This window comes from Cetorhinus maximus, chromosome 16 (assembly GCF_964194155.1).
Source record: "Cetorhinus maximus chromosome 16, sCetMax3.hap1.1, whole genome shotgun sequence".
NCBI lineage: Eukaryota > Metazoa > Chordata > Chondrichthyes > Lamniformes > Cetorhinidae > Cetorhinus > Cetorhinus maximus.
In genome coordinates this window covers 43,210,307-43,498,664 of record NC_135894.1, presented here as the reverse complement: position 1 = coordinate 43,498,664, position 288,358 = coordinate 43,210,307, and the positions used below count along the sequence as shown (strand labels likewise).

The following is a 288,358-nucleotide window of genomic DNA, read 5'->3' as shown; positions in this document are numbered from 1 at the left end:
GGCTGAGCTGCAAGACTGTACTGTTAGCATGGCCAATGAGGGAGGCTGGTCCAAATCAGGATGAAGACATTGCAAGGGGCTGTGAACACCTCCACCAGTGACTGCTCCACAGCCACTGCTCCACTGCAAGGAGATTGTACAACATGTGCAGTCATCCAATTGTTCTGTAGTCCACTAAAATGGTCATTACTGTGCTCAAGGGGTGAAAAGCTCTGGAGCACTTGGTGGCACTTTGATGGCTCTGCGTTGCTTGTATAGGCAGATAAGCTAGAGGCCTGACTCCAGTCATATCAATGGCTGTGCCTGAACTGTCTCAGTTGGAGAGGAATGGTCATTTTATATAAGGTGTCCCTTGACGTGGCTGCTTCCCTTGCCCACCCTACCCATCCTCCAGAATGCTTGTGTGCTACATTCAACTGCAAGGCAACCCCTAACCACATCCCCCAAGTCACCTTAACTGCAAGGCAGCCCTTGCTCCCCCCAAGTCACTTCGACCACAAGATAGCCCTTGACCCCCACCAAATGCGCCTCAAGCTTTAATTCCAACAGGCAACCCTGGTGAGCACTGCACATTGTTGCTGTGCACTCACCTCTGAGTTTCCCTCAAAGTGCAGCCCGCCAATTGCACATCTGGCTGAGCAGAGGAAACAGGTTGACATGCTTTCCTGCTGACGTGGACGGCCAATCCAGTGGAGGGGGACAATTCCAGCTGACTGGCCTAATAATGATATGCAGATTTATTACAATGAGGTTACCGATGTCTGATGGCAGGAAACGCTGCCTGCCATCGACGGGCTCAGCATACAATTGCAAACTGGTTTCACACCATTGTGTAACTGATCACACCATATTGTCTATTCACATCACCAAACACGCCTGACACCAGCGGGCATGGAAAATCCCGGCCTGAGTGTGAGTGAGGCAGAGACTGTGTTAGTGTGTGAGAGACTGTGAGTGTGTGAGTGAGAGAGGGGGAGAGAGAGAGATCCATGGGGTATGAGTCCTACACATACTGACTCTCACTGGAATACAGCTTCCACAGGCACTGAATGTCAAAGGTGTACGGTTTCCACACATACAGGCTCTCATTGCTTTACAGGTTCACAAACACACTGACTCTGACTGGGGTTTGTGTTCCATACACACTGGCTCTCTAAGGGGTACACGTTCCAGAAATAGTGGGCAGAATTTTTCCATCCACGAGCTGGGGGCGGGGCCCGCTCGCCGACGTGAAAATGACGCAGGATGACGTCAGGCGGAACCCCCGACATCATCCCGCCCTATTTAAATATTCAGGAAGGTGGGGGCACAGCGTGATCAGCTGTCCACCCGCCAACCTGTCAATGGCCAATTGAGGCCATTGACAGGGTAGTTAAAACAGTTAAAAGCCCTTAAGGTTGGTGGGCAGACCAGGAGCCCCGGCGGGCTTCTGAAAAAACATGAAACCTCATCCACAGGCGGGATGAGGTTTCATGTCGGTTTTAAAAAACTTTAATAAAGTTTCTGTGATATTTATTAACATGTCCCATCTCGTGTGACATTGTCACACGAGGGGGACATGTTAATGATTTTTTTATTTTTCTATTTTTAAAGTTTCAAAAACTGTCAGTGATCTCCCTGAGGCAGCACTTAGCCTCAGGGAGATGTGCGCTCTTTCATGCGCATGCGCGAAAGAGCGCACTTTAGCATTTGGGGAATCCCCCCCCCTGCCCGCACAGGGAACGCATAGCACTTCCTGGCCTTAATTGGCCCGCCCACGTAAAATGGTGGCAGGGCCCATTTCGGCAGCAGGGATCGGCTGCCCGCCCACCGCTGAGTCGGTCGGGCCCGCCCGCCCGTAAAGGGCAAAATTCTGCCCACTGTCTCTCAAAGGGCTATGGGTTTCACACACACTGACTTTCAGTGGGGTACGGGTTCCACGTACTCTGACTCCCACTGGGGTATGATTTCTACACATACTGACTCTCACAGTAGGAAGGGTTCCATAGACAGGTCCCACCAGGAGGAGCAGCCAAAACAGCAGAACAAAGCAGGTTAAGGATATGTAATAGGGTAGTGTTGGGAACGTGGTCCATACTGCAGGCCTGGGTCAGTGGCAGGGGTGGTGGCGGAAGTCCAGCCAGGGTACCAGTTCCAGCAACTGGCAGTAGGCCCAAGTCACATTGAGGAGGCGAGGTGGGGAAAAAGTCCAACCTGGGTGCCAGGGCAGGTCAGCTGGTGGTAGGCCTGAGTCAGTGGTGGGGGGTAAGGTCCAGTCAGGGTCCTGGGTCATGTGGCAGGCAGTTGGCAGTCGCCACAAGTTGGTGGCGGGAAGGAAGTCCAGTCAGGGTCCCAAATCCAGTGGCAGACAACTGGTGATAGGCCCAAGTTGACATTGAGAGGCTGGAGGTCCATCCAGGGTCCCAGATCTGGCAACTGGCCAGATCGAGTCAATGGCGGGGGGAAGGGTCTAGCCAGGGGCAGGCAGCTGGCAGTAGGCTCAATTAGGTTGGCGGGGGTTGGGGAGAGAGAGTGGGGGAGGGGTGGGAGCTGTCCCACACCTCGGCAAGGTGGTGAAATCCAGCTAAGGGGAGGGTGGAGAAGGAGGAGGGGATGAGTAAGTTAGGGCTAAGTGGGGTTGGGAGGGAAGACATGGGTAAGTGTATGGGGTGGAGGCCTAATGACTGCTTTTGATGCCTAATGATCACTTTTGATACCAATGAATATTTTTAATGCCAATGATTGCTTTGATGCCAGTAATTGCTTTTGATACTTGTGATCGCTTTTGATGCCTTCGAGTGCTTTTGACGCCTTTGAGTGCTTTAGATGTCTTTGAATGCTTTTGATTGTATTTGATGTCAAAGATGGCAATGAGTGCTGCTGAATGCATGAAAATCTTGTTCCAAATTACACCTTTTGATGTCAATTAATGTTGTCAAATGATCACCCATCGTTTTTGAGTGCATTGAATGCATTTGAACACGAATATTATGTCAAGATTTTCTGATAGGGTTGGCCTTAATGAGTGAGGAGGAATCACAATTCAATCTGTCACTTTTTATTTTACTGATTCTAGTAATGTATCACATTTGCTTTGGTTTGCTCATTCAGGTTTCATGTTACTTTCCCCTACAATATGTATTCAGCACATTTATAACTTTCGTTTAGGCTCTCTTGCACTTTTTTCCCTTGGCTAATTCTTATAATCACCTAATTAAGAAAGCAATAGTGCTGGGATTTAATACCTTCTTTTTGTAACATTAATTTTAAAACTGTGTTACACTTGGCTGCCTGACAGTGCAGTAATTTGATGTACTACCACAGTATGCCGTAGAGTCAAAGAACTTGAGTCCTCCCACATGATTTCCAATACATTGAGTTCATGATCTTAGTCAGCCGGTTTACAGGGATGTGTAGGAATGGAACTGAATTGACCAGTTGCTCAAAGGAAGAAGGAAAATTTGAAAATAGACAATTCACATTTACTGTGCTGGTAGTTGGCTCAAGAACAGTGTTGGCAAACATCCAGGAGTAGATCAATTTCCCATCCTATGCCTACTCCAGTAGATTACTGAATATATAGAATTAGGATCTGAACGTGCGTAGCATTATAGTACCAGAATTGCTAAAGATAAGGCCAGGATGAAACTACACCAGATTTCAACCTAATGTAAGAGTTTCCTTATAGTATTGTATGGGGCTGAACATGCACCCACCCCAATAAGGTCATCTACACAAGGAGCAAGGATCCTAAGGCTGGGATTTGCCATATTTCCAGTGTTTATTAGGACCCACCATTTTAGTAGCAGCGGTGTCCCTGATGAAACCAGGCATGCAGCCTACCTGAATGATGGTAAAGGATCCCAACTGGTAGTCCATGGATGGATTGTGGAACCAGCAAGTTCCACTAGGTGAGCCTTAAGTGACACAAGCACCCACCACAAATCAATTTTAATCTAAGGACCTATCCCTAACACAGTCACAAACTTTGGAAGACTCAGCAGCAGATATTCAAGTAATGACCCTGCTTCCATCGTCCCCCAACCACACACCCCACCCCCAACCCCCTGCGGCCCACCACCCACAGCTCCCCCCCCGCCCACTCACTGTGGAATGACGGCACCACGGCCTGAATTTCTCCCTCAGCAGGCGCACGGTGGGCCCAGGAGCAGCCAGAAAATGGGACCCCGACCATGATCGGCCCCAGACCACGATTTCACGCTGGCAGCCATTGTGAAACATTGTGAAAAGTTCAGCACTGCCGTGGTGGGGGCAGGAAGAGGGCGGGCAATGACATCACTGCAGGTTTAGGTGAGCACTTCGAGAGAACTCCCTGAAGGCAGACAGCTGCCTCAGGGAGCTGCAGACCTGCAAATAATGAAATGAAGCACTAAAAAGCTGCAAAAAAATGTCTATGCATCACAATCAAGCACCTGAAAGCCTACCTCATAAAAATGCTGTCCCCAGATATTTCTTTTTATTATAGTTCCTAGTGGAGTTTTCATCCTGCCCTTGGATGAGGTTTCATGAAAAATGAAAAGGCCGCCTGGCCACTTCGCCCATCCAAGTGTATGTTGGATGGGCCGTGAAAAATCGCAGATAGTTGCACCATTAATGCTTTTTTTAATGATAAAATATTTCTGGGTGCTGGGTGTCAGTCGACACTCGCACCTGCAACATGAGGGGAAGATGATGGACCTACTATATCATGGCCTGGATGTTTCCCAAGAAATGGGCTGGCTCTCTTGTTTACTCTACTTCAACACTTTCACAGTGGCCTGCAGAGATGAGAAGAAGCCATTTTCACCACTTGCTCCATTCTGCTCATGCTGCTCATCCTTCATGTCCTCCACTTCTTTGTCCTCCTGCTCCATCTTCCCATCTTCTTCCCACTCCCAAATCACCAGGACTGGGAGCTTGGGCATGATGTTAGAATGGCTGAGCATGTTGCTTCTGGTTGCAGTTCCCATTTCATGGGCCAGCAAGTTTAGGGTTTGGTCCAGAGAGTTGCTGCTGTGGACTGAGCCTAGGTGAATAGGAACCTACCTAGATGACAGTGACCTAGGCTTGCTCATGACGATAATCCATGGCAGCACAGAAGCTCAAGGGCTTTCTCCTCATCGGGGCTCAGTGTTTGCAGATATGGTAACCCCTGTTGCCCTTGACCCCACCCTGGTACTTTTCCTCTCATGTCCAATGCGCACGAACTTACCCTGCAAAGATGAAATGGGGGTGGGTGATACTTGTAGTTCACAGACTGCTGTGTGACAGGTGTAGGTATTAGGGAGCCAATTTGTTGAGAGGTACACTAATCCTTGGTGTAATATTAGAACGCCCTGCAGATGTTCCTACGGCTAGATCGGGTGACTCATGCAACCTCGAGCCAAGTTTTCCCCTGCTGCTGCCTGACTGGCTTTGTGGTGTCAGTGCACCACTTTAAAAATCTCTTTGTATTTAACCAGAAGAGATTAAAGGGACTGCTCAACATGAAGCCACAAGCAAACAAACATAACTAATAGGTTCTGTCCATTGTTTTCCATTTGTGGGAAACAACTGCACATCCCACATTTGAAAAACAGCTTGGCACAAAGCTGCTCGAAAGCTTATAAGCTTTTAGGCAGCTCTGCTCAGTTGAAATTTTTAATTTGCTGATACAATCATGTCTTATCCACCAGAACAAATAAAGAACATGGTGCGTGTCTTAACCATGCCAGCCTAGTTCACACTGATAGCCAGTGCCTTCTCCTTTTAGTCATCCTGGCTAACTTCACAGGGCAGCTTGGCCTTCCTGCTCCCAAGCAACTGTCCCCCATCAACTCAATCTCTTTCAACTCTCCCTTCTGAACATTGCCATCCCTCTTCCTGGCTGATTTCTCATTTCATCTCTGAATTTCATCTCTGCAGAAATGAAGATGGGGCTGGTATTTTCCACCTAAAACCTGAGCTTACAGGGGAAATAAAAGTGCAGGGGTTTAATTCTGTTCAAAGTATTATCCCATTTTATAGAATAAAACACATCTCTACCTGAAATCTCTTTGATGTTTCAATGAAAACAACAAGGGAAGCAGCTCAATCAAAATGGGAAGCATTTCAGAACAGACTGATTCCTGGGGAAGAATTTTCCCCCCGTTGGGGGGGTAAGTGCAGGAGTGAGCGCGTGCAGGCGCCCCCGATTTTGGGGGAGGGGGGGGGGTGCTGCCATTTTACAGGGTCGGACCAATTAAGGCCCACCCAGCATGACGTCCACCAGGAAGCACTATGCGCTCCCTGTGCAGGTGGGGGAGATGCTGGGAGTGCGCTCTTTGGCGCATGCATACAAAAGAGCGCACTCATCTCCCTGAGGCTAAGTGCTGCCTCAGGGAGATCGGCGCCAAATTTAAAAATGGTCAATGGACAAAAATAAAATTTCCCTGACATGTCCCCTCAAGTGGCACTGTCACATGAGTTGGGACATGTCCATCATTTTTTTCAAACTTTTCTTACATTTTTAAAAACTCTCATGAAAACTCGTCATTTTTCCGAAGCTCGCCAGGGCTCCCGGCCTGCCCGCCAACCTTAAGGTTGGACGGGCAGGTCCATTAATTACTTCAATTAGTTTTTAAATGGCCTCAATAGGCCGTTGAGAGGTCAGTGGGCGCACAGCTGATTCGGCTGTGCCCCCGCCGACCCTAAAGTTGAAATGACGAGGGGTGATGCCGGGAGTTCCGCCCAATGGCATCCTGCGTCATTTTAAACGTCGGCAAGCGGGCCCCACCTCCTGCTCACGGACCTCAATATCCTGGCTCTGGATACAAAAACAAAAAATGCTGGAAAATCTCAGCAGGTTTGACAGCATCTGTGGAGAGAACGATGGACTCAACGTTTCAAGGCCGGATGACTTCTTCAGAGCTGGATACTAGACCATAAGTCACAAAACCTGGGTTTAAAAAAAAAGTTAATATTTAAAATGTAAGTTTTCATAAGAAGGGAAATATTTTGAATAAATAATAATTCCCATGGACTTGCCTTTCTCTTTAATGTTTAATGACAAGAAGAAAAGATAAATATCCATTAGAGCTGCTTAATTAAATGGAAAAGGTAATAAGGCAAAACTAGAAATTGTACCAGATCTAAAGAAAGGAAAACATGGCCAGAATATAGAAAAAGCATAAAGAAGCCTTAAACACTGAGCAAAGCAAATAAAACTAGGTGATTTTTTAAAAAATTCTTTCTTGGGGTGTGGATGTTGCTGGAAGGTCAGCATTTGCTGCCCATCCCTAATTGCCCTCAAGAAATCTACTGGATTGACAGTACAACATGAAGGTAAGTGCTATCATTGAGAAGACCCACAGTTAAAAACAGAAGTTATTTTGAGAACAAATACATTTTACAAGTTGTTTCCAATGTCTGAACAGATTATGTACTTTTTCTAACCAGTTAGTAATGACCAGAAATTGTTAATATTATTTTTTCTCCCAGTTCATTTTAATATTTAACTGCCCTATATAGTGGAGACTGTGCCACTTTTATCAGTTCCATAGGTACTCTGGGCTGCTCATCACGACATCACCCTTTGTAGTTTTCTCAGAGTTGTTCCCACTCTGTCACCATAACCTTTGCTGGGAGTGAAACAGAAAGCCTGGGGCTAATTTTAACGTCCCAAAAGGAAATAACAGCAAAAAGTGGGAAAATAAGAATACTGGTCCGAACCAGTCCTGTATACCTTAAAATGAAACACCAGTAAAAACTGGGAAATAAGAGTGCTGGTCAGAACTGTTTTTTCCTTCTGGGCCAGATAGCACCCTAGGTTTACACCCTGCCTAATTGACTTCAATGGAGTGTAAAATATGGCAGGATGTAAAACAGGTGCCAAATGCAAAACAGCTGCCCAAAGCTTGCAGGTAGGTGAAGTTAAAATTCACTGTACCCACCTCCGCCCAACCCCCCCACCATGTTTACAAATGCAGGACTGGATTTTACACTCAGCAGTGGGCGGGAGTCCAACCCGGAAATGTATGGATTGCGAACTCCCAACCCCACCTTCGAAAGATGTCTGATAACGCGTGTCGCCGGCCAACTGCCTGCAGGAAAGGTGGGCAGTGTGCCTGATCAGCAATCAGAAGGCAGGATGTCCGGGGCCGTGAATCCTTGGCACACGACTGGTAGCAGCACCAGAAATCATAGTTTTGAAGTAAGAAGACGTCTCTGAAGAAGAATTTAATATCCAGTGAACTATTGCAGGAGGTAGAAGCTTGGTTTTAAATAACTATTGTGTTTTGTGTCGTTCAGGACCTTTGCTTGGGGGGGCGTTGGGGGAAGAACATTTGAATGCAGCTGACCCATTCCCCTTACAAATAGCAAGTGTTTAGGAAAAATATTCCAAATCAACACTTTAGCTCTTTGTCTCTCCACAGATGGTCAAGCGAATGGAGCCAGGAGCTGGGGAGGGCCCCACACCAAGGATAGCCCAAGGTTTGGTGGTGACTCCCTGTGAGTACTGCTCCAAGTGATAGGCGGGAGGTCCTCATGCCCGCTGACAGGAAGAGGAGACCACCCAGCCAGGGTGTCCAGAGCACCCTGGAGAGAAGTCGTAGTAGAGGTCAGCAGCCTTGGGGTCCTTCAACGAACATGATTACAGTGCCAAGACTAAATAACCTCGAGATCTGTGTAACCATTCTGGAAATGCTCATACATGGAAAGGTGTGATGTGGATCAATTATGGGATTGTCTTGTATGTTGCCCAAGTGTGTAAGGTGGCATGACGCAGACATGTCCATTTTTGCAATTTGTATGTTTCGAGATGCAGGCTTTGAATTCATAAGACCACGAATTGCAAGAGGTTTTTTATAAAACTAAAGCAAACATTTAATAAAAAAGAAAGATTGTAAGCACATACATATATCTACAAAATTACTACTATAATAACTACAAAAATCCCCTAATTCATCTGACTCTCAGTTAGACCCCCGTGAAGACAACAGTTAAACACACAGATTTAAACAGACCCCTGGCAAAGCACACCCTGAACAAAAGCAAAAAACTGCGGATGCTGGAAATCCAAAACAAAAACAAAAATATCTGGAAAAACTCAGCAGGTTTGACAGCATCTGCAGAGAGGAACACAGTTAACATTTCAAGTCCGAATAACTCTTCATCATAACTAAGGAAAAATAGAAAAGAGGTAAAATATAAGCTGGTTTAAGGGGGGGTGGGACAGGTAGAGCTGGATAGAGGGCCAGTGATAGGTGGAGATTCCCAAAAGATGTCACAGACAAAAGGACAAAGAGGTGTTGACGGTGGTGATATTAGCTAATATATGTGCTAATGGTGACATTAAGGGTAGAAAGCAGGACGAGCAAGGTACAGATAGCCCTAGTGGGGGTGGGGTGGGGGGAAGGGATCAAAATAGGCTGAAAGGCAGAGATAAAACAATGGATGGAAATACATTTAAAAATAATGGAAATAGGTGGGATAACAAAAATATATATAAATTATTGGAAAAAGGGGATCGGAAAGGGGGTGGGGATGGAGGAGAGAGTTCATGATCTAAAATTGTTGAACTCAATATTCAGTCTGGAAGGCTGTAAAGTGCCTAGTTGGAAGATGAGGTGCTGTTCCTCCAGTTTGCGTTGAACTTCACTGGAACATTGCAGCAGGCCAAGGACGGACATGTGGGCATGAGAGCAGGGTGGTGTGTTGAAATGGCAAGCGACAGGGAGGCCTGGGTCATGCTTGCGGACAGACCGAAGGTGTTCCGCAAAGCGGTCGCCCAGTTTGTGCTTGGTCTCTCCAATGTAGAGGAGACCGCATTGGGAGCAGCGAATGCAGTAGACTAAATTGAGGGAAGTGCAAGTGAAGCGCTGCTTTACTTGAAAGGAGTGTTTGGGCCCTTGGACAATGAGGAGGGGGAAGTAAAGGGGCAGGTGTTGCACCTTCTGCGGTTGCATGGGTAGGTGCCGTGGGAGGGGATTGAGGTGTAGGGGGTGATGGAGGAGTGGACCAGGGTCTCCTGGAGGGAACGATCCCTGCAGAATGCCTCCAGGGGTGGTGAAGGGAAGATGCGTTTGGTGGTGGCATCATGCTGGAGTTGGCGGAAATGGCGGAGGATGATCCTTTGAATGCGGAGGCTGGTGGGGTGATAAGTGAGGACAATGGGGACCCTATCATGGTTCTGAGAGGGAGAGGGAGGTGTGAGGGCAGATGCGCGGGAGATGGGCCGGACACGGTTGAGGACCCTGTCAACCACCATGGGTGGAAAACCTTGGTTAAGGAAGAAGGAAGACATGTCAGAGGAACAGTTTTTGAAAGTGGCATCATCAGAACAGATGTGACGGAGGCAAAGGAACTGAGAGAATGGGATGGAGTCCTTACAGGAAGTGGGGTGTGAGGAGCTGTAGTCAAGGTAGCTGTGGGAGTTGGTAGGCTTGTAATGAATATTGGTGGACAGTCTATCACAAGAAATTGAGACAGAGAAATCAAGGAAGGGAAGGGAAGTGTCAGAGATGAACCATGTGAAAATGATGGAGGGGTGGAAATTGGAAGCAAAATTAATCAATTTTTCCAGGTCCAGACGAGGGCATGAAGCAGCACCAAACAGTTATTGATGTACTGGAGAAAGAGTTGTGGGAGGGGGCCGGAGTAGGACTGGAACAAGGAATGTTCCACATACCCCATAAAGAGACAGGCATAACTGGGGCCCATGAAGGTACCCATAGCCACACCTTTTATTTGGAGGAAGTGAGAGGAGTTTAAGGAGAAATTGTTCAGTGAGAGAACAAGTTCAGCCAGACGGAGGAGAGTAGTGGTGGATGGGGATTGTTCGGGCCTCTGTTCGAGGAAGAAGCAGAGAGCCCTCAGACCATCCCAGTGGGGGATGGAGGTGTAGAGGGATTGGACGTTCATGGTGAAGAGGAGGCGATTGGGGCCAGGGAACTGGAAAATGTTGATATGATGTAGGGTGTCAGAGGAATTGTGGGTGTAGATGGGAAGAAACTGGACAAGGGGAGAGAGAATGGAGTCAGGATAGCAAGAAATGAGTTCCAAGGGGCAGGAACAGGCTGACACGATTGGCCTGCTGGGACAGTCCTGTTTGTGGATTTTGGGTAGGAGGTAGAAGTGGGTCATCCGAGGTTGGGAGACTATTAGGTTGGAAGCTGTGGAAGGAAGATCTCCAGAGAAGATGAGGTCAGTGACAGTCCTAGAAACAATGGCTTGATGTTCAGTGGTGGGGTCATGGTCCAGGGGGAGGTTGGAGGAAGTGTCAGCGCGTTGACGCTCAGCCTCTGCGAGGTAGAGGTCAGTGCGCCAGACAACAACAGCACCACCCTTGTCAGCAGGTTTGATGACAACGTCAGGGTTAGACCTGAGAAAACGGAGTGCAGCAAGTTCAGAGAGAGACAGGTTAGAATGGGTGAGAGGAGCAGAGAAACTGAGACGACTGATGCCATGCCGACAGTTCTCAATGAAAAGATCAAGAGCAGGTAAGAATCCAGAGGGAGGGGTCCAGGTGGAGGGAGAATATTGGAGGTGGGTAAAAGGATCCGTTGAACGGGGAGAGGACTCCTGCCCAAAGAAGTGAGCACGGAGATGAAGGCGGCGTAAGAAGAGTTCAGCATCGTGCCGAGCCCGAAATTCATTGAGATGAGGGCGTAAGGGTATGAAACTGAGTCCTTTGCTGAGCACTGAACATTCAGCATCAGAGAGGGAAAGGTCAGGGGGTATAGTGAATACACGGATGGGGCTGGGATTGGAAGACGGGACGGGGACAGAGAGATGGGCAGGGGTAGAAGGTCCTGGATGGGTGTTGGTGTCGATGAGTTGTTGGAGCTTGCATTCCTTTGCACCTGAAAGAGAAAGACAAAGTTTCTTGTTGAGGCGTCAGATGAGACGAAGAATAAAATGAAACTGGGGGCAAGGGCAGCTTAGAAATAGGGTGTGTCGGTGCTGCTGGAGGGAAAGGTCGAGTGTGTTCATATGGCAGCGCATGGCATTGAGTGTCAGGATGCGACGAGAACAGCAGTCCGAGGAGCGTTATATGTCCCGGAGATAATCTGTAATCCTGGGTGGGTTCGAAACATGAGGGATGGAACTTCAGTTGAAATCCACGTGGGGTAAGTCGGAGACGGAGACAGTCACTGAGGAAGGAAATATGGCTGTGAAAGCGAGTTTTAGTAAAACACCTTGTCAAACACCAGGAGAGAAATGGAAAGCAATGAAGGTGAACAAGGCAAAAGAGAGAGTCGGAAATCCTGTCGGAGAGAAGAGCAGTACTTCTTCAAGGTAGGCATTCCTTGAAGAGAAGTGGCAGTCAATTAAACACTAAAATAAAAGCAAAAAACTGCGGATGCTGGAAATCCAAAACAAAAACAAAAATACCTGGAAAAACTCAGCAGGTCTGACAGCATCTGTGGAGAGGAATACAGTTACGTTTCGAGTCCAAATGACTCTTCATCAGAACTAAGGAAAAATAGAAAAGAGGTAAAATATAAGCTGGTTATTGACCCTGGACACTCGCATTCAAAATGAGTTTCTTTCAAGCTCTGGGTCCTTGCAGACAGCGGCTTGAGGCTTACAGGCTGGAGGCTTTAGATCTTAGACTCTGTCCTCCTTTTACCAACAGATTTCTCTTCCTTTATACAGATTTTCCTCTTTGAATGCAAATTCTCATTGTCACTAGGTTTTTTTTTAACTTTAAATCTTCTAACAATAAAACCCTTTTGTAATACCCACTTTAGTAGTAAGCTTAAAAAATAAACTCATTGTTTCTGAGCTTCACCTGGTTAGGTGTAATATTTCACCGGCTCTTTTGAATGGTATCTATAAAAGTGCAATTTGCCCACTTTACACCTCACCTTCTATTTCCCTACATTTATCTAATTACCATATCAAAACTATTTCTCTTATATACATCAAAGTCTCTAGACCAGCTGGCTTTAATCCAATTAAGACTCACACACATACATACATAGACATAGATACCACTAAACTCCATTTTAAAATAATTTCCAATAACATTATAGACATTATTATATCTTCTTGACAAGCAGCTGCAGGAAATAATCCTGAGGGACCAAGGTTACCCTCTGAGGATGAAACGGAAACTTCAGAGAGTGCAGGTGAGCTGCCTTCTTGAACCACTGCAGTCCATGTTGTGTAGGTGCAACCACAGAGCTGTTAGTAAGGGAGTTCCAGGATTTTGACACAGTGACGGTGAAGGAACAGCGATATATTTCCAAGTCAGAATGATGAGTGACTTGGAGGGGAAGTAAGGAGGACTTTGCAGGGTTGACAGGGCTGAGTCTGCCATTGTCGTTTCCGGTGCCTAGGTCGATGCCGGGTGATCCATATGGTTTCATTCCTTTTTTGAGACTTTGTAGCAGTTTGATACAACTGAGTAGCTTGCTAGGCCATTTCAGAAGGCATTTAAGAGTCAACCACCTTGCTGTGGGTCTGGGGTCACATGTAGGCCAGACTAGTTAAGGATGGCAGATTTCATTCCCTAAAGGTCATTAGAGGGAGATAACAGGTGAAGCCACCAAGGGCCAAGAAGGTGTTAGTGATGGTGTTATTGCAATTGGAATCTTCTAAGAATTTCCTGTCTCCCAGGCATCCAGAACCTCCCACAGACCAGAATTGCACAGCTGCCTGGCATGGCTCACTCTCATTTTCATTGACTCATCATCAGAGAATGGGGCTGTCTCCATCAAACCCACCTGCCAGGGCTTGCCTTCTCTGGAGGGCTAGATTGTGAAACGCACAGCAGACAATAATCAGAAGTGACTTTCTCACAGGTGCATATTGCGGAGCACCACCTGATCTGTCCAAACATCTGAAGCGCATTTTTTGATGGACCTACTCAATGCCTCATTATACCTCCTCACAGTCGATCAATTCCTTACTGGTTTCATCAGCTATCTCCCAAGAGGTTATCCTTTATCACTGAACAGCCAGCCATCCAAAGCTTCCAGGCCAGTCAACATTCCAGGCACCTGGCAGTGTCTAGGATGTGTGGGTTGTTGCTGCTACCTGGATAACGTGTACACACCTGCATTACTCTTTAATCATGATCGCACGCAATCTGAACATTGATGGAGTGATATCCTCTCCTGTTTATAAATACCCCTGGCTCTCCAGATGGAGCTTTTATTGCCACATGGGTACAATCAATTGCCCCTTGAACCCCTGGAAACACAGCCATGGCTAAAAAGCATCTCGTTCTTTCCGCTTCACATGTATAAGTGATATACTGATGGCCTAAACATGGCATTTGTGAAAACATTAATGCAATGATGGGTGGCAGGCTGGGCGATCCCACTGAGGTCTCCACATGTTGCCTAGAATGATCCAGAGGCAAAGAAGTTCAATGCCATAATGACTTTTAAGGCCACAGACATTGGACGGCTATCTCACTGGAAAGCATGTCACAAAGATCACCAAGAGATGTGACTGTCTCCCTTGACAGACATAGTGCAATTCTGGGAAAATTACACCCTAAGTGCTATAGCGGGGGGGGGTAAAATGGAGTCATACCCGCTGATGGAAATGGCAGGTTTTCACGCCATATTGTCCCAAGCCCTTCTCATTATTCATTCATTCCTGGGAAACATGCTGTTTCTATGGCAAGCGGGCTCTCAGTCTCCCACTCACCATCACCCGCTGTTACATCATGCCGGCCGCCATCTTTAAAAGGCAGCTGCCAGCAAAGCACTCATCGCAACCAGCTCACTATGGCCGCCCGGCAGACATGGCCAGCAAAAGAAAAAAGACTGCAGCCCCCCACTTCAATGATGGGTCCCTTGAGCGACTGTTGGATGCCATGGAATCCCGGCGGGATGTGCTCAACTCCCGCTCTGGCCGCAGGATGGGCAGCAAAGTCTCCAACCCGGCTTGGGAGGTAGTGGCAGCAGTGGTCAGCGCAAACGCCCTGCAGAGGAGGACAGCCACCCATGTGCCACACAAGGATGAATGATCTCCTCCGTTCCGCCAGGGTAAGTCACTTTTTTTGTCACTCTCAACTCACACACTCACAAACCCATCACACATCCACAGGGCCCTCACTCACTGCCGGTTCAAGGGACATCACCATTCATTCTTTCACACACACCGTCATTGTCCTCATCCCTTCCATGGGACCACTCACCACCCAAACAGGCCAGACATACTTATCATCTGGCCTGGCAGGCATCCAGATACACTCTCCCCATCTCTATCCACGCAGAAGAAACTGGCTCACAACAGGAGGGAAAGGTTGCAGACAAGTAGAGGGATGCCGGAGATCAAAATTCTGACAGAGTTTGAAAACAGAGCCATCCAGCTGGCTGGGGATGACTGGGACCGTTCCTGTGCTGATGGTGAGGTTGGCGCTGCTCTACCAAGTGAGGATCCAGCAGTGCAACATCCGTCAGACAACCATGCTGTGAGTGATGTGTCTCTTTCATAGGCCACTGCCATGCACTAATTATCTCCCCTTGCTTTCACAGGCACACTTGACAAACAGCTGACAGAGTCCATGACCCAGGGCCTCCAATTAAACCCCGAAGAAACCTCTGAAGAGGAACCTGAAGGCACCCTCCCTGAAGTCCCGTCACAGCGCTCATCCACACACTCCACCAGCGCAGAGACACACTCCTCGGTGGGACCTAGCTTTAGAATAGCCTCGGGATCACAGTCTGGTGAGCACATTGCACTTTCTGATCCACAGTGGGCGGGGGCAGGGACTTCCCAGGTCCCCGGCACTTGGAGGACTGCTGTAGGCCAGAATGTTGCTGAGCCCGAGTCAGATGTTGAGCCTCTGGACTCAGCTGTGTCACAGTTGCTGGAGCTGCGTAGGCAAGCTAGGGAACAATAGGAAGGGATGTCTGCTGCACTCCTCAGATTTAAAGGCACGATGTAGGAGTCTGTCCGTCCTCAGGCTGAGGTGATAGTTCCGGCATTGCAACTTACCGAGGTCAACACTGGTAGGGTGGCAGCCATCATGGAGATCTTGGTCCAGGATGTCACTCCTGCACTGCAGCGCTGGCTTAACTCCATTGCTGATTCCATAGTTAGCCTCCGATAGTATGTACGCGAGAGGGGTGCTGGGCACCTTGATCTCACTCCAGCTACCTCTTCGGCTCACGGAGTCAGCCAGGGGCCCTTAAGCACCCATAGGCAGGAGGATCAGCAGGTGTATTCCCCCGGGCCATCCACCCAGGTGACTCTGGGAGTGACCGGCCCATCTGAATCCCCTTTTCCTGTGATCTCCGCAGCTCCAGCTTCACAGGCCATGGTCCAGCAAGTCTCAGCCCTCCAGAGGATGCCCGCCAATGCCATCACAGACAGCAGGCTGCTTCCACCTCTGCTGTGGATGTCTGGGGAGCACCAAGATGTATTGGCAGGGTTAGGAAAGTTAGGTAAAAGTAGTTGCACAGCCTGGCCACGGGTGTTGTTCACTATTGTCAATAAACTCCGAAGAATGTCTCCCTGCCTATGGCTCCTTGTTCTGATGAGCAATGTTCTTGTCACTCAAGAACAGTGAAACCTTTTTGCAGAAGATAGAAGGCAGATGCCTCAGTCCATGGCATTTTCCTGCGCTATGTGCAGCCTTCAGTGATGGTCCAGCCTCACACTCCCTGGAAACATTACTGATGCCTGCACCTAGGCGGTGCTGGTCATTGCTGCCAGAATGTAGTAGGCGGGTGCCACAGAGTTCTCTCATTCTCTCTGTGTGTTCTCAGCACCTTTAAGATGGGGCTAGCCCCCATCACCAGCATCTGCGACCAGTGATGCTGTGCACCAGCTCCTGAAGGGCTGAGGTGCTGAAGGCGGACATAGCATCAGATGCGTCTAAGGTTTCATGGCTGCGTCTCTGAGATGGCCCTGATCATGGAGTGCAAGCGAGTTGCCCTCAGCCAGACAGGAGTCAGACACTCTCAGAGGCTATGTGAAGATCTATGGAGCGTCCTCACTGCATATCGTCATCATCCTCCTGCGATCAAGTGACTATTAGGGCCTCTACCGCGTCTCCATGACAGGAGCATTCTCACAGAGGATATTCGCACTGCCATAAGCCAGACTGGAGTCAAACATTCACAACTGTGATGTGAGGATCTATGAGGTCACCTCACTGCATGTCGTCATCATCCTCCACAAATCTGGCAGCTATGAGGGTCTCCCGAGTGTGCCTGCCTCATCTAGCCAGTGCGAGAGCCTAACCCCTGTCATCATAACCACCGAGGACCCTCTCAACCTCGTCCCTGTCAGCGTCCTCCTCATCAGAGGAGACAACATCTCTTCTTCAGCCAGCTCCTCTCTCCGTTGCAGTGCCAGGTTGTAAAGGGCGCAGCAGACGACAATGATGCATGATACCCTCTGTGGATTATGTTGCAAGGCTCCACCAGACCGGTCCAGGCACCGGAACCGCATCTTCAGCATCCCGATGGTCTGCTCCACCAAGTTGTGAGCTGCTGCATGAGCCTCATTATAGTGTTGCTCTGCTGCAGTCTGAGGCTGCCGCACAGGTGTCAACAGTCACGGCCTCTGAAGGTAGCCTTTGTTCCCAAAGAGCCAACCCTGCAGCTCTGTGGACCCTGAAAGACTGCAGGGATCTGTGAGCGACTCAGGATGTAGATGTCCTCAGCAGGTCACTGCCAGTTCGAGAGATGCATGAGGCACCGAGTGACTCTGCTAGCTGCCCATCCATTATGGTGAGCAGGGAGGTTCAAACAAATCTCATGTTTGTGGATGGGCTGCAGCTCTTATCTGCGGGCTCCTCTCAGGGTGCTCTGGATGATGGCAGCAGCTCCTCGGCCCTCTGCCAGTGATTGTTGCATCTGACAAGTCTACGACGACTGTGGAGTGCACAGCCATGGCCTCTCATGCCCAGACAGGGCCTGCACAGGCTCCGGCAACCAGAGGACGGTCACCAAGGTCATCCAGGCTGACGGGGGGGGGGCGTTGGGATGGTGGGGGGGTGGGGGGGGGGGGGTGGAGTGGTGGGGTGCGGAGGTTGGGGCACCAAGACTTGGCACTCACAAACGGAAGTTTAAGTCACTATGATCACATAAGGGATTGTCATGGGTAAGTTATGTTTCCATGGCATGTGTACACTGGTCCATTTGTACATTTGTCTTTACTATAAAATTGTCTCATTCTGCCTTAGTGTGTTTCATGCATTTGATAGGGAAGAAGCCTGGGGGCCTCTTTGTGATGCAGAGGAAGAGCTGCAAAATTAATTTCAGAGGTTGGGCCTTAACCCAAGGGCTACATGATTGCCTTATCAGGGGAGATCAGGTGTACCCTTTGCCATCATGTTGAATCCTTGGTTTGAATGTCTACTGAAAGTCTTCTGGACCAAGGGTTCCCTGGTCTCCCTGCCTCCCATAAGGATCCTCACAACAGAGCCAGATTGTGCAGTGCGCAGCAGACAACAACAATAAGGGAAACACGCTCAGGAGGATATTGAAGTGACCCCCTTGAACGGTCCAGGCAGTGGAGCCTCATCTTGAGTAGACCTATGGTCCTCTCAATTACTGCTTTTGTGGAGGCATGGCTGCAATTATAGTTCTCCTCGGCATCTATCCTTAGGTGTCTCAGCGGCGTCATAAGCCACCTTTTCAATGGATAGCCTTTGTTCCCCAGGAGCCAGCTTTCCAAGTGAGCTGGAGCAACAAAAAGCCTTGGCACCTGGGAGTGACAGAGGATGTAGGCATCATGACAGTTTCCTGGATACCTGGCACAAACCTGCAGTATCTGACTCTCCTGGTCACACACGATCTGGATGTTGAGGGAGTAGAAGCTCTTTCTATTGACAAAGGCACCCGGCTCCCCTGCTTGCGCCTTTATAGCCACATGCATGCAGTCAGTAGTTTCCCGAATGTGGGGAAATCCTGCAATTGCAGTGAAGCAACTGGCTTGTTCAGCCTGGCTGGTTTCATCAATCTGGCTGTGAATGAAAGCACTGACCATTTGGAACAGAGCATCAGTGACCAGCATGATGCAGCTGCGGGCAGCTGTTTGGGAGACACCACATAGATCTCCCACTGAACCCTGGAAAGAACCAGAGCGTAAAAGTTCAGGGTCATTGTCACCTTATGAACCACTGTCATAGGTTTGCCACCTACACTGTTGGAGGCAATCTCTGGACCAATCATCTGGCACATGGAGCTGACAGTCTCCCCGGAGAGGCAGAGCCTTCTTTGGCACTGAACCTCAGACATGTCCGAGTAGCAGGAGCGCTGCCTGTTGACTCTGCCTGCTGGATAATGGTGCCTTCCGGACCCTTCTGCCGTGCACTTCCTGCTGGCCCTGCACCAGTTCTGGTTGAGCCTCTCGATCCTCGGGTCCCACTCTGGGCCATTGCCTGCGGATAACTGGCCTCCTCTTCCTTCTGGCCCTCTCCTCCTCTTCTGAGGAGGTCCTTCCAGCAGAGTACACTATCCCCATTTCTGTGCTGATGTTTCCACAGGTTTCTACACTGAAGAGACTTAATGGTTGAGGGCCACTGCAAACGCTAACAAAGCAATGAGTTCTCCAGAACAACACAAAATTACTAGAAACTATCAATAAACCAGTTCCAAACCACTCACAGCCAAACTCCTAATTATTCACCTTTGCCTGTGGATTTTTTATCCCACCCTGCCTGACCTGACCTCCAGCCTGCCGTGTCTAGTCGCACTCAACTCCATTGGGGACGCTGAAAACACGTCATTCCGTGGCAGCCTTTCAGAGACTGCCTGGCCCGCTTTTAAACTGGCCGCCGGGTCACCATTGGATCCAGAGGTCGTCAGACCCCCATCCCCGCCCACCCCTTGCCGGCCAGTGCAGAGCCTCGTTTCATGCTGGGCAGGCCTTAATTGGCCCACCATTGTGAAACCGTAGTCAGGGGCCGATCGCAAGCGGAGGACTGTTTCCCGGCTGCTCCTGGGCTCGCCCACCACGCCCGCCCGACGTCCCCAAAATCCTGCCCCATAAAAAATGTGAAGGCCACCTGGCTGAGTGGCCCATGGGCCGAGCATAAAAACCCAGTCAATTGCCATTTAAATCATCTTAATTAGACCTTTAACTGTCGACGTGCACATTTCCAACCACAGTAAGCATAAAATTCTAGCCTATTTTTATCATTGCAAAATAATGATGCAAACTGTCCACATTTACTGTTAGTCTATTAATTTAGTTTAGTCTCATTCAAAGTCAATTCTCCATGCTGCTGGCTTTTCATGACATGTGCAGTACATAGCAATGATTAGAGCACACTGTGAGGACTGAGTGCTTTTGGCTTTGGGTGTCCTGTACAGAAAGGCCACACAGCCATGCATTGTGTAAATTCAGTAGGATGATACCAGGGATTAAAAATTGTACAATGTAAATTCAACAGGATAATATCAGGGATTACAAACAATAGAAGTTATAGATACTGGGACTATTTTCACTTAAGAAGAAAATTAAGAGATTTTAAATAGTTTTTTAAAACTCTGAAGGGCTTTGATAATGTGAATAGAGAAAAAAAATTTCAAGTTGGGGATTCAGTGATGAAGGGGTGTCAATTTAAAACTGTCACAAGGACAGTAAGGTAGAAATGTAGCGTTGCCTTTAAGCAAGGCTTGTTAAAGCATGGAGTGCTTTACTGAAGGGAATAGCTGAGGCAGAGCGATCATTACATTTTAAAAAAAAACATAGAAAGACATTTGAAATAGAGGATGATGCAGTAGTATCAGTTTGGATTGCTCTGGAGAACAACTTTCCTTCTTCAGCTGCTTCATCAATGACCTTCCTTCCACATTAAGGTCAGAAGTGGGGATGTTTGCTGATGATTGCACAATATTCAGCACCATTCGCAACTCCTCAGATACTGAAGCAGTCCGTGTCCAAATGCAGCAAGACCTGGACAACATTCGGGCTTGGGCTGATAAGTGGCCAGAAGCTCTGGGTTTGAGACCCACCCCAGGACTTGATGGCCAAGGGAGGTGTTTATTAATGCAGCCAAACAGATTGAATATCAGCCTACAATTCCTTCCAAGATACGGCAATGGCAGGTGGTAAGAGCAGGAGAGATTCCTGGTCAGTCATGTGATGAAAAGAATGTTGGAGCCCCAGCCATCACTATTCATAGCTCCAGATTACAACATGCTTATAAAAGCACATGTTGCCACAGCAACTTGTACTTCCTGAATGAACTGTAACATACCACCACACAGATCACTAAAATTTAGTGGTCATGTACAAGAAATAATCAAAAAAGACTAAAAGAATATTAACCTATCTGGAGGGCTAGAATCTAAAGGAGAGGGAATTTAGTTACAGCTATACAAAGTCCAGGGTGGACCACGCCTGGCATACTGTGTATTGTTCTGGGCACTGCACCTTAAAAAGGATATATCGACCTTGGAATGACTACTGAGCAGTTTCACTAGAATGTTACCAGGATTTCAATGATTAAATTATGAGGACAGATTATATAAACTAATCTTTTATTTCATAGAATATAAAAAGTTGAGGGGTGATTTGATTGAGGTTTTTAGGATTTTGAAAGGAATTAATAGGGCAGGTAGAGCGAAACATTTTCTGCTGGTGAGGGATTGTCTGACAAGGGAGTTTAACTTCTTAATCAGAACCAGGCCATTCAGCAGAAAAGTGAGGGAACACTTCTTCACACAATGGCTAGTAGAAATGTGGAACTCTCCCACAAAAAAACAGTAGATGCTATTTCAATTAATAATTTTAAATCTGAGGCCGATAGATTTTTGCTAGACATAGGTATAAAGGAATATGGAGTAAAGGTGGGTGAATGGAGTTAGGATACAAATCAGCCATGATCTCACTGGATGGTGGAACAAGCTTGAAGGGCTGATAGCCTACTCCTGTTCCTATGGTTCTACAGATCCAGCGCAAGTCAGTAACACTTTTCCTCCTTTTATTTGTGTAGGCATAGTGGAAAGTAGCCAGAGATTGAGGGAAGTGCACATGAGCAAGAGCAGGTGAAGGTGGCACAGAAAATTGACCAGAAGATCAAATCATAATGATACACAGCTGATGAGGGCAAGGATCATGCTGCCCAATTTTTATAGGAATACATTTTCAAGCATTAAACATTGTTGGATTTTGGGGGATATGTTTGACAGTTTTCATCCCATGGCGAACAATTCTCAACTTCCAGTCACCAATTCTTGTCCGAAAAACAACAGGAGGTAGTTGAAAATCAAGTTGGGGGGCAGGGGACATTCAGGTGGGCCTGTTAATCAACAAGCAGATCAGGAGCCTATGCCATTTGAAGGATCCTGTTAATATTTTCAGGTACAAATGGACAAAGCACATGTCACACATCTCCATCTATTTACCCAAGTGTTTAGTGGTCTAATCAGTGGTCTTTAAAGGAATCTCCAGTGGCCATGCATAAAATGGCCAAAGAAAATAAATATTTTAACTTTTGTGAGGCCAGGAAGAGCAGGATTACCACTCCTACTGAAATAAATAGAACTCAAGGGGATTGCCTCACCACCACCCCTTCCCACTTCTCCTCAGCAACCCCAATGATAAGTGGTACTGCTATTTCACAAGCTTCATGCCCCTTTTGAGTGAAGGTCAACAACTGACCCCATGGTGTACAGTTGCATGGGATAGAAAATTGCAATCTATTTAGGACTGCAGTGTTTCAGCAGGAACATCTATAACAGTGCTGCTGATCTCTGCTGTACTTTCCGTGCCATTACAACCTGTGAACTGGCTTACACCCTTGTTCATCCTCGCAAATCATCCTCGTTCATTGTAAGCGTAGCACACTACTTCACATTCAAATGTGTCAGCCAGTTTGCATTGGAATTGAAAATACCAGATGACCAATACAAAGCTTACTCCTCAGTGCTTAAATTTGTTTCTCAGCTACTCGTGTCTTTATTTCGGATCTCATTATTTCACAGGGGGTCACCACACATGTCAGCTCTCCTTCATCTTGGGGCTCACATTTTCAAAATTGACCAGTTAAAATGCTTTGCTTTTGAGCTAACTAATTCATGTTTTCTTTTTTACTTCTTGACTTCTGTTTCTAGCTCACCAATTTTATTTGAAGCTCATTCTGTGAATCTCACCAATAGAGTGCTTTTGTTTGCTTTTCAGGCTTACTGTTTACATCCCTCCAGCCATAATACTTTTCATTCATTCTATTTCTGTATCATACTGAGTGATGCTTTATGTTGTATTTCTGTAATAGTTTTGTAAAATGCACTCTAACACTTTCCCTGAGGTGTACTTTATGTGTTATTTTGACACAGGTTTCCATTTCTTTTCCCCCCTTGTGGTTTCCTGAGCCGCTCAGCAAGTAATTTGAAGGATTGTTACTTCAATATTTCTACAAAATTTAGATCGTTAAAGAAAATCTCTTCTCAGATGATATTCGCAGATAATCACATCTTGTTGGGGTATTTGGTATAGCATCCTCATTTGGGGATTTAGATTTTTTTGCTTTTGTGTCTGGAAGTCATACATCATCCCAGGAAAGGTCATTAGTGCAGGTGGCCCGTTAAAGCTGTGCCTTGTAAACAATTTTATCCTGCAGTAGAGATTTGTTCACTTCAGAGTAAATTCAATATTTAATGTGGATAGCAGAGTGTGTGACTGTTTGGAAGGAAATGAGACCTAAAACAAAACCCAGTGGACCTCTTTATTATCAGCATCATCTGATGCAGCTGCTGTTGGCAACGTACAAATTCAAGCCAGGAAAGCAAGGACAAGAAAGATGAAAAAGGAACGTAAGTTTTCACAGATGGTAATGTATGCATTCCAAGTGTGCATCAAGCCATTACTGATTGCTGCATGTTAAAATAATATGAAGTGATAGGGGGCTTTTATTTGAATCTGCCATACTACCACATTCCTTCGTATAAGGCATGAAAAGAAAGAGTTAAGCAGGAACTGAGAGGGCAATATCAATGGGCAAGTTAACCATCTCAGCGAGGGAACAGTACATGAAGCAAAAGAATCGAGAGGTGAAAGAAGGGTAAAATACCCCAAACCACATTAATTCCTTCCTGGGTCACAGAGAGACAGCTCCTTCCTGTTGCTGACATGTTACTGTGTTGAAGTTCCACTATTTTCCCAACTTAATAAATGCATTTCAGATAATGTTTTGCAGATGCATTGAGCTTTCCTGGTTAGGCTTTATTAATTTGTTCAAGGGATGTCAACATTGGAGGCAAGGCCAGCATTTATTGCCCATCACTAATTGCCCTTGAGAAGGTGGTGGAGCTGCCTTCTTGAACCGCTACAGTCCATGTGGTGTAGGTACACCCACAGTGCTGTTAGATGGGGAGTTACAGGATTTTGACCCAGCGACAGTGAAGGAACAGCGATATAGTTCCAAGTCAGGATGGTGTATGACTTGGAGAGGAACTTGAAGTGGTGGTTCCCATTCACCTGCTGCCCTTGTCTTTCTAGGTGGTAGAGGTCACAGGTTTGAAGGTGTTGTCAAAGGAGGTTTGGTGAGTTGTTGCATCTTGTAGATGGTACACATGTGGCTACTGCACATTGGTAGCAGTGGCAGTGAATACTTAAGGTTGTAGCTGGTGCCCCAATGAAGTGTGCTGCCTTGTCCTGGATGGTGTTGAGCTTCTTGAGTGTTATTGGAGCTGCATTCATCCAGGAAAAAAGAGAGTATTCTATCACCCTCCTGACTTGTGCAGTGTAGATTGTGGATAGATTTTGGGGAGTCAAGAGGCAAGTTATTCACTACAGAATTCCCAGCGTCTGAACTGCCCTTATAGTCACAATGTTTATACAGCTGGTCCAGTTAAGCTTCTGGTTAATGGTAATCCCCAGCATGTTGAAGATGGGTGTTTTGTTGATGATAATGTTGTTGAACATCAAGGGAAGATGGCTAGATTCTCTCTTGTTGGAGATAGGCGTTGTCTGGTACTTGTGTAATCCAAATTTTACTTGCCACTTATCAGCCTAATCCTGAATGTTGTCCAGGTCTTGTTGCATGCAGGTGTGGACTGTGTCAGTATCTGAGAAGTCGCGAATGGTGCTGAACACTGCAATCATCAGCGAACATCCCCACTTCTGACCTCATGACGGAAGGAAGGTCATTGATGAAGCAACTGAAAATGGTTGGGCCTAGGACACTACCCTGAGGAATGCCTGCCCTGCGCTTGAGATGATTGGCCTTCAACAACCATAACCATCTTCCTTTGTACTAAGTATGACTCCAACCAGTGAAGAGATTTCCCCTTGATTCCCATCGACTTCAATTTTGCTAGGGCACTTTGATGCCAACACTCGGTCAGATGCTGTCCTGATGCCAAGAGCAATCACTTTCACATCTTGAATTCAGCTCTTTTGCCCATGTTTGGACCAAGGCTGTAATGAGATCTGGATCTGAGTGTCCCTTGCAGAACTCAAATTGAGCACCAGTAAGCAGGTAATTGTTGAGCAAGTGCCGCTTGATAGCACTGCCGACAGCATCTTCACTTTCAAAGTAGAACTTAGCCCAAAGCGAGTTTACATATTTGCATCTTGGAACTGTGGGACATTCAATGACATGGAATTAGGCAATCAAGCATGGTTCTTGCTGCAGAAACAATAAAAGCTAGCTTGATTCAAATTTGCAAGCATTAATTTGCACTCAAATGATTTAGGAATATCAGAAAAAGCTGAACAAGTCACCTCTTTAAAAGTTAAATTGCTGACAGGTGTGATAATGATTCAAAAGTTCAGAGAAGCTACTATTAGTTATATTCATTGGAGCCAAATACTCCATGTTATTTGACAATGAGAATTGTAAAAGGGCTCTATGTATAATTTATTGCATTATGCTATAATTCAGTTTAGAAATGTGCATGCTTTGGAAAATGTACTTCACCTCTCACAAAGGAGAGATTTAGAGAAGCTTCAGTTTCCACTGCAATATATTTATCAAACAGACAGTATAAACTTCACGGCCTAGAAATTTCTGCAGGTGAAGATGTTTCCATTGATTAGTAACCAGGCAAGCAGGGGCTGCAAAATTGTGAGCTTATAAACTCACCAGTTTCCCACCCACTCTATATATCGCACAGAATTACTGACCTATTAGTCTGTTGGCAGTGTGTGCTCTGACAAAAAAAGGAAAATGTTCATTCTCAAAGCTGATTCTGTGCAACTGAGATCTTATGTTATTATGACTCTTTCCTTGCTATTTTGATTGGGCATACAAGGCTACCAGAGCTATCATCAAATGGAAAGGATCATTTAGAACAGTAATTAAAAGCAAAAAATGTTCAAAATACTCACCAGGTCAGGCAGCATCTGAGGAGTGAAAAACAAAGTTAATGGTCCGAATCTTCCAAGCAGTGACAATGATCATCAGATTGCCATTACGATCGAAAACTCCTCTGACTCGACACTGCTGCACATCTCTACCAGGACCTTCCAAGCCCAACTTCCACAGAAATGTGCGGCGCAGCATCCTTTAACTCTGTCAAATCACAGTAGAGTCGGGTGAAGACAGGACATGCCCCCTTTATATGGCACTGGCTGTTGTTTAAAGTTTAAAGGTCCAGTTTGAATGTTAGTGAATGAATGAGTGAATGGGTAGGTGGGTGTGGTCAGTAAGTGGGTGGGGGGAGTAGATGGGTGAGTTGGTAAAGTGGGTGAGGTGGGTAGGGTGGGTGAGATGGCAGATGGGTGGGCTTGCAGGTGGGTGAGGTGGGCAGGTCTAGGGCTAGTTGGGTGGTTGGGGAGTGGATGGGTAAGGAGGTAGTAGGTTCGGGGGAGTAGTTGGGAGGGATAGTTGGGGGGGTATTCAGGGGGTGTTTCGGGAGGGTGATTAGGGATTCAGTTGTGGAGTTACCCAGATGTTAGACTAGATTTTAATTTGTCTAATGTTACCTAGGTAAGTATCCAGATAAATATCGCAGAACTGTCCAAAGTCTCTAACTCTAACTCAGAGATGGAGACCTTTGCAGTAGGTCCCAGGGGACAGGGTAACTGCCCATTGGAAGTTGAAACATTGGTCAGCACATCAGGACTGCTGTAAGGTATATAATTGCCCAGGAGGAACACTGTGAGATATTGGACGGGATGGTCATAAAGAGAGAGGAAGTACTCGAAGGGTTGAAATTCTTGAAAGTTGATAAGTCACCAGGGCCAGATGGATTGTTTCCGAGGCTGCTGAAGGAAGTCAGGGAGGAGATAGTAGATGCTCTGAGGATGATTTTCCAATCTTCACTAGATACAGGGGAGGTACCGGAGGACTGGAGAAATGCAAACGTAGTTCCATTGTTTAAAAAGGGATCAAAGGAAATGCCAAACAATTATAGGCCAGTTAGTCTTACACCGGTGGTGAGCAAATTAGTAGAATCAATCCTGAGATAGGATTAACTGTCATGTGGAAAGGATGGTCAGCATGGATTTGTTAAAGGAAGGTCTTGCCTCACAAATTTGATTGAATTCTTTGAGGAAGTGACAAGAAGGGTTGATGAAGGTAGTGCAGTGAATGTTGTGTACATGGATTTTAGCAAGGCATTTGACAAGGTCCCTCATGGCAGATTGGTCAGGAAAGTAAAAGCCCATGGGATTCAGAGTAATGTGGCAAACTGAATAAAAGGTTGGCTTTGTAACAGGAAACAAAGAGTAATGGACGATGGATGCCCTTGCGAATGGAAAGTTGTCTCAAGCGGTGTTCCACAGGGCTCGGTGTTGGGACCCTTGCTGTTTGTGTTATATATTAACGATTTGGATGTGAACGTGGGGGGCACGATTGGGAAATTTGCAGATGACACAAAGATTGGCTGAGTAGTGGATAGTGTAGAGGATAGCCATAATCTCCAAAACTATATAGATGGGTTGGTGGAGTGGGCGGTAAAGTGGCAGATGGATTATAACATAGAGAAGTGTGAGGTCATACATTTAGGGAGGTCAAACAGTTACAGGGATTACACAATAAATGGAATATACTAAGAGGGGTAGATGAAGTGAGAGATCTTGGCATACAAGTACACAGGTCCCTGAAGGCAGCAGTTCAAGTAGACAAGGTTGTAAAGGAGGCATATGGAATGCTCTCCTTCATTGGCAGAGGTATAGAATATAAAAGTAAGGATATAAAATTGGAATTGTATAAAAACGCTGGTGAGGCCACAACTGGAGTATTGTGTGCAGTTCTGGTCACCACATTACAGGAAGGATGTAATAGCTCTGGAGAGAGTGCAGAGGAGGTTTACAAGAATGTTGCCAGGGTTAGAAAAGTGTAGCTATGAGGAGAGATTGGATAGATTGGGGTTATTTCCCTTAGAACAAAGAAGGCTGAGAGGTGACTTGATTGAGGTGTACAGAATTATGAGGGGAATGGATAGAATGGACAGGATAAAATTTTTTCCCTTGATGGAGAATTCTAGAACCAGGGGATATAGATTTAAGATAGGTGGCAGAAGGTGTAGGGAGGACATGAGGAAGAACTTTTTTACGCAGTGGGTAGTGGGTATCTGGAATTCACTGCCCAAGTTGGTGGTAGAGGCAGAAACTCTAAACTCTTTTAAAAAGTACCTGGACCTGCACCTTAAGTGCTGTAAGCTGCAAGGCTATGGGCTGGGTGCAGGAAGGTGGGATTAGAAAGGGCACCTGGGTGTCCTCGAGCTGGACTGGACAAGATGGGCCGAATGGCCTCCTTCTGTGCTGTAACTTTTTTATGGTTATACGGTTCTATGGTCCCGGTATGCATTTTCAGTCATACATCTCTGATGATCCGGAGACAGGAAGATTTGGGTCAATGTATGCACTGCCTGGGAGGGTGGTGGAGGTGGGTTGCCTCACATCCTTTAAAAAGTACCTGGATGAGCACTTGGCATATCATAACATTCAAGGCTATGGGCCAAGTGCTGGTAAATGGGATTAGGTAGGTAGGTCAGGTGTTTCTCACGTGTCGCTGCATACTCGATGGGCTGAAGGGCCTCTACTGCACTGTGAGATTCTGTGATTCTGTGATTCAGGTCCGTGACCTTTCATCGGAACAAAAATAGAAAGCAATTAAGGTAGACTAGGTAGAAGAGACCAACAGGAATCCTATCGGAGAGAAGAGCAGAGCTTCTTCAAGTTGAGCGTTCCAGGAAGTTAAGGGGTCGTGAATGAAATCAAAATACTGTGGGTGCTGGAAATCTGAAATGAAAACAAAAAATGCTTGAAATACTTAACAGCTTAGACAGCATCTGTGGAGAGAAAAACAGAGTTAATGTTTCAGGTCTGTCCTGATGAAAGGTCATAGACCTGAAATGTTAACTTTGTTATTCTCTCCACTTCACTTCACTGTTGTTTTCCTGTTACTTAATTGCAAGCTGTTGAGGTTACTTTGCTCCAATGGGATGCCATGCAAAAGACAAAGAACAAGGGGCTGGGCCACCTGATGTAATGAGACACACAACCAACTTTCACCATGGGAAAAGTACTATCCTCAACTTTTATTCCCCTGTGTTCTCCCAGGATACTACAGTGAGAATATTATTCAGAGTTACTTAGATTATTTGTCTTTTAGTTTTCTACAAGTGCTGTGCTGATGCTGGTTGTAACATTGCTATTTGACCAAAAACAGTTCATCAAATGGAGTTGGGTTGGGATGGCTGAAGAGTTTGCCATTGATGGCAAAGTGAAGGGAGGGACACAATTGTGAAAGGCCAATACCGTCAAGTCCAAAGGACTTGCATGAGTATATAAAATTACAGTTCGTTTCATAGTTAGCATGGGATTGACCATGGAGTGATAAAACAGGGCAAGGATTTTAAGTTAAATTAAGTTGAGAAATAGCGAGCCAATGGAAGATGATGAGGACAGTGGTGATGGGGAAGTGAAACTTAGTGTTGATGTGCGGCACAAAGATGTGGGTGATGGAATTTAGGATAAGGTAAAGTTTATGTAGGGTGAAGTTTGCAAGGCCAGCATGGAGACTGTTAAGAGTGGTCTTTGTCATGAATAAAGATATGCAGTGTGAAGCGCAGCTTTGGGTTGATCAGGACACCAAGCTTATGCTCCATGGGGTTCAACCTGAATGAGTAGCAAGGGAGAGGGATTGTAGTAATTATAGTTTTGGAAAATGTAGGACTGTAGCTTTAAGAATAGTCTTGTGTTGTAAGATCACATGATCTGTGCAAACCAATGTCTTAGCAGTGCAGGGAACTTCTACAGGAGAATTCTTTTTTAGTTGTGGAGTTTGATGCACACGTGTACTCGCTGCTGCTCACTTGTAAATAAAGTTAAATGTTTCCACTGAGAAAAGTTGTCTGAAGATCAACTCTATAACAAACTGGCGATGGGGATAAATCAGATTCAGTTCGGTACCTCACTCAGCAATTATGAGTATCTAGGTTCATTAAAAATAAAAGAAGATATACTCATACAAAATGCTACAGTTTTGCAGAATTGATCCCTTTGAGCCAGCCACAGACGATTGGTCTCAATATATAGAATGTCTTGCGTTCTTCTTTCAAGCAAACAAAATCACAGGGGAGGAAAAGTGGAGAGCGATTCATCTGAGTAATTGTGGGAGAAAGACCTACAGTTTAATTCAAAGCTTGACAGCCCCTGGTGCCTCAGATTCAAAGACTTTCAGTGAATTAGTAGACCTCGTTAAGGGACATTTTCAACCCAAGTCCTCAGTCACAATGCAAAGGTTCAGGTTCAATTCACGGAATAGAGCCCCGGGGGAGACAATTGCTACCTATGTGGCAAAATTAAAACAACCAGTGGAATATTGTGATTTCGGTGAAACACTGAATGACATGCTCAGAGATCATTTTGTATGTGGCGTGCATGAAGACATTATTCAGCGAAGATTGCTGGCTGAAGTGAATCTTGATTTTAAGAAAGCTTTAGAAATAGCGCTGGCGATGGAAAGTGCACTGGTGATAGAAAGTTCTCTAAGGAATTCACAAGCAATTCAAGGGGCGCAAATGGCGCTGTTCTCCTAGTCGGGCGGGAACAGTTAGCCAAAAGTGGCGCACAAAGCCGGGATTGCATCACAAAGCCGACCAAAAAATGAGAGGAAACAGCTTAGCAACTAAATCAAAGACGAATTTTCATCACCGTGGAAACAATTAGTCTTCTAGCAATTAGCAATTTACAAAAGTAGAATGTTATTTTTGTCACAGAAGTGGACACATAATGAGACAGTGCAAAGCAAGATTTAAACAGGCTTCCAAACAACAAAGTCCAATGAAGTCTATAGTGTAGAAGAGCCAGAAACAACCAATTCTGACATTTATTCATTACTCAACACAAAAGTTGGGAAGACAGAGCCAATATTTGTTACAGTGCAAATGAATGGCTAACCATTAAAAATGGAAGTAGACATGGGTGCTTCTACCACTGTAATAGGAGAACACACTTTCAGATATTTAAATAAAGGTGATCAATAATTAAATTTGGAACAAACACCTGCCAAGTTGAAAAGTACACAGGTGAAGAAATCCAAGTAAATGTATCACCAGAGCAACTATTCATTGTCGACACCAAAGGGCACAGCTACCAGTGATGACGGTAGAAGGTGAAGAGCCTAGCCGTCTAGGGCATGATTGGTTGAAGGAGATTAAATTAAACTGGTCTGAAATCTTCCAGTTGAGAGCAGGTGGACTTCAAGAGCCGCTAAAACACAATGACACCAACTTCAGGGATGAACTAGGAGAGATCCAAGGCCCACAGGCCAAGATTTATGTGGACCCAGAAGCAACCCCATGCTTCTTGAAAGCAAGACCAGTGCCATACGCCCTGAGAGAGAAGGTTGGCGCTGAGCTGAACCGGCTAGACAGGCTGAGTGTCATAAAAGCGGTTCAGTTCTCAGAGTGGGCAGTGCCCATAGTCCCTGTTCTAAAACCAGACCAAACTGTCTGGATCTTTGGGGACTATAAACTAATGGCCAACAGAGCAGCCAAACTGGACAGGTACCCTATTCCCCAGATTGAAGACCTATATGCCAAACTACCAGGAGGGACAACATATAAAAGCTTGATATGAGTCACACATATCAGCAACTGGAGCTGATGATGCCTCCCGGGAATTCGTGACTATAAATATCCTCAAAGGGTTATACCAATATACACGCCTGCCCTTCATCAGCCTGTGCCATTTTTCAGAGGACAATGGAGAGCTTGCTACAGGGACTACCTCAAATTGTGGTCTACCTGGATGATGTACTGATAACTGAGTTCACAGAAAAGGAACATTTGGTTAACCTAGAGGAAGTCCTGAAACAATTTTTAGAAGCAGAAGTGCACCTAAAGAAGGAAAAATGCACTTTTCAAGCAAATGAAGTCATCTATCTGGGCCACCAGGTAGATGCCCAAGAGTTACACTCGGTTGAAGAGAAGGTGAAAGCAACAAGAGAGGCACTTGCACCTAAGAACACCTCTGAACTTAAATCATTTTTAGGGATGATAAATTATTATGGGTGATTTCTACCAAATTTATCCACAGTTCTAACCCCTCTACATTCATTGCTCAGAAAAAAACCAGCATTAGTTTTGGGAGGCACTCCAAAGAGAAGCCTTTGTAAAGTAAAACAGCCCTTGCACTAACAAATTTAAGGAGTGTATTATGACCAGACGAAGGAATTGGTACTAACCTGCTATGCATCCTGTCCCCCCCATGGACTGAGAGCAGTACTATCTCATAAAATGGATCATGGCACAGGGAGGCCAATAGGCTATGTATCCAGGACACTTACCACAGCTGAGAAAGGACATTCTCAGATTGAAAAGGAAGGTCTGCCGATTATTTTTTTTGTAAAAAAAAAAATTCCACCAATGTGTGCACGGGTGACATTTCACAATAGTTCCAGACCACAAACCACTTTTGGGTCTGTTTAGCGAAGAAAAGACTGTACCTCCCATGGCCTCCGCAAAAATACAAAGATGGGCACTAATTTTAACAGCATACGAATACACCTTTGTACATAGACCAGGGATTCATATAGCACATGCCAATGTCCTTAGTCGCCTTCCTTTGCAAGAGAACGATGAGCATGTTCCAGTTCCATGGTGATGAATTTTCTAGATTCCTCACCAGTCTGTGCCAGGCAGATAAGAAACTGGACGAATCGTGATCCAGTCCTGTCTCGCGTGAGACACCAAGTGTCGCAAGGTTTGTCCCAGGAACCAGTCTCTGATGAATTGAAGCCGTTTTTCAACCAAAGACACGAGATGAGCAGTCAAGATGGTATTCTATTAAAGGGTACATAGGTAGTAGTTCCTTCACCGGGAAGGGAACAACTTTTTGTAAAGCTACACAGGGCCCATCCAGGGATCTCCCGAATGAAGACCACAGCACAAAGTTATCTTTGGTGGCCGGGGATGGACGGCGATATTGAAAATATGGTAAAACACTGTGCAATGTCAACAGCTACATTGGGTGGCACCCCATTACATTCATGGGAGTGGCCTGGTAGATCCTGGGTGCGATTGCACGTTGACTACGTCGGTCCTTTCCTTGGAACCATGTTTCCACTGATTATAGATGCTCATTCCAAGTGGTTAGACGTTTATGAGCTAAATTCACCAATGTCAGGCACTACTAAAGAAAAACTACACCAAAGCTTCACCATCCATGGATTTCCAGAGGTGATTGTCTCAGATAATAGCACTGCATTTACAAGCACTGCGTTCCAACGATTTATCAGCTTCAAAGATATATATACTTCTTTATTCATTCACAGGATGTAGGCTTCGCTGGCTGGGCCAGCATTTAGTGCCCATCCCTACTTGCCCTTGAGAGGTTGGTGGTGAGCTACCTTCTTGAACCACTGCAGTCCATCTGGTGTAGATACACTCACCATGCTGTTAGGGAGGGCGTTCCAGGATTTTGACCCAGCGACAGTGAAGGAACGGCGATACATTTCCAAGTCAGGATGATGAGTGACTTGGAGAGGAACTTCCAGGCGGTGGTGTTCCCATGTATCTGCTGCTCTTGTCTTTCTACATGGTAGTGGTCTTGGGTTTGGAAGGTGCTGTCGAAGGAGCCTTGGTGAAATCCTGCAGTGCATCTTTTAGATAGTATACACTGCTGCTACTGTGCGTCGGTGGTGGAGAAAGTGAATGTTTCTGGAAGTGATGCCAATCAAGCAGGCTGCTTTGTCCTGGACGGTGTCAAGCTTTTTAAGTGTTGTGGGGAGCTGCACTCATCCAGGCAAGTGGGGAGTATTCCATCACACTCTTGACTTGTGCCTTGTAGATGGTGGACAGGCTTTGGGGAGTCAGGAAGTGAATCATTCATCGCACGATTCTGAGCCTCTGACCTTCTCTCGTAGCCACAGTATTTATATGGCTATTCCAGTTCAGTTTCTGGTCAATGGTAACCCATAGGATGTTGATATTGGGGGATTGAGTGATGGTAATGCCATTGAACCTCAAGAGGCGATGGTTGGATTCTCTCTTGTTGGAGATGGTCATTGCCTGACTCTTGTGTAGCACGAATGTTACTTGCCACTTGTCAGCCCAAGCCTGGATATTGTCCAGGTCTTGCTGCATTTGGACATGGACTGTTTCAGTATTTGAGCAGTCATGAATGATGCTGAACATTGTGCAATCATCAACAAACATCCCCACTTCTGACTTTATGATGGAAAGAAAGTCACTGAAGCAGCTGAAGATGGTTAGGCCGAGGACACTACCCTGAGGAACTCCTGTGGTGATGTCCTGGAGCTGAAATGACTGATCTCCAACAACCACTACCATCTTCCTTTGTGCTAGGTATGACTCCAACCAGCGGAGAGCTTTTCCCCCTGATTCCCAGTGACTCCAGTTTTGCTAGGGCTTCTTGATGCCACACTCATCAAATGCAGCCTTGATGACAAGGGCAGTCACTCTCACCTCACCATGGGAGTTCAGTTCTTTTGTCCATGTTTTAGCCAAGGCTATAATGAGGTCAAGAGCTGAGTGGCCCTGACGGAACCCAAGCTGGGCATCAGTGAGCAAGTTATTGTTAACAAGTGTCGCTTCATAGCTTTGTTGATGACCCCTTCCATTACTTTACTCATGATGGAGTGTAGACTGATTGAGCGGTAATTGGCCGGGTTGGATTTGTCCTGCTTGTTGTGAACAGGACATACCTGGGCAATTTTCCACATGGCCAGGTAGATGCCAGTGTTGTAGCTGTACTGGAACAGCTTAGCTATGGGTGCGGCAAATTCTGGAGCACAAGTCTTCAGTACAATTGCGGGAATATTGTCAGGGCCCATCGCCTTTGCAACATCCAGTGCCTTCAGCCGTTCCTTGACATCATGTGGAGTGAATTGAATTGGCTGAAGACTGGCATCTACGATGCTGGGGACTGCTGGAGTAGGCCAAGATGGATCATCCATTTGGCACTTCTGGCTGAGGATTGTAGCAAATGCTTCAGCCTTATCTTTTCCACTGATGTGCTGGGTTCCTCCATCATTGAGGATGGGGATATTTGTGGAGTCTCCTCCAGTGGGTTGTTTAATTGACAACCACTATTCATAACTGAGTGTGGCAGGACTGCAGAGCTTAGATCTGATCCACTGGTTGTGGGATCACTTAGCTCAGTCTATCACTTGCTGCTTATGCTGTTTGACACTCAAGTAGTCCTGTGTTATAGCTTCACCAGGTCGACACCTCATTACTGAATCCCCCACTATCTGGCTCGCTGTGCCTGGCTTGCCTGGTCCCAATGGTAGTGGATGAAGGTCAATGCAAGCCTGAACAGAATGTCTGTAACCTGCTTGACACAAGTGTGACACAAGCTGATTGGGAGACACCGCAAAGATCACCCACCAACCCCTGAAAGGAGCCAGAGGCATAGAAGTTGAGGGCATCTCTGACCTTTAGAGCCACTGGCATGGGGAGTCCACCCACACAGTTCGCGGAGATCTCAGGCCCAATCATCTGACAGATATAGTTGACTGTCTCCCTTGAGAGACGGAGCTTCCTTCGGCACTGCACCTCAGACATATTAAGGTAGCTGCTTCACTGCCTGTAAACCCTGGCAGCAGGATAGTGGTGTCTCCTGCAGCCCCTTCCACCTTGAACTACCTGCTGGCCCTGCACCCCTTGTGTCTGCACCTCTCCTCCCACAGTTTCCACCCTGGGACGCTGCACAGGGATACCTGGCCACCTCTCCCTTCTGCCCCTCTCTTCCTCCTCAGAGGAGGTGCCACCAGTGGAGACTACAATCCCCATTACCAGGATAACGGAAGGCTGTCTGATACCTGGAAGGGCCCACACGGTCTGAATCCTTCGAGCACTTTGCAGACAGCAATGAGTCCTGAAATGAAGCCTGGAAATGCTAAGAATGAAGCCAGTGGTGAGTTAGAAGAGGAGAACACTGAGGGCATGGAGGCAGACCTCTATAACCTCCAGAGAGGCAGGGACACCAGGGATGCCTTGATCCAATACTCCTACAGCTAGGCTACCAAAGACCAGCTTCAACCGCATGCCAGGGCTGCCACCTCCATTCCAGATGTCTGAAAGGACCCTTTCATTTGAACACTCAGTGCCTGTGCAATAAAGTTCAGAGCCACTTATGGCCAGCATTACACACTGGCGTACCATGCACCAGTAAAATAAAAAGGTGAAGCAAACTCAGGCTATGAGGACAAAAGCAAAATTTATCTAATTTTCACAATTCCAAACTATATACATAAACTTCTCTGGTCTTCATTCCCAGAACAATATAGATAAAGTAAACATAAATGAACATAAAATCAGCAGTGACCAGTCCCTCTTGTGTTCAACGTGCCTTTAACTTACTCTTGTGAGCGCTACGTCTAGGTGCTCCCCCCTCCCCCATGGCACTGACATCGGAGACAGCCTGCTGACTCTACTGTCTTGTTGGCCTTGATGACCTTGGTGGTCGTCCTCTGGCCAGTGGAGCCTGTGCTGGCCCCGCCTGGGAAGGAGCAGCCTGTGCCACAGCTGGCATCTCCCCAGTCATCGCGGCCTCACCGGATGCGACGGTCACGGGCGGTGAAGCTGCTGCCGTCATCCAGAGTGCCCTGAGAGGAGCCTGCAGAGATGCCAGGCAGCTCGTGTGCCAAAGTGAGATTGCTCTGGATCCCCCTGCTCACCATTGATGAACGGGCACCTAGCTGGGATACTGGGTGCCTCATCCATCTCCCACACTGGCACTGGCCAACTGAGGTCAGTGCCTGTGTGAGAGCTCGCAGGTCTGAGCAAAACCCCAGGAACCGCTGATTCTGTTCCTGGAGCTGCCTCTCCATGAAAGTCGCCACTCTCTCCACAGAGGAGGCAGTGCGCTGGGCCATGAGGGTCAACGTAGTGCTGGTGCTCCACATGGACTCTTCCATAACGGAGACCATGGCACACATACCCTCTTGGATCTCCGCCAGATCCTCCTGCACATCTCACTGGACATCCAGCAGCTGCTGCCTAATGGACGACTCCAGAGGCGCATTATCAGCCTTCAACTGAGCATCGCCCTGGCCCCCAGCAGTCCTCCGACTGCTGGTGCCCTGGGCACTCTCTGCCTCCGCTTGTACCTCAAGTGAGTGTGAAGCGCCCTCACCAATGTTAACCGAGATACCAGCCGCCGATCTTATGTCCACCGAGGTGCTGGTATCTGCATTGGTGCCTGCTTCAGAGAGCGGGTGTGACGGAGGTGCAAATGAAGCTCGGTGGTCCTCTGGTGTCAGGGTGGCCCTTCGGGGTCTGCATAGCAGATGCCTGCTGGCGAACCTAAAAGGGAGAACCAGCACATGTCATTAGTTAAAGTCATCTTTAAATAATTAAATCACGTTGTCAATGTGCATGCCAGGTACCCTGGGGAGACAATGCAGATCTGCATCTTGGTGCCATCGTCTTCCAATGATCCAGGTTCGAGACTCACATCAGTGAAGAGACTACACTAGAATGGTTGCACAAGCTGAAAGTCTCACCTCTGTGCACTGCGCTCTTACCTTCACCTGGTACCCCTGCCTCTCCATGTGCGGTTGCACATGGAGCGTGCGGCTCTCGAGCTCCAGGGTGTCCTGCTCTAACCTGCTGAGCAGCAGGAGATTGGGCTGCCCTCAGCCTGTACGTGCCCTCTGTGCCTGGTTATGGCTTGTCTGAGCGCAGCAGGTCATTGAAGCGCTTCCGACACTGCACCCATGTGCGCTGCACCACATCATGGCTGCTCACCATTGCTGCCAACTCCTCCCATATCCTGTTGGTGAGCTGTGGTGACCTCCTCTTGCCATCTTGGGGACAAAGGTGTCCCTCCTGGCAGCCACCTCCTCCAGGAGGATGGCAAGGCACTCATCGGAAAAGCAGGGAGGCCGAGTGCCCACCTGACCTGTCCTCCCGCCTGCCGTGTCCAGCCGCACCCAACTCCATTGGGAACGTTGAACATACATCTTCCCGTGGCAGCCTTCCGAAGGCTGCCTGGGCCACTTTTAAATCAGCCGCCGGGTCACAGTACAAAGCCACATTTCACGCTGGGCAGGCCTTAAATGGCCTGTCAGTGTGAAATCGTGATCAGGGCCCGATCGTGGGCGGCAGACTGTTTTCCGTCTGCTCCTGGGCCTGCTCACCGCATCGGCCCGACAACCTCAAAATCCTGCCCTTGGGATACCTGATTCATGACCGTGCATTCCAATCAATAACAAACAATGAATAAGTGCATCATGAGTCATGAAATCAATTGAACTCTAAAGAATGATTTGAATTCACATTGCATCTCTCACAAACATTACGTACAATTAATTATTTTGAATTATGGTCACTGTTGTGCAGCAAAAACAATAGCAGCAGCCTTTTTGCACACAAAGGTCTGAATTTAATGACTGTGATGTGGCCCTGATCACTGGCCAGAAAGCCAGTGGCAACCTTGATGTGGACATGTTCAAAGTCCTGACAGGATTGAATGTCAATCAAGCAGACTGCCTGCTGTTGGGGCTCCTGTGCCTTTAAAGGTAAAGACCCCACCTCCAAAAGCTGTCAGCCAATTAGAGGGCCAGTGAGTGGGTGAATGAGTGGGTTGGGCTCACCTGGACCAGTTAGGCAGGTATTGACGGTGGTGGGGTTGTGGGGGGTGGGAGGGTGGGGGAGGCAAGTAAAGTCACTGTGGAGGGCAGGGGTGGGGGTGTCGTTCAGCAAGGGCAGCCCTCCATGGGCCACAGGGTGGACAATCAGGAGAACCATCAACTCGCCCCTCCCTATCCACAGCCACCAACGAAGTTGCCAGGTTTTACTGAGCGGCTGCCCACTTAAGGGCCTCAATTGGTCTCTGGGTTGGAAGGCTCTCCTTGATCTTACCCAACCTTGACTTAATCAGGGAGCTGTCAGCAAAACAATGGCCTCTCCACCCTACACCTTCCCACTGACACTCGATTATATAGCCCCCAAATGGCTTCCAGCCTGCTCCCGGGGCAGGGCGGGGCGGGGGGGGGGGGGGGGGGGGAGAGGGGTGTGGAATTAAATTCTGTCCACAATCCCACAGACAGTAATGAGATGAATTTTCATCGAGAAGGTTCACTTGACTCATTCCCGGGATGAGGGGCTTATCTTATGACGAAAGGCTGAACAGGTTGGGCCGATACCCATTGGAGTTTGGAAGAAGGAGAGGTGATCTTATTGAAACTTAAGACCCTGAGGGGATTTGATAGCGTAGATACTGGGAGGATGTTTCCACCTGTGGGAGGGACTAGAACCAGGGGCACAGTGTAAGAATAAGAGGTCTACCATTTAATGCAGAGGTGAAAAGAATTTTTTTCTCTCAAAAGGATGCGGAATTCCCTTCCCCAGAAAGCAGTGGAGGCTGGATCATTGAATTTATTCAAGGTAACATTAGAAAGATTTTTGATAGACAAGGGAGTCAAGGGTTATGGGAGGGCAGATGGCAAAGTGGATTGAGACCACAACCAGATCCGATATGATCTTATTGAATGGCAGAGCAGCTTGAAGGGCTAAATAGCCTAATCCTGCTCCTAAGTCCTATGTTCCTATGCTCATATGAATAATAACCAGCTAATTGTTTATTAATGATGTTGGCTGGATGAGTATTGGCCAGGGCACAAGAGAATTCCCTGCTCATCTTCAATTAGTTCCATGGGATTTTTAACATCTACTTCAACTATAGAATCAGGCAGATATTTCATTTTAGCATCTTATCCACAGGATGACCCCTTTGACATGGCAGCATTCCCTCAGTATTGCACTGGAGTGTCAGCTTGTCAACTTATATTAATTCTGAAATAACATTTGTAGTATTCTCTATAATGAAAACAAGCCTTTTACTGAGTGTGTTACCTTTTTTCCTATTGTTCAAGTTATGATTTTTTCTAGGTTATGCAATAAACCCATAATATCCCAATTTAACTTTTGGGCATGGTAAATAAAATTTCCAAGTCCGAAATAGTTCTGGACAGCTGAATAAGCTATGTGTTTATATTATAAATTGGACAGGTAATTGTTGATTGTTTGGGAAGAATGGAAAAATATGGGGGAGAATTTTCTCCCTGTCGGGCGGGTTGGTCGGGAGCAAGTGCAGGCGGGCGTGGAGCCGATAGCTGCTTGTGATCGGCTGCAAGCTGCCATTTTACATGGGCGGGCCAAGTAAGACCTGCTCAGCGCTTCCTGTGCGGGTAGGGGGAGGAGGAAGAGTTGGGGCCTGCGCTCTTTCGTGCACGTACGAAAGAGCGCAGAAATCTCCCTGAGGCAGCTCTGTGCCTCAAGGAGATTAAGCTATGTGCAAAAGATGTTAAAAAAAAAATAAAATTATTCAGACATGTACCCTCATGTTACAGTGTCACATGAGCTGGGACATATTTATGAATTTTAATTAAAATTTCTATTTAAGTTATAAACCCCTCATGAAACCTGATCCCGCCCATGGATGAGGTTTCATGAGAAATGTGAAGGCCGCCTGGGCTCTTCGCCTGCCCGCCAGCCTTAAGGTTGGACGGGCAGCCCTGACAATTGCTTTAATTAGGTTATAAATGGCCTTAACAGGCCTTTGACAGTTCGGTGGACACGCCCGCTGAATGGAAGATCAGAATGATGTGCGGTGACGTCGGGAAGCACGCCTGACATCAGCGCACGTCATTTTAAGCTTTGGCGTGCGGGGGCTGCCCCCACACGCCGACCAGAAGATTCTGCCCATGGTTCATAGATCAAAGCATCCAGTGTCTTTTGCTATAAAGCACAAATAATCATTGTCCAAAGACTAACAAGATTTAATAATTTCCAATTACAAGAAACGGTCTCAAGATTGTAATTTTGTTTTAAGAAACTGAGAGCTCATAACCCGATGATGCAAGTATGCAGTCAGTACAAACTAAATTATACTACAGGTAACAGCTCTCTTTTTTTTATGAATATATGTTCAGGTTCAGTGTTTCTATTTGCTATTTTCTGCATTTGAATCAGACTCTGAGTGAATTATTTGCAATCAGTCACGACCTCATATCGTAGAACTTTGTCACAGCAAACTATTATTTGTAAAATAATTTCCCTTCCTGCAGCATTGTCTTTGATAAATATAATTTTTGACAAAATATGTACAACAGAATATTTGTTTCACAGAAATTTGAAAATGTTTGTGTAGAGTCATGGCTGTTGGAACCCAAACCAGGATTTTTTTTTGAACTGGTATCATTCAGTGGTAGTCAGACTTGCTAAGGATTATTGGAAGAGTCTCGTCAGCCTTAAAGTCAGAAATTTGAGCTAAAAATCTTTTCACATTTTCCATCAGCCTTTCCTTTTAACCAGCCATAAGAAAAAGCAGGTATAAGAGATATCCACAAATACATATTGCAAAATTGCCATCTTGCATCCACACAGTACTTCAGATAGTAACCCTCCAATAATTGATAGATCTCATTCACCTGATGCGAGCAAGCTCAGGTGCACCGTGACTTGAACTCATAAGCTTGTATTAAGAAGTCAGGTGGATGCAGTCAGCCACTTGAAATACTTGGCTGCAAGCTGAGTAATCGGCTTTGTTTTCCACTATCTGACATCCATCAAATAAAGAAGTAAAATCTGCCTGTCCTACAACAGATGAAAATATGGTGTTGGAACATTGCAGCTAGCGTGTCACATATAATCTAAAAAGCAATCAATTTTAGTTTCTTAGTTTCCTACATGTTGTACGTGTGCCAACTTTTATAAATTAATCTATATAAAATTTCACTGCTCGTCATCTGTGTAATCACCAACATACTTCATCAGTATCTATTTTTTCCTCTCTGACTATTTCTGTGACTCGAGATTGAGTATCAATATTTTTTAATCTAAGGCAGTGGATAAAACACTGTTGCTTGAATTGAGAGCTAAGTTTCTCAATATACCCACTTGTTTTTGCTCAGAATGTTATTGTCTGTTGTTTGTCCCTTATTTTTGATGGCTTAATAGTAAACAGCTCTCATTTCCTGCTTTAAGTATGCCTTTGGTCCTTTATTGAGGAGAGAGCCACCCACCAGCAAAGAGGTTGCTGGAGTTGTGTGGAAATGACAGGAAAGGTCAAAGACATGTCAGCTGTCCAGAAAGTGGGGAAGTTTTTTTAAATTAATTGTTGGGATGTGAGCATCACTGGCTGGGCCAGCATTTTTTGCCCATCCCTAACTGCCCTTGTGGTGAGCTACCTTCTTGAACCACTGCAGTCCATGTGGTGTAAGTACAAACAGAGGGAGGGAGTTCCAGGAATTTGACCCAGCAACAGTGAAGAAATGGCAATATATTTCCAAGTCAGGATTGAGTGGCTTGGAGGGGAACTTGCAGCTGATGGTGTTCCCACATGTCTGCTGCCCTCGACCTTCTAGATGATAGTGGTTGTGGGTTTGGAAGGTGCTGTCTGAGGAGGCTTGGTGAGTTCCTGCAATGCATCTTGTAGATGGTACACGCTGCTGCCATTGTGTGTCAGTAGTGGACGGAGTGAATGTTTGTGAATGTGGTGCCAATCAAGCGGGCTGCTTTGTCCTGGATGGTGCTTCTTGAGTGTTGTTAGAGCTGCACTCATCCAGACAAGTGGAGAGTATTCCATCACACTGCTGACTTGTGTCTTGTAGATGGTGGACAGGCTTTGGGGAGTCAGGAGGCGAGTTACTCACTGCACTATTCCTAGCCTCTGACCTGCCCTTTTAGCCACAGTATTTATATGGCTAGTCCAGCTCAGTTTCTGGTAAATGGTAACACCCAGGATGTTGATAGTGGGGGATTCAGCAATGATAATGACATTTCATGTCAAGGAGCAATGGTTGGATTCTCTCTTTTTGGAGATGGTCATTGCCCGGCACTTACGTGGCACGAATGTTACTTGCCACTTGTCAGCCCAAGCCTAGATATCGTCCAGGTCTTACTGCATTTGGACATGGACTGCTTCAGTAAATCAGAAAGAAACTTGCTGGACTCAAGAAACGCTGTTTCCATTTTGATTCCTTTTAAAATACTGTTCTACACTGCAGCTTAAAAACATTTCAACGTAAACGTGTCCTTGCATTGCAGAAGGGCAATGCACAGTCTGCCAATTGCCCAAGACATTTCCACATGCAGCTAGGGTTACTAACCTTTCCAGGTTGTCCTGGAGTCTCTGGCATCCATCTCCCATCAACAACTTCAGACCCACATAACGTGGCTGAATGCTTGGATCACGTTCATCTACTCTCAGATTCCTCATTCCATTTCATGGATCGTCTTTGCTTTTCCTTTGGCGAAGAAGACAGCAGTTAAAAAGCAGCTATGAATGCAGACAGGGATGTATTAACTAAGTTGTGGCTCTTAACTCTTTGTGCGGAGAAGTCTCCAGAGATGGTATTATGTGTAGTATAAGGGTCTGGCACATATAGGGTTAATGTGAGACTGTGTACAGTAATGCCCACATAGTGATGTGAGAGAGCATATGACCCTCACACAGGGTCAGTTGAGTATTGCCGTGTGTACCAGCAAGCATGGAGAAAGCACCTAGCTTGTAATCTTTACTGCATATCTGTAAATGGCTCTGACTCAATAGCGATTTAACCTACGTATGACTACGAAGGCTTCTTTGCATCTACTGAACTGTAACCAACACCCTACCACATGATGGCAGCTTGTGGAAAAACACAAAACCTCGCAGAAAATGCAGAGCAAAACTAAAATGCTGGAAGAATGAGAAAAAGTTCAGCAAAGTAGTTTGACCTGAGAAGAAGCTCCAGAAGCACAGATGCAGAGGAAATCGTCAAGACAAAGCTCCAAAGAAAGCCTTGGAAGCTGGAGGCAGAAATTTAAAATTCCTTACTGCAGCAGAAGACTCCATTGCATCAGCTTCAAATCCCACAGCACAGAGTCAGCAGACCTGGCAAGGGTGAGCTAAATCTTTTAAAATTCCAGGCTACAGCAAGTCCTGAGAAATCTTGAAGTTTCAGAGTCAAAGGTGCTGTTTGAAAAAAGCCATTGCTAAAAACCTGATCCCCGAATCGGGACCTTAACAAGTGGCATCTGTGCTCGCTCTGAAAAAATTTATAAATAATGAATTGAATACTCTTGTAGAATTGTGACTTTTGAAACCTAGCTAAAGGCAAGCAAAATCCAGGCGTTGGAATGGTCCCAGTTTTGCACTAAGTGCAGTAGCGGGCGTGAAAAAGATGTTTTACCAGCCAGCCGCAATAGCAGATTTTCACACCGTATTGTCCCCCTCCCATCTCATAAGCTATGCAGTCACGGGAATCATGCCAGATTGCCGGCGGCCGGCCCCCTATTTGCTCCTCGCTGCTTCCTCACTCCGGGTGCCACAATTAAACTGTAGCCATGCGCACAGTTCTCAATGCTTGCAGCCCAGGACTGCTCCAGTGAAGACATAGCCCCAAAAACCAAGAAGAGTGCAACCCCTCAATTCAGTGATGCATCCCTGGAATGCATTTTGGAAACTGTGGACGCCCGCCATGATTTCCTCCACCCCCGCTCTGGCCACAGGAGGCTCATCAGTCTCACCAATCCGGCTTGGTAGGCGGTGGCAGTGGGTGTCAGTGCCAACACTGCACACAAGAGGTTGGCTATTCATTGCAGAAAAAAGGATGAATGATCTCATCCATGCTGCCAAGGTAAGTCAACCATCTCATCACTCTCAACTCACACACTCACAAGCCCATCACACATTCACTGGCATCTCACTCACTGCCAGCTCCAGGGACATCACCACTCAGTCTGTCAATACACAGCCTCACATCTCCATCTGGCCTCATCTCTTCTGGAGATCGCCTTCTCATCCCGTCCATGGCTCCACTCAGCACACATGCACGCCTGACATCCATCTCATTTGGCCTGGCATGCACCTTGCTCACATTCTCTCCATCTGTCTTTATGCAGAACAACATTGCACACAATTAATGGGAGAAGTCCCAGACCAGTGGTGGAGTGCTAGACATCAAGGTCCTCACTCCATTCGAGAGTCATGCAATGGAGCTGGCCGGAGAGGACTTGGGCCATTCCTGCGGCGACGATGAGGTCAGCGGAAAGCATCCACGTTAGAATCCTGCACCTCTTCATCCCTCTGTCAATGCTACTCTGAGTCCACGGCTCTGTATTTAACGCGACTGCTAAGCACTAATAATCTCCACTTTTTCTCCTTGGCGCATCTGACACGTCGCCCTCAGGCAACCGTGACCCTAGCACCAACGCTGAGAGCACCTCGGATGAGGACCCTTAGGGCAGCACCGTTGAAGACCTGTCACAGCTCACCCACACCCTCCACCAGCGCAATGACACACACCTCGGTGGGACCTAGATGTAGAATAGCCTCGGGATCTCAATCTGGTGAGCACAGCACACAATCTGTTCCACAATAGGTGGAGGCAGGGACATCCGAGGTCGCAGGTACTTGGAGGAATACTGAAGGCAAAGAATCTGCTGAGTCCGAGTCAGATGATTAGCCTCTGGACTCGGTCTTCAATCATTTGTTGGAGCTGCAAAGACAATCACAGAAACATCAGGAAGGGATGTCTGGTGCATCCTCAGATTGCAAGGGACAATGGAGGAATCTGTCCATCTTCAGTCTGAGGTGATAGTCCCAGCATGCCGACGCACCGAGGTCAACACTGGCAGTATAGCGACTGCCATGGAGACCTTGGCTCAGGTCATCAGTCCTGCACTGCTGTGCAGACTGAACTCCATTGCCGACACCATAGCTGGCCTCCAACAGTGTCAACGCGAGAGGGGTGTGGGGCAGCTCAATCTCACTCCAGCTTCTCCTTCTCCTCAATGAGTCAGCCAGGGGCTGTCAGGCACCCACTGGGAGGAAGACCAGCAGCTCGACACCCCGGGGTCATCCACCCAGGTGACTCCAGGAATGTCCGGCTGATCCAAATCCCCTCTTCCTGTGACTCCATCATCTCCAGCTCCACAGGCCGAGGAGGGTGCACCTGGCCCACAGCAGGATACCCAAAGCAGGCTGGGGCCTCCAGGTCTCAGACCTCCAGAGGATGCCCGCCAAAGTCATCACAGACAACAGGGCGTAGAGTCAGCAGGCTGCCTCCAACTCCACTGTGAAGTTTGGGGAAGCACCAAGACAAAGCAGCAGGATTAGGAAGGTTAGAAAGATGTAGTTGCACTGCGTGGGCACAGGTGTTAATCACTAGTAGATAATGTTAATTATTGTAAATAAACTCCCAAGAATGTCTCCTTGTCTATGGCTCCTTGTTCTGATGAGCTGTGTTCATGCCATTCAGATGTCAAACATTGGTTCTTGCACAAGATAAAGGTAAGTGCCTTAGTCCAGGGCCTCTTCCTGTGCAGTATGTAACCTTCAGACCAAAGTGATGGTCCAGCTTCACACTCACTGGAACATTACTGATGCCTGCGCCTCGCTGGTGCTTATCATTGCCACCAGATTGTCATGGGCAGGTGTCACAGATTTCTGTCATTCTCCCTGTGTGCTCTCAGCACCTTTGAGGTGGGGCTGGTGACCCATCTCTTCAGCATCTGAGTCTGGTGATGGTGTGGTTGTGAAGAGGACAGGTGCTGAAGGCTGCCAAAGGACCAGGTGCAGTTTCACGGCTGCATCTCCATGATATGACCCTGATCACAGAGCGCAGGGGAGTTGCCCTCAGCCCAGACAGGCTGAGGATCAATCTGAAGATCTCTGTGTGTCCTCACTTTGTCTCATCATCATCCTCCTGGAATCTTTCGACTATTAGGGCCTCCACTGTGTCTCCATGACACAAGCTTGAGCACTGAGGGTATGTGCACTGCCATCAGCCACATTGGAGTCAAACATTCATAGATGCAAGGTGGGGAGGTCAGGACTGTCCTCATTGCATCTCGCCATGATCCTCCACGAATCTTGCGGCTACGAGGGCCTCCCAAGCCCGCCTGCCTCATCTGGCCAGTGTGATGGCCTCATTGCCGGCATTCTCCTCTTCGAGGGCCTCATCATCATCCCCTTTGACGTCCTCCTCATCAGGGGAGATGGGCAGCTCTTCCATCTCCATCTCAGCCATGTCCTCCTCGTGTTGCAGCGCCAGGTTGTGTAGCGCACAGCAAGTTAAGATGATGCATGACACCCTCTGGGGACTGTATTGTAGTGCTCCATTAGACCTGTGGAGCCACTGGAACCTCATTTTCAAAATGCCTGTCGTTCGCTCCACCAAAGTCCGGGTTGCAGTATGAGCCTCGTTACACTGTCTCTCTGCTGCAGTCTGAGGCTGCCACACGGGCATCCTCAGCCACGTGCTCTGTGGGTCCTTGTCCCCGAGGGGCCTACCCTGCAGCTTTTCTGGACCTTGGAAGATGTCAGGGGCATGAGACCTGCTAAGGATGTAGGAGTCATGGACACTCCCTGGGAATTGTGCATGGACCTTTGGGATGCGTTTGTGGTGGTCGCACACCAGCTGAACATTCAGCAAGTGGAAGCCCTTGTAGTTGACGTAGTTGACTGCTTGTTGCCATGGAGATCTAAGTGCCACATGAGTGCAGTCATGAATGGCTGCATTCATGGAGCCGAATGGCTCCCTGCACCAGTTCAAAACCTGACATCGCCGAAAATCCCAGTGCTCTTGCTTCCTGGCTTTCCTGATCCCAGTCAAAATGCACAAAGTTTTGTGCCTTCATGAAGATGCATCCATGACCTCTGGATGCACTTGTGGGTGAAGGCTTGCGAGATCCCACACAGGTCACTTGTTGAGCCCTGGGAGGAACCACTGGCGTAAAAATTGACCGCCGCAGTCACTTTCACGGCCAGTGATGGTGTATACCCTCCATGTCCCTGTGGTGCCAAATCCTGCAGCAGGAGGTATATGTGACCGACAATTCCCTAGACATGCACAGACTTCAAAGACACTGGTTCTCAGTCATCTGCAGGGATGACAAGCACCGTCTGTAGACCCTGGATCTAGCGAGGTGCCTACAAGCGATGGCTCACCGTGAATCTTCAGCTGCATATGCAGGAGGCCCTGCCGCCCCTTCATCTTGAGGGAGGTGCTCCTCGCTTTGCCGATCCAGGTGTTTTTGTCGCACTCTTCTCCTTCTTCTCTGCTCTCTGCAAGCCATGGGGCATACTGCTAGATCACCAGGCTCCATGATCCTCATGTTCTCCTCCTGCAGGATCAAAGAGAGAGATGCGTGGGTTAGCAGAAGTGTACTAAGAACCTCACTTGGTTAAGTCTCAAGGCCCCTTCACACATGCCCGGAGAGTGCTGGCCACCACTTGGATGGCAGGGTGTAGTGCATTTCATGGCTGCCTGAAACTCCACCCACCTCCGCCAAACTCCACTTGACCGACTGGCGGCAGCTTTGGCCATTGGACTACATGCTGTGCTCTCAGCTCAGGTGCAGGCATTCTCCCAACCCTAACTCCTAACTTACAAGGCTGCGCTGTTAGCTTAAACCATGAGGGATACTGGTCCAAACCTTAATAAACACATTGCAAGGGGTTATGAGCGCCTCCACCAGTGACTGCACCATGGCCACCTTTCACAGGGGGATTGTACAACTTGCCCAGTCGTCCAATTATTCTGCACATTAATTTGCAGTCTTTGCCCGAGGGGTGAAAAGTTCTGGAGCATTTGGTGGCATATTTGTGCTTTTGCCTGAATGGACAGAAATGCTCCAAGCATGTCAATGGAGCTGCTGCTGAATGGTCTCAGCTGCAGAAGAATGCTCACTTTTGATAAGCTTTTCCAGGTGAGTGGCTGCTTTCCTCATCCTCCATTCCGCCCCCCCCCCCACCACCGACCCCACTACACCCCCCCACCCACCACGTCAAGCATGTGCTTGTGTACTTCCTTTAGTCTGTGCTGCCTTGCCCCCCACCCCACTCCCCATCTGGCTCCACCCACACTGGAGGCCTTGCGCCGGTACTGCACTGAAAACTGGCCGGGAGAAAGTGACTTGCCTGTGCCCCCACCGCCCCCCTCCACCTCCCCCCCCCCCCCCGAATGTGTAGCACCTCTTGCTTCATGTCCTATGGGTGATCCTTGTGAATGCTGCACAAGGTTGCGTGCACTCACCTCAGGGTTCCCTGCGAAGCTCAGTTCGCCAAGTGCACGCCTTTTAAAGGCAGTCGTAAATCACGCCATTCTGAAGTCATGCCGATATGGGAGATAAATTTGACGTGGGGGAATCATTCCGGCGTGCAGCCACAATGATGAGATGCAAATGCATTAAAATTAAGTTCCCGACACTGGACAGCAAGGAAGGCGGCCCGCCATTGACGGGCAGTTTGGACGATCACAAACTGGTTTCACAACAGTGTAAAACTAATTTTTGGCCTTCTCGCCATTTGTCATCTCAGGCCCACCATGACATTCGCTGCCAATGGGAGCGGATGATTCTGGCCAGGAATTGAAGAATTTGCAACTTTAAATATAAACCTGAGCAAAAGAACTCTGCAGGCAGCCGTTCCAGACAGCCATCTTTGAGAATTTCTTTTTCAAGTTCAGGGCAATTGCCATTGTAACGGAGCCTGCCAAAACCAGCAAGCACGGTCTCCAAGTGAATGGCAACACCATCTTGAACTTCAGAAACCTGCAACAATGGGTCTACAGCCAGCACCATAACGCATAGTGGCTGAGCTCGATGGAATGAAAAAAAAGTTTTAAAACTGAAGCCAGGGCTTTAAAATCCCCTTCCAGAATATTTTGTCTGATTTAAAAATCCACTAGATAGCCCAGGTTTCTTGTTTTAAAGGTTTCCTGCAGAGAGAATAAGTCTAAAAAAAACAGCCCGGTCAGCGCAATGGGAACCTACCGAAACTGGACCAGTGTGGGAAGAACAAAGAGAAAAAAAATGAAAACAGTTACTTCGGAGCCATCTTGGTAGAAAAAAAAATTAAAGGTTTACTCATCTGTTATGAGAAATGGCCATGGATAGTAAATTAAAACTACCAGACCAACTTGGGCTAAGACAAGGGCCAAACCAGACAATTTTTAGATTATAAGTACATCAGGATTACATCAGAAATCAGAAAAAGTACAAGTTAATACATTTTAAACTTGTTTGGTGTATTTGTAGATCTAGTAAGCCTAATGCAAGGCATTGATGATTCCTCAACCAGCTTTGAGGCAATATTAAAAGCCTTTAGTGAATATTTTAATCTTCAAGTTGTGGAGTGCACAGAGCTCAAAAAAAGGGATAGAAAACCCCTCGTAAAGCTATGAAAGGGCAATAGACACCACCTGAACAAACCACAGAAGGGCATCAGATAGGCAAATAACTACCTGGAAGTCCAAAAATATATATTTTTGGAAACCCCAACACATTACCTGAATACAGCTGGCAGCGTGGAATGAACAGCTGACTGTAAATGAAGGAAAGCTATCTGATGAAGTCCAAAATACACAAACCCTGCAAAAGGAAAATGAAATAGGGTTGAAAAATGTTTGCATCGAAGCTGAATTGAAAGATTTGAAACACAAAATTCAAGCTGAGTATATACCTTTGAAAATGCACTATAAACATTTGTTATCAATGAACTAAACAGTTTGAGATGTGAACAAACAAATTTCTGAGGCGTCAAAAAGGTAGCGCAAGGAAATAACAACTCTGAATTCCATTGTGGGCAAATCGAGGCAGGTTTTGGGAAAACCCAACCAGAAATACAGACAGGCACTACAGCAGGCAGAAAATGCACTCAAAGAAGTTGTGGCCTTGAAAGAACTGAAGAACCAGTTGGAAGAGAAGACTCAAGAATGTTCTATATTCCAGGAGGAAGCCAAAAAGTACAAGAAATGGACTACAGAGCTGAAGGAAATAGTTGGACATTTGGAGGAAGGTTGGGAAAACATTACATTTCCAAAGATATATATGAAGAGATGAAAATTAAGAACCTTGAATGGCAGGAGCAAGTAGAACTTCCCACAAAAGAGTGAAGGGTCTCAGAAACAATTGGCAAAAGTGTAATTACAGAATGTGAGTTTGAAGGATAGCACAAAGGAATGACACTGATCAGCACAGAGAACCAACTTTCACATACGAAAGATGATTTTGTAAAGGAAAAACAAGAACTGATCAGAACACTTGAATGTAAATTCTCAGGAAATAGAACAGTTGAAAGAGGGCTTGAAATGCTTAAATGATGAACTTGTAGAAGCAAATCCAACAAAGTTAGGTCTTCAATTAAAACTTGATGAACTTCAAGCATCAAAAGTTCCTAGTAAGCATCATGCAAATTGCCCAGAACAGGAGAAAGAATTGTTGATGCATCAGAACAGTTGCTTGAAAGCAGAGTTAACATCCAAAACTGATGAACCTCTTGAACTTCAGTCAAATCTGAACAACATGAAGGTTGAGATATGCAATATGGAAGACCATATCTAGACTTTGGAAGCAAATTAGAGGGATTCTATTAATCAGTTTGGCGATGCAACAAATGAATTTAAAGAGTCTAAGGAGCAGTCAGTGACCATGGAAGAAAGATTCCAAAAAGAACTGAATGCCCAGGTGAAGTTGGCAAACATATATAAAAGTCCCACAGATCATTCTGAAACAAAGACAACTCAACTTATCAGAATAGTTGCTGAGTTGAATGAAAAGATTCATAAGTTTGATAAACAACTGGAAAAGAAGAAAGTAATCAAAAATTTGGTTAAAATTGTCAAACAAGTGCAAACGAGAGTTCCATTTTTAAACCATAAACTTCTATATACATCGCAACAACCTGCACGATGACGGAAGAAGCGAAGACAGCAACAAGGAAATGAACACAATGTACGTCCGCCCTGCATGAAATGAATTAGAGTAGCAACCACGATCAGTGCAACAGCTGGACTGATCAAGAGCAGTTGAATACAAAAGAATGGAGGAAAAGAATGAAAAGATACCCAGATGCCAGAACAACCTTCATACCAAATGAGTGAACCAGCAGCAACCAAGCCTATCACTCCTCAAACAGTAGTGTGAACGAGATATGGAAGGGTTATAAGGCATCCAGGCCGCCTGAACCCTTGATTTCAAGGACCTGAAGGGGAGAGATGTAGTAGTGATAATGTAGTAATGACAATGTAAGTGTATCATAGTCACAACAATGTTAAGAGATAAAGTAAACTATAATCATTTAAAATACATTGGATAAGGACTTGGGGGAAGGTGTAGTATAATGGTCTGGCACATATAGGGTTAATGTGAGACTGAGTACAGCACTGCCCACACAGTGATGTAACAGAGCACATGACCCACACCCTTGGTCAGTTGAGTTTTGGATAGAGCCATGCGTACCAGCAAGCATGGAGACAGTTCCTACCTTATACCCTTTATTGTATATTTGTAAACAGTTCTAAGAGTCAATAAAGACTTATAGTTAACCTACATTTGACTACAAAGACTCCTTCAGTCCTATTGGACTGTAACCAACACCCTACAACAGAATGGAGGTTGAAAGGAGAGGTCAGAGACTAGGCTAATGGGGTCATGCTGTGGAGAAGCAAACAAGGTAGCAGCCATCAAACAAAGAGGGCCGAGTAAGTTGCTTCATTACATTTAGTTTTCCTTTAACTTTATTTTTGATTGTCACTTCGTCTCCTGTTTTTAGGACTAATTGGTTGGGGTGTCTTTTGAGCCAATCCTAGATTTTTGTACTCTTATTCTACCACTTACCTTTAACACCCTTTTAAATTTCACTTGCATTGGAATGTAAAATCTGCATTTAACAATACAAAATATTAAGCTGACCATGGAATGCAGTAAGCAACTTTATTTTAGGTAAGCTTTGCACTCATCTCTAACCATTTGGGGGTTAACTATACCTGTATCAGAAAATGTAGCCTAGTGATTGATGCCTGGAGTTATTATATTCATTTTCAAAGTATGTTAAATTTGGAAATGAAGGCCCTGCAATTCAATGGCATTTTTGGCATGTTCTGATCATTAAATTGTAGCAAGCATTTGACTGGATATGGCATCAAGGAGCACTAGCAAAACTCATGTTAATCGGGGTAAAAGGAAAAACCCTCCAATAGCTGGAATCAGCCTGACATTAAGAAAGATTGAGTTGATTGGCAGAGCTCAGTCATACCAACCCCAGAACTCTCATAAGGTCAGAGTAGAGCTGTTCAATATCAATATCCAGTCTCCTGCTCTATTCACAATTCCTCTGATAATGAAGCAACCATGTCAGCCTAATTTCCAAGCACAGCAAGTACATTACTATCATTACATTAAATTTGGATAGGCAAATAAGCTTACTTATGCAATTTAGCAAGATACAAGATTGTAGAGCATTGGCTGGTGCAATTCCTGATTCATTGGCACAAATGCAGCAACACTCGCCACAAGGAAGTTTTAGGATTTATCTTATTTAATTTGTACAGAAATATGTTAAATTAATACAAAGCAAAGTTCTGAGAATGCTGAAATAACATCTGAAATAACACCAGAAGAAGCTGGACATACTCAGCAGATCAGGCAGTATCTGTGAAGAGAAAAACAGAATTAACATTTCAGGTTAATTACCTTTCTTACAGGACAAACAGGAAACCCTTATTTCCATTTCCCATCCTCCTCCCTCACATTACTCCTCTTTCTTCATGGGTCTGAGTTAATATCACTGAAGCCAAAACTACTTTCTCTATTCCCACCAAGCATGGATAATCAAAATACTTAGGTTAGGTGTAAGGAACATATCTTTTTATTTTCTGCTGGACCATGGATTAGAATTACAATGGTTGCAGGTTGAAAGACATGCCCACTGGGACAGGATCGGAGATGTATACAATGTTGCAGTCCTGAAACAGAGTGTGCCATGAAAGACAGGGTGATGCCAGAAAGGAGTCCTGGACCAAGGGACCTGCCTGACAACAGCATTTTAATTGGCTCCTGACCAGGTGACCAGGTTTTGTGTGAGCAGCAGTGCAGCTGAATAGCTCCTAGCCTGAAAGGAACAAGACCTAAAATGTCTCTCTCCTGTGTGTGGAAGATTCCAGTAAATCCACAAAAATAGTTAGCTTTTTTTTTCCTCCTCATATCTCTATAACCTGCTCTCCCTCTGAAAACCCCTGTCAGGGGGCAAAGGGGAGACATTGAAAGGCAAGAACTCAACCAGTGAACTAAATACTAAAAGTGCTAGAAGACCACCTCACGTCATCAACATGAACTGAAAGGAATTTGGAAGACATCGATCAAAATCAATCCATCGATCCTGTACTCCAGAATTGGTGCTACTGAACTGTTTTATCCCACCCTTAAATCCATGATTTGTGAGGCTTATGTGTCTTGCGTGTGTATAGGAATTTCAGAAGAGGGTAGAGTTTAAGTTATAGTGTTATAAGTTAGCAGTTCATATTTCTTTCTTTTGCCACTGGTTAATGACAGTTTGTTCAATAAACAGTAATTTACTTATTAAGTTTACAAACCTGGTGCCCGTAGTCTGTTAACCGAAATTAAACAGTTAGGTAGAATTGGGGCAATCTGGTGGTTTGATCAAACTTTTTACACTTGTTGCTGCTCAGGGAACAGTGGGGCTTGATATTACAGTGCACTATCCCCAGTGAGTCGTGATGCTAGGGACAATTACTCTTGGGTTTTTAATATATCCTCTACTATCAGAAGTGCTAAACCCATTGAAAACATTAAAGATTGAGGTATGAGCTTGGAGGGGGGACCCAGAGGGAAGGCAATCAATTCAGATTGTTGACACTCCAATTAGGGGCAATTTTTGCAGCCACTCCGTCATTTTTATGGAGAGGGAGTAGCCCCCTTTTCTGCAAATGAAGAGGCCACCAGCTCTAAGGAGGCAGCCTCTCTACAACAGACCAGGGGACCATCAGAGCCAGAGGCTCCAAACCACAAAGGAGGGGCTACATTGATGAAAGGACACAATCACAGCCGAGACCAACCCGGCGAAGAAGTTTCACCTCTAACCCGAATCACCTACTTGTCTAGATGCAGTTTGGTTTATCATTGATATGCAGGCCAGCAAGGGCAACTCCAGGTTGAGGCACCCTCTTGGGGTCCAATCTGCCTTAGCAGCACCCACCCCTTTTGGTGGTGCTGCCAAAGCCAAAGATGTGCCAGCCCCCTGATTGGGCTGGCAATATCGGAAGCCCATCCAGTGAGCATGGAGGCAACCAATTCGGAAGCCGTCATATGCAAGATTTCTCTGCCGGTCTCGCTGCCGGCAAGTGCGGGCTCAGGAACCTTATTTGGTCCCCCTGTCGAGGTTCCAACGCCTGAGGCAAAATCTTAAAGTCTTGATGGTCAGGCAGAAAGTGGAAGGTATTACAACAACAACTTTAGTATTGCTGAGAAAACAGAAATGTCAAAGCTTTTAGTCTTGCACTCATCAGGACACTTCGCAAAAATACCAATACAAGCGGAAACAACAATGCTTTCCCCTTGTGAATATTTTTGCAAAGTGTCCTTCATAATATTCTTGCAAAGTGCAAAATGGAAAGCTTCGACATGCCTTTTTTTTTCAGCTTAACTCAAGTTCTGTACTACCAACATTCATGTAATTCATGTACAACAACATTCATGTAATGAAACAAGGCACTTCCCAGGAGCATTATAAAATAAAGTATGACACCGAGCCACTTAGAAGATATTAGTCAGATAACCAAAAGCTTGGTCAAAGAGGTATGTTTTAAAAAGTCTTAAAGGAGGAAAGGGAGGTGGGGAAGTGTAGAAGTTTAAGGAGGGGATTCCAGAGCTTGGGGCTGAGGCTATTAAAGGGACATTCCAACATACGAATTAGGAGGAGTAGGCCACTTGGCGTCTCGAGCTTGCTCCACCATTTAATAAGATCATGGCTGATCTTGGACAGTCACCAATGATGGAGCTATTAGAAATGAGAATGCACAGGAGGCCAGAATTTGAGGAGAGCAGATAGATTGGATGGTTGTGGATGAGGTTACAAAGATAGGGAGCTGTGAGGCCACGGGGATTTGAAGTCGAACAATGTTATGGAGGTGGAAATAGGCAGTCTGAGTCATAAAGTCAGAAGCTCATATTGGAATCAAATGTGACACCAAAATTGCGAACACACTGGCTGAATCTCAGACTGTTGCCAGGGAGAGAGATGGAGTCAGTAGCTAGGGAATGGGGTTTGGAGTGGGGACCAAGTTCAATGGTTTCGGTCTCCCCAATACTTATTTGGGGGCAATTTCTGCTCATCCAGTACTGAATGTCAGATAAGCAGCCAGACAATTTAGCAACTATGGAGGAGTCCAGACGAGAGTTGCCAGCCTTCTCGCATTGGTCGGGACTCTATTGGAATCAGCATTTATGCCCTGGTGACTACTGAAATCTGGGAGGTTTTCTTTTAGCGTATAGTGATTTTGATTCATTGGGAGTGCATTGCCCTGGATTATGAAATGGTTTATTCTGATTAATGGCATTGAGAAGAGAATAAAGTGCCCGCCCTAATGGTAAGATATAACCATTAGGGGGAACCTGGAGCACTCTGTCCGACCAGGCCTGATCCTTCTCCTCACTATCCTGCTCCTCCTTGGGTGGTAAGTGTCTGATTGATTTCTTTATTGGGTGTCCTGATTTTAACAATGTGAGAAAATACCCAAAAAGTTTAACGTGATTCACTGACGGGAAAATTTTACAGCTTTTGTCACTAGTTTCTGTTTGTTTTTAACACTGTATATGGGGGTGGGGGTTCCTCAGTCTCTGTCCCTTGCAATCCCCACAGAGCAGAGCTGGGTGCTGAGCCACAGATGGTGCTGGAGAATCAGCGTTGATTCAAGGCATTTCCCCCCCTGTATTTCCTACTTCATGAATAGGATGGGAATAGAGGGATATGGACCCCGGAAGTGCAAAATGTTTTAGTTGACGGGCAATATGATCGGCGCAGGCTGTACTTTTCTTTGTTCTTTGTTCTGTATAAACAGGGACGTTCATAATAACTTTCTCCAGGGATTTGTTTTCCTCCCCTGCGCTCCCTTAAAACCCGTTCGCACCACACCGCCGGTTTTCCATGACGACACTTCCGCCAAAATCACCCAGAACATGTCTAGCCAGAGTTGGCAATCCTAGTTGAGATGGATGGTGAAGTAGAACTGAGTATCATTGTCAATGAGCATACATGGGAAAACTAACACTGTGCCTTCAGATGATGTCGCTAAGGGCCAGCATGTAGATGAGAAATTGGAATTACAGAACAGAATATTGGCCCCATGTATTGTGTTACATAGCAGCAGTCATTTAAGATGCAACTGTACAAATAAGACTACTGACTACTAACTACTAAGAGACAAATAGAAGTGGGGAGGGTGGCAGGCCTGGTTTGTGGCTACCCCAGCGGAGAATGTGGATTAGAAGTGGGGGCTGCGACTGGCAGACCTGGTTTGGGCGTACCTCAGAGGAGTATCTAGGTGAGGTACAGCCATTTCTCCAACACAGAGGAGTTGGGATTGGAATAATCTACCACAACCAGCCACCCAACACTGGGAACTGGAACTGGCCTCTTCCCCAGTTCAGACACCGTTTTAACCAAAGGGCAGCAGGTGGGCCCCGGAGACACCGACAGGGGGCGGCACACTCCGACTGACAGAGAGGCGGGACTAGAACGGTTCATGGCACTGATTGGTCCTCCTTTTTGTGACGTCACGCACCACATCCGGCGGCGTCACCGGAAGCACCGCTTCCTCTGCTGCAGGGGAAGTTCTCGCCTTAGCAACCGGGCCTCGGCTGTATATAGACGCTGTGCACAGCCGCCTCACACTGTACTCATCCAGTTAGACTGGCTGAAGATGTGGCTGCTCACCCACGGCTTTCTGTGACTCTCCTGCAAGTTGATCGTAGCTCTTTTTTTCCTCTGAGTAGGAAGAGATATTACTAATTCCAGCAATGCCAGGATTGCAGCAGAGTTACTGATCTTGTTTTCAAGACTATCAGAGAAGGCGCAAGAAACGCCGTGGTAGAAAGTCTGAGCAGAAAAGGACCAGTTTCCTCCAAATCCTTGTAAGTATATGGATGGATGGGAGTAGGGGCTGCATATGAGGAAGGCACCAGTCAGTCTGGGGAACTGATGTATCAACACTACAATCATCATGGTGACTAATACTTAAAAGCTTTAGCACTTTCCCTATCATCACTGCTGCTAAAACTCTTATCAATGAAGCATTAACCATTGCTATCACAAATATTTACATCACTATCACCCTCAATGTCATTACAACAACAACTTGCATTTATATAACACCTTTAATGTTATAAAACATCCCAAGGCATTTCACAGGAATGTTATCAAACGGCATTTGACATCAACTCACATCAGGATATAATAGCAACGGTGACCAAAAGAGGTAGGTTTTAAGGAGTGTCTTCCCTTAAATTTCAGCTTTGCCACCATTCTCCCCCAGAACCCAAGGACTTGAATTTTCTGGAAGCTGGGTTGGCCGTGGGACTAACATCGGTGGATCGCTGGTTGACATTGCTTATAGTCGGATCTGATCACCTTTGCAATTCTGACATTCGTTCTTGATTTATGAAATCAGTTTTGGCAGCGGGGGGGGAGATTTAAAGTGGGTATTTAAGAGTTTAGGGCCCAGATAGCTAAAGGCATAGCCACCAATGGCGGAGCAATGAAAATTGGGGAAGCACGAGTGGCTAGATTTGGAGGAGAGCAGACATCTTGGACAGTTGTACGGCTAGAGGAGATTGGATACATAGGGGGTGTTGAGGCTATGGATAATTTAAAAACCAGGGTGAGAATTTTAAAATTGAGACACTGATGGACAAGAAACCAAGTAGGTGAACTAACACAGGGGTATTGGGTGAACAGGTCTTGGTGTATGTTCGGATAAAGACAACAGAGCTTTGGAAAAACTCAAGTTTACAGAAGGTGCAAGGCAGGAGGCCAGCCAGGAGAGCTTTGGAACAGTATTGAGTTAATAAAGGTACAAATGAAAGTTTCAGCAGTAGATTGGAGGATGAGACTGGGGAGTTAATAGTGGGGAACGCAGAAATGGCAGAGACGCTTAATCAATATTTTGCCTCAATTTTCACGATGGAGGACACTAGTACCACCCCAATAGTAACAGGTAGTGCAGAGGATATAGAGAAGGAGGAACTTAGAACAATCACCATCACTAGAGAAAATGTACTGAGCAAACTATTGGGATTAAAGGGTGACAAGTCCCCAGGACCTGATGGCCTACATCCCAGGGTCTGAAAGGAAGTGGCAGCGGAGATAGTGGATGCATTGGCCATAATATTCCAAAATTCCCTGGATTCAGGAAAGGTTCCAGTGGATGGGAAAAATGCTAATATGACACCCTTATTCAAAAAGGGGGGGAGGCAGAAAGTAGGAAACTATAGGCCAGTTAGTTTAATGTCTTTTGTTGGGAAATTGTTAGAATCCATTATTAATGAAGTTGTAATGCGGTATTTGGAAAGTCAAAATGCAATCCATCAGAGTCTGCTTGGTTTTATAAAGAGTAAATTGTGTTTGACTAATTCGCTAGAGTTCTTTGAAGATGTGACAAGCAAAGTGGATAATGGGGGATCTTGTATATGTAGCATATCTGGACTTCCAGAAAGCCTTTGATAAGGTGCCGCATAAAAGAGTAATACACAAGATAAGATCACACGGAGTTAGGTGTAATATATTAGCTTGGACAGAGGATTGGCTAACCAACAGAAAGCAGAGTCGGGATAAATGGGTATTTTTCTGGATGGCAAGCTGTAACTAGTGGAGTGCCACAGGGTTCAGTCCTTGGGCCCCAACTATTTACAATCTATATTAATGACTTGGATTCAGGGATAGAAGGTACTATAGCTAAATTTGCAGATGACACCAAAATAGGTGGGAAAGTAAGTTGCAATGAAGAAATAAGAAATTTACAAATGGATATGGACAGGTTAGGTGAATAGGCCAAAATTTGGCAGATGGAGTTTAACGTGGATAAGTGTGAGTTTATCTGTTTTGGTTGGAAGAATAAAAAGGTGACTTATTAGTTAAATGGAGAGAAACTTCAGAATGCTTCAGTGCAGAGGGATCTAGGTGTCCTCGTGCATGAATCACTGAAAGCTAGTATGCAGGTACAGCAGGTAATAAAGAAGGCAAATGGAATTTTGGCATTCATTGCTAAAGGAATAGAGTATAAAAATAGGGAAGTGTTGTTGCAACTGTACAAGGCATTGGCGAGACTGCATCTGGAGTACTGTGCACAGTTTTGGTCCCCTTACTAGAGGAACGATGTAGTTGCATTGGAGGCGGTCCAGTGGATGTTCACTAGATTGATTCCAGAGATGCGGGGCTTGTCTTATGAGGGGAGATTGAGCAGTTTAGGCCTATACTCGCTCGAGTTTAGAAGGATGAGAGGAGATCTAATTGAGGTATATAAGATGCTAAAGGGGATAGACAGAGTAGACGTGGAATGGATGTTTCCCCTTGTGGGGCATCCTAGAATGAGAGGCCATAGTTTTAGGCTAAGGGGTGGTAGATTTAAATCAGAGATGAGGAATTACTTTTCTCAAAGGGTCGTGAATCTGTGGAATTCACTACCGCAGAGTGCAGTGGATGCCGGGACGCTGAATAAATTTAAGGAGGAGATAGACAGATTTTTAATTAGTGACGGGTTGAAAGGTTATGGGGAGAGGGCGGGAAATTGGAGTTGAGGCTGAAATGAGATTAGCCATGATCGCAATGAATGGCGGGGCAGGTTTGAGGGATTGAATTGCCTACTCCTGCTCCTAGTTCTTATGTTCTTGTTCTTATGAATTGATGCTGGGCAAAAGCAGGAGATGTTACAGAGGTCAAACTAGTGCATCCTAGTGATGGAAAGGCATAAAGCCAAAAGCTCAGCTCGGGGTCAGATAGGATGCCAAGTTTGTGCATTGTTGGGTTCAGCCTCAGAATGTGGCTAGAGAAATGGATAGAGTGAGCAGCCAGGGAACAGAGTTTGTGGCAGGGACTGTAGACAATAGCTTTGGTCTCCTCAATGTTCAGTTAGAAGAAATTGTGGCTCATCCAGTATCAGATGAGCAAGGTGATAAATCAGAGCAGTGGAGGGATTGAGTGAGGTAGAACTGCGTGTTATCAATGTGCATGTTCTAGAGAGTAGTGGATAGTGTAGAGGATAGCCATAATCTCCAAAACGATATAGATGGGTTGGTGCAGTGGGCGGTAAAGTGGCAGATGGATTTTAACATAGAGAAGTGGTAGGTCAAACAGTTACAGGGATTATACAATAAATGGGAATATACTAAGGGTTAGATGAAGTGAGAGATCTTGGCGTACAAGTACACAGGTCCCTGAAGGCAGCAGTTCAAGAAGACAAGGTTGTAAAGAAGGCATATGGAATGCTCGCCTTCATTGGCAGAGGTATAGAATATAAAAGTAAGGATATAATGTTGGAATTGTATAAAACACTGGTGAGGCCACAACTGGAGTATTGTGTGCAGTTCTGGTCACCACATTACAGGAAGGACATAATAGCTCTGGAGAGAGCGCAGAGGAGGTTTACAAGAATGTTGCCAGGGTTAGAAAAGTGTAGCTACGAGGAGAGATTGGATAGTTTGGGGTTATTTTCCTTGGAACAAAGAGGGCTGAGAGGTGACTTGACTGAGGTGTACAGAATTATGAGGGGAATCGATAGAGTGGACAGGATAAAATTGTTTCCCTTGGTGGAGAATTCTAGAACCGGGAGATATAGATTCAAGATAAGTGGCAGAAGGTGTAGTGAGGACATGAGGAAGAACATTTTTACGCAGAGGATGGTGGGTGTCTGCAATTTGCTGCCCAGGTTGGTGATAGAGACAGAAACTCTAAACTCTTAAAAATTATGTGGATTTGCACCTTAAGTGCTGTAAGCTGCAGGGCTATGGGCCGGGTGCAGGAAGGTGGGATTAGAAAGGGCACCTGGGTGTCCTTGGGCTGGCATGGACAAGATGGGCCGAATAGCCTCCTTTTGTGCTGTAACTTTTCTATGGTTCTAAATATGGAATCAGACATGGTTTTGGTTGATGTCATTTAGGGGCAACATACAGATGAGAAAAAAGTAAGCAGAGGCCAAGGATAGATCCTTTAGAGACCCCAGAGGTAACAATGCATGAGCAGGAAAAGAAGCCATTGCACAAAATTCTCTGGCTTTTACTAAATACCATTAGTATCATTCTCACTAATATGACACCCCATCCTTCATGACCAATATCATGATAATTATCATTGTCACCATTATTCTTTTTAATGTTCTCGCTGCTTACTATTGTAATCATTACCATTCATTACTCTTGCCACTATTGCATCAGTATTACTGGTACCTTTAAGTCAGGTGTTAACTGGATGATTTACTGAAGGTTTCTCATTCACAAGTTGTCAACTACTGGGTGGAGAAATTTATTATAACCCACAGCTGATGATGATTTATCATGTTTAAAACATTAGTAATATTTTTCAGCTAAGGAAAATGACAAGTGTTTGTAAGGTTCTAATAGCTCAAGAATATCATAGGAAACTGTCTGTCATTATGATTCATCATGCCAATAGAAATATATATTTTTTTAATATGCTAATGTTTCTTCACATGGGTGCTGTCAGCTAAAAAATAGGTTGCAGCCCCATTTAAAAGTGTAAGCACATATTATGATGAAATCCGCAGTTTGTGATCCAAGGGGCAGAAACATATGCAAGTTGTTGTCTAAACTGACTTTGGTTTGAAAGCCTGTAATTTTGAGACAGTCCTTAACTGAAAGAGAAACTAAAACTTAAGGTTTCTGGGAAAGAGGGTTATGACTTTGGGTTCCTGGTTGTGACATCAGGTTGCTAATGAAACAGAGGCTGCTTGAATCCAAAAGGAAAATGCAGAGCTCTCAGGGATCAGATTTCAGCAGCAGAGCAGTACAGACATGCTGTGGAAAGTTGTGTGTGTGTGTGAAACATTTGAAAAAAAGGAAACCTGAAAGCAGGATTTAACAGTGGGGTTAGTGAAATAAAGTTACTGCTGCTGCTTCAGTTATTTCACCATAGCCGGCCATACAGAGCATCAGAGTGTCGTTGAGTAGTCAGATGAAGGTGACTGTGAGGAATCCACACCATCAAGACTGTCATGAGCTGAACTATGGAGGTTCTGCAGACCATATCTGTGGAACTGGGATGGAGTAAAGCTGCTGTCAGAGGTGACTCAATGACCAGATCCTGCTGGAGAAAAAAGAGTTGAACTCTACCTGAGAAAGACAGAGTTTTGAAGGACTTTTACGGCTGAATGTGGTGCCATACGTGTTATCAGAATTGCCAGTATCTTTGCTGTATTGGCTATTTCAAGTATAATTTATACTTTATATTGAATATAATTTACCTGTTAATTCATGTTTAATTTATGTTGATTTTGGTTTAATTGTTACAGTAAAAGTTATAAAAAGTGAAATCTTGCCATTGGTTTCTTCATTAGGGTTGTTTGGTTATTTTAGTTTATTGGTCTCCACAAGGTTCCGAACAATATAGTGAGTGAATCATGCTTCAGTGTGTCAGACCTGACAGCAGTAGATTTGACAGACATTATCTGATTGTCATCCAGCCTGAAGCAAAGGACAGATAATGACAGAAATGTTTGTGACCCTGATGTTCATCGTGATGAATGATGACAGTATCAAGACTCGCCATATACAAACTCAAATTTGTGGGCAGTTATATGTTGTTTATTTGTGTTAAAAGAATAAAAGGATAACCCTAGTTTTAATAAATTCATTAGGTTCACAGTTAGTACTTCTGTAATGTCTCTGTAATGTCCTCTGCCCCACAACCCTAAAGAGACATTGAGCACCCCTAATTTTAATCACTATCTAACTGGGCCCTAATTTCCAGAATTCCCTCCCCAAACCTCACTACCTCCCTCTCCTCCTTTAAGACACTCCTTGAAATTTGCCTTTTTTAAATTCGCTCATGGAATGTGGGCATTGCTGGCTAGGCCCATCCCTAATTGCCCTTGTTCAGAGGGCATTTAAGAGTCAACCACATTGCTGTGGTCTGGAGTCACATGTAGACCAGGCCAGGTAAGGATGGCACATTTCCTTCCCTAAAGGACATTAGTGAACCCATCCAGATTACTGATTTTAAAAATTCCAGATTTTTAATTGAATTTAAATTCTACCAGCTGCTATGGTGGGAATTGACCTCATGTCCCTAGAGCTTTAGCCTGGGCCTCTGGACAGTGACATTATCACTGCACCATTTGCCTCTCTGCTTGGTGGCAAGGAAATTTCTCTGAGCTGTTTCTGCTCCATCAGAATTGCCATAAGTGTGATGGAAACTCATTACATTTCCATCAGAGTAACAGGGTTTTTATGACAATTGGCAATAGTTTCATGGTCATCATCAGACTTTTAATTCCAGATTTTTATTGAATTCAGATCTCACCATCTGCTGTGGTGGAATTCAAACCCGGGACCCCAGAGCGTTACTGTGGAATTCTCTAGAATACCAACCCAGTAACAATACCACTATGCCACCGCCTCCCCTTAAAGTCCTTTTGGTCTTCTACCCCAATATCTTTTTATGTGGCTCAGTGTCAAATTTTACATTATAATGTTCTTCTGAAGCACCTTGTAATATTTTATTATTTTAAAGCTATGTTGCTGTTGTTTCTCAAAAATTCCACTTTTCATATGACCATGCCATATAAAAATATGCTGTATAATTACTATAATGACAGTAGTTGTGATAATGGTTGTTACCTTTTAATGATATTGATAGCAGCGACAAAAATGATGTAAATAGGATAAATCATCATTGGCAGTTACTTAAATACTAAATATTTCTACTTGCCAGGTTGACAACTTCTAAATGAGAAATTCTTGAATGAGTTATCCAGTCAACCTCGTTTTTTGAGATATTTGTTATGCAATGTTAATGGCCATGTCATATTTTCTGTCTTTGTCCAGCCAGGCTTCCCATTTGTAGATGAAAACTTACTCCACGGAAGAGTGGGATTTTTCCAAAGATCGTCTAATATGCTTTCTATGCAGTATAAATTGGCCAGTAACCACAAAATGGCCATTCCTACTGGCTGCAAAACATTTTTTTTTAAATTACTTAAAAATCCTTGCAATTTGTATCATGAATGCATTACAACAAAATTTGGGGTCCTATCTGCTTCGACCCACAATGGTCAATTGTTAATTCAGTCAGACAACAAATGAATGCACATTTTAATTACATCAATTGTTACGCATATTAGATCAATGGGAATATATCACTGTGGGGACCAGGGAAGATGATATATTTTTCACACCTTTATAAGGAGGCTGAAATTTCCTTGTACTACATTTCAGGGCTGGAGATCCAGCTGGTCCCACATGCAGCCCTCACCAACCCTGTACAATAGCTCAAACCATATTTTGCTAATGGTGACATGCCAACCACTCAGGATGCGGGCACTCCTGATGTTGGGAGGCCTTGTCCCCCTCTTCTACCCCTGAACCTGTAAGGGCTTCGGAGGTTTTAAGATCAAAGACCTGGTCTAATTTGCAGTTCTTCTGCAGACTCCTGCAAAAGTTACAGTCGAAGTATGCTGGGAGGGCTGCAGATTTTTGGCTTGTACAGTGACAGATACATTCCTGGTAATACAGTAGAATTAGCAACAGGTCTAATATAATATAAACAGAAAGTGCTGGAAAAACTCAAGGTCTGGAGGCATCTATGGAGAGAAAAACAAAGTTAACATTTCGAGTCCGATATGACACTTTAAAAAAAGTCGCATTGACTTGAAACATTAACTCTGTTTTTCTCTCCCCCCACAGATGCTGCCAGACCTGCTGAGTTTTTCCAGCACTTTGTTTTTATTTTGGATCTCCAGCTCTGCAGTATTTTGCTTTTATCTTAGGTCTAATGTAATATAATTTAGATATATAAATATGTATCTGTAACTGAGATGAACACTAATTGAATATACTGAAAAGTAATGCAAATACTATGTTAATTTTTTACATTAGTGCACAAGTGCCATGATATCAAAGTATGAATATGACAGGTTCAGCTCTATGTCTCCTTTTAAAGCTATTACTGAGTTCAGCAAGCTTCTCAATGGCTATTACTGATTTTATGGGTTTTACTGTGAAATTTAAAATGGGAGAGAGTTTCATTCAATTCAACAGCAAAACCTGCTCTCCTCTCATAGAAAAAAAATCAAATCAAGTTCCAATACAAAACCTAAGAAAAGATGGGATGCATTTAAAAAACTGAACATAAATCGAAAAGCAAAATGCTGTTGATGCTGGAAATCTGTTATAAAAACTGAAACTGCAGGAAATACTTAGTAGGGCAGGCAGCAACTGTGGAGAGAGAAACAGAGTTAATATTTCAGGTTGATTACCTTTCACCAGAACTGGAAAATGGTTAATGGGCAGGTTGTAAGCAACTACAGAGGCAGGGAAAGGGTTTGCAAGACTGTGGAGAAAGACCAAAGGGGAAGGCCTGTAATAGATAAAATGGAAGACAGGAGAGATTAAATGACAAAAGGAATGATACTGCAAGGCAATAGGAGATGGTCATGGTTTTTGAGGAACTTTAAATGAGAATAAAATCTTTACCAACAGCTGCTGTCTGAAAAATAGAGGTCAACAGAAGTCATGATCTGAATTGTTGAACTCAATGCCTGGAAGGCTTTGATATGTCTAATCAAAAATTAAGGTACAGTTCCATAAGCTTGCATTGAGCTTCATTGGAACAGTGTGGGAAGCTGAAATCAGTGAGGGGTGAGAATTAAAATGACAGGCAGCCTGAAGCTCAGGATCACACTAGCAGGCTAAATGAAGGTGTTCCACAAAGCTGTCACCAAACTGCATTTGACCTCCACAACATAGAGACAATGTCATGAGGAGTGAATCTAGTATACTAAATTGAAAGAAGTACAAGTAACTCGCTGTTTCACCTGGAAGGTATATTTAGGACCTCATTCCCACTCTGACGTCTCTGTCAAATCCCACCTACACGGAACCAATGAAGCTCAACAAATGTTTGAGGAGCAGCACCTTACCTTTTGGATAGGCACTTTGTAGCCTTCTAGACTCAACATTGAATTCAAAAATTTCAGATCATAACCTTTATCCCTTTTTTTCCAACGCAGGTGTTGTTGATGATTCTGTTATTTTCCATTAACACCTCCTGTAGATTCATCTTTTGTTTCTTTACTTGTCCCATTACCATCTCCCTTTGCCTTGCATCATCATCCCTTTTGCCATTTTATTTGTCCTGCCTTCCATTCTGTCATAGGCACTTTTATCCTTTCCCTACCTTAGTTGTTCCTTAAAACCTGTTACATTTGTAACATTTTCTAATGAAAGTTCATTGGCCTGAAACATTACCCCTGGTTCTCTTTCCACAGATGCTGCCAGATCTGCTAAACATTTCCAATATTTTCTGTTGAACATGTATAGGCTGTTTATGTATATAAAAATTTTCAGCAATAAAAGTTTTTGAACAAAACCAGTCCTCTTTTAAAAATATTTATAGAAATTCAGGCAGATATAAGGCAAATAAAAGCTTTAATTTAGAATTGTTACTTCAAACACATTGCACCCCTCTGTGTAAGTCAAAGGAAGCTGTTACGCACTGTCTGATAAGCAACTCAGAGCATCAATGACAGAGAAATGGGTGAAGGTTTACCTTCTCATTCTGGAATTTAGTGTTACTGGATAAGTGGGAGGAAAGAGGAAAATCATTTGACTACCTCATCTAACTCCAAAACTGGTAAAACTGATTCCAGTAAATTACTGTTCTGCGCAAAGATTAATGTTGATTCATATTATGTTCACTTTTGCTGATTTCATGATTTTATATTACCTTTGTATTTTGAGGTTGGAATTTTGAATCAGTGCACTGCAAGCTAATCTAGCACCTGATGGCCTGTTGGCTATGGCTGATATAAAGAAGTTGTGTTACGATCCCCGTGGAGGAATCGTAAACTAATATTAATCGAATGGCACCAAAATGAAGAAAATACCCACAAGATTTCACTTTTTGTAACTTTTACTTTAACACTAATCAAAAGCGAAGAAAATTACACATGAATTAACAGCCAAATGATATTTCAAATAAAAAGGTAAATTTCACTTTAAATAGTCAATACCGAAATATTACTTTTCACAAGCACCCGCTTCACTTTCTGCAGATATGTAGCACCATTTGTGGTTACAAAGTTCTCTAACTTGGCCTCAGCTCCTAGGATATCTCACTTTACTACTCAATAGATACTGCCCTTGATTCATGTCCACCGGCAGCCATATTCCATCCAAAGTCCTGGGAGATGGTTATCACCCGAATGACACAGACATGCATAACTTCCTTATCTAGGCTAACAACAGTTTTGATGGCACAGATTTCCTAGTGACTCTTTCATTCAATCTTGTTAGTAAACGCCTTTAAATAGCCTATTCGGCTCTGGCAAAACTAAAGCAGCAGTGTAAAATTGTCCAATTCACAATCTTTGCTCTAATCTTGTCTTCAGCTTTCTGTCCTGTTTAACACACATAGCTCCTTGTAAATGTGCTTTCTCTGTTCTCCCCTCTGCTGCAGCTCGTCTTTAACTGCAGCTCTCCTTTTTATGTGCCAGCCACATCACTTCTGGTCTTAACAGCATTCCTGTTGATGCTGCTTCAAGGTCAAGGGTCACCAGGTCACATTTCTTATTATTCAAGAAAATTACAATTGATTCCTTTACAATTGATGCAAACTCTTAAAAGTAATTTCCAAACATTCTTGCAAACAGATTCCACAGATATTTTAAAGAAATAATAAATTTTCCTTACTGTACTACTCCTGAGTCAAAGGTTGTCAGAACTGCTTATGATGAGTCAGGTTTTGCAATTCACTACATATGGAACAGCAGCATCTGAAGAAGCTCTCCTCAGATCACTGTCATACAAGTGTATACATGCAAAATACCTGGGTGACTGTGTTTTGTTAATAGTTTAAAGTGTACTTCATTGTACAAGTTGTGGGCATGCAGCAATCTGGCAAATAAAAGTGACCAATGATCAGTTAGCAGGTACTGAATATGCATCATGGGGAACAGGAGGTGTATGTTCCTAAGTGAATGTACTTCTACATGATACTGTTAATCCCACTATTTGTAAAAGATAATTTCTGTAAGTTTGCAAATGCTATTCCTGCAGTGTTTTGCTACAATATAATGTGACATTAGAGAAAAATACACATGCTACTTCATATCACTTTCAATTTTTAATATTTAATTTTCAATTTCAGTGATGCCTAAGCACTGTATGTTATATAATCTGGTAAAGACCACATAAAATATATTTATTGTACAGCAGTGGTACTCAGTAGTACGGTTTTGCTTGAAAGATCTCAATTTTATATTTTTATATAATCAATTTGTAATACGGGGCAGAATTTCACATTCGACATGTAGGCACGCGCCCGACACACCGGAACGTAAAATGACGCGCGATAACGTCGGGCATGCGTCCCAACGTCGTCACGTGATATTTCGTTTGACGGGTGTACGCTGCAGTCAGCTGTGCACCCGATGATAATTGAAAGGTCTATAAAGGCCATTAACCAGGTAATTAACCTGAATTTTACATTGCCTGTCCAACCTTATAGTTGGCGGGCAGGTGAAAAAGCCAAGCGGCCTTTACATTTTTCAGGAAACCTCATCCATGAGCGGGATGAGGTTTCCTGAAGATATTACAAATTAAATAAAAAGTTTCAGTTGAACTTAAAAACATGTCCCATCTCATGTGACATAGTCACATGAGGGGACATGTTTCATTGAATTATTCTGCTCTTAATTTTTTTGAAAAGCGCTTCAGTCTTCCTGAGGCAGCTCCATGCCTGAATGAAATTGAAGCGCTCTTTCGCATGCATGCGCGCTAGGCTTGGCTCTCCCTCCTCCCCCCACCTGCACAGGTAGTACTACCACTTGCGAACCACGCGGGGTGCGCCTTAATTGGCCTGCCCGCGTGAAATCGTGTTGCGGAGCCGATCGCGGGCAGTGGCCGGCTCTGTGACTGCTCCCGCCGAGCCTGCCCAATAAATGGAAAATCCTGGTCACTGTTTCGTGCATCCATGCTACAAAGTAAGGCAGAGCTTTCACAAGAATATCCTTAAATTTCTCAATTCTTATATTAGCTTTAGTGACATGTGTGATATACTTGCATTTCTGGTTTAATACCATTGATGGACTTACACACCGTAATTTACAATTTAGTTATTGGAATGCTCATAGTAAAAGCATGAAGAAATTATAGATATGGTGTTTCAGTCTGATATGAAGAAAGGTTGAAATTTATTAAGTTTCCCTTAGTTTCCTTTTGGGATATGTTTCTAAAACATCCTTTCCTTGTTGGTGTGTAATTTCATGGGGAAAGCTGCACTTTGTTATTCTGTAATTTCATTCCCAAGTAGCCTTTAATGGTTGCACTTTATAAGAAAGATAAGGTGATATATTTTACTTCACAGTGACTTGTGTTGTTGTACTTCCTTAATATAGGACAATAGTTGTTATGTATCATAAATAAAACCTGATATGGGAAGAGGACATGAGGTGGTTACCAGCTTGGTCATGGATGTTTTTTCCAACAGATAAAAATGTGGTCATTAACAATTTAGGAAATCCGATTTTAATTTATGAATTGCTTATAGTGCTCAATTCAACAAGAAAAACTGTTCCTTTGTATTGCAGCAAAACATTTATAGCACCACTGTTCAACAGGTGCTTAAAGCCAAACCATTTTCTGATGTAGCTATATTTACGATGTAGTTTGGGATTAATTGGGAACTGTGAACTTTTAAAGGATGCAGTTATTCTTCTGATTTTCACTTATTAAAAGTGACACAGTAGCACTATAATTTGAGACATAGGTCAGTGATTTGGCTCCTGGGTACACTAAAATGAGATGTGCAAGACAACCTGTGAGGCAGTTTTGCATTGCTTGGGGTTTCTACTGGTGTTTTGTAGCTCCAGCTTAGTGTAAAACATAGCTTTAAAAGTGTCACGCAGCCCTTTTCATTCTCTCTGGCCCAATCTTACATTGTCCTAATCAAGGTGCTGGTGAATGGAACATTTTCCATTTGAGACATGCTGCATCAGCATCAGGAATTACCAGATGAGCTAAAGGACACCTGGATGCAGAGTCCACGTGTTTCAGCCCTGTGTGATTCTTCTGGTTGATAGGAACAAATCTGTAAAAAGAAGATGGATTTAGCCATCACCCAATCTCATTTTCTGGATTGCTCCTATGATCATTTTAATTCTGTATTTTTGAAGAGGCATTTCTCTCTCTCTCCGTTTTCTGAAGAATAGCTCTCAGCCCTAATCTAAAAAAGCACACTTTACTTTGCTGGCATGGTATGCCTTTTTAATTTCACAACAGCTGAGGGCTTTCTAAGTAAATGGCCAGCTAATGTCACAATCTTATGCAGCCAGTTCACGCTAACTAGAAATTGGTTTGAGACTGTCCAAGCTCATTTAACTTAGCATCCCACAGTCAGTAGATGTTCATTCCATCAGTCTGGGCCTGAAGTTGAACCTTGGTCCAAATGCTGAAAGACTAGTGTCTAACCCATGTACCATTCAGTTCTCCCGATCCTTTTAACGTTATGCGATAACTTTCTACCGTCTCACTCTCCCAACTATAAAGAGTATTCACATGGAGAACAGAACTCTGAACTCAATATGACCTGCACTTAGCAGTGTAGCATGAGTATGACATCACAATTTACAAATCCCAGATTTCAGAGCAGAAATTGTAGTACAACTGTACCCTTAAATTGTTTGTGTTATGTATGGCTTTCCGATAACCCAGTGCTGAGGCTGTCCTTTGTAAAGGAAGAAATAACTAATTATTTTTGTTGCTTTAATGTAAAAATTCATATTTAATTTTTTTGTTGAAGTGCATCTGATTCAATTGTATTTTATTAAAATATTAAAATAAGAACCTACAAGGGAAGGTACATAGTGGTATTGTCACTGGACTAGTATTTCAGAAACCCAGGGTATTCAAATCCCACCATGGCAGATGGTGAAATTTGAATTCATTAAAAATCTGGAATTAAAAGTCTGACGACCACAAAACCATTGCCGATTGGGGTAAAAACCCATCTGGTTCACTAGTGTCCTTGAGGGAAGGAAATCTGCCACCCTTACCTGGTCTGGCCTACATGTGACTCCAGACCTTCAGCAATGTGGTTGACTCTTAACTGCCCTCTGAACAAGGACAATTAAGGATGGGCAATAAACGCTGGCCTAGCCAGTGATACCCACATCCCGTGAACGAATTTTCAAAAATGATCAAAACACATTCTAAAGGAAGAGATGTATTTCAAGTATAGCATTATTTCAAGCTCTTGCAGCATGATCCATGATTGTAGTCTGCTCATGCAATTAAACCAGCTTCTACTGCAATGTCCGGCTACTCCTCAGTAATCCATTAAACCACCGTTGTTACAATGATACAATAACTCTTCATTTAAACCTGCTATTTATTTCCTTTTTATGATTGGAAACTGAACTTGTTTAAAAAGTATTTTGTGCCTAACAAAGGTATGATTTATTCTGAAACCCTTATAAACTTCAACCCTTCTTGTTTTTTGATTGTAATTAGATCAGCTGAAGTTGGAACCATGGGGCTATTTGACAAACTGGCTGGCTGGCTTGGCCTAAAGAAGAAGGAGGTTCATGTGTTGTGTCTGGGGCTGGACAATAGTGGGAAAACAACTATAATTAACTGTCTAAAACCTTCAAATGTAAGTATTTTTTTAAGGTGTTTGACTGGTGTATGCCATGTAAAATGAAACCATTTTAGTCACAAACAAAAACAGAAAATGCTGGAAAAACTCAGCAGGTCTGACAGCATCTGTGGAGAGAGAAACAGAGTTGACGTTTCTAGTCTGTAACTTCAACTCTGTTCTCTCTCCCCAAATGCTGTCAGACCAGCTGAGTTTTTACAGCATTTTCTGTTTTCGTTTCAGATTTCCAGCACCTGCAGTATTTTGCTTTTATTTTACAAACCATTTTAGTACCGGTCTGTAACTTACTTCTTCTACATATAGTAGGAATTTGTAGCCATGTGTATATGTTTAATTTGTTGTTAGGTTAATAAATGCTTAATTTAGTTTTATGAAAAACCTCCTGAGACTCAGTCTTATTACTACTGAATTCAAAGCCTGCATCTCGAAACATGCAAATTGCAAAAATGGATTATGGCAGTTGTTTCAAGCTTCCCCCTGCGATTTGAGCAACTCAGCCTTTACCATTGGCTGTGTCATAATCTGCCATCGACCGTGTTTCAGTGGTAACACTCTTGCCTTTGAGTCAGAAGGTTATGGATTCAAGTCCCACTCCAGGCTGATGCTCCTGAAGAGGTGCTGCAATGTTGGAAGTGCAGTTTTTCAAATGAAATATCATAACAGGGCTTGGTCTGCCCTCTTAGTTGTGTTTAAAAGATCCCATGGCCCTATTTTGAAGAAGGGGAGGAATGTTTCTTTGTATTTTCAATTCAGATTTATGATACTGAAATTCTGTGGCTTTACGTTCCAACTGACAATTTAGGGTAAACTCATTTCTTTACTTTCCAGTGGAAATTCAGTTGTAACAACCCAATTATAATGAGTGGCATAATATAAATTTATCCTGTCCTACACCAAAGATGTATAGTGTACAAGTCTATTTGAATTTCAATGCAGAATCTATTCCATTTGAGGTATGACATCTAATTTTGTTAAAACAAGATGAAAGAGCAACAGGTAGGGATGGTATCAGAATGACTGAGAGATTAAAAACTATTTAGCTGGCTTAAAAATGAGAGGATGCCTCAGTGCAAGTCTGAACTTCTAGCTCGCAATGTGATTTGTAACTTCTGCCTTAACGTGGTTATAGCTGTGGTAATTGTTGCTCAGTTTTTAATTAGGCATAGCAGATCTGCCAGTGAATGTTCTTTTTCAATACATATGTTTACAGAGAATGTGTGCATTGTAAGCAGTGGGTATGTTTACTGCAGTAAGTTTTCTAAGCTTCCACCACTATTCTGACCTTGCTGCCTTTAAGCCTTCTACACTGTCCACTGAAGCTCGTTGCAAGTTTGAGGAATAGCGTATCATCGTTTTCCTGGGCACTTTGCAACCCACTGCCCTTATTAATAACTTTAGACCATAATTTTAGCCTCCACACACCTCAACACTCTATCTAGAACCCTCTTGTATCCAATGACAGACGCAATTATATTTTAAAAATATGACTTCTTTCTATGAGACTCATTTGTGTTGAATTCTTCTGCCAGCAGCTGGGAATACAGCCCACTCGTGAATTTGCTGCTAATCTGCTACAATTTCCTCCTAGGCCTCTTAATTAAATCTAAAAGGTGGCAGCAGAAATGTCATTCTTGATATGGTCACTGCTGCTGGGATGGAGAGAAATTCAGTTCTACTGCAACCTTTTAAAAGACTGCTTCCAGTTAAAGGAGGGCAGCACATTTCTGCAAGGATGTCTGAAGTAGCTTTGGGGATGTCAGCAACAATAAAGGCTCCCTGACTCACTAATGCATCAGTGAGGACATGTATGGCAGATTATCACATGATAAGAGAATCACAGCAGTAATCTGTGGCAATCACTTGCAAGCAAAGGTGATTGTCATTGCAAATTATAAGGGCATTAATAGAACTTTCCCTGTTCATAAAACCAGAGGGATTGTCATTGGGCGGCTGGTGCGTTCCAGCAGTTCCCCCTTGCACCTAGGGAACCCTGCCAATCTTTGGAACTGATTTTCTCTTTCTCTTCCTTGCTCTTTCATTTGTTTGTCTGACTCCCTTAAACAGAATATGACTTGTGCATACCTCCTGAATAGAGCATCAGTAACCTTCCTGATCAAGTGATTGGTTGCCTGACTAATATGGCTCATCTGATGCAGCCTCAAAGAATGCGGTGGCACATACACCTTACTCTTCTGCTGATTGAAGTGGCTGTAGACCTTCAGCCCTCAGTCGACATATTTTCTCAAAGCTTTTTGAGGGCAAGTGCAGCCTTGTGAAGCTGTCAGTCAGATAAGTCTAAGTAAGAACTTCTAGCTCTGTAGATCTTGGTGAGTAGGTACGTGTAAGTGGGAAGAAATTTGAAGGGCCTCTAGTTACATCCTTGATATCCATTTAATTGCTTAATTATATATTTTTGCACCCTTTGGAAAATCCCGTGCTAAGTAGCACTTTGAGCAGAGCTGAGTAAAATTTGCACCTGAAGTCCTGCCTGAACTTGCAAAAGTGCTAAAGGATTAGATATGCAGGCAAAGTAACACCATCCTTCAGTAGCTCAAGCTGAAGTATATGTATCACCCTCATATACGATGACATTTGTTATGATGAATTGGTAGGCTTTAAACAGGAGTCACAAAATCTTTTGGGAGGATTTTTCGGTTGCAGGTTTTTTTGAATAACAGTTCTGTGGTGGCTATAAAGAACCATTTTGTCTCCCAAATTGAGTAGCAATTCACAGGAGAATCCAGCTAATTTTCCTGGTATAAAAAAAGTGCTTTTCCATCCGCTCACCATAGTCTTATTTTCCAAAGGAAATATCAATAGAGATTTAGATAGTAATAATGGCAAATTTTAATGGGAAGGATATTGAGGGGGTTGATGGTTCAATGGAAGGTTCAATGGAAATAACAAATATTCTTTTGGGGAGAACAATGGGAAGAGTGGAATCAAGTATATACTGCATGGCAAACTCATCATTAAAACACTTCTGGAGAATAGTAAAACACTAGACAGATTTTATTTTCATTCCTTTCAGTCTTCAAAGGTCAGAAATCAACCTTTTAATATCTTCAATCGATTTTGATAGACATGCTGCCAGTGTTAACTAATAGAAGCGTTATAGTTACAAATAACCTTTACAAGTACTCTCCAGAGGGGTGATGATACATTGTTTTTTAGTATTTCATGGGATGTGGGCTCGCTGGCTGGGCCAACATTTATTGCCCATCCCTAATTGCCCTTGAGAAGGTGGTGGTGAGCTGCCTTCTTGAACCGCTGCAGTCCATGTGGTGTAGGTACACCCACAGTGCTGTTAGGAAGGGAGTTCCAAGATTTTGACCCAGCGACAGTGAAGGAACGACAATATATTTCCAAGTCAGGATGGTAAGTGACTTGGAGGGGAACTTCCAGGTGGTGGTGTTCCCATCTATCTGCTGCTCTAGTCCTTCTAGATGGTAGTGGTGGTGGGTTTGTAAGGTGCTGTCGAAGGAACCTTGGTGAATTCCTGCAATGCATCTTGTAGATGGTGTACACTGCTACGACTGTGCATTGGTGGCAGAGGGAGTGAATGTTTGTGAATGTGGTGCCAATCAAGCGGGCTGCTGTGTCCTAGATGATGTCAACTTTCTCGAGTTTTTGGGGAGCTGCACTCATCCAGGCAAGTGGGGAAGTATTCCATCACATTCGTGACTTGTGCCTTGTAGATCGTGGACAGGCCTTGAGGAGTCAGGAGGTGAGTTACACGTCGCACGATTCCTAGCCTCTGACCTGCTCTTGTCGCCACATTATTTATATAGCTCGTCCAGTTCAGTTTCTGGTCAATGGTAACCCCTGAGATGTTGATAGTGGTGGATTCAGTGATGGTAATTCCATTGAACATCAAGGGGAGACTTTTGGATTCTCTCTTGGTGGAGATGGTCATTGCCTGACTCTTGTGTAGTGAGAACGTTACTTGCCACTTGTCAGCCCAAGCCTGGATATTGTCCAGGTCTTGCTGCATTTGGACATGGACGACTTCAGTATCTGACGAGTTGCAAATGGTGCTGAACATTGTGCAATCATCAGCGAACATCCCCACTTCTGATCTTATGATGGAAGGAAGACCATTGAAGAAGCAGCTGAAGGTGGTTGGGCCTAAGACACTACTCTGAGGAACTCCTGCAGTGATGTCCTGGAGCTAAGATGACTAACCTCCAACAACCACAACCCATCTTCCTTTGTGCTAGGCATGACTCCAACCAGCAGAGAGTTTTCCCCGTTTCCCATTGACTCCAGTTCTGTTAGGGCTCCTTGATGCCACACTCGGTCAAATGCTGCCTTGATGTCAAGGGCAGTTACTCTCACCTCACCTCGGAAGTTCTGCTCTTTTGTTCATGTTTGAACCAAGGCTGTAATGAGGTCAGGAGCTGAGTGGCCCTGGTGGAACCCAAACTGGGCATCAGTGAGCAGGTTATTGCTAAGCAAGTGCCACTTGATAGTACTGTAGATGACCCCTTCCAATACCTTTACTGATGATCGAGCGTAGACTGATGGGGCGGTATTTGGCCGGGTTGGATTTGTCCTGCTTTTTGTGTACAGGACGTACCTGGGCAATTTTCCACATAGCTGGGTAGATGCCAGTGTTGTTGCTGTACTGGAACAGCTTGGCTAGGGGCGTGGCAAGCTCTGGAGCACAAGTCTTCAGTACTATTGCCGGAATATTGTCAGGGCCATAGCCTTTGGGGTATTCAGTGCCTTCATCCGTTTCTTGATATCACATGGAGTAAATCGATTTGGCTGAAGACTGGCATCTGTGATGCTGGGGTCTTCCGGAGGAGGCCAAGATGGATCTTCCACTTGGCACTTCTGGCTGAAGATTGTTGTGAATGCTTCAGCCTTACCTTTGCACTGCTGTACTGGGCTGCTCCATCATTGAGGATGGGGATATTTGTGGAGCCTCCTCCTCCAGTGAGTTGTTTAATTGTCCGCCACCATTCACGACTGGATGTGGCAGGACTGCAGAGCTTACATCTGATCTGTTGGTTGTGGGACTGCATAGCTCTGTCTATCACTTGCTGCTTATGCTGTTTGGCACACAAGTAGTCCTGTTTTATAGCTTCACCAGGTTGACGCCTCATTTTTAGGTATGCCTGGCGCTGCTCCTGGCATGCCCTCCTGCACACTTCATTGAACCAGGTTTGATCCCCTGGCTTGATGGTAATGTTGAGGGATATGCCAGGCCATGAGATTATAGATTGTGCTCAAGTACAATTCTGCTGCTGCTGATGGCCCACAGCGCCTCATGGATGCCCAGCCTTGAGTTGCTAGATCTGTTCGAAATCTATCCCATTTAGCATGGTGGAGGGTATCCTCAATGTGAAGGCGAGACTTCGTCTCCACAATGACTGACTGTGCAGTGGTCACTCCTACCAATACTGTCATGGACAGATGCATCTGCGGCAGGCAGGTTGGTGAAGATGAGATCAATATGTTTTTCCCTCTTGCTGGTTCCCTCACCACCTGCTGCAGACCCAGTCTAGCAGCTATGTCATTTAGGACTCGGCCATCTTGGTCAGTAGTGGCGCTACCAAGCCACTCTTGGTGATGGATGTTGAAGTCCCCCACCCAGAGTACATTCTGTGCCCTTGCCACCCTCAGTGCTTCCTCCAAGTGATGTTCAACATGGAGGGCAGTAGGTGGTAATCAGCAGGAGGGCGGTAGGTGGTAATCAGCCGGAGGTTTCCTTGCCCTTTTGAAGCGCAGTCACTGTTCTAATAAATACACCATTGTATATTTACCATTAATGTAATCAATGCCCCAAGATGCTTCACTGGAGCATTATAGAAAATATATTATTGGACTAGAATGTTTTGCCTGATGCCATGAGACTTCATGGGGTCCAGAATCGATGTTGAGGACTCCCAGGGCAACTCCCTCCCGACTGTATACCACTGTGTCACCACCTCTGCTGGGTTTGTCCTGCCGGTGGGACAGAACATATCCAGGGATGGTGATGGTATAGCCTGGGACATTATGTGTAAGGCATGATTCCGTGAGGATGACTATGTCAGGCTTGACTAGTCTGTGAGACAGCTCTCCCAATTTTGGCACTAGCCCCCAGATGTTAGAAAGGAGGACTTTGCAGGGTCGACAGGCTGAGATTGCTGTTGTCGTTTCCAGCACCTAGGTCGATGCCAGGTGACTTTGTAGCAGTTTGCTAGCATTGTAGCGGGTCTGGAGTTACGTGTAAGGATGACAGATTTCCTTCCCTTCAGGGCATTAGTGAACCAGATGGGATTTTCAACAATCGACAATGCTTTTAATTCCAGATTTTCATTGAATTCAAATTCCACCATCTGTCATGGCAGGATTCGAACCCAGGTCTCCAGACAATTACCATGGGTCTCTGGATTAATGATCCAGCGACAATACCACTATGCCATTGCCTCCCCTGTACTTATACCTATATTTTTCTTTAAAATAAAGCTTACTGTCCTTTTAAATGGTTGTTAGTTAAGAAATTAAGATAAAATCTAGGCCCTGAAATTGCACCATGATATGATAACTGATGCAGTCATCTGATATTCCTCATTGTGCTATTTTAGCAGTCATATTAAACCATTTACTTTAAGCATATTAATGCCACTGCAACATTAATTTGCTATTGTCCCATGGCATAATTTCAGGGCCCTGGGAGAATTATTGGCCTAATGATCTAACATTGTTTATTTTTTTGAGTCAATACTGTGCTTGAGTCTGAAGAGGGAGTGCTGGACACCAAATTCACATTTCTCAACTTCAGTTATTTGCTGACCTGAAATTATTTATTGGAACTATATTCTGATTTTGCCAGCATCCCAATTGTGCAGCATCCTTGTCATATGAAGAAAGGCAGTCTTGTATTTAAATAGCATCTCAGGGCATTCCAAGGTGCCTTACAGCGAATGAAGTAATTTTGAAGTGCTGTCACTGTTCTAATAAATATAACATTGTATATTTATATAGTACCTTTTAATGTAATCAATGCCCCAAGGTGCTTCACTGGAACATTATAGAAAATATATTATTTTAAATGGACTAGAATAGAATACAACTAGAGAAACAAAATATTAGAATACCTATTGTAGTTTTGCCTTGTAATGAGATTGTTTTTAAGGGTATGAATTTAAATTACTTGGAATACAATATACAAAAAATGTAAAATGTAAAGCATGACTGCAGGTTTGACCTGTACTCTAACAAGAAAACATCTCCTGGCAGAGTAATATTCTGTGCTGATCTGTGTCATTGTTTTACAGGCTCAAGTACAAGACATTGTTCCAACCATTGGATTCAGCATTGAGAATTTCAAGACATCTGGGTACTATTTTGTTTTCATTACACATTGCACAGTTTGGTTTGGTCTGATAGATAGGAAGAAATAGATCTGTAACTTTTGGATAAGTAAATGGTGACCAAACTTTTGTAGTGTTGGAACCTTGGTGGTTTTCAGATAACTATTTAGCCTTTGGTCCTCCGTTCACCACAACATCTCTGTAACAACTGATTTGCTCAATTGCGATCTCATTTCCACCTTTGCCAGCCCCCCACAAAAACAATCATTTATTCTCTCTAGACCTGGCCATTCCTCTGGTCCAGCCCTCATCTCCGCTCCCTTAAGTCCAAGGGACACAGTCTTAATATGTTGATTGTTAGCCATCCATCACCAGATTTGGCATTACCACATAAAGGAATATCAGGTTCTAAGAAAAAGTGCTCATTATTCCAGGATCACACTGAAATGCAAAGATAACACATGGCTAGCTTTCTCAATTGCAAACCCCTCCTGTCTCCTCCACCCTCACCTCCAAATATAAATGCAAGGAGCACATGGATTTCTTTGTCACTAAGATCGAGACCATTCGATCAGCTGCCTCTGCTGTGTTCCTCCCTTCCCCTACTCTCCCAGATCAAACTTCCTCTAAAGCTAGCCCTGAGCTCGCATCTTTCTCTGGTTTCTCTCCTACCTCCCCTTATGCCCTCTGAGCTCAACTTGTCCATGGTACCCACCCCCTACTCCCTCAGTCTAATATATTTTCTATAATGTTCCAGTGAAGCACCTTGAGGCATTGATTACATTAAAGGTACGATATAAAAATATACAATGTTATATTCTCTCTAAACTGCTGACTACCCAGTTTCCTCTCCTGGTCCTCACACTAGCCAATATTGTTGTGGTTCTGAAGAAGAGTCATATTTGCCTTGAAAAGTTTACTCTGTTTCTCTTGCCACAGATGCTGCCAAACATGCTGAGTTTTTCCAACATTTGTTTTTTTTGTTAGTGGTTATGTCTTCTAGGTCAGTTTTTTCCCGTCGGCAAGCGGGGGGTAGGGCCCGCTCGCCGACGCACAGTGACGTCGGGCAGGCGTCCCAATGTCACCGCGCATCATTTATATTGCGCCCCCGCCGCATTGTCAAAGGCCTATTAAGGCCATTTAAAACCTAATTAAATCAATTTAATGAACTGCCCATCCAACCTTAAGGTTGGCGGCAGGCGAAGAGCCCAGGCGGCCTTCACATTTTTCATGAAATCTCATCCATGGGTGGAATGAGGTTTCACGAACTGTTTTAAAATCTAATAAAAATTTATACATTTATTCTTTGACATGTCCAAGATCATGTGATAGTGTCACATGTGGGGACATGTTTTAAAAGTTTAAAAATCCTTTATATAAAAATTTAAGACTAAAACAAATCTCCCTGAGGCACCTCCATGCCTCAGGGAGATCTCAGCACAGGGAACCACTCAGGGAAACCACCCCCCCTCCCACCTGCACAGGGAGCGCTCACCGCTTCCAGGTGCACGTCACGATGGGCATGCCTTAATTTGCCCACCCACATAAAATGGCGGTGCGGACCTGATCAGGGGCGCCGATCGGGTTCGCGCCCGCCCCCATACAACGCCACCCCCAACGACGGGAAATTTCTGGCCATGGTATTTTCTTTCTCTTCTTTTTAAACCTGCTGTTATCACTCCTCTCCTCAAAAAAAACAACCTTTGGCCCCACTTTCCTTGCAAACTACCACCCTATCTCCAACTTCCCTCTCCTCTCCAAAGCCCTTGAACATTCTGTCACTTCCCAAATCCATCCCCATCTTTCCCGGGACTCCATGTTTGAATCCCTCCAGTCAGATCTCCGCCCCTGTCATAGTACTGAAACAGCTCTTATCAAAGCCATAAATGACATCCGGTGTAATTGTGACAAAGGTAAACTTGCCGTCTCTATCCTTCTCGACCTGTCTGCATGCATTGACCTGGTTGACCACACCATCCTACTCCCAAGATTTTCCCTCTGTCCTGCTTGAACCGTCCTACCCACCCCGGACCCATCATCTCACCCTCCCCCCCCCAACCCATCCTACCAAACCCCACCCCATCTTACCCACTTACCTTATACACTAACCTTCTACCTGACTTCTCAAAGTGTAGTTAAACACAGGGACCTTAAAATCTACCCGGTTTACAGCAGCTAGTGTCATAAAGAGGGTGCATTGCTTCACTTGCCCTGTTGCTGCTGCTCTGCACTGGAAGGCATCGAGAACCAAGTACGTTGCACATTTCTCACCAGGCTCAGGTCGGAAGAGCAGACGAGAAATATGCCGCTCCTGACTTGGGTAAGTAAGAAGGAGCAGAGTGGCAATCTGATGATGATCAGGCACTTAAGTGGCCAGCGGCGGGCCTTCTCCAGGATTAAGGACCTGGGGGACGGAAATTTCATCCCCTGAGAGTTGCTCTCCAACTAGCGGTCGCCAGCTATCCAATGCAGGCAACGCCAACAGGAACGGTAGCAGCTGGTGGCAGTGTACCCACCTGAGGTCCAGGATCAGTGAGTTTCTGCAGTGCAGCTTGTAGATGGTGCACACTGCTGCTACTGTTTGTTGGTGGTGGAGGGAGTGAATGTGTGTGGAAGATGTGCCAATCAAGCGGGCTGCTTTGCCCTGGATGGTGTCAAGTTTCTTGAGTGTTTTTGGAGCTGCACTCATCCAGGCAAGTGGAGAGTATTCCATCACACTCCTGGCTTGTGCCTTGTAGATGGTGGATAGGCTTTGGGAAGTAGGAGGTGAGTTACTCGCCGCAGGATTCCTAGCCTCTGACCTGCTCTTGTAGCCACAGTATTTATATGGCTAGTCCAGTTCTGTTTCTGGTCAATGGTAACTCCCAGGATGTTGATAGTGGGGGATTCAGGGGTGGTAATGTCATTGAATGTCAAGGGGTGATTGTTAGATTCTGTCTCGTTGGAGATGGTCATTACCTGGCACTTGTGTGGCGTGAATGTTACTTGCCAATTGTCAGCCCAAACCTGGATATTGTCCAGATCTTGCTGCATATGGACATGGACATGGACTGCTTCAATATCTGAGGAGTTACGAATGATGATGAACATTATGCAATCATCAGCAAGCATCCTCACTTCTGACCTTATGATGGAAGGAAGGTCATTGATGAAGCAGCTGAAGATGGTTGGGCCTAGGATACTACCCTGAGGAACTCCTCAGTTCCAGGGCATCACTGCGGGTGATTGACCTCCAACAACCACAGTCATCTTCCTTTGTGCTGGGTATGACTCCAACCAGTGAAGAGTTTCCTCCCAATTCCCATTGACTCCAGTTTTGCTCGGGCTCCTTAATGCCACACTCGGTCAAATGCGGCCTTGATGTCAAGGGCTGTCACTCTCACTTCATCTTTCTGATCAGTTAAACTAATGGGAATATAGGATGGTTACTCTTATAAACTTCTGTGTTTTTTTTGTGAATATAATTGTTTATATGCTGATGATTACAAAATAGGATTAATCAAAATTGTTGCTTAGCAATGTACTTTAGCCAAGTTATTGAAATATGCATGTTTTTCCATTTGTGACAAGTACAGAACATGCTGTGGAGGAAAATAAGAGCTTCACCAATTGTTGCATCAATAATCTGAACAAAATTAATAAAATAAGATTAACTCAGCATATTAATGTCTCTCAATATCTCAAATTCTATATGTGGATGATTTTCATTTGCTAGATTTAGCACTCAAACCTTGTTATTCCAAAAACCACAATACCAACATGTTTGTTCTAAGGAAGCCTTCACTTTCTCAACAAGTAAACTCTTTCACTCAATCTAATGGAGTTTCAAAGTTAATTCAGTGAGGGTTGTGATATCAGAGTTTGGTCTAATGGGATGTAACTGAAGTTCTACTGGGTATGCACACATGGAGGTCCATGTGACATCCTCCCTGCACTCTGATTGCTATGGTGTTCCATAGTTCAGTGTTCAGTACAGTTTTAGCATACTTGTTTTCTCTCAACCTGGGTAAGTGGCATTTATACCAGTAGAGAGAGTATGTGAAATCAGGTGCCTGCTAGCAATGTTAAAAGAAGAATGCTTACTTGTCCCTCTATCTGCTACTTAAGCAAAGCACTAACCTAGTTTAAATTTGTATGTTAAGCATTTGTCATTAATATTGCCAACATTAATTTCTAGGTCTACTTGGACATACAGAAAATGCACTTGTGTGTACATCTCCATAGCTTAGTTTGGGGAATTGAGCATTATTTTTAGTTTGCAAATTTGTCAGACATCTGTTTAATGCTTTTCCTCCTATTTCTTCTCCAGTCTCTCCTTCACAGTGTTTGATATGTCTGGCCAGGGAAGATATCGAAACCTATGGGAACACTATTATAAGTAAGTGCTGGGTACAAAAAAATGCAATTGGTTACTAGAAAAATTGTTACTTTTGCATAACCCATAACCACAAGAGGTTGAAACCAATGACAAAACTTGTAATTCCATAATTGTTCAAAACATCATGTAACTTTGTTTCCTATAAGAGTTCAAAAGACAAAATACAACTCAGAACTAAATCAGTATGAAATATTTGTAATTTCAGTTAGGGATATTCAAACAAAATCATCAGAATAAACTGAAACCACAATCTAAGTGCTAGATTGATCTGTTCAATTTTTTTTTTTAAATTCCAATATCAGACTGAATGGTCATTTGTTTTTTGCATTGATGTTGGTTATGAGATCCATGATTGTCCTTGTCAACATCAGGATTGTGTTGCAGCTGTGAAATGTGGGAGCTCCTGGACGCCAACACAATCCACGTGTCTGCAGAAAATGTAAGCAGCTAGAGGAATTCCGGATCAGGATTATTGATCTGGAAGCCAAACTGCAGATACTGCGCAACATGAGGGAGGGGGAGAAATACCAGGACACTTTGTACCAGAAAACGGTCACACCTCTCAGAATAGGGTCGTCTGTTTTGGTAAGCAGTGAGGGACAGGAGGGTGTGACCATGAGTGAGGCAAGTAAAGGGACCAGGCAGACAGTAGCGAAGGAGCCTCCGACTTTGCAGCTGTCAAACAGGCCTGTGTGGATGAAAGCGAAGTCTGCAGGGTGAATGAGCAGATTGGCCATGGCACCATGGTACAGGAAGCCATTCCAAAGGGGAGGAGGGGGAGCAGAAAGGATGTAGTGGTAGTGGGGATAGTATATTCAGGGGGATAGATATTACTCTCTGCAGCCGAGAGTGAGAATCCAGAAGGCTGTGTTGCCTACCCAGTACCAGGGTTTGGGATAGCTGCTCAGGGCTGGAGAGGAACTTGCAGTGAGAGGGGAGGAACCAGTTGTTGTGGTCCATGTAGGTACCAACAGCGTAGTTAGAACTAGGAAAGAGATTCTGTATCAAGAGTATAAGGAGCTAGGCACTAAATTAAAAAGTAGAACCTCAAAAGTAATAATCCCTGGTTTATTACCTGAGCCATGTACAAATTGTCATAGGGTAAATAAAATTAGAAAGATGAATGAGTGGCTCAAAGACTGATGTGGGAGAAATGAGTTCCATTTCATGGGGCAAAGTGGGGGCTGAACCACTGGGACGGTCTACACCTGAACCTTGCTGGGACCAGTGTTCTCGCGAGCTGTACAACTAGGGAAGTAGAGAGGGTTTGGCAGGAGGATGAGAACCTGAGCAGGGAGACAGAGGAGAGGGAAACAAGGATAGAAACGAAAGACAGAAAAGTAAGAAGCAAAAGTGGAAGGCAGAAAAAACAAGGGTGGAAAACAAATGGGATCATAGTGCAAAATAAAGCTAAGATGACTAACAAGGTTAAAAAGACAAATCTAAAGGCATTGTATCTTAATGCGCGGAGCATTCGCAATAAGGTACATGAATTAACAGAGCAAAAAGATATAAATGGTTATGATATAGTTGCAATTACGGAGACATGGCTACAGGATGACCAAGGATGGGAACTGAACATGCAGGGGTATTCAATATTTAGGAAGGACAGACAAATAGGGAAAGGAGATGGGGTAGCACTGGTAATAAAGGAGGAAATCAATGCAATAGTGAGGAAGGATATTGGCTCGGAAAATCATGATATGGAATCTGTTTGGGTGGAGATAAGAAACATCAAGGGGCAGCAAACGTTGGTGGGGGTTGTCTATAGGCCCCCAAACAATAACAGAGATGTAAGGGAAGGCATTAAACAGGAAATTAGAGATGCATGCAGTAAGGGTACAACTGTAATCATGGGTGACTTTAATCTACATATAGATTGGACAAACCAAACTAGCAATAATACTGTGGAGGAGGATTTCCTGTAGTGTATACATGATGTTCTTTTAGACCAATTCGTTGAGGAACCAACTAGAGAGCAGGCTATCCTAGACTGGGCATTGTGCAATGAGAAAGGATTAATTAACAACCTTGTTGTGCAGAGTCCCTTGTGGAAAAGCAACCATAAAATAATAGAATCATCCATTAAGATGGAGAGTGAAGAAGTTGAATCCGAAGCTAGGGTCCTGAATCTAAATAAAGGGAACTACGAGAGTATGAGGCGAGAGTTGGCAATGATGGATTGGGGAGCCTTAACTAAAAGGGTTTACAATGGATAGGCAATGGCAAATATTTAAGGAACATGTGCATGAATTACAACAATTATTCATTCCTGCCGGCGCAAAAATAAAACAGGAAAGGTGGCTCAACCATGGATTACAAAAGAAATTAGGGATAGTGTTAGATCCAAAGAGGAGACATATAAAATTGCCAGAAAAAGCAGCAAGCCTGATGATTGGGAGCAGTTTAGAATTCAGCAAAAGTGGACAAAAAGATTGACTTGCAGGGAACATAAAAACTGACTGTAAAAGCTTCTATAAACATGTGAAGAGAAAAAGACTAGCAAGGACAATTGTAGGTCCCTCACAGTCAGAAACGGGGGAAATTATAAGGGGGAACAAAGAAATGGCAGAAGAATTGAACACATATTTTAGTTCTATCTTCACAAAAGAGGACACAGATAATTTCTCAGAAATGCTAGGGAACCAAGGGTTTAGTGAGAGGGAGGAATTGAAGAAAATCAGTATTAGTAAAAAAGGAGAAATTAATGGGGTTAAAGGTTGAAAAATCCCCAGGGCCTGATAATCTACATCCCAGAGTACTAAAGGAAGTGCCCCTGGAAATATTGATCATCTTCCAAAATTCTATAGACTCTGGAGCAGTTCCAACAGATTGGAGGGTGGCAAATGTAACCCCACTATTTAAAAAAGGAGGGAGAGAAAAAACAGAATTACAGACCAGTTAATCTAACATCAGTAGTGGGGAAAATGCTAGAGTGTATTATAAAAGATGTGGTAACAGAGTACTTGGAAAGCATTAACAGGATTAGACAAAGTCAGTGTGTGTTTATGAAAGGGAAATCATGCTTGACTAATCTACTGGAGTTTTTTGAGGATGTAACTAGTAGAATAGATAAGGGAGAACCAGTGGATTTGTGTATTTGGATTTCAAGAAGGCTTTTGGTAAGGTCCCACATAAGAGGCTACTGGGCAAAATTAAAGCACATGGGATCAGGGGTAATATACTGGCATGGATTGAGAATTGTTTGACAGACCGGAAACAGAATGTGGGAATAAATGGATCTTTTTCCGGATGGCAGGCAGTGACTAGTGGTGTACCACAGGGATCAGTGCTTGAGCCCCAGCTATTCACGATGTATATAAATGACTTGGATGAAGAAACCAAATGCAATATTTCCAAGTTTGCTGATGACACAAAACTGGGTGGGGTTGTGAGGAGGATGCAAGAAGGCTTCAGGGCAATTTAGACAAGTTGTGTGCATGGGCAAACACATGGCAGATGCAGTATAACGTGGATAAATGTGAAGTTACACGCTTCAGTGTGAAAAACATAAAGGCAGAGTATTATTTAAATGGTGATATATTGGGAAATGTGGATGTACAAAGGGATCTGGGTGTCCTTGTACACCAGTCAATGAAAGTAAACAGGCAGGTGCAGCAAGCAATTAGGAAGGCAAATGGTTTGCTGGCCTTCACTGCAAGAGGATTTGAGTTCAGAAGTAGGGATGTCTTACTGCAGTTATACAAGGCCTAGGTGAGACCACACCTGGAGTATTGCATGCAGTTTTGGTCTCCCTACCTAAGAAAGGATATACTTGCCATAGAGGGAATGCAGCGAAGGTTCACTAGCCTGATACTGGGGATGGCAGGACTGTCCTATGAGGAGAGATTGGTTCGACTGGGCTTGTATTCATTCACGTTCAGAAGAATGAGAGGGGATCTGATTGAAATGTATAAAATTCTAACAGGGCTAGACAGACTAGATGCAGGGAAGATGTTCCCCTGGCTGGGGAGTCTAGGACCAGGGGCCACAGTCTCAGGATACGAGCAGGCCATTTAGGACGGAGATAAGGAAAAACTTCTTCACTCAGAGGGTGGTCAACCTGTGGAATTGTCTGCCACAGAAGGCTGTGGAGACCGGGTCACTAAGTATATTCAAGAAAGAAATTGATAGATTTTGGATATTAGGGGCATCAAGGGGTATGGAAAGAAAGTGGAAATATGGCATTGAAATAGAGGATCAGCCATGATCATATTGTATGGCGGAGCAGGCTCGAAGGGCCAAATTACCTACTCCTGCTCCTAGTTTCTATGTTTTAAAATAAATAGTGATGGCAAGGGATCAACTTTGGGAAGGTGTGCTAAATCAATGAGTAGAGACAAGGCAAGAGAGAAAGGCATTAATATGGTAAATGATAAACACTGTGACAGGAAGGGACAGAGAGTACAAATCTAAAGATAAATCAACAGATAAGGCCAGAGGTTACAAAAGTAATGAAAGGACAAAACTAAAGGCTCTATATCTGAATGCACATAACATTCGAAACAAAACAGATGAACTGAGAGCGCAAATAGAAATAAATAAGTGCGATCTGTTGACTATTACAAAAACATGGCTGTGGGACGGCATGGATTGGGACCTGAAAATGGAATGGGTACTTGACATTTAGAAAGGACAGGAAGATAGAAAAGGTGGCGGGGTGGCTCTGTTAATTAATGATGATATTAGCAAGATGAAGAATGATGAAGGCAAGAAGTCAATTATGAGAATGGTGTCCAGGCCCCCTAACAGTAACCACACGGTAGGATGAGCTATAAAGGAAGAAATAATGGGAGCTTGTCAGAAAGGTACGGCGATAATCATGGGGAATTTTAGCTTGCATATAGACTGGAAAAATAAGATGGGCAAAGGTAGCCACGATGAGGAATTCATATAATGATTTTGGGATAGTTTCTTAGAATAGCACATCCTGGCGCCAACCAGAGAGCAGATTATACTAGACCTGGTATTGGTGCAACCAGATAGGATTAACTAATGACCTCACTTTAAAGGCACCCCAAAGTAGCAGCGATCATAATATGATTGAATTTTACATTCAGTTTGAGGGAGGGAAGAATGGGTTCAAGATCTTAAACCTAAAGAAGGGCAATTATGGGGGCATGAAAGTGGAGCTAGCCAAAGTGAACTGGCAAATGAGGTTAAGGAGTAGGTCAATAGAGATGCAGTGGCAAACATTTAAGGGGATATTTCAGAATGCACTGAATAGTTACATTCCAATAAGAAAGAAAAGTTCCAAGGGGAGGACTCAACCATCCATGGTTAACTAAAAAAACTGAAGTGTCAAACTTAGAGAAAAAGCATATAATTGCTCAAAGGTGGGTGGCAAATCAGTAGATTGGACAGAATGTAAAAACAGAAAAGAATGACTAGAAGATTAATAAGGAGGGAAAAATTAAGAGTACAAGAAAAAGCTAGCTAGAAATAGAAAGACAGTAAGAGTTTCTATAGATATTTTTAAAAGAAAAGAGTTAAAGTGTGCGTTGGTCCTGTACAAGTTGAGTCTGGGGAATTAATAATGGAAAATAAGGAGATGGCAGATGAATTGAACAGGTATTTTTCATCAGTCTTCACTACAGAGGACACAAGTAACATCTGAGATATAGCTGTAAATCAGGAAATGGAAGGGAGGGAAGAACTCAGGAAAATTACAAATACTAGGCAAGTGGTTCTGAGCAAATTGTTACAGGCTGACAAGTCCCTGAGTCTGATGGACTTCACCCTAGGATCTTAAAAGAAGTGGCTAGTGAGATAGTTGATGTATTGGTTTTAATTTTCCAAAATTCCCTGGATTCGGGGAAGGCTCCATTTGATTGTAAAATAGCTAATGTAACTCCTTTATACAAAAAGGGAGGGAGACAAAAGCAGGAAACCACAGGCCAGTTAGCTTAACATCTGTCATAGAGAAAATATTAGAAGCTATTCTTAAATATGTTATAGCAAGGCACTTTGATAAATTCAAGGTAATCAGGCAAAGTTAACAAGTTTTGTGAGAGGAAAATCATGTTTAACCAATTTATTAGAGATCTTTGAAGGAGTCATGTGTACTGTGGATAAAGGAGAACTGGTGGATGTACTGTACTTAAATTTCTAGAAGGCATTTGATAAGGTGCCACATCAAAGGTTATTGCGGAAAATAAAAGAACACGGTGTAAGGGATAACATATTGGCATGGATAGAAGATTGGCTAGCTAACAGGAAACATTAGGCATAAATGAGTCATTTTCTGGTTGGCAAGATGTAACAAATGAGTGGTGTGTCACTGGGATTAGTGCTGGGGCCTCAACTTTGTACAATTTATGTAAATGACTTGGATGAAGGGACCAAAGGTATGGTCGCTAAATTTGCTGATGACACAAAGATAGGTCAGAATGTAAGTTGTGAAGAGGACATAAGGAGGCTACAAAGGGACATAGATAGGTTAAGTGAGTGGGCAAAGATCTGGCAAATGGAGTACAATGTGGGAAAATGTGAAATTGCCCATTTTGGCAGAAATAATAAAAAAGAAGCTTATTATCTAAATGATGAGAGATTGCAGAATTCTCATGCAGAGGGATTTGGATGTCATAGTGTAAGAATCATTAAAGGTTAGTATGCAGCAAGTAATTAGGAAAGCTAATAGAATGTTATCATTTATTGCGAGGGGAATTCAATACAGAAGTAAGGAGGTTGTGCTTCAGTTATACAGGACATTGATGACACCGCATCTGGAGTACTGTGTACAGTATTGGTCTCCTTATGTAAGGAAGGTTGTAAATGAATTGGAAGCAATTCAGAGAAGTTCTACTAGACTAATACCTGGAATTGGCAGGTTGTCTTATGAGGAAAGGCTAGGCTTGTGTCTGCAGGAGTTTAGAAGAGTAAGAGGCAACTTTATTGAAACGTATAAGTTCCTGAGGGGTCTTGACAAGGTGGATGTGGAAAGAATGTTTCCTCTTGTGGGATAATCTAGAACTAGGGGTTGAGAAGTACACAGTCGCCCATGTAAAATAGAAATGAGGAGAATTTATTCTGAGGGTCATGAGTCTTTGGAGCTCTCTTCCTCAAAAGGTGTTGGAAGCAGTGACTTTGAATATTTTTTAAGGCAGAGCTAGATAGATTCTTGATAAGCAAGGAGGTGAAAGGTTATCAGGGGTTGGCAGGAATGTGGAATTGAGATTGCAATCGGATCAGCCATGACCTTATTGAATGGTTAGTTGGGCCTGTTCCTAATTTGTATGTTTGTATGTATGGGGATTGTCTATGAGTTGGAGAAGAGGGACTGTGATATTTATCTTTAGCTACTGATTGCAGATTTAAACATTGGCTTATAAAAAGCTTACGCAAGAGAACAGGTACCCACTTTGCACTGTAGATCCAATTCAGTTAGAATTGAATTTGATCTGTCTCAGCCTTTGCCTGAATTATGAGCATTGATCAAGCTGTATCCAATTAGTACCAGACCAATGAGTCAGTTTGTGTTTCAAAATTAGAAATATATTGTAATTCACATGGACGTATTCCAATCTAATTGAAACCACTTTCTTTCAAAATTGATTTAAGTTTATCTGAAGGTAAAAGCATTTACTCCAATTTAAAAGCTGTGTAAATATTTTTTCATTTTAGAACGGTAATTCATTTCAAATGACCTTTAAATGTCTAACATGTAAGTGAAGCTTAAAAAAGTACTTTTTTAATTTTATCTGAACAGAATTTTAAAAACATGAAAACAGTGCAAGAAATGAGTTCACCCATCTTATGGCTTAAGAAAAAACTTAGTCATGTTTTCAAACATATGGCATTTTCAAAGAGACTGTTCATACTTAGCAGGAGCTGTGAAACTGATTGGATCCATTATTGACATATTAATTGAACAGTGCAAAGTGACATTAGTCTCCATCCATTAATAAAGTAATAGTTTGTTGTAAGTTTGAACGTGTGACTGAGCATTTTTGCAAGACCCTTGGTTATGTTGCAAGCTCATAAATCAGCTCCAAAAATCTATGCCATGATATTACATAATTTGATTAGGTCTATTGTAGTAATATAAATTATCTCATGATCAGTATCTATAAGACACGCTGTCTCGTTAATGTAACATCCTTATTGAAGAATTGAGCAGCTTTCCGATTCAGTTGCTAAAACAACTCAAATTTACAGTACAGAAATCAACAAAATTTGTGGTTAGAAGATGAGAATTGAAAAAGTTGACAATACAACTGATCTAGAATTTATCTGAATGTAAGTATTACCCAGTAGCGATCAATGTAATGCTTAGATACAATTTCCAGAAGAAGCTGTTCAGTTAATGATAGAGTTATAAAGTCATTTATGACATAGATGGAGGTCATTTGGCCAACTGATGCTGGCTCCCTGCAGAGCAATCCAGTCAGTCCCGCTCCCCCACTCGATTGCTGTAGCCCCGCAAGTTTATTTCCTTCAAGTGCCCATCCAGTTTCCTTTTCAAATAACTATTTCCACTTCCACCACCCTCATGGGCAGCGAGTTCCAGATCGCCACCACCCGTTATATAAAAAAACTCTTCCTCACATTTTCCCTGCATATGCTGCCCAAAATCCTAAATCAGTGAGCCCTAGTCCTTATACCATTTTCTATCCAAAAATACACCTGTGCAACCACAGTACTTTTTCACAGTAAGTTTTATAGGCGTGTTAGTGAATTAACTTTTAAGGTTTATGCATAAGTTACGAACATATAAGAAACGATTCTTGTATGGTGGGTAATGTGCACAAAAATTCTGTTTCCTGCCTGGAGTAAAGAGAGTTTAAAATGCATCTTAAAAAAAGTAATTAATATTCCTGTGCATTGCTGCCTTTGGTTAACTTGTCAACTGGTAATTTCCAAAACCAGAAATAACAGCTTTATGTAACTCAGCCCACGTACCACTTCTGCCAAGATAAATGCTTTAAGCTGATTTAAATAACTTTAATTATTTTCTGTTTAATTTGCAAACATAAATTTTCACTATCAGTACATTACTTAATTCAGTCACAAAATATAGGGGAATAATTTGTATTTGCATTGCGGCTTTAACGTCCTCAGCACTCTAAAGCCAGTGGGCTCTGGTCACTGTTGTTTGATAAGCAAATGTGACAATCAATATACACAGAGGTCCCACAAACAGCAATGGCAAAAATGATCAGTTTATCTGTCTTTTATGGTGTTGGTTGACAGTGTTGGTTGGCTAGGGTATCAGGAGACTACCATGTCCTTCTTCAAATAGAAAAGGATTTTTAACAGCCACCTGAGCGGGCAAATTAACATCTCATTCCAAAAGGTGAAAGTGCTGTCACTGGGAAGTTAATGTAGAGAAAAAATTACCAGCTGCTTTATTTAGCTTGAAGAGGAATGGATATTGATTACTCCAAATGTCATCGCTATTAAAAAATTATAGTATTGTGTGTTTATGTTGTATCGAGTCGTTAAAAGTGAGGTGAACTAATTTTGGCCAACCATTCTAAAATGGTAATGTATACAATATGTGCTGGCTACTACATGCACAATATTCATACAGCATGTCTAAAGTGATGCAGTCTTAATGGTGCAGCTGCATACAGTGTAATATCTCTTCATGGTCACTTCAGGGAAGGCCAGGCCATCATTTTTGTTATTGATAGCAGTGACAAGTTGAGGATGGTGGTTGCCAAAGAAGAGCTTGACACACTTCTTAATCATCCAGGTAGGATCATTTATCTTTGTTTCTGTTTCATTTTATCTTTAAGAAACATTAATTCATCTTCCTCCGACAGCTATAAAAATAGACAAAAGTGGTGGTTTACCTAGTAAAAGCTGGCAAGTCTCTTTTAAAAAAAATATTGATAATTGTTGTAGTGTTCAGGGGAAGGTGTGAATATATTATTGAAGCTTTCATGAGCATTCCGGTTGTAACACAAAGTGTCTAATAAGTTGCATAATTCTGCCTGTGGCAAAGATTATTCTGGCAACTGAAAAGTTTTTGCTCACCGCTGAGCTAAATGCTAAAGCTGGCTGAACAACTTTTGAATATGTTGTTAATTATAATTATTACTTGGAGTAAAATTCCATCAATTCTTTTTGAAGGAAGTATGATGTTCCACAACAAATGGTTTTCTTGATCAAAATTATTGTGATAATTTCTCCTTCCTGCTGCTCCAGTTTGATATAGAAATTATTCCTAGGTGAAATGTGTGTTTAGTTAAAATAAGCTCCCAAGGAATGTTTACTTGAGATGACATTTCGAAAGAAGCACTTACATTTTAAAAAATGTTTAATTCTGTTTGATATAGGAGATTTAATAGGTACAGCTGACATGAAGCCATTGCCATAATGTAGCATTGACATTGCTGATAGCAAAAACACCCAAGAATCTTGCCTCCCTGTTTCCTGTTGGGAGGAATGCGCAGTTTGACTAGCCCCACTACTCCACAGGTCACACCATTAGGTTAAGTTTGATTCACTCACCAAATTGGCCAATTGTTTACCTTCTCTACTGTTACCCAGAATAAAAGAGACTTTAACCAGGCTTCTTTCAACAAACAACAAACTTATTTGTTTATTATAAAACCTTCCAAATACAAAAGCAAAGTTTATTAACCTACAGTATGTAACATGAAAGTATACCAGTTACTGTTTCAAGATACCCTGAGACACGCGCACGCACACACGCATGCACCAAATAAAATAAAAAAAGAGGGATTCTGCCAAAGGTTAAAGTCAGTAGTTCAAGGGAAAAGGAAAAGTGGAGGGTGGAGTCCTTGAAATGGTGCCTGGGTTATATGGCTGGTCTCTCAGTGCTGATCTGTGAAACAATCAATGATTCTTGCACTGCTTTTCAAGCGGGCTCGAGGAACACTTGCAGGTACTCAATTCCAGCATGTAGAGCAACTTAGGAGCAGCTTATATTCACTTATGGCTGTGGAATGGCTCTGGACTGCAAAAAGGCTGTTATCTTTTTACAAGCAGTTTGTCGTCCTCCTCAAGCCAAAATCAAAACCAATTTTTGAACACAGTTTCCCAGGCATGTTTTTTTCCCAGAGCCATAAACTACACAGCCCACAGTCCTTTGAACACAGTCTACGAGGGTCTAAAGGTTTCCAGCTTTCTAAAAACTGCTTAATTGTCTGTTCTTGTAAAAGCATGTCTCCTCCAGGAGTAGCTATCCAAGTCCCGCATTAACCCTTAAAGAAACAGTGTCTTTTAAAACACAAGTTCTTCCAGAATGTCCTTAGCCCTTGAAGATGGACCATTTTCTGTGATTAAAGTGGCCGTGACACTTCCCGTCTTGGAAAAATGAAACACCATATTTATATGTGTTTCATTACAAAGTGTAATAAAACATAAACAAAAATACTAAAACACACCTGCATGCTCATCCATTCACTTTTTATACAAAGTTAATACAGTTATTCTCTATCACTTTGGCCTTTAGCAAATTTAAAGCAAAGTTAAATTCTAGACAAAGCATCAGCAATTATATTGTTTTTTCCCCCACATTGTGGACAATCTTTAAGTGATAAAGTTGTAACAGTGGACTCCATCGAAATAGTCTGGCATTCTGTTTTTTTTAATTTGTCCACAAAGGCTAAGGGGTTCTGATCAGCTTAGTCATTGCTCGGGCCATCACACACAAAGGAAAAATTCCTGGAACCTTTTCCTGTAACTGCTCCGTCTCTTTAACCACACTTGGGCTTTGTATAGTTATGAGAGATGCTACTATCTTCACTGTAGCTAAATAGTTTCCCAAGAGCCAATGCCGTCTTCAGGTAGCTTCTAAACAACCCCTACCATCACTGTCCTAGAAATTAGGTCACATTCCTGGTGTACCTGGTACAAAGGTACGGGGCTATACTACCCGCCAATACTGTTTATTAAAACTTTGGCTTTTAATGTGCTTTCTGGGGGAATAGTTGTACCTTTTGTGAGGAACCCGTTTTTTTGGAAAATTTGAAGGACATTAAATTTTGGACATTCTTCCTCCTGAGTTATTTTTATAAGTTTGCAATGTTAATTCTCAGCTGTGAACATACCATTCTCCAAGAAACCACTGGTCAAGATAGATATCCAGTGGAGAACACCTTGTGAGGAAAGAGATACTTATATGTCTAAGTTAACAAAGAACTGCTGATGCCAGGCTAAAGACTCTTGCTGTTTGGTTAAAAAAACACCTGGCCTAAGGAAAGTATCCTTTGAACATCTTAGTCTCTAAAACTATCAGAGAGAGTGAGTGTGGTGTGCCTTAAAAGCAGGCTGTTGGAAAAAGACACTCTCTTTCCCTTTCTCTGCCCTATCTTTGCGTCACATGCGGTCTAAAATGGGTTAAACTTTCCTCAGAAACATCCCATTGGAATAAATCATCTGCATTTTTTGAAAGTCTGCAAAGTTGTGATAAGTAAGAGTCATCAAAGTTTCACCAAAAAAATTAAGTCTGGAAGTACCTTCAGACATTATGACCAGAATTTTGTTAGGTCAACAGCGTCGAGATCTCTCCAAATTTTATCCTTTTAAAAGAAACATTCCCAAACTCCAGCCTCTGCAGGGTACTGTGTTTGTTTTGTCCTGTTTTGTGTTTGTGTGTGAATGTATGGGGGTTCGAATATTTTTTTAAAGAAGGGGAAAATCATTACACTTCAAAATTACAACTCATATGCTGACCAGTTTATTAACTTGTTTTATAAAAAGTAGTTTGTTTTATAATAAAGCAATTTTTTTGTGTTTACTGAAAGAAGCCTGGTTAGAGTTTTTTTATGCTGGAAATAGTGTCAAAGGTAAATAATTAGCAAGTTTTGTGGGAGAATTAAACATTTAAACTATTGTTACAACCTGTGGAGATGCAGGGCTAGAATTAACTGTGCACTCTTCCCATCACAGTCCGTAACACAAAATTGGGGTGTCTCATGGGATTTGAAGCGCGGACAAAGAGTGATTGGATGCAGATTAATAATAATTGTTAAAGGATGAAAAAGCAGATTCCAAGTTTCTGATTCATTGGTAACCGACATGGCTTTGGAAGTTGCTATGACATTTTTAATGATTGAAGATTTAACCCTGACCAGTTTACAAAAAGTACCCAAAGCTAATAAGAAGGCACTTTTTCCATTAGTAGAGGGTTCAATACCAGGGGTCATAAATTTAAGGTAAGAGGTAGAAGGCTAAGAGGGGAGAGGAGAAATTTTTTCACCCAGAGGGTGGTGGGAGTCTGGAACTCACTGCCTGAAAGGGTGGTTGAGTCAGAAACTCTCGTAACATTTAAGAAATATTTAGATATTCACTTGTGTTGCCATAGCCTCCAAGGCTATGGGCCAAGCACTGGAAAATGGGATTAGTGTAGTCAGATCTTTGTTGACTGGAGTGGACATGATGGGCCAAATGGCCTCCTTCTATGCTGTAAACGTCTGAGTCTAAGCTAAGGGAATTGGCAATAAGCTGAAGTTAGAATTAATCGAAGAGGTGAGGAAAACAGACATAGTTGAGATAATAGCGCAGCATTTGAAATTGGAAGGGATACAAGAGAGACCACATTCTCCAGGGGGTGAGTCAATTGAGTTAGCTAGGACTTGGATGCAAATGAAGCAGCTTGAACACGAAAAAGAAATGGAGAAACTTAAACTCGAACAGGAAAGAGCAGAAAGAGAAAGAACATTTAAGCAGCTAGAGCTGGAATTTTAGGCAAGTGAGAAGGAATGAGAAAACAATAGCAGCTTAAAAGGCTGAAATTTAATACAGAGGACCAGGTGTTGGGGAACATTTTGCGGCTGGAAGAACTTATCCCAAGACTCCAGTGGGGAGATGCCGAGGAAGGTTCTGATGATGATAAAACCACGCACAACTCAAAGCCCGGGGGGTGGGGCGGAGATCTTTAAATTTGTACATCTCTCCAAAGTTTGGGGAAAGGGATGTAGAGGCATTTTTTATTTCATTTGAGAAGGTAGCTAAGCAAATGACGTGACCAAAAGAAACTGAACATTGTTCCTGCAAAGTAGTTTAGCAATAAGAGCTCATGAGGTTTATGCATCACTTTCAGAAGAGGTGCCTATGGACTATGATGCAGTAAATAAGGCTATTCTTAGTGCATATGAATTAGTCCCTGAGGCATTCAGGCAAAAGTTTCAAAACATAAAGGAACAGCCCAGGTAGACCTACATTGAATTTGAGATGGTAAAGCAATATTGATTATTGGATATGGGCACTAAAGGTAGAGGCCATGTATGAGACCCTTAGGGAAATAATTCTCCTGGAGGAATTTAAAAATTCATACCCTCTAGTAGTAAGAACTCATGCAGAGAACCAGAAGGTTTCAACAGCAATGGAGATGAGTGATAATTACGAACTTGTCTATAAATCCAAAACAAAAACAGAATTACCTGGAAAAACTCAGCAGGTCTGGCAGCATCAGCGGAGAAGAAAAGAGTTGACGTTTCAAGTCCTCACGACCCTTCAACAGAACTGAGTAATATTAGGAGAGGGGTGAAATATAAGCTGGTTTAAGGTGGGGGGGTGGGGGGAGAATCCTAAACCATTTTCCATCACCCCCACAAACCCAAGGAGGAAAGTGGGAGGGTGAAAGGAAGGCAAGTAGCCAGGGAAGGGAAGGGACAACTGGGAATGTGCTGACATTTCCTCCTTAGACCAGAAAGGAAAGTTCTGAAGGTGGGAGTGACATCCGAAAGCCTAAATGTTTCCATTGTAACAAGGTGGATCACATATGGGAAAAGTGCTGGAAGCTGCGTGGAAAAGCCATGGGACTTACTGGGGCACTTAAGGATGATTCAGGAAAAATAGTGCCAACTGAAAATACAAGTGATTGAGTTGTAATGTTAACTTCAGTTGTGAGTCCAAGTGTGAACGCTGCTGTGAGTACGGGTGAGGTGAACAAGGTACCTGAAAGCTACAGGGAATTCTTGTGAAAAGGAAAAGTAACTCCTTATTCCCCAAGTGAAGTCACGGAGACAGAGCAGTTGCAGGAAAAGGTTTCAGGAATTTTTCCTTCTTGTGTAGTGACCCGAGCAATGGTTAAACAAGTTCCATTGTCAGAAGTAAAATTGGCACCACAAACAGATGTTTGGCTATCTGAAACTTTCTTTGGGGATTTGGTCAATCTGAAGGAAATGTTCAGTAAGTCACCTCTGATTGAGGCTCAGCAAGCCAATCCAGAGTTAAGTAAAGTGGCACAATGAACTCAAACCGAAGCTGAAACAGAAGGGGTTCCGGAATGCTACTATATTAAAAGTGAGATTCTGATGAGCAAGTGGAGACCTCCTCACACACCTGCAGACGAAGAGTGGACAGTGGTTCATCAGGTAGTGGTACTGCCCAAATATCGTCAGGAAATATTAAGGATCGCTCATGAAATTCCAATGGCAGGGCATGTATGTATCCAAAAGGCCCAAGCCCGTTACCAAAATCGAAAGCAGGACACCAGTTTATCATTACTATTATGGATATGATGACTTGATTTCCAGAGGCCATCCCTTAGAGAATGATTACAGCTAAGGTCACAGTAGAGAGGTTAACCCAATTTTTTACTAGATATGGATTGCCAATGGTAATTCAGTCAGATTAAGGTTCCAAGTTTATGCTTAACATTTTTCAAAACATAATGGCCCGAATTTTTCAGTCGGCGGGTGAGCTCGGCAGGAGCGGACGGAACGGTCAGGAACCCGACCGCCGCCTGCGATCAGGTGCGCACCGCGAGTTTACAGAGGCAGGCCAATTAAGGCGTAATGCGCGTCTGCCGAGATCAACAGGAAGGGGCAGGAGGCTAATGTCCGCCGGGTCCAATGGCGACCTGGCAGCCTATTCAAAAAGGGCGCAGACAGCTGTGCTAACGCTGCCATTGACTTCGCACATCAGCAATGGAGAACGTTATCGGCGAACAGGGCAGGCGGCAGGGCAGTCGGCTCTGAGGTTTTCTGACGAGCGCCTCACTGCCCTCCTGGAGGAGGTGGCAGCAAGCCGGGATACCCTTGCCCCAAGGGACAGGAGGAGGAGGCCCCCCCCCCCCCACCTAACCAAACATGCCTGGGAGGAGGTGACAAGGGGGTGAGGGGTGAGCCCTGGTTGCTTGGAATGAGTGTCCTGCAGCTCCAGGGTCACGAATCGGCTGAGCCCTGCAAGGTTTTCCTCAGGTGGGGGTGGCAAAACTGCAAGGGCAATGCAGGTACAGGGTGGACTAATCAACGCTCCTCTCTCCTTTCAAAAGAAGGCAGCCCACAATAATGCAGAGAGGCTGCGGACTGGTAGAGGGCCGCCCCACCTTCTAATCCTTACCAGATACAAGCAGGAGGCACCGGAGCTGGCTAGGTGCCATGCGCCTAGATCAACTGGCCACGGTGAGGTTAGGGTGCCACAGGGAATTAAGAGTGCAGTGCACTGAGGTCAGAATGTCTGTCATTGCAATCATTCCACCGTTGACTGTATATTGATTTCAGCCTCCAACATGGAGTCCCCATTGATAATGGAAAGACGAGGGCCCCCTGATCTGGGTGCCAGGCATGAACAGTAACAAGGTAATGATTGATTAATGACATGTCCTTGTTCTTCCTTTCAGGCTCACCGGAACACCCTCGGTCTCAGGAGCCTGAAGGACTGCCGGTCACCCCTTAGGGCACGGATGATATGAACGCACCAGCATCACACCCTCTCAGCCAGGCAGGCACCAGCGCAGATACCAGCACCTCGGTGGGAATAAGATCATCGGCTAGTATCTCAGTGCATAGCGGTGAGGGCACTTCACACTTGCTTGACATGCAGGCAGAGGCAGACCGTGCCCAGGGCGCTGGCAGTCGGAAGACTGCTGGGGACCAGGAACATGCTCAGTCGGTGGTTGATGATGGGCCTCTGGAGTCGTCCCTGAGGCAGCAGATGCTGAAAGTCCAGCAGGGTGTGCGGGAGGGATCTGGCGGAGATACATGAGGGAATGTGTGCCTTGGTCTCCGTGATGGAGGAGTCCATGCGGAGCATGAGCAATGCAATGACCCTCATGGCCGAGCGCACTGCCTCCTCTTTGGAGAGAGTGGTGACTCTCATGGAGAGACTCCTCCAGAAGATCAATCAGGGCTTCCTGAGGAAGCGCTCGGACCTGCAATGACCTCAGGTGGTCAGTGTCAGTGTGGGAGATGGATTGGGCAGCCAGTATCCCAGCTAGGTGACCATCCATCAGTGGTGAGCAAGGAGGTCCAAAGTAACCTGACGTTGGCACACGAGCTGCCTGTCGTCTCTGCGGGCTCCTCTCAGGGTGCCCTGGGTGATGGCAGCAGCTCCTCCTCCCCTCTGCCAGTGACCGTGGCATCCGATGAGGCTGCGGCGACTGGAGAAATGCCAGCCGTGCCACTGGCCACTCCCTCCCAGGCGGGGCCAGCGCAGGCTCCACGGGCCAGAGGACGCCTGCCAAGGTCATGAAGGCCAACAGGACAGCAGAGTGAGCGGGCTGTCTCCAAAGCTGGTGCCAGTGAGGGGGCAGCACCTAGACATAGCACCCGTAAACGTAAATGTAAAGCACCTTAGGCACAATATGGGCTTATAACCAGTGTTTTTCTTTTGCTCCACTTTTAAGTTATTTCTAAGTGGTGTGATGTTGAACACCTTTTCATTTACTTTGATTTATGTATGCCAGGCTACAAAGCAGTAAATGTGTTTGTTTTCAACAAGCCTCTGGGTGCATCATTAGTTCTGCTGGTGCAGGGGAACCCGTGATGTTATGAGTGACTTGTTTGTCATTGAGCTTTATTGAAATGGCACATAGTGCATGTTGTTGACCAAGCAAATGTTGCTCTCAGGTATCAAGTATGGAGCCTGCAGCCCTGACATGCAGCAGTGGTTCATCTTTGGTAGGTTAGCTGAAGGAATGTTGGATCAAAGCCTCCTGGGTAACCCTGCCTCCCTGGAGGTTGCCCAGGTCAGCGTCTATCCCCTCAGCATTCTCCTGACTGTGCTCGTCCTCCGACTCACTGTTGGACTCATCATCTGCTGCCAGAGCAGCTGCGTCAACATCTGCCTCCACTGCGTCTCCCCTTTCCAGCGCCAGATTGCATGCTGTGCTCTCCACAACCACTATCAGTGACACAAGATCTGAGGCGTAATGCAGTCTGGGGAGTATTGCAGTGCACCCCCGAATGGTCCAGGCATCGGAAGCGCATCTTGAGAAGACTGATGGTTCTCTCTACCACCGCCCTTATGGAGGCGTGGCTCTTATTGTACCGCTGCTCAGCTTCTGTTTTTGGATGGCAGAAAGACGTCACGAGCCACCTTTTGAGCGAATAGCCCTTGTCACCCAGCAGCCATCCATCCAGCCGGGCTGGAGCACTGAAGAGCCTCAGCACCTGGGAGTGTCTCAGGATGTAAGCATCATGGGAGCTGCCTGTGTACTTTGCACAGACTTGTAGAATCAGCATCCTGTGATCACACACTATCTGCACTTTCGTGGAGCGGAAGCCCTTTTGACAAAGGCACCGGGCTCACTTGCTGGCACCTTGATGGCCACATGTGTGCAGTCTATTGCACCCTGGACGCGGGGGAAGCCAGCAATCATGACAAAGCCTCTGGCTCACTCTGCCTGGTTGGCCTCGTCCGTGTGGTAGTGAATGAAAATCAGAGCACAGTGAACAGAGCATCTATCACCAGCTTGACACAACTGTGGACACTGATTGGGAGACTCCACAAAGATCGCCCACCGACCCCTGGAAAGAGCTGGAGGCATAGAAGTTGAGGGTAACTGTGACCTTCAGCACCACTGGCATGGGGTATCCACACACAGTTGGAGGTGATCTCAGGGCCAATCATCTGGCAGATGGAGGTCACGGTCTCCCTTGAGATGCGGAGCCTCCTTCGGCATTGCACCTCAGACATAGTGAGGTATCTGCATTGCCACCTGAAAACCCTGGCAGCAGGATAGTGGTGTCTTCTGCGGCCCCTTCTGCCTTGGACTTCCTGTTGGCCCTCTGCCCATTGTGCCTGTGCCTGTCCTCCCACAGGTGGCTCCCCTGGAGGCTGAATAGGGACACCTGGCCTCCTCCCCCTTCTGGCCCTCTCTTCCTCCTCAGAAGAGGTGCCTCCAACGACAGCCACAATCCCCATTCCCAGGCTAAGAGATGGCTGCCTGATACCTGGAAGGCCCCAAGCGCTTCCGGAGTCCTGAACTGTCAAAGCAGCTCTGAAGTGAAATGAAGTTGTCCTGTTTACACAAGCAAGTAGCAGTAAGTAATAATCCAAAGTTCTAACAACTCGCATTAGCGAGCCCACTCACCCCTCTTATCCACATGTGGATGAGGTGTTTGAAAATGTGGCCTACCCACCTGCCCGTTGTGCCCGTACGACGCCCTGAAAGTAGCACGTGCTGCGCAAAATTGATTTCAGTTGCTGCCTCAAGGGCCTTAACTGGCCCGTTAATTAATGGCGGGCACGCCTCCGAACCCACAGCACGCCTGCCTTCCAGAATATCGCTCGTCATTTTACATGCATGAGTGGTGGGCCTGCCCCCACATGCAAACTGCACAATCCTGCCCAATGAGTAGTTTGGTAGTCCACGGCAAATCATCCACAGAAAAAGGGAGCTTTAGAGAGGTGCCATCAGACTTTCAAAACAATGGGCAGAACCTTCTGTTCGGCATGCGGGGGCTTACGTCCCGATGTCACCACGCGTCATTCCGACCTTTAGTTCGGCGGGCGTGCACCGGAGTCGGCTGCGTGCCCGCCGAACTGTCAAAGGCCTGTTAAGGCCATTAATAAATGAATTGAAGTGATTGCCAGGGCTGCCCGTCTAAACTTAATGTTGGTGGGCAGGCGGAGAGCCCATGTAGCCTTCACATTTTCCATGGAACCTCATCCATGGGTGGGATGAGGTTTCATGAAGGATTTATTGATGAAATAAAAAATGTTATCAAAATTAATAAACATGTCACACGAGGGGACATGTCTGAATAATTTTTTCTTTTTTTTTCAATGGTTCATAATGAAATTAATCTCTGCGTTCCTTCGCACGCATGCTTGAAAGAGCACAGGCCCCGACTCTCCCTCCTCCCCCCGCACGCACAGGTAGCGCTGAGCACCTCCGGGCGCACGTCATGCCGGGCAGGCCTTAATTGGCCCGCTCACGTAAAATGGCGGCACGCATCCGATCGTGACCAGCAATCGGCTCCTCGCCCAATCCAGACCAGCCCGCGACTAGACTTTATTTAGTCCTTTTGGGCAGATAAAAAATCTGAGAACTGAAGATTTCAACCAGAGGATGAAGTATTAGTGTTATGGCTTTCCCAGGGGGATCCTCTGAAAACTCAGTGGCCCATACAAGGTAGTTAAGAGGGTTAATAAAGTAAACGATTTGATAGATACCCCGGATCACAGGAAAAAGAATTGGCCATGTCACATCAACATGTAAAAACCATACCATCGTAGGGAGGAGGATAGGAAGGAGTAGCTATGTCAGGTAGTAAGGAGAGTGGAGGATGAAAGAGTCAGTGAGAGGCCGAAGGCAATTTTAACTCATGAACCAGTGTTGGCTGCCCCCAACTTCACCAATCCTTCAAGGTGGCAATCGATGCCACTGACTTTGGGTGGATGCAGACATATTACAAGATGATGAATTAGGCATAGAAAAGCAGGTAGGATACTTTTCTAAAAAGTTAAATTGGCATCTACCATAGAAAAGGAAACCCTGGGATTGTTACTGGACTTTGTAGAAAGGTTTAAGACACAGAATGCTAGACTGTTTTGATGGAATTTGTTACTACAGCCTTATAACTTGAAGGTTGCCCATATTGCTGGAAAAGATAATGTAATTGCTGATGTGTTATCCAGAATGTAGTTTTTGTTAGTCTAATATAGAAATCAAAAGATCAGAACCTATACAGAGATTCTGTATAAGGATTGAGTGAGAATGGGTGAGTGCATGTTTAAAATTTTTATATATATGTTTTGTAATGAAACCTATTTGAAAATGGTATTTCATTCCTTAAGGGTGGAGGCACGTGACAAACCCATTTTTGGAAAATTTGCAGGCTATTGAATTTTGGACATTCTCCCTACTGAGTTATTTTTAAAAGTTTGCAATATTAATTCTGGGCTGTGAATATGCTATCTTCAAGAAACCATTGGTCAAGATAGATGTCCAGTGGGGAACACCTCATGAGGGAAGAGATACTTTGTATATCTAAGTAAACAAAGAACTGCTGTTGCCAGGCTAACGACTCTCGTTGATTGGTTAAAAAACACCAGGCCTAAGAGAAGTATTCTTTGAACATCTTAATCTCTAAAAGCGGGCTGTCAGAAAAAGACACTCTCTTTTTCTCTCTCCCTCTCTCTCTGCCCCACCTTTGTGTTACATGTGGTTTAAGGTGAGTAAAATTTTCCTCAGAAACGTCTCCAGAATAAAAGTCTGCAAAGTTGTGATAAGCAAGAGCCATCAAGGATAGTTTCACCAAAAAATTCATCTGAAGGGACTTCCAGACCTATTGTGACCAGAATTCTGTTAGATCAACAGAGTCGGGATATCTTACAATTTTGTCCTTTTAAAAGAAACGTTCCCATACTCCAGCCTCTGCAGGCGACAGTGTTTGTTTTGTGTTTATGTGTGATGTGTGAGGGTTCAAATACTTTTTTTATAAAGGGGAAAATCGTTACACCTCAAAACTACAACTCGTATGTTAACCAGTTTATTAACTTGTTTTTTAAAAAGTAGTTTGTTTTATAATAAAGCAATTTTTTTGTGTTTACTGAAAGAAGCCTGGTTAGAGTCTTTTTATGTTGGAAATAGCAGTGTCAAAGGTAAATAATTAGCAAGTTTTGTGGGAGAATTAAACATTTAAACTATTGCTATGACCTGTGGAGAAGTGGGGCTAGAATTAACTGCGCATTCCTCCCATCATGGTCCATAATACTTGCCCCAGCAAAAGTGTTTGAGTGACTCCTGTATCTCTTAATATGATTATAAGTTTAGCTGTCTCATTTGAGGGATGAGGGGTTACTTTTCCTCTCAACAAAAATTCTTTATAACTCTCATGTATCTTATTTTCCTGAACTCCCAGCAGTGCTCGTGGCACGGTTTCACAGCTGCAGTTAACACGACAACTTGATCTGTTGTATTTTCAGTCAAGGCTCCTTTTCCTGAATCGCCCTTACGTACCCCAACAAATCTCATGGATTTCCCGCACATCTTCCAGCAATCTGCACGAACCCATCCCACCTTGTTACAATGGAAACACTTAGACCTTAGAATGTCACTTCCACCCTCAGCACCTTCCTTTTGGTCTGCAGAGGAGTTCCTGGTGAATTCCCAGCTGTCCCTTCTCTTCCCTGACTACTTGCCTTCCTTTCACCTTCTCACCTTTTATCCTTCTTGGGTTTATGGGGTGACGGAAAAAGAGTTTAGGTTTATGGACCAGCTTATAATCGTCAGCCATCTCCGCTTCCTGTATAACTGTGGCAACCCTCTGGTCTTCAACATGTGTTCTAACTACTGGAGGGAGTGAATTTTTAAATTCTTCCTGAGAATTATTTCCCTAAGAGCTTCATATGTTGTCTCTACCTTTAATGCCCATATCCAACAGTCAAAATTACTTTGCTTTACCCTCTCAAATTCAATATAGATCTGTTTCCTTAAGTTTAGAAATTTCTGCCCATATGCCTCAGGGACCAATTCTTAGCCGCTAAAAGTAGCCCTTTTTACTGCATCATAATCTACAGGACCCTCTTCTGAAAGTGAAGCATAAACCTCATGAACTCTACCCACCAACCTATGCTGTAAGAGTAATGTCCAGATTTCTTTTGGTACTTAATTTGCTTAGCTACCTTTTCAAACAAAATAAAGAATGCCTCTACATCCCTTTCCCCAAACTTTGGAAGGGCTCGTACAAATTTAAACATCTCCCTATTGGGCTTCACGTTGTGGATGGTATTTTCATCATCAGAATCTTCCTCGGCATCTGAGGCCCCTTTTTGCAAATTCCAGCCTTCTAAGCCGGTATTCCCTTTCTCGTTCCCTCTCTCTCTCTCTCTCTCTCTCTCTCTCCTTTGCCTCTCTTTCTTTATCCCCCTCCCTTGCCTGATATTCCAGTTCCAACTTCTTAAATTCTCTTTCCCTTTCTTCCCTTTCTCTCTTTTCCTTTTGACTCCAATTCAAGTTTCCATGTGCAACTGAATCTTAGCCAATTCAGTTGACTCACCCCCTGGGAAACATGGTCTCTCCGGTATCTCTTCCAATTTCAAAAGCTGCACTATTACCTCAACTATGCCTGCTTTCCTCACTACTATAGTTAATTCTAACTTCAACTCATCCACCAATTCAATTAGCTCAGTCTTGGTTACACTTTGTAAACCAGCCAGGGATACATTTCCATCTTTGAAAAAGTCTTAGCAACTTCCAAAGCCATTTTGGTTTACTTATGTGAAAAAATGTGGTGTCTGTCCTCTTATTTTTTACCAATTGTTATTATCCCACGTCCAATCACCCGCTGTCTGCATTTCAAATCCCGCAAGAGCCCCCACTCTATGTAACGACTGTGATGGGAGGAATGCCCAGTTTGACTAGCCCCGCTACCCCACAGATCACACCATTAGGCTAAAAGTTTGATTTTCTCACAAAAATGGCCAATTGTTTACCTTTGCTACTGTTACCCAGAATAAAAGAGACTTTAACCAGGCTTTTTTCAACTTTCTTTTCATTCATTCTTGGGATGTGCCCAGATCTTTATTGAGTTCATATTTCACCATCTGCCGTGTTGGGATTCAAACCCCAGTCCCCAGAGCTTTACCCTGGGTCTCTGGAATACTAGTCAATGATGCCACTATGCCACCGCCTCACCAATAAACAACAAACTAGTTTATTATAAACTAGTCTTGTCAAATAGAAAGACAAAGCTTATTAAAATACAGTATGAAATATGAAAGTATGCTAATTACTCTTTTGAGATACTCTTAAGTCTCGCACACACTCATGCGCACACCCCAAAAAAAAAAATAGAGGAATCCTGCCAAAGGTTAAAAGTTAATGGTTCAAGGGAAAGATGGTGGAGCCCTTGAAATGGCGTCCGGGTTGGCCTCTTGGCATTGATCTGCAGAAGAATCGATGACTCTTGCACTGTTTGTCAAGCAGGCTCGAGGAACACATGCAGGTACTTAATGCCAGCACATGGAGCAACTTCGGAGCAGCTTATATTCACTTTGGCAATGGAGTAGCTCTGGACTGTAAAAAGGCTGCTATATTTTTTTTACGAGCAGTTGGTCTTCTTTCTTCTCAAAGCAAAAACAAAACCAACTTTTTAAACACAGTTTTCCAAGCATTTTTTTTTTCCCAGAGCTGTAAACCACCATGTGACTCCATTTGTACATAGTCCGTCAGGGTCAAGATGTTTCCAGCTTCTTGAAAGCTGCTTAATTACCTTTTTTTGTAAAAGGATGTCTCTTCCAGGAATAGCAATCAGAGTCCCGCATTAACCCTTAAAGAAACAGTGTCTTTTCAAACACAAATTCTTCTGGAATGTTCTTAGTCCTTGAAGATGAACCATTTTCTGTGATTAAAGTGTTCATGACATCTCGTACATTGCAGTGTATTAATATAGTTGCAGTGAAATAAGGGATTACATAGGACATACAGCACAGAAACTGGCTATTCAGCCCAATCTATCCTGCCAGTGTTTATGCTCCATTCAAGCCTCCACCCATCTTTTCTCATCTAAATCTACCATTGTAATCATCTATCCCCTTCTCCCTCAAATGTTTATCTAACTTTCCCTTAAATGCATCTGCACTATTCACAGAATCACAGAATTGTTACAGCACAGAAGGAGGCTATTAGTCCATCGTGTCTGCACCAGTTTTCCAAGTGAACAGTTAATTTAGTGCCATTCTCCTGTCTTCATTCCGTAACCCTGCAAATTTTTCCTGGTGCTTGGTTTGCTTTTTTATGGCCTTGCCAAACTATGGTGCAACGTTTAGTGATTGATATATTTATATTTCAAGATTCCTTTGTTCCTCTACTCAACCTAGACTCCCACCTTCCAAGTATTAAGTGAGCCTTTTTATCCTCAGTCACCTCCGTGCCAAAGTAAACTGACCACAATAGCTTTACATGATCTATAGCCTGCGGATGACTGCCGTGCCACTCCGCATCAAATTTGCAAGCCACTCCCGATCTCTTAAATTCCGCATATCAGAAACATGACCTGTCCTTGAATGTTGCCAAAACAAAATTATATATCAACCCATACCTGGTTAGACAAATGTTCCACCTTCCATATATGTTGAAGGAGAAACGTGAAATATGTTGAGCACTTCCCATTCTTGGCAGCAACCTCTCTCCCAAATTGATGACGAGATCCAACACAGGATTAGCTGTGCCAGCTCAGCTTTCTACAGAATGCAGCAGCAAGTGTTTGACAACAAAGACCTCCGCAAGCCAACAAAAGTCCTAATGTACAGAGCAGTTGTCGTCACCACGTTCCAGTCCTGCAATATGTATCAGCAGTGCCTCTGCCATGTCCTCCAGATTCGATGGAAGAATCGCTGAACAAACACTAGTGTCCTACTTGAAACCAGCACCACAAGCACTCAGGTAAAACTCCTGCAAAATCAACTTCAATGTCTGGACACTGTGTCCCAATGGCTGAAAAATATCTCCCCTGCCAGGTCCTGTTTTCTCAACTCTGAAATGACCAAAGTTCTAGGAGGGCAAAAAAAAAAATGCTTCAGAAATACTTTGAAGCTCTCCTTGAAGCGCGGCAGCATTGACATTAATGACTAGGTGGAGCTTCCTACCAGTTGTTCAAAAAGGTGACAACTTGGCTGCATCACTCTGAGTCACAATGTCTTAATGATGAGGCAGAGAGGCGGCAGAGAAGGAAAGAAAAGGAAGAAAATCCTGCACTCTGGTTTCCACCACCTCGTGAGACGTCCTTCCCCATGTGCCCAAAGATCTGTGGGTTGAGAATTGACCTGTTCAGTCGCATGAAGACCCATGACAGAAACTCATGACCCTGAGTAGATGTCATCCTCGGATCAGTGGTCAGCCGACAACAACTATTGGAGGCTCTGCTTCCTGCAACTGTCGGAGCAGCAGTGTTACTGAAGGCTGTGCCTCTCCAGGGAGGCGGTCATTGAGCAATGCATCGTGATGGAGGAGGAACTGAGACCAATGGGAACTGGTGGGCACCCATGACCTGTGGTGGTGAAGGTCACAGTGGCGCTGAATTTTTATGCATCAGGATCATTCCAGGGAACCCCTTTAGTAAAATGGGATCTTTAGGATGTCCCAGTCTGCATCTCATCACTGCATTGGTGTCACAAATGCCATGTTCAAGAGGGCCGGCCAAAATGTGCAACTTTGTATCAATCCAGACAGCCAGGCTGAAAGGGCTTAGGACTTGAGCCATAGCTGGATACCCCCGGGTGTAGGGTGTAATCGACTGAATGCTAGTGGTCATCAAAGCTATCACAGAACAGGCGGCAACCTTCATCAACAGGGAGAGCTTACACTCGCTGAATGTCCATATTGGTTGTGACCACAAACACCACCTCAGGTTCGTGGAAGCTTTGTGGGAGGCTATCATGATGCCTTCATTCTAAGGTAATGCCGGGTGCAGAAGCTTTTCAGGCCTCCCCACATGCCTTCAAGGATGGATCCTAGGCAACAAGGACTACCCACTGAAGATATGTCTCCTTACAACTGTGCGGAACCCCAGCACAGATGCAGAGGAGTGATACAAGAGCTGCCAAAGCGACAACTCAAGTGACCATTGAGCAGGCCCCAGGGCTTCTGGAAATGTGATTCAGTTGCCTTGATAGATCTGGTGGAGCCCCAATGGGCCTTGCATATCGTGGTGGTGTGTTGTGCTCTGCAGGACCTGGTGATTCAGTGGGGAGAAGCTTTGGACAAGGAGGGTATCCTAGAGCACCATGCCTCCTCCGAGTTTGAAGATTTGGAGGAGCTGCTAACCAGGAGGACCATGACGATGCACCCGAGGAAGCACAAGCAAGGCACGATCAAATTTGCTCAAGGGAGGCTCGCAAGTCGTTACTACACGTTTCTCATGAGCCTTCCTCAGATGCCCATGTAAATACATTAATCTTCTACCTTCCATAGCCCTGTTGTCCTTTCCATGGATCTCCTTACCATCTCACTGGATCAGTCATGACATCAGGTCATGGCATGCATAATGCATTCAGTTAATGCAACATGGACCTTTCCCTCACACTCTTTGCAAGCGCAATTGAATTGTTAATGGTCCGATAGTGCAAAAATGAGTAAAGAATTCAATTTGTGGTGCAGCATGTCAGATTTCATTAATCACAATTAAACTACAAGCTGACATCAAACTACACTATCACCCAGTGAAGCCTAAGTGCAGCTAGGTGGACTTACTCGCACATTTGTGGGTGCTTCTACATGGTTCACCCTTTGTATTATCAGCGGAAGTGGATGCAGGCTGCTTGTCCAAAGAAGGCTCCCTTGCTTTCAGTGACCATGGCAGTCATCCTCTCGTTGCCTGAAACAGAGAGGGTCCTGGCATATATGGGGCTGTGCAGCAGCTGCCTCTGTCTTTGCGGCCTCATGAGGCCTTCATGTCACAGATCATAGCACCTTGAGAAGAGCCCCCAGGTGCTTCAGGCAGCTTCTCCTCTACCCTTTAAAGGCACAAATCTCTCCCTGCTCACATGAGGAGCTTGAGCACCTGGCAATAACTCGTACCTCTCTCAAACCAGTTTCGTCCAGCCATTTCCCCCCCAGAGCTCAGTCTGCATACATCTCTGGTATGCAGGATCGTCACTCGATGGAGGATGCCATGTGTGCATCCGTCAGAGACATTGATGCACTCCTGGCCTGGATGGATGCTTCTATTGTGCGCACATAGTGTCCACAACCTCTGGAAGCTCCACCAGATGTTCACTGCATCTTTTTTGTTACCTTTTTATTGACTGCAGAGGCATGTCATCAGCCTGAAGCTAAGCATCCCAGCCCTTCCAGAGTCCTGCAAGTATGAGTGGCTGCAACTGTTACCGCCTCTGCTCAGGGCAAGTCTGTGCTGTATTTACCACATTGTGCCCCCATTTCTACACACGTGATTGCTCAGCAACTTGAGAGTATCTGCACTGGTGGAGGGTGCAGAGGAACAAAGTGACACCTGCATCCCTTGAGTCCTCCGATGATAACTATTACGTGGAAAGCTGTACCGCAGGCTTGGCAGCTGCCTTGTCTACTTGACCCACTAAAGAGAGAGAGGAGACCTATGAGATGGCACTGCACATTCTAACACATCCTTCTATCTACTCATCCTCTGGAGTTCCATGTGACTAGTGTTGGCCATATAAGTGCTATGCTTATTGCTCACTAGTAGATGTATTGTCCTTATCCATTAGGGAATTCACTGTATAGCAGCTCCACATCTGCCACATCATCAGTGATAGGCTGCCCTGCCTCCATGCCTCCTAACTCATAAGAACAAGGAGCAGGAGTAAGTCATTCAGCCCTTCGAGCCTTCTCTGCCATTTAATAAGATCATGGCTGATCTGATAGTAACCTGCAATCTGCATCCCAACTACCCCTGATAACCTATTACCCCCTTGCTTACCAAGAATCTATCCACCTCTGCCTTAAAAATATTCAAAGACTCTGCTTCCACAACCTTTTCAGGAGGAGCATTCCAAAGCCTCACAACCCTCTGAGTGGAAAAAATTTTGCCTCATCTCTGTTTTAAATGGGCAATCCCTTATTTTTAAACAGTGACCTCTAGTCCTAGATTCTCCCACAAGAGGAAACATCCTCTCCATATCCACCCTATCATGACCCCTCAGGATCTTATATGTTTCAATCATGTCGCCTCTTACTCTTCTAAACTCCGGCAGATACAAACCTAGCCTGTCCAGCCTTTCTTCATAAGACGACCCACCCATTCCAGGTAGTAGTCTGGTAAACTTTCTCTGAACTGCTTCCAACGCATTTATATACTTCCTTAAATAAGATGACCAGTACAGTACACAATAGTCCAAATGCGGTCTCACTAGTGCCCTGTACAACTGAAGCATAACCTCCCTAATTTTGTATTCAATTACCCTCTCAATAAATGATAACATCCTATTAGCTTTCCTAATCACTTGCTGTACCTGCATACTAGTCTTGTGATTCGTGCACTAGGACACCCAGATCCCTCTGCACCTCAGAGCTCTGCAATCTCTCACTATTTAGATAATATGCTTTTCTTTTATAATTCTTGCCAAAAGAGATTTCACATTTTCCCACATTATACTCCATTTGCCAAATCCTTTTCCACTCACTTAACCTAGCTATATCTTTATTTAGCCTCCTTATGTCCTCTTCACAACTTAATTTTCGACCTATCTTCGAACCATCAGCAAATTTGGCGAACATCCCTTCATCCAAGTCAAATATATAAATTGTAAAGAGTTGCTGTCCCAGCATAGATCCCTGTGGCACACCACTCGTTACATCTTGCCAACCTGAGAAAGACCCATTTATGCCTACTCTCAGCTTCCTGTTAGCCAGCCAATCTTCTATTCATGCCAATATGTTATCCCCTATACCATGAGCTTTTATTTTCCACAATAACCTTTGATGTGGCACTTTATCAAATGCCTTCTGGAAATCTATAAGTACAGTACATCCACCGGTTCCCATTTATTCACAGCGCACGTTACTTCCTCAAAGAACTATGATCTTGTCATCCATTGACGCCAGGACACCAAGATATAGCATGTTGCATCCAGTCCTTCTCCTCCTCACGCACATTGTGAACTCTGCTCCTGCAAGCACATAAATTAACATTGTCACTTGCCCATCACAGACGCACGCCATGCCCATGTTGGTGGCAGCCTCACTGTCCTTTATGGCACCTCAGGGATGCTTGCTGCATTTGACCATTCAGCATTGGCAGTGCATGGGGTCAATTCTGAATAACCAGTGTCCTCCACAGAGAGGCTGACAGCCAATGCTGCTGTTTGGCCATTGATGTGGACTGGTTGGGCAACCCCTTCTCCAATTTCATATTTATCTTTCATGACATTTAAGGTTGTGATCTTAATTTTATGCGCTGCACTCACCTTGTAAGTGAATCAGTTCATTGATCATCTTCCTGCATTGCAACCACATACGTGGGATCACCCCAAGACTGCTCACCATCTCCGCGATCTCCAGCCATGTCTGCCTAACCGGCCTCCTCGCTCGGCCCCCCCCCACCATACCCTTGCCACCAGGAGGAGCACGTCCAGGAGGCTTCAGAAAACCTGACCACCACCCTTGTTCTGGCTGCTGTCATTTCCTGAACACACCAGTTGTCAGGCCTCTGTCTCAATGTTCTCCACTGCTTCTGCCTTTCAGTTCTTTACTGACTGCCTTTTAAATATGGCATGTAGCATAATCCAGCACTTCCCCTGGCTGCACCATCTAACTGGTGGATTCCCTTGCCTGCCGACCATTAATTGGAAAGCCCCAACAATATTACTTTTTCACTTCTTCCCTGCTGTCCATGCAGCCACACCATCCACTTCACATCCTAACATCTGGACTTTGTTGCTGCCAGCAAAATCTCGCCCATGCTCTTTTAGGACAAACTGGTGAATCTTAACATATTTATTAATAAATGTATTATATATTTAGATATTGGTTCAAGCATACAGTAATTGTCTAGAATGCAATTGTGCTGCAGTAAATACTTACTACAAATGAAAACCAAAGAATTAAGAGGCAAAAAAATGATTTTTATCATCTGATTTTACATAACTCTCTCAGTTGAAGCACCTGCTAAAGTGATTATTCCCTATTATAGTCCAGAAAGTAAATATGAATTCCAGTCGAAGCTATATTAAAATATCTATGACTGTAGAATTGCTGCTTTTGTGTGTAATTAAACCCTGAGTAGCTTTACGTACCATTTGCCAGGGTTATTAGCTGTACTGTCCATACTTTCATTGTATGTAGTTGAAGCAAAATATATCTTGGCTTTATTAACTTTAAAACACTGATTTTGCTTTCAGACATTAAACACAGACGAATTCCAATTTTATTTTTTGCAAACAAGATGGACCTCAGAGATGCTTTGTCATCCGTAAAGGTTTCCCAAATGTTGTCTTTAGAAAATATTAAAGATAAAGCATGGCATATTTGGTAAGTAGAATTGCAACCTATTTATTTTAACATGTTTGTTTCTCTAAGACTATATAGTGCTACATAAAGATTATTACTTACTGAATGCTCGTAGGATTATGTTTTAAGTGGATACCTTCAGCTCTATCCTTATTATCCTTATCTATAATTAAAGAAACATCTGGTGTTAGATCTAGTCATGTGCCCAAATATCCTAAAGACAGTTGACATTTCAAGTAAATACCATGGCTAAGGGTCAGATATGTTTTAAATTGGACAGCCTGTCAATATGGTGCAAAATTAATGCTTTACCACCAGATGTCAGCACAGGATGTAAATACTGTCACATTTTAAAAAGATGTGCTATTGCATCCTGGGCCAGAACTGCATGTATTTTCATTCCATATTGATTCCTGAAAATTGCACATGAGAATTCAAATGGTCTCCAGTTTTAGACCTGACAGCAAAATATCTATGTTCTGATTCTAGAAATGCCCCTTTTGTGTGTAACTGTACCCTGGGTAGCTACATATTATTTGTCAGAGTTATTAACGGTACTGCCCATCTTTTCATAGTATATAGTTGGAGCAAAGTAAATCTTAGCATTATTAGCTTTTAAAAAAAACCACGATTTTTGCTTTCAAACATTTAACACAAGTGAATTGATATCATCTTGAAGTTTTATTTTTTGAGTGCAGTTTCTGCTTTCTTCTAAAGTTGTTAAGGAATAATAACCTATATGTCAGGTTACAAAATTTCCTATTTTTCTTTTCTGCATGACAAAATGTTTCCCATAAGACTGCTGCAGAAACAAAAATGCCATTGAAAGTATAGTGTGAAAATATAAAGTGGTGTGAAAATATAAACTGGTGTGATTCATTTTGTATTATACTTCCTAAGGAATCAAAACAATATGTGATGTTCACAACCTTTGATTTAAAAGACGTGTACCTGCAGCAAGTATATATCAGAAAATTGCAGGGTGTTCCCCCTAATTTGCTCTCAATTTAATGATTTTCAGATATCTCCTAAGGTTTGAGGCTCCCTGCCAGGACTGTGATTTAGTAAAATAGGTTCTGTATATATGTGTATATTCCTGGAAACTGCTTTGAACAAGCACATGTTGGGTGAAGTGGCCACAATGTATTTTTTGTAGTCTGTTTGACGATGCTCGTTTTGATCTTTTCTCAGTGCCAGTGATGCTATAAAAGGAGAAGGACTACAAGAAGGTGTTGACTGGCTCCAAGGTATAATTAGTAGCTGGACACTGTTGCTTTTAACTCTCTCCATTTTACATTAGAAAATATCTTGCATAGTAAACTTCATTCATTCATTTATTTCCGTCCCTTCCTTATGTTTGCATTGCTTTTTTTGTGTTTTCCTGTTCTCTGGCCCCAGACCAGTTTACAGTAGCACTTTGACTATTCTATGTAGCATATGTCATTATTTCCATTTAGGATTCTATGCTGATGAATGTATATCCATAGACAAACCAACAGTACAAAATAAATTAAACAATGATAAAAGCGTACGTGACTTTTAAAAAAAATCTTGACCTATTTCATAATTGGGAAATTAGTTCTAAACTACAAAAGCAAGTAAATTGTTATTAGATTATAGATTTTGATTGGCTGAAAAGAAGAAAGAGCTTGCATTTATAAAGTGCCATGTTACCACTTAGAAATGTCTGATTCACGTGACAATGAATTACTTTGAAGTGCCATCACTCTTTTGTAGACAAACAGAGAAGTGAGATGAATGATTAATTAGTCTATTTTTGATGGTTACAGTTTAGGAGAAAATGTTAGCTAGGAAAACTTGGCTTTTCTTCATACTGTGCCATAAAATTGTTGACATCTACCTAAAACACTGGAACTCCCAGTTGGGTGTCTTTTAATATCTCATTCAAAGAACTATATCTGCAAAATGCAGATTCCGTGAGTAGTACACTGATATATCAACCTGGGTTACATGCTGAAGTCCTAGAGTAGGGTTGAAACCCCGCAACCTAACGACTTGGAGATGAGAATGCTACCAAGCTGACAGAAAACTCTATAAAATGTACAGTAGACACCGTCTTCTAACCAACAGTTCAGTATCAATATACCGCTCAGAAGCAATGCAAAATAAATTCAGAAATATTAATAATTTGCTTTAGGCTGCAGCAGAAGATTTAAATTTTGGTGACCAACCTTATTGAGTGACAAAATTATTCTAATCTGCTTAATTATACTCCTGCTTACAGCTGGGAAATGGAAACTAAAAATACTTTGCCTTTTGTGCAGTTTAGAAAAGTGACTAATTGGGCAAGAGAAAATAAATTAACTCTTTCCAAAATGGTGCAATTCCTGCTGTACTGTAACTTTAGTTTATGTGACATTTTTCCACAGTAGGCGCATTTAAAGCTTATCATCCTGGCCAGTTTTACTTGGAAGTTAAAACTTTAAAAAAAAAACACGTTTTAAAATTAAACATGCAGAATAATAAATAGGTAATATATAATTAAAGAAAAGTGAAAAGGTTGTTGAAATTATGTCATGTAACAAAATTAAAACTTGAGTTAATTATACATGTATTCTAAACTTCATGATGGCAATACTGTATTTAACTCCAAAGTTGGAATATTAGCAAAATTTTGGAATAATTAGTATTCTGAATGTTTTGCTGTAATAGGAGAAAGCAGTGAGAGCAGTTTGCGAGAACAATAATATGTCCAAATGGAGATGTACTGTTCATGTAGCTAATAAGATTATCAACATTATTCATATCCTGGTATATATTTATATGTAGCCTACAAATGGTCAAGAATAAATTATAGACAGTTATCCAGAGAGACAAACTACTTTATTCAGTGAAACACATCTATTGTATAATCTACAGTGGAATTGAAAGCAACTATGGAAGATACAGTGCCTTAGCTGAACCCAGCTTCTTAACCAAATAAGGACCTATACAAGGCAGGAAAGCAGTGAGGGAAATGTCTAAAGTCTTTCTTTTTAATGTAATAAATATGTTTGAAGCAACAATATGGAAATTTTATTTTTTACATGTCTGCTAAGAAACATCCACATCTTGCGTGGTGTAAACTTCTACACTTTTCTAAAATTATTTCTACAATGATCTATAAAACTAGGATGTTGAATGTTAGAAACTATAATTAGAATAATTGAGAAAATGCGTAACAATTTTTAATTGTATTCTTTTAAGAATTTGATATTAAACCTAATTTTATCTTCATTATGTGCAGAAATGCCACTGTAATCATCTGATGAATAATTACAGCAAGCCATAGCAAATAAAAAATCAGCCACTAGGTGTCAGGCATATTTTGACTGCAGGTACTATAGTTTTATATAGTTAAACCAAACATTTCCTGTCTCTTTGTTCTGGCGGATATACATTCTTTTGTTTAACTTCTTTCCCCCTCTTTCAATTTATTTTATTTTTAAATCAGATAGTTTCCAAGAAAGTATTTTGATTCAGAATATAGCTGGGAGGTGATTGATACAGTTGGTTAAAGCAGTGTCTTGTAAACCTTACATGGATTACTTTATTGTTACAAGTCCAAATTATTGTTCAGGTGATGATAAGGAGTGAAACACATTTGCAGGACACCTCGGTGTCAAAGTGGTTAAAACACTCCCCTTTCAGCTCCTAGATCTCTGAATTTGAATACAGTGCAAATTAAAGTTCTTTTTATGTGTGCTCTGTAAGATCCCCAAGAAAAATGAGTTTGGGCAGTCTCAATCCAATTCCTAATGGCCATGAGTCAACAGCACAAAGCTGTAGCCTTAATTCCTACCAGTTGGAAAGGCCACACAGGTAGCTGGTGTGCAATATAGTGATATTAATGCATGGTAGTAGAAATGTTTTCCTTAGTGTGTAATTAATGCACATTGGGCCATGATGGGATTTTTACTGTTATTCAAGCACTCTCAGGGCAGGTAACATCAGTCAGATGTAGTATAATGATCCCACTACTCTGGCCCAACAGTGTGCAATAATTACATTTCGTACTCCCTGCAGTCCACATCTGAGGTAATATTTTATCTATATTATACTCTGGCAATACAATGTTTCAAAAGTCTGTTCATATTGTTTTGCTAATGTTACTTTATATCCACTTTATCTTCAGACTAACATCACTTGTAGCTTACTTCATTACTCAGTTTATAGCAATGAGATTCTAATTCCTGTTGATATCTCAAATGGGTTCAAATACTCAGTTTGCCATATGACCTGTTATGAAAACAGTCAATTCACTACTTTATAGCTGGTTGTCTAATGCTTAAAAAATTTGAGAGTGGGCTAGTGCCATTTATATGCTGCAGAATTTTTCACAATAAATTGTTGCTATTGAAGAAGATTGCTGAGTTTTAAAAAAGCACATCAGACACTAATTTGTTTGATCTTTTATATAATGGTGCTTCTCAAGTGGTGGTGGAAGTAGATTCAATACTAACTTTCAAAAGGAAATTGGATAAATGCTTGAAGAAGAAAGATCTGAGGAATAGGGAAAAGGTAGGAGTGGGGCTATTTGGATAGCTCTTTCAAAGAGGCGCAGTAGGCCAAATGACTTCTGATCTGTATCATTCTACAGATAGAATCTCAGATTTTATGAAGTACAGAAAGCGAGTTTCATTAAAGAGGTCAAACGCCTCTGACACACTCATTGGTTATTTGTGGTTCTTTTTGCTGCTTTAACTTGTTTTAGATGCAGCACCACTACCTGCCATTCATTGTGAAGCCAAATGAATTGCACTCCCCAGAAAAAATAAATATCTCTTTAGATCTGACGAAACCAATTACAAATTCAGGCAGATGAAATGGATAAGACTGGAAAATGTCTTCAGTTATGTGGATAGATTGGAGAAGCTGGGGCTGTTCTCCTTGGAGAAGCTAAGGTTAAGAGGAAATTTATGAGGTATTCAAATTATGAGGCGTCTAGACAGAACAGATAGAGAGAAACTTCCCATTGATGGCAGGATCACTGATATAAGATGGTTGCCAAAAAAAAAACCAATGGCAGCGAGTGGCTAGGATAATTATTTTGAGAGAAAGTTTGCAGGACTATGGGGAAAAGGAGGAGCGGGACTAGCTGAGTTGCTCTTTCAGAGAGCAGACACGGGCATGATGGGCCAACTGGCCTCCTTCTGCACTGTAACCATTCTATGTCAATTTTAGCTATTGAGCTTCCTATTGTTCAGCAAATCTGTCCAATAAATAGCTGGACCACAACACCAAGACTGCCTTGAGTTCCTTTTGCACAGTGTTAACCAGTCTCGATCAGGGTGGCAGTAAAGACGCTACAATTGCCCTCAATGCTTTGAATTATGGAAGGTGGAATATGTCTAGATTCCAGAGACTTCTGCCAAAAATATGTGTAATTGGACATCAGATGAAGGTGGGATCAGGCTTGGCAGTGACGCCTCACAATTCAAGTGTGTCCGCACTCCCTGGAGACTTAGACATGAATAATAGCCACTTGGATGAGTTATTGAAGGGCAAGTCTACTCATGGGATTGATTTCCATCAAGGAATCAGCACATTATGGAGCAGAAGGGAGGAGGAAAATACCTATTAAAATCTGTTTTGCCACTAGGCTAGGAAGTAGGATTTCAAATCACCCTTTCCACCACATCTCCTGCTACCCCAGCTGAACAGAATAAGATGTGGGATGTTGGTAAGATGCTGTCTTTCTACATCTTCACCTACATTTTTTAAAATAACTCAAAACTGTTTCATATAGCTGTTACAAATTTCTTAACTGAATTTGTGTTTTATGATTTTGAACTTTTTCTGTTACAACATGCTTTTCTGACAAGTGGTATGGTACTTCAACATCCTATTTTAATGAAACCTCTGACCCTGGGCAAAATAACATTGCTAGTTGTTTGTTCATGAAAAGTAACCTGCCTGTGTGTTATTATGAAAGAATCTACAGTACTGCCCAGTTATCTTTCAGCCTTTGGACCCTGGATGGAAATGAATAGGCATCACAGGAAAACAGAACAAGTGAAAATAAAAACCTGAGCCCTTTTTTTTCGTTTGTTGTGACATTTTGCTAATTTAGGTGCCAAGCTGTAAAATAGAATGCTTCAGTTTAGGGCAACTAGTGAGCACAGCCAGCACTTCCAGGTCAAATATTGGGCAGTAACCCAGATGGCCACCAACGCTCCTTCTGCATAGATCCATCAACATTCTATAAATCCAACCTTAGAAAAGAACACCCTAGCCCAACAATGTGATTTTTCTTTCAATTTATCACACACTCATCTTCGTAGCTTCTATTAAAACAAGATTACCCATCTGTCAAATTGAGCTGCTTTTTTTTTTGAGACCAACAGAGATTTTCATTTCCTGAGTCGGTGTTAGAGTCAAGCCTTGGCCTTAGCAGTGGTGAAAGCAGTGCTCTAAACCAGTGTGTGCCCACACTGCGTTTTGGTTCCATCTTATTTTTTAAACCCCTGTTTAAGAATGCAAGGTCATTGTGAATGGATACTAAACAGTTTGTACCAAAACAATCTATTCATGTCCCTGGCATCATTTTCCTCCTCAATTTCTCCAGTCTTGGCCTGGCGCCTGCTTACTTTGGGAGTTTCCCTCCTGTATCATTATTCCAGTCTCAAACTTAATATTTGGCTTGTGAGTTTGTTTTTTTCTGATAACATAAAGCAGTTACTTCCATAAGTATTTGTTCATAATGGAATAACCAATAATTCTACAATTATTGACTCCACTTAAGATGTGACAGTCGCATTTTTTAGTGAGTACGTATGATTATAGTAAAGCCCTGCTAATTCTATCAGAAAAAGCATCCCCTTTCCTGCTTGCATCAAGATTATTGATTTTGTGTTATTGATTCACCAGATCAAATCAAAGCAATGAAGGTATGAAGACCGCTGATAAGAGATGCAGAAGAATGTGATTTGGCACAGCTGGAAAGTTGAACATTGTACCAAATATATCTCATCATGTTGAGGACCAAACTTTAATTTATCTCGCTTTTAAATTGTATGCTTAAGAAAGCAAAATAATGTACATAGGAGTCAAAATAATAATGTCGTATTTTTGTAATGCTGGGGTACAGTGTAGGTTTTACTTAGAACAGTATTAAGGAATTATTTAAAGTTGTAATGGTCTGGAAAAAGTACGCAATGAGAATTTAATGTCACAGTTTTCTAGAAACATCAAATGTACTACTTGCATAAAGAGTCTTGAATCGGGGTTCACTGCTGGCTAGCTTGCTCCAAACGTGTAACTGAGATGGAGTGGCCTCATGCATTCCCAAGCAGCATCTTTCTAAGTAGCATGAGCAACAACTTCAGACTGGTCCCAGAGTCACTCTGCAATTGTTAGATGCTTGGCAACCACACTACAAGCCAATGTCAGGTTGATCTAAAATTGGAACACTCTTTGTTTTAATACAGAGCAGCACAAGGACATTTCCCATTGGATTAGGCTAGAGGGGAAGGAGAACAAATTATAGCTCTTTATGCAGGTAATAAATCTGATGATTTTACAAAACGTCAAATCAGAGTACTTAGAATAAAAATGGAAGTCCCCATCCAGACTTGGTGCATCCTTTACAGACGTGTTCAGAAAAATGTGTATTTTCAAAACATGAACCTTTTTGCCAATTGCATGGCCCAGATTGTGTTGTTGTACTGATGACGAAACTGTCAGTGTTCTCTGTCATTACCATCCTGTAAAACTGACAGCAACTTCTGGTGTTCACACATGTGCAATTAAACTTGGAATCCAAAAGTTGCTCTGTGATTCCTTGCTCATCCACAGGAGTGCACTGTTTAAGTCCCTGCAAACAGCAGTCTTTTAGAAATCACTGAACTGACAAGAGCTTGCTGTAATATGACTGTTTAAAAACCCTGAAAGTGTCATGCCTTGTTAATGAGGTGCAACTTGCATTTTAACAGTGTACTAAATCATAACTACTGGTGAAGAACCTCTTGCCCCGGAAAATTAATTTTAGCTTTCTGCAATGTCAAATGTTTCCATCATGGCAAAATTCAGTAGTTTTTCATTGGTAATTCTGATATTTCAACTAATCTTTAAGTCCCAATTTTTAGTTTGCTCTCTGTAAAATTTATAATAAGTGAAGGTTTATCAGTACATTTTACTTCCTACATTCTGGTCTGTGAGAATTCCTCGGCGTGATTGACTGCTTACCCTGCTTGATGATATCAGTGTTACTGGACACCTGGAGATCCCCTTGACTTGACGCCAGGCAAAAGGAGAAATCCATGCTTTGTGGGCAACTTTCGTTGAGGTCATAGGAGAGTGTCGCTTCACCGCTGACCACAAAATCTGGGCTGTTAATTGTGTAGAAGATGACAAAGACAAACTTTACTTGTAAACATGACAGTATTTTCCTTTCTTCATATGTTTTGTTAAGTCACCCAAACAAAATGCATTTTTTGCATGTTTCGTTTTTGCAGTTCACCTAGATTAAGAAGTTAATAAGTTTTGAGAGAGTTCTAATTGTATTTGCTTAGATTATTACTGATCACGGTTAAGTAGGTGTTATAGAAGGATGAAATCATATTGGCTAAAGGGCCATTTTTTGATTTGAGCCTATCTTGTGAACTGAAAATAAAGTAAAACAAATCAAATGGTGTTATTTAGCTTCTTTTGGAATCTTCAGATATAAAGAAGTAATTGAAAGTCTTCAATCTCCTGAAGTGTTCTACTTTATCACATGACAACTATTTTCCCACAGTGGGTGGGTCAGGGGGAAGAGTCCCTCTTTTAAAGGCAGTTAGTGCCCAATTGGGGGACTTGGCATCTGGAAAGGGAGTGGCCGCTGTCCTCTAACCGATGTTTTAAACTCCAGTCCATTAGCCCAGTTAAGATTATTTAGATGCTATTCATTAGGTCAAATTTCTTATGACTGAACTACAATGGCAAATCAAATAGTTGTCTGATGATGTGTTCTGTTGTGAATAATAAATTACTGCACACTCAACTTTGTCAGTTTACAAAGGGAAAGTATTTACCAGAAAAGTTTTTGGTTCAGTGCTGCTATCTCAGTATTTGTAGTGTCAGGTTATTCACTTTGGTAGTAATAGAAAAGCAGAATATTTTTTAAAGTGTAAGAAACATCTAAAGATTGATGTTCAAATAGACATGGGTGTACTCATACAAGGAACACAAAGTTTGCATGCAGGTACAACAGGTTATTTTTTCGCTGACTGGAATCTAGAACAAGGATACACCTTCAGGATAGGAGATCAATCATTTAGGACAGGTGGGGAGATTTTCTTCACTGATAGAGTTATGAATCTTTGGAATTTTCTACCTCAGATAGTTGTGGGTGCTCCATTGGTGAGTGTTTCAAGTCTGAGAGATTTTTGATTTCTAATAGATTCAGTAGATTTACCCCCATTGTATTTGCCTTTCCCTACAAGTTTTGCCATACACACTATTGAATCATGCTCTGGTTAACTGGTAGCAGTTTAGTATTTTACTATCAAAAGTCTCTCACTTGTGTGATTGTGTTCGATACAGCCAAGTCCCGTCATTTGCGATTTCCTTGTTCGTGTTTTCTCTTACCCGTGCTTTGCACTTTTGTGGTAATTTGAGGTGCAATACACCTTTAAGATAATGTGAGCAGATTGACCATGTGCTTGCATTACCCAGTGCTGTGTAGCGTGGGCTACAGTGTTAATCAGTACATAACATAAACATAAGAAATAGGAGCAGGAGTAGGCCATTTGGCCCCTCAAGGCTGCCCCGCCATTCAATAAGATCATGACTGATCAGCCCCAGGCCTCAACTCCTCTTTCGTGCCAGCTCCTCATAGCCCTCAGCTCCCCGATATTTCAAAAATCTATCTACCGCCTTTAAATACTTTCAGTGATCTAGCCTCCACAACTCTCTGGGGTAGAGAATTCCAGACATTGGATACCCATTGAGAGAAGAAATTCCTTTGCATCTTAGTTCTAAATGAGTGTCCCCTTATTCTGTAACTATGTTCCCTAGTTCAAGATTCCCCCACTAGTGGAAATGTCTTCTCAACATCAACCCTGTCAAGCCCCCTCAGAATCTTGTACATTTCAATAAGGTCACCCCTCATTCTTCTAAACTCTAATGAATAAAGGCCTAACCTGTTTATCTGTTCTTGATAAGCCAACCCCTTCAACCCAGGAATCAGCCTAGTGAATGTCTTTTGAACTGCTTCCAATGCCAGTATATCCTTTCTTAAATAGGGGGACCAAAACTGTGCACAGTACTCCAGGTGTGGCCTCACCAACACCCTGTACAGTTGTAACAAGACTTCCCTATTTTTAAACTCCAACCCCCATGCAATACAGGCCAAAATCCATTTGCTGCCTTAATTACTTGCTGAACGTGCCTGCTAACTTTTTGTGTTTCGTGCACAAGAACACCCAGATCCCTCAGTGCTGCACCTTTTTGGAGTCTATCTCCATTTAAATAATTGCCTACCTTTTGATTCTTCTTACCAAAGTGCATGACCTCACACTGTCCTACATTGAACTCCATCTGCCAAGTTTTTGCCCACTCACTCAACCTATCTATATCGCCTTGCAGATTCCTTATGCCCTCATCACAACATGCCATCCCACCTATTTTTGTATCATCAGCAAATTTAGATACATTAAACTCTGCCCCCTCCTCCAAGCTACTAATATAGATAGTAAATAATTGAGGCCCTCGGCTTGATCCTTGTGGCACTCCACTAATTACATCTTTCCAACCTGAAAAAGACCCATCAATCCCAACTCTGTCTTCTGTGTGTTAACTAATCTTCAATCCATGCTAATACATTATCTCCAATGCTGTGAGCTCCTATCTTGTGCAATAACCTTGTAATGTGGGACCTTATGGAATGTATTCTGTAAACCCAAGAACACTACATCTACCAGTTACTCTTTACCAATTCTGCTTGTTATATCCTCAAAGAACTCGAGCAAATTTGTCAAATATGATTTCCCTTTCAGAAAACCATGTTGACTCTGTGTTAAGCTTTTCTAAATGTCCTGCTATTTCTTCCTTAACAATGGGGTCTAGTATTTTCCCAACTCCAGATGTTAGGCTAACTGGCCTATAGTTTCCTGCTTTTTATCTCCCTTCTTGAACAGAGGTGCCACATTGCGGTTTTCCAATTTGCTGGGCCCCTACTGGAATTCAGACAGTTCTGGAATATTTCAACCAATGCCTCTGCTATCTCTACAGCCATTTCCTTTAAAACCCTAGGATGCAGGCTATCAAGCCTTGGCAACTTATCTGCCTCTATTACCATTAGTTTCCTCCCATTAGCTCCTTGTTTACCTGATATCTTTGGGATGTTTATAGTGTTGTCCACGGTGAAGACTGATGCAAAATATTTGTTTAAATTATCTGCCATTTCCCTGTTCCGTGTTATCAATTCTCCAGTGGCATCCTCCAAGGGTCTCACGCTCACTTTAGCTACTCTCTTTATTTTAATATACCCGTAGAAGCTCTTGCTGTTTCTGCTTTTATATTTCTTGCCAATTTACTTTCTTAATTTTCTCCCTATTTATTAGCTTTTTAGTCATCCACTGCAGTTTCCTAAAAAAATTGCCAATCGCCTAGCCTACCACTAGTTTTCGCTGTTTTGTATGCCTTAGTTTTTGATTGGACAATCTCCTTGACCACCTTTGTTAACGACAGGTGGTTCATCCTTCTCTTCGAGTCCTTTTTGACCGGGATAAATTTTTACTGAGTGTTATGAAATATCTGCTTAAATGTCTGCCATTGCTTATCCACTGACCTTCCCCTTAGTCTATTTTCATAGCCCACTTTAGACAACCCTTTCTTCATACCTCTGCAATTGCTCTTAATTTAAGTTTCTCGCCCTCAAACTGAATTTGAAATTTTATCATGTTGTGATCACTACCCCCTAGAGGGTCCTTAACTACGAGATCTCTTATTAATCCCACCTCATTACACATTACTAGATCTAAAATAGCCTGTTCCTGGGTAGGTTCTACAACATATAGCTCCAAGAAACAATCCTTGATGCATTCTACAAATTCATCTTCCATGTTACCTCTGCCTATCTGACTTGTCCAGTCAATTTGCAAATTAAAATCACCATGACAATTGTAGTGCTCTCCTTACACGTCTCCATGATTTCCCAATTTATACTTTGCCCTACAGTGAGGCAACTCTTCAGGGGCCTATAGACAACTCCCCCACTTCTTCCGCTTGCTATTCCTTATTTCCACCCAAACTGATTCCACATCATGATCCAGTGCTCCTATATCACTACTCACCACCACACTAATCCCTTCCTTTATTAACAAAGCTACCCCACCTCCTTTTCCTTTTTACCCATTTTTCTGGAATGTCGAATACCCTTGAATATTGAGTTCCCAGTCTTGGTCACCCTGCAACCACATCTCTGTAATAGCTATCAAGTCATATTCATTTATTTCTATTTGTGCCGTCAACTCATCTATCTTGTTACAAATACTGTGTGCATCCAGAAAAAGAGCCTTAAGTTTTGACTTTTTACCATTATTACTCATTCTGGTTCTAATTTCTACCACATTCTTCTGCATATATTTTCTGCCCCTTCCTGTCACACTTTGATTATAGTTTGCTTCTTCACTACCCTGCACCTCTGCTCTCTCATTTCTTTTTGATTTTTTAAACTTCCCTTCAATTTGAACAACCTCCCCCACTAATTAGTTTATATTCTACAACCCTAGTTATACGATTTGCCGGAACACTGGTCCCAGCATGGTTCAAATGAAGCCTGTCCCAAAGGAACAGCTCCCTGTCCTTCCCCAGTACTGGTGCCAGTGCCCCATGAATCTCCCACACCAATCTTTGAGCCAGTAGTTTAGAATAGGGTCTGATTTGAGAAGCACACATGTGTTCATGCTCTGTTACTTGTGTTACTAAACAGCGTGTGCTTCATCTCACATTGGTCTCTGCATCTGCAGTATATTGTTTACCCACTCACGCCAGTAGATTAGCGTGCAACCATGTTCACGAGCAAAGCGACCCAACAGAAGGAACATAACAACTTTGTACCCTGCATCGCCCATCGCGTGAGCAATGTTTGCTCATCCACGTTTTTTCTTCATCTCTCCTCTTTCCCCTGGGCTTTTGGCCAGTGCTGAGTGTTCGTGTGTTGATCCAGGCGGGAAGAAACTTCCCAACATGGAGGCAAACGCAGCAGCTCGTCTTCTTGCCTACGCGCTATTTTTTAAAAGGAAAGTGGCAATTGAGGCATTTTGTTTGGTCAAATTATCATTATTCTGGGGGCTGAAGTGCAGCCCGAACAATTTTGAAATGTTCACTGATGTACTCTGTTGCTCAGAGGCTCCCCCATAAGTCATATATAGGTACTGCACCACAATTTACTGGAACCTATCTAATTGAGTCCCATTGAAAAACGTGTTCATTGTTCGTGATGTTGCTGCTTGCGAGGTTTCCTGGGAATGTAACCCCTGCAAATGGCAGGACTTTACTGTACACTATTATTTTCATTGCAATATCACACAGCTTCCATGCTCTCCTTTGCTGTAAGAAAGCACCAGTGTCTATTTCTTTCTTAAGGATTCACACCACAGTCATTGAAATATAAGAACATAGGAAAGAAGAACAGGAGTATACCATGCTACCCCTCGAGTCTGCACCACCATTCAATACAAACATGGCTGACCTGCCTCAACCTGACTTTCCCAGCTGGTATCTCCTGATTCTATGAGAGATCAAAAATCTGTCTCAGACTTGAATATACTCACCAATGGAGCATCCGCAACCTTCTGAGGTAGACAATTCCAAAGATTCATAACTCTATGAGTGAAGAAAATTCTCCCCATCTCAGTCCAAAATGATCAATCTCTTATCCTGGAGGTGTACCCCTATGTTCCAGATTTCACAGTGAAAAAAAAAATTGTTGTATCTGCATGCAAACTTTCTGTGTTCCTTGTACAAGTACACCCATGTCTCTCTGAGCATCAATATTTAGATGTTTCTTATACTTTAAAAATATTCTGCTTTTCTATTACTACCAAAATGAATAACCCAACACTACAAATACTGAGATAGCAGCACTGAACCAAAAGCTTTTCTGGTAAATACTTTCCCTTTGTAAACTGACAAAGTAAAGTGTGCATTAGTTTATTATAAACAACAGAACATATCACCAGATTATTTTTGATTTACCATTGTGGCTCAGTCATTAAAAAAATGACTTAATGAATTTATCTATATATAATTTAGGAGGATAGAACTGAATTTGAAATCAAGACCCATAACATTTTTATTTGTATGTTTGCTTAGCAGAAAAAGATAATAAGCTAGCTTACTGCAATGGCAAAGCTAAAAATCATAAATCACACCCAACTGAGGATTTTGCATTCTATCAAATGTTTATTTCCAGTTTACTTTTTTTCCTTTTAGAGATAGGGACAAGGAGAGTGCAATGGAAAATTAAGCAGAATCTGAGCTATTGATTTTCCAGTAACTAAACTATCAAATGGTATAACCGGATAAATTCTCCTTTTATCATTCTTGATAGACTCATCTGCCCTCTTCTTCAATTTCAGTTTGTTTCTAACATCTATTCATGGCCCTCTGAAACTTGAAATATTATTTTTTAATGGCATGTCTTTATTTTATAATGTTACAATCACCGTTTTTAAAATTACCCATTATTGATCCATGGCCCTGTCCACCAATTTCTCTTTCCACATCACCTCAGCTTATATTTAATTTTTAAAATTCCAATCATGTCACTTCTCCCAAGGTGCTCACCCATTTTGTTCCTCATATGCCTTTATCCTGTGAAAGGCACTATGTTTGAATGCAGATTCCTTCTTGATAAAGTTAGCGTTGAATCTAATTTCAGAAGGGTTAAATTTTCAATTCGAATGTAAGAAATAGGAGGAAAGGTAGACCATTCATCCCCTTGAGCCTACTCAGCCATTCAATACGATTATGGTTTCTGTGCCGCAACTGCACTTCCCTGCCCATTCGACATATACCAATTCCCAGAGAGATCAAAAACCTATCAATCTTAGTGTTGAATATATTCAACAATGGAGCACCCAGAAACAACCTTCTGGGGCAGACAATTCCAAAGAGTTCCAATCCTCTGAGTGAACAAATTTCTCCTCATTTCTGTCCTAAATAATCAACCCTTTACCCTGAAACTGTGGATATACTTGCCAAAGAGAAAGTGTAGTGAAGGTTCACCAGACTAATTCCTGGGATGATAGGATTGTCGTATGAGGAGAGATTGGGCTGATTAGGTCTGTATTCACTGGAGTTTAGAAGAATGAGAGGTGATCTCATTGAAACATATACAACTCTGACAGGGATGGACAAACTGGATGCAGGGATGATGTTTCCTCTGACTGGGAGTCTAGAACAAGGGATCACAGTCTCAGGATATGGGGTAGACCATTTAGGACTGAGATGAGGAGAAATTTTTTTCATTCAGAGAGTGGTGAACCTATAGGATTCTCCACCACAGAAGACGTAGAGTCCAGGTCACTGAATATATTGAAGAAGGAAATAGATAGATTTCCGGACTCTAAAGGCATCAAGGGATATGGGGAGAGCACAGGGATATGGCGTTGAGATAGAGGATCAGCCATGATCATATTGAATGGCAGAGCAGGCTCGAAGGGCTAAATGACCTACTCCTGCTCCTATTTTCTATGTTTCTATGTGCCCTGGTGTTCTAGATTTCCCAGCTAGAAGAAAATCCTCTCAGTGTCTATCCTGTCAAGCCCCTTCAAAATCTTGTGCATTTCAATGAGATCACCTCTCATTCTTCTAAACTCCTGAGAGAATGGGCTCAATTTACTCAGCCTCTCACCGTAGAGCAACCCAGGACCTCTCATCCCAGGATCCAGCCAAATGAACCTTTGCTGTACCACCTCCAAGACAAGTATATCCTTCCTTAAATATGGAGATCAAAGCTCTTTACAATATAGCAAGAATTCCCTATTCTTGTACTGTAGTCCAATTGCAATAAAGGCCAACATGCAATTTGCCTTCCTAATTGCTTGCCGTACTTGCATGCTAACTTTGTGTTCCTTGTATGAGTACCCCAAGTTTCTCTGGAAAATCAAAATTTATAAATTTCACACCTTTTTAAAATATACTATTTTCTTTTATTTTTATCACCAAAGTGAATAGCCTCACACTTCCCCACCTTGTACTCCACCTGTTACCTTGTTGCCCACTCACTTAACCTGTCTATATCTCTTTGCAGCCTTTTTGTGTCCTCACCGCTTCCATTCCCACCTAGCTTTGTATCATCAGCAAACTTAGATACATTATTCTTTGTCTCTTCATCCAAATCATTAATATAGATTGTAAATAGCTAAGGCCCCAGAACTGATCCTTGCCACACTCCGCCAGTTACACCCTGCCACATTGAAAATGCCCCATGTATCCCTATTCTTTGTTTCCTGCCTGTTAACCAATGCTCCATCCCTGAAAATATATAACCCTCAATTCCATAAGAACATTAGAACTAGGAGCAGGAGTAGACAATTCAGCCCCTCGAGCCTGCCCTGCCATTCATTACAATCATGGCTGATCTCATTTCGGCCTCAACTCCAATTTCCTGCCCTCTCCCCATAACCTTCCAACCCATTACTAATTAAAAATCTGTTTATCTCCTCCTTAAATTTATTCAACGCCCCGGCACCCACTGCACTCTGAGGTAGTGAATTCCACAGATTCACGACCCTTTGAGAAAAGTAATTCCTCCTCATCCCTGATTTAAATCTACCACCCCTTAGCCTAAAACTATGACCTCTCGTTCTAGAATGCCCCAGAAGCGGAAACATCCACTCCACGTCTACTTTGTCTATCCCATTTAGCATCTGATATACCTCAATTAGATCTCCTCTCATCCTTCTAAACTCTAGCGAGTATAGGCCTAAACTGCTCAATCTCTCCTCATAAGACAAGCTCCACATCTCTGGAATCAATCTAGAGAGCCTCCTCTGAACCGTAGCAAGTAAGGGGACCAAAACTGTGCACAGTGCTCCAGGTGCGGTCTCACCAATGCCTTGTACAGCTGCAACAACACTTCCCTATTTTAATACTCTATTCCTTTAGCAATAAATGGCAAAATTCCATTTGCCTTCCTTATTACCTGCTGTACCTGCATACTAGCTTTCAGCGATTCATGCACGAGGACACCCAGATCCCTCTGCGCTGAAGCATTCTGAAGTTTCTCTTCATTCAAATAATAAGTCACCTTTTTATTCTTCCAACCAAAATGGATAACCTCACACTTATCCACGTTAAACTCCATTTGCCAAATTTTGACCCATTCACCTAACCTGTCCATATCCATTTGTAAATTTCTTATTTCTTCATTGCAACTTCCTTTTCCACCTATTTTGGTGTCATCTGCAAATTTAGCTATAGTACCTTCTATCCCTGAACCCAAGTCATTAATATAGATTGTAAATAGTTGGGGCCCAAGGACTGAACCCTGTGGCACCCCACTAGTTACAGCTTGCCATCCAGAAAAAGACCCATTTATCCCAACTCTCTCCTTTCTGTTGGTTAGCCAATCCTCTATCCAAGCTAATATATTACCCCTAACTCCATGTGATCTCCATGAGCCCTTATCTTGTGTATTAAACTTTTGGATGGTAGCTTATTAAATGCCTTTTGGGAATCCAAATATACTACAAACAATGGTTCCCCTACTGGATACATTCTCAAAAAACCCTGATAGAAATTTGTCAATTTCTCTTTCATAAAACCATATTGACTCTGTTTGATCATGCTATGAATTTTAGAGGGTCTCGTTGGAATAGACAAGAAGACTATTAATGGTGTTGAAGTGATTGATTGGAGTATGGGTTGGTGCATGGTTGATCCTTAGGGTGGAATTTAATGCCCTCTCCCATGGCGACTTTGGTGGTTGGGGACATTTAATCAGGCAAGAGGGAGGTGGGTAGGAACCATGCATCCACCCCGATTAGTTCTGTGGCAGGAAGGCCCATGGACAGACTTCCCACCCTGCAGCCAATTGAAGCCCATAATTGGCCAATTAATACCCATGTAAGGGCCTCATTCAGTGGCGGGCAGGGGGGCTCACCCATGTGAAGAGCACGACAGGCAAATCTGTGCAGGGTTGGTTGTGGGCTCCCCAGCCGAGGGGGGGTGTGGGGGGGGGGGGGGGGGGGGGGGGGGAGGGGGGGGGTGTCCCTGATTGAGGGACTAAGCATCAGGGGTGTGCAAGTTTGCTGGCTGAGCAACACCCCCTTGCCTTTGCTGCCTACCCCCCAACTCATGACCCATCCTGACATCACTTACTTCTGGCCTGGGATGCAACAACAATCCTAGGCCCCAGGTGGATGTCTGATTGGCTGGCAGCTCTTGGCAGGTGGGAGTTCCACCAAGGGGTCTTTGATCCCAGGGAAGGCAATGCCACTGTCCAGTTAAGCATCTGAGTGGCACCTAATTCAGTGGACCTTCCTTGAAAGGAGCAACGTGGAGCTCTCGCTGGTTCCCCAGCCAGCAGGCAAGACCCCGTCGCCTCCATTAATCCAGCCCTAAGTGTATATTTTCAGTCTCAAATGTACAGCACACTGAAATGAATTAGAAGAGTTGCAGCTTAATAGAATTTGCCTATTAAGTGAGCCAATGTGTACAATCCAGTGCAGAGTGAGAATAGCCTGTTTGTTTATAATTGTTTCAACGTGTTTGAGAGAGTAGCTAGAGAGGAAGATTTGTTCAATTTAGTGCTACATAATGATCCAAGGACAGTATCTGATCTCTATGTAGTACAGCATCAGTAGAGCAACCATTGTATTGTTAGAATTTAGTTCATGAATTGATTTAATACTCTGGTGTCAGTCTTAATTCAGTGGCAGCCTCTGAGCCAGAAGCTTGTGGATTCAGACCCCACTTTAGAGACTTGAACACATAACTTCAAGTTATGCTGACACCAGAGCAGTACTGAAGAAGTGTAATCAGTCCTGTTGCCTTTCAGATGAAATCTTGAACTTAGATCTCACCTGTCCTCTTCAGCTGATATAAAATATCCCACAACACTAGAATAGTTGAGTTCTCTTGGTATAATGGGATTAATATTTATCCTACAAGCTCCGGCACCAAAAGCAGATAATCTAGCTATTTATATCAATACTCTCATTGTTTATGTAATGCTTATATCAGATGTTGGTATTTCCCTATATTACAACAGTGACTTCACCTTACTTTTGAAGTACTTCTTTGTCTGTAAAGTACTTTTGGGATGTGCTGAGGGTTTGAAAGGTGCAATATAAATGCAAGTTCTTTCTTTATAATTGAATGTTAACACTTAATTCCAGAAGGGTTAGATGTTCAGTTAACAGTGAAGATACTTTAGGTTATGATATTGTGTTATAATAACAGCAATGCAGGAGAAAAGTAAGTTATCCTTATACGCTATGTTAAAGAGCAAGGAAGCTTTACACAGCCCTACGAAAGAAATGAGGATTCAAAGTAAATTGAAACGTCAATTGCCAATAGAAATATTAAAATGTTACATATTCGGTCTCATGCTGATGGAATTATTGACATGTTTACAATTGCTGCATCTCTTCTTTCTCTCAAATTTGCGATACATGTATGAAGACATAATTGAGACACAGAAACTCCTCCTACACAGTGTTTGCCTATTAATAATATCGAGTGATTCCAGCCCAGCCTTACAAGTCTGACCAGTCTAACCTCACGTTTCCTTGCTCAGCCTCAGTGTGCATGACAAGTTGGCTGGGTAAGAGATGCGCCGCTCCCTATATCTTTTAGGGAGAAATGAATGCATTTAAACTATCAAGTATCTGGCAGGAAAACTTCTCCAAACTGTTTTCTTCGAATAAATCTGTTGAGGAGGATAACCCAACGAAAAATACTTCCGAGACAGAAAGGTAAATGCGAGAGCCGCCTGTCAACTGCTTTCATAAAGCACTGTTACTGGACATAGAAAATAAATGAACTATTGTTTTGCTAAAATAGGTTAAGTTTGGGACTTTGAACAGCAAGTTAGAGGATCCGTGCTTCCTTGACACTAAAAGGAATTGAGAAGTATGTAAGATAATGTTACATATGCACTTGGAGATCAATAGAAAGGAATAGCAATAGGGTAGATGGCTACCGAGACAGACAAATGAGACAGAGAGAGCGGACTGTGTGCAATGGCCTGGGGGCGTCACACGGACAGGTAAGAGGGAGACGTGTCAGTATTGAGGAGTTACAAGAACAAGAAAATTAGTGAGAGACACAAGTCTTTGTGGAGGAGGGAGCAGGTAAGTGAGAGGGATCAATCTGTGTAGAGCAGGGGGCAGGTAAATGAGAGAGATTAATCTGTGTGGAGGAGGCAGGTAAGTGAGAAAGATTAATCTGTGTGGAGGAGGGAACAGGTAAGAGAGAGATTAATCTGTGTGGAGAAGGGGACAGGTAAGTGAGGGAGATTAATCTGTGTGGAGGAGGGGACAGGTAAGAGAGAGATTAATCTGTGTGGAGAAGGGGACAGGTAAGTGAGGGAGATTAATCTGTGTGGAGGAGGGGACAGGTAAGTGAGGGAGATTAATCTGTGTGGAGGAGGGGACAGGTAAATGAGAGAGATTAATCTCTGTGGATGTGGGGGCAGGTAAGTGAGAGAGATCAATCTGTGTGGAGCAAGGGACAGGAAAGTGAGAGAGATCAATCTGTGTGGAGGAGGGGACAGGTAAGTGAGAGAGATTAATCTGTGTGGAGGAGGGGACAGGTAAGTGAGAGAGATTAATCTGTGTGGAGGAGGGGGCAGGTAAGTGAGAGAGATTAATCTGTGTGGAGGAGGGGACAGGTAAATGAGAGAGATTAATCTGTGTGGGGCAAGGGACAGGAAAGTGAGAGAGATTAATCTGTGTGGAGGAGGCAGGTAAGTGAGAAAGATTAATCTGTGTGGAGGAGGGAACAGGTAAGAGAGAGATTAATCTGTGTGGAGAAGGGGACAGGTAAGTGAGGGAGATTAATCTGTGTGGAGGAGGGGACAGGTAAGAGAGAGATTAATCTGTGTGGAGAAGGGGACAGGTAAGTGAGGGAGATTAATCTGTGTGGAGGAGGGGACAGGTAAGTGAGGGAGATTAATCTGTGTGGAGGAGGGGACAGGTAAATGAGAGAGATTAATCTCTGTGGATGTGGGGGCAGGTAAGTGAGAGAGATCAATCTGTGTGGAGCAAGGGACAGGAAAGTGAGAGAGATCAATCTGTGTGGAGGAGGGGACAGGTAAGTGAGAGAGATTAATCTGTGTGGAGGAGGGGACAGGTAAGTGAGAGAGATTAATCTGTGTGGAGGAGGGGGCAGGTAAGTGAGAGAGATTAATCTGTGTGGAGGAGGGGACAGGTAAATGAGAGAGATTAATCTGTGTGGGGCAAGGGACAGGAAAGTGAGAGAGATTAATCTGTGTGGAGGAGGGGGCAGGTAAATGAGAGAGATTAATCTGTGTGGAGGAGGGGGCAGGTAAATGAGAGAGATCAATCTGTGTGGAGGAGGGGGCAGGTAAATGAGAGAGATTAATCTGTGTGGAGGAGGGGGCAGGTAAATGAGAGAGATTAATCTGTGTGGAGGAGGGGGCAGGTAAATGAGAGAGATTAATCTGTGTGGAGGAGGGGGCAGGTAAATGAGAGAGATCAATCTGTGTGGAGGAGGGGGCAGGTAAGTGAGAGAGATTAATCTGTGTGGAGGAGGGGCCTGGTAAGTGAGAGAGATTAATCTGTGTGGAGGAGGGGGCAGTTAAGTGAGAGAGATTAATCTGTGTGGAGGAGGGGCCTGGTAAGTGAGAGAGATTAATTTGTGTGGAGGAGGGGGCAGTTAAGTGAGAGAGATCAATCTGTGTGGAGGAGGGGGCAGTTAAGTGAGAGAGATCAATCTGTGTGGAGGAGGGGGCAGGTAAGTGAGAGAGATCAATCTGTGTGGAGGAGGGGGCAGTTAAGTGAGAGAGATCAATCTGTGTGGAGGAGGGGGTAGTTAAGTGAGAGAGATTAATCTGTGTGGAGCAGGGGGCAGGTAAGTGAGAGATTAATCTGTGTAGATGTGGAGGCAGGTAAGTGAGGGAGATTAACCTGTGTGGAGCAGGGGGCAGGTAAATGAGAGAGATTAATCTGTGTGGATGTGGGGGAAGGTAAGAGAGGGAGATGAATCTGTGTGGGGCAGGGGACAGGTAAATGAGAGATATTATTCTGTGTTTAGCAGGGGGCAGGTAAGTGAGAGAGATCAATCTGTGTGGAGCAAGAGACAGGTAAATGAGAGAGATTAATCTGTGTGGAGGAGGGGCCTGGTAAATGAGAGAGATTAATCTGTGTGGCGCAGGGGGCAGGTAAGTGAGAGAGATCAATCTGTGTGGAGGAGGGGCCTGGTAAATGAGAGAGATTAATCTGTGTGGTGCAGGGGGCAGGTAAGTGAGAGAGATCAATCTGTGGATGAGGGGACAGTTAAGTGAGAGAGATTAATCTGTGTGGCGCAGGGAGCAAGTAAATGAGAGAGATCAATCTGTATGGAGCAAGGGCCAGGTAAATGAGAGATTAATCTGTGTGGAGCAGGGGCCAGGTAAGTGAGAGAGATTAATCTGTGTGGAGGAAGGGCCAGGTAAATGAGAGAGATTAATCCGTGTGGAGGAGGGGCATGTAAGAGAGTATTTAGTCTGAATGGAGCAGGTGACAGGTAAGAGAGATCAATCTATGTGAAGTGTTAATGTTTTGTCCAATTACATTGTTAATTATATTGTTAAAGTAAAGAGAAACAGATGATGGGTATTAATTGAGCACGTCTAAATAGGGCACAGTTGGGACACCGGTTTGTGTGGAAGGAGAGTAGTGAGACTGTACAAGTCAATAAACTCTCTTAATAAAGAAAAGCTCTGTGCCTTGGTTTTTGCTTCATCAACCAGCTTGGATCCTATTAACATGGAGAAGGAGACAGACAAGTGAGAGAGATCTATGTGGAGGAGAGGGCAGGGAAGTGAGAGATCAGTCTGCCCGTGTGGTAACAACACTGACAAAAGGTTGCAAAGCTCTCATGTATACCTTGTTAGAAAATATTTTCAGTCAGTGAAAGAACATCCACCCTTCTAATGGATATGTATGAAAGTGACTACAAAATGAAAGCCAGAGCAATGGAACTACTGCACCATTAGAATCCAAGTTGTTTTCAAAAAAACTTTAGTGATTTGAACAGACAATATTCAATCTAGTGACCTATAAAAATATGAATCATTGAGATAAATTTTAAGGATGGATCTTGTACTCAAGTGATGAGTGTTTTAGATCCCTGTGGTAAGAGTGGTTTGGAACCCTGCACTAAAATTAGCTTAGATCCCTGTGATAAGAGAATATTAGATCCCTGTGAGGTAATAGTCAGATATTTCTGTGCAATTGGCAAAGATGGGAGGTGATGTGGGGGCATTCGAATTTACTACTCCAATCACAGATGCTAGTGTCAAATAACCATTTATCTTGTTTCAAATTAGATTGAGGCTAATTAGTTTTGAAATGTGACAAAACACAAAAGGCCATTTGCATTTATAAGGAGAAACTAGGTGTAGGTTATTCATCAGGAATGATGCAGTATTTTTATTGTTACTCTGAACCACTATTAAAATGTTATCTTGCTTAGTCATTTTAAGCCCAACTCCATTTGTAACCATGGTAGAGTGGCTTTGTAATACACTTCATATTGACAACATCAGCCTTTTAAGGTAGAAATACTGGCCTAGAAATTAGATTCTGCAACACTTGTTTTGCAGGCACAGGATGAACATTAAAATGTTCTAAAATCACCGTAAAAGTTGTGGGAGTGTTAAAAAACAACTGGGAAGTGGTCCCCATATTCAACAGAAGGGTGCTGTATGTGGCACCAGAATTGCAGTTATTTGCAGAGTTAATTTGATTTTAACCTAAAGTCAAAAAGATGTAATGGTGATTGATTTTGGGCTAGATTTGCATTTCAGGAAACAGTTACCATTTGTGAGAACTTGCCAATAGTTTGCTTTGAAGACTCATAATAAAGGTAATAGATTTTCACATATGAGACATTGAGCTAACTAATAAATAGCTGCCAGTCTGTCATTAAACAGCTATTGGCCTCAAAGCTTCATCCCTTTGCTGTGACTGCTCTGTAATTTGATCCTTTAATGCTGTATTAATATAATAGATCTGTGTAGGGTTTTTCTTCTAGAATTGATTACAGAATTCAGGAAAATGATCGCTGTGAAAGGAAGGGTGTATGAAATAACATCCTTTCAATGAGTTTTAATATGTCGTTTTTTAATGGGACTGTATTTTACATAAGGAAATTTCAGGATAAGAGTTTTGTCCTGGAACATTCCTTCACATTGATGGCATTTTAAGTAATTTTTAAAAAATGTTTCTTGGTCACTTGGTAAGTTAGAATTTCCACAGGAGTCCTCCCAATCACCAACCATGACTTTTGCAGAAATTTGACGTAAACACAAAAGGAACAATGTAAACAGCCATTAAAACCAGAATATCTACCAAAGTAATGATGGAGATCAGGAGAATCTCACAGAAGTTCTATCCAATTATGTTAATTAATTTCATTGGGTTGTTTCTCTCCCCTACTGAAAGAATAACTATTGCTTTTGCATGTGCAAACTCGATCTGGCAAGGCTACATTCTTGTGGTCATTGATTTCAATGGGATAGTACAGTGAATGTCTTGTTGAATCATCATAGAAGCATCATAAACGTAGATGTGACACATCACGGGCACTCCCTGTTTCATCCTCTGAGGTTTTGACACTGGGAGGGAAGGATTCCTCTGTTAACAATTTGTATCAATATCATAAACATGAATATAATCACTTAAAATGTAATTACAAATAACAAGCTCAGAGAAATTGCAAAGTAAAGGTTAGAATTTCTCATCAGGTCTCTCAATCTCCCATTGTAACTTCAAGGAAACCCAAGGAAAGGTCAGAAGCAGCCATTTGCACTATTACTCTAGGTTGTGAAAGACACCATATAAATGTGAGTCTTTATTCTTTCCTTTTTAACCTCACAGCTTTCTCCAATTTTCTGCTGAAGCTACAACAAGGAGTGATAGAACCCTCATAGAAATTCTAACACATAAACTTTTCACTTGTGCCATTGGTACTTGATAACTAGTATATTTTTAAAAAGGTTGGTGTGATGTCTTACTTCTCCATGGGCACTCCTTGGTATATTTTAATGTGATTTCTTACATCTGGTGTGCAATTAAGGGTGAAATCCGCTTTTGATATACTCCTAGTTCCTTAACATTCACCATTATACCAAATCTGAACCTTTGAAAAGTTAAAAATATAGTTAAGTTTTAAAAATGCTGAAAATAACTACTATACTAGGTTTACTAGATTGATACTTGGAATGAGTGGGATGTCTTATGAGGAAAGGCTGGACAGACTGGTTTTGTTTCCACTGGAGTTTAGAAGAGTGAGGGGTGATTTGATTGAAGTGTACAAGATCCTGAATGGCCTTGACAAGGTGAACATGGAAAGGATATTTCCTCTTGTGGGTGAGTCCAGAACTAGGGGATTTGAAAATTAGGGATCGCCCTTTGAGGACAGAGGTGAGGAGAAGTTTTTTTCTCAGAGGGTTGAGTGACTTTGGAACTCTCTGCATCAGAAGGCAGTTGAGGCAGGGTCAATGAATATTTTTAAGGCAGAGGTAGATAGGTTATCGGGGGTAGATGCAAAGGTGGAATTCGAAACATAAGCAGATCAGCCATGATTTTATTGAATAGCGGAACAGGCTCAAGGGGCCGAATGGTCTACTCCTGTTCCTATTTCTTATGTTCACATGTTCTTAAATTCTAATGATATTATAAACAGCCACCTGCCAGTATTTCAGTTATGGCACCTAGTTTGATACCTCAGCATGCTTCTAGGGTAAAAAAGTTACTGTACTGTAGAACCATTAGAAGTTTACAACACAGAATAAGTCCATTTAGCCCATCAAGCTTGTGTTCGGTCTTTACAAGAACAACCCAAAACTAATCTACAAGGAAACAGCTCTAGGCATAATGTTGGTGTTGGGCAGGAGTTTTGGAAGCTGGGAGGGAGCACAAGACCAGGAATGGGGAAGCTAAAGGCTCTTTGCAGGGACCAATGGAGTACTCCTATATCTCCTGCCCCACTAGGGTTGCACAGAAAAAATATTTTTAAAATATTACCTTGGCCTCGGCGTTAAAATCTACACCATAAGGAAGCAGAAAGGTGATAGTAAATGAAACTCTGGAACTGAATCCTATTTTATACACCAGATCATTATAATGCTGTGCTGGCATTTCAATGCATTTAATACAATTTTACGCTTTAAAAATATTTCCTTCAAATCTTTATTCCGTGATTTTCTCTTTACTTTGGCTTTCGTTTGTCTGCTATAATATTTGCTTTTGTGTTTGTTTTATGATATTTTTGTTCTAGTCCTAAGGATAATCAGACTGCAGTGAGTCCAAAAGATGGAAAGATTGATGAACAGACTCCCCCTGGGTCTGCAACTAAACTGTTCACAGACCTGGCAAAAGTAATGTACATTTTGAATTCTGTAATGTATTTTCAAATCGCTATTTAAATCAATGAAAAACTAAATTTAGAGCATAAAGCTGCACTGACCTATTCTCTTCTCTTCTTGCATTGTTAAAGGTTTCCCAGGGCTCTGTGGATCAAGAGAAGTCTTCAGCCCAAGAAAAACCAACACCTAGTGAACCCATTTCTGCATTCCCATTAAATAGTTTGAACCAACCTGAGGGTGGAATTCGACAGAAATTGGGAAGTTTTTTCAATCGAGCTCCAAAATCCAAACCAGATCAACCACCATTATCCCAGAGTGAGAGAGTCAACAGCCCAGGTTTGAACGCCGAAAATCAAGATGGAGCTCAGGTATCAAACTGGAATGACGATGCAGAAAAGGAGCCTCATCGTAAGCACATCACACTGCTTGACAGTGATGCTGGAGAAAATGGCAGGGGAACACTGGAGACAAGTTATCCTGAGAGTGCTGCCGCAGAGCAGATATTCGCACCAGCAGAGTCACTTGAGCAAAATAAACCTGAGATTGCACATCCTAAAGCAATAGGAATTAATTCAAGCACTTCAGGGCAATATAAGGGAAGTGGAAGATCAGAAGAAAAACGTAATGGCTCAGCTTGTGTCACAGATCCCACAGGCCTTCAGTAAGTCCCTTTGAAATCATAACAACTTTTCATGGAGTATTTCAAGAAATGTTTCAATGAAACTCAATGACCTATTACTGATGAACAGTGATTTTATAAGTCTTTATTTTAAAGAACCCTTTCCCCTATTTCTTTCTTATCCTGATATTGTACTATTTTTTTTTATCGACCAGGACAGCAGGGCATTCTAACCCGTAGACACTGTTAATGTGGTTTCCTGAAGAATGTTGAAGGAGCTACGCTTGATTATTCCATTTAGTTTCCTTTCTCTCACCCCAGAAATCCAGTCATGATCAGTTAATTTACCCCTAGAATTGTCAAGAAGAAATTATTGAAATTTTGAAGGTAATTTTAGCCTAACTTGCCAGGTGGGAATCCTGCCTGAGTGTCTAAATATCTCTGCACACAGCAATGAACCGCTCCCCATTGTCAAATAAGGGCAGTTGGAGGAAACTGTCTGCTGGGGATTTGGCCAGGTTTGTGGGTGACGCACTGTTTGGACACAGGGATCAATTGAAGCACTTAAAGAATTGCAGATACCTGGGTTCAGTGTAGTTATAAGCATAAGTCATTTACGCCCAAATTTCCATAACCTTTTTACCCTTTTTGACTTCTTTGTGCCCAGATTACATACGCATCTGGATGCAAATCAGGAAAGAACTCTGCCCCTTAACTCTTATCTTAAAGTATGACATAAATATCAGTATGGACCTCTTGTTGCACCCAAATCTGATGTTACATGAGCAACACTGTCCAAACCGAGGGGCCCAAAAATCTTTGCAAATTGAACCTCGGATCTCATCAGTGTATTCATTGCAAACTATCAGTACAGGTCACACCTCCACAAGCAGCTTGCCTGAGTGCTGACATCAATAATAAGCTGCCTGTCCACCATGGGCAGAATTTTCCTGTTGGCGTGCGGGGGCGGGCCCTGCACGCATGCGTGTAAAATGACGTGCAGTGACGTTGGGCGAGCGCCCCGATGCCACCGCACGCTATCGCAATATTTCGTTGGGCAGGTGCGCATTGATCTCCGATGTGCGCCCACCAATAATTAACCAGCCACTTAAGGCCCTTGAGGCACCAATCGACGGCAATTTTTCGGTGCCCGTGCAACCTTCAGGTCGGTGCACGGGCGCAATGGACAGGTGGGGAGGACACATTTGTCTAAACCTCGTCCACGGGCGGGATACGAGGGCTCAGTGGGGTGGCGAGTGTCAAATATTGATGTTTCAAAGTTACTGATACTTGCCTGTGTGATCTGCAGGCAAGACACATACCAGCTACTTGGTCTGGACTCACATCCTTCCGCACTCTGCAGTGAGGAATCTTTTCTGGGCCTGCAGGTTTCAGGAATCCTTCCCTTAGCCTGGGAATGGGAGCTGAACTCCCCAGTGAAGGCACCTCCTCTGAGAAGGAAGGGAGGTCTAGAAGGGGGAGGAGGCCAGGAGAGCACATTCAGCCTCTAGGGGAGCCACCTTTGGGAGGTCAGGCGCAGGCACAAGGGGTGCAGGGCCAAGAGGTAGCCCAAGGCGGAAGTGGCTGCAGAAGATGCCACTAACCTGTTGCCAGGGTATACAGGCGGCGAAGCAGCTACCTCAATACGTCTGAGGTGCAGTGCCTAAGGAGGCTCCATCTCTTAAGGGAGACAGTCAACTATATCTGTCAGATGATTGGGCCTGAGATCTCCGCGAACTGTGTGAGTGGACACCCCATGCCAGTGGCTCTGAAGGTCACAGTTGCCCTCAACATCTATGCCTCTGGCTCCTTCCAGGGCTCGGTGGGTGATCTTTGTGGTGTCTCCCAATCAGCTGTCCATACTTGTGTCAAGCAGGTCACAGACGCTCTGTTCAGACATGCATTGACCTTCATCCACTCCCGTTGGGACCAGGCAAGCCAGACACAGCGAGCCAGAGGCTTCGTGGCCATTGCTGGCCTCCCCCGCGTCCAGGGTGCTATAGACTGCACACATGTGGCCATCAAGGCGCCAGCAGGTGAGCCCAGTGCCTTCGTCAACAGGAAGGGCTTCCACTCCATGAACGTGCAGATAGTGTGTGATCACAGGATGCAGATTCTGCAAGTCTGTGCAAGGCACCCAGGCAGCTCCTACGACACCTACATCCTCAGACACTCCCAGGTGCCGGGGTTCTTCAGTGCTCCAGCCCAGCTGGATGGATGGCTGCTGGGTGACAAGGGCTATCCCCTCAGAAGGTGGCTCTTGATGCCTCTTTGCCATCCAAGAACAGAAGCTGAGCAGTGTTACAATAGGAGCCATGACACCACAAGGGCTGTGGTGGAGAGAGCCATCAGCCTTCTCAAGATGCGCTTCCTATGCCTGGACCGCTCAGGGGGTGAACTCCAGTACCCCCCAGATTGTGTCTTGGTGATAGTGGTTGCATGCTGCGCTGGAAATGGGGGATGATGTGGACGATGAAGACATAGACACATTGGCTGAGGCTGCACACGATGAGTCCAGCAGTGATTCTGAGGATGAGCACGCACAGGAAATGCTGAGGGGGTAGACACTGACCCGGGCATACTCCAGGGAGGCAGCGACACCCGGGAAGCTTTAATCCAATGAACCTTCAGCTAGCACACCACATGTAGACCTCCAGGACAAGCCTGGGCTGTAGGCTCCATATTTGAGACCTAAGTACAAAATCTGCCTGGATAGGAACATTAAGTAAGGTCCTTGTTAAGAAAGCTGAATGTCCCACAAATCACTCATAACATTATTGGAAACCAATCCACCTGCAGAAGAAAAGAGGCACCCGCAGCCATGGTGACATGTCTGAATTTAATATTACAAACAAAGAAACTTAATGAAACAAAATGACAAAGATGTTAAACATCACACCAACTCCCAAAGACCTCATTGCAGGCCAACACAAAAGCACCAGTGATAAACCCGTGGTGTGCCTAAGGTGCCTTATATTTATGATTTTGGGTGCTACGTCTTCATGCTGACTCCTCACTGGGAGTGGCATCTGAGACAGTCTGCTGACTCTGCTGTCCTGTTGGCCTCGGTGACCTTGGCGGTCACCCTCTGGCCCGTGGAGCCTGTGATGGCCCCGCCTGGGAGGGAGCTGCCAGTTCCACAGCCGGCATCTCCCCAGTCGTCGCAGCCTCACTGGATACAACGGTCACTGGCAGAGAGACAGAGAAGCTGCTGCCCTCATCCGGAGCGCCCTGAGAGGAGCCCGCAGAGATGACAGGCAGCTGCTGCGCCAACGTGAGGTTGCTTCGGACCTCCCTGCTCACTGTGGATGGATGGGCACCGAGTTTGGAAACTTAGTGCCCAGACCATCTCCACAATGACACTGACCAGCTGAGGTCAATGCCAATGTGAGGGCTTGCTGGTCCGAACGCATCCCCAGGAAGCTCTGATGGATCTCCTGGATTAGGCTCTCCACGAGAGTCGCCACTGTCTCCATGGAGGACGCATGGCGCTTGGTGGCTCATTGCTTTGGCGAGAGTCCGCTTAGAATCTTCCACCAGACACCAAGCCAAGCATAGCCTCATGTATCTCCCCCAGATGCTCCCACACACCCGGCCACATTTCCTGCACCTGCTGCATCGTGGACGACTCCAGAGTTACATCATCAGGCACCAACTGAGCATGTGCCTGGTCCCCTGGAGTCCGACTGCTGGCGCCATGGGGAGTCTCTGTCTCTGCCAGTTCTTCCAGTGACTGTGAAGTGCCCTCACTGCTGTGCCTGGGATACTAGCTGATGTTCTAATTCCCACCGAGGTGCCAGTATCCGCGCTGGTGCCTGCCTGGCAGAGATGGCGTGACGCTGGTGAGACTTCAGGTGTGAGAGGGGGCATCTGCTGCTTCTCCTCTTGGCCCTGCTCCGCTGATGCTGAAAGGAAGAACAAGGACATGCGATGCCATGGCATACAAGGCTATGGGCCTAGTGCTGGTAAAAGGGATTAGAATAGTTAGATACTTGTTTGACTGGCGCAGACTCGATGGGCCAAAGGGCCTTTTTCTATGCTGTAGACCTCTATGATTCTATGATTCTATGACATTGGATCAGTTAACGTGGAGACAATGTCAATGTGCATTCCTGTCCCCTGGATCATTATGCGCTCATCCTTCCATAAGCAATGGTCAGGCCATGTTGCAAACTTCAATCACTGAACATTCAGCAGTGCCATGGCTGCTGGGAGAACAATGGTGACCTCACTGCTGGGCTAACATACCTGCCCGTGGCACCCCAGCCTCACCAACATCGGTGGACCTGGGTGCATGGCACCTCTCCAAATCTAGGGCCTCCTGCTCAAAGCGGCTGAGAATCGCTAACTGTGCCGGCCCTCCGCCAGTCCTCACCTGCTTGGCGGCATTATGTGCATTCTTCTCCTGAAAAGGAGAGAAGAGCATTGATTAGTGCAACTTGTACCTGGACTCTCTTCACGGACGGCCCACCCCAACCAGAGTGGGACATTGCAGGGCTCCAGTGTCTCCTCACCCCGCTGCTGCCAAACACTCACAAATATGCTAGGCCTGTCACCACCCCCCATGCCCTTGGCCAAATGCTGTCTACATCACATTAAGCACCACATGGTCTAACGTTCCATAGCAAGCACATGGAGCACAGAGGGCAGCAGATCGATTGGTGCCGCACCACCCTGAAGCTCCCCTCCCAGCATGTCAACACCCTGACTTTGACACGTTCTCAAGTTCCAGCACTGTGCCTCGGTGCAGCTCCTCCAGGTACAAAACAGTAATGTGGGTCTCAGCGGGTGCAGAACCCATCTCATCACCACCATCTCAGGGTGACCTCAGCATGGGCAATATCTGCTGGCCCACCCAGCGAAGGACACATGCTGTCAATGATTCAATGCAGTCACTACACTCAGACTTGGTTGGGGGGGGCACCAGGGAGGAAAGCCTACCAGCTGGGTTAAGTGACCAATGCCAACATGGTAACTCACCCTTCCTGAGCGCAACAGGTTGTTGAAGCGCTTGCAACGCTGGACCTAGGTGTGCCGCACCACATCACGGGAGCTCACCACCTCCGTCACCTCCTCCCAGGCACGTTTGGTCATGTGGGGGGGCCTCCTCCTCCCATCCTGGGATACGAGGACCTCCCACCGTGCTGCCACCTCCTCGAGAAGGGCAGTAAGGCAATCATCAGAAAAACGAGGGACACAGTGCCCCCCTGCCCTACCCTCCTGCCTGGCCTGCTCACCAGCAGCGCTCTGGGGAGCCCTTCCCCCGGCTGTGATTCGCAGCCTTTGAAAGGCTGCAGCAGTTTTTTAAACAGGCTGCCGGGTCGCCAGTGGACCCGGTGGTCATTGCAGTCCCACCACCGCCCGCCCACTCCCACTGTCCTCGGGAGCCGCGATTCACACTGGCGGGCCTTAGTTGGCCCGCCCGCATAAAACGGTGGTGCGGACCCAATCGCAGGCGGTGATCGTGTCCACGCCCGCCTGCACCCGCTCCTTCCCCCCGCCAGCCAGAAAATTCTGCCCCATGACATTATCATTGGGATCAACCTGTGCAAATTGGGTGCAGGACAGCTCATTGCTTTGCCTCAATTTTACACTCAAATAATGGGCATAACACATCTCAATTTCTGTCTCCATTTCCTTTTATTCTGCATCCCTTCACTAGAGGGAAGAGTCTGTCCTCATCAGGTCAATTACCTTGATTTTCAATACCTCAATCAGATCACTTCTTAATGTCCTCTAAGAATTAGAACCCAAGTTTAATCAGAATCCAGCCACTGTTCTTAGGTGGGTTGCCCCTAGCTAAAAACAATATTTCAAATGAGGTCTGATTGCTGTTCTGTATCACTGCAATTGTACTTCCTTGCAATTGCATATATTGTGATACAGTATATGTCAGGATAATCTGCAGATGGTGCCCACCATTTACATGGCCTGCTGACAGCATCCTGCTATGCAAAAGCCCAGAGAAACTCTATGGGAAAGTCAGCTCTCCCAGCAAAATTTAATCCATCGTGATAACATTGAACATCTCATTAATCTTTTGATCATTTTATACATCCATTCAGTTCCATAACATTATTACAGAGGGCCTGAGGATTATTTAAAGAACGGGATTTATTATCAGGTTCTCAGACTACAGGAATTGTTTTAGAAAACACAAATGTTTTAGGAAATGATTAACAAGTTCAAAACCTTGTAGAGTGGCATTCCATGGATATCTCTACAATCATTATTGTTTATTTTGGGGAAGGAATTTTAATTTTGGTATGTCCACCCAAAGTTAACAACCCGCATTTGATTAGGTAAAAGCAAAACACTACGGATGCTGGAAATCTGAAACAAAAACAGAAAATACTGAAAAAACTCAGCAGGTCTGGCAGCATCTGTGGAGAGAGAAAAACAGAGTTAACATTTTGAGTCCATATGACCCTTAAAGGGTTTTTTGCTGCATTTGATTAGTACCTTTTTAATGTAAAAAAAGATTCCACAGAAATGAAATCAGACTGAAGTAGAGTTGAGACCATAACCAGACAAGCCATGATCTTATTGAATGGTGGAGCAGGCTCGAAGGGCTGAATGGCCTACTCCTAATCCTAACTCCTATGCTGCTGAAAACAGACACAGACAAAGAAAGAGGTATTAGAGAGCTAACTAAAAGCTTGGTCAAAGAGATAGGTATTAATGCGAATTTTAAAGCTGAAGACAGAGAATAATGGATAGAGAGAAGGAATTCCAGCGTTTAAGGCCTAGATGGCTGGATTTATGGCCACCAACGATAGGGTGGAGGGAATGGGGAATGCAGAAAAGGACAGAGTTGTACGAAAGCACAGTTCTCAGAGAGCTGTAGGACTGGAATGAGTACAGCAATAGGGAAGGATGAAGACAAGAAGGGGATTAAACACAATAATAATTTTAAATGTGAGCTGGTAGAAGACTAGAAGCTAATTTCAGTCAATAAGCACGGAGTGATGGATGAATGAGTTGAGATATGTGTAGAAGATTTTTGGTTCAGCATTAGTTACCCTTAGTCATCCTCTTTCACTTAATATATTTGTAAAAAGCTTTTTTATTGCCCTCAATACCCCTCACAAGCATCTTCATGTCTCCCCTTTTTGCAGCTCTGGCTACTTCCTTTAAATCTCTTTACTGTGCTTTATATCTCTCCAAGCCCATGGGATTTTAACTATTCTTTAAATTTGTATCAGGGTTTTCTTCTAGTTTTTATAGCATCTCTCGCCTTTTTTTGGTCAAGGTTGTTTAATTATACAATTAGAGCTTTAGTCTTGTATTGAACTAAACATTTCTTTGAACGCCTGCCACTGTTCATTTGTAGTTTTATCTGTTAACAATTCTGCTCAGTCTAGTGTGGTCAATTTTATATCAGCACTTCAATACCAGCCTAACCTAAATGTAAAACCTTGTTTTGTGACACACCCTTTTCCCACTCAAACCTCCTGTTAGTTGTTAGCTAGGTGTTCCCTTATTGTTAATTTTTGACTAATTCTCGCTCATTACTCATCACTAATTCTATTTTGTCATGTTCTTTTGTTGGTTCAATAACATATTCTTCCAGAAAAACTGTTTTTGAATACATTCAAAAATTTCATTCCCTTTGGGATTCAAGCTGTTCTACTTCTCCTACTCTATGGCCGGGATTTTCTGTGCCCGCTGGTGTCGGACGCGTTTGTTGGGTCTGAGCAGACAATACGGCAAGAACGCCAAAAATTGGTTTCACGATGTCCTGAAACCAGTTTGCAGTTGCCTGCTTCGCCTGCTGATGGCAGGTTGTGTTTCCTGCCATCAAACGTTGGGAATGTTATTGTAATAAATCTGCACTTCACTATAAGCCACTGGAATCACCCCCAACTCCTGCTGGATCATCCGCCCAATCATGCCGACGTGTTTCACGACAATGTATAAAAGGTGTGCACTTGAAGGGCTGCACTTTGAGGGGAACTCGGAGGTGAGTACGCAGTAATGTTGGGAAGCGCTCGCTCGAGTTGCCTGTTGGACTTCAAGGTTGAGGTGCATTGGTGCATTGCCGGGGGTGGTGTGCAAGGTCTGCCCTGCGGCTGAAGGTAGCACACAAGCACGTGCAAGATGGGGGTGGGCTAGGGAAGTGGCCACGCATTAGGGACACCTTGTATAAAGTGACCATTCCTCTGCAGCTGAGACAGTTCAGTTGCAACCACATGGATATGATTGGAGTCGGGCCTCTAGCTTATCTGCCCACTCAAGCAACGCAGAGGCATTAAAGTGCCACCAAGTGCTCCAGAGCTTTTCACCCCTCGGGCACAGACTGCAAAGTAATGAGCATTTTAGTTGACTGCAGAACAGTCGGACAATTGGGCATGTTGTACAATCTCCTTCCTAAAGCTGGCCGTGCAGCAGTCACTGGTGGAGACACTCACAGCCCCTTGCAATGTCATCATCCCAATTTGGACCAGTTTCCCTCATGGTTCAAGCTAACAGTGCAGCCTTGCAGTGCAAGTTTGGAGGTTGCCTGTGCCTGAGCTGAGAGCACAGCCTACGGTCCAATGGGCAAAGCTGCCGCCAATTGGACAGGTGGAGTGGGGCAAAGGTGGGTGGGGTTTTGGGTAGCCATGCAGTGCACTAAACTCTGGCCATCCAAGTGGTGGCCAGCACTCTCCGGGATGCACTAAGGGGCCTTCAGACTTAACCAAGACAGATTCTTATTACACCCATGCTAACCCATCCAGCAGGAGGAGTACATCAGGAGCATGGAGCCTGATGAACTAGCTTTATGCCCTGTGGCTTACAGAAAGTGAAGGCGTCGGAGGACAGAGCAACTGAGGCTCCTGGCTGTGCAGAGGGAGGAGCAGCACCCTCTGGAAGAAGGGGGGCCTGGGGATCCCATACACTCCACCGAAGAACCACAACGAGCCATTGCTGGTCAGTGCCGAGCTAGACCCAGGGTCTATAGACACTGCCTTTCATTCCTGCAGGTGACCAAGAACCAGGGTCGCCGAAGACTGCGCATGTCTAGGGAACTGGACGGTCACATCTGCCACCTGCTACAGGATTTAGCGCCACATGGACATGGAGGGCACCCACTGCTAGTGGCTGTGAAAGTGACCACGGCGCTAAACTTCTACGCCAGTGGTTCTTTTCAGGGCCAGATGACCTGGGAAATCACAAGCCTCCACCCACAAATGCATTCATGAGGTCACGGACACCATCTTCGCCAAGGCACACAACTTGGTGCATTTTGCCCGGGACCAAGACAGCCAGGATTCAAGAGCATTTGCCCAGATCTCGGGTTTCCCACAGGTGCAGGGTGCAATTGACTGCACTCATGTGGCACTCAAATCTCCATTGCAATACACGGTCAACTATGTCAACCACAAGGGCTTCCATTCGCTGAATGTGCAGCTGGTGTGCGACCATCACAAACATATCCTGCAGGTGTGTGCATGGTTTCCAGAGAGTGTGCACGACTCCTACATTCTCAGTCAGTCACAGATCCCTGAAGTCTTCCAGGGTCCACAGGAACTGCAGGATGGTTCCTCGGGGACAAGGGCTACCTGCAGGAGACATGTGGCAGCCTCAGACTGCAGCAGAGTGACGGTATAATGAGGCTCATGCTGCAGCTCACAACTTGGTGGAGCAGATCATCGAGATGCTGAAGATGAGTGTGAGGCTGGACCATCACTTTGGTCTGAAGGTTGCACAAAGCACAGGGAAGAGGCCCTGGACTGGGACACCTGCCTTTATCTTGTGCAGAAAGGTTTCACATCTGAGCAACACGGACACTGCTCATCAGAACAAGGAGCCATGGACAGGGAGACATTCTTGGGAGTTTATTTGCAATAGTGAACATTAAGTACAAGTGGTCAACACCCATCCCCAGGCTGTGCTTCCTGATTGGTCTCAGCTGTAGCTCCATTCTACCCAGCGACATCCACCCACCCTGCACCCATTACCCTTTCCCCTTCTGTGCCTCCCTGTCTTTTTCCCCTTTCTCTCTCCTCCCCTTCTGTCTTTACACACCATCAGGAGAGAGAGGGTAATCCTTCTTTTCCCCCTCTCCCCCTTTATAAACGCTGTTGCTACCACCGACAGGGCTCGGGGTGGGTGTGGCTCATCCCCCAATGGCTGCTGCAGGGTCACCGGTGGCCGGGCCCTCGGGGGCAGCAATGGAGGCGACAATGTCACCAGTGGCGGGGCCGCCAAGAAGGCCTATGCAGGAGTGACTGCGTCTGTGGCCTCCGCTGCTCCCGCGACCCGGTCACCATTCTGCCTCCTGACCAGGGTCACGGGGGTAAAGAATTACATTCACCCTGAGATGACTGTAGAAACATGCAGGAAGGCTTTGGCCGGAGTTGTCAGCCCCTCGGCCATTGTTGCAGCCTTGCGTGCGTATGGGCAGGTGGTGTTCTTCCTGAGGCCCGAGCGGGTGGTGCACCTGGCCCTGGCCAGGGGGCTCACCGTAGGTGGGACCTATCTGGCGGCGGATCCTCTTGAGGCCATCGTGGAGAGGTTTGTCTTATCCAACATCCCACCCTTTGTTCCTGGTGAGCTCCTCCTCCCCCACCTTCACCAACTGGGGGAGGTCAGGTCTGCGGTGGTGCTGATCCCGCGTGGCCTCAGGGAGTCCAGTCTCTGCCATGTGTACCCCTTCCGGCGTCAAGTCTGTGTTCGCCTGGCCCAGGAGGGGTGCATGGATGAGCGGTTTGACGTCACCTTTGAGGAGGCTGCCTACCGCAGCTTCTGATCGGCGGACGGTGTGCGGTGCCACGCCTGAACTGCCCCGCCTCCAAAGCCGCCAATGTCACTCAGGTGGCCGCAGCTGGCACTGCCGCTCCTCCTTCCGCCACCACTACATCTCCCTCCCCGCAAGGGGAGGTTCTGCTGGCGCGGCGAGGGGAAAGCCCCTGCGCCACAAGAATGCGCGGAGGAAAACCCGCCATGCAGAGGTGCCCCCCCACCCCCCCCCGAGCCCCCCGAACTCCTCAAGCCCACCCTGATCTCCAGGCCCCCGAAGACACCGGCTCGGGGGGACAAAAATCATCCGGCCGCGGCGATGTGTCTGCGTGAGCTCCCGGGCCCAGTGTGTGCCTCAGCGCCATGTGCTGGGCCTGGCTTTCTCCCCGCGCGGGTTCCTGGGTCCGGCGGTGGTGGGGCACGTGACCCCAAGCCGGTGGTCCTGTTAAAGAGGGCGGACCTGCCCAAACCCCAGAGGGCGGAGCGTCCGGCGGGGCTGGTCGAGGCGACGGGAATGTCGCAGATGGAGGCCTCCCCAGCCCCCAGCCCCCAGCCTACCCCGAAAGAGACGCCACCCCTTGGAGGGGGAGGAACACGCGACTCGCGAGGTTGGATGTGTCCCCTCCCCCATTGAAGTGGCGGTAGGTTCTCGCTTTGCCTTCTGGGGGGAGCCAAAACCCCCGACCCCTTGCTGCAGTCCCAGGATAAGGGCCCCTCGGGGGTCCGTGGTGCCCCACCCCGACCCACCTTATACCTCGAGATGCCATCTGGATTGCCAGGGGACTGCAGCAGTCCCTTCATGGCCCCGACCGCTGGGTCATCGGGCGGCAGAGGCGAGGGTAGCCTCCCAACTCCCTCCCAACTTTCACTGCCTGGCACCTCTGTCCGGAGCTTTTTCCATACTCGCCGGGCCACCCAGTGCCTCGGGGAGGGAGCAGGGCTCTGAGCCGCCGGCCTTTGGCCCACATCCCCAAGAGGAGACCAGAGAGGACTCCTCTGCCCTTGATCCTGGTGCTGGGATCGAGGTGGAGATGGAGCCGACTGGCAGCTCCGAACCAGCCCCCGTACTCAATACGGGGGAGGGTTTGGAAGCTGGAGGTGACGACCTGGAGGAGGGCGGGGTTAAGGTGGTGAGCACCAGGGATGACTTTGGGTCGTTATCATGTGAGGTGGTGGATCCCCTGGTGCCCCCCACCGATTCTCCCCTCATCCCTTTACGGGAGCTCCAGGATTTTTTAGTGAGTAATCGCGGTCACCGAGACAGGGACCAGTCGGCTCTGGACCGGTGACATTCTTTTCCTCTTGTCTTCTGGTCGGCCCGCAAGGCCCTCAAGGTCCCTGGGCTGGACCGGAACACGAAGAGGAGGGTCCACACGTTTCTCACTGGGATCCTGAAGGAGAGGAAGGATTAAAATAGTCCTTTCCTTCTTGCACTTTGCATTAGCTGATGGTAGCACATAAGCCTGACAATGAAGATTACCATAGCCAGCCTCAACATCAACAGCAGCAGGGACGCACAGCGCAGGTTCCAGAACTTCTCAGTCCTCCGGGATGGGAAGTATGCAGTGTGCTTCCTGCAGGAAACTCATACCGTTCCGGGAGACAAAGCTGCGTGGCTCCTGGAGTGGCGAGGGAGGGGGGTCTACATGAGTCACCTAGCCTCCAATTCTGGCAGGGTGGCTACCTTACTGGCCCCACATTTTCAGCCGGAGATCTTGGGGGTCAAGGAGCCGGTGCCAGGCCAGTTGCTGCACCTCACTGTGCGCCTGGGGGGTGCGGCGCTTCACTTTGTGAATGTGTACGCTCCCCTGGGCTCACAGCAGCAAGCGAGATTCTTTGAGGAAGTGTCCACTCATCTCGGTTCCATCAACACGGGCAAGGGCATCGTCCTCGGGGTGGGGGATGGGGGTGGGGTGGGGGTGGAATTTCAGCTGTACCCTCGAGGCCCGGGACAGTCCCGATGCCCAGCACCGCTAGCTAGGTGTGAGTAATTTGAGGGACCTGGTCGGGTCCTTCGACTTGGTGGGCGTCTGGCGACATCTCCATCCTGACTCCAGCGTTTTCACTTTGTGTCACCTGGAGTCGGAGCGTCCAGACTCGACCAGCTTTACATTTCCGAGGGCTTCGTGTCCTGTGTTCCATCGGCTTCTGTGCAGCAGGTGCTGTGCACGGACCACCGTCTGGTGTGGGCGGAGCTCGTTCTGTTCTGCGCTCGGACGAGGTCTGCGTACTGGCCCTTTAACAACCTGCTGCTGGAGGACGAGCAGTTCCTGGACTTGTTCTGTGGTTTCTGGGCCGGCTGGAGAAGGAAGCGGGGAGGCTTCCCCTCCTTGAGGCTATGGTGGGATGTGGGCAAGACTCACGTCCACATCATCTGTCAGGAGTAAGCGAGGGGGTCGACAAAGAGGCGGAAATCCAGGGTCGAGGAGTTGGAGAAGGAGGTGTTGGATCTGGAGACACGTCTCCGTCAGCCCGATGCGGACCCAGCCCTGCGGCTGGTGTACGATGAGGAGAAGGGCGCGCTGCGGGACCTGCAGCTCGTTGGGTTCCACGGTGCATACGTGAGGTCGCGGATCCGGTTCCTCCGGGACCTGGACCGTGGCTCCCCCTTCTTCCACTCGCTGGGAAAAAGGCACGGGGTCCGTCAGCAGCTCCTTACGCTGCTGGCCGACGACAGATCCCTTGTCTCAGATCCGGAGAGCATCAGGGCCATTGCCCGGGACTATTACACTGCCCTGTTCTCTCCGGATCCGTCCAGTGAGGATGCTCACAGAGTTTTGTGGGAGGACCTGCCGCAGGTCGACCCGGAGGGTGCCGGAAAGCTTGACTCCCCGATAAGTCTGGGGGAGTGACCAGCACCCTCGACAGCATCTCCAGGGGCAAGTCCCCGGGGCTGGATGGGCTGCCCATGGAGTTCTTCAGGGCGTTCTGGGACATCCTGGGGAACACGGGGGTCCTGGGGGAGAGTATCGCTAATGGGGAGATGCCCCTCTCGTGGTGCAGGGAGGTCATTGCTCTGCTGCTTAGGAAGGGGGATCTCCGCCACCTTAAAAACTGGCGCCCGGTCTCCCTCCTCAGCACGGATTACAAGATCTTTGCCAGGGCAATGTCTTCTCTTGGCACCGTGTTGGACCACATGATCCACCCTGACCAATCCTACACCGTCCCGGGCCACACCATCTTTGATAATATCCATCTGGTCTGGGATGTCATCCACTTTTCCCAGAGGACTGGTCTGTCAAGCGTCTTCCTGTCTCTTGACCAGGAGAAGGCATTCAACAGGGTGGATCACAAATATTTATTCGGGACCCTGCAATCCTTTCCTGCGTCTCTTGCGGAGGAGGTTGTCGGGATTGGTTCTGCGCGGGCCGGGCATCGGGGTGGTACTTTCGGCTTATGCCGATGACGTGCTCCTCATGTTCACCGACCCGGCTGACCTGTGGAGGATGCGCGAGTGCCAGGAGGTCTGCTCCACCGCGTCCTCTGCCAGGATCAACTGGGGTAAATGTTCTGGACCCCTGGTCGGTCCGTGTCAGATGGATCCCTTACCTGGGGAGCTCAGGCCTTTCACCTGGAGCAGGACCAGCCTCCTGTACCTGGGGGTCCACCTCTGCCCTGCTGAGGAATCCTGGCCGGCGAACTGGTAGGAGCTGGAGACCAAAGTCACCACTCGCCTGCGGCGCTGGACAGGACTGCTCCGAGTGCTGTCTTACCGGGGTCGGGTTCTGGTCATAAACCAGCTAATTGCCGCCATGTTGTGGTACCGGCCGGTCACTTTGACCTCTCCCCTGGACTTTGTCACAAAAATCCAGAGAATGCTCATCGACTTCTTCTGGGACAAAAGGCTGCACTGGGTCACTGCTGAGGTTCTGAGTCCCCTGCTTAGGGAGGGCGGTCAGGCGCTGATGTGCCTACGCACCCAGGTGGCAACTTTCCGCCTTCAGGCCCTGCAGCGATATCTTTATGTTGAGCCCCCTCCGAGATGGTGTGCCCTGGTGAAGTATTTCTTCCACCAGGTGCACAGCCTGAATTATGACGTGCAGCTCCTATTTACAGACCTGAAGAGCCTTCATGGCTCCTTGTAGGCATTGTCCGTCTTTTACCGGGACCTGATCAAAGTCTGGAACATGGTCGCCTCGCGACGCAGCTCTCCTCCGTCAGGAGTAGCGGCTATTGTCAGAGAGCCACTGATCAGGAATCCGTCCCTCCGTCCTTTTCAGTGGCTGGTGGAGAGGAGGGCTGTGGCTGCCGGGGTGACCAGGATCGGGGACTGCTGGGTGGCGGAGGAGTGAGCTGGACGCTACCACAGAGGTTGGTGCATCGTGTGTCCGTGGACGTCCGGCTCGCGGCCAATGCCATTCAAGGCCTTAGGATGGTTGTGCTCAGCCCCAACATTATACTGGGCCCCGAGGTGGCGCAGGTGCGCGGTGGTCTTCTGTCTGAGTGTACCCCTGTTCCGACGGAATTCCACATTGGCCCCAAGCCCCGAACACCCCCTCAGGAGCCAGTGCCCCACAGCCTGAGTCACCTCGCGGAAATGCCCTCCGTGTCCTTTAGCACGGTGCGGAGGGGTTTCCTGTATGGGCTGCTGCTGCACACCCTTCACTTCCTTGCCCCTCGCCGCTGCCCAGACATGCCCTGGTGTGCCTTGTTGCCGTCCGGCGGTGGAGGTTCCCAGTGAGGGGCCCTCTACAGGAGTGTCCTCCCACTTTCCACTGGGGACCTGGAGTGGAGGGTGTTGCACGCAGCAGTCCCATAAAATCGTAGGTTGTGTTGGTTCACAGGCTCTCAACATACCTGCGTCTTTTGCGGCCTTGTGGAGTCCGTGGACCATGTCTATATAGGGTGCTGTAGGCTGCACTCCCTCTTCAGTTATTTAAAAAACCTTTTACTGTTGTTTTGTTTGTACTTCAGTCCCACACTCCTGATCTACGTGGGGAGGGGGACCAGGGGGGAGGAGGACCTCCTCATGAACCTGTTCCTGGGCCTGGCCAAGTTGGCCATTAACAGGTCCCGGCAGTGGGCGATAGAGGGGCTCGTCCGACCCAACTGTCTGCCCCTCTCTGCCCCTCCTCCGTGGCTATGTTCGTGGCCAGGCGTCCCTGGAGATGGAGTACGCGGTGTCTGCCGGCATTGTTGAGGCCTTCCATGCCCGGTGGTCACCGCGGGGACTGGGGTGTTTTATTGACTGTGTTAGTCACATTTTGGTTTAATTAGATCTGGAGGGCCCTGGCCTGCTTTCGGGGTCCTGCTGTGTGGCAGTGGCACCTTCCTCGGCCTGTGGAGCTGGAGCTGCTGAGGTCACAGGAAGAGAGGGTTCCCATGGGCTGGACACTCCTGGAGTCACCTGGATGGATGGCTGCTGGGTGTGCACCTGCTGATTCTCCTCCATATGGGTGCCCAAGGGTCCCTGGCTAACTCCTTGAGGAGAAGTGGTAGCTGGAGTGAGATCGAGCTACTCTGCACTCCTCTCACATACATACTGTTGGAGGCCAACTATGATGCAGCAATGGAGTTCAGCTCGCGCAGCAGTTCAGGTGTGAGTCATGACCAAGGTCTCCTTGGCAGCCGCCATCATACCAGTGTTGACGTCGGTGCATTGGTATGCCGGTGCTATCACCTCAGACTGAAGGCAGGTGGATTCCTCCATTGTGCCTTGCAATCTGAGGAGTACAGCGGACATCCCTTCCTGATGTTCCTGAGCTTTCCTTTGCAGCTCCAGCAACTGTGACATGATCGAGCCCAAAGGCTCATCATCTGACTTGGACTCAACAAATTTCTGGCCTCCAGCAGTCCTCCGAGTGCCAGATACCTGGGAAGTCCCTGCCTCCACCTGCTGTAGATCAGACAGTGCGATGTGCTCACTAGATTGTGATCCCGAGGCTACTGTAAAGCTGGGTCCCACCGAGCTATGTGTCTCTGTGCCGGTGAAGGGTGTGGGTAAGCGCTGTGATGGGACTTCAGTGAGGTTTTCTCCAGATTCCTCTTCAGAGGTTTCTTTGTGTCTTGATCGGAGACCCTGGGTCATGGACGCCCATCGGCTGTTTCCCAGACGTGCCTGCAGATGCAAGGGGAGATAATTAATGCATAGCAGTGGCCTGTGAAGCAGGACACATCACTCACAGCATGGTTGTCTGATGGATGTTGCACTGCTGGATCCTCACTTGGTAGAGCAGCGCCGACCTCACCATCAGCACAGGAACGGTCCAGACTCTCACCGGCCAGTTGGATGGCTTCGTTTTCAATGTTTGTGAGGACCTTGATTCTAGGCATTCCTCCACAGGTCTGCAACCTCTCCCTCTTGTTGTGTGCCAGCTTGTCCTGCATGAATAGAGATGGAGAGAGTGTAAGCAGGATGCCTGCCAGGCCAGATGATCTATTCATGCAGGACAAGCTGGCACACAACAAGAGGGAGAGGTTGCAGACCTGTGGAGGAATGCCTAGAATCAAGGTCCTCACAAACTATGCCTGGCCTGTGCAGATGGCGAGCGGTCCCATGGACGGGATGAGGACAATGAAGGTGTATGAGAGAGAGAGTGAATAGTGATGTCTCTTGAACTGGCAGTGAGTGAGGGCCCTGTGGGTGTGTGATGGGATTGTGAGTGAGTTGAGAGTGATGAGAAGAGTGACTTACCCTGACAGAACGGAAGAGTTCATTCATCCCCTTGCAGTACTGAGTGGCTGTCCTCTTTTGCAGGGTGTTGGCGCTGACCACCGCTCACCGCTCCCAAGCTGGATTGGTGAGGTTGATGTCCATCCTGCGGCCAGAGTGGGGGTAGAGGACATCACAGCGAGACTCCGCTGTGTCCAAAAGGTGCTCAAGGGATGTATCATTGAACTCGGGGGCTGCAGTCTTTTTGCCTTTCAGGGCCATGTCTTCTTTGCAGCAGTCGTGGGCTGGAAGCACTGAGAGGTGCGCGTGTGGATGGACTTTAAATATGGCGCCCGGCATGATGAAGCGGCGAGATGATGGGATGGTAGCGAATGAGAGCCATGGAAACGGCGTGTTTCCCAGGATTGCATACTTAATGCAGCATATTTGGGAAGTTATGGCATAAAAAGCCACCACTGCAGCCCACGCTATCACCCGCTACCGCACTTAGTGCAAATCTGGGACGATTCCGCCCTATATGAAAGTTAGTCTCCTACTTGACCCATTATGATTTGCAACAAGCTTTCCTGGCCATAACCCATCCTGCTACTTTTTCACTGCTATCAGGAGGTCTACAGACAATTCTCACCAAAGTTTTGCGTATTTTTCTATTCCTTAATGCTACCCAGAGCACTTCTCCTTACAGGGGGGCAATGCCAGAGGACCTTGACTTCAGGCATTCCACCATCGGTTTGCAACATCTCCCTCTTGTTGTGTGCCAGCTTGTCTTGCATGAATAGAGATGGAGAGAGTATAAGCAGGGTGTCTGCCAGGCCAGGTGATAAGTATGCCTGGCCTGTGTGGGTGGATAGAGTGGAGAGGTTGGGACTGTTCTCCTTGGAGAGAAGACTACAAAGAGGAGATTTGATAGAGGTGTTCAAAATCATGAGGGGGGATGGACAGAGTAGATATGGAGAAGCTGTTCCAGCTCGTAAAAGGATCAAGAACAAGAGGGCACAGATTTAAAGCGATTTGCAAAAGAAGCAAATGTGACGTCAGAAAAAGCTTTTTCACACAACAAGTGGTTCGAGTTTGGAATGCACTGCCTGGAAGTGTGGTGGAGGCAGGTTCAACTGAGGCATTCAAGAGGACATTAAATGACTATTTGAATAGAAACAATGTGCAAGGGTACAGGAAAAAGGCAGGGCAATGGCACTAGGTCATAATGCTCATTTGGAGAGCCAGTGCAGACACGATGGGCTGAATGGCCTCCTTCTGTGTCATTAAAATTCTGTGATTCTGTGGGAGGGAACCATCCACAATGTCAGCTGGCCTGGGAGGCAGGGAGGGATGTTGGTTGGTCAGTACTTCAGTGCGAAATCAGTCAAGAGAGCTGGATCTGACAGACAAATGGGCTCAGAAGGCATGAGGGGAGATAGGAGAAAAACAGTAGAGGGACACAGGTTCAGGGTTAGGGCTGGGGTGTGGGGTGCAGGGAGTGATCGTTGGTAGAAGTTTGGATTGGTGTGCAAGAGGAATGTGGTTTGTGGCAGATGGTCTGAAACTCAACAACAGATAGAGAACTAACTTCATCTTCACAGTTTAGGTGATAAGCCTGTAGAGTGGATCACTTACCCATTGTAGACCTTGCTAAGTTTACATTTCCATTGCTTATGGGAGCGGAGGTTGAGCAGTTTCTGTAACTGTTGAGCAGCCTATCATTCCAGTCTGCTGCCCAAGGTAGGAATTACCTCCATGATGCCAGAGTTATTTCCATGAAGAAGCATTTTTCTGTCGAATGAGGGCTCTTGGTACAGCTTTTACAAAGTATGACATAGGGCGGAATCATCCCAGATTTTCACTAAGCGTGGTAGCTGGTGGGGAAAAGAGTGTTTTACCTGCCGGCCGCAATGGCGGCTTTCCCTGTCGTATCATCCTAATCCTGCCTCATTAATTATGGATTCCTGGGAAACGCGCTGTTTCATGGCAGGCGGGCTCTCATTCGCCCGCCATGCCGTCACCTCGCCGCTTCCTCACGTTGGACACCATATTTAAAGTACAGCCACACACACAGGTCGGTTCATCAGGCCAGGACTGCTGCACAGAAGACATGGCCCCAAAAAGCAAGAAGACCATGGCCTCCCGATTCAGTGACATGTCCTTGGAATGCCTTTTGGATGCCATGGGGACCCGCTGTGATGCTCTCTACCCCGCTTTGGCAGCAGGAGGGGCAGCAACATCACCAATCCAGCTTGGGAGATGGTGATGGCGGTGGTCAGTGCCAATGCCGTTCAAAAAAGGACAGCCACCCAGTGCCGCAAGAGGATGAATAATCTCCTCCGTTCCACCAGGTTAAATCATTCTTCTCATCACTCTTAACTCACACACTCGCAAACCCACCACACATCCACAGGGCCCTCACTCACTTGCCAGTTCAAGGGACCTCATCATTCATTCTCTCACACTCACCGTCATTGTCTTCATCCCGTCCATGGGGCTATCCACTTACCCCACAGGCCAGGCATACTTATCATCTGGCCTGGCAGGCATCCTGCTTACACTCTCTCCATCTCTATTCATGCAGGGCAAGCTGGCACACAACAAGAGGGAGAGGTCGCAGACAGGGGGAGGAATGCCTGAAATCAAAATCCTCACAGACTTTGAAAATATAGTTGGTCGGCGAAGATCTGGGCCATTCCTGTGCTGACGGTGAAGTCGGCGCTGCTGTACCAAATGAGGATCCAACAGTGCAACATCCATCAGACAACCATGCTGTGAGTGATGTGCCTTGTTTCACAGGCCACTGTCATGCATTAATTATCTTTCCTTTCTCTTGCAGGCACATTTGGGAAACAGCCGACAGAGTCCCAGGTCCTCGACTCAAGCCCCGAAGACACCTCGAAAGAGGAATCTGTTGAAAGTCCAATTCAAGACCCGCCACAGCACTCACCCACACCCTCCATCAGCACAGAGACACACACCTCAGTGGGCCTAGTTCTAGAGTAGCTTGGGGTTACAACCTGGTGAGCACATCACTCTCTGGTCCCCATCAGGTGACAGCAGGAATTTCCCAGGTTTCTGGCACTCGGAGGACTGGTGGAGGCTAGAAATCTGCTGTGTCCGGTCAGATGACGAGCCTCTGGATTTGGTCATCCAGTTGCTGGAGCTGCAAAGACAAGCTCGGGAACATCAGGAAGGGATGTCTGCTGCACTCCTCAGATTGCAAGGCACAATGGAGGAATCCACCTGCCTTCAGGCTGAGGTGATAGCATCGGCATACCAACACACCGAGGCCAACACTGGTAGTATGGCGGCCTCCATGGAGACCTTGGTCCAGGACATCAGACCTGCACTGCTGTGCGGACTGAACACCTTCACTGATACCATGGTTGGCCTCCAATAGCGAGAGGGGTGCAGGGGAACTCAAACTCACTCCAGCTTCCCCTTCTTCTCAAGGGTCCCTCAGGCATCCATAGGGAGGACGATCAGCAGTTGCACACCCTGGAGCCATCCACCCAGGTGACTCCGAGTCACCTCTTCCTGTGACCTCAGCAGCTCCAGCTCCACAGGCCTAGGAGGGTGCCACTGCCACACAGCAGGACCCTGAAAGCAGGCCGGGCCCTCCAGGTCTCGGCCCTTCAGAGGACAACTACCATGGTCACCACAGACAAGGCGTAGCAGACAGCAGGCTGCCTCCACCTCCGCTGTGGATGTTGGGGAAGCACCAAGACATAGCGGCAGGATTAGGAAGGCTGAGAAGACAGAGTTGCACAGCCTGTGCACGTGTGTTAATCACTTGTACTTAATGGCCTGAATTTTGCACTTGTCAGTGCACACGATCGGTAGGCCCGGGAGCAGATGGGAAATGGTCCCCTGACCGTGATCAGCCCTTGGCCGTGATTTCACGCTTGCTGGCTCAGAACGGCTCAGCACTGCCGGTGTGGGCGGGAAGACGGGGGCGCTAACGTTACCGCGGGTGCTGGTGAGCGCTTCAACTGATCTCCCTGAAAGCAGACAGATGCCTTCAAGAGCTGCCGACCTCCAGATAATAAAAGAAATTCCAAAAATGCTGCAAAAAATGTCCATGCAGCACAATCGATACCTCATAAACCTGCTGTCCCCAGATTTCATATCCCAACAGAGATTTCATCCCACCCTTGGATGAGGTTTCATCAAAAATGTAAAGCCCGCCTGGCCAATTTGCCCGTCCGCCAACCATAAGATTGGACGGGCCAGGTAACAATCGCTTATGATTGGGCCATTAATGAGCTTAATTATCGGCGGGCACTCTTCCAACTTTTACATGCACCCATCGAGCAAAATGTTGTGCGAGTGCGCGATGACGTCGGGACGCTCACCCGACATCATCTTGTGCGATTTTATGCCCATTCAGGTCGGGCACACGCCCACCCACGGGACGTAAAATTCTGGCCAATATTCTCTATTGTAAATAAATTCCCAAGAATGTCTCCTTGCCTATGGCTCCTTGTTATGATGAATAGTGTTCGTGTCACTCAGATGTGAAATCTTGGATCCTGCACAAGATAAAGGCAGGTGTCTCAGTCCAGGGCCTCTCCCTGTGCAGTGTGTAACCTTCAGAGCAAAGTGATGGTCCGGCCTCACACTCACTGGACACATTATTGATACCTGCACCTCGATGGTGTTTGTCATTGCTGCCAGAATGTTGTAGGCAGGTGTCAGAGTTCCATCATTCTCTCTGTGTACTCTCAGCACCTTTGAGGTGTGGCTGGCCCCCATCTCTTCAGCATCTGTGACCTTTGACGCTGTGCTCCTGAAGGGGACAGGTACTGAGGGCAGACAAAGGATCAGGTGCATTTAAAGTTTCACGGCTGCATCTCCACGATATGACCCTGATCACAGAACACAAGCGAGCTGCCCTCGGCCAGACAGGAGTCAGACATTCACAGAGGCTATGTGAAGATCTATGGAGTATCCTCACTGCATGTCATCATCATCCTCCTGGAATCGAGCAACTATGAGGGCCTTTGCTGCGTCTCCATGACAGGAGTCTTATCACAGAGGATATGTGTGATGCCTCAGCCAGACTGGAGTCAAATATTCATAGATGCATTGTGAGGATCCATGGTGTCTCCTCACTGCATGCCGTCATCATCCTCATGAACCTAGCAGCTATGAGGGTCTCCCAAGTACGCCTGCCTTATCTGGCCAGTGCAATGGCCTCATTGCCGTCATTGTTGCCTTCAAGAACCTCCTCACCCTCATCCCCGTCGATGTCCCCCTCATCAGAGGTGACATGCAGCTCCTCCATCTCCTCCTCAGCCCGTTCTTCTCCCTGTAACAGCGCCAGGTTGTAAAGGACACAGCAGACAATGACGATGCATGACATCCTCTATATTGCAGGGCCCCGCCAGACCAGAACCTCATTTTCAATGGTTTGCTACACCAGGGTGTGAGCTGCAGCATGAGCCTCATTGTACCTTCGCTCTGCTGCAGTCTGAAGCTGCCGCATGGGTGTCATCAGCCACGTCCTCTGTGGGTAGCCCTTGTCCCCAAGGAGCCATCCCAGCAGCCTCTGTGGACCCTGGAAGATGTCAGGACCTGAGACCTGCTAAGAATGTAGGAGTCATGGACTCTCCCTGGGAACTGTGCGCAGACCTGCAGGATGTGTTTGTGGTGGTTGCACACCAGCTGCACATTCAGCGAGTGGAAGCCCTTGCGGTTGATGTAGTTGACTTCTTGTTGCAACAGAGATCTGTGCACCACATGAGTGCAGTCGATGGCACCCTGCACCTGTGTAAAATCTGAGATCTATGCATATCCTAGCACTCTTGCATCCTGGCATTCCTGGTCCCGGGCAAAATGCACAAAATTGTGTGCCTTTGCAAAGTTGGCACCCGTGACCTCATGGATGCATTTGTGGGTGGAAGCTTGTGATATCCACTGAAAGGAGCCACTGGTGTAAAAATTGAGTGCCACTGTCACTTTCACGGCCACTGTCGTTGGATGCCTTCCATGTCCCCGTGGCACCAAATCCTGCAGCAGCTGGCAGATGTGACTGACCAGTTCCCTAGACATGTGCAGTCTTCAGCAACACTGGTGTTTGGTGATCTACAGGAATTAAAGGCAGCGTCTGTAGACCCTGTGTGTCGCTAGGCACTGACCAGCAACAGCTCGCTGTGGCTCCTGGGTAGCATGTGTGGGAGCACCAGCTGCCCCTTCTTCTTAAGGGTGCTGCTCCTCCGTCTGCACAGCCAGATGCCTCAGTCACTCTCTTCTCCATCGTCTCTGCTCTCAGTACACCATGAGTTAATTCACCAGGCTCTATGCTCCTGATGTACTCCTCCTGCAGGGTGAAAGAGAGAGATGCCTGGGTTAGCATGGGTATACTAGGAACCTCTCTAGGTTAAGTCTGAAAGCCCCTTTACGCATCCCAGAGAGTGTTGGCCATCACTTGGATGGCCAGAGTTTAGTGCGCTGCAAGGCTGCCCGAAGTCCCACCTTCCTCCACCCCACTCCACCTGACTGATTGGTGGCAGCTTTACCCACTGATCTGCATGCTTTGCTCTCAGCTCAGATGCAGGCATTCTCCTAACCCGCACTGCAAGGCTGCACTGTTAGCTTGAATCATGGGATTCAAACTGGGATGATGACATTGCAAGGGGCTGTGACTGCTCCATGGCCAGTTTTAGCAAAGACTTGTGCAGTTGTCCAATTGTTCTGCAGTCCACTAAAATGTTCATTAGTTTGCAGCCTGTTTCTGAGGAGTGAAGAGCTCTGGAGCACTTGGTGGCACTTTCATGTTTCTGCATTGTTTGAGTGGGCGGATAAACTCGAGGCCCGACACCAAGCAGGTCAATGTGGCTGCGTCTGAACTGTCTCAGCTGCAGAGGAATGGTTACTTTATACAAGGTTTCCCTAATGCACAGTCACTTCCCCCCTGCCCCCCTGCCCCTCTGCCCCCCTGCATGTGCTTGTGCACTACCATCAACCGCAGGACAGCCCTTGCACCGCACTGTCAGCCAGCCAGGAAAAAGCAACTTGCCTGTGCCCTCACCTGAATGTGTGGTGCCTCAACCTGGGGGTCCCTGGCAAGTGCTGCGTGACATTACTGTGCACTCACCTCCGAGTTCCCCTCGAAGTGCAGCTCGCCAGCTGCATGTCTTATAAATGTTGTTGTGAAACGTGTCGGCGTGCAATCACGCCAACGTCCTCGGATGATCCAGCGTGGGGGAATGATTCCGGTGAGCTGGGCTTTTAATAATATGCAGATGTATTACAATGAAGTTCCCGACGTCCAACAGCGGGAAATGCAGCCCGTCATTGACGGGCGAAGAGGACGTTTGCAAACGTGATTCATGGCGGCATGAAATTGATTATTGCCCTTCCCGCCATATTGTCTGCTCACACCCACCGTGACGCCCAACTCCAAAGGGCATGGAAAATTCCACCCATAGTATTTACGGCACAGTAATAGGCCATTCAGCCTGGAAGGCCCATGCCAAAGTTTATGCTCCACACAAGCCTCCTACCACCCCTCTTCATTTCAATCCATCAACATAGCTTTTAATCACCAATACAAGTTGCTATGGTAATCTTCAGTAGATTGAATATTATTTTTAATATTAGGTGCTCTATGGACAAGCCATCTTGTCCAGGCACAATTGTAATATTGATCCTGAAGAATTGATAACACATCCTTTCATAACAGGTCACTGACATGGGGAATCACCACCACAATTCCCCTGTTATATTTATAGTGTAATGGGATATATCTTAAGAATTCTAAGGCATGATGGCTAAAAATAAGACCACAGGGATGGATTTTAGCCAGTTGGAGCCAATTTTTTCTGGCATTGTCTCTACCTCTAAACCAAACCTAGAGGCACACATAAAAACATTATTTTTCTTTTTAAAAAGCCAGAGGTAATTGAAATTCCCTAGATCCACTAGAACTCTATTGGCTGACATCTCTGAATGGCTTGTGCTATTTGTTGGCTATAATAAATTTTCTTTGATAATGTCAGAAAGCTGAATCCTCAGAACTGAAGCACATGGCACTTAACCACTCATATAAACACTGTCTTCACTTAACTGCAGAAGGATACAAAACTTATGTTTTGTTCTGTGTGTAATGTGAAAGATGTTTTTTTTAATTGAGCCTCCAATTACAAATATCCCTATTGTGTGTTTCATGTAAATAGTATTGTGGCATAAAACTGCATTTCTGCTTTCTGACATTTTTATCTCTAACTAGAAACTGCATTTTGATTCTGAAACTCTTTTGTAGGACTTTTATTTACAAATTATGTTATTTCCTGCATTCCCTTTAATACCACTTGTCTTAAAACATTTCATATAAAAGAGCAATAGCTGCTGTGAAAGGCATTCTGATTTTTTAGGGCGTCACAAATATTTGAGATGGCTTTGGAGTAGATGACGAATGCTTCAAATCTTGGCTTTTTATACTGACAAAATTCAACAAGACTGCAGCCTTCATATATCTATGTACTGCAGTGGGTGATGGGGCAGGAGTTTTAGGTCGGTGGGCCCGGGGTCGGCCAGGGAACGGATTGCCAACAGCGATCGGCCCACGACTGCGATTTCACGCTGGCTGGCCAATTAACAACCAGTCAATCGCCTGAACATGTACATGATAAAAATGCTGTCCTTAGGTTTTTATCTTTTTTTATTTAATAATGGAAACCTTATCCCGCCCTTCCATGAGGTTTCCTGAAAAATGCAAAGTCTGCCTGGCCGATTTTCCCGTCCGCCAACTGTAAGGTTGGATAGACCACAAAAGGTCGGAGACTATTTCAACTTTAATTACACTAATTGGCCTCTTAATTGTCGGCGGGCGAGCTTCTGACTTTGGCATGCACTGGCCGACCAAAATATTGTGCAAGCGCGAAAGGGATGCTCGCCCAACATCATCTCACGCGATTTCATGTCCGATCAAGTCGGGCGCGTGCCCGCACGCCGACCTGAAAATTCTGCCCATGGTGTTTATAGCACTTTGAAATGATTTGGAGGCAACAACAGCAATAATTTATCTGGCACATTTAATATAAATGCATCCCCCAGTTCTTAATAAGTACGTGTAAGTTAAACCAAAGCCAAACCGTGAAGGGACGGCTTAGGAGGGATGGCCAAAAGCTTGGTCAAAAAGATGGGTTTTGAAAAGGCTTTTAAAATGAAGACAGACAGATAAGTAGTTATGGGAGAAAGTTGCAGAAAGCAGATTTTAAAGATTGTGTCAATGATAGGGAAAGGGAGAAGGCCATATTAAAGGGATTATAGAGCAGGAGAAGATTGCAGAGATATGGTGGAGCAAAGTCATGGAAGGATTTAAGGACAGGTGGATCTCTTCTTCCTGTAAAAAAAACACAAGAACAGGAGGGTTCCTGAGGGGAAATTCATTGTGCTAATATTCATGAAGTAGCTCCCAAGTCACCAACTATTTGATCACCTAAATGAAAACGGGAAGAAACATAAAAAGAAGAAAAAAGTTAACTAATTCCCTATGTACTTTTTATGCAAGGTTCTTTAAAAGCACTTCCATCGACAGCTCAGGCAACAACTGTGGCCTTCCATTTTATATAGGTGTGTTCATGAAATAGTGATATCTCAGTGGGAAATGCCAAGGACTTACATTAAGGATGGTAAAAGATAGTCTGGTCTCAAATCAGTAATCAAATATTTATCAAACTCATTTACCAGAGAAGAAAATTTCACATCTGCACACTGTCCCTCGGCGACATCTACAAGTGTTGCATTAGTTATGATGACACCCAGCTCTACCTCACCACCAATTCACTTGACTCCTCCACTGTTGCTAAATTATCAGATTGCACTCTGTCTCTACCTTAATTGCTTTCCTTCTTTAAGGCACTCCTTAAAACCAATCTCTTTGACTAAGCTTTTGGTCATCTGACCTAATATCTTTATGTGGCTTGTCGTCATACTTTGTTATATAGTGCTCCTATGAAGTGCCTTGAGACGTTTTATCATGTTACAGGTGCAAGTTATTGTTGTTGTTCTTGTTGAAAATAGCAAAGAAAAGTTGATGTGACATTAAACCCAGTGTGATTCTCTCCTTTCTTATATACTCTTCTGACTTTTTATCTAGGCTAATAGACTTTATCACCTACTCTGTGACCTCATTTGGTTTCTTATTCAAATTGAAAACAGCTACCAAAACTTTTACAACATTCTTGACACAGATTCACCAATATTTTGTTGTCCTATCTATTTTTCTTGCCTCCAATTAATGTTTAATATATGTGCAACTTTAATGGAAAATTTAATTTTAAGATGAAACTCAAATTACCATAAAGTGTCATCAAATGCATTTTTTATACATTTACAAGGCTCTTTTTTCCTGTTTGCATAATAACTATAGCACAGGGTCTTGTAGTTCTGTACCGACTGCCTTCACAAAAGGGAAGAGAATCAAGTTTCAAATTATTTTAGCTGAAGAGAGAGTGAGAAAAATGTTTGAAAAGATTGTGTTATGCTCCTTTAGTTTTGCTTTGTTTATCACTCAAAAAGACACATGACTTCAAATACAGGTCTTGATTGCAAATCATGGAGTAATTGTTATGCATACTTTTGCTTAATCTCCTGTTGGTGGCTAGTTGGATAAAATTGACAGATAATTTATAGTGGATGGCAAATATTTTAAGGCATTTGCCTAGAAATTGAGCACATAGCACTTGTCACAACTCCCTAAGGCTCAAAAATGAAGCATGTGCACTTCTGCCCCAAAGTGTGCAGCCTTCCATATCAGGTAAGGACAAACAAGGGGTATTGTTTACCAGTGCCCCTGTTTACAGGTTTTAAACTAATTGCATACACAAATAAGCAGTCTAATGCCTGCTGCACTGCTCATGTCCACAATTTTGGAGCCTTAGAAAGCCACATGGTATATGCAGAACAAATGCAATGCAGCTCAATTTAAGACCATAAGACCATAAGACATAGGAGCAGAAATTAGGCCATTCGGCCCATCGAGTCTGCTCCGCCATTCAATCATGGCTGATAAGTTTCTCAACCCCATTCTCCCGCCTTCTCCCCGTAACCTTTGATCCCCTTACCAATCAAGAACCTATCTATCTCGGTCTTAAATACACTCAATGACCTGGCCTCCACAGCCTTCTGTGGCAATGAATTCCATAGATTCACCACTCTCTGGCTAAAGAAGTTTCTCCTCATCTCTGTTCTAAAAGGTCTTCCTTTTACTCTGAGGCTGTGCCCTCGGGTCCTAGTCTCTCCTACTAATGGAAACATCTTCTCCACGTCCACTCTATCCAGGCCTTTCAGTACTCTGTAAGTTTCAATCAGATCCCCCCTCATCCTTCTAAACTCCATTCTGTCAACATTGCAACATTGTCCTTTGCCAGCTGCTGCACTCAGGGCATCCCTTCCTAAATTTGCCTGCAAAAGAAATAAGTTACTTATTTGTAAAGCACCATTCCAATCACTTTCGCTACTCCCCTCCTCACCCCTTATGCCTCCAATCTCGAGATTTCCAACCCCCGACCTCCATACCCTGACCTTGACTTCAGTCTCCTCCCTCCACCTTCTCACAGCTCCCTTGCTTCCCAGCCACTTCCCCTTCTGACCATCAATCACTTCCCCCACCACACAACCTCCACTGACCACCAATTGCTCCCACTCGCATGGCTTGCAATCTCCTTCCAAGGTCCTCAATTTCCCCCCATCCAAAGTCCTGCAGCCCCACACCCAGCCACTGAGCATCTACCTGTGGACCACTCGGCAGCTGGCAGCAGCCTGAGTTCCCAGCATTTGCGTGGGTGGTATTTTCCCGCAGATGCGAATGAGATCTGAAACTCCAGCACTTTGTATTATTTTGTTCATATAAGATGATATAAATGAGCTGCTATATTGATCTGAATTACCATGATCTTCAAAATGAAAAACAATAGTGAAATGGGAGGCAGTCATCCTTGACAGTTAATTTATAAGACAGATGTCATATAATAAATATTCAACAAACCCTAATGAGCTTCACTGATAGTTTCTTCCACAAACCTTTTAACTTTAATGTGAGGTGGAATTGATTAATGTTTCTGAGGTCATGATTCAATTAACAATTTACTTCACAATAGAATTGTTATTTTAAAATAACCCACGATTACTGGCTTCATGTGCATTACAGAAAATTCTGAAAATATGTTATCCAAGCATTAGGCGAAATGTTTCTTATTTACTGTATAAACTTGAGTAATTGTCAATCTCATGTAAAAGCCCACCCTCAACTTTCCAAGGACACTCCACTACCACTCAGCTCACTGCCCTACTATGTGGTCAGAGTAACACAGCAGAGACCAGGGCGGAATATTACAGTGGAGGGAACAGATGGATCATGCCACCCCACCCCCCCACACCCCGCCCCTAATACCCACCTCCACCCCGGCAGCAAAGTCGGCATGGAGCTGACCCGCTGATTGCCAGCCCACCCTGCAACCATAGTGAACTTGGCCAGGCTAAATTGGGGCAGTGTAGGATTTCCGCCCCTCACTGGGGAGGAAGTCCGGCCCTCGGAAGCTGCCAGTCACTCCATCAGTCCTGGCAGCACTAAGAGTGCATTATTAGACACTGCCGGGACTGCAACCAGGAATAATAAGAAGGAACAATGAATCCAAGTAAGTCCGGGGCCTTGGGCAGTGAAGAGTTTGAGCAGTTTAGAGAGGGGGTGTAGGGGTGGTGTGTTTAATGGAGCAAGCAGGTAGGAAGAAAGTGGGGGCGGTACTATCTTAGGGGGGCTGACCCCCGATTCGCAATGGGCACCCCCCAACGATAGCTCCCCCTTCCTTCCTGCCCTTTGAAAATGTTTCTTTTTAAAAAGCAGCCTGCCCGTTCCCACCCGACTGCCCACGCCAAACATTTTATGGTGTGGGCAGCATTTAATCGGGGTCAATTGGCTTGTTAACAAGGCCAATAAACCCTTGATTATTTATTTAAATATGGCGGTGGGCTGCCAATTTCAGCACCCGCCCATCCTCCTGTATTATGGGGCCGAGTGGGAAAGTGGTGATGTGGGCACCCGTCCTAGTTTACACGCCCCCCAACTCCCCCACGGGAAACATGTCCAGCATTTGAAACAGGAATTTTCTGATATTTCTGCATCGGTGCTAGATCACAGAATGCAATTTGCCCACTGAGATTTTGGAGAACTTCAGTAAAAGTTCAATTTCTCGTTGAGATGGTGGAGCTAAGATTGGAACAAACTGCAAGAGTCAGTGTGCACAGTGTGTATGGGCCACAAGTTCCCAGAAATGGAACTGAGCTCACTGAGTTGTCATGATGTTGTCCTATGGCCCCATAGGAAAAGAAAAGGCATTGTTAAAAACTCACCTTTTAAGGCTCCCTTTTTGCTCCAATCCGTTTCCTTTCAAGCATCTGAGGCTGAAAACTCAGCATGTTTCTCTGCTGCCTGTGAGAGCTGTGAGTGCCGGTAGTTGAAAGTAAGCCCCCGAGAACATTACCGGTGTCAAAGTCAATCCCTTAACTTTTTACCTAAAAAGAGTTTCAGAAAATTAAACTTTCCACCAGTATATATGGTAATTCGACTTTATGCAAGCCTGTATTTCATAAGGAAAAGAATATCATTAAGTATTCCTTATAAGGATGGCACTCGTGTTTTACACATCTACAGCCTTTCCAACATTGTACATCTGGGTGAACTAATGCTCTAAAGTCCTAGTAATGTGGCAATTATATTGTATACTTGTGTCAGCCGTGACTCAGTTGGTAGCACACTCACCTCTGAATCACAAAGTTCTGGGTTCAAGGCCCACAACAAGGCTTGAGCACAAAAATCAAAAGTGACACTGCAGTATAATATTCAGGGAGCATTGCATTGTCAAAAATGCTGTACTTTGCATGAGACATTTAAACCAAGGCCCCATCTGCCTGCTCAGCTGGATGTAAAACATCCTGTGGTGCTATTTTGAAGAAGAGTAGGGGAATTATCCCCAGTGTCCTGGCCAATATTTATCCCTCAATCAACATCACAAAAACAGATTAGCTGGTTTTTTTTTTGTTGCAAAAATATACTTTATTCATAAAATATCTTCAATCACATTCCAAACCATTTCAAAAACACCATTACAAGGGTACAATCCAGGTTAAACTTTTACAAATTGTATCACCAGGTGTCATCAGTACAAACAATATTACAATCGTTTACAGCCTTTCATTTTGAGCTGTACAGCCCGAGGGGCTCTAAACAGTTCCCAGTCTCTCGGTGCGCTGTGGCAGAAAGGTCTTAGACAGCGACCCTTCCCCATTGCGCCTTTGCGGCAGCTGCCCCAAGCTTTAGTGCGTCCCTCAGCACGTAGTCCTGGACTTTGGATTGTGCCAGTCCGCAACAATCGGTCGGGGACAACTCTTTGTGCTGGAAGACCAACAAGTTTCGGGCAGACCAAAGCGCGTCTTTCACCGAGTTGATGATCCTCCAGCTGCAGTTGATTTTTGTCTCGGTGTGTGTCCCTGGGAACAGCCCGTAGAGCACAGAGTCCTGTGTCACAGAACTACTCGGGATGAACCTCGACAGCAACCACTGCATCTCTCTCCAGACTTTCTTTGCAAAGGCACAATCCACAAGGAGGTGAACAACGGTCTCTTCCCCACCACAGCCACCTCGAGGGCAACGTGCAGAGGGGGTGAGACTCCTGGCGTGTAGGAAAGATCTGACGGGGAGGGCCTTTCTCACCACCAGCCAAGATACGTCTTGGTGCTTGTTGGAAAGTTCTGGCGATGAGGCATTCTGCCAAATGACTTTGACAGTCTGCTCAGGGAACCATCCCACAGGGTCCACCCTCTCCTTTTCCCTCAGGGCCTCTAGGACGTTACGTGCTGACCACTGCCTGATAGACTTGTGGTCAAAGGTGTTTTTCTGCATAAATTTTTCCACGAGGGACAGGTGGTAAGGCACGGTCCAACTACTTGGAGCGTTCCGCGGCAGCGTGGCCAGACCCATCCTTCACAACACCGGGGACAGGTAGAACCTCAGCACGTAGTGACACTTGGTGTTTGCGTACTGAGGGTCTACGCACCGCTTGATGCAGCCACACACAAAGGTGGCCATCAGTATGAGGGCGATGTTGGGCACGTTTTTTCCCCCTTTATCTAGAGGCTTGTACATCGCGTCCCTGCGGACACGATCCATTTTCGACCTCCAGATAAAGCGGAAGATGGCTCGAGTGATCGCCATCGCGCAGGAGTCTGGAATGGGCCAGACCTGCGCCACGTACAGCAACAGCGAGAGTGCCTCACACCTGATGACCAGGTTCTTACCCGCAATGGAGAGGGAGCATCGCTCCCACAAGCCCAGTTTCCTTTTCACCATAGCCACTCGCTCCTTCCAGTTTCTAACGCATGCCCTGGTCCCTCCGAACCATATCCCCAGCACCTTCAGGCCGTCAGCCCTGACAGTGAAGGGGACAAAGGATCGGTCAGCCCAGTTCCCAAAGAACATGGCCTCGCTCTTCCCACGATTTACCTTGGCTCCCGAGGCCAGTTCGAACTGGTCGTAGATGTGCATCAGTCTGCGCACCGACAGCGGATCCGAGCAGAAGACGGCGACGTCGTCCATGTACAGGGAGGCTTTTACCTGAGTGCCTCCACTGCCTGGGATCGTCACTCCTCTTATGCCCGGATCCTTCCTGATGGACTCGGCAAAGGGTTCTACGCAACACACGAAAAGAACAGGCGAGAGAGGACAGCCCTGCCTGACTCCAGATTTAATCGGAAAGCTATCTGTTTCCCACCCATTGATTGAGACTGCGCTACTGATGTTAGTGTAGAGCAGTTGGATCCAATTTCGAATTCCCTCCCCAAACCCCATTTTGGAGAGCACATCCACCATGTAGGTGTGCGATATTCTGTCAAAGGCCTTCTCCTGATCCAAGCTGATGAGGCAGGTATCCACACCCCTGTCCTGTACATAGGCAATCGTATCCCTGAGCAGCGCCAGGCTGTCAGAGATCTTCCTGCCTGGCACAGTGCAGGTCTGGTCAGGGTGAATCACCAATTCCAGAGCGGATTTGACCCGATTGGCGATGACCTTGGACAGAATCTTATAGTCCACATTCAACAGTGAAATGGGTCGCCAATTTCTAATTTCCTCCCTTTCCCCCTTGTGCTTGTAGATGAGGGTGATGATGCCTTTCCTCATGGATTCTGACATACTACCAGCCAGGAGCATACTCTCGTACACTCCTAGCAGGTCTGGGCCGATCAAGTCCCACAGAGCCGAATACAACTCCGCCAGCAAGCCATCGCTTCCGGAAGTTTTACTCTTCTCCAAGGACTCAAGGGCCTTAGTCAGTTCATCAGGAGTTAGCGGTTTGTCCAGGCTCTCCCACGTACTGTCGTCCAAGACCTCCGTGATAGAGGACAGGAAGGACTGGGAGGCCGTGCTGTCCGTGGGCTTCACGTCATACAATCCGGCATAAAAGGATTTGCTGATCCTCAAAATGTCGGACCGTGATGACTTTACTGAGCCGTCTTCTTCCTTCAGGCTGCTGATCACAGAGCTCTCTCTGTGTACCTTTTGGAAGAAGAAACGTGAGCACGTCTCATCCTGCTCCACGGAGCGGACTCTGGAACGGAAGATGATCTTGGAGGCCTCCGAGGCAAAGTGCGAGGCTTGCTGGCTCTTCACCTCTTGGAGCTCCTCCTTGACATCGACCCCCATCGACTGCAGCCGGAGCAGATTCTGCATGTTTTTCTGGAGTCGGGACATTTCCCTCTGTTCCTTTCTAGCTTTCTGGGTGCCTTTGAGGTTAGCTGGTGATTATCACATTTCTGTTTGTGGGAGTTTGCTGTGCACAAATTGGCTGCTGCATTTCCTACATTACAGCAGTCACTACACTTCAAAAGTACTTCATTGGCTGCAAAGAGCTTTGAAACATCCGGTGGTCATGAAAAGCATCTTTTCTAATCAAAAGACTAATGTGTTTTTTTTTATATCTCCCTCTGGCTTAGCTCCAGCATTACAATTTAGATGATTGTAGTTGTTAAGTGATGCATCACTAATGAGTATGATGGTTTTATTTCATTGCTTTAAAACAACATTCTAAACTATGCATAAAATAGTAACTTTTTTGTACTTGTTCTTGGGATGTGGCCAATAACAAAAAGGTGACATTTATTTATATAAATGAGTTGACTATATGATGTGGGACTGGGGTCATGTAGTCCAAGACAGTCAGGTTCCCTTCCCTGAAGCGCATTAATGAACCAGTTGGATTTTACTAAAATTATCATGCTTAATGGTGCTAGCTCACAAATTATCACATTTGTTGAATTCCATTTCACAAATTACCATGGCAGGATTTGAACTCTTGACTTCTATGTTACTTGTTCACTAGGTTACTATGCTCAAGAGTGAGAATAGAAATTTTAAGTACAGTTTTTCTTTTAACTTTCAGGAAATTAAGGATATTCAGTGGAAGTATCTCATTGGAGGAGGATGTTGGTGCATTGCGCTCTGACAAGGATGCTGTTTATCAGAAAACCCTAATGAAGCTACAAACTGTAGTTGGTGAATGCAAAGAAATTAATAGCCAAGCGTTAGAAGATGGAGCCAATGAAGCAGATAGTTCTGAGAATGAACAAAATATGCCTGTTCCACCAACCATCACTTATTCAACTTATCGTGGAGCGAGGAGGATCAAAAGAAGGAGATCTCTGAGAAAAACATTCCAACCAGTAAATCCCACAATTTCTGAAGTAGATGAGAAGATTGTAGTTTCATTGGTTGATCAACCACTTCTAAATCAATTGAAAGAAGAAACTAACCATTGTGTCCTTTTGCAAGCTCCAACAATGACCAAGATCCAAACACCATTGGAAGAAAAAATACCTTTAATAAATCATGGCAAGGGAAATGCTGAATTACAGCCCAGAATCTGCACAGCAACATTTCCATCAAGCAAACCTGGGCTGGTCAAAGATGTAAAAACAGAAAATGAACCGCTGAAGCAGCAAAGTTCTTTCAGTGGAGTCAGCGGGGAAATAGAATTAACTGGACCACACCACCGAGAAACAGCAAAAGTGGGAAGTGAATGTAGCACAGTGACAACAGGCACAATGGATAGCACCAAGAAGCAAGTATCAGTATCAAACACAATTAGTGTACAAAAGATAACTGCTGTCAATCCAGATGGCACACCTTTCCCAGGTATAACCATGACACTTGAAGACTCGCATTCAAAAGGAGGTGGTGTATTGGAGAAGGACACACAATGTTTCGTTCAGAAGGATAATCTAATCGCTGATCACAATGATCAGAGCCACAAGGGCGAAGACAATGCTGACATAACAACAAGCAAACTAACTCCCGAAACTGAGGGTTCATCCAAAACAACTATTATGATGAACCCCCAACAAAAGCTCCATGTTCCCCCTGCTTCAAAGACAATCAGTAAAAAAGGAAATGAAACAGATGTACCAAAGATGCACTGCTCCACAGTAGATGCAGATGAAGCAGCAGCAGCTCAATATTTGAAACTTGTCAGTTTAAATCATCCTACTTCCTTAACAGAGACTAACCAACAAGCTGATAACACAGATAGGCAACAAAGAAGTATTGTTGCTAATTTAGAAGATCAGTCTCTAACAGATCCTGTAGTTATTGCTTCAAAGCAAGATGATATGGAGAAAAAGATTGAGAAAACAGAATCTGTGAGCAAAAATGAAAAGCAAGGCCCAATGCTGGAAATTTTGGACAATGCTACTGTTCCAACAAAAGTTGTCTCTTTAACAGACCCAGTGAAAGCAATCCACCTGAGCAACACGTTAGACGCACCAAAAGTAATACTTGATAAATATGCTGTACAATTGGAAATTGCCAGCAGGACCCAAACAAATGGACACATAACAGAATCAGGTACCTTCGCAGTGTTCAATAACAAAGGGGATATTCCTGATGCCTCTACCAATGACATGCCAAAAGAGTATAAAGACAAAGATAATGTAACAGGGTTATCCACTGAGAGTCTCACAACAGACACTGGATATGCAATCAAGAGACCACCAAAGGAGTACCATCAAACATTGCGAAGGAAATCAGTACCTGACATAATACATGTAAATGAAGAGTCATCTTCTCAAGTATTGAAAAAACACATGAGTACGAACTCATCCACCCTGACAACTGTTGAAGTAATAAATAAGACAAGAAATGAAGATACAGTTACAAGTGCTAATGTTATCAATGAATCAACAGGTGCAATTGAGAGTGATAAACATCCCAAGATACCAAGTGCTGCTGTCTCTAAAATTGCTACAGACACAGCCCCAAGTGCAATGCAGTCATTTGGGGTTAGCAATCCTGAATCTACCATAACTACTGAATTCCAAGAGATTGCAGAGGCCAGCAATCTAGAGACTGAGAATTCGTTGTACATTCAAAAACCAGATCAATTATTTAAAATTTCTTCTGAAAAGGAACATGACCACAGTTCAGATTCATTACCAGGTACTCTAGCCTGTTTACTTGAACCCAAGGTTTCTAGAGCGGTCAAGCCTTCCTTGCCTAATGAAAGTATATTCTACAGGTACTATCAAGAATCAATATATTTTTTATTAGATTCGGACAAGAATACACATTCAATTGCAAATAGTGAAATTGTAACTGTACCAGCCGTTAAACAAAATCAGTCGTTTGAAGAAGTGCAGGACAACAAAAAAGCATCTAACTTTGTGGCAATGCCAAAAGATGCCAGTGAATCATCCATGGGAACAAGCAAGTGTAGCCTATCGGAAAACAGTTTGTGGTACAGATGTTTTCAACAAAGTACTGGTTTGTTGAACAAGAGGGAAAGTACACAGCCTAATACTTCCAGTGAAACAAACTTGGGAAATACACAGACCGATGAAAATGTACAGTTAATAAAACCAATTGCTCTTGTAGCAAATTTTACGAAGGAAGCAATTCAAAGTACCTTACAGGGAGATGCACTGAATAATTCCAGAATGACCTGTTCTAGTGAGCAAAATGAAGAAAGTGAAAAGAAAACCAAAAGCTATGACAACAAGGACTCAGATGCAACAATTTCAGGTCAAACAGAAGGTGAAGAGACTGCATTAAAAACCAAAGAAAGGAAAGAACTAATCACTTTACAATCAAGACCACAATTAATAAAAGAGATATGTGTAGTTGATGCATCCCAAGCACATCCAGTAGAAAGAGTAATAATTACAGATAGTAATAACATTTTGGAAGGAAAAACAAAAGAAGTAGAAGAGGAAATAATATCTTCAGCCAGACAGGGAACACCACATACCCAAATGAGTACCACAGTTATCAAAGAGGATGTTACTAATACACAAACAGATTCAGATATAACAAAAACTGCCAGGCTAGTGGATACAGAAGATGCTGACTTAAATGAGAGCACAAAAAATGTAATAATGAACAACACAATTAAAGAAGAACATGAGGAATTTGTGAAAACAGTACAAGTTACTGATGAGGGACTAAAGGGGATGGTACACCCAGAGGTACCAGTGGAGTCTGAAAATAACTCCATATACATTGCTGGAGGAAAGAGTCCAGATTCACCTCTGGTAACACATGGAAATGTTGCTGAGTATGTTCCTTCAATCCACAGAGCTGATGAGAAAGCCACTTCATTCATTGGTTTAACTGAACCTGATAATGAGATTTTACAGATGGAACCACATGAGGAAAGTAGAAGTTCAGCACCTTTCTTGCCAGTGGACACTGACCTCACACCGGTACATGCTGTTAAAGATGTCACAAATCAGGAGGCAGAGGCAGGCCTCTTAAATCTTACCTCAACAAGTCAAGCAACTGGCAACACAGAATCCACACTTAAAACAATTGAAGTCAAAGTGAATGATGTCCAAGTAAAAGCACAGGATCCTGCCGAAGAAACAGAACAGAGAACTGAGCTAAGGAATATTGTAATTGCTGCAGAAGATTCCTTGTCAGAAACACCCTCAGAAATAATGAAAACAGACAATAAGTCTGATCACACGGCCCAGGTATGTTCTGCCACAGTAATAGAGCAGTGTAATATTATTGATCCAACACAGAGTACTGCTGTATTAAAAACTGACTCTATCAATTCAGCCCATGCCCAGGAACACTTTATGTCTGATTTTGAGCAAAGTCTAAAAACCTCAGAAGCAAGTAATTTTCAGTCAGGTTCTATCCAGTTAAAAGTAAGTCTGTCGGGCTTGTTGACTGACCAAGGAGATTCCACTAATCAAACCACAAAATGTGAAGAAGGTGGAACATGCATGCTTTCTGAAACACCGCGAAACTCCAACATCTCATTATCAGATTCAGTTAAACCAGTGACTGGAGTGGCAAAAACAATGATGCAGAAAGTTATGCTTTCTTCCCTGGAGGCAATTACAAATATTCAGGTCCCTGATGGGGCACAAATGTCTTCATTAGACACAGAACCAGCTACTGAGAGCAACATGACGTTACCATCTGCATCAAAATCTGCTGTAGGACTGGTGGATTTCACAGGACCAGTAACACCACATACCCAATCAGGAAGCACTGTAAGCTTAGAGGATGTTACTACTGCAGAAACAGCATCAGATATAATAAAAACTGACAGGTTAATGGATAGGCCTAAAGAAATTGGCTTAATTGACAGCACAAATAATTTACCAATGAACAGTTCGATTGAAGAAGAGCTTGAGAAACTAGTGAAGACAGTAGAAGTTAATGGTGAGAGAGTGAAAGAGGTAGTACACTCAGAGATCCCAGAGGAATCTGAAAATACCCTCAAGTACATTGCTGGAGGAAAGAGTCAAGGCTCATCTCTGGTAACACATGGAAATCTTGCCAAGTATGTTCCTTCAATCCACAGAGCTGATGAGAAAGATGTCTCAATAACGATGGAACCACATGAGGAAAGTAGAAGTTCAGCACCTTTCTTGCCAGTGGACACTGACCTTACACCGGTACATGCTGTTAAAGATGTCACAAACCAGGAGGCAGAGGCAGGCCTCTTAAATCCTACCTCAACAAGTCAAGCAACTGGCAACACAGAATCCGCACTTAAAACAATTGAAGTCAAAGTGAATGATGTCCAAGTAAAAGCACAGGATCTTGCAAAAGGAGCAGAGCAGAGAACTGAGCTAAGGAATATTGTAATTGCTGCAGAAGATTCCTTGTCAGAAACACCCTCAGAAATAATGAAAACAGACAATAAGTCTGATCACACGGCCCAGGTATGTTCTGCCACAGTAATAGAGCAGTGTAATATTATTGATCCAACACAGAGTACTGCTGTATTAAAAACTGACTCTATCAATTCAGCCCACGCCCAGGAACACTTTATGTCTGATTTTGGACAATGTCTAAAAACCTCAGAAGCAAGTAATTTTCAGTCAGGTTCTATCCAGTTAAAAGTAAGTCTGTCGGGCTTGTTGACTGACCAAGGAGATTCCACTAATCAAACCACAAAATGTGAAGAAGGTGGAACATGCATGCTTTCTGAAACACCGCGAAACTCCAACATCTCATTATCAGATTCAGTTAAATCAGTGACTGGAGTGGCAAAAACAATGATGCAGAAAGTTATGCTTTCTTCCCTGGAGGCAATTACAAATATTCAGGTAACTGATGGGGCACAAATGTCTTCAACAGACACAGAACCAGCTACTGAGAGCAACATGACGTTACCATCTGCATCAAAATCTGCTGTAGGACTGGTGGCTTTCACAGGACCAGTAACACCACATACCCAGTCAGGAAGCACTGTAAGCTTAGAGGATGTTACTACTGCAGAAACAGCATCAGATTTAATAAAAACTGACAGGTTAATGGATAGGCCTAAAGAAATTGGCTTAATTGACAGCACAAATAATTTACCAATGAACATCACAGTTGAAGAAGAGCCTGAGGAACTAGTGAAGACAGTAGAAGTTAATGGTGAGAGAGTGAAAGAGGTAGTACACTCAGAGATCCCAGAGGAATCTGAAAATACCCTCAAGTACATTGCTGGAGGAAAGAGTCAAGACTCACCTCTGGTAACACATGGAAATGTTGCTGAGTATGTTCCTTCAATCCACAGAGCTGATGAGAAAGCCACTTCATTCATTGGTGTAATTGAATCTGATAATGAGATTTTACAGATGGAACCACATGAGGAAAGTAGAAGTTCAGCACCTTTCTTGCCAGTGGACACTGACCTCACACCGGTACATGCTGTTAAAGATGTCACAAACCAGGAGGCAGAGGCAGGCCTCTTAAATCTTACCTCAACAAGTCAAGCAACTGGCAACACAGAATCCACACTTAAAACAATTGAAGTCAAAGTGAATGATGTCCAAGTAAAAGCACAGGATCCTGCCGAAGAAACAGAACAGAGAACTGAGCTAAGGAATATTGTAATTGCTGCAGAAGATTCCTTGTCAGAAACACCTTCAGAAATAATGAAAACAGACAATAAGTCTGATCACACGGCCCAGGTATGTTCTGCCACAGTAATAGAGCAGTGTAATATTATTGATCCAACACAGAGTACTGCTGTATTAAAAACTGACTCTATCAATTCAGCCCACGCCCAGGAACACTTTATGTCTGATTTTGAGCAAAGTCTAAAAACCTCAGAAGCAAGTAATTTTCAGTCAGGTTCTATCCAGTTAAAAGTAAGTCTGTCGGGCTTGTTGACTGACCAAGGAGATTCCACTAATCAAACCACAAAATGTGAAGAAGGTGGAACATGCATGCTTTCTGAAACACCGAGAAACTCCAACATCTCATTATCAGATTCAGTTAAACCAGTGACTGGAGTGGCAAAAACAATGATGCAGAAAGTTATGCTTTCTTCCCTGGAGGCAATTACAAATATTCAGGTAACTGATGGGGCACAAATGTCTTCATCAGACACAGAACCAGCTACTGAGAGCAACATGACGTTACCATCTGCATCAAAATCTGCTGTAGGACTGGTGGCTTTCACAGGACCAGTAACACCACATACCCAATCAGGAAGCACTGTAAGCTTAGAGGATGTTACTACTGCAGAAACAGCATCAGATATAATAAAAACTGACAGGTTAATGGATAGGCCTAAAGAAATTGGCTTAATTGACAGCACAAATAATTTACCAATGAACAGTTCGATTGAAGAAGAGCTTGAGGAACTAGTGAAGACAGTAGAAGTTAACGGTGAGAGAGTGAAAGAGGTAATACACTCAGAGATCCCAGAGGAATCTGAAAATACCCTCAAGTACATTGCTGGAGGAAAGAGTCAAGACTCACCTCTGGAAACACATGGAAATCTTGCCAAGTATGTTCCTTCAATCCACAGAGCTGATGAGAAAGATGTCTCAATAACGATGGAACCACATGAGGAAAGTAGAAGTTCAGCACCTTTCTTGCCAGTGGACACTGACCTCACACCGGTACATGCTGTTAAAGATGTCACAAACCAGGAGGCAGAGGCAGGCCTCTTAAATCCTACCTCAACAAGTCAAGCAACTGGCAACACAGAATCCACACTTAAAACAATTGAAGTCAAAGTGAATGATGTCCAAGTAAAAGCACAGGATCCTGCCGAAGAAACAGAACAGAGAACTGAGCTAAGGAATATTGTAATTGCTGCAGAAGATTCCTTGTCAGAAACACCCTCAGAAATAATGAAAACAGACAATAAGTCTGATCACACGGCCCAGAAATGTTCTGCCACAGTAATAGAGCAGTGTAATATTATTGATCCAACACAGAGTACTGCTGTATTAAAAACTGACTCTATCAATTCAGCCCAATCAAATGATGTCCAAGAAAATTTAATTGCCGCTTTTGAGAAAAGTAAATCTAGCCAGTTAACTGATCCAGGTGATTTAGCAAATGTAAGTATGAAAAATGCGGAGGAGGATGAAACAGGGAGAATTGCTGAACCACAGGCAACCTTTGACATCTTGTTTGCCTATTCCGCTAACAGCCTAAATGACCATGTCACAAAAAGCATAGAAACCATTGACCATCATCTGAATATGGAGGAGGAAATGGAACCTCAATTTTTAGAACAGGAAGCATTGATCCTAGACACATCCTTGAGTCATTACTTCAACAGGAGGCAAATTTATCCTTTTGCTTTATCACCAATATATGAAGAGCAAGAGTTAGAAAATGATGCAACATTGGACACATATAGTATTACCCATTCTCCAACTTCAACAATGGAGTACAATTCGAACCAACTTGTTGCATCTATACTTGAACCTACAGCAGCATCTTTACATTTGATGCAAACAGAACATATATTTCAAGAGATTGAGGAAGAAGAAAATCCTACAAGTCATGTTCCTGCATTAGAAGCGAGCACAAGCCTCTCCAGTGACCACTTGGACAAAGCAACTCTAATTTCTCAGGAGATAAATGAAAAGCAAAACTTGTCTTCGCAGTTACAAACAGAAACTTGTGTGGTTGATTCAAAAGCCTCCCCTAAACCTCCTGCAGCAGAAGATAGCGTATTCTACCGATATTTTCAGTCATCTAGGCATTATTTATCAAAGGTCGAAAAAGCACTTCCTGAAATCGCTCCTAAAATATTAACTCATTTGCAGCAGAAACTAACTGATGACTCAAACCTGTTAAAATGTTCACCAGATTCAAAGGTATGATATTTAATTACTACTTTACATTCAGGGTAAGATTTGCTTTTTTGTGTTAATGTTTCTACTGCCCTGTTGTGAACTTTACATAATGTGCTGTTTCTGTAGCAAAGAGAGAAAGAATATAAACTCTTCCCTGGCCTTTGCCAGTCTTACAGTAAAAGGTGCTGCTAAGAGCTATCCAAAGGGAGCAGAAGGAGGCATTTTATTTTCCTGATGTTTCCTCCCTTCCTTGAAGGAAAATATCTGATCACCATTTGGTACTTTGCACAGCAATGCAGTGTTGTGGAATGATAGGTGTGATGCCGTATAGCACCAATCCATATGCACTGGGTCCACACATGCAGTACAATGCTACTATAATAGTAAGTGTTTTGTTACTTTGCAATTTGTTCTGATATTTTATTGTTAGCACGCGAACAATTTGAATATTTATTTCTTTAATGTGTAAAATACTGGAATTAAACTTCATATTTTCTTAGCTTCCTTTTTATTCTGCCCGCCCACACTTTTTTGACTGCTTTTTCCCCAGTGCAGTCTACCATTCTTTTCCAAAAATGCAGACTTTAAGGCTTTTGCCAGTTCTGTATTGCTGTTGCCCATAAGGAACTGCACAAACATTCTCTGGGTTCATATGTCCAGAGGTCTTCTTTCTCTTCTTCTGTAAAAATGCTTTCTTTCATCCTTGTTGTTTTGAAGATGATCTGTATCTTACAGTCCCTGGAACAGCAAGAGTTAGATATTTTTGGAACATTAATTATAAAATATTCATAGTTTGGTGACATAAGTCCATCAGATTCTGTTCAACCAACATTCCATGGGGAAGAAAATGGTCATGGCTTAAAAACAGGAGTAGGGATCATGATGCCGATTACCGCACATTCGTTGCTTCTGATGCAGGCAACTCACAAACTTCATGCTAGCTGCTAATCGAAATTATAGCAGCATGAAGCCCATTGCAAAACACACAGTGGCTGCACCCTTGAGCACTGATTGAAAGAGGGCAACAGGAGTTAAAACCAGACTGCACCTCTTAAAGAGGAGGATCATTTTAACTGGAGCAGGTGCTGAAAGTTATTCTAGAAGTGACTTGGGTAACACTCTATAATGGCACAACATGGCAGAGAGCGGGCTGCAAGATTTTCTGACACTCTATCTGACACCTTGGTGCATGAGGTAGAGAGGAGCAAAGAGGTACTCTATCCGCAGGGTGCCAGTAGAACTTCCAGACAAACTTTGTGAAATTAGTGGGTCCAGATTGCCATGGTGGTCAGTACTAGGAGTCGAGCCCCAAGGGTCTGGGAACAAGAAGTTCAATGACCTATCATGAGTGGTCAAGGTCAGTGAACATATCTTCAAATGTCATCTCCCACTAACTGCACTACCAACCCTACACACTGCTCAGTTCATCACACCCCCATCACTTACTTACCAACAATCTCTATCAATCATGACCCAGATCTAACAATCATAGCCTCACTTTACTCTCACACACTTAGCGCTGCTGCAAACTTCACAGTTTTCACACATTGCCAACTATTCAACCATGACAGCCACATCACCCAAACACATTGCACCACACTCACTGGCAGACTTCCCTCGCTCTTGTAGGGCAAGTTAGTACATTGCCAGAAGCAGCAGGAGTTAACTGATGGGGTCAGGCTCGGCTATATGTCCTCACCCTGACGGAGGAGATTGCATTTGCTATTATTGGATTGACCATAACTGAGCCCACAGCCAGTAATGGGCTGAAACATCGGCAATGACAATACCCTCATACATAATCCTTCTCCTCACAGCCCACTTCCAACTCATCCCACAACCTCTTCTAACTTATAAAGTTGTAGATGGTGTAAGTGTGCACCTCTTACATCTTTCATCACAGCCCTACCCTTGTGCCTTTCTCCTTTCAAGCACCCAGGAATTGCAACCTGCAGGCAATGGTGGAAGAAAGAGAGGCGGAAGAACAGGAAGACAATGAAGAAGAAATGCCATCGCTCGCTCTCAAACTCACAGCCACCAGCTGAGATAGTGCATTGTGGGCAATTTAGTAGATAGCTTAGAGGTGGATCTGCATGTGGTGAGACAACCAGACACAAGTGAGCTGCAGGCAGGGCAAAGGATAAGGGTAGTGCAGGTGCCAGATTTCTGGAGGTCACACATGAGTTTTGCTGCAGAGGATTAAAATGAGCATTTCAATAGGGCAACCTTCAGAAGAAAGCTGCTGGGCAAGCACAGTGAAATGCTTGGTACCTTTGGCAGATCTGCCAGAAAGCTTGCTGTTACTGCCCAGGGATCTGGCATCAACTTGCATAGAACTTGGAGCACATCCTTTCCAACATGGCAGCAATGGCCAACGCAATTAGCACACTTGGGGACTCAACTATAACAACTTCCATTGCAGCACAAGCAACAATCATCTAACATTTGAGTTCAGCCATGCAAGTTCAAACCTTTGTCATCATGGCTTTAAATACCAATGTTCAAAGGAGTATTCAGCGCCTCACAGAAATGCAGCAGTCAGTCTTCCGGCAGATTACTAGGATTGCTGAGGCACTGCCCCAGGAAATTGGCAATGGAGCTGTGGCTCTGTGAAGCACTGACCTCCGGTCCTCAGGATGACAACATTCGTACTCACACCACTGCCACTCCACCAGTGCACTTGCTGTGACCTGTCAGCCTTCCAGCTCATGCTGCAGCGGCCCATGCCGAGATGGTGCAGTCTGAAGCTGGGCCTTCCAAAGCTGCTGGGGGGTGTCTCACAAGGCCATCCAACCTTGTCCACTGAAAGTCAGCAGCCTTTCACCAGCCATGCTGCAGCCACTGGGGTTACACTGCACAGAAGCAGGTAGGACAGGCAAAGGTGCACTGAGGACAAGCACTAAGGGGATACACCCTAAGGGTGATTAATTGATGTTTGTATGCAATATGGCATGGTTTGATTTGTACATTTAGTTTGGAATGTTTATTTTATGTTGGGTTTTATTTTTAATTTATGGCGAAACAGACGCTGTGCTGGTTAGTAACAGAGAGAAGATAATGTGCTGGCGAATGGGGATTGACGTTATTGTTCCAGGTATTGCAGGCGGATGAGTTGATCATGGACATCCTGGTCAGAAAATATAGGTTTCCTGCTCCCTTGCTCATCCTTGTCCTCCAGCATCTCCTCCTCCTCCCCCTCTGCTTGTTATATAGCTGGTGATAAGGGTTGCACCATAATGATGGTGAGGCTGTGCAACATGTAGCAGGCTGCCATGAATCTTGATATGCACCATGCCGAGTACTGCAAGGCTCCTCCAGAGCGGTCCAAGCTACAGGAGCATTGTTTCTACTCTATCACATTTCTTGAGGCAGCATGGTTTTTATTGTGTTTATGCTGCCCATGTGTGCATGGATTACACACTGGAGCCATGAGCCAGGTCAACAGCAGATTAGACCTTGTCATTCATTGTCACCCTCTGGTTTATCTTGGTGGCTCAAATAGAGATGGCACAGTGTATTGCTGCAGTTTGAAGGCATTATGAATGTTGCCAGGATACCAGGCATTGACCAGCATGATATGCTGCATATGGTCACAGGTACATTGAGGGAATGAAATCTCTTTGATTGCACATAGGCATGCAGCACCCACAAAATGAAATGCCTGCAATTAATGGCACCATGCACCATGGGGAACCTAAAATCCTCATGGGTCCGCATGCTCATTCGTGTTTCTCTCTGATAAGACTGAATCAGAGGTCTCTTGGAATACAGAGCCTCAGTGACCTCTCTTATGTACTAATGGATGGTAAATTGGGAGATGTTAAAAATATCACTAGCTCGAACCTGGGAGGGACGAGGCACATAAAAGTTCATGGCCACAATTACCCTCACAGCCACTGTCAATATAATCCTCACCTTGTGCTGAGGTTGCAATTGTGGCTGCAGCAGGTGGTAGCTTTCAGTGAGGATGTCCTTCCTGAAGCCCACATCTCTGACGTGCTGTTCCTCGTGGAAGTTGCAATCAGAGAATTGCTCCCTAAACCTCCTGAGTATATATAGCCTGCTATCGAGAGCGCTTATTACCCTCATCCTCCTCCTCCCTCTTCCAGCAGCTTGTCTTGGTCCATGTCACCTCTGCTTATTCTTCCTATTGTGCTGTGGCCCAAGGGAAATGCATACCACAGCAATGATGCTTAGCGGCAAGTGGTTTGTACAGAATCCTTGACATCATGACAAAGTCCTTCAGCACATTCTACACCATTTCCTGTACATTTTAGTCACTTTAAAGAACACTGGAAACCATCAAACACTTCTGCAAGAGTAGTAAAGACCAGTAGAAGTCAATCAGCAACTTTCTTGTAAGTCATTGATGATCCTTTTAGATAGCACTAGTGGGGAGTCCTTCCTGCTATTTGTGTTCAAGTGAGCATATGAGCTGGAGCATTGAGTTCCAAAATGACATTGTGGCATTAAATTAGTGGGCAGAATTTCATGTCAGCGGGATTTTACAGCCCCACTGAAATCAGCGGACTTTTGAATGGCTCACTGCATTTTAAGGCCCCACCCCCGCCATGATGGGGCTGTAAAATTCCACCCAGTGTCTCATGTTGATTGACACAATCTGCCATTCCACATACCTTTGGTGTCCACTCCCACCACAACAATGTCCAGTGTGGCTAGCGCCAGGTGTAAGTGCATGCACCATGGCTGCTATTTTGGAGCTAAAACAGTATTTGTAGCACTGTACAACTGACCACTAAGTGACCAAAATATGCCCGTACCACTGAGAATGCGACTACTAAGAGCCAAGTATTGTCACTTCTGTGCTTTGTTTTAGTTATATTATTTCACATTTACCTTATGAGGTTAAATGTAATAGTAAAAGCTATCGATTCTTTATCCACCTTCATTGCTAAAGTCAGTCTGTGGCCCTGTGCATATGGATCAGTTACTTTCCCCCTTTCTATGCAGCAGGAATCGTGGCGGGTGGGGGAGCTAGATTTGGCGTGAGTCAAAAAATCAGTTTCCCGACAGCAGGAAATTAGTTTGGAATCTTGCTCCCCTGACTTTCATGGCAGCTTAAAGGTGGGTTGAGTGTCCCAGGATGTCAAATATCCGCAGCAGAGGTGGAGGCAGCCTGCTGACTGCAATGCTCTGTTGCCTGAGATGACTTTGGCTGGCATGCTCTGGAGGCCTGAGGCCTGGATGGTCTCGGCCTGATAACGTTCTCCTGCTCTGGGGCAGGTGTGCCCTCCTTGGCTTGACCTGCTGGAGGTAGTGGGGACCCTGGCAGAGGGGAGGTGGAGCGGCAGGGCACCCTTGGAGTGTCCCAGGTGGATGTCCCTGGGGTGCCTGGCAGGCATTCCTCCTCCCTGTGGGTGGCAGAGGGCCTCTCTCTGAGTGCTTGAGGGGAAGGGGCACCTGGAAGGTCGAGGTTCTCCGTCCCCCCTCTCGCCTAGCCACTGCTGGATCCCACTCATGGCTAGAGCAATAGAGTGCAGGTCTGAGTGCAAATCCAGCAGAAACTGCTGGATCTGTGTCTCCAAGGCAGCTGCCACCCTTCCCTGGGAGACTTCAATGCTCCCACAGGCCGAAGCCACAATATCAGAGAGAAAGCAGATGGACTCCTCCATCCCTCATCCCAGTCTGTTGACAGCCTCTGACAACTCTGCCTGATGTTCCCGTACCTCCCTTTGCAGCTCCAACATTTGTCTTAGGGCCGATTAAGGATATAAGAAATAGGAGCAAGATTGTGAACTCAAGTCGACTCTAGATCTAGGAGCCGCTGAGGTGCATGTCTCAATGCTGGTAGAGGAGGCAGGTGAATGTAGTGACAGCTTGACATGGTCAGAAAGAGGTGTGGGATCCTCTTCTTCCTCCTCTGAGGTGACCTGGGGCTGGGGCAATCTATTGTGGAGGATACTGTCCTCCCCCTCTTCCTGCTCGAATCTGGGATGGAGAAAAGAGAGAATGAGCGACTGCCTCAGCTGGTTCAAACATACATATAACTCAAAGTCAATGTCCGAATGTTGTATCTATATAATGGATGCTACCTCACTGGGTTGCTGGTGGAGGCTGATCTCGTCCTCAGTGTAGGCACAGCCTGTGTCCTCCTTTGCCAGCTCTGTAGCCTGCTTCTTGAATTGGGTAAGGGTCCTGAGCTCCAGGGTCAACCTCCCATCTTCTTTCTCTCCCTCCTGTTGTGGGCTATCTTGTCCTTCATAAAGATAGACTCGATGGGCTGAAGGGCCACTTCTGCACTGTGTGATTCTGTGACTGAGTGTGAGCACTGTGGATGAAGGAGCAGTTCAGAAGGTTCCATGCCTGCTCTGTGTGCTGAGCCTCCCCCAGCTGGTGTGGTCAGACAGGTGGGCCTCCTGCTCACTTCCCTCGCCTTTCCTCCCGCCTTTCCTTCACCACCTGGAGGGGAATCTCCAGGGAGGCATTGCTGGACCGCAGGGTCGGAGATCACTGCCATCTCCTGGACACTTTCTTTTATGGAATCCGGAGGTCCTGGCTTGGAGCGAGTGACTGGCTCTCCAGGTGCCATTTAAATATGGCACCAAACGTTGGAGCCTATGCGGTGACAGTGGCAGGTGCCACCTCCTGCCTGCCCCACCATGAGATTTGATGTGCTCCTCGAGGCTGCACAATTAATGAGCTGAGCAGCGCAAGATCTCACATGTTTAGCTGCCCCACTCTCCAGCAGAAGTTACTCTGACTTCCACTTCCACCACCGGACTTAGTCTCCGGGAAGGAGGCAATCGTGAGGTACTTCATCAAGCATCCCAGTTGAGAAATGAACAGTAAAACCTCCAATAGGTGATTACATATCAGAAAATTAAATATTAATAATAATTATTTAGGCTTATTTTAAAAAGTGTATGATGCAAGTGTGACACTGATAACTATGTCAACTATAATATTGAAGCATCCAACTGGTTAAATTCACAACTATAATTTATTGCACTATTTTGTTGCAGTGTCTTGTCAAGAACAAAAATTTGAAAATCAACCCAAGGCCAGGGAAGGTAAGTTATCTCTTTCAGAAACACTTTAAATCTCCAGTCACTGTTATGCTATTTGATTTAAAAACATTTTTTTGTGATTTAGGTTGTTATTTATGATCAATTAAACTTCCTTGGAAACAAACGTGAAATCTTCACCGATGTATCTGATGCAACAAGCTGGAATTTTTTTGAAGGAATCTCATTAAAAGTTGTCAGAGGATGGTAAGAAAATTATATTTTTGCCTAGCTACAAAGATGTATATAGCATTCAATTATATCATTTAATAAGTAATTTTGTGTAAATTGAATCTGTATATCTGTTTATAACTGCTATAGTTAAGCCTTTAGTCCTGAATCAAATGAACATAGTTAACAGTTCTTCCTCGAACAGAGGCCCGAACAATTCCCATCCACCACCACTCTCCTCCGTCTGGCTGAACTTGTTCTCTCACTGAACAATTTCTCCTTAAACTCCTCTCCCTTCCTCCAAATAAAAGGTGTGGCTATGGGTACCCGCATGGACCCCAGTTATGCCTGTCTCTTTATGGGGTATGTGGAACATTCCTTGTTCCAGTCCTACTCCAGCCCGCTCCTACAACTCTTTCTCCGGTACATCGATGATTGCTTCGGTGCTGCTTCATGCTCTCGTCTGTACCTGGAAAAATTTATTAATTTTGCTTCCAATTTCCACCCCTCCATCATTTTCACATGGTCCATCTCTGACACTTCCCTTCCCTTCTTTGACCTCTCTGTCTCAATTTCTGGTGATAAACTGTCCAACAATATTCATTACAAGCCTACCGACTCCCACAGCTACCTCGACTACAGCTCCTCACACCCCGCTTCCTGTAAGGACTCCATCCCATTCTCTCAGTTCCTTCGCCTCCGTCGCATCTGTTCAGATGATGCCACTTTCCAAAACAGTTCCTCTGACATGTCTTCCTTCTTCCCTAACCGAGGTTTTCCACCCACGGTGGTTGACAGGGCCCTCAACCATGTCCAGCCCATCTCCCGCGCATCTGCCCTCACACCTTCCTCTCCCTCCCAGTACCATGATAGGGTCCTGCTTGTCCTCACTTATCACCCCACCAGCCTCCGCATTCAAAGGATCATCCTCCGCCATTTCCGCCAACTCCAGCATGATGTCACCACCAAACACATCTTCCCTTCACCACCCTGGCAGCATTCCGCAGGGATCATTCCCTCCGGGACACCCTGGTCCACTCCTCCATCATCCCTTACACCTCAACCCCCTCCCACGGCACCTTCCCATGCAACCGCAGAAGGTGCAACACCTGCCCCTTTACTTCCCCTCCCCTCACCGTCCAAGGGCCCAAACACTCCTTTCAAGTGAAGCGGCATTTCACTTGCACTTCCCTCAATTTAGTCTACTGAATTCACTGTTCCCAATGTGGATTCCTCTACATTGGAGAGACCAAACGCAGACTGGGTGACCGCTTTGCGGAACACCTTCGGTCTGTCCGCAAGCGTGACCCAGACCTCCCTGTTGCTTGCCATTTCAACACTCCAACCTGCTCTCATGCCCACATGTCCATCCTTGGCCTGCTGCAATGTTCCAGTGAAGCTCAATGCAAACTGGAGGAACAGCACCTCATCTTCTGACTAGGCACTTTACAGCCTTCCAGACTGAATATTGAGTTCAACAATTATAGATCATGAACTCTCTCCTCCATCCCCAACCCCTTTCCGATCCCCCTTTTTTCCAATAATTTATATATATTTTTCTTTTCCCACCTATTTCCATTATTTTTAAAATGTATTTCCATCCATTGTTTTATCTCCACCTTTTAGCCTATTTCGATCCCTTCCCCCCACCCCCATCCCCACTAGGGCTATCTGTACCTTGCTTGTCCTGCTTTCTACCCTTAATGTCACCTATTAGCACATTCCTTAGATAATATCACCACCTTCAACACCTCTTTGACCTTTTGTCTATGACATCTTTTGGCAATCTCCACCTATTACTGGCCCTCTATCCAGCTCTACCTGTCCCACCCCCACTTAAACCAGCTTATATTTCACCTCTTTTCTATTTTTACTTAGTTTTGTTGAAGAGTCATACGGACTCAAAACGTTAACTGTGTTCCTCTCCGCAGATGCTGTCAGACCTGCTGAGTTTTTCCAGGTATTTTTATTTTTGTTTTGGATTTCCAGCATCCGCAGTTTTTTGCTTTTATCTTAATAGTTAACAGTTTATTTTGCAGAAAATGGTTTTGACAGTAAGTTATGTAATGAGTTTCTGAAGGATTTTGTTTAATAGTATAGCCTGTGATAGATCTTGCTTTGTGAAATGGTGTAATTTCGTGATGGTGAGTCGGCAACCCAGTTTTCATCTCTCCCAATTTTTATTTCCATTGAAGCTTGAGACAAAGTACCTGTTTAGTCTTACTGCCATTCCCCAAACAAGTTTGTCTCTTTCATCACTGTGGCCCTTTAAAATGTCCTACCATTAGGACTATTATTAATATGAGGCACTTTGATTTATCAACAAATTTCATCTTCAATTTCTCTGCCCCTGTTTACTAGTTCATGATATAGTCTCAATATATTCTCAGCATTCTTCAACACAATCAAAGGCATTCAGTTTGCACTATTTCTCTATTTAAATCGTCACACTCTAGTACAATTGTATTATATTTATTTAATACTGTCATCCCTCATCCTTCTTTATTCCTCTTCAAACTTTAATACCCCAAACCCCGTCCCGGCTGCAGCCATGGCCAGGATTTTCTGTGCCCATCGGCATTGGGTGTGTTCAGTGGCATCAGCAGACAATATGGCGTGATTTGTTTCACGACGGCATGAAACCAGTTTGTGATTGTCCGCTCAGCCCGCCGATGTTGAGAACCATGTTGTAATACATCAGCATATCATTATAAGGACAGCCCACCAGATTCACCACCCCACCCCCCACCACTGGAGCGTCTGCCCATTTCAGCGGGAAAACACGCCAACAGCTCATAAGTGACATGCACCTGGGAGGCTGCACTTCGCTTGGGACTTCAAGGTTTGTTTTCCTACCTTGCTTCGGTCAGCACTCGCAGTCATCAGCACCAGGCTTCACAGACAGCACCACATCACTTTTAGGGGAGTTCACGGGCAGGTCTCTACCTACCGGATCAGCCATATATGGGTGGCTTTTCAATGGCTGCAGGGCTAGGGCTTGCTTGGGGAAGGGGGAGAGGTGGCCACAGGCCAGGGAAGAGGCTGCAGGACGAAAGCTGTACCAGGGAAGGGGGATATCCCAAGGTGTGTGTGGGGGCACATGTTGATCTGTGCAAGTGGCTTCAAGATGGTGAGGGCTGAGGAGGAAGTCTCCAGAGGAGATGACACCAGATGGACGTGTGAGGGTGTGTGTGTGAGAATGGGTGGTGAAGTCCCTTGAGCTGGCAGTGAGTGAGATACCAGTGAATGTGTTAGAAGCTATTATTAAAGAAGTTATAGCAGGGCACTTGGATAAGGTTAAGGTCATCAGGCAGAGTCAACATGGTTTTGTGAAAGGGAAATCATGTTTAACTAACTCATTGGAGTTCTTTGAGGAAGTAACATGTGCTGTGGATAAAGGGGAACCGGTGGATGTATTGTACTTAGATTTCCAGAAGGGATTTGATAAAGTGCCAAAGGTTATTGCGGGAAATAAAAGCTCATGGTATGGGGGGTAATATATTGGCATAAACAGAAGATTGGCTGGCTAACAGGAAGCAGAGAGTAGGCATAAATGAGTCTTTTTCAGGTTGACAAGATGTAATGAGTGCCACAGGGATCAGTGCTGGGACCTCAGCTGTTTACAATTTATATAAATCACTTGGATAAAGGGATTGAAGGGATGGTTGCTAAATTTGCTGATCACACAAAGATAGGTAGGAAAGTAAGTTGTGAAGAGGACACAAGGAGGCTACAAAAAGATATAAATTGGTTAAATTAGCGGGCAAAGATCTGGCAAATGGAGTATAATTTGGGAAAATGTGAAATTGTCCATTTTGGTAGGAAGAATAAAAAAGAAACAAAATATCTAAATGGTGAGAGATTGCAGAGCTCTGAGATGCAAAGGGATCTGAGTGTCCTAGTGCATGAACTGCTAAAGATTAATATGTAGGTACAGCAAGTAATTAGGAAAGCTAATAGGATGTTATTATTTATTGCATGGGAAATTGATTACAAAAGTAGAGAGGTTATGTTTCAGTTATACAGGACATTGGTGAGCCACATTTGGAGTTGTTATGACCCATGCAGTTGGTAAAGTGGAGTTATTTAAAATTCACAAAGGGAAACTTTAAACAACTGTCATAATCTATAAATTTAAGTGTCATGCTTGAGATGCGACTCTAAATTTAGGAATCAGACCATCAGCTCTTGAGGTTTTACATTAAACCAACTGAAACATTTTATTAATTTACACAGGTTAAAAATACATATACATATGGCTACAAATTACTACTATCATAACTTTTAACAAATTCCTAAACTAATCCCCATTAAGGCAACTGCAACCCATAGACTTAACCAAACACCAGGCAAAGCATTTTCACCCTACAAATTCAAAATGAGGCTCTGTGGGGCCAGTTAGAGGCTTGCAGCTGCTTTTTGATCTTATATTGCCTCTGCTCTGCACACCCGAAAACTACTGAAGTAGTGAAAACTACTGAAGAAGCCTACCAATACTGATTGAATTCAAATTCTCATTGTCTCAACAGCCTCTTTGAACTTTATCTTTTAACAATGAAACCCCATTCATTGTACCAAATTTTATTAGTAATATAAACATATTGCTTGGTAGCTGCTAGATGGGCGTCAAGTTTTCACCCCACTTCTTGAATGCTCTATTCAAAAAATGCAAATGCACGCTATCTCCCTTCCATATCAAAACTAGTACCCATCAAAGCACCCAGACTAGCTGGCTTTAATCCAATTAAGACACACCCACAGACTAAACCTGTGTTTTAAAAGAAAAATATTTTCCAAATATTATATACATTAATAGCTTCATGACAGGAATTCTGTGTACAGTATTGGTCTCCTTATTTAAGGAAGGGTATAAATGCATTGGAAGCAGTTCAGAGAAGATTTACTATTTTAATACCTGTAATGGGCAGGTTGTCATATGAGGAAAGGTTAGACAGACTAGGGTTATATCCACTGGTGTACAGAAGAGTAAGAGATGATTTGATTGAAACATGTACAATTCTGAGAGGTCTTGACAAGGTGGATGTGGAAGGAATATTTCCACTTGTGGAAGAATCTAGAACTAGGGCCTGAAGTTTCAGTTTGGCGGGCAGACACGATTGGCGGGCCTGGGAGCGGTTGGGAAACAGACCGCCGACCACGATCAGCCCCTGACCGCGATTTCACGCTGGCTGGCCAATTAACAATACAATCAATGCTGCCTGGGTTGGGGGCAGGAAGAGGGCATGTGCTGAAGTCAGCGCGGGTTCTGAGGAGGGCAGAATGAAAGCTCCCTGAAGGCAAAGAGCTGCCACGAGGAGCTGAAGAATTTAAATACACAAAATAAAGATTTCCAAGCATCGGAAACTGTCACCTGAACATATACAGCATCAAAATTCTGTCCACCCATTTTTAAAAATTTAATGACAGAAACCTCATTCCGTCCTTAGATGAGGTTTCCTGAAAAATGCAAAGGCCGCCTGGAAGATTCACCCACCCGCAAACCATGAGGTTGGACAGGCAGCAAAAAATCCCAGTTAATTGCACCGTTAATGGGCTTAATAGCCCTCTTAATTGTCGGCGGGCGTGCTTTCGAGTTTAGCGCACGCCCACCAACTGAAAAATCACGTGTGTGTGTGATGACGTCAGGACGCCTGAGCATGTCGGGCACGCACCCGCATGCTGAGCGAAAAGTTCTGCCCTAGGGGGTCACTGTTTAAAAATAAGGAGTCACCCATTTAAGACAGAGATGAGGAGAATTCATTTCTCTGAGGGTAGTGAGACTTTGGAATTCTCTTGCTCAAAAGTTGGTGGAAGCAGAGTCTTTGAATGTTTTTAAGGCAGAGCTAGATAGATTCTTGTTAAGCAAAGGGTTGAAAGGTTATCTGGGGTATGTGGGAATGTAGAGTCGTGGTTACAATCAGATTAACTATGACCTTATTGAATGGCAGAGCAGGCTCGAGGGACCCAGTGGCCTACTCCTGCTCCTAATTTGTATGTTCATATTGCTTGAGCCTCAGGACTGTCTGGAGCTGATACTGGCAAAGGTCACATGACTGACAGCAGCCATTTTAACAGTCTGTTTTTGTTCAAAATTTTAAAGTATTGTCTAAAAGTTCACAATGTACTGGATCATGACACTATACTGTGTATTGATTTACCAACACACATATGCATTTATCTTATCTTATTTACACAATCTCTGGTATATTATACTATGTTTATCCCCACCTTCATTAATCCTTAGGCTGGTCCTCAGATGTCCACAGTTTTCTGCAGGCAAAGAACTAATCGCCCCTAGGATACTGAGAGTGAGTCACAGCAATGTCACTTCATCTCTTAGTTTCAATCTAGCAGGTTAAGATCGAATTCTCATTCTTCTGGTATCTCTAGAGACAAAGTGAAATAAGGATGTCTTAATCCAGCTCCAGTCAAACACAGTCCATGGCACAGTTGTACTAGCTAAAGACAATATCACTAGAGAAATGGTACAAACAGACCCACCTATTTTATACTAAAACACACCGAATTGGCAGATACATTGAATAAATTAACAAAGATGATTACAATGGGAAATCTATTTTTGCAATGTGCTTTTTCTATGGTGTATCTAATTTGTTTTATCCTTCCTCATTCCAGTTGGATGTTGTGTGAAAAACCTGACTTCCAAGGCCAAACTTATGTATTGGAAGAGGGATACAGGGAGTTAGATGACCTCTGGGTTGACAAGAGCTTGCGGATGGAATTCACACCTACAAAACTTGTGATTGGTTCTATTAAAAGGATTGTAAAGGTGAGTCAACCCCTTTCAAAATGAAATAGTACAATAAACGAGCAGCCCATCACATAAAAGATGCAAGGATAAATTTTCCTATCCAAATCACTTACAAGGATGGGTCGAAGAATCGAAGATGGGAGCAGGGATGAAATGAAAGATACCAGTGTTATTTAAGAAGCTTTGGTGCCTTTAATTATAGTTGATAAGGAACGTGTTTGGCGAGTAAGACAAGACTGAGTCTTAAAACAATACAGCTGAATGTGCAGCTAATTGGATTTATCTCAATCGATTTTATTAATAATAAATTGACATTTAATTATTCAATTTTAAAAAGGTCAAGACAACATTCTATGTTTCTGCAGTATTCCAAAGAAAACTTTAATTAAAAGGAATGTGGCATTTTCTTGCTAAATGTTTCCCATTTAGAGCAATGGATTAAAGTTACGAGAATATCAGCCCTTATTAACAATGGTTTTATCCCAATCTCAAATGTATAACATTTCATGTAGATCTGGGTCACCATACCAGCTTCTTAAAGTAAAAATAGTTTCTATGCAAATTTGGAAAACTGCCATTACGTCCCCTGGTTCCTGATCTCTTTCTCAGCCAATCTTAGCCTTCATTCTTCTTGAATCCAGCTGTTTTAGGCAAGAGAAATATTATTTAATCCATGGGGAGATGGTTGTCACCAAAACTGCATAAAGCTGGATAAATTAGATTGTAAAGAGTATGCTTGGCCACCATCTCACATAGCAAACACAACTCATGCTCATTAAGAAGCTTAAATGAAAATTAGATGTGAGTCATCTGTAGAGTGAATGTAAAAGTAATGGCAGGAAGGTATAACCCAGTACAGGGTACGAGAAGCAGTGCAGATGGTGGCTTTGTGTTAGGTCAGCCAATTTAACTTCGAGGCAAGTTTTCTGAAATCCAAGAAGAGTTTCATTCAACTAGACTTCAATGTGGGAATAATAAGTTTCACTTGCATTGTATTCAATGCTATTTCCTGTACAAACATTTAATGCTTTAATATCAAATTCTAGTTTCTTCTGTTTAATGCGGGCATTTCAAATAAACAAATTGAAGTTGTGAGCAGTAGAATGTGATAGTAATGCCTTAAACATTCAAATAGTATCGTCCAGTGTATTTTCAGGCGAATATGTTTGGGATTGGGCTCCTTAAAAATCCTGCGTCAGTTTGTGGAAATTACTGAGTCAGGGTTTATGACTCAAAATCATGGCACCGGCTGTGCAAAAGCTAACATTTCAACCAGAATCATGAATTAACTGATTGCACAAGCATGATCACCATTAAATAGATATTCACAGCTATAAAGGAGATTGAGTAATGGGGCTGTTATTGTGCTGGCCTATTAGTCTGTTCATTGTGTCGATAGCTCAAAGTCGCTACAGCCAACTGGAACTACAGATAATGGCAATGAAACCCTTGGCTTCCAAAACCAGAAAATCCTTCCCAAAATATTCTCTGTGGAGAGAAAAACAGAGTTAACATTTTGAGTCCGTATGACTCTTCTTCAGAGCCATACGAACTCGAAACATTAACTCTGTTTTCCTCTCCACAGATGCTGTTAGGCCTGCTGAGGTTTTCCTGCATTTTCTGTTTCTGTTTCAGATTTCTAGCATTGCAGTATTTTGCTTTTACCCAAAATATTCTGTTTGGTATGTGGGATATATTGGTACGGAAGGGATGAAAATGCGACTGAAATACAAAGGTACCTGCCCCAAGCTGCCAACAGGAGGTCCAAACCTTATTAAGTTTTAAGCCTTATTTAGCTGGTGCTACGGGTGCCAGGCAGGCACCACACTGCAGATTACTGGTTGTGAGTAGGCGGGCAATCAGTCGACTCCCATATTGGGCCAACTGCCAGGTCAGGTCTTGACAATTGAAGAGAAAATCCTGATGGGAACTTGAGCAGGCCAGAGTTATTTTTGTGAGCTCAGAAGGAGCACTCCTTGCACATTTAAGCAGCCTTATGCCTGTTTCAAGCCAGCAACTGCTCAGACATTGAAAAGCCAGCAACAGGGCAGCCCGGGTTCCTTCCCCTCCAACTTTAGATTTTCAACTGCTGACTGCCAACTTTTCAGGCTAGAAATGGGTGGGTGGTGCGCTGATGTGAACTTTACACTGAAGCCTCACCCTCACCACTTTCTCAACACTACAGCTGCTTCCAAATCACAATTCAAAATGAACCAACCGCCCAGCATTATTTTCTTTCCAGAATCACTGCATTCCAGAGATTGCAATCTTCCAAGAACCTCAGCAAGATGACATTAAAACTTACCTGCACAGTGAGGTCACCTGCTTGGAGGAATGTGGAATATCACCCAGTGTGTCTTCTATCATTGTCAATTCAGGAATGTGAGTGAGATAAGCATGTTTTACATTGTTTTTAAATCTGTGCTGCATTCTACACAATTTTCTGTTCCTGGTGCTGTTCACACTGTTCACATCCTTTCACTTCCAGAAGATTATAGGAACAAAACTTCAAACAAATTTCTGTGTTTATTGATCAATTTGTTTTTAAAAGATTTTTGGGCCGGGAATTTCCTTCAGTGGCATAATTGACAAGTTATGTCAGAATTACGCCGGTTTCTCGGCTGATCTTCCTAACCAGTACGTTAACGCTAACATTTCCAGCCAATCTCATTAGCATATCCTGGAATGTAAAAACTGCTGTAAACAAGCAGTTTGTGTGACACTATAGACTATGAAAGATGATCGACTGTGAACCATTAAGGAAGTTGGACAACTGGGTGATCTCATTTCCATGAATGAAGATTATGGGCGGAATCATCCCAGATTTGCACAAAGTGCGGTAGCGGGCGGGCACAAAGTGTGGCAGCAGGCGGGCACAAAGTGCAGCAGCGGGCGGGCAAAAAATAGTTTTACCCACCAACCACATTGGCGGGCTTTTGCGCTGTATTGTCCCACTCCAGCCTCATTAATTTTGCAGCCACCATCTCGCTGGTGGGCAGCCTCTTCCTCACACAGGGTGCCCTATTTAAACTGCAGCTGCACACACACTTTGCAAAGCTTGCAGCCCTGGAGGGCACCAGTGAAGATATGGCCCCAAAAGCCAAGGAGAGTGCAGCCCACCGATTCTTTCCTAGGACACCTTCTGCCCTCTGTGGAGGCCCGCCATGATACCCTCTATCGCCGTTCTGGCCACAGGAGGCCCATCAGTATCACCACTCCGGCTTGAGAGGTGGTGGCAGAGGTGGTCAGTGCCAACACTGCACTCAGGAGATCAGCCATCCAGTGCATAAAGAGGATGAATGAGCTCATATGTGCAGCCAGGGTAAGGCAACTATCTCATCACTAAACTCACACACTCACAAGGCCATCACACATTCACTGGCATCTCACTTACTGCCAGCTCAAGGGAGATCACCACTCACTCTCTCACACACTCCCTCACATCTTCATCTGGCCTCATCTCCTCTGGAGACTGCCTCCTCAGCCCTCACCATCTTGAGGCCACTTGCACAGGTCAACATGTGCCCCCCACACACACCCTGGGATAACCCCCTTCCCCAGTACAGTCCTCACCCTGCAGCCTCTTCCTTTACCTGAGGCCACTTCTCCCCCTTCCCCAAGCAAGCCTTGGCCCTGCAGCTGTTGAAAAGCCATGCCCGTCTTACGGCTGTAGGTAGAGACATGCCCGTGGCCCCCCTAAAAAGTGATGTGGTGCTGCCTGCGAAGCCCAGCACTGATGACCGTGAGTGCTGGCCGAAGCAAGGGAGGCAAACAAACCTGGAAGTCCCAAGTGAAGTTCAGCTCGCCAGGTGCACGTCGCTTATGTACAGTTGTCGCTGACGTGCCTAGATGATCCAGCATGGGGGGATGATTCCGGTGGGCAGGGCTTGTAATAAGATGCTAAAGCATTAGGTTCCCGACCTGTGGTGGCAGGAAATGCGGCCCACCATTGACGAGTGGGGTGGATGATTGCAAACTGGTTTGACGACAGCGTGAAACCGGTTTTTGCCCTTCTTGCCGTATTGTTCCCCCTCTCCACCCGCCATGACACCCAATGCCAACGGAGCTGGAAAATTCCGGCCTATATATAAAATAATCCAAGTTACAAGGAAACAGATGAGAGATTATCCACTACAGTTCTGAAAAAAAGAGGAAGAATAAAGGGAGAATAAAGAATTTCTGAAACATCTAACTTCAATTATTCACTGCAACAGCTGATTTGCATTCAATATTGTTACTACAACTTCCCTATAACTCTTTGGGCACTGCTAGATTATTGTTCCCTTTACAAGGGTACAGGTGACTTGTCAACTCCCTTCAATACTCGGTACCAGTTGTCATGTTACCTGGAAGAAATACATTATATGCCAGTAAGTTCACCAACATTCATAAAATAGCACAGAAGGAGGCCATTCGGCCTATATTTTAATTCTTTCATGGGATCTGGGCATCATTGCCAAGACCAGCCTTTGTAGCCCATCTCTAACTGCCCATGAAGTGAGAGGCTTGCCAGACGATTTCAGAGAGCGGTTATTGTGCTTATGTGGCACTTTGCAAGTGTTATTCAATTGCTCTCACTTCCCTGTTCTTTCCCAGTAGCTTTGCAAATTTTTCGTATTCAAGTATTCATCCAATTCCTTTTGGAATTTACTACTGAATGTGATTCCACCATCCTTTCATGCAGTACATTAAAAAAGATAGTGATCTGGGGAAAGGATAGGCACCTGACAGTCTATAGTATCTTGTGAACTATTTTTGTAACAGTAGTCAATAAAGGGCCTGGACCCAAAGGGTTAATCTGTCTTTTCTCTTTACAGATTTTGTTCAACCTACTGTGCATTGCAAGCATTTTTTAAAAATTTCTGTAATTGCTTTTTAGGCATGGGTTACTAAGAGACAAAAGCTATATGTTACACAATAAACTACCAAAACTGAATATTACTCAACAGCTCAGAAATTGAGCTTTTTAGTGCTATTTTTGAACACTGAGTATCTTTAGAGCTCAAAAATGGCACCTGTGATGCACGTGCACTTTTGTCAAGTGAATTGCTTCCAGATATTGTAGTAAAATCAACTAATCACCCTTTGCATTCCCTCGTGCTTGTCATCTGTGTGGTTTTTGCCTGTCCTAGGGCTCAAACACAATGCAGCCCCAATGGCTGCAGCATGGCTGGTGGAAGGCCACTAACTTTCAATGGAGGTGACTGCAGATGACCTTGGAGGACAACCTGAAGCAACTTTAGCCCTAGAAAGCCTGACTGTACCGCTTAGAACCAGCAACAGTCTGGGCTAGCTGGCTGACAGGCAACAAGAAACTGATGGATTGGCAGGGGTGGCAGGATTTCCAGCATCCGCAGTTTTTTGCTTTTATCATAGTGGCAGGATAAATATTGTCTCCCTGAGATATCACAACAGGCCTGTGCTCAATATAGCCGCTGCCGGTCCCCTAAGGGCGGTGTCTCAGAAATCCTAGTAATTTGTTGGAGGACAGCAAACCCCTTTGAACGCTAATCCAGAACCATGATGATGCCAACGGTCTGAATTTGTTTGCAACAAGTTGACCCTACATGACTTCAGTCTGAGTTTCCATGCAGCACTCAGACATTAGGTGGCTGCTGCTGGTGCTGCAACAGAACGGCCATCAGGTGCTACATCATCTTTGGACCCACAAGTGTGCTAACTCAGTTGGCCACCACTTTCATGCTGGAAATTATTGGGCTACAAACACTACACAAAGTCCTATCCCAAGTTGGTGCAGGACTCCTACATGCTACTTGTGATTGAAGCAGACTTTCTGGCAGGCCTTTCCAATGCATTTTGATACATATATCCATCAGTGATTTTACGTATGCTGCTCCAGCAAAGTCCTCACCTGGGTCCTGTGCACTGTTCCAGGTTCCCCATGTGCAACCTCACCCTCCAGAGAGCTGGCATTTATGATGTTCTTGCTCCCCATCCTGGGTGCAGCCCAGCATACTTGGTGTCTCATCATCTGCTGATTCCACCTTCCAATCTATCTTTTAAGAAATGTGCAGTGTTAGTATCCGAGCTGATGGCTTTGAGTGTGAACTAAGTAAGGGTGTTGTGACTGTGACAGCATTGTCACTCTCTTTTTGATCTTCCTTCTCTGCCTGGCCAGATACCTTTCTGGGTATCAGAAAGAAGAAAGACATGAGGGTAGCGTTGTGATACAAGGATGTAGAAATGTAAGAGCTGCATGCTAACACCATCTGCAACTTGTAAATCAGATGATTGTATGAGATGAGTGGGAAATGTGAAGTGAGAAGAAGGATTAGGTATGAGGATAAAATCATCTTCAGTGGCTTCAGCCCCACAACTGGCTATGGCCTCAGCAATGCATTTCCCAATAATGTCGGGCACCATCTCCTCCATAGGAGATAGGATATGTAGGTTCACCTGTCCCCCTCCAGTTAGCTCCTGATGCCGCTGCTTATGAAGAAGATGTGATGTGGTGCAATCTGTTTGGCTGATGTTGATGTTGTGGTTGAATATCTGGCAGCATGCACAGACTGCGAGATATGTGTGTGATGCTTGCAACAGTGCTAAGAATGTGAGGATGAGATAAGCTATGAATGTGAGGTCTGAGTCCTGATTGATAGAGATTGCTTGTCAATTGGTGTGGTGAATTGAGCAGTGGCTGAAGCTACAGGTGCAGTTGGTAGGATATGGCATTTGAAGAAGTATTCACTGTCTTTGACCATTTATGTGAGGACATTGAACTTCTTGTGGCACTGCAGCCAGGACTTTGGCAGAAATAGCTATCTGCTCCCACTGCTTTCTGAGTGTGTGGCTGGAGGTTTTCCTTCCCCCATGCAGATAACAGATATCTTTGCTCCTTTCCACCTCCTTCCCCCGTGCAGATAACAGATATCTTTGCTCCTTTCCACCTCCTTCCCCCGTGCAGATAACAGATATCTTTGCTCCTTTCCACCTCCTTCACTAAGACCTCCAGTGCAATGTCTGAAAGATTTACAGCCACTATTTCCTCTGTTGTGACATTCCTCTCTCTTCCCCAGGTCAAATTCTGTTCAACCATGGCTCCAAGCATCTGCTCCTGCCACAATGTCCTTCCCCTTTAAGACACAAAGGCTAACTTTAAGAGGTGCAGTCTAGTTTTAAGTGGTGGCCTTTTTATATGTCCATCCAATGAACAACATGGTTAATGCTGGCAGGACATAGAGATCCCTCACAGGAGCAGGCAGCAAGCTCGTTGTGCTGTTTGCATTATAATCAACAGGAGTGCATTTATCCCCTGTCACAATCCCTACTCTAGCTTTCAGGTAGCAATCTAATTTTGTTACCAGCATGTCATACAATGACAAATGTGTAGACAGTCCAGAGATGGAAAAGGACTTAAGATGATTTGTGGCTTTCTGTGACTGATTGTATACGAATGGCAGTGAAAAGAGGAATTAAATGCTTTGAATCATTGGAAAGTTTATGCACTTATAGAAGCACTATAATTGCTTTAATATTTTCCTCCCATCCTATTTTTCATTTTAGACCTATTCCTCCTTTTACTGCTTCTCATTTCTTTCAACTAAGGGACATGGAGTAACTTGAAAGGCGACTTTAGAGCTTCTTTATGAATAAAAGCAGAAAATGCTGGAAACATTCAGCAGTTCTGACAGTCTCTATGGAGAGAGAAACAGAGTTAACGGGCAGAATTTTGCCCTTGGTTGGCGGGCGGGCCCCACCGGCTAGGCGGTGGGCGGGCAGCCAACCCCCGCCACTGAATCGGGGCCCACTGCCATTTTGAATGGGCGGGCCAATTAAGGCCCGCCCAGCAGCATCCCCGACAGGAAGTGCTATGAGCTTCCTGTGTGGGGGGGGAAGGATTCCCCAGCTGTCAAAGTGTGCTCTTTCGCACATGCGCGCGAAAGAGTGCACTGCTCCCTGAGGCAAAGTTCTGTCTCAGGGAGAATACTGATAGGGTCAAAAACATTAAAAATAGAAACATTAAAAAATTATTAACATGTCCCCCTCATGTGACAATGTCACACGAGATGGGACATGTTAATAAAGAACACATACACTTTATTAATTTTTCACAATACGGACATGAAACTTCATCCCGCCAGTGGTTGAAGTTTCATCAATAATCTGGAGCCTGCTGGGGCTCCTGGCCTGCCCGCCAGCCTTAAGGTTGGACGGGCAGGTCTTTAATTACTTTAAATAGCCTGTCAATGGCCTTAATTGGCCATTGACAGGTCGGTGGGCGGACAGCTAAGTTCGCTGTCCTCCCACCTTCCTAAAAATTTAAATGGACAGGGATGACGTCGGGGATTCCTCCCAACGTCATCCCGTGTCATTTTCCTCTCGGCGACCAGGCCCCGCCCCCAAATCGCTGAGGGGAAAATCCTGCCCAATGTTTCAGGTTAGTGACCTTTCACAAATTCTGATAAAAAGTCACTGATGTGAAATGCTGAGCTGAATTTGTCCAGCCCAAGGGGAGGCTGGAATGGAGATAGAGGGGCCAGGAAAGTTCCCAACGCATTCCTGTCACCAGGTAAGTTTCTTGGGTAGCCTAGGGGGCACATCGCCTGTCCACTGCACAGAAGCAGCTAGGCAATTCAAATAGTGTGAAACCCTGTTTTCATACTGAGCATATCCTCCATCGTGTTGTGTGGCGCTACCAGTGTGCTAAATGGGATAGATTCAGAACAGATCTAACATCTGATATGAGGTACTGTAGGCCATCAGCAACAGCAGAATTGTATTCAACCACAATCTATAACCTCGTGACTTAGCGCATCCCCCACTCTGCATGACCATCAAACCAGGAGATCAAATCTGGTTCAATGAAGAGTGCAGGAGTGCATGCCAGGAGCTGCACCAGGCATACCTAGAAATGAGGTGTCAGCCTGGTGAAGCTATAACACAGGACTACTTATGTGCCAAATGGCAGAAACAGCAAGTGATAGACAGAGCTAAGTGATCCCACAACCAACAGATCAGATCTAAGCTCTGCAGTCCTGCCACACCCAGTTACGAATGGTGGTGGGCAATTAAACAACTCACTGGAGGAGGAGGCTCCACAAATATCCCCATCCTCAATGATGGGGGAGCGTAGCACATCAGTGCAAAAGACAAGCCCGAAGCATTTGCAACCATCTTCAACTAGAATTTCCAAGTGGATAATCCATCTAGGCCTCCTGCTGAGGTCCCTAGCATCACAGATGCCAATCTTCAGCCAATTTGATTCATTCCACATGATATCAAGAAACAGTTGAAGAAAACTGCAAAGGCTATTGGCCCTGACAACATCTTGGCAATAATACTGAAAACTTGTGCTCCAGAACTTTCCGCGCTCCTAGCTAAGTTGATCAAGTACAGCAACAACACTGGCATCTACCTGACTATATGGAAAATTGCCCAGGTATGTCCTGTCCACAAAAAGCAGGACAAATCCAATCCAGCCAATTACTGCCCCAATCAGCGTCTTCTCAATCATCAGCAAAGTGATGGAAGGTGTCGTTGACAGTACTATCAAGCGGGACTTATTCAACAACAACCTGCTCACTGATACTCAATTTGGGTTCCGGAAGGGCTGCTCAACCCCTGACTTCATTACAGCATCAGTCCAAACATGGACAAAAGAACTGAACTCAAGAGGTGAGGTGAGAGTGACTGCCTTTGACATCAAGGCAGCATTTAAATGAGTATGGTAACAAGGAGCCTTGGCAAAACTGGAGTCAATGGAAATCAGAGGGAAAACTCTCCACTGGTTGAAGTCATATCTAGCACAAATGGAGGGTAGTTGTGGTTGTTGGAGGCAAATCGTTCAGCCCCAGGACATCTTTGCAGGAGTTCCTTAGGCTAGTGTCCTAGGCCCAACCATCTTCAACTACATCAATGACCTTCCTTCCATCTTAAGGTTAGATGTGGGGATTTTTGCTGATGATTGCAGTGTTCAGTTCTATTCACGACTCTTGAGATACTAAAGCAATCCATGTCAATGATCTGGACAAGTGGCAAGTAACATTCATGCCTAACAAGAGCCAGGAAATGTCCAACTCCAACAAAAAAGGAATGAAACTGGACGGACCACCCGGCATTGGCCTAGGCACCGGAAACAACAACGACAATCTCAGCCCTGTCAACCCTGCAAAGTCCTCCTTACTAACATCTGGAAGCTAGTGCCAAAATTGGGAGAGCTGTTTCACAGGCTAGTCAAGCAACAGCCTGACATAGTCATCCTCGCAGAATCATACCTTACAGATAATGGCCCAGATACCACCATCACCATCCCTGTGTATGTCCTGTCCCACTTGCAGGACAGGCCCAGCAGAGGTGGTGGCACAGTGGTATACAGTCGGGAGGGAGTTGCCCTGGGAGTCCTCAACATCGACTCCGGACCCCATGAAGTCTCATGGCTTCAGCTCAAACATGGGCAAGGAAATCTCCTGCTGATTGCCACATACCGTCCTCCTTCAGCTGATGTATCAGTGGTCCTCCATGTTGAACACCACTTGGAGGAAGCATTGAGGGTGGCAAGGGCACAGAATGTACTCTAGGTAGAGGACTTCAATGTCTATCACCAAGAGTGGCTCAGTAGCACCACTACTGACCGAGCTGGCCAAGCCCTAAATGACAAAGCTGCTAGACTGGGTCTGCGGCAGTTGGTGAGGGAACCAACAAGAGGGAAAAACATACTTGACCTCCTCCTCACCAACGTAACTGCCGCAGATGCATCTGTCCATGACAGTATCGGAAGGAGTCACCACCGCACAGTCATTAAGGAGACGAAGTCCCACCTTCACATTGAGGATATCCTCCATCGTGCTGTGTGACACCACCACTAAATGGGATAGATTTCGAACAGATCTAGTAACTCAAGACTGGGCATCCATGAGGCGCTGTGGGCCATCAGCAGCAGCGGTATTGTGCTCGAACACAATCTGTAACCTCATGGTCCAGCGTATCCCCCACTCTACCATTACCATCAAGCCCTGGTTCAATGAAGAGTGCAGGAGGGCATGCCAGGAGCACCACCAGGCATACCTAATAATGAGGTGTCAACCTGCTGAAGCTATAACACAGGACTACTTGCGTGCCAAACAGCATAAGCAGCAAGTGATAGACAGAGCTAAGTGATCCCACAACCAACGGATCAGATCTAAGCTCTACAGTTTTGCCAAATCCAGTCGTGAATGGTGGTGGATAATTAAACAACTCACCGGAGGAGGAGGCTCCACAAATATCCCCATCTTCAATGATGGAGGAGCTCAGTACATCAGTGCAAATGATGAGGCTGAAGCATTTGCCACAATCTTCAGCCAGAGGTGCCGAGTGAATGATCCATCTCAGCCTCCCCTGGAGATCCCCAGCATCACAGATGCCAGTCTTCAGCCAATTCGATTCACTCCACATGATATCAAGGAACAGCTGTAGACACTGGATACTGCAAAGGCTACGAGCCCTGGCAATATTCCGGCAATAGTACTGAAGACTTGCGTTCCAGAACTTGCCGCGCAAGCCAAGCTGTTCCAGTACAGCTACAATACTAGCATCCACCCAGCTATGTGGGAAATTGCCCAGGTATGTCCTGTACACAAAAAGCAGGACAAATCCAACCCGGCCAATTACCGCCCCATCAGTCTATTCTCCATCATCAGTAAAGTAATGGAAGGGGTCAACATCAGTGCTATCAATCGGCCCTTGCTTCGCAATAACCTGCGCACTGATGCCCAGTTTGGGTTCCGCCAGGGCCACTCAGCTCTTGACCTCGATACAGCCTTAGTTCAAACATGGACAAAAGAGCTGAACTCCCGAGGTGAGGTGAGAGTGACTGCCCTTGACTTCAAGGCAGCAGTTGACTGAGTGTGGCATCAAGGAGCCCGAGCAAAACTGGAGTCAATGGGAATCAGGGGGAAAATCTCCACTGGTTGGAGTCATACCTAGCACAAAGGAAGATGGTTGTGGTTGTTGGAGGTCAGTCACCTTAGCTCCAGGACATCACCGCAGGAGGGTCCTCAGGGTAGTGTCCTCAGCCCAACCATCTTCAGGTGCTTCATCAATGACCTTCCTTCCATCATAAGGCCAGAAGTGGGGATGTTCGCTGATGATTGCACAATGTTCAGCACCATTCGTGACTCCTCAGATGCTGAAATAGTCCATGTCCAAATGCAGCAAGACCTGGACAATATCCAGGCTTGGGCTGACAAGTGGCAAGTAACATCCGCGTCACGCAACTGTCAGGCAATGACTATCTCCAACAAAAGAGAATCCAACCATCACCCCTTGATGTTCAATGGCATTACCATCCCTGAATCCCCCACTATCAACATCCTGGGGGCTACTATTGACCAGAAATTGAACTGGACTAGCCATATAAGTGCAGTGACTACAAGAGCAGGTCAGAGGCTAGGAATCATGCGATGAGTAACTCACCTCCTGACTCTCCAAAGCCTGTCCACCATCTACAAGGCACTTGTCAGGGGTGTGATGGAATACTCCCCACTTGCCTGGATGAGTGTAGCTCCCATAACACTCAAGAAGCTTGACATCATCCAGGACAAAGCAGCCCACTTGATTAGCACCACATCTACAAAAATTCACTCCCTCCACCACCGACGCACAGTAGCAGCAGTGTATACCATCTACAAGATGCACTGCAAGAATTCACCAAGGCTCCTTCCATAGCACCTTCCAACCCCATGACCACTGCCACTGAGAAGGACAAGGGCAGCAGATAGATGGGAACACCACCACCTGGAAGTTCCCCTCTAAGTCACTCACCATCCTGACTTGGAAATATGTCGCCGTTCCTTCACTGTCGCTGGGTCAAAATCCTGGAACTCCCTTCCTAACCGCACTGTGTGTGTACCTACATCACATGGACTACAACGGTTCAAGAAGGCAGCTCACCACCACCTTCTAAAGGGTAATTAGGGATAGGCAATAAACGCTGGCCCAGCCAGCGAAGCCCACATCCTGTGAATAAATAAATAAAAGAGAGAATCTAACCATCTCCCCTTAACATTCAATGGCATTACCATCGCAGAATCCCCACTATCAACATCCTGGGGATTACCATTGACCAGAAACTGAACTGGACCAGCCATATAAATACTGTGGCTACATGAGTAGGTTGAAAGTTGTGAATTCTGCAGGGGGTAATTCATTTCCTGACTCCCAAAGCCTGCCCAACATCTACAAGGCACAAGTCACAAGCCAGGAGTGTGATGAAATACTCTCCACTTGCTTGGATGAGTGCGGCTTCAACAGTATTCAAGAAGCTTAATGCCATCAAGGACAAAACAGGCCATTTAATCAGCATCCCATTCACGCACTTAAACATTCACTCCCTTCACAACCGAGGCACAGCGGCAGCAGTGTGTACTATTTACAAGATGCACAGTAGCAATTTGCCAAGGCTCCTTTGACAGCACCTTCCAAAAACACAACCTCTACCACCGAGAAGGACAAGGGCAGCAGATATATGGGACCACCACCACCTGCAAATTTCCCTCCAAGTTGCACACCATCCCGACTTGGAAGTATATCGCCGTTCCTTCACTGACACTGGGTCAATATCCTCAAACTCCATTTCCACCAGCGCTGTGGGTGTACCTACATCACATGGACTGCAAGCGGTTCAAGAAGGTGGCTCACCACCACCTTTCAAGGGCAGTTAGGGATGGGCAACAATTGCTTGCCTGCCACGTCTCATGAAAGAATAACAAAAATTTAAGGCTCTAATTAGGGGTATTTTTGCCCAAGGCAGAGCAGCCCCCTGCTAGGTGGGGAAGGTCCCTGGTCCAAGGAAGCAGGATCCCTACACCAGTCTGAGATGCGTCGGAGCCAGAGGCTCCATCCCACAAAGAGGGGGTGAGGTCAGAAAAGACAGCCTTATAGCCCCAACATTCCAACTGGACGAGTTTCTTCTGTGATCCAAGGGGCCTGCTGACATCCCCCATCTCAAATATGTTGCCTCCATGTTGAGGCATCCTTGTGGTCACCAACCTGCATCAGCATTGCCCAACTCCCCAGGTGGGGCTGCCAAGGCTCTAGATAGAGTGCCTTGTCCTATGATTGGGTCAGCAGCATCAGGAGCCCATGCACCATCCCAAAGAGGATGATGAGTGTGGAAGTGGCCAGTTAGGAGGCCACCTCTGGGAAGATAGTTCCATCTTCTGTCTCCTGTCAAGTGTGGACTCAGGTCCTCCATTTGCTCCCGACAGTTGAGTCTTGAAGCCCACAGGAAAATCCTGCCCATTAACTCTGATTCTCTCTCCATAGATGCTGCCAGACCTGCTGTGTATTTCCAACATTTCCTGTTTTTATTTCAGGTTTCCATCATGAAAGTATTTTGCTTTTAGTCCTTTGTGAATAGTCAGCCTTCTCTTTTATTTCAGATGAAGGATTCACACAACACTGCACATCATCTGCTTGTTTCAACCAAGTTAAATATTAATTGGGCTGGAATTTCAATTTAAACATGCTAGTTGGAATTCCATTACTAGAATTTAAAGGGCTGATATTTTATTGGTATTCTAATTTCTGAGCAATATTAGAAGCTTCTGACCTGTGGTGTACAACATAGTTTAAGCTAGTGACCATTGATGACTATGATACAGCACTGTGCTGCATTTGCTTTTTTGTATTTATTCCATCCATTAGTATAGAATAATAAATTATCTACTACAGTATTATTATTAAAGATAATAATCAATAATATCTAAGTATGAAAAGCCTTTCACTAATCACCAATTAACCTTGTTCAATATATTTGTTCTTTTACTAGTTGGCTTGCTTATTATCAGGCAAATTTTAGTGGCCGATATACTCTGCTCGAAACTGATAACAGCCCAGTTCCACTAACAGCCGAAATAAAGTCAGACAATATCAAATCATTACGGCCTCTGGAAATGGTAAGGAAATAACTCAGGTTTCATTCAGATATAAGCTTAGAGATGATTTTTAAGAAATGTATTTAATCTATTTCAGCTCAGCTTAGTTGTCGGTGTTCTCACCTTTGGATCAGAATGTGTTGGTTTGAACCTGGATCAGTTGTTTGAGCTCATAATCTAAGCTGTCAATCTAGAGCAGTATTAAGGGAGTGCTTCTCTGTCAGAGGTGCAATTCTTTGAAAACTAAATTAAACGGAGCCACTGACTGTCCTGACGATTAAATGGACATTCAAGGCCCCTTGAGATAATTTGAAGATGAGTTCAGCTCTGAGTGTTAAAAATATCAACACTCCCAAAAAGCAAGCTAATTTATCATTCACCCCACATCTGCTTGAGGGATGAATGTAGGATGGCTGTGACATTTGCGCACATAACAACAATCATTGTCCTTCAACATAATTCATCGTGTAAAGGTGGAATATCAATCAGAGTTTTTTTATTAAGCATAAGCTGTGGTTATGTTAATTGTGGTACACAGATATAGGGAGTATGTCAGTTTAGATTCAGATGTTTCTGTTCATGAAAGTCAGAAAGGGTATTCGGTATGATATCTTGAGAAATATGCTAATTTGAGAAATTCCCTGGCTACTATTTTAACTAAGGCATTAACGTGACTGTAACAAAAATCACAGAACACAATTTCATTCCCAAAGAATGCTGTTTCCAATTAAATATAAATGGAGGAATATGGTAAAAGAACAGTTGATTAAAATTGTATATGGTATGTTAAACGTGTGCTATTGCTAGAGATGTGGCATTGAAATTTATTTCAAGAAATAAAGATGAGCCTTTGAAAAATTATCTTGGAAGAGTAATGTAGTAACAAATTCAGTCAGGAGGAGACCATCGGTCCATCTATCTCACCTCTTCACAATATTTGTTTAGCACATTTCTAATAGCACTATATCCTGTAACATGTAAAATAACATTGGTAGCTAACAGTGTATCACAATACTATTGTACCCTAATTACTTTGGAACTAGATTGTTCTGCAGTATAATGAAAAAGAGTATACGTATGCCATTGCATGCTTGAAAAGTTAATAAATCATGAAGACCGGATGGGATGCATCCAAGGATGCTGAGAATAGTGAGGGTGAAAATTACAGAGGTGCTGGCCATAATCTTCCAATTTGCTTTAGATACAAGTTGGTGCCAGAGGGCTGGAGAATTACAAATGTTACAACCTTGTTCAAAAAAAGGTGTAAGGGCAAACCCAGCACACCAATCAGTTTAACCTCAGTGGTGGGAAATCCTTCACAAATGATAATCCTGAACAAAATTAACAGTCATTTGAACAAGTGTGGTTTGGTTGAAGCAAAAGGCAAACCATGCTTAATTAACTTGATGCCACTTTTTATTGAGGTAACAGAGAGGGTTGAAGAGGGTAATACGGTTGATAAAGTGTATATGGACTTCCAAAAGGCATTTGATAAAGTGCCCCATAACAGGTTTGTCAGCAAAATTAAAGCCATGGAATAAAATAGAAAGTTGTAGTACGGATACGAGGACGGCTGAGTGACAGGGAATGGAGAATAGTGGTGAATAATTGTTTTGTGGGCTGGAGAAAGGTATATAGCAGAGTATAGTGACAAGGTACTAGGACCACAGTTTTTTTATCTATAATAATGACTTAGACTTGGGTGTGCGGCACAATTCAAAATTTGCAGATGACACACAACTTGGAAGTATTGTGAATTGTGAGGAGGATAGTGATAGACTTCAAGAGGACCTGGATAGGGTGGTGAATGGGTGGGCATGTGGCAATGAAATTTAGAATGAAATTTAATGCAAAAAAGTGTGAAGAGATAAATTTTGGTAGGAAGAATAAGGAGAGCCAATAGAAACTAAAGGTACAATGCGAAGAGGGGTCCAGGAACAGTAAGACCTGGGGGTATATGTGCACAAATCTTTGAAAGTGACAGGGTAGGTTGAGAAAGTGGTTAAAAGGGGACACAGGACCCTGGGCTTTATAAATAGAAGCATAGAGTACAAAAGCAAGAAAGTTAAGAAAAACCTATATAAAACACTGGTTCAGGCTCAATTGAAGTATTTTGTCCATTTTGAGGCATAGTACTTTGGCAAAAATGTGAAGGCTTTAGAGAGGGTGGAGAAAAGATTAACGAGAATGGTTCCAGGGATGCGGGTCTTCAGTTCCATGGATAGATTGGAGAAACTGGGATTGCTCTCCTCAGAGGAGAAGGTTGAAAGGAGATTTGATAAAAGTTGTTCAAAATCATGAGAGGTCTAGATGGAGTAGATAAAGAGAAATTGTTCCCATTGGCAGAAGGACAGGGAACCACAGATTTAAGGTGATTGGCAAAAAAAACAAAAATGGCATAAGAGAGAACTTTTTTACATAACAAATAATTAGGATCTGGAATGCATTGCCTAAGTATCATGGAGGCAGATTTAATCATAGTTTTCAAAAGGGATTTGGATAAACACCTGAAGAGAATGTGTTTGCAGGGCTACAGGGCAAGGGTGGGGGAGTGGACCTAGTTAACTTGCTGTTGCAGAGAGCCAGCACAGAATTGGCGGGCCGAGTGGTGGTTTTCTGTAACCATTCTATGCTTCCATGATCCTATGGCAAAAGGCTGTTCTGCTTATTCATGCTGCCTAAGTATAAACAGCTTTTATTCCATTTAAATTAATAAAATACGATTACTTTTCCTGATTTTTGTTTAGGGTGGACTAAAAGTAGAAAGACCTATGGCTCCTCAGGTATGTATCGATTCATTAATTTCAAAACAGAGAATAACAGTAACAAGATGTTTGGTTTGACAAGTTGTTGACATTTGTTGACACTGAACAGAAACAAATTACTCCAGAAATCAATTTTCAAATGTTTAGTTCTTTCCGACACATCTTTTAACGTGGTGGGTTATTTCAGCCTTAGCAAATGTCTGTTGCTAAATTAGCTTTGTAAAATCAAATAATTCTCAGGTGCTTTGCAAGTCACTGCTGATTTAGAAACATCAAGCACCTGAAAATGAAGCCTGCCCTATTCCTTTTCATACAAGCATTAGTGCAGCAAACACCACTCAGAGCTCAATATGAGCTCGATTTATTTATATTAAGTTGCAACTCCTGGAATTGAATGTGGTTGACAGAAACTCGAACTGACTGTACCTGAGGTTCACTCTATTTACCAGTATAATTACACAGCAGTAATAATGCCCTTCAGAACCCATGGAAAATGATCATTAAAGTGAATCTAGAGCTCTACGTCTAGTCAAACCTTGTCAACAACAAAAATGTCTGGGTTCAAAATGGGATTTAGAACAAATATAAAGAAATACTTTTTTAAAGCACAGTTAACAGTTGGAAAGTACGTCTACATAGGGTAATGCAAGCAAAAGCCTTGGAGCCATTAAAAAAGCAGCTGGCTGATGTGATAAGGTTCCAGATGGAAGAGGTTTTTCTCATCTACATTTTCTTCTGGTTTTAATAACAATGTCCACAGAAATCAATTAAGCCAAAAAAATAAATGGGCAGAATCATCTGGTCCCGTTGGTGGTGGGCGTCATGGCAGGCGTCATGGCGGGTGTCATGGCGGGCGTCATGGCGGGCGTCATGGCAAGGGTCATGGCGGGTGTCATGGCGGGCGTCATGACGGGCGTCATGGCAAGGGTCATGGCGGCGTTCATGGCGGGCGTCATGGCGAGCGTCATGACGGATGTCATGGCAGGCGTCATGGCAGGCGCATGGCGGGCGTCATGGCAAGGGTCATGGCGGGGGTCATGGCGGGCGTCATGACTGGCGTCATGGCAGGGGTCATGGCGGGCGTCATGGCGGGCGTGAGCAGACAATTTGGTGAGAAAGCCAAAAATCGGTTTTATGCCGTCATGAAACCAGTTTGCAATCGTCCGCTCCACCCGTCAATGGCGGACCGAATTTCCCGCCGTCACACATCAGAAACCTAATTTCAATACTTTACCGTCTCATTATAAGCTCTGCCCGCCGCAATCAATCCCCCATGCTGGATCATCCGGGCACGTCAGCATGATTGCTCGCCGATGAGTTTCACAACTGTACATAAGCGACATGCACCTGACAAGCTGCACTTCATTCGGGACTTTGAGGTTTGTTTGCCTACCTTGCTTCAATCAGCACTCATGGTCATCAGCACCAGGCTTCACAGGCAGCACCACATCACTTTTAGGGGGGCTCACAGGCAGGTCTCTGCCTACCAGACCTGCCTTAAAGTGGGAGTGGTTTTACAATGGCTGCAGGGCTAGGGCTTGCTTGGGAAGAGGGAGAAGTGGCCTCAGGCAAGGGAAGAGGCTGCAGGGCGAGGGCTGCACTGGGGAAGGGGGGTATCCCAGGGTGTGTGTGAGAGAGCGAGAGCATGTTTATCTGTGCAAGTGGCGTCAAGATAGTGCAAGCTGAGGAGGCAGTCCCCATAGGAGATGAGGCCGGATTGAGATGTGAGGGTGTGTGTGAGAATGGGTGGTGATGTTTTTTGAGTTGGCAGTGAGTGAGATGCCAATGAATGTGTGATGGCCTTGTGAGTGTGTGAGTTTAGAGTGATGAAGTGATTGCCTTACTCTGGCGGCACAGATGTGATCATTCATCCTCTTTCTGCACTGGATGGCCAACCTCTTCTGTGCAGCACTGGCACTGACCACCACTGCCATCGTCTCCCAAGCCGGAGTGGTGAGATTGCTGGACCTCCGGCAGCCAGAACGGGGGTGGAGGATATCACAGCATGCCTCCAAAAGGTATTCCAGTGACGAGTCACTGAACTCTTTTTGGCTTTCAGGGCCATGTCTCCACTGGAGCAGTCCTGGGCTGCAAGCATTGAGAACTGTGTGCGCGGCTACAGTTTAGATATGGCGCCCGAAGTGAGGAAACGGTGAGGTAACAGCATGGAGGGCGATTCAGAGGCCACCCGCCAGCGAGACAGCGTGTTTCCTGTGGCTGCATAATTAATGAGGTGGGAAGCAGATGATTTGGCATAAAAACCCACCATTGCGGCCAGTGGGTAAAATGCTGTTTTTCATGCCCACTACCACACTTGGTGCAAATCTGGGATGATTCCGCCTAATAGGTTCTACCGTTCTTTCTTATCCAATTGACTAATATTTTTGCTAGGTACTCAATCTCTAAAGGGCAGTGGTATTTATTGTGTTCTGGTTAGATTTACAGTGTAATTTCATTGCAGAGTTTTTAGAAGATGACATTCATCAGATTCCTTCAATTTTGAGAATTTGAACTTTTTGTAAAACAATTTACCAACCAAACACTGGTCTTAACTCTATCTGACAAATATTGCTTCTTACTTTAGGTTATAGTATTTGAAAAAACGTTCTTTAACGGACGCGTCAAGGAACTTTGTGAAGATGCATCAGATTTGAAGAATCTTTGGGAGGATGTTACTGACCTAAACATTAACGGTTTTAGAGGAGTAGGCTCAGTACGAGTAATTGGTGGATTGTGAGTATTGTCAGATTGTTACAAAACAATTTTAATGGAAAACTGCGGTATTTTGATACAGGGTAGACCATTTAGGACTGAGATGAGGAGAAATTTCTTCATCCAGAGAGTAGTGAACCTGTGGAATTCGCGACCACAGAAGGTAGTTGAGGCCAAAACATTGTATGTTTTCAAGAAGGAGTTAGATTTTGCTCTTGGGGTGAAAGGGATCAAAGGATATGGGAAGAAAGCGGGAGCAGGCTATTGAGTTGGATAAAAACAAAAACAAAAATACCTGGAAAAACTCAGCAGGTCTGACAGCATCTGCAGAGAGGAACACAGTTAACGTTTCGAGTCCGTATGAATTGAAGATTCATACGGACTCGAAACGTTAACTGTGTTCCTCTCCGCAGATGCTGTCAGACCTGCTGAGTTTTTCCAGGTATTTTTGTTTTTGTTTTGGATTTCCAGCATCCGCAGTTTTTTGCTTTTATCTATTGAGTTGGATGATCAGCCATGATCATGATGAATGGCGAAGCAGGCTCGAAGGGCCAAGTGGCCTACCTGCTCCTAGTTTATATGTTTCTATGTTTCTATGATATATATATGTGTATATATATATTTGTATAAAAAGTATACACAGATATGCATGTGTGTTATATTTAATGATATATTTTAAACTGAATAACTGTGAAATACTGTCGTGAACTTTGATTGATTTCAAGTTTTTTTCTGCTTGTTAATATTTTTGAAGTGATTTTGTTTGTATGAGTAGGACCAATGGCAGCATTAATGGCTCAGAAGAGGTATTGAGTTTGACACATGTAAATGTCTCAAATGATCATAAACTTGATATAATAAAAAGCACTTAATCCACAGATGATAATTTAGCTCTTTAACACTGTTGAAGTCAATAACTCAACCTGCCTACATCTATTATTGTTACTATCAGCCCTTAATAATTAAAAGCAAATGTTCAAAATTCAGTTGAGATATTATAAAACTAGATGTTACATTTAATCATAGCCCAAAGGTAAGAATGAATACTTTGTAAATCCCTTCTGTCAACAGATTAGCAGAGAACCTGAGCAAGTTGATGTATGTTGACAAAGCTTAATTCTATCAACAACTAGCACTTCATGTTAAACAGCCTGTAGCTCCTAAGAGTATGGAATTGGGAGATGGTAGAATTTTATTTCCTTTTGAATAGTTTTAGATTGTGTAATTAATAAAAGCAAAGACACAATGATAAATGGCTGCACATGTTTACTGCATGTTTTACAATGCTACTAATTCCATTGTCACAGGACAAAACGATATCGTCAGTGTGCTTTAATACAATGTATACATTGTGAACAATTAACATAAGGCTTTCATAATATTTTGTTAGTTTATCTTTTAAGTGTTCCAGGCATTTCCCATTATAATAATCAAATAGTGATCTAATTCGGTTACATAAACACATCTATTGTATATTAGTAAGTATTATTATATATTATACAACTATTTCTGACAGTAAAGTGCAATATTTTGAGGAAAAGCAGGGTGTACTTTGTGCTCTGTGGGTAAATTAAAGAATATTCTATAACTAAATTGAGAATGTTTATATTAACATTTTTTTGTACACTGATCGAGGAATATTCCCTCTGGCTCTATAGGACAATTTTCACTTTTGACACAGATGTAAGTCTGGCAGTAATGAATGGGCCATCCACTATACAACTCACCGCAGCTTCCTTTCCGACTTTAGTAAAAAGAAAACTAAGCAGGTATATAACAGATGGCTCATCTGCAACTGCCAGTTTTACAGCTGTGCTGAGAGTGAAAATATATCTGTAATGTATTAGAGAGCTATTTATGTTTTAAAAAAGTAAAACATCAAAGATTATTTATTTTCTGCTGACAATATTGTTTTGATCAATATTGTAAATGAATTCTTCTTTGTCATTCAGATGGGTTTGTTATGAAAAAGAATGTTACAGAGGACACCAGTACCTCCTGGAAGAAGGAGAGTATGAGGATTGGCAGGCATGGGGTGGATTTAACAGCACGGTACAATCCATGCGATATATTCAGGCTGTGAGTTACTATTTGTATTAGATTGTTTGACTGAGTGATATGGATACCAATGTTTTCCCTTCTTTAGGAAACCATTCCCATCCCGACAGCATATCTCATCCATGAGTTGGGAGAAAAGGCCATCTGAGCTATACCCTGGCTCCTCCATAGACATTGGTATTTTGCAATGCTCGGTCAATCAGGATAGTATTGTCAGCTTTTGCTCGTCTTTAAGATAAATGCTGTACGAATGGACGCAGCTCCATTTGACTCAGTGCGTTAAATGACAATATGAATTGGGAATCCTGTCACGGAAGGGATCCTGGGATTTGTTCCAACATTTATGGGGTTACACTTTCCAGCAATTTCTAAAAATATATTTTGAAAGAGGGCATTCTATAATGGAGATGTGACATTTGTCTCCAGATCTCTTAATATATACCGCAGCTAATTCAAGAGGGCTAGTAATCACTAAAAAAGGGTGTAAGACCACACAAAGCCCACTAATGCGCATCTCTTTTATGATCCATTAAGATTTATTCTGCTAGAGTCTACTAAAATTATGCAAAGCAGTTGGCTGTTGGTGATCAAAGTTAAACGCCAAGTTACAGCTTTACTCAAAAATGCAATTGTGAGAAACTGTTGCCTGTTATTACAGCTGATGAGCTTTTAAGATATATAGTAATTTCTTATGGACATTCTAAAGAAATCATAATTAGACATGAAACATACAACTTCTGAATGGCATGGATGTTAATGAGATATTTCAAAACTTCTGGCCAAATGAAACAATAGTTAATTATTAGCAATGTATCTGGGGGTTTGTGTTTGCTATTCCAAATAGCAAAGGGCACAGATGTGAAGCTTTATATTAATGATATCATTGGTTCATTAGATGATACCAAGGTGTGTTAGGGCATTTTTAAAAAAATCTATTGACATTAAAACCACAAATTTATCCTAAAGCGCCCACCAAGAACGGGCATGTTTGGCCTGGATGCCCATTCCTACCTGATTTTCTGCTCCATGACTTCAAACCAGCTGATAATACAAAGGGAGTGAAATTCAGTTGTCAGACCTGAATGTATCCCATTCTAGCCAGGCTCATTAGGTTAAGACCAGGGGTTAAGTTTGATGACACTCTAACACTGAGAAATAAGTAACATTTTAGGATGGAATTGGATTTTACTTGAAAATTAATGGTCATACTATGGGTTAAGTTGATATAATGTAACCGACATCACAATAAAACTGTGCATTTGAACTCTGTGCACAGAATAAGCACCTGCTAAAGGGTCAGGCATGTTTTACCAAGGACTGACATTAGTCCCTGCTGGACAACTTACATTTATATAGCATCTTTAATGCAATGAGACGTCCCACAGCACTTCACAGGAGCCTTATAAAATAAAGTATAGCACCAAGCTACATAAGGAGATATTAGGTCAGATGGACCAAAAGTTTGGTCAAAGAGGTAGATTTTAAGGAGTGTCTTAAAGAAGGTACAGAGGTGGAGAGAAGTAGGGAGTGAATTTCAGAGCTTGAGGCCTAGGCAATAAAAGGCACAGCCACCAACTGTGGAATGGTTATAATTGGGAATGCACAAGAGGCCAGAGTTAGAGGAGCACAGATATCTCGGAGGGTTGTGCGATGGCAGAAGATTACAGAGATAAGGAGGGCCAATGAGGTTGAGAATTTTTAAAGTCAAGACAAATGCAGTACAAATAAGAAAATACAATATCTTATAAACCAAAATCTGCACCTTTTATACATGGTGTGTATGGAAGAGCAAGTTGATTTTATGGACATGCATTCCTGGCAATCGCTTGTTTGGCAAAAGCAGATTGGGAAATCATGCGTGCACTTGAACTGCCCGCCACCCATCTCAGAGGCTGCAGCCAGTGGCATTTTAAACCTGTGCAAATTGACATTCTTTTAAAACGCAATCCTTCTACATAGCTCATTCCCAAATTCTTTCCCAAAGTATAACAAGTGCTTTATCACATCTCTTGGAAACATCTAAAGCACATACATCACGAAGACTGAATTACAGTTTGTAATTTCTGTAGCCATACGAGAAGCACATTTGTGCTTAGTAATGTCCTACAATCAATCTAATGAGATGAATAACTAGCTAACCAATCTCTGGTGAAGCTGACTGAGTAAGCAATATTAGCTGGAACATCAAAAGAACTCCCCGTTCTTCTCCAATTAGAATCAAAGGAATCTTTAACACCCATCTGAAACATTAGTTTAACATGGTGCTTCCAAAACTATTTTCCAACATGATCCCATTTAATACTTGAAAATTAACGTGAGCCCAGACACCAGCAAAAACAAAACAGCAATAAAGCTGCATAGTAACATTCAGAACATAATTATTAAAGTTTCATATTTTAGATCAATGTACAAATGTGGGCAGGATTTCCCATTCGTCAGGCGGGTGCAGCGGGTGGGCCCGGGAGCGGCTGGGGAACGGTGGCCAACAGTAATTGGCCCCCGACCACAAATTCACACCGGCTGGCCAGCCAGCGTGACAGGCGCACTTAAACGCTCAGTGCTGCCAGGGTGGGGGCAGGAGGAGGGCGAACACAGAAGTCTGTGCATGCGTGGGGGAGCGCACGTTGACAGCTCCCTGAGGGCAAAGAGCTGCCTCAGGGAGCGGAAGAATTGGACATAAACAAGAAAGATTTTTAGAAATGATATAAACATGTCCCCACATGTGACTCAGTCACATGAATGGGGAGATGTTTAAACTGATGTTCAGACATTTTTATAACATTTTTATTTCCCGTTGGAAACCTCATCCAGCCGATGGAATCAAACGGTTGAACGGGCAGTGAAAACTACAGATTAATTACTTGATTAAGGGCCTTAATAGGCCTCTTAATTGTCGGCGGGCAGGCTGCCAACTCTCACACGCGCCGTCCAACTGAAATATCGCGAGAAATAAAAACCCCAACCATTTCCCTGGGTTAGGGTGCAGGATGAGCTCCTGATAGGCTACTTCTTGATGTTAGGTATCCTATCAGTGCCTAGGAAAATATTCTGGTGTTAATGCTATAGGACCAAAAGAGGCAAATGGGCATTGGGAGAGGTAGAAAAGACCCACAGATTGTGAAATTGACACCCTAATTGGACATTGAGGGTTTTGATAGGGGATCTATTTACAGCATCATCTAGCAGAGGGCTTGAGGAAGAAAACTGGATGGTTAGCTGTTTAGCAGGAATGGGGTCAAAGAAGGAGGAGACGGGTCAAATGGATGAGATGAGTTGAGAGAGGGCATGAGAGGAAAGAAGGGAGAAATTATACTGGTTCAGGATTACGGCAGGGGCAAAGCTGGGGAGAGGATTGGCTTGGTGGGCCAAAGGAAAGGGGAAAGCAGAGGAGGGTGAATGAATGGCCTCAACCTTAGCAGCTAAAGGGGAGGCCGCCCTCCTTCCCGCCCTTTAAACATTTCAGTTTAAAACTCATCCTTCGCGCTCCCACCCTGCTGCCCACATCAAACATTTTATGGTGTGGGCAGCATATTATCAGGGTCAGTAGGCTTGATAACAAGCCAAATTGACCCTTAATTGCTCATTTAAATATGGCGGGTGGGCTGCCAATTTTGGGGGTGAGCTTGGGGGTAGGCAGGAAGGTGGTGGGGTGGGCGCTCACCCTATTTTATATGCCCCCCCCCCCCCCCCCCACCATTGTGGGAAATGCACCCACTGGGGGCACATAAAATGCAGCCCTTTGTATGGAATATGTTTCCTATTACTAGTGATAACATTTTAACTATCTTATTCACCAGGATTATATGAAACCTGAAATCACCTTATTTGAGGAAGCAGACTTAAAGAAAGGCAATAACATTTTTGTTATTCATGCCATTCCAAATTTGGAAAGCATAGGATATGGAACAGTGACTCGGTCAATTGAAGTAAAAAATGGAGCGTAAGTATATTTACGGTTTGTCTAGAATTAGATATTGTAAGTGCTATTTTACGATGAACTAATCCTCATAATGTATCTCTGTATTAGGTGGGTAGCGTATCGTCAAGAACATTACTCTGGAGAGCAGTATATTCTAGAAAAAGGAGTGTACAGAAACTATCAAGGTTGGGGAGGAGACGATAGCTCAATCATGTCAATACGCCCAATACAACTGGTAAGTTATTTTGCTTTTAGTAAAAGAGTGTAAGCTTGATATGTACCTAGTCAAGATAAAGTGCAGACTGTATTTGATTAATTGAAGTAAACTCTTCAAGAACATTGTCATGCCTATAAACAAAGGGAATGCAGTAAATGATGTAACCTCTCAATTCTATACATATCAGGAAAGATGGAAAACATTGGTGCTCCTTTCTCTGGAAAAGAGAAGACTGTGTGAGGACCTGATGGAGGTCTTTAAGATTATGAAAGGGATTGTTAATGCAGATATAGAAAAGATGTTTCCACTTGCAGGTGAGGCCAGAACTAGGTGCTTAAAAATATGAGATAGTCACAAACAAATCCAATACAAATTCAGGAGAAACTTCATTACCAGAAAGTGGTTAGAATGTGATACTCACTACCACAAGGAATTGGTGAGCCAAATAGTATTGATGCATTTGTGGAGCAGCTATATAATTACATAAGGGAGATAGAAATAGAAGGATCTATTGATGGGTTAGATCAAGAAAAGTGGGCAATAAATACAGGCATGGACCTGTTGGGCCAAATGGCCTGTTTCAGTATTAAGTAAATTAAATGTTATGTACCGACATTCAAAAGCATTCAATAAAGCTGCCACACAAAGACAGCAAAGGTTAAGGTCTAAGGGATCAACGGTTAAGTGCCAACATAGGTAAAAGATGGGTGAAGAGCGGAAAGCAGACAACTGGGTAAACATATTAATGGATACAGGAAAATAATCCATGCAAATGAATGTTAATCGTTTCGGAACACACAATGCTTGTTCTGCTATTATCACATTCTGCTTTCTTACCTTTATGCCACTATCAGCACCTTTTTTTAGCCCTTACCATTACCCTTTAGTTCATGACATCTTTATTAATCTCTCCTTTGTCCCCACTTATCACTGGACTTCTATCCAGCTTCACCTGCTCCACTCCCCTTAAACAGTATAAATTTCATCATATTTCCACTTCTCTTCAGCCTTGAATAAGGGTCATACGGACTCAAAACGTTAACTCTGTTTCGCTCTCCACAGATGCTGCTAGATCTGCTGAGCTTTTCCAGCATTTTCTGTTTTTGTTTCAGATTTCCAGCATCTGCAGTATTTTGCTTTTATAATTAAGTTAATAGTTTTGGGTCCATCCCGGACAATTTCTGGGGTGTAGTAGCATGGGTCACTCTCATGGACAGCCCAAGTGTCTTATGGTCAGGAGTATGCCTGAACTGCCCTTGTTTAAATGTTTTGGTGCAGCTAGGTAGACATCCAAATTCCACAGGGGTGGTGGTAGAGAGAGAGAGAGAGAGAGCCTTACGTCTTCTCAAGATGTGCTTCTGCTGCTTGGACCGTTCAGGGGGCGCACTGCAATACCCCCCAGAGCGGGTGTCACTGATCATGGTTACAAACCGCGCTCTCCACAACCTGGCACTGGCAAAGGGGGACCCACTGGAGGAAGAGGATGTTGATGCAGCTGCACAGGCCACAGAGGATGAATCCAGTAGTGTGTCAGAAGAGGAGCATGGTGAGGAGAACGCTGAGGTCATGGAGCCAGACCTCAGTAACCTTCAGGGAGACAGGGATACTAGGGATGCCATGATCCAATGATTCGTCAGCTAGGCTGCCAAATAAGAACTACCACCTCATGCCAGGGCTGCCGCCTCCATTATGGATCACAGAAATAACCCTTTCTTTGGCCCTCAAGATACACTCAGTGCCTGTGTAATAAAGGTTCGAGCCACCCACGTCCAGCATTACGTACTGGCCTACCCTGCACCTACAAAATAAATGAAGCATACTCAGGCCAATAACACAAAAGCAAATTTAATTTTATGTTGGAACTCACATAGTCTTGAACAGAAAAAAACTGGTTTTGGTAGTCACACCATTAAAAAAAGAAAAACAAAATGGGGAACAAATGATCACCCATGACCAGCACCTCACAGGGCACATCTGAGTCATGGCCGTCCAGCCACAAGGCAGTCAGTCCAAGCAGCCAGGGCTCAGCTCCTTGGTCAGCTCCAGCGTGACTGACAGTTGGCACTCAGACTCTAGCACCCCTGAGATCCACAGGGGGACGGCCACACCTTAACACATCTGCACACTGACCCACGCCAACACGGTACTCACCCTTCCTGAGCGTAGCAGGTCACTGAACCACTTCTGGCATTGCACCCATGTGCGCTGCACCACGTCGTGGCTGCTCACCCAGGATGCCACCTCCTCCACCGCCCTCTTGGTGAGGTGCGGTGATCTCCTCCTCCCATCTCTGGGGACAAGGGTGTCCCTCCTAGCAGCCACCTCCTCCAGGAGGGCAGAAAGGCATTTGTTGGAAAAACGGGGGGCCGAGTGCCTACCCGACCTGCCCTCCCGCCTGGCGTTTGCTGACACACTGGACTCCATCCTTACAGCGTTCTTCCCTGGCAGCCTTTCTGGGGCTGTCTGGGCCGTTTTTAAACAGACCACGTGGTCACCATTGGACCCGGTGGCCGACAGGCCCTCGCCCCCGCTCGCCCCTACCTGGCCTGTGACGAGTCGCGTTTCACACTGGGTGGGCCTGAAGTGTGAAATCGCAGTCAGGCCCCAATCGCGGGCGGCAGTCGGATTTCTGACCACCCCCGCCCACCCCCACCGAGCCCGCCCCATTGAGGGCAAAATTCTGCCCATAAAAATAAATACTTAGTTCTAATATAAAGGATCTCTAATTCAACCATTGACAATTCAGTATTGACCATGTCTCTAAACCAAACTACAGATTCTCTCTTCTGCTTTACTTCATAGGGTGGAATGTTACAGCCCCTCCCACCGGCAGGGTTTTCCAGTCCCACTGAAGGCAATGGACCTTTGAACAGCTCGCCGTGGCCGGGCCGTAAAATTCCACCCATAGTTTCCATTGCCTGAAATCACGTTAGCATTCCTGATCCAAAAGCAAAAGACTGCAAATTTTTAAAATCTGAAATAACAGTTAATGCTGGAAATATTCAGCTGGTCTGGCAGCATCCGTGGAGAGAGAAACAGAGTTAAAGGGTGGGATTTTCCAGCCCCGACACCAGCAGGCATCGTCAAGGGATAGACGGAAAAATTTGGAGAGCCGTTAAAAGTCAACGGCTCTCCAAAGTTTCCCGACCCACCTGTGATGATGCCCAAAAATCCTGCCCAGAGTTTCAGGTTGTGACCTCCTCTAATAAAATACTTTCTGATCAAATACTTTTACTTCAGAATGTAGCACGCAGGGCCAGAATTTTTAGCTCGGCGGGTGGGCATGCGCCTGACCTGACCGAGCGTGAAATGACGCGCGATGACGTCGGCCGAGCGTGTCAACGTCAACGCGAGTTGCGCGCTAGTTCGGTCAGCGGGTGTGCGCCGGAGCCAGCAGCGCGGTCACTGACAATTGAAAGGCCTGTTAAGGCCATTAAGTTATCAACTGAGTTTAATTTTTCACTGCCCGTTCAACCTAATAGTTGACAGGTAGGTGAAAAGGCCAAGCGGCCTTTGCATTTTTTTTGGAAACCTCATCCACGAGTGGGATACGGTTTCCAAAAGCAAATAAAATAAAACAAAAACTTTATTTTTTAATTAAAAACATGACCCTGCTCATGTGACAGAGTCACATGAGGGGAACATGTTTCATTACAATTTTCTGCTCTTTATTTTTTTTTGAAAATTCTTCACCTCCCTGAGGCAGCTCCATGGAGATTATTCTGCACTCTGCCGTGCGCATGCGCAAAGTTCACGCTGGGCCTGCTCGCACTCCCGCACCACACCCCCCGGCCCTCACAGGCAGAGCTGAGCGCTGCAGCTCGCGTATCATGCTGAGCGAGCGTTAATTGGCCGGCCTGCGTAAAATCGCGGAGCGTTGCCGATCGTGGGCGGCCGTCGGCTTCCTGACTGCCTCCGCTGACCCCCCACGCCAAGGGCAAAATTCTGCCCATGGAATCAATGCATATGCTAATGGGGGACCAGGGGTTATAACAAGATAGGGGAATGTATTTCTCACTAAAATTCAGAAACAATTTATGAGAAGATACAAGGGTATATATCCCAATTGCTGATTTATATAAGTACCTGGGTTGAGTGAATTGAGCCCATGATATGGCATTTGATACACACTGTGGTGGTTATCTCTACCTGTGAATGTGTCGCAGAGCAAGACCACTGTCTGTCAGCACCATCTGACATACAGTCCCTCCCAGATCCTAGGAATGGTGTTATTTACATGACCAGGGTGGACATAAGTGAATGGCATGTCCCTCGGTGCAGAACTTGAAATTCCATATCCAGCAAACAGATTTTTATGGAGACCTTTAAAAAAATTGATGGGTTTGGGACAATCAATAATAATTGCGATAATATATGTTTGGGTTGTGATCTTTTTTGCTTTTTTAAGGGGCAGAGGTTGTTATTTTTGTCATGTCAGAAAGTCATTCTGCAACCTTTTAATACTGAACTACAAACCCACTCTTAGGAAGTAAGAAGGTAAAAGTAATGGCTGAGGGAAAGAAGAAAGGTTTTAGAAAGAAAGGACGCAAGCATAAACAAGTTAAGTACTTCAGCTTAAAAAAATGCTCAAATCCATCTGAAAAGAGATCAAAGAATGGAATATTTTATAACACAACTAATTGAAAGTAAGAGGTTTTGAGAGAAAATGGAGTTACTTGCTCCTTAAACAGTTTTTTAAAAGTGATCAATACTCTTTATTTTAGTAATATATTAGATACGTGCCAGTCATCAGTCATGTGATATAACGATATGCTTATCTGATTTCGGAGCCAGGAGAAGCTGAAATGCTCTTTACAGCCCCACATTTAAAGAATGCAGCTGGTACTTCCCACATAACCCTTTCCCGGCCTCCCTTTGTACGTGACTCAACTTCCAATCACCTCTTTGGCCTCTATTTCTCCTTCTCCACACCCTTACTTTGTTCACTTACCTGAAAGCCACTAGCCCTGACAACAGTAACAATCTTCACTGGTTCTTCCTGTCACACCTGCCTGATGGAAATTAGGCCTGAGGTCAATATTAGGAACACTTTGGATCTCACCATTCAGGTGCCAGAATTGCAGTCTGACCCCCGCGCCCCCAAAAGTGGGCATAGCTGATTTTCTAGTTTGTTGCTTCGTACATTTGTTACTATATTCACTGGAAAAATGCTGTGATGATTTGGCTTCATTAGGACCATAATAAACAATGAAAACTGTGTTCCAAGTAGCCAACTGCTGGTAAATTTAGTATCAGGAGTAGAGGGATCCCAGTGAGTAGCCGGTTCCAAGTTGCTTATTTTTAATTGCAGAACATTTTGCATAAACCTAAGAATTTTAGAGTTTAATATTGTAATTTTCTTTTTAACACAAAATGTGCCCACTTTTATTAATGGACTCATTAGAAATCACAAAGTACTCACAGGCACGATGGCTTTCATTCAGTGCTGTTCACTGCAATAAGTTTGCATGGACAGTTTCCATTATAAATATGGACTTAGAATTTTGTAATGAAAATATACAAAATTAGAACAGAATGCATCTCTTTCAAACGGGGATTGAATTGTGTCCATGCATGCTGTCCCAATTATTTCCCACCTTCTAACCCTACTTCAACTGAAGACTACACTAAATCTTGATTCTGTGCAACACCATAGGAGATTGAATAGTGGTGAGTAAACTGTACCTTTTACAGCAAATCATTCTTACGGAGCAAACACATATTTCTTAACAGTGAAATGAATGCCTGATGTTTATTTTAAAATTCAAAACCATTCTGCTGTTTTAAAATTCAGTGAATTTTGTATTAGCAACTGACCATTTAGTATATTGAAATAATAAAATATATTTTAGACTGGCTGACCAAATATCTTGTGAATTGTATTACAGGAACCTCTTGGAGGGAATGAAGTGCAGTTTAAGGTACAATAAGTATTAATTGCATAGAATTAATAATTTGCCTTATTTAGTAACTATTAAAATCCAATAAATCTTCATTTATATTATCGTCACTGGCACTAATTTTGATGAAAATAGAATGAGGCAACTTGGTCCTGTGTCATTTTTATACATACACAGAAGTCTTATGATAAATATACCATTTCCAATTAGAAAATATGCCCCACTAAGCAAGAAGGAAAATAATTGAAATGGTGAATCATATTCATTGTGGTAAAATGGTATTAACAAAATAATGTACTTGCTTCTTTGTTCTTGAAGTTGTTTCTTGCTCTTTTTGAGCCAAGAAGTTACTGTTCGTGTTAATTTTGCATGTTATTCCTTGGTGTGCTATTTTGACACAAAGGTTAAACAATTTATTTTAAATCTGTAAATGCTTCCATTAAAATAATGGACAAAAGAATGTCACTTGAACACCTTAAATTTTCATCTGATGATATCGTCAGCAGTAGGCTTTGGTCCAAAGATTAATCACTAATAATATAACAGTCTTATGTCAAAATAGCTTCTCATTACAGTAACTGTCACAGAGCCTTACGATCTTCATCACATGGCTGCACATATCACCTTGACCTTTTGTCATCATTTGCTGCCCTCTGCTTTCTGAGCCAGAATCTGATGTGCTTCTTTGGAATGCAAGGTGAAGAGGTGATCCATTTAGGTCCACAGCATAAAATGTGTCATGTTTGAGAAGAGCAGTGGTGTTCTATTGTCACTTCCTTTTATGCTTCTGAGCCTTCATTAATATGCAACTCTTCAAAATTGCATTTCAATCAAAATTCTACATAAATTAAGCTGAATCCTTTCTTAGACGAGAGCCTTGGCTTTCAAGGAGATCTGATACAGCCAAGGATAAAATTAGCCTATCATTAATCAAGTGCCTGGTTTGAGGAGTAAGTGAACATGATCAATTTAGAGGTCATAGACCATTCCTAATTATTCATTTAACAGTGATTTGGGATTTCTTATCAGCCTGCTTTAATACTACTTAAGATTATGAAAGGGAAAAGTTTTATGTCATGACAGTATGAATTATCTATGAACACGATATAGCATGTAAGGATGTTGTAGATTATACTTAGTGGGTCAAAATAACAACAATCCCACGCTGCTAAGTGTGGTGAAACAGGAATTGGAAAACTCCTGGCCTCACTGAGTCTCTAGGGTGAGAATGTAATCAGGCTATTTAAATAAAACAGGCATCAGTGTCTGCACATCCAGGGCACAATGCAAAAGGCAATGGTGGAATATTTCATATCGACAAGGCCTGCAGGACTGACTAAAACTACTGAAGAACTGGTGACAAGAGTTATCACCTGCACATTTGGCTCATGAGTCCTCTCATGAACCCACGCTCAGCAACCAAACTGCACTGCAGTCAGATCCATGGCTAGATGGGAGCCCTTGTTGAGGAGACCATTGGAGCCCTCGAGTAATAACTCCACTGCCTGAACAGGTCTAGTGACATCGTCCATTACAAGCCCATAACTTTGTGGTTTACTATATAACTTTTTTCTGCAACTGGGACAATGCATGAAGCCACCACTGGAGAAAGACCTTCAGAAAGCTAAGAGAGATAGCAGTAACGGCATTTAAGATGGCAAAGAAACCAAAATGCCCCAGCAGCAGCTTATCGAAGTTTCAGCTGAACAATCCCTGCACCCCTAAATGAACAATTAGGTTCAGTATCTGTCCTGGTGCTCCCACCCTTCGATAAGTATAGTGCACATGCTGAGAAGAAGAAACATCAGGTGTGGGCAAGTGGAGGAAATTGTTGTCACAACAGTAACAGGTATTGAGTATGTGAGTACAAACAGAAGGAGTTCTTTTTAATTTATTCGCTCATAGGATATGAACATCGCTGGCTGGGCCAGCATTTATTGCCCATTCCTGGTTGCCCTTGAGAAGGTAGTGGTGAGCTGCCTTCTTGAAACCGCTGCAGTCCATGTGGTGTAGGTACACACACAGTGCTGTTAGGAAGGGAGTTCCAGGATTTTGACCCAGCGACAGTAAAGGAATGGCAATATATCTCCATGTCAGGATGGTGAGTGCCTTAGCGGGGAACTTCCAGGTGGTGGTGTTCCCATTTCCCTGCTGCCTTTGTCCTTCTAGATGGTAGTGATCGTGGGTTTGGAAGGTGCTGCCTAAGGAGGCTTGGTGAGTTCCTGCAGTGCATCTTGTAGGTGGCACACACTGCTGCTGCTACTGTGTAACGGTGGTGGAGGGAATGAGTGTTTGTGGATGTGGTGCCAATCAAGCGGGCTGCTTTGTCTTGGATGGTAGCAAGCTTCTTGAGTGTTGTGAGAGCTGCACTCATCCAGGCAAGTGGGGAGTATCCCATCACACTCCTGACTTGTGTCTTGTAGATGGTGGACAGGCTTTGGGGAGTCAGGAGGTGAATAACTCACCGCGGGATTCCTGGCTCCTGACCTGATCTTATAGCCACTGTATTTACGTAGCTAGTCCAGTTCAGTTTCTGGTCAATGGTAAGCCTAAGGAAGTTGATAGTGGGAGATTCAGCGATGGTAATGCCATTGAATGTCAAGGAGCGATGGTTAGATTCTCTCTTGTTAGAGGTGGTCATTGCCTGACACTTGTGTGGCGTAAATGTTATTTGCCACTTGTCAGCCCAAGCCTGGATATTGTCCAGGTCTTGCTGCATTTGGACATGGACTGCTTCAGTATCTGAGGAGTCGTGAATGGTGCTGAACATTGTGCAATCATCAGCGAACAACCCCACTTCTGACCTTATGATGGAGGGAAGGTCATTGGTGAAGCAGCTGAAAATGCTTGGGCCGAGAACACTACCCTGAGGAACTCATGCAGCAATGTCCTGGGAGCTGAGGTGATTGACCTTCAATAATCACAAGCCACCTTTGTGCTAGGTATGACTCCAACCAGAGGAGGGTTTTCCCCTGATTTCCATTGACTGCAGTTTTGCTTGGGCTCCTTGAGGTCACACTCGGTCAAATGTCAGCCTTGATGTCAAGGGCAGTCACTCTCACCTCATCTCTTGTATTCAGCTCTTTTGTTTATGTTTAGAAAAAGATCGTAAAGAGGCCAAGAGCTGAATGGCCATGGTGGAACTCAAATTGAACGTCAGTGAGTAGGCTATTGCCATGTAAGTGCCGCTTGATAGCACTGTAGATGACCACTTCCATCACTATACTGATGGAGAGTAGATGATGGGACAGTAATTGGCTGGATTGGATTTGCCCTGCTTTTTGTGTACAGGACATACCTGGACAATATTCCACATAGCTGGGTAGATGCCAGTGTTGTAGCTGTACTGGAGCAGCTTGGTTAGGGACACAGCAGTTCTGGAGCACAAGATTTTAGCACTATTGCCGGAATATTGTCAGGTCCAATAGCCTTTGCAGTATCCAGTGCCTTCAGCTGTTTATTGATATCACATGGAGTGAATTGAATTGGTTGAAGACTGGCATCTTTGATTTTGGGGACCACAGGAGGAGGCCGAGATAGATCATCCATTTAGCACTGCTGGCGGAAGATGGTTGAAAGTGCTTCAGCGTTACTTTTTGCACTGATGTGCTGGGCTCCCCCATCATTGAGGATGGGGATATTTGTGGAGCCTCCTCCTTCAGTGAGTTGTTTAATTATCCACCACCATTCACGACTGGATGTGATAGGACTGCAGAGCTTAGATCTGATCCGTTGGTTGTACAATCACTTAGCTCTGTCTATTGCAGTGGTGGGAAACCTGCAGCCCAGAGGCCACATGTATCCCATCAGGGTCCTGAGTGCAGTCCGAGAAACATTTTGTTGACCGTTGCCTAGCACAGGGTTTCCAGATTGCACCCATTTCCTCCACGTAGTTTTTTTCCTACCAGTATTACTAAAGTGATACACAGGTAAAGTAAGGGCACGTGCTGATTGCTCACAACATTGACTGTGAGAGCCGTGCGCTCCCTCTGTGCCCAATCAAAGCGCTGCCACAGTTCAATTGGCACACCCTGCAAGTTCTTATTCATGGGGTCATAGTTAGCGCACATGGCCAATTTCAATCTTGTGGCCCACTAGGTGAAGGAGGGCCACTCATTCCGCCCACTCACTAGCCTAGGTTGCCCATCACTGATCTATTGCATGCTGCTTGCGCTGTTTGGCATGCAAGTAGTCCTGTACTGTAGCTTCATCAGGTTGACTCATTTTTCAGTATTTCTGGTGCTGCTTCTGCACTCTTCATTGAACCAGGGTTGGTCCCCTGACTTGGTGGTCATGGTAGAGTGGCAGACATGCCAGGCCATGAGGTTACAGATTGTGGTTGAATACAATTCTGCTGCTGCTGATAGCCCACAGCACCTCATGGTTGCCCAGTTTTGAGTTGCTAGATCTGTTCAAAGTCAATCGCATTTAGCACAGTGGTACTGCCACACAACTTGCTGGAGGGTATCCTCAATTTAAAGACAGGACTACTGCCATGGACAAATGCATTTGTGATATGTAGATTGGTGAGGACAAGGTCAACGAGGTTTTTTCTTCTTGTTAGCTTCCTTACCACCTGGTACAAATCCAGCCATGTCCTTCAGGGCTTGGCCAGCGGTGGTGCTATGGAACCAATGTTGATGATGGATTGAAGCCCCCCACCCAGAGTACATTCTGTGCCCATGACACCCTCAGTGTTTCTTACATTTGGTGTTTGACATGGAGGAATTCTGATTTGTCAGCTGAAGTTGGGGAGGTGGGGGTGGTACATGGTAATCAGCAGGAGGTTTCCTTGCCCATGTTTGACCAGATGCCATGAGACTTCATGGAGTCCAGAATCGATGTTAAGGACTCTCCGGGCAACTCCCTCCCAACTGTATACCACTGTGCCACCACTTCTGCTGGGCCTGTCCTGTCAGTGGGACAGGACATAGCCAGAGATGGTGATGGTGGTGTCTGGGACATTGTCAGCAATGATTCCACAAGTTTGACTACGTCAGGTTGTTGCTTGACTAGTCTGTGAGACAGCTCTCCCAATTTTGGCACAAGCCCCCAGATATTAGTAAGGAGGACTTTGCAGGATCGACAGGGCTGGGAGGGTGTGCTGTTGTCATTTCCATTGCACTTAGGTTTTGTAGCAGTTTAATGAGTGGCTTGCTAGGCCATTTAGGAGTCAACCACATCTGGAGTCACATGTAAGATTTTCCTTCCCTAAAGGGCATTAGTGAACCAGATGACAATTGACACCATTGCTGGCTTTTTAATTTCTAGATTTATTAATTGTATTTAAATCCCTCTAGTCACTGTGGTGAGATTTGAACCAGTGTTCCCAGTGCATTAACCTGGGCCTCTGGATTGCTGGTCAAGTGACATTACCACAATGCCACCGCCTCACCTACCAGTGCAGCGAAGTGTCCTGTTGTGATTGTTGGGGCAGTAAAGGATTGCTAGTACTGGACTGAAGGCTGAGGTTACAGATCTGTGTAGAGAGTAAGTCAGGTTTGGAGAAGAGTCTAAACATTTCAAACTTTGCCAATCTTGGTAAACACGTTAAATTTCTTCCTGCACTGCAGCCAGCACCGAGAAACTATGCTGTTAGCATTAACCTACTCAAGCTCTTCTCTCCATTGCAGCTGCAGCACTCATCACCCATCCGATGGAAAGACCTCTTTCCTGGCCCTGGTTTGTTCTGTGAAGTCCTCTATTGCGGCTCTCGTCATTCGACTTGCTGCCTCAATAACACATTGTCCACTCACCACCGCCAAAAACTCTACTTTCCTTTTAGGTGCTGTAGGTTGTCTTTAAGAAGCGACAAATGCGCTGCACTCCCAAAAGGGTGAGCTGTCTATCAGTCATGCAATTAGGGTCAGCAGCTCTCCTCTTATATTTAAATGAGATCTGATCGTGAAAACATTTGTGCGTCCTGCTGACACCCTCGGGCAAGCAGAACGGATGCCCTAATCGTCACCCACCTGGTCAGTGCCACAGGCAAAAATTGGCCCTAATGTCATTATATCAACTGCAACTGGCAGCAGCCAAGAAGACCTAATGCAAAAATGGATCTTCTTTGCAATAGGTTTCAAAATAAAACCCACCAATTTACATTGATGTGACCCCCAGCTACTGAAGGCTAGCACCAGAAAAGCCCCAAGTCAAAAATCAATATAAATCAGTTTAAGAAGCCCTTTTGATTAATTGTGGTGATCAAAGCAGGAGGTGCATTGGGACAGCTTGTCGATGCTCCAACTTGCTATATGGTAGGATAAGGTGCTTCTATCATTTTGCATACACTGAGCTCCTAATAACAGCTGTGACATAAGGGAGGCATCTTCCCCTTCAACCAGCTAGCTTATTTGTGGGATGAACATTTAGAATTAGGTTCTCTTTCAGATTATTTTCCAGAATGGGAAGCTGGGGGGTAATATATCAAAATGTACAAATGTATTACTGTATATTATTGTGTTGAGGATTGTGAAAAGGTTCTCTGTTGTTTTTATCTTGGAAGATACGGGCCATGATTTTGCTATAATAATAACAGCTAGGCTATCAGTGCTTACACTTATTACAGGATAAATCTGAAAACAGCCTCTGGAATCTGCACATGTGATAACTACATAAATCCAAAAGTTTCTGTCAGAGATACGCTGCTGCTCTGCAGGGCCATTGTTTCAGTTCTCACTTATAGGTTTGGCATTAAAATCACTGTAACAGTGTGAACTTGTGGTATTTGTTCCACACTAAAGACAATTTAAAAAGGTAGGGCTAGTGCATTTAGGAGTAAGTTACTTTTTTAATGAGTAATAAGTAATAATTACTACTGAAGAATCTCCTTGGTCGTGTAAAATGCATTTTTCCAACTTTGGAGTCTCATTCCCTCAGAAGAAAATTAATGCTGCAGGTTTTATAAAAAGATATATTTTTGCTTTTCTGTTTATCTCTTTCATCTGTCTCCCCTCATCTCATTTTTTAAAGATGTAACTAATAAGGTAGATAAAAGGGGAACCAGTAGATGTAGTACATATGGATTTCCAAATGGCATTCAATATAGTGCCACAGAGAAGGTTAATAGGCAAGATAAGAGCTCATGGAGTTGGGGGTAATATATTAGCATGGACAGAAGGTTGGTTAGCAGACAGGAAGCATTTTCAGGTTAGCAGGCTATGAATAGTGGAGTGCCACAGTGATTGGTGCTGGGGCCTCAGCTATTTACAATCCATATTAATGACTTAGGCAAAGAAACAGAGAGTAATGTATCTAAGTTTGCTGATGATACAAAGCTAGGTGGAAAGGTAAGCTGTTGGGAGGACACTGGGGCTGCAAAGTGATATAGACAGGTTAAGTGATTTAACAACAAGACAGTATAACGTATAACATGTGAAGTTATTCACTTGGGTCGTAAGAATAGAAAAGCAGAATGTTTTTAAAAGGTGAGAAAGTTGTAAGTGTTGATGTTCAAAGAGATTTGGGTATGCTCATACAAAGAACACAAGCATCGCAAGCAGTTAGGAAGGCAAATGGCATGTTGGCCTTTATTGCAAGGGACTTGGAGTACAGGAATAAAGAAGTCTTGATACAATTGTACAGGATTCTGGTGAGACCACATTTGGAGTACTGTGTGCAGTTTTGGTCTCCAAATTTAAGAAAGGATATACTTGCATTGGAGATGGTACAGCGAAGGTTCACTAAATTAGTACCTGGGATGAGAGGGTTGTCCTATGATGAGAGGCTGAGTAAATTGGGCTTATATTCTCTGCAGTTTAGAAGAATGAAAGGTGATCTCATTGAAACCTACAAAATTCTGAAAGAGCTTGATAGGGTGGACGCTGAGAGATTGTTTCCACTGGTTAGGGAGTCTAATACACAGGGGCACAGCCTCAGGATAAGAGGTCAATCATTTGGGCCTGAGATTAGGAGCAATTACTTCACTCAAAGGGTTGTGAATCTTTGGAATTTTCTACCCAAGAGAGTTGTGGATGCGACATCGTTGAAAATATTTAAGGCTGGTATAGACAGATTTTTGATCTCTCCGGGAATCTGCGATATTGGGGACAGGCAGGAAAGTAGAGTTGAAACCCATGATCAACCATGATTGTATTGAATGGTGGAGCAGGCTCAAGGGGCCATGCGGTCTACTCCTGCTCCTATTTCTTGTGTTCTTATCTGTATGTCCAAATCTTTACATTGCTTCCTGCACATCATTTAAATACAATGTGCATTTCCTGTTTGTCCTGGTTTGCAATTTGTGTGACTCAGTGAGAATTCTTCAATCTGATTTGTTGAAAAGCTTTGCAGTTGCTTGTCCTGCTCACAAATGCCACAGATGCTCTGTAAAGGAGCACACTGGGTGCTCGATTAGTGGAAACACCCGATTAGTGGAAATCCCCAATAACAATTAAGCTCACAAAAAATCTCTGAGCAACAATTGAGGTGAACGACAAAATGTTGCCTTCACCACTGACAGGAAAGCCTGGGCCATGATGTAAATATATGAATAAGCTTATGTCTATTATAGAAAAGATTTTAGGGAGTTACATAACTATTGTTATGTATCTGTTTTACAGCTCCAAGCATACAATGGAATTAACTTTCAGGGAGAAAGTGTTGAATTTGTAACAGAAATACCCAGTTTACCATCTTTGCAACCAAATTCATTTAAAGTTCATCACGGATGGTAAGAGTACAAAAACCTTTCCTTCTTTCTTATCTGTGTGTATAGATCCTTAAAATTTGAAACCAGCACAAACTGTTTTTATTCTTTCCTCTCTAAAATGAAGTAATTTTTCACTTGATGGTAAAATTTATGCTTAATACATTTTTTTATGAAACTGCTTTTCTCAGCCCTGTTTATGGAGAATCAAGTAGACATCTTGTTTATAGGTCCTCCCCAGGGCTATTTTCTACAAGATTATATTTGTCCTCTAGTACTAGCATTTCATAAATTGACTTATCAATATATAATTTAAGAATTATATTAAATATAACATACAACACCTCCAAAACTGAAAGAATTTTTGCAATAGTACATTGAAAACATCTTGTGATCTTTATATAAACAGGCCTTTAATTTTTCTTTCTTTTCTCAACTTCCTAGCTGGGTCTTGTATGATGAAAAAGATTACAGTGGCTGCCAGTATGTGTTGGAGGAAGGCCAGTACCCAGACCTCGATTCCCTGGGATGCCTGTCAGCCAAACCAATCCAATCTCTGAAGCCCATCAAAAATGTAAGTGCTTTTTGTAACTCTGCAGTACAAATGCATTCCTGCATTTAGCTTATAACCAGCCTAACTGTCCACTATTAGCTCTGCTTTAACCCACTCAAATGATATCACATCTCTTTTTGTGTAACCAAAGCCACCTACTGGGTTGAACTTTGCCGTCGGCGAGCAGGGGGTGGGGCCCGCTCGCCGACATGTAAAATGACGCAGGATGATGTCGGGGGGAACCCCCGAAGTCATCCCACCCCATTTAAATATTCAGGAAGGCGGGAGCACAGCAAAATCAGCTGCGGGCCCGCCGACCTGTCAATGGCCTCAATTGGCCATTGACAGGATCATTAAAACAATTAAAGGACCTGCCCGTCCAACCTTAAGGCTGGCGGGCAGGCCAGGAGCCCCGGTGGGAACTAGAAAAAACATGAAACCTCAACCACCGGCGGGATGAGGTTTCATGTGGGGATTTAAAAAGTTTAATGAAGTTTTAGTGTAAATTATGAACATGTCCCATCTCATGTTCATTGTCATATGAGGGGGACATGTTAAGGATTTTTTTTTTCTATTTTTAATGTTTTTAGAACTTTCAGCAACCTCCCTGAGGCAGCACTTAGCCTCAGGGAGATGTGCGCTCTTTCGTGCACATGTGCGAACGAGCGCACTCTCACATTTGGGGAATCCCCCCCGCCCGCAAAGGAAGCGCATAGCGCTTCCCGGCGGACGTCACGCTGGGAGAGCCTTAATTGGCCCGCCCACTTAAAATGGCGGCAGGGCCCGCTTCTCTGGCGGGGATCAGCTCCCCACCTGCCCGGAAGGCAGAAAATTCTGCCCACTGTCACAGAATCATTCTCGAAAGCAATTCAAGCTCCTTTTCACTAGCACAAGGCCTTGCTTTTCAACTTCACTTCCCCAACCCTTCTGTCATTAGCTTTGAAACCAGTGCAAGGAACTCGTGGAATTTTCCCTCCAAGACTGGGGCCTACTGTTAAGCTGCTCCTGCTCGATTAAGTCGTGACCACCAATCCCGCCCTGTCCCTACATCCACCTTTCCCAGCCTGCAACTTTCTATAGTTTCTCTCCTATTTTGTGCTGGGCAAGCTCCATCAGACTGCTTTCCTTTATGTGTCACACACCACTCTCTTGGTTCCATTCCATCAAACTCCTGAGGCATATCGCAGAAGACATTGTCTCCTCAGGGCTATTTTCTGTGTGTAGCCCATAGTTCTTCATGCAGGTGAGTAGTGTTTATAAATCAGTGTAGTGAGGTTAACCAATTGTGCTCCCTTTTAGTGTAATTTGTCTTTTATTTTGCTGTTCAAGGCTAACAACTCTATAAGCATCAAATGGATCTGAGTTTCTGTACAGAACCTTTCCTGTTAATTGTACTGTACTTTCAGACCCGCAGAATATTCACTGTTCAATGGTTTACTAGTAGAAATAAATTTAGAGATATCACAAGACATTGGGTTTCTAGCTTTTCTTAAGTTTTTATTGTATAAATTGTGAGCTCACTTTTCTACATGAGCCTCCAGGGTCCCACATTGTAACTAAACTGACCCATGAACATTTTAAGCTTGTGGCATGCACAGAATAACAAACTTGAGGCTCATGATTACATATTCCTGGGGCAACATTTTCCCCCTGTTGGGGGGATGTGCGGGAGCGGGCACGGGTGGGTGGATTCCCAATCAGTGCCCCCGGTTGGGGGCGCGCCACCATTTTACGTTGGCGGGCCTTAATCGGCCCGCCCAGTGTGACGTCCGCCAGGAAGCGCTATGCGCTCCCTGTGCAGGCGGGGGTGATTCCCTGAGCCGGGAGTGTGCTCTTTCACCCATGCGCAAGGAAGAGCGCACTCATCTCCCTGAGGCTAAGCGCTGCCTCAGGGAGATCGGCTCTGGTTTGAAAATTTCAATAAAGAATGGGAAAAAATTACTGACATGTCCACTCATGTGCCATTGTCACATGAACTGGGACGTGTCAATTTCTTTTATTTAAACATTTTTTAAAAATTTTAATACCTTCATGAACTTCATCCCGCCTATGGATGAGGTTTCATGTTTTTTTAGAAGCCCGCCAGGGCTCCTGGCCTGCCTGCCAACCTTAAGATTGGACAGGCAGGTCCATTGATCATGTTAATTATTTTATTAATGGCCTTAACAGGCCTTTGACAGTTCGGCAGGCGTGCAGCTGAGTCGGCTGTGCCCCCACCGAACTGAAAATCTAAATGATTTCTAAAAGGGGTGTTAATGATGATGATACTTGCTAAAGGAGGTGCAGATGGTGGCATTAAGGTCAGAAAGCAGAATGTGATAATAGCAGGACAAGGGTAAGCACTCTGGAAAGAACAACAGGAACAAGTGACATGAGGACGCACACCCAAAGTCACCCCGCGTCATTTTATGCATCAGTTTATGCCCCCCGCTCGCTGAACAGAAGATTCTGCCCTTGGAATGAGTGTGTGCCTGGCTCTGCCTATCACACAGCTCTTGTCATTTATTCTACAAGCCTCTACAGTAGTAAATCAAAAATATCACTTCAGCGTTGTCTACCATATTGTCTATGGCCAATTCTGAAAAACCAATTAACTTCTAAATAGTACTTTCCCTTAATGAGCTAATATGTGAGATGTTTATCACTATCTTCCGAAAAATTCTGCTGGCACCTTCAGTAAGAGCAGCAGCAACAGCATTGACCAAGATGAATGATGTTCTGGCAAGTGTAAAGTTCCACCTAGTGGTCATGGCTGAGTAGAATATTGTACACCTGGCAAATTCTATTAATGTTTTGTACCAAGTGCACAATGAATTAATTAATTAATACTCACAGTAAGAATAAAATAAAAACAGATTAGGAAAAATAAGCAACAATGTACATTCAATAACTCAGTTGAGAACTGAAGGGACAATCGAATAAAAATATTTAATACCGATCCTTAGGGCAAACTGATATTGCTACCTCTCCTTTGGGTAAATCCTGCCTAAAGGCTTATATATTAGTTAACACTACATCAACTATGACAATACGATACTAATGTGAAATACAGTATATCAAAATTCTTCTTAATTCTGATATGGGCAATATAACAAATAGTCTGAAACAAAAACAGAAAATGCTGGAAAAACTCAGCAGGTCTAAAAGCATCAATGGAGAGAAGGAAAAAACCAGAGTTAATGTTTCGAGTCCATATGACTTCTTCAGAGCTAAAGAAAAGTAAAATGTAATAAAATTTATAGTGTTTAAAGGGGGGGTGGAGCAGCTGAAGCTGGATAGAAGGCCAGTGATAGGTAGGGGCAAAGGAGAGATTGCCAGAGATGTCATGGACAAAAGGACAAAGGGGTGTTAATGATGGTGATACTGGCTAAAGGAGGTGCTGATGGTGGCATTAAGGTCAGAAAGCAGAATGTGATAATAGCAGCACAAGGGTAAGCGCTCTGGAAAGAACAACAGGAACAAGTGACAGATGGCCCTTGTGAAGGTGGGGTGGGGAAAAAGATAGCCTGGATGACTCACCTACTCACCCTCACTCACCCACCCACCCTCGCTCATTCACTTACCCTCACTCACTAAATCGGTGGGGGAGGGAGGGTCCGATGAGAGGAGAAGATAGACCTGGAGTGAGGCCTGAGGCCTAGCGGCACCCAAATGGGGGTGCAATCTGAGGGCCATGGGAAAGCAGTGGGAGCCAGGGGAATATGGCACAATCTGGGAGAAGCGGGAAGGGAGCGAGGGAAAGCAGAAAGCCCGAGGGAAGTGGTGAGAGCTGAGGAAACCAGGGAGACTGCAGGAGGAATTTGGAGGGAAAGTGGTGAGAGCCAGGGGAAGCAGGGAGAGAACCCGGAGAAAGCAGAGAGAGGGCAGGGGGGATGCAGGGGGAAGTGCACTAGTGAGCCTATCAGCAGCAAACCTGGGAGAGAAACAGGCTGTGATTGGAGGAGCAGCCCACGCAGAAATCTTCAATTTCACTGACTGGTCTTACTGGCATTTTGATCAGTGGCTCCGGGGGCCACATAGAGGGGCTCTGTGGCCTGCAGGCTGCCGGTTGGACAAGCCTGATCTGAAGTATCCAGCAGTTCCTCGAAAAACATTCACAGTTAGCTGGGTTTTCCATTGATAATACCCTGCATGTGTATTCTGGAGCAGAAGATGAAACAAATGAGATCAGATGGGCTGATCAAGCAGCACAGCAGGTGCACAGACAACATCCCTACACCAGAATATAGGCCCTGAAAATTCTTTGAGGATTCTGCAGCAAAGCAACACCGTGTATTTATATAGGGCTTTGACATAGGCAAACATCTCAAGGTATTCCACAAGAGTGTAATCAGACACATGTGAATACCAAGCCAAAGAAGGCGATATCAGGAGAGGTGAAAGTGGGTTTTATGAAAAGCCTAAAAGGAGGCAAGGAAAGAGCAAGCCCTTGGAAAATGGTGAAAGCCTGATTGTGCTGTGTCTCCACTGCTTCCAAGAGATTGTTGTTGTCTTAAATGAGTTGAAACCTCTGTCTGCTCTTACAAAAAGAGTGACAACCTATTCCAAGAGCTCCTGCTTATAAAAATGCAAAGCAAGAACATCTACTGGTCATCATGAAATACAGTCAAACTCAGGTGTCATCAGGCAGACAATAAGGAGATAAGGACGTGCACAAACCCAGCAAATACCATGCTGGATTTACAGTGTGCTATGTGCATTTAAGGCTGTGGCTCAGTGCAATGAGATGGGAGTAATTAATGATCTCGTAGTGAAGGCGCTCCTAGGGAGCAGCCACCATGGGCAGGATTTTCAGGTCGTCGGGCAGGTGTGGTGGGCAGGCCTGGGAGCGGCCGCGAAATGGGCCATCGCCTGTGAGCGGCCACCAACTGCGATTTCACGTCGGCTGGTCAATCAATGGCCAGCCAGCGTGAAAGGCGCGATGAAAGGCCCAGCGCTGCCGGACTGGGGGCGGGAAGAAGGCAGCGCTGAAGTCAGCGTGGGCGCGGGGGACCGCGCAATGACCGCCTTAGGGAGCTGAAGAATTTTAAAGCCAAAAATAAACATTATGAAATTCCAAAAAAAAATTCCGCCATAAGAATCATTCACCTAAGCATACTGATGATAAAAATTCTGCCCAAACATTTTTTTTTTACTCAATATCAGAAACCTCATTCCACCGTTGGATAAGGTTTCCTCAAAAATCCAAAGGCCGCCTGGCCAATTCGCCTGCCCGCCAAACGTAATGTTGGAGAGGCAGCAAAACATCCAGGACAATTACTACATTAATGGTCTTAATAGGCCTCTTAATTGTCAGCGGGCATGCTGCCGACTCTCGCGTATGCCCGCCAACCGAAATAACGCGCGAGTGCGCGATGCTCGCCCGACATCATCACGCGCTATTTCACGCTCAAGCATGTCAGGCATGCGCCCGCCCGACGATCTGAAAATCCTGCCCCATAATATGATTGAATTTTACATTCAGTTTGAGGGAGAGAGGGGTGGGTCTGAGACTGAGTTTTTAAGCTTAAATAAGGGCTATTATGAGGGCATGAAAGCTGAGCTGGCTAAAGTAAATTGGCAAATTAGGTTAAGGAATAGGTCAATAGAGATGCAGTGGCTAATATTTAAAGGGATATTTCAGAATGCGTGGAATAGATACACTCCAACAAGTAAGAAAAAGTCCAAGGGATGGACACGCCATCCGTGGTTAACTAGAAAGGTTAAATATAGTACCAAACTTAAAGAAAAAGCATATAGTTCTGCAAAGATAGGTAGAAGGCCAGAAGATTGGACAGAATATAAGGAACGGCAAAGAATGACTAAAAGATTAATAAGGAGGGAAAAATTAGAGTATGACAGAAAACTAGCCAGAAATATAAAAACAGATAGTGAGAGTTTTTATAAATATTTAAAAAAGAAAAGAGTTAACAAAGTGAGCGTTGGTCCAATAGAAAGTGAGTCTGGAGAGTTGATAATGGAAAACAAGGAAATGGCAGATGAATTGAACAGGTATTTTGCATCAGTTTTCACTACAGAGGATACACGTAACATCCCAGGAGCAGCTATAAACCAGGAAATGGAAGTAGGGAAGGAAGTCAGGAAAATTACAGTCACCAGAGAAGTGGTGCTGAGTAAATTGTTGGAGCTGTGGGCTGACCAATGCCCGGGTCCTGATGGACTTCATCCTAGGGTCTTAAAAGAAATGCCTAGTGAGAACATTGATGCATTGGTTTTAATTTTCCAAAACTCCCTAGATTCGGAGAAGGTCCCAGTAGATTGGAAGATAGCAAATGTAACTCCATTATTCAAAAAGTGAGGGAGACAGAAAGCGGGAAACTACAGGCCAGTTCGCTTAACATCTGTCATGGGGAAAATGTTAGAAGTTATTATTAAAGAAGTTATAGCAGGGCACTTGGATAAGGTCAATGTCACCAGGCAGAGCCAACATGGTTTGTAAAAGAGAAATTGTGTTTAACCAACTTACTGGAGTTCTTTGAGGAAGTAACATGTGCTGTGGATAATGGGGAACTGGTGGATGTTCTGTACTTAGATTTCCAGAAGGCATTAGATAAAGTGCCGCATCAAAGGTTATTGCAGAAAATAAAAGCTCATGGTATAGGAGGCAACATATTGGCATGGATAGAAGACTGGCTGGCTAACAGGAAACAGAGAGTAGGCATAAATGGGTCTTTTTCAGGTTGGCAAGATGTAATGAGTGGTGTGCCACAGGGATCAGTGCTGGGACCTCAACTGTTTACAATTTATATAAATGACTTGGATTAAGGAATTAAAGGGATGGTTGCCAAATTAGCTGATGACACAAAGATAGGTAGGAAAGTAAGTTATGAAGAGGACATAAGGAGGCTACAAACAGATATAGATAGGTTAAGTAAATGGGCAAAGATCTTGCAGATGGAGTATAATGTGGGAAAATGTGGAATTGTCCATTTTGGCAGCAAGAATAAAAGTGAAGCATATTATCTAAATGATAAGAGATTGCAGAGCTTTGAGATGCAGAGGGATCTGAGTGTCCTAGTGCATGAATCACAAAAGGCTAGTGTGCAAGTTCAGCAAGTAATTAGGAAAGCTAATAGAATGTTATTGTTTATTATGAAGTGAATTGAATACAAAAGTAGGGAGTTATGCTTCAGTTGTACAGGGCACCAGCGAGACCACATTTGAAGTACTGTGTACAGTATTGGTCACCTTATTTAAGGAAGGATGTAAATGCATTGGAAGCAGTTCAGAGAAGGTTTACCAGACTAATACCTGGAATGGGTGAGTTGTCTTACGAGGAAAGGTTGGACAGGCTAGGCTTGTATCCACTAGAGTTTAGAAGAGTAAGAGGTGACTTGATTGAAACAGATAAGATCCTGAGGGGTCTTGACAGGGTGGATGTGGAGAGGATGTTTCCTCTTGTGGGAGAATCTAGAACTAGGGGTAACTGTTTAAAAATAAGTGGTCACCCATTTAAAACAGAGATGAAATGTTTTCACTCAGAGGGTCCTGAATATTTGGAACTCTCTTCCTGAAAAGATGGTGGAAGCAGAGTCTTTGAATAGTTTTAAGGCAGAGGTGAATAGATTCTTGGTAAGCAAGAGTGTGATTGGTTATCAGCGGTAGGTGGGATGTAGATTTAAGATTACTATCAGATCAGCCATGATCTTATTAAATAGCGGAGCCCCTCGAGGGGCTGAATGGCCTACTCCTGCTCCTTGTTCTTATGTTCGCAAGTAATGTTCATATGAAAGTTGAGGTTGTAAAAAAGCAACATGTTACCTCCTGCACATTGTTGGTGAGCTCTTGAAGCACTTTTAACACAGTGAGGTGGTTGTAAATGGCAAACATACATTGCTCACTGAATTATTGGAAGGCACGCCCCCATGGTGCTTTTTGCCTAACCTGCCCTAGTACTATAATGAAACTTTTACAACAATTGATTGTTGTACATGAGTTTTGGAGTTGGCATACCCTGGCTAGAGGCCTGAACAAATAGTTATTTCATTCAGTCTCAAACAAGGCCTTTATGAACTTTGGCAGGGTCAGTTCTTGAGGGTCCGAGTAACCACTGGGATCACATCCCATGGGATCTTTGCCCCAAACAATTCAGCACTGTTTTTGTTTCCTGTATTGTTTATCCATTTAGAAAAATGGTGTCAATCTAAATATTTTTGAAATGGAACAAATCTCAGTAGGATGGCTAAAATAGGCAGCTCTATGTGTAGATTGATGTCATCCTGATGTATTTTGATTCGGCCCATATATGGGTATTTATCATTAATGGCATTTCTGTGTAACCATTTGCTAAAGATAACTTCTAAAGCAGTAATTGTTTCAGGTTAAGTCTCAAATCCTTCTTAATAATGTGTTTTAAATTGGTTAGTAATCACAAACTGTGATATTTGATTACAGAAACTTACTTAATTCTCTCTTATGTTGACGAGAATAAAGCAATGCAAATGTATTCCACAAGATGACAACAACATGCACTTAATTGGAACTAATTTATTTGAGTGCGAGAAGTTGTCAGATGCTGGTACTTACAATCCTAGCCCAATACAAATTAGCTTTTTACACAAATAATTCATTATTAAGCAATACAACTGGAAACACCACAAAGTGAGATTTATACATTTATTTATTAAGTCAGCGTAAAGTATAAAAAAGAGTTGGACCTGGCAATACTCTACGATTAAAACTTCCTTTTTTTTTCAATAGCTCATCCACACTAATCGTTCATATATATATGTATATATATATATATACACATATATATGTATATTTATGTATATATATAATATGTATATAAATATTAAAGGAATGTAAGGGGACATAAATGATTTTGCAAATGAGTACTTCACGCTATCAGTTTAACACCGGATAGTTGAAGTAAAATCAAAAATTCTATTTTCCAGCAAGAGTACAGCTTAAAATTGGACCTCTAATAACCACAAACTACAGGGTGATATTATCATATGGACATTTCATACATTTGTATGAAATTCCTTTGTCTGCTATTTTAAAAAAGAACATTCACGCTCACAAGAAATAGGAACAGGCGCAGGCCATATGGCCCATTGAGCCTGCTTCACTATTCAGTACGATCATGGCAGATCTTGGACTTCAACTCCACAGGCAAAACTTAATTGTTGAGGATCTCAGCCGACAGCTGGAGAATCGCTGGAAGCCCCATGTAGCCAACGTTGGTGAAGGTGCGATGGAGTCATGGGATGGGAGTTGCGGGGGGTGGGGGTGAGTAGAGTCAGAGGCAAAGGCAAGGGAGTAGCTTTCAGCAGATGCCACACCCCCCCACCCCCGATGCTGGGTCCCTCGATCAGGCATTGTGTCTTTGAATGAGGGACCCTCCCAGACGGAAGCCCGCAAGCATACTCTATGGGCAGAATTTTCTGCCTGTCGGGCGGGCAGGCCCGACCCAATCTCCGGCGGGCGGGGAGCCGATCCCTGCTGGAGAAACAGGCCTCGCCGCCATTTTACGTGGGCAAGCCAATTAAGGCCCGCCCAGCATGACGTCCAGCAGGAAGCGCTATGCACTCCCTGTGCGGGCAGGGGGGGGCGGGGATTCCCGAAATGCGAGAGTGCACTTTTTCACGCATGCGCACGGAAGAGCGCACATCTCCCTGAGGCTAAGTGCTGCCTCAGGGAGATCGCTTACACTTCTACAAATATGAAAAATAGAAAAATAAATTCTCTCATGTCCCCCTCATGACAATGTCACATGAGATGGGACATGTTCATAATTTACATAATAACTTTATTAAACTATTTCAAACCCTACACGAAACCTCATCCCGCCGGTGGATGAGGTTTCATGTTTTATCTATTTGCCGCTGGGGCTCCTGGCCTGTCCGCCAACCTTAAGGTTGGACAGGCAGGTCCTTTAATTGTATAACTGATATAAATCAGCTGATTTTGCTGCGGGCCCACCTTCCTGAAAATTTAAATGGGCCGGGATGACGTCGGGGGTTCCGCCTGATGTCATCCCCCGTCATTGTACGCGTCGGTGAGCGGGCCCCACCCCCTGCTCGCCGATGGCAAAATTCTGCCCTATGTTGTTTGCTTTTCAGGCTTCACATGTGGTGATTCGCCTGCTTGCAGCTGGTTATGCCAGCGGTGATGGGATGATGCCATGAAGTGGGCCTCAATTAGCATCCGGATGGGAAGGCCACGCACCTTCCCACTCTGGACTTAATCAGGTGGAGGTGGGACGCTGGTGGGGACCCGACCCCAAGTCCTCCAGACCAAGTAAATGAGACCCGCACCTCCAAACTTGTTGTCGGGGGTGGTGGAAGTAATTAAATTCTGTCCTGCTTTCACGCCTGCTTCCCATATTCCTTGATTCATTGAGAAATCTGTCCATCACAGTCTTAAATATAGTCAACAGTGGCGCACCCACAACCCTCTGGGGTAGAGAATTCCAAAGATTTATAACCTTTTGAGTGAAGATATTTCTCTTCATCTCAGTCCTAAATGATCAATCCCATGTCCTGAGACTGTGTCCGTGGACAGAAAATTCCCCCCGTCAGGGGGGTTGTGCGGGGGCGGGCGCGGGCGCGAAACCGATCAGCGCCCCTGATGGGGGACATGCCGCCATTTTATGTGGGTGGGCCAATTAAGACCTGCCCGGCATGATGTCCGCCAGGAAGCGCTATGTGCTCGCTGTGCGGTGGTGGGAGATTCCCTAAGCCAAGAGTGCTGCCTCAGGGAGATCAGCGCCAAATTCACAAATGCTAAATGTAGAAAAATAAAATTTCCCTGACATGTCCCCTCATGTGACACTGTCACATGAGTTGGGACATGTCCATCACTTATAATTAAACTTTTATTAAATTTTTAAAAACCTACATGAAACCTCATCCCGTCCGTGGATGAGGTTTCATGCTTTTACTGAAGCCCACCAGGGCTCCCAGCCTGCCCGCCAACCTTAAGGTTGGACAGGCAGGTCCTTTAATGAGGTCAATTACTTTTTAAATGGCCTTAATTGGCCGTTGACAGGTCGGCGGGCACACAGCTGATTCGATTGCGCCCCCGCCGACCTAAAAATTGAAATGGCATGGGGTGACGTCGGGAGTTCCGCCCGATATCATCCCGCATCATTTTATGCGTCGGCGAGCAGGCCCCGCCCCCCACTCATCGACCTCAATATCCTGCCCCACGTGTTCTAGATTCCCCAGCCAGCAGAAAGAACAGGCTGGATTTTACACTCCCCTGCTGACATGTTTGAAGGTGGGTGAGCTCATAAAATGCAGCATGTGACCAGCTACTGCCTTCCCGCCCACCTCTAACTGTTTCCCATCTTATGAGGGGCAGTGGAGGCGTTGGGAGGCCCACCCATCTTTGGGCCTATTGAGGCCTTTACATGGTCAATTAATGGACACTTACGGGCCTTTTCCTGCCCCTACCACTATTTTACCCGTGGCAGGGGGAGGCCCACACCAGTTGGGAAGTCCAGCAGCTTTTATTGTGCAAGCTGGTGTCAGGCAAGGAGGGGAGCCTCCTTTGAGGGTTCTCTATGTCCATCAGAGGCAGCCCTCACAAGGTCATACCCACCTCTTTAACCCTCACACCTTGGCCTCTCAAATCCAGCCCCTCACCCACCTTCACTGAGGCCTGCCATCCAAGCCCTGCTGATACCCTGAACTTACCTTCAGTCCTGCCCCCATTGCCTCCTCTTTAGAGACTGGCTGTAGCCGCAGCAGTGGCCACTGTTCCTGCCTGGCACTGCTGGGATTGCAGAGCTGCCAGCCAGTTGCATTGGTGGGGATCTCTCTTAGGCGGGACTTCCTCCCCAGATGGGAGCAGAAGTCGGGCCCTGAGCCAACTAAGCCCTGCCAAGCATAAAACAGCTGCAGTGCAGCTAGTTCATTCATGGCCGGACTCCTGACCGGTGCCACATAATATCCAGCCCAACCTCTCAGTGTTTACCCTGTCAAGCCCCTTCAGAATCTTGTATGTTTAGGGGTGATGATGGGGTGATACTACTAAGTAATGTCATTGGACAAGTAATCTAGAAGCCATGGGGAATGGATTCAAATCCCACCAAGGCAGCTGATGGAATATGAACTCAATTAATAAAAAATCTGAGCTATAAAGCTAGTCTCAGTAACGATGACCATGAGACTGTCGTTGCTTATTGTAAACACCAGGTCTGGTTCTCTAATGCCCCTTTGGGGAAGGAAATCTGCCATCCTTACCTGGTCTGGCATACGTGTGACCCACCAGCAATGTGGTTTATTCTTAACTGTCCTCTGAAATGGCCTAGCAAGCCACTCACTTCAAGGGCAATTAGGGATGGGTAACAAATGCTGGCCTACCAGCAATGCCCACATTCCATGAAAGAATAAAAAAAATGTTTCAATGCGATCACCTCTCATTCTTCTAAACTCCAGAGAATATAGGATCAATTTACTCAGCATCTCATCATAGCTCAACCCAGAGACCAATCTAGTGAACCTTCACTGTACTGCCTCCAGTGCAAGTATATCCTTCCTTAAATATGGAGACCAAAACTGCACACAGTACTCCAGGTGTGGTCTCACCAAAACCCTGTACAATTGTATCAAGACTTCTTTATTCCTGTACTCCAATCTCCTTGCAATAAAGGCCAACATGCCATTTGCTTTCCTAATTGTTTGTTGTACCTGTATGCTAATTTTCTGAGAATCACAAAATCACAGAATTGTTAAGCCACAGAAGGAGGCCATTTGTCCCATCATGTCTGTACCGGCTCTCCAAATGAGCATCATGACTTGCCATTCTCCTGCCTTTTCCCCATACCCTTGCACGTTGTTTCTATTCAAAAAAGCATCTAATGTCCTCTTAAATTCCTCGATTGAACCTGCCTCCACCACACTTGCAGGCAGTGCATTCTAGACTCAAACCACTCGAGTCTAGAGTTTTTTCTCACATCACATTTGCTTCTTTGGCAAATCACTTTAAATCTGTGGCCTCTCATTCTCGATCCTTTTACAAGTGGGAACAGTTTCTCCCTGTCTACTCTGTCCAGCCCCCTCATGTTTTTGAACACCTCTATCAGCTCTCCGCTAGGCCTTCTCCTATTCAAGGAGAACAGTCCCAACCTCTCCAATCTATCTTCATAAGTGAAGTTTCTTAACTTTGGAACCACCCTTGTAAACCTCTTCTGCACTGTCTCCAATGCGTTCATATCCTTCCTATAGTGTGGCGCCCAGAACTGTACACAATACTCCATTTGAGGTCTAACTAGTGTCTTATATAAACTCAGCATAATCTCCATGCTCTTGTACTCTATGCCCCTATTAATAAAGCCCAGTATACTGTGTGCTTTATTAACTGCTTTCTCCACCTGTCCTGCACCTTCAATGATCTATGCACATATACATAAAGATCCCTTGGCTCCTGCACCCCCGTAAGAATTATACCCCTTATTTTATATTGTCTCTCCATGTTCTTCCTACCAAAATGCATCACACTTCTCCACATTGAACTTCATCTGCCACCTGTCTGTCCACTCCACCAACTTGTCCATGTCCTTTCGAAGTTCTCCACTGTCCTCCTTACAGTTTACAATGCTTTCAAGTTTCATATTATCCACAAACTTTAAAATTGTCCCCTGTGCACCAAGATCTAGGTCATTAATATATATCAGGAAAAGCAAGGGTCCCAATACTGACCCCTGGGGAACTCCACTACAAACCTTCCTCCAGCCCAAAAAATATCCAGTAACCATTACTCACTATTTCTTATTACTCAGCCAATTTTGTATCCACGTCATTACTGTCCTTTTCATTCCATGAGCTATAACTTTTCTCAAAAGTCTGTTGAATAACACTGTACTGAATGCCTTTTGAAAGTCCATGTACACTACATCAACAGCATTACCCTTTTCTACTCCCCTGTTATCTCTTCAAAAAACTCCAGCAAGTTAGTTAAACATAATTTCCCCTTTAGAAATCCATGCTAGCTCTTCCTACCCAACCCACATTTTTCCATATGACCATTAATTCTATCCTGAATAATTGTTTCTAAAAGCTTCCCCACAATTGAAGTTAAACAGGCTGTCTGTAATTGCTGGACTTATCCTTACAATCTTTTTTGAACAACAATAATATTTGCAATTCCCCAGTCATCTGGCACCTCCCTTGCATCTAGGGAAGATTAATAGATTATGGCCAGTGCCCCTGCAATTTCTACTTTCACTTCCTTCAATATCCTTGCATGTTTCTCATCTGGTGCCGGTGCCTTGTCAATCTTAAGTACCAACAGTTGATCCAACACTTCCTCCTTATCAATTTTGAACCCTTGTAGTGACAGAGTTTCCTTCTCTATCACCGTGGCCTTGGTAAAGACAGATGCAAAGTATTCAGTTATGCCCCCTGCCTCCATGTGTAAGTCCCCTTTTTGGCCCCTAATCGGCCCTACTCCTCCTTTTACCGCCTCTTACAATTTATGTGCTGATAGAAGACTTCGGGATTCCCCATTATGTTGGCTGCCAGTCTTTTCTCATAATTGCTCTTTGCTTCTCTTATTTACTTTTTCACCTGCCCTCTGAACCTTCTGTATTCCGCTTGGTTCTCAATTGTATTTTCTACTGGACACCTGTCATAAGCACACTTTTTCTTCTTTACCTTAATTTCTATCTCCTTTTTCATCCAGGAAGTTCTGGATTTGTTTGCCCTATCTTTCCCTTTTGAGGGAACATACCTTGACTGAGCCCGAACCATTTCTCCTTTGAAGGAAGCTCGTTGTTCAGCTACAGATTTTCCCACCAACTTTTGGTTCCAGTCTATCCGGCCCAAGTCCATTCTTGCCTTATTGAAGTCAGCTCCCCCCAGTTAATTATTCCTACTCTGGATTGCACATTGTCCTTTCCTACCGTCATCCTAAACCCTACGATACAGTGATCACTGTCTCCTAAATGTTTTCCCACTGACACTTGATCTACTTGGCCAGCCTTATTACCAAGAACCAGGTCCAATAGTGCATGCTTCCTTTTTGGACTGGACACATGCTGCTGTAGAAAATTCTCCTGAACACAATCTAGGAACTCCTGCCCCTCTCTGCCTTTTACACTACCAGTTTACATTCGAGTAATTAAACCACCCCCCCCCCCCCCCCCCCCCCCCCCCCCCGATTATACCTACTCTATAATGTTTGCATCTCTCTGTAATTTCCCTGCAGATTTGTTCCTCTACATCCTTCCCACTAGTTGGCGGTCTATAGACTATATCGAGCAATGCAATTGCACCACTTTTGTTCCTTAGCTCTAGCCAAATTGACTCTGTCCTTGAACCCTCTGGGACATCCTCTTTCTCCAGCTCTGCAATGCTCTCCTTAACCAATACTGCCACACCACCCCCTTTTCTTCCTTTCCTATCATTTCTGAACACCTCGTACACAGGAATATTTAACATACAGTCCTAGCCTTCCTGGAGCCAGGTCTCTATTATCGCCACATGGCAATCTGCACCTGTAACTGCCCAATCTTATTTACTATACTCCGTGCATTCACATACATGCACAGTGACCCTGATTTAGACTTCATGGCTTTCTCCCTTACTCCGACTCCACCTATTAACTTACTATTCTCTATACTAGTGCTGTCTGTCTCTTCCAGTATTTTGTGCACCCTAGTATTCCTCTCTAATATTCTCTCCTGGTTCCCACACCCCTCTGAGTTAATTTTAAAGCCCTCCCAACAACACAAGCAAAACACCTGCAAGGAACTCAGTCCCGGCTCTGTTCAGGTGCAACCTGTCTGACTTGCACAGGTGCCATTGCCCCCAGAGCCAGTCCCAGTGTCCCAGGAATCTAAAGCCCTCCCTCCTGTACCATTTTTCCAGCCATGAATTCATCTGCCTTATCCTCCTATTTCTGTACTCACTTGCATGTGGCACTGGGAGTAATCCAGAGATTACTACATTTGAGGTCCTGCTTGCTAAATTTCGATTTAGCTCCCTAAATTCTGATTACAGGACCACATCCTTCTTCCTACCTAAGTCATTGGTACCAATGTGGGCCACGACCTCTGGCTGTTCACCCTCCCCCAGAAGAAAGTCCTGCAGTCGCCCAGTGACATCCTTGACCCTGGCACCAGGGAGGCAACACACCATCTTGGAGTCACGTCTATAGCCGCAGAAACACCTGTCTGTTCCCCTAACCAATGAATTCCCTATCACTATTGCTCTTCTTTTCTTCTTCTTCCCCTCCTGGACAACTGAGCTGCTCGTGGTGCCAATGGTAGAGTCAGGGATCTGCTGGGCCATGAGTTTATAGATTGCTGCCACTCTAAGTCCACAGCGCTTCATGGGTGCCCAGTTTTGAGCTACCAGACCTGTTCTGAATCTAAAACAAAAACAGAATTACCTGGAAAAACTCAGCAGGTCTGGCAGCATCGGCGGAGAAGAAAAGAGTTGACATTTCGAGTCCTCATGACCCTTCAGCAGAACTGAGTAAAGTTAGGAGAGGGGTGAAATATAAGCTGGTTTAAGGTGTGGGGGGTGGGGGGGGGAGGGGGGAGAGAGAAGTTGGGGTGGGGGGGTTGTAGAGACAAGCAAGCAGTGATAGGAGCAGATAACCAAAAGATGTCACAGACAAAAGGAACAAAGAGGTGTTGAAGGTGGTGATATTATCTAAGAAAATGTGCTAATTAAGAATGGATGGCAGGACACTCAAGGTACAGCTCTAGTGGGGGTGGGGTGGAAAGACTGACAGGGCATTACAGTTATAGATTTAAAAATAATGGAAATAGGTGGGAAAAGAAAAATCTATATAAATTATTGGAAAAAACAAAAGGGAGGGGGAAGAAACTGAAAGGGGGTGGGGATGGGGGAGGGAGTTTAAGATCTAAAGTTGTTGAATTCAATATTCAGCCCAGAAGGCTGTAAAGTGCCTAGTCGGAAGATGAGGTGCTGTTCCTCCAGTTTGCATTGGGCTTCACTGGAACAATGCAGCAAGCCAAGGACAGACATGTGGGCAAGAGAGCAGGGTGGAGTGTTAAAATGGCAAGCAACAGGGAGGTTTGGGTCTTTCTTGCGGACAGACCGCAGGTGTTCTGCAAAGCGGTCGCCCAGTTTGCGTTTGGTCTCTCCAATGTAGAGGAGACCGCATTGGGAGCAACGAATGCAGTAGACTAAGTTAGGGGAAATGCAAGTGAAATGCTGCTTCACTTGAAAGGAGTGTTTGGGCCCTTGGACGGTGAGGAGAGAGGAAGTGAAGGGGCAGGTGTTGCATCTTCTGCATGGGCATGGGGAGGTGCCATAGGTGGGGGTTGAGGAGTAGGGGGTGATGGAGGAGTGGACCAGGGTCTCCTGGAGGGAATGATCCGTACGGAATGCCGCCAGGAGGGGGTGAAGGGAAGATGTGTTTGGTGGTGGCATCATGCTGGAGTTGGCGGAAATGGTGGAGGATGATCCTTTGAATGCAGAGGCTGGTGGGTTGATAAGTGAGGACAAGGGGGACCCTATCATGTTTCTGGGAGGGAGGAGAAGAAGGCGTGAGGGCGGATGCGCAAGAGATGGGCCGGACACGGTTGAGGGCCCTGTGAACGACCGTTGGTGGAAAACCTCAGTTAAGGAAGAAGGAGGACATGTCAGAGGAACTGTTTTTGAAGGTAGCATCATCAGAACAGATGCGACAGAGGTGAAGGAACTGAGAGAATGGGATAGAGTCCTTATAGGAAGCGGGGTGTGAAGAGCTGTAGTCAAGGTAGCTGTGGGAGTCGGTAGGCTTGTAATGGATATTGGTGGACAGTCTATCATCAGAAATTGAGACAGAGAGGTCAAGGAAGGGAAGGGAAGTGTCAGAGATGAACCATGTGAAAATGATGAAAACTCACTCCCCCATCCCCACCCCCTTTCCGTTTCTTCCCCCTCCCTTTTGTTTTTTCCAATAATTTATATAGATTTTTCTTTTCCCACCTATTTCCATTATTTTTAAATCTATAACTGTAATGCCCTGTCAGTCTTTCCACCCCACCCCCACTAGAGCTGTACCTTGAGTGTCCTGCACATTTTCTTAGATAATATCACCACCTTCAACACCTCTTTGTTCCTTTTGTCTGTGACATCTTTTGATTTTCTGCTCCTATCACTGCTTGCTTGTCCCTACAACTACACCCCCCCCAACTTCTTCTCTCCCCCCCACCCCCCCCTCCCCACCCCCACCCCCCTCCCCACCACCTTAAACCAGCTTATATTTCTTCCCTCTCCTAACTTTACTCAGTTCTGCTGAAGGGTCATGAGGACTCAAAACGTCAACTCTTTTCTTCTCCGCCAATGCTGCCAGACCTGCTGAGTTTTTCCAGGTAATTCTGTTTTTGTTTTGGATTTCCAGAATCGGCAGTAGTTTTTTGTTTTTATCTCTGTTATGAATCTATCCCATTTAGCCCGATGTCAATGCCACACAACACAATGGAGGATATAAAAACAAAAAGCTAAAAGCTACTGCGGATGCTGGAAATCCAAAACAAAAACAGAATTACCTGGAAAAACTCAGCAGGTCTGGCAGCATCGGTGGAGAAGAAATCAGTTAACGTTTCGGGTCTTCATGACCCTTCGGCAGAACTGAGTATAGTTAGGAGAAAAGTGAAATATAAGCTGGTCTAAGGTGGGGGGGCAGGGGGAGAGAGAAGTTGAGGGTGTGGTGATTGTGGAGATAAGCAAGCAGTGATAGGAGCAGATAATCAAAAGATGTCACAGACAAATATCCTTAGTGTGAGGAGGATGGTCACTGCAACCAGTAATGTCATGGGCAAATGCATCTGCAACTGGTAGATTGGTGAAGATGATGTCAAGTTGTTTTTTCCCTCTTGTTGGTTCTCTTGCCTCCTGCCACAGGACAAGTCCTTTAGGACATGGCCAACTCAGTCTACATACTACAGGCGTGTAATCAGGCAAACATTGAATAATAGGGAATAACTAGCTTTGTTAAAAATATCTAAGCAGGACCCTAAAGTTGTAACAAGAATTTTAATTGTGCTGATGATATAAAAGGTTGAGAAGATGTATAAATATTTAGTGATATTGGGTGTGATTGCTTTAACAATTTTAGTATCATAGTTCATTAAAGAGTAGAATATTCTTTTCATCATAAAGCGGTTTCATTTTGTGTCAAACAACTGTTTCTTACCAGTGCGAGGAGCATCTGCTCAGTATAACCCTGTTGTTATTTCTTGTTTTAGGATTTTTCTATGCCTTCTATCAGCTTATTTAGCCTTTATTCATTTGAAGGTCAACAGCTGAATCTTACAGAAGGCACCAATTGCTGGAAGGACAAGGGTTACTACAACATTCCAAAGTCAATCAAGGTGAAGGCTGGAATGTAAGTAGGCACAAATTACTGACTGCCTGTTGTTCTAATGTTTAGAAGACATATTTATTTCTGCACCAGGGATGAGGAAGCCCAGAAAAGGTGGTTGATTCTAGTTCAGCTAACACTGTTAAAAGGGAGCTGCCATGAAATTGGTTGAGTGGCAGGATTTGAAGATTGCAGAGAATTGGGCTACATTCATTGAGACCATACTCCCAAAATAGAGCCTGGCTCAATGGGAACGCCTGATTCTTTGAGTTGCATTCAAATCAAATGCGGCTCTACACCAGTAGCACAGCCTCTCCGCATTTAACATATTAATAGCGTTGCTTGATTTTTTTTTTCACATGGGGAGACAAAGAAAGGAATTCAGTATTCCTTGAAATAGGGGATCAACAGGAGTTGGCAGGAAGTCTATGAAAGAACAATTAAACACAGTCTCTGGGTGAAGTAGGCTTGACAGCCAAGTTATCATTTCTTGCTCCTAACCTTTCAACTTTCTTATGCAGCCTTGAACTAAACCAAACCAAGCTAACATAAAATGGGATTGTACGGATAAAACGACTGATCTCAAGGTCCTAAAGTGGAGCCACACTTGGACCAAGTAAAGATCAGTGAGGGGGCAACTTAACTGTAAAAACAATTCTTAGGCTTGCACTCTTGCAGCTCCATCTGAATTTAGCCTGTAAATAGTTCATGGGTAAAGTTCTCCAATGAAAGCAGCATTCATTTTTTTTACTTATAAGTATAAATCAAAATTGCAAACTGCCATTTACATGATTGCTTTTCTGTGTAAACTGATCTCTAGCATTTTTATCATTGTTTCAGTCATGTACAACTGAATAACCTCAAAGCTGTTAATGAGATGAATAATTAATTTAATTGAGCTTTCTTATCTGATCTGCCAGCCAAATATAAGACATTAAGATCTTAAGGAGTCTGTTGAATTTTTAAACTGTCATCCTTGACAAAGATCAATGATGAAAGATAGAAATGGAACTGAAAATTAAAGAAAAGCAACAGTGAAAGCAACAGATTTTATAGAAAGGTGAAATACAGCAGTGGAAACAAAAGAAGTTAAGGGAGTGAGACAAAAGAGTATCAAGGAAAAGACAACCATCAACGCAGAAAACCTGAAATCAGAACATATGTGTCAGCCTTGGCTCAGTGGTAGGACTCACAGGAATCAGAAGGTTTGAGTTCTGGAGATTTGAACACATAATCCAGCTGAAATTCCAGTCCAATACTGGGGGAGTACAGTACCTCACTGTCAGAAGTGCTGCCTTCTGGATAAGACATTAAAATGAGATCCCATCTGCCTCTCAATTGATTTGAAAGATCACATGGCACTATTTGAATCACATAAGATATTGAAGGATAAGAAAAAAAACAGCTGGTCTATTGACTCTGCCCTATACTGTCATGTTGTAACTTTGTTACACCATGATCCATATCTGCCCCCAACACCGCAGCCATACAATCGCCTAGATGGGTGAAAGAATCTGGGCCAGTTTAGGAAAATTGCCAAAGGCAATCAGACATATTGCAAGAGACCAAGGTGACTCAGACACACTTCCCCCAGTACTCAAATACTCTCTGTTCATAACTATTACACTGAGGATCTTGTCCAGTTCCCTTTGAGTGCTTACAGCTAATCTGCACTCACTGCAAGTGGAGGCAGTTTGTTCCAGAGATTGATCAATCTTTATGAAAATAAATATCTCCTGAATTTAGCTTATTTATATATTTGTGTTAATTTATATTCATGTCCCTGGTCCTCTCTAGACTAGCCAAAGTCAAATCCTCAATGCCTAACGCTTATCCCAGGAGCACTGGACAAGTTCCTCAGTGTAATAGTTATGAACAGAGAGTATTTGAGTACTGGGGGAAGTGTGTTTAAGTCACCTTGGTCTCTTGCAATATGTCTGATTGTCTTTGGCAATTTCCAGATGCCGGCTGATTACCCTTTAAGTCTAGGGCTGCCTATGATCTATTTTTCTTATCTAATATCCTTACATTCATATATATCTTTGCATCAGCTGCAAATTTAGGGATAATTCTTGATGTCTTCATGCATATGTTTGATATAGATGGTAAAGACAAAAGTCTGGACACCAACTGTGGGGCACAACCATCTACCAGTCTCCCACCCACAACTGGCACCATTAATAACTATTTCCTGTCTATGGGAATGCAACCCATATCTTTATTCAACCCAAACTCTTCTTACTAGTCCAACAAAGATCAAACTTATTTAGAGTTTTAGAGTCATTATAGCACTGAAAGAAGCCATTTGGCCCACTGATTCCAGGCTAGCTCTCAATAGAGCAATCCAATCAATCCCATTCCCCTGCTTTATCCTTGTAACCCTGCAAGTTTATTTCCCTCAAGTGCCCATCCAATTTCATTTGAAATTATTCATCATCTCCCCTTCCACCACCCTCGTGAACATTATCATTCACTATGTAAAAAAGTTCTTCCTCTCATTTTTCTGCATCACTTGCCCAAATCCTTTAGTCTGTCCTTTAGTCCTAGTCCTTGTACTATCAGCTAAAGGGAAAAGCTTATCTTTGTCTACCTTATCTAAATCTGTCATAATCTTGTAGACATCTACCAAATCTCCCCTCAATCTCCTTTGCGCCAAGAGAACAACCCAAATTTCTCCAACTTAACCTTGTAGCTAAAATCCCTCATCCCTGGAACCATAGTGGAAAATCTCCTCTCAACCCTCTTAAGGGCTTTCACATCCTTCCTGAAATGTAGTGACCAGAACTGGCTAGTGGCCCTTCATCAAAGGCCTTTTGAGATTCAAGATGTACAATGTTGGCAGCAAGCTTGTATTCCACCAACCCATTGACTCCCTTAAAAAAATTCAGCAAGGTTGATGAAACAAGGATTTTATTTTCAAAGGCCATGTTCAGATCTCAAATGACCCCTTTTTTTGTCTAGGTGGTCATATATTATATCACCAGTAAACCCTTTTATCATCTTGTCTACAATCAACAATGAGTTGGTGGGTCTGGTTCTGGTTCTGATACTTACTATTTTTAAATATTGGCACCATACTCTCCAGCTTAAAACTCAGAAAACTGTTAAATATAGAAGCAAGGAGCCCAGAGGATACAGGACTTGGAACAAGTGTACTGGAGAATTCCCCCAATGTTCTGGCAAATATTTATCCTTCAACCAACTAAAATGGATTATCGGTCATTTATCTCATTGCTTTTTGTGGGATTCTGATGTGAAAAATGGCTGAAACATTCACCTATAGAACAGCAGTACAAAGTAATTCATTGTCTGTGAAGCTCTTTTGGATATCCTGAGGAAATTAGCTTAACATTTTGGGTGGAATGCTTCATCAGGAATGTAAGAGATGACTGAGAGTTATTAAAAGCGTCAAGGGATATGGGGATAGTGCAGGAAAATGGTGTTGAAGTAGAAGATGAGCCATGATCTCACTGAATGGTGGAGCGGGTCCAAAGGGCTGAATGGCCTACCCCTGCTCCTATTTCTTATGTTCTTAAGTTCTAAGCACAGGAACATTTACAAGTAAGATATGTGAAAAATAGTTTAGATAAATTGCAGATTTAATTCAATTTCTTGTGATTGAACATGGATAATATAACTAATGGATTCTTATTTGGCATATAAATAGATGTAAATAATGAACCAAATGGGGCTGAATTTTTAAATATTTTAATAAGAAGAATCCAACGTGAACAGCATGATAGAAATTGGGTAAATGTCATTTGTCCAGTGAAATTATGGCAGTCGAACAAGTGGAGCCACTCCAGAAACTGACTGCTCAATGTTGGTATCAAACACTATCAATTACAGCTATTGTATAGCTTTGATGCAAGTAAATTTTCCTCCACTTTGCTCCAACAATGTGGCTTAATCCCAATGTCAACCTAAGTAGAGCACCACCCACTGGAAACTTTGACATTTCTTGACTTTCCACAAGAGCCATCTTGTGGCCTTTCCATGTGAGATTGATGGTTTAATGAAAATTAGTGTAAGGGGAGGTTTTGTGCTTTGGACATATGTCCACAGGGATGTGGGTTGCACTTGGGATCCTTACAGGCAGCACACAGAGGAGACATTCATACAGTGGAGTATAATCAACTTGGAGTAGATTTGAACCCAAGAGCTGAATTTTCATTCTGGGATCCTGATTCCACCATCAGGATGAAAAGCAGGTTGGGAACCCACAAATGCTGGCAGCAGGACCCAGAGGGCAATTTTGAAGGAGGCGGCCAATTAAGGGGCCTTAAGGGGCTTAATTGAATACCCGCCAGGGCCGGGAAGGTAACTATTCCTGACGTCAGTCCTACTCCTCTATAATCATGTGGAGGTGGGAAAGTGATGTGGAGCCAGCCAATGGGATTTCTCTCCCATTTTCGGCCCTGCCCCCACCTCCAGTCCACTAGGCCATTGAACATTCAACCCTCCAGTGTCAGAGATACTAATCCACAGCACGAGTGAGAGAATCTGTAGCCTACAAAATATGAGAAAGTTACTTCAGTTATAATCTTTAAAATAAAGTATTTCAAGTACCACTGCAAAAGTGTGAGATTACGAATCATAGAATTTACAAAGCAAGAGGCCATTTGCCCATTATGGTGATTGTTCTTCAAGTGGAACTGCTAAGTCCCATTCCCTGCTTTATATCCATTTTATATTCTTACTTTCACCTCTGCTGCAATAGCTGATTGTTTTACTGTTCAGAACTGGCAACAGAAACAAGAAAAAAGACAATGAAAGGATTAAACAATTGTTATGAGATATATTGACAATAACATATCGATTTAACAAATGAGCTGTTCATGAAGCCACTCCCAGTTCTCACAACTGCTTTCTACATGACTGGCAGGAAAAGAACTAGAAAATTACAGAAAATATTTCATAATGATCTGTTTGATCAAACTTTTGTTTCACACGTGTCCTATCTTTAAAATTAGAATTTGGTGATATTTTAGTAACTTTTAATGTTTCTCATTCCTATAATCAAACTGTTGTACTGTAAGGAAAACATTTAACTCGCCCGGACTGGTCACAAGTGAACTGGATAACCTTTCATAATCGTATTTGTTTGAAATCAATTCCAAATTAGTGTGTTTTGCAATGAGCACCTTGGGACAAACACTCGAGAAGTAAATTCACTTTGATCAGTTGGCAATAATGCAAGTGACTGTGTGACATGAAATTAAATGAATTTAACATCACCCTTACAAAAAAATGATCAATATGTTAAGTAAATTTATTCTAATTTCCCCACACCAAATACTAAGACATGTTCAAAATTGTTTATTAGATATAGATGGCATTATTGAATCAGACAATGCAAACCAAGAGAAAGAATAATTCAGCTCTCATTTTACAATTCCTCATAATGTTTTGTTTGTATATAATCAGATGGATCGCCTATGAACATGCCAACTTTAGAGGAAATCAGTTACTTTTGGAATGTACTGAAATTACCAACTGGAATAAATTCAGTGGATGGGAAACAATTGGCTCAGTTCATCCACTCAAACAGGTAACTCAAACTCTTGCTGCAATTGTATAGAGCCTTGGTGAGACCACGTCTGGACTATTGTGTGCAGTTTTGGTCTCCTTAACTAAGGATGTACTGGCCATAAAGGGAGTGCAATAAAGGTTCACCAGACTAATCCCTGGGATGGAGGAATTGTCCTTTGAAGAGAGATTGAGGAGACTGGGACAAAAACAAAAATACCTGGAAAAACTCAGCAGGTCTGGCAGCATCTGTGGAGAGGAACACAGTTAACGTTTCGAGTCCGAATGACCCTTCAACAGAACTAAGTAAAAATAGAAAAGAGGTGAAATATAAGTTAGTTTAGAGGAGGGGAGGGGGGGGGACAAGAAGAGCTGGATAGAGGGCCAGTGATAGGTGGAGATAACCAAAAGATGTCACAGACAAAAGTACAAAGAGGTGTTGAAGGTGGTGATATTATCTAAAAGAATGTGCTAATTAAGGGTAGAAAGCAGGACGAGCAAGGTACAGATAGCCCTAGTGGGGGGAAGGGATCGAAATAGGCTAAAAGGTAGAGACTGGGTCTGTATTCGCTAGAGTTTAGAAGAATGAGGTGATCTCATTGAATTGTACAAAATTCTTACAGGGCTCAACAGGATGGATGCAAAAAGGATGTTTCCCCTGGTTTGGGGGTCTAGAATCAGGGGGCACAGTCTCAGAATAAGAGGTAGGTCATTTAGGGCCGAGATGAGGAGGAATTTTTCAGTCAGAGGATGGTGAATCTTTGGACTTCTCTACCCCAGAGGGCTGTGGAGGCTCAGTCATTGAGTATGTTCAAAGCAGAGTTTGATAGATTTCTAGATACCAAAGACATTAAGGGATACGGTGATAGTGTGGGAAGATGGCATTGAAGTAGAAGATCAGCCATGATCTAGCTGAATGGTGGAGCAGGCTCGAGGGGCCAAATGGCCTACTCCTACTGCTATGTTCCTTTGTTCCTAAGTAAGTTGTCAAGCTTTTGCAGTTGAAAGCCATACGAGGAGCTTCAGTGTTGTGTCTCTGTATCCCCCAACTGTTTGCTTCATGTTTTTCCAAATGTCACCCCAGACTTTTGTGCTTCTAATTCTTCATCTGTATCAACCAGTATGCTTCCAAAAAGGGGGTTTCTGCCTCTTGCTTTTAATATTGAACACCACTGAGAAACAGGACATGCCCTGCCTCTTACAATTTAAAACTGGTCCATTTACAGTGCAGGTAATGTGTTAGTTTCACAGAGTAATATAGACTCCGAAAACCCAACACTCTGATGCATTCTCCCAATTCTCTCACCATAACCACAGGAAAGAAGATGCAGCTGTATTAATGAAACTATCTGCCTGATTCTTCTCCCATGCCCAGAGACACATAAGGCAGACAAAGCACATGCTTAACTGCTTGGCTACGTTACAAGCACACCTTCTGTGGCCATCAAGTCTTGGAGTAGAACTCAAACCTGGAGCTTCTGCCTCAGAGACAGGGATGCTACCCACTGCGCCACAAGACCTCCTAATGAAACTATACTGGAGTGAAAATTTGGTTCATATTGTACTGGAGGAAGAGTGCAGTGATATGTTGGACAGGAAGTGTGGGATTCAAAGGCAAGTCAGGTTGGCAAGTGGAGAAAAACTAGGCTGCATGGTGGATATCTGCCTTAAAACATACATGGGCAAAGGGCACTGAGCCCTTTATATAGAGAATAATCAATGGTACATAGGCTACAAGAAGTAACATCTTGTTTTTCATACAGCACAAGTACATAAATTGAGTTGTTTACAAATTCAGTCAATTTCAAAAAGTATGTTCCTTTTGTTTAGCTTTCTGATTGGAAGTTTGCTGTCAGGTTTTGTATCTTCTTTTAACATTGCTAACAGCCACATTTTTGCCAACCAGGCTGAGGAGGGATGAAAATGTTATGGGCCCAATTTTAGGTCCCAACTGGGGGCGGGAATGGAAGTAGGTACCAGTTTCCCATTGCCGCTCCTGCTGCCGGCAAGTTTCACCAGAGCAGGGGAAGGCCAGTCCTGAGAACCTGCCCAATTTACAAATAAGTCCAAATAAGGTAATTAAAGAACTCACTGAGAGTCTACAGACTTGAGATTTTGGTGGGGGCATGGGGCTGCACACTGGGCCAGGAGAAGACCAGGTACATGGAGCCGGCACACACCAGGGAGCCAGTCATGGACGTCCCAAGAAATTAGGTGCGCCACATGAAAGGGAGGGGTATTCAGCCATTGACACACATGCCATTGGATGTGTGTAAGGTGCAGGGAGAGTGTTGAATGTGCACTCGGACACTTCAGGGCATTATCACCCTCCTGGCATCATGGAGGTGTAAGAGGAAGGGGCAAGGTTCACAGACGTAATTGGCAGTCCATATGAGTGCAAGGAAAGCAGCAGCTGCCAATGGGAACACGACGCTCAGATTTCAGGCCCAATGACAATGAGGAGCAACATCCTGTACAAAAAAAGCAGAGCCCAGGCACGAAGCAGGCAGCAGAGAGGGACGAGGGGTCAGGAAGGCAAGGGATGCTATACTCTCAGCATATGACCTATTGGCAAATATGGAGCTACCTTGAGATGATCGAAAATCAGTGCCACTGGAGTCTACAACTCTGCAGGGAGATTATCACAGAGATTTCTGCCATTACGGTGAAAGACCTCACACCTCACAGCACTGTAGCCAGTACGATCACAACAAGGCTTCCTCCATGTGTGCGCTTACTTTCCTGGTGGCTGCTGTGACTTCTTCATCCTACACGAGTCCAGACTGTGACTTCTTCATCCTACATGAGTCAGCTCTTCATTCCATCCCCCAAACTCCATGGACGGATTCTAGGGGATAAAGAATATTCCTTGAAGAGATGGCTACTCAACGCTTTATGCAACCCTGATACAGAAGCAGAGGCTGTACAACTGCAGCACACTGCTCACAAGGACCACCACTGAGCTGGCCATCAGGCTTCTGAACATGGGTTCTGGGGCGGCACCCTGCAGTACACTCCAGCAAAGGTCTCGTGAATGGTGGTGGTCTGCTGCATTCTCTATAACATGGCCCTCCAGAGAGGTGTGGACCTTGAAAAATGTGAGGTCCTGAAAGGGCACAGCTCATCATTTGGAGTGGAGGCACAAGAGGTGGAAGAGGAGAAGGATGCAGAACATAGGTGTGTCAGCTGCACAGGGAAGTGGCCAGGTCTGGCAAATGACTCAACGGTCTTATCAGGATGCCATCAACGTGAGGGGCCATCTGATCCAGGCATGTTTCAGCTGAGCTCTTGTAACCCAGATGGGCGACATGGTCTGGAACTCATTTTGAGCTGCCTGAGAGAATATTTCCATTGAAAATGCAGCCTCAAGTAGATCCGCTCTTACTGTCCCCCCCCTCCATGGATCATTGCATCCCTTTTACCACCTCTACCACCTTTTCCTGTTTTGCCATTAAATAATGGAAGCTCACGTGTCTGACGTCATTGGTCAATATTTGCATAGTGTTGAAAAAGAGAAGTGCACATTTACAGATGAAGCAAACTGCAGTGAATCACTCAGTGCTTTGCCCGATATGGTGGCCTCTGCTCTCAGCTACTTCTACACAGTACACCCCTTGTGGCAATGGATAAGGTGGAGGAATCCTGCTCACTTATCTCTGGACACACTGAGATGCACTTGGCTGTCATCCTCGTCATACAGGTGCCAGTGGGGACATCTCCAGAGGCTGGTGTACCAGTGTCAGTGCAGGGGCAGCCTTGGTCACTGGGCCTTGCTATACAGATGTTCCCTCAGTCAGAGTGCCCAATGATGATGATGATGCCCCATGAAAGGTGTCATCCTCGCCCTCCTCAGTGACTACCTCAGCCCTTGGCTGTTGTACCAGATGGCTGGAAGGGAGCATCAGCTGGGGCTCACTGTCATTCCTTCCAAACATCTCTGTGCCAACGTCACTGACCAGTCTATACTACAGAGTGTGGCATGTATTCTGTGAATGTCAGTGCACAGCTCCTGCAAGCATTCCAAGTGCAGTCACATATGACTCTTCATGAGGTCGACCACTCTCTCAATGGAGGAGCTCATGCATTCAAAGCTCTGACCCATGGTGGTGCACATGAACTGAATGGACTCCTCCATTCTCAGTCCATGACCCCACACTGCATCCGGGAACTCTGGCATGTGAGAGGACATCTGTTGCTGCTGGTTGCAGTAGACCTCCTTTCCTGTGATTCCTGAAGCCCTGCATCTGTGCCCAGCCGAGTAGAGCTGTGGAGGACATGGAGGGACAGACTCCATGCTCCAACAGGCACTGCCCACAGCTGCCTCTGTCTCTCTCACCTCCCCTTGTTGACTCATGACGTGCTCATCATCAATGCCACCCTGTCTAAGCGCATGCGAGGATTCATCAAGGTGACTTACCCAAACTGATGGAGGATGCACCTGTAAGATGTGATGTACTTATTTCTATTGTTTCCAGGGATGTGGATGTCGCTGGCAAGGCCAGCATTTGTTTCCCCATTGCCCTTGAGAAGGTGGTGGTGAGCTGCCTACTTGAACCACTGCAGTCCATGTGATGTAGTTACATCCACAATGCTATTGGAAAAGGAATTCCAGGATTTTGACCCAGCAACAGTAAAAGAATGGTGATATAATTCCAAGTCAATTTGGTGTGTGGCTTGGAGGGGACCTTGCAGGTGGTGATATGCATTTGCTGTTCTTGTCCTTCTAGGTGGTAGAGATTATGGGTTTGGAAGGTGCTGTCTCAGGAGCCTTGCTGAGTTCCTGCATCTTGTACATAGTGCACACTGCTGCCACTGTGCATCGGTGGGGGATAGAGTGAATGTTTAAGGTGAAGGATGGGGTGCCGATAAAGTGGGCTGCTTTGTCCTGGATGGTGTGGAGCCTTTTGAGTTTTATTGGAGCTGCACTGATCCAGGCAAGTGGAGAGTAATCCATTACACTCCTGACTTGTGCCTTATAGATGGTGGACAGGCTTTGGGGAGTCAGGAGGTGAGTTACTCGCCACAGGATTCCTAGCCTCTGAGCTGCTCTTATAGCCACAGCATTTATACGGCTGGTCCAGTTCAGTTTCTGGTCAATGGTAACCCCCAGGATGTTGGTAGTGGGGGATTCAGTGGTGGTAATGCCATGGATTGAAAAGGGGAGATGGCTAGATTCTCTTTTCTTGTAGATGGTCATTGCCTGGCACTTGTGTGGTGCGAATGTTACTTGCCACTTATCAGCCCAAGCCTGAATGTTGCCCAAGTCTTGCTGCACATGGACACGGGCTGCTTGTTCTGAGGTCACTGCTGGCAGTGCTGACACAGGAATCTGTCAATCCGTCCCAACATCTAAATTTGTGGGAGACACAAGAAGAGATCAAGAGAACTAGCCTTGGAGAGTAGAAGCCTCTGCAAGTACTGAGGTTTTCCAATGCAGCTGAGCCTTTGACATGCTGTCAGACAGGATAGAGGTCACTGCAACATTTTCATTTACACTTTGCAGTATCTTGTCACCATCCCCACAAGAATGCCCATCATGCCTTCCCTGACTTGGTCATGGTCAACTATCCTGGGAATCTCCATTGCTTTCTCCTCCATGGCGGTGACTGTGTAGATTGGGCTCACCTCACCCTGTCTGCACCCATTAATGAGCAATATATGCACAATAAAGACAAGCACAATAAAGAGATAGATAAGGCACTGCTGGTCTCTATGTCCAATGCTGCCACTCATTGACATAAGAAGCTGCATGTATCAGTGCTAGTAGATCCTCAACAGTGCTATGGCTTCACTGTTGCTGGGTCAAAATCCTGGAACTCCCTCCCTAACAGCACTGTGGGTATACCAACATCATGTGGACTGCAGGGGTTCAATAAGGCAGCTGACCACCACCTTCTCAAGGGCAATTAGGGATGGGCAATAAGTGCTGGCCCAGACAGTGACACCCACATTCCATAAATTAATTTTAAAAAAGCCTTGCTGAGGAGTCATCTTCAGGAGCAGCATGTGACCACAGGCTGCTCTGCTGGTGTCTCTGCTGAAGGTTAAATACCCAGAGGCTGTCATCAGGGTTTGACTTTGCATTCACCTTGCCCAAGTGAAGAAGGTCATTGAACCTTTTATGGCACTGGACCCTGTTCCTCCTGACCATGCTTCATCTGCTTACTGTCTCCACCACCTGCATCTATGCCTGCTTGGTTTAGAAAGGTGATCTTCTGTCACCCATCGGGAAAAGGACCTCCCTCCTCTCCTTCATGGAGAATCTCCAGGTTGGTGTGTATGAAGCAGGAGCAGCCCTGTTCCAGGTGCCAGCCCTCTGCTTCTTTTCTGGGATTTCTGGTGCTTGCATCCTTAAAGTTAAATGGCAGCCGTTACTGGACCTGCACACACTCAGTTCCATCTCCATTCCTGCCCTTCCCCAACCCGCCCTCCAGCCAAATAATAGGCCACCCCCATCAAAATCGGTATCTGTGACTGCTACTGCTAACCCCCCAACCACCCAGCTGGGGGCGGGATTGGGACCTGGAAATGGTCCCTAATGTTTGTTTCCCAACCACAGAAGGAAAATCAGGCCCCAGGGCTGGGGTTATTAATGAAGGCATTCTAACAGAAGGATAAGTTTACTCAAAAAATAATACACCTTCTATTGGTGACATCCTCAGTTGTGAATGTGCTTTCGATTTTCACGGTTACCTCAGCTAATAAGCAACTCACCTGCTGATAGAACCTAAGCTGCTGACCATTGACTGATTTGGGGTTCCTTGTGTGAGGGTGTGACACTTAACAGCAGGCAAGGGAAAATCATAAGGGATAGGAATGCCTGTGAAACTTGTTCCATCTTCTGCATGACCATCCCTCAAATGAAGAGCCCCCCAAAAAATCAGCAAACTATAAATAATTTCAATCAATGTTAACTTTGGCATCGAAGACGGTGAAAATACGTTAAAAGTAAAAATATCTTCTGGATGGAAAATCTCTCAGATAATTAGTAAAACTTTGAAAGAGCTTAATCATTGCATAATAAATGAGTTCTAACTGATTTCCTGATTGTTCAGATGGGTGTGTAATACCAAGAGCCATTAGGAATGCAATTTAAAATGCTTGTGTTGCCACCTGGCATAATAGCAAATTTAGAGATAGGTCAGGCCATCTTTCAAAAGTTTTACCTTTGCTTAACCCTTTTCTATCACTATTCTTATTATTCTATTATTACTTTCTTTTCCACCTCAACGGACAACTATTTAAAATATAAATTATTTGAGCTTCAAACTCCCCAACGGACCTCAGAAAAATTGGAAAGTAGACCATATCTATCTTTTATATTATCAAAAGCATTGAATTTTTGAAGCCACAACAGCTCATGCCAATCCGATTGGAAGTGGTAATCATGGTAAATCTCCATATCAGGTGGATTTGGCTCAGATAGATAGTTAAAATGTTCAAAATCTGAAACAGTGACCTAACCCAATTAAATTGGCCCACCTAAGGCAACCAATCCACCCTCAGGAGGTAGGTCTGCCATTGAAACCTTTTAAGGAAGCTGCAAGCTGTCCTTTTCTATCTTTTATACTTTACATACATTATTGTGAGCATCTGTTATTTGTTACGTGGTTAAACCTGGGCACTCCACATTTTATTCTCAAAAGGTTCACCCATTTTCAGTACTTTTCATTTCTTTTAGTTTTCTTTCATTTTTTTTTTCCTGAGTATATGAAGGGATACAACATACTACTGGTAGGATTACAGATAGGAACCAGGTCAGGTGCACAGAGATGGGAGAATTCCTGGGAATCCCTGGCTCCGAAAACCCGACCTTTAAAAATAGCTGCCCAGGTGTTGGATTTTCAGTCCCAGAGGGGCAGGGGGTGGGGGGGGTTTAGTGTGGGAGGAGGGAAGGAGGGCTAGAATAGGAGTCAGGGCGGGTGACCCTGGAAGAGGTGAGGAGACTGACAGTGTGGAGGTGGGATGGGCAAAAGACCCGACTGTGGGCTCCAGCATTGTGCCCAAAAATAAAGATTAAAACATAAAACACCCCTCCAGCCCTCACACCCCTTAACCCACACCCCCACACCCTCCCCACACACTCCAATGCCCTAACCATGCCATCCCGTACCCCGTACTCACACCCCATAGCCCTTTATAACCTCCATGCCAACTTAGAACCAACTCATGCCAACCCATGCCCCCCCCGACCCACCACCCTTTTCCTTTACACCTGCCAACTCACCTAGTGCCTACCAGACCTCAGGACCCATGCAGAGATAAGATAAAATAAAGCTTTATAAAATAAAGTTCTAAGTGCCTATTGCAGACTTCACTACATTGATAAAAAAACTTTCATTCATTTAAAACCCATTTACTACATTTGCATCCCTTCAACTAAATAAAGTCTTATAACAACAAACATTTCATTCAAGTGCACAATCCCTTAGAACAACAAGCATTGGAAATCACAGTCCCACATCAAAGAGCCCATAACCACTTGTAGCTTTCTGTGAAATGGCAGACACCCTACTGAAATAGTGGATGATTGTGAAATTAGTCATGCAGCATTAATCCAGTAATGGAAACTCTCAGGCTTATGACAGAGTGAAATAACAAGCAATTGTTTTTTTCAACACTTCTGATTTTTTTCAACAATTTAAAGGGATGGACTTTTAAATGTTTTGACAGCTTAACAGCTCCCTTTGAAAAGTCCCTCTGGCAAGTGTGTCTGACAGTTTTGACAGTTGATTTAGACAGGTCTGTTGCCAGTTTCAATGAGTTTAACAGTAATGAGTTTATGCACTTTTTACACCCATTTATGCCTAATCTTAACACTTCCAAAGGGCACCAAACTCACCCCAAAGGGCACCTGACCTACCCCAATGGGCACTTTACTTCCCCAAAGATGTCCCAGAACCAGTTCCAAAGGGGGTATCTTACTCCTCCAAAGGGGTACCCTAGTTATCCAAACGAATCCACCAGATTCAGACCTGCTCTTACCTGGTCTAATCTGCACACCTTCGGTTCCACAATCCTGGCCTACCAAAATCCCACTTCAGTGAAGGCAGCTGATGATTTAAATGGTCAGCTGACCTCCGTAACCTGCGCACGTGCAAAATGCGCTCCACCCCCAATCCCACCCTCACGAAAATGGGAAGTGTCATATTCAGGGATAGGACTTCTAATTTTCGGGCATTTCTGCTATTTTCAACACAACAGAGAGCTTCTCCGTATCTGGGCCACAGGCAAATATAAGGATACTATTGAAGTGTGCCATTTCTTCATTACATCCATTAAAAAAAAAACAAATATCTAGGTTTCTTTCAATGTGACAGTGGCTGTCCTCATGGAAGGAGCCCATAGAATTTGAGGCTACAAAGTGATATGTCCTCTAAAACTAAAGGGTTCTAAAGAGAACCAGTGCCCTGCACTCAATCCAATGTCACACATGGTAAGTAAGGATATGGTGAGAATTTGCCCTGCTTCTTGAGGGATGGTCTTGGTTAACACTAGACAAGCAAACTAGGAGCAGGAGTAGGCCACTTGGCCCCCCAAGCCTGATCCGCCATTCAATACGATCATGGCTGATTTGATTGTAACCTCAACTCCATATTCTTACCTAACCCCAATAACCTTTCACCCCCTTGCTTATCAAGAACCTTTCTAGTTCTGCCTTAAAAATATCCAAAGATTCTGCTTCCACCGCCTTTTGAGGAAGAAAGTTCCAAGGACAATGCAGATAGTTCACTCCAATCAGTACCAGAAAGGGAGTCTTCTTGCCTAAAAATCCAGCATATGATTGTGTGGATTGGGAAAGCAGAATCAAGCTGGTTCATCTTGATCTCCATCATTTGAATATTAGGTGAGGCCTGGAAAGCAGATGAAGGTAGAGTGGAATCCTTGGCAAAAAATTTGACAGCTTGTAGCCTCCATTTTTCAAGACTCTGTCCCTCTCTGTGCCCTCCTTCCCTCTACTTCACTTTCCACGGCAGAAACATCAGCTGTTTTGGCCCACACTCTGGAACTCCCTCCCACCCTTTAGCTGTTACCTCTATTCCTTCCATTATAAACCTTAAAACCTACCCTTGGACCACTCAGTTTCTTTTCATTCCTGATAGAAAGGCAGAGAGCGTATCTGCACTGAAAAATGAATTCATTTTGATTTGGAGAAGGGGGAGCTGAAGTAGTGTATCTGTAATGGCAAGGGAAGAAGTGCAACTGTGAAGGGGAGGGGAAAAGAAGGCGGGTCTACAAAGGGGAGCAGCAAAGAGGTGGTTCTATGAAGGAGAAAGAGTTGTTTCTATGAAGCATGAGGAAGGAAAATACACTTTCAAAAAGGAGGAAGGCTTCATGAACGTATAATGAAGCTTTGCTTGATGTGTATTTTATGTAAATTGAATGAATTTATTTAGTATGTTTGCTCCTGGACTGCACCATGGATAAAGTTCTACTCATCAATGCCTGATTAATATCAAAGTTAAATGCCAGCCAGAATTCTCAAATAAAATTTCAGAGCAATAACAATGTGAACAGTTACTAACAATTGCTACTTCCTGTTCTTCTTCTATCAGCCCAGAGTCTACTTCCGAATCAAAAACAAAGCTACTGGAGGGTTTATGACAGCTGTTGGAGATTCCAAAGACCCTAGGGAATCTAAATTATCTGTCTGTCCTTACAATGGTAAAACTACACAGATGTGGTTTTATTGTAATGGACTTATTAAATCCAAGGTAATGTATCTTTAATTCTCTGAATATATACTGCTTTGAGAGAAAATGGCTGCAGAGATAGTGAAGGCTTTGGTCGAAATATTCCAGAACTCGCTGGATTCCAGGAGGGTTCCAGCGGGTTGGAAAACCGCTAATGTGACGTCCCTGTTCAAGAAGGGAGGGAGGCAAAAAGCAGGAAACTATAGGCCAGTCAGCTTAATGTCTGTCGTTGGGAAAATGCTAGCTCCATTATTAAGGAAGAAATAGCAAGCCATTTAGAAAAGCTTAATACAATCAAACAGAGTCAACATGGTTTTGTGAAAGGGAAATCATGTTTGACAAATTTGCTAGAGTTCTTTGAGGATATAACAAGCAGAGTTGATAAAGGGGAGCTGGTAGATGCAGTGTATTTGGATTTCCAGAAGGCATTCGATAAGGTGCCACATAAAAAGTTATTGCACAAGATAGGAGTTCACGGTATTGGGGGTAATGTATTAGCATGGATTGAGGATTGGTTAATACACTGAAGACAGAGAGTCAGGATTAATGGGTCTTTTTCAGGTTGGAAAGATATAACTAGTGGAGTGCCACAAGGATCAGTCCTAGGGCCTCAATTATTTACTATCTATACTTGGAGGAGGGTGCAGAGTGTAATATATCCAAATTTGCTGAATGCACAAAAATAGGTGGGAAGGGGAGTTGTAATGAGGGCATAAGGAATCTGCAAGGGGATGTGGATAGGTTGAGTGAGTGGGCAAAAACTTGGCAGATGGAGTTTAATGTAGGAAAGTGTGAGGTCATGCACTTTGGTAGGGAGAATCAAAAGGCAGACTATTACTTAAATGGAGAGAGACTCCAAAAAAATGCAGCACAGAGGAATCTGGGCTTTCTTGAAGAGCTAGGGAATTATTCTTTTAATGTAGTCACCCACTCTCCCTGTCATTGAATGAAGTATTAGGGGTCATGATATTAAACCTATTAGTAGCAGAACTAAGAAGGGGCAGACACGAGTAGAGGAGGATGCATCTACTGTATCTCATAAAAATGGTTTATGACATTATTAGATAACCATGTAAGTGACTAATGTAATGGAGATTTAGGGGATTCAAAGGGATCTGAGTGAATTAAGTGGATCGGCTAAGGAATGCCAGATAGATCTTAATCTGAATAAAGGACAAATACAAGGGTTTCTTGTATTCATATAACACCTTTAATATAATAAAAACTTCCAAGAAACTCCATTTGAACGTTATAAAGCAAAACTTGACACTAAGTAACATATATTAGGACATATGACCAAAAGCTTAGTCTAAGAGTTGATTTTGAGAAGTGCTTAATGGAAGCAGGGTTATAAGGCGGAGAGGTTTAGGGAGGGAGCTCCAAAGCTTAAGGTTTTGGCATCTGAATGGTAGAGCAATTAAAATCAGTGATTCTCAAGAAGCCAGAATTAGAGAAGCGGATATTCAGTGGGGTTGTGGGCCTTGAGATTAGAGATAGGGAGGGGCGAGGCCACTAAGGGATTTGAAAACATAAATGAGAATTTTTAAATTGCAATGTTTCTTAACTGGGAAACAATAGGTCCAGTGAGAACAGGAGTGATGGGTGAACGGCTCTCATGCATGTTAGGATATAGGCAGTAGAGTTTTAGATGAACTCAAATTTATGGAGGTTGGAACTTGGGAGGGTGGCCAGAATTGCATTGGGATAGTCAAGTTTAGAGGTAACAAAGTCATGCAAAAAGCACAAAATGTAAAATATTGTACATTAGAAAAGGAAATATAAAAGATGGATACATTATGACTCTATTATTTTGGGTTTAATATTACTAAATCTAAAAAAATGAAGAGATTGGATTTGTTTATTGACCACTCACAAAGTATCTAGTCAATGTGAATTAGTTAACAACATGGGTCATCAAATACAAGGATGCTCCTTGAAGGTAACTGAATAAAAATTGAACAGGTTACCGTATAACTCATTGGTAAAAAACAAATAAAGAATTATGTTTGAAATTTTGAGCACCGCACCTTTACTAAGATATTGATACACCACAAAGAGCTCCCAGAACACTCAAGTGTCAGCCTAGATTTTGGCCAGGATTTTCCCCTCGGCGATTTGGGGGCGGGGCCCGCTCACCGAGGGGAAAATAACGCGGGATGACGTTGGGAGGAATCCCCGACATCATCCCGGGCCATTTAAATCTTAAGGAAGGCGGGCGGACAGCGAAATCAGCCGGCCAACCTGTCAACGGCCAATTAAGGCCATTGACAGGCTCATTAAGATAGTTAAATGTCCTGCCCGGCCAACCTTAAGGCTGGTGGGCAGGCCAAGAGCCCCAGTGGCCTGTAGATTATTAATGAAACTTCATCCACTGGCGGGATGAAGTTTCATTACCATTTTGTAAAAATTTAATAAATTTTATGAGTTTGTTACCAACATGTCCCATCTCGTGTGACATTGTCACATGAGGGGGACATGTTAATAATTTAAAAATGTCTCTATTTTTTGACTTTACTTACCTTTCACTAAACTCCCTGAGACAGGACTTTGCCTGAGGGAGCAGTGTGCTCTTTGACAGTTGGGGATTCCCTCCCCCCCGCACAGGAAGCGCATAGCATTTCCTGTCGGGCAGGCCGCTGGGTGGGCCTTAATTGGCCCGCCCACTCAAAATGGCGGCGGGCTCCGTTTCGGCGGTGGGGGTCGGCTGCCCGCCCATCGCCAAGCCGGTGGGGCCCGCCCGCCAACCAAGGGCTAAATTCTGCCCTTTGTCTCTGAGTCAGAAGTAGGTTCAAGCTCCACTCCAGAGGTGAGGGTGAGGCCATTAAACCACAGCTGAGTTACAGTTTTGGATTAACAAGCTGGAGGTTATAAATTCAAATCTCATTGAGGGAAGTTGTGAAACTGAATTCAATAAATCTAGCAATTTGTTTCCAACACCAGAAAAGTGACCATGAGAGGTGCCAGTCTGCCATTTAATGCCCCCCACAGGGGTGAAGTCATGTGTTCCAGCAGGAAGGTTCGTCATGGAGATCCTGCTGTCCTCCTGCGTCCCTTCAATTAAGTCCAGGGCAGGAAAGCTCAAGGACTACCGTCCCGCCTGGAGGCCAATTGATGGGCCTCATTGTGCCACTGTTGGTATTCAACCAATGGCAGGCCAGGGGCAGGGACACCCTGCTGGTTAGGCCTACGACCTTATGGGAGGGGGCCCTCCTTGCTGGGCACTCTGCTGGTGGGATCGGGGGCACCTGGCAAAAGACCCCCCTCTGACCTTCAAATCAACTCCCCACTACCCCCTCGCCTGGCTGACCCCAGCGAAACCACCCCACTCACTTTCTTCCTTCGGCTCCATCATCGATCCTCTGGCTAGAGCGCACTGCAGTGTCGGCAGTGGTCATTGCTCCTGGAGAGCTGCTGGCCTCTGATTGGCTGGCAGCTCTTAGAGGCGTGATATCCACCCCACACCAGAGTTTAAGGGGAAAATTCCCCTCAGGGGAGCTGGGAAGCCTGATGACAGGGCTCCTGAAAATGGCCGCAGGAAGGTTGCCACAGGTTTTCCAGATGGTGGACAGGTTTTAAGCTGCAACCATCAAATTCCACCCATGAATACAGAGGGAATATATTATACAAAAATCTATCAATCAGCATTACTTAAGATAAAGCCAACTGATTTTTCACCTAATAACCAAATTTAACCTGGCCTTAATTAACTAACATAGACAATACTCCATTCTGCTTATAGGCTAACTCTGCATGCATAGATGTCATCGGTGGCCAGGAAAAGGCTGGAGCCAAAGTAACTCTTTGGACAGAGCATGGACGTACTGATCAGAAATGGAACATTAATAGGGATGGATCCATCTCTTCTTTTCTAGATTCCAATCTGCGACTAGATATTAAAGGTAACACATTTGTTCATTTAAAAAAAACAGGAACTCAATTTTCCACATCAGCTGATTTTTAAAAATGTAAAATCTGAAGCAAATACTGGATAATTTCCATTAATAGCCACTTGATAGAGTTTACTTAAAATTCAGGCTGCAATTATTAATGCTACTTTCATATCAATGCAAAACAATGTCAAATACACATTGAAACCAGAATGCCAGCATAATTTGGGAAGATTCCTAGGCACAGTAAAATGAAGCAATGCACAATCCTTTCCGTGGAGCCACCTCACAATGCTTAACTCCAATACTTGTGAAGTCAGGTTCACTCCGTCTTTTGGAAAATTTATAAATTTGGCATCAAATCTTTTCAATGATGTCGGGACGATCGCCTGATGTCATCATGCATCATTTTACACTCGAGCAGGTCCAGTGCACGCCCGCTGAATTTTACCAGCCCTTGGGAGGCGACTTGGAAGGCAGAGGGAGGGTCCAGTAAAACCATGGGGAACCGCATCAAATTAGCTGCCAGACCTGGTCCTGGCATCGACAGTGGGACTGGAAGCAGACAGTCTGCCTGCTCCGAGGTGGCCAGCAGCCGATTTGCATACCCAAAGACCCAATTAGGGGCCATTTTACTGTGCCGTTGGCATCTTGCATATGACGGGTTGACACCCCCCTTCCCCCGATCGCGTGAGTCAGCAGCTAACTGGAGACTGGGGTAGAATGTTTTACTAAAGAAAGTGGGGGTCACAGGCAGGGAAGGTGGCCCCCGCTGCACCAATGATTTCTCTGGAGGGATTTCCCCTTCAGCATGCAGCCCCTTTGATTATTTAAATATTTTCTTCACCTATCTGCTATAGACCCCAGGACTCTTTCCTCTCTCAGCAGCAAATATCTCTCCTGGCGGTGCTGCTGAGCTGCTGGCCCTCTGATTGGGCTGGCAACAGCCACTTAATTGGCTGCCAGCAGCAAAATGCAGCCCCGAGTTCTGCCGCCTGCTGCGGCAGGGTCGTAACACTGCTTTCAGCCCTATCAGTGGGACTTCTGTCACCTCCACAAAATTCCAGCCACAGTTACATCCTGGGATGACAAATTGGTGATATTCCATAAAAGGCTAAAAAAAAAAGAGTTGGGGGAAGCTTACAGAGTAACTAGTAAATAGAATTTGTCACCTTCATAATTGAAAAGCCCTCAGCTAAGCTAGCATTTTATTTCATTATGCACCAACACAATTTTAATACTTTTAGTTTTTGTACTGTTTTTCAGGTGGTGATTTCTATGACAAGGACCACATCATCGTAAACTTTCCAGGGGAGCCACAACAGACACAGTTCTGGGACATTGAAGTGCTGATATGAGAAAGACAAATGCTAAAAGGAAAAATCTGAAATGTTATTTGGACAGATCAATCACAGCAATGTTACCATGGTCATGAAGAGCAAAACAAGATCCCTGATTCCTCTCAGGCAATTACAATTTGTACAGGTTGTCTTCAACCCAAATAATCACAATTGAAGTAGCACTGTTCTGTTTGCAAATTAATTCTGGTATAAAAAGTGGTTAATTGAGAGAAAACAATCGCATTTATAGTTGTTCATTCTCCATTAGGAGCCTAGCAATTAGACATTACAGTTTTAGTCAATGAGACATGTACAAGGCTCTGTTACTCTCCATGTTGCAACTTGCCAGAACTAAGAGGAAGTTTCATGGCTATTTCGTCAAGTCTAGTATAATTTAGAACCTCCTACTTTGAAACCCATTGATGGAAGTCAGTGTAATCAAAATCGCTGAAACAAAGAGAATATATTTAAAAATACACAGCTCATTGTATCAGCACTAAAAACCTATTGCATTGGCTAACTGACCTGTGTGCAATTTACTATGTAAAGTTTTGCTTAAGATGGTGGTTGTTTTTTTTTAATACAATCACAAGTTCAAATATTGAAGCTTATAACATTAACGGTGAGTTGTACTGATATTTTAAACTATTGTAAATAAGTAAAAATGTGTATTTGCATTTTTATTGGATTAAATCAATAGAAAAATTAATTACATAGATCAATAAGTGGTTGAGTGTCACATACAATACAAAGCAATATTTTTGGTACACCAACTTTAAACTAATTCTCCAGGAAATTTGTCCGTAGTTTCTTTATACTTTCAGAACTGAAGGACACAAGGAATAATAACCTGAGCATGGTTTTTCAGCTGCTTTATTGCTATTTTTTTCAAAACTGGCATAAATCCATAGCTGGGTGCAAGAGAAAAATGTATACAAAGCTACTGAAGTACTTGATCTAAATCAATATTTAGGTAGTAACAAGAGATAAATTAAGAAATTGACCTCTTGGGGTGTTGTGTTACCAAGCTAGAGTTGTCATATTTTCTCAATCAACTAGCCAAAAAGTTTAAATTAAATATGGCCTCTATTTGGAAAATAAATCTATTTACTTCTATAGCTAAAGTTCACTGCATCATCAATAAATAACTTGAATTTGTAGTAGAATTAACTGGCCACCTTAAGTACATTCATGATCATCGTAACCACCCGTAAAATTCTATTTTAATTAGTGCTTCATTTATATTAACCACATCTTAGGCAAACCCCTGCATAAATGTAACAACACTTGCAATTTACACAGCATGCTTTTATTACAGTGAGGCAGCAGTGCTTCCTTCTGATTAGCGGCAATGTAAGTGAATCATGCAAGCTCCTCACAGCAAATCCTGCAGACATGGAATTTAATTCCTTCTACTGGAGCTTATGCCAATTCTTTTTACGTAAAGAAAACTCCTCCCACTAACACTTGTGCTCTTTCAGTGACTGATCCCTACTCATCACCAGTATCTCCTCATGCAGCAGGGGGAATGCGGCAGTAAATAGAGAGAGTGTATTGCAGAATCAAACAGGCGACAGGCAAGAAAAGGGAGGCTAAAAGAAAAAAAATGAAAATTGGAGAAAACAAACAGAAATGGATAGATAAGAGTCACACAAAAATGGTTGGAATAGAGAAGAACAAAGCAAGAAGAGAAGGAAGTGGAGAGAAAGGAGAGAAACATGCATTGAAGGAGAGGTGGAAAGAAAATCCAAAGTGAAGGAAGGGGATGGTTAGAGAAAATCCAAAGTGAAGAGAGAAAGAAAAAAACATGAAACTAATGTTTTGCTGCAGACTTACCAGTACTATTTTTTAACTAGAACAGTGATTCTCAAACCTTTCTATCTGTGCATCCCCTGAAAATATTGATACTTACACAGGCAACTAATTTCAAATAATGTTACGCCCAGGATAGGCATGAAGATATTACAAATTTTAAAGCTATATTTTAAAAAGTGAACACAAAAGCTGTTAAGCTGCAGCATACCATGTAACTTTAGGCATTTGAACTGTAGACTGTAGAGTTTGCGGCCAATACCTGATTTAATATGGACCTGAATGACAGAATCTCACAGCCGCTTGTTAAACACATCTCATTGTTTAAGGATGGACCAAAACCTACAGATAATGGGATTTGCAGACGACTCGTCTGCATGTTTTGCCAGGGACCTCGAAACTCAATGGATGTTAGACAAATGTGAAATGGATCCTATTGACCTTTCATTGTATTGTGAGAGTCCCTCATCCAAACACAAAGACATTGGCTGTCACAAACTCTCAAAGTGTGAAAAGTCACAACACAGGATGTTTATCGACCTAACACACCACCTTATTTAGAAAAGGTCTTTGGACTTGTAACAGGTCACAAGGGTAAGACAGCCAAGTTTGTTGCCCACTTTTAAAACAGCAAAAAAATCAGCCCTACAGAGTCAGAGAGACCAGCAGAAAGCTATCAAACTGGCTGCAATCAACTAAGCAGCCATTGTAATAAACAGCAATACCTTGAAAGTGGAAGTAGGACGTTCTCCAATTTCAAGTTAACTGGAGAACCAACCTCCTGGCAATTCAACTACAAGAGGCCTCGCAGCTTACTGAGCATCCTCTACTTTTCAAGACCTTCACTCCAGCCAAAGTTTCAACTCATCTAAGAAATTACAGGCCTGCTATGAAAGAGACTGAAATAATCCCAAGTTGTAATTGTATTGTTTTTTTTCTTCATCTGTACCTCGTCTTTGTGGAACAGCTAAAAGCCCTAACTAAGCAGGTAGAACTTAATATATGAAATAAAGCATGGAGATCTGAGATGCTAAAGATGCTGGCTGAGCATTTGGGCCTCACTCCAGATTCGGAACATTTACATGACACAGAACCTGAGCCAAACCAGGTTGTCTTAGCCAAAATTCACCTGCAAGAGTTGAGACTAAAGTTAGAGTTTCAGTCAAGGAAGAAAAGGGAGAGAAAAGCCCAGCAAAAAGAGAAAGAAAGAGAATTACAGGAGAAAAGAGAGGCAAGGGAATTCAAAGAGAGAGTATGAGTGTGCTTTCCAGCTCAGGAAGCTTGAGAGTGAGTTACAGGCACAGTAAGCTCAGGAACTGAGCCAGATTGTAGCAGCTGGGGAGAACCTGGCTTGACCTAGTGGTAATTTAAATGCCCTTAGCCCAGAGGCAAATTTTGATTTCCTAAAGTATTCCCAATTTGTGCCCAAGTTTGAAGAGGAGGAGGATGTGGAAACTTTTTTCACAATCAAGGAACTGGCAGCTCAATTACAATGGCTAGCAGAGTTTTGGACACTCCTGATACAAGGTCAGCTAGTAGGAAAAGCACATGAGGTTCATTCTATGCTGTCTGCTGAAATTTCTGCTTGTTACATTCAGACAAAGGCTGCTATTCTCAGTGTCTATGATCTTGTGCCAGAGGCATACCACCAACAATTCCAGAACTCCTGTAAGAAATCCACAAAGAACTCCCTGGAATTCAAGAGAATTAAACAGGTGGGTCCGAGCCCTAAAAATTGACCACAGCTTCGAAGGAATAAGAGAAACAGTGCTACTAGAAGAGTTTAAAATCTGTCTCCCATTCAGCCTCAAAAACTCAAGTAGAGGAATAATAGGTTTCTGAAGTCAGAGACACAGCTTTCATGGCTGATGACTACGATTTAACCTATAAACCTCAAAACCAAATCAAATTTGGATCTAGTAACTCTTGCCGGCAAGGGAGAGATAAAAAGGAGGTAGATGGAACAGAAATAGACTCCAGAGGGGAGTAGAGAAGACAGAGCAGATTTATCTCCAAAAAGAAAGAACCTAGAAAGCAGAGCCATACCCTGTTTTCTTCCAGTGCGACAAGCTGGGATACATAAAAGACAACTGTTGGTTCATCAAGATACCAATAGAGGGGGTTGAGGTCAGAACCGTGAAAGTACCAAGCCCAGATTCAAATGGGACAGGAGTAGGGCAAGATACCTACCAAGGCTTCTTGCAAAAATGGAAAATGGCTCCTTATTCATCACAAACTCCAAGAAAAGAAATAACTTTTTAGAGATAGAGGGTGCAAACACTGCTTGTAGCAAAGGCTGCTGACTTGCCACCCAAAAGCAAACACCACAGTGCTAGTAAAAGGACTTACTGGCACATGCTTAAAAGGTGCGCCTAATAAAAATTCACCTACAAAGTGGCTCACCAGTGTAGAGATGGTCAAAGTTGTGCCGAGTTTACCTATAGGGGGAATAGACCGATTGTTGGGAAATGACCTGATCCGGTGCCAGATTCTGCGCCCAGAAGGTCAAATACAAACACTGCGAAAAGCGAAGCAGAAGGAAACCAGAAAAATGCTTTTCAGCTGCAGAAAGATAAAGAAGACCAAACATCCTACAGGGAGTGATAGAGCCAATAATAATTAAGGAAGCAGAAGGAAAGCTGAAGGACTTTCCAGGGGCCAGCAGAGGGCTTATCAGGGTAAAAAGGGTCAGGATGGAAGCCCTAAACAGGCCAAATGCAGCCCAGTAAGTTTGAAGAGGCCAAGGAAGGGCCAATGGAATTTAAGAAGAATGAAGTGGTTAACCAGAGGTCTGATTAGTAGACACCTTCTGGATTTAAATAGGGATAGCGAAAATTCCCAAACCAACAGATGAACGATGAGGGAGATGCCTCGCCCGGTTGAAGAGCTGCAGGACAGTACAGCAGAAGCTGGCTAGCCACCTGTGGGCAGTAGTCTCCCAAAGGACACGGGGCAGATTGGGGACAAATCCATCTCCAAAGTAACAGAAAAGGGGAAATCAATACCTCTTAAGTCAAACCACATTTGTAAAAGCCACAAGGCAAGTACAAGTGTAGCTAACACAGAATTAACCACAGAACCACCAGTTTTTCTTTTCTTTATTCTTTCATGGTATGTGGGCATTGCTGACAAGGCCAGCATTTGTTGCCCTTCCCTACTTGGCCTTGAACTGAGCGACTTGCTAGGCCAAATCAGGGGCAGGTAAGAGTCACACATTGCTGTGGACCTGAAGTCATATGTAGGCTAGGCCAGACCAGGTAAGGATGGCAGATTTTTTTTCCCTAAAGGGCATTAGTGAACCAGATGAGTTTTTACAACAATCTATGATAACTATCATGGTCACCATTATTGAGCATTACTTTGTATTCTAGATGTATTAATTGAATTCAAATTTCACCAGGTACCATGGTGGGATTTGAACCTATGTCCTAAGAGCATTAGCCTAGGCATCTAGATTACTAGTCCAGTGACATTACCATTATGCCACCATCACCCCTAAGGTTAAAAGCATAAATCCACCTAAACCCAACAGTTCAACTTCCAAGGCCACGAACTAAAGGATACAGGGGGAAGAATTGGGGTCTAATAAACAATACACCCCCATCCTAGAAATATGAATCATTACAGGACTAGAACCTAACTTATCAGACTCAGGTATTGTGGAAGCAGCCATGAAAGGGTTAAGAGCTTTACAGACAACCCAACAAAAAAAATCAGGTTAATTTACATATTACAAGCTTCCAAACAGAACTGAGTCTGTTGAAGCCCGACCTCTCCCTCAGAACCAGCACGGAGTCTGAACTTCCACCAACTGATTTGAGAATAACGTCTAGTAGTCATCATTCCCAAAACAGTGTATCAATATTAATAAATATTCACCAGATAACACGTAACTGGGGATTTGTAAGAAAGGGGAACGCGACAGAGAAACTGTAGCAGTACCAGCTTATAGTGTGTGAAAGTTCGGGTATATATGAAGACTTGAATAGGAACAGAAGGCCATTCAGCCCGTCAAGCCTGCTCCGCCATTCAATACGATCATGGTTGATGGAACACTTCAATGCATTTTACCCACACTATCCCAATAACCCTTTACGTTATTGTTAATCAGAAATCTATCAATCTCTCCCTTAAAAATACTCAATGACTGAGCTTCCACGGCCCTCTGGGGTAGGGAATTCCAAAGATTCACAACCCTCTGAGTAAAGAAATTTCTCCTCATCTCGGTCCTAAGTGGCTTCCCCCTTATTTTGAAATCGTGTCCCCTAGTTCTAGACTCCCCAACCAGGGGAAACATCTTGCCTGCATCTACCTTGTCTATTCCTTTAAGTATTTTGTAGGTTTCAATGGGATCACTTCTCATTCTTCGAAACTCTGAGAATACAGGCCCAGTTTCCCCAATCACTCTT

General features: G+C 44.3%; 2 protein-coding genes across 2 annotated transcripts; both read left to right on the top strand.

The window, feature by feature from the left end:
- The first annotated feature begins 57,869 nt into the window (after positions 1-57,869).
- Positions 57,870-124,350, top strand: arl6 (ARF like GTPase 6). The gene is made up of 8 exons (XM_078559783.1): positions 57,870-58,208; positions 72,813-72,954; positions 80,229-80,290; positions 84,574-84,642; positions 94,245-94,339; positions 115,612-115,741; positions 116,912-116,967; positions 122,591-124,350. The coding sequence occupies exons 2-8, from the start codon at positions 72,832-72,834 to the stop codon at positions 122,614-122,616; spliced, it is 561 nt and encodes a 186-aa protein (XP_078415909.1). The 5' UTR covers positions 57,870-58,208; positions 72,813-72,831; the 3' UTR covers positions 122,617-124,350.
- An 11,147-nt stretch (positions 124,351-135,497) lies between these two features.
- LOC144691869 (uncharacterized) lies at positions 135,498-282,846 on the top strand. Its single transcript, XM_078560445.1, has 22 exons — positions 135,498-135,633; positions 142,166-142,265; positions 142,385-142,914; positions 177,631-185,818; positions 192,781-192,828; positions 192,911-193,029; positions 199,630-199,783; positions 202,008-202,147; positions 214,536-214,662; positions 217,389-217,424; positions 219,991-220,139; positions 222,071-222,197; positions 225,974-226,116; positions 226,204-226,330; positions 232,201-232,233; positions 240,774-240,883; positions 241,304-241,433; positions 260,572-260,711; positions 266,115-266,238; positions 276,773-276,931; positions 280,650-280,809; positions 282,064-282,846. The coding sequence occupies exons 1-22, from the start codon at positions 135,521-135,523 to the stop codon at positions 282,153-282,155; spliced, it is 11,049 nt and encodes a 3,682-aa protein (XP_078416571.1). The 5' UTR covers positions 135,498-135,520; the 3' UTR covers positions 282,156-282,846.
- Positions 282,847-288,358: the final 5,512 nt, after the last annotated feature.

Excerpts from the sequence above, each read along its gene's own strand:
- arl6 (XM_078559783.1), top strand. The coding sequence starts at position 72,832 with ATGGGGCTATTTGACAAACTGGCTGGCTGGCTTGGCCTAAAGAAGAAG. Across the intron at positions 80,291-84,573 it reads GAGAATTTCAAGACATCTGG|TCTCTCCTTCACAGTGTTTG; the intron begins GTACTATTTTGT and ends TTTCTTCTCCAG. Across the intron at positions 115,742-116,911 it reads GATAAAGCATGGCATATTTG|TGCCAGTGATGCTATAAAAG; the intron begins GTAAGTAGAATT and ends ATCTTTTCTCAG.
- LOC144691869 (XM_078560445.1), top strand. The coding sequence starts at position 135,521 with ATGAATGCATTTAAACTATCAAGTATCTGGCAGGAAAACTTCTCCAAA. Across the intron at positions 135,634-142,165 it reads AATACTTCCGAGACAGAAAG|TCCTAAGGATAATCAGACTG; the intron begins GTAAATGCGAGA and ends TTTTTGTTCTAG. Across the intron at positions 217,425-219,990 it reads AAAGACCTATGGCTCCTCAG|GTTATAGTATTTGAAAAAAC; the intron begins GTATGTATCGAT and ends TTCTTACTTTAG.